The sequence below is a fragment of the Neopsephotus bourkii genome, unplaced genomic scaffold (assembly GCF_033783945.1).
Source record: "Neopsephotus bourkii isolate Nb327-2 ecotype Australia unplaced genomic scaffold, CSIRO-AGI_Nbou_v1 NB_951, whole genome shotgun sequence".
Taxonomy (NCBI): Eukaryota; Metazoa; Chordata; class Aves; order Psittaciformes; family Psittacidae; genus Neopsephotus; species Neopsephotus bourkii.
Genome location: NW_026901445.1, coordinates 1 through 229380, shown reverse-complemented (window position 1 = coordinate 229380; position 229380 = coordinate 1). Strand labels below are relative to the sequence as shown.

At 51.0% G+C, this 229380-nt stretch overlaps 9 protein-coding genes across 23 annotated transcripts; 4 read left to right on the top strand and 5 right to left on the bottom strand.

Moving 5' to 3' along the window:
* Nucleotides 1–1356: 1356 nt before the first annotated feature.
* LOC133215025 (unconventional myosin-X-like) lies at nt 1357–96202 on the bottom strand. 2 transcript variants are annotated; one of them, XM_061358642.1, is made up of 41 exons: nt 96071–96202; nt 82065–82163; nt 76368–76526; nt 71399–71586; nt 71016–71150; nt 66214–66338; nt 64876–64889; nt 64173–64257; nt 62447–62550; nt 61014–61143; nt 60043–60161; nt 56225–56371; nt 55404–55504; nt 53138–53204; nt 52586–52678; nt 48940–49008; nt 47968–48050; nt 46338–46446; nt 45560–45640; nt 44456–44580; nt 43568–43682; nt 37595–37701; nt 33054–33359; nt 29887–29926; nt 27613–28401; nt 25580–25703; nt 24853–25096; nt 22374–22469; nt 20632–20725; nt 19929–19984; nt 18358–18500; nt 16478–16672; nt 13995–14152; nt 12655–12778; nt 10460–10757; nt 9060–9267; nt 8137–8273; nt 7161–7284; nt 5166–5615; nt 4220–4411; nt 1357–3654 (listed from the first exon to the last, which is right to left on the bottom strand). In XM_061358642.1, exons 1-41 carry the CDS (start codon nt 96089–96091, stop codon nt 3541–3543), a joined length of 6168 nt encoding a protein of 2055 aa, XP_061214626.1. In that variant the 5' UTR covers nt 96092–96202; the 3' UTR covers nt 1357–3540. The 2 variants fall into 2 exon arrangements, with proteins under 2 accessions (XP_061214626.1, XP_061214625.1); XM_061358641.1 differs by lacking the exons at nt 60043–60161; nt 61014–61143; nt 62447–62550; ... (6 more) ...; nt 82065–82163; nt 96071–96202 and adding an exon at nt 59019–59694.
* A 9936-nt stretch (nt 96203–106138) lies between these two features.
* SLC4A3 (solute carrier family 4 member 3) lies at nt 106139–139832 on the bottom strand. Of its 4 annotated transcripts, XM_061358637.1 has the most exons (24): nt 139813–139829; nt 136076–136173; nt 135336–135476; nt 133957–134113; nt 130116–130450; nt 129519–129661; nt 128736–128947; nt 122745–122896; nt 121939–122119; nt 121271–121406; nt 121014–121185; nt 120523–120619; nt 118578–118762; nt 116283–116496; nt 115746–115967; nt 115267–115415; nt 113731–113925; nt 113077–113283; nt 112386–112475; nt 110902–111068; nt 109770–110023; nt 109278–109447; nt 108651–108824; nt 106139–107912 (listed from the first exon to the last, which is right to left on the bottom strand). In XM_061358637.1, exons 3-24 carry the CDS (start codon nt 135387–135389, stop codon nt 107835–107837), a joined length of 3744 nt encoding a protein of 1247 aa, XP_061214621.1. In that variant the 5' UTR covers nt 135390–135476; nt 136076–136173; nt 139813–139829; the 3' UTR covers nt 106139–107834. The 4 variants fall into 4 exon arrangements, with proteins under 4 accessions (XP_061214621.1, XP_061214622.1, XP_061214624.1 ...); XM_061358638.1 differs by lacking the exon at nt 136076–136173 and having other exon boundaries at nt 139813–139832; XM_061358640.1 differs by lacking the exons at nt 128736–128947; nt 129519–129661; nt 130116–130450; ... (2 more) ...; nt 136076–136173; nt 139813–139829 and adding an exon at nt 127590–128718.
* Nucleotides 139833–140130: 298 nt separating this feature from the next.
* STK11IP (serine/threonine kinase 11 interacting protein) lies at nt 140131–159763 on the top strand. Of its 3 annotated transcripts, none has more exons than XM_061358633.1 (24): nt 140131–140379; nt 140556–140702; nt 142714–142788; nt 143077–143172; nt 144123–144230; nt 144437–144508; nt 145467–145596; nt 145781–145884; nt 146500–146589; nt 147690–147731; nt 148183–148350; nt 148635–148716; nt 148821–149183; nt 149351–149541; nt 150451–150561; nt 151354–151549; nt 153094–153588; nt 155050–155165; nt 155357–155454; nt 155642–155820; nt 156076–156160; nt 156620–156702; nt 158238–158464; nt 158778–159763. In XM_061358633.1, exons 1-24 carry the CDS (start codon nt 140134–140136, stop codon nt 158916–158918), a joined length of 3645 nt encoding a protein of 1214 aa, XP_061214617.1. In that variant the 5' UTR covers nt 140131–140133; the 3' UTR covers nt 158919–159763. The 3 variants fall into 3 exon arrangements, with proteins under 3 accessions (XP_061214617.1, XP_061214618.1, XP_061214619.1); XM_061358635.1 differs by having other exon boundaries at nt 140197–140379; nt 140500–140702; XM_061358634.1 differs by lacking the exon at nt 144437–144508.
* A 6107-nt stretch (nt 159764–165870) lies between these two features.
* Nucleotides 165871–170200, top strand: LOC133215021 (gap junction gamma-1 protein-like). Its single transcript, XM_061358631.1, has 3 exons — nt 165871–165994; nt 167914–169109; nt 169237–170200. The coding sequence occupies exons 2-3, from the start codon at nt 167939–167941 to the stop codon at nt 169242–169244; spliced, it is 1179 nt and encodes a 392-aa protein (XP_061214615.1). The 5' UTR covers nt 165871–165994; nt 167914–167938; the 3' UTR covers nt 169245–170200.
* A 392-nt stretch (nt 170201–170592) lies between these two features.
* Nucleotides 170593–173071, bottom strand: INHA (inhibin subunit alpha). The gene is made up of 2 exons (XM_061358632.1): nt 172625–173071; nt 170593–171949 (listed from the first exon to the last, which is right to left on the bottom strand). Exons 1-2 carry the CDS (start codon nt 172989–172991, stop codon nt 171216–171218), a joined length of 1101 nt encoding a protein of 366 aa, XP_061214616.1. The 5' UTR covers nt 172992–173071; the 3' UTR covers nt 170593–171215.
* Nucleotides 173072–173840: 769 nt separating this feature from the next.
* On the top strand, nt 173841–190523 carry OBSL1 (obscurin like cytoskeletal adaptor 1). 8 transcript variants are annotated; one of them, XM_061358622.1, is made up of 27 exons: nt 173841–174377; nt 175389–176486; nt 177238–177507; nt 177728–177988; nt 178333–178638; nt 178751–179032; nt 179138–179413; nt 179546–179818; nt 182288–182560; nt 182940–183215; nt 183297–183569; nt 183888–184163; nt 184387–184662; nt 184752–185027; nt 185280–185561; nt 186265–186540; nt 186677–186952; nt 187037–187303; nt 187459–187728; nt 187811–188077; nt 188371–188637; nt 188972–189084; nt 189234–189387; nt 189488–189649; nt 189782–189886; nt 190014–190280; nt 190463–190523. In XM_061358622.1, exons 2-27 carry the CDS (start codon nt 175448–175450, stop codon nt 190468–190470), a joined length of 7071 nt encoding a protein of 2356 aa, XP_061214606.1. In that variant the 5' UTR covers nt 173841–174377; nt 175389–175447; the 3' UTR covers nt 190471–190523. The 8 variants fall into 8 exon arrangements, with proteins under 8 accessions (XP_061214606.1, XP_061214604.1, XP_061214605.1 ...); XM_061358620.1 differs by having other exon boundaries at nt 183294–183569; XM_061358621.1 differs by having other exon boundaries at nt 173841–174381; nt 175419–176486; nt 183294–183569.
* A 206-nt stretch (nt 190524–190729) lies between these two features.
* Nucleotides 190730–196176, bottom strand: TMEM198 (transmembrane protein 198). Of its 2 annotated transcripts, none has more exons than XM_061358629.1 (5): nt 196044–196176; nt 193685–193935; nt 193007–193582; nt 192601–192791; nt 190730–192133 (listed from the first exon to the last, which is right to left on the bottom strand). In XM_061358629.1, the coding sequence occupies exons 2-5, from the start codon at nt 193872–193874 to the stop codon at nt 191987–191989; spliced, it is 1104 nt and encodes a 367-aa protein (XP_061214613.1). In that variant the 5' UTR covers nt 193875–193935; nt 196044–196176; the 3' UTR covers nt 190730–191986. The 2 variants fall into 2 exon arrangements, with proteins under 2 accessions (XP_061214613.1, XP_061214614.1); XM_061358630.1 differs by lacking the exon at nt 196044–196176 and adding an exon at nt 195586–195605.
* A 2082-nt stretch (nt 196177–198258) lies between these two features.
* On the top strand, nt 198259–203383 carry CHPF (chondroitin polymerizing factor). The gene is made up of 4 exons (XM_061358619.1): nt 198259–198651; nt 199705–200269; nt 200436–200618; nt 201118–203383. The coding sequence occupies exons 1-4, from the start codon at nt 198341–198343 to the stop codon at nt 202378–202380; spliced, it is 2322 nt and encodes a 773-aa protein (XP_061214603.1). The 5' UTR covers nt 198259–198340; the 3' UTR covers nt 202381–203383.
* A 4485-nt stretch (nt 203384–207868) lies between these two features.
* LOC133215015 (acid-sensing ion channel 4-like) lies at nt 207869–213448 on the bottom strand. Its single transcript, XM_061358618.1, has 10 exons — nt 212716–213448; nt 212334–212478; nt 212065–212192; nt 211817–211976; nt 211421–211477; nt 211170–211323; nt 210704–210795; nt 210322–210401; nt 209876–209980; nt 207869–209588 (listed from the first exon to the last, which is right to left on the bottom strand). The coding sequence occupies exons 1-10, from the start codon at nt 213310–213312 to the stop codon at nt 209469–209471; spliced, it is 1638 nt and encodes a 545-aa protein (XP_061214602.1). The 5' UTR covers nt 213313–213448; the 3' UTR covers nt 207869–209468.
* Nucleotides 213449–229380: the final 15932 nt, after the last annotated feature.

The window sequence follows — 229380 nt, the reverse complement described above, 5'->3', positions numbered from 1 at the left end:
CAGGGACTGCATCACACTGGCAGGGTGATAGAGCAGAAGTAACAAGGAAATGAGAGAACGCTGTGAGTCAGCCATTGACTTGGGCAGTTATTAACTGCAACCAGTTGTAAATGAATTCATGCATGTTATCATGGTCATGCTGGGCCTGCAGCAGTGCATGTTTGTTGTCATGATAGTGATGCATTAGATGAAGCAAGTGGAGTTTGAAATTCAACAGCTGCAAAGAAGGGTGCCCAGCTGGCTACCACCTGCTTTAACCCATGGTGACAGGGGTTGGCCGCACTGTTCAGCACCCAGGAAACATTGAGCTGCAGGTTGTCAGGGCCCAGCAGCAGTGTGCAGGGCAGATGCGGGTATGTGGACTCTGGTGGGATGCATCGGTGCTTCACTGCACAAGGGCTGTGCAGGACAGTAGGTTGGCCAAGCAGCCTATGTTTGGGTTTGAGACCCTCCTCCACCCAAACAAGCAGTAGCTGCCTGTTGTGTCTTAAGGCTTCCTAAGCAGAAATGAGGCAGAGCTGATGTGTCTCTGAAAGTACACAAAGTAGTGTAGCAGCTGACGGAAGAAAAGCAATTGCTGAAGGAAGCAGAGGCAGTTCCAGCCTCAAAGAAAGACCTGGCATGTCTATGCGAAGTGGTAAGGACAGAGAAACTAAAAATCTGTGAACAGATGGAAATGAACTTGCATAGCACTAATTCCAAGGCCCCAAATATCTTGGACTATATGATCAAGGCATGACAGTGTATTAATGGGGATTATGCATCACTGCTTGCTTTCCATACCTGTGCATGGATTGAGGGAACTTTCATCTGCTAGTGGAGAGCCTGTCTGCCTTGCTGAGAGCTGAGCTGCCCCAACCCAGATTTACCACTTCAGTGACACATGTTCTCAAGTAAACACCATGGCTGGGTCATGCTATTGTGTGAGAAGTGCAGCTGGCGGCTTGTTTGAGCTAGGGAGATTGTTTGTTACTAGTGACTTTGGATGTGTGGAAGAGAGGCATGAAGCAGATCTGCTCTAAGCTGATGGAGATGATTTGCAGCCCAGGCCTTTGGAGCTGATTCATTCCTTGCTCTGCTTTCACCACAGTAACTGTTTCAGAACCAGTCCCTTGAGCTCATATGGGACATACACAAAGGTGCAACTGAGCCTCAGCGTGAGCAACTGAAGCTGGAACCAAGGCCTCCCCTTTGTAGTGGCAAGCTTCTATAAGCTTCATCACAAAGGCAAAATTGGCTTCTGAGGAAGGGCCGTTGTCTCCTCATGCCACTGATACCCACTTACAAGTTTTGAGTGTTAGATCTGACTAAGCATCTTAACATGAGCACACAATGTTTGTGATTGAATACAGCCTGTGCAATCCAATAATTTATTAAACTTTCATCTTGTAAAGCCAGTTACAAATTAAAAAAGACAGCAGAAGGAATTCTGTAATAGAAATAAGCAAAATTACAACAAATAGTAATGGGAGTTACATTTCCAGGTGGGTTCAAGCTGCCTGCAGCAACCCAAGAGCCAGAACACAGAGCTAGTGCAGAATTAGGACAGGGATAACCAAGGCTATTCTGATACATAGTCAGTGTACAGACAGATATAAAGTGTTGCTTATCAGGTTGCCTCTGCATTCCTGTTCTCTCTCACTCATGACCTGGTTAACTTTTCATTCTTTGTGACAAGCAGGGGATGTCCGTAGGATCCTTCGGTAAAGCTAGTTAAGGCAAAACTCCAGTTGAAGTCACAATGTACAGCACTGGGTGTCCTCTTAGACTGCTTGCGTGGCCAGTGGCCAGTGTCTGCACATGCTGCAGTGCAGTGGAAATGAGAGCACAGCATGAGTTATGTACAGGAGGGTTTCTTGTAGTCAAGCTCAGAACTACAGTGTTCTGTGTCACAGTATTAGTGACATGGCACAATTTGATGATGAATTCAAACAGAAGCTGTTGCATACTGACTCCTAGGGTTTTTTCTATGAATTTTCTATCTCCTAGCTAACAGGCCTTATCTGCCACTTCTACAGAACTGGACAAGTCTGATTTCAAACATGGAACAAGGCCCACATCACATACAGCTCTTCAGTTTCATTAAGACACTGAACGGGCCTTTTCATTCTGGGATCCCAAGACTACACAAGGGTCATAGTAAATGGCTAGCCACCAAGTTTCTTGATCACTGATGCAACCGATTCATGATGTGACTGATACTGAATACTGTTTTAAAGGATGAAATCAAGTTTCTGAACTCAAGAGACTGAAGATGACTCTCATCTTTCACTGACAAAAAAAAATCTTCAAATGGCAAGTAGCTGTAAAACCCTCCAAGAAGCAGCTGTTTAGGCAAAACACCATTGTTTTCAAGTTTTGCTGATGACGAGGGACTTAGAGGAGATTGGAAGTGGATTTGGGAATTCACTGATGGGAGCAGTTCCAATTAGAACTGGGAGGAGGATGAAAGGTTTGGCATCTGCTTAGAGTAGCATAGGGGAAATGAGAATCTTGCCTGTAACAATTTATCTAGGCACCTATTTGCTCAGTAGGAAACAGTTAACTTAAAACTGAAGTTAAGGAATCCCAGGCATCCTAAAATCCCATACAGAGAAAGAAGGAACTTAACACAGGCAGGCTGCTCACTATAAAAACCCCTGACCTCCATCCAAAACCTGGTGTTTGTGAAGAGCAGCTCTTTTGGAGGTGCAGCTAAATCAATCTCACCTCCTCAGCCCTATGGGGGAAAGGCAGTCATTCATTTTTAGGCATTAGGTGCTGCTTGGAATGTTCTCAGAATGGTACCCACTGACCTGTTTCAGTGGTGTTAGTCCCAAAGGTTTTCTCCTATGTTGGACGACTTAAAATTTTAACTTAAAGTGCCACTTTTTACAGTTGTGGACCTGTGAACTTATATTGCAAGGGAAGGAATCACACTGGGTGGTTTTATGTTTGTTTAATGCTTAATGCTTTCTCAAGTAGGGTTTTACCAATTGGCCCAGTTGGCTTCAATTTTTCAAAGGCATTTTCTTTTAAGACCAGGTAAGATCACTGGTACATCCTGAAGAAAAAGCCCACAGTGACTTCTGTTTTGGAGTTGGTTGCAAAATAAATAAAAACCCATATTCTGTTAGCAGATCATGCTGAGATCCCATGATCACAGATTTTTGCCTGTTGGAAATTCATAAGGAAGCTCAAGTCTGTCTCCTGTAGTGCAGAAAAGATTCTTGTGGATTTTTCTGCCAGTATGACCGGTGAAAGCAGCAAAGAGACACAGAGGAAGAGGAGGATGCTTCTGACTTCTTTAAGGTACATTGTTCATCAGACAAGCAAAGGGAAAACAAGTTTTGGGTCATTAATATTTAACAGCAGTTGTTACTCTTTACTGTCTTTGGGCAGAGGTGCAAATCCTGTGGTTCTGTAGATGTCACTTCAGTTGTGAAATACAGTAGTCAGGCAAGTGGAGTTCTTAAAAAACATCTTTGCTACACTTGTGCTGGCAAGTTGCAAACATTAACCATCAAACAACTGCCTCTCGTGTGTGGCAGTTCATTTGTATCACCTAGTCCAGATGCTGGCATGACTGTCCACACTGGTGGCTGATTTGACGCTGCAGCGTTTCTTCACAATCATGTTGATGTATGCTTTCATGATCTTTATTATCTCGCCCACCTAGAGAGGGTATATAATAACAGAGGATAAGCACATTAAAAACCAAATACCACTGATTCCATTCCAAAATATTCCCCTTGTCTAAAGTCATGGCACTACAAACTTTGCATGTAGTACTAAATGTGAACAGGACAGAAAGGAAACAAATGCTTGGCAAGTTTATGCTCTGTTGTGGCAACACTTCAAAGGATTGTAGCTCAAACAAAAATTACTTTAATGCTACTAAGCTTTTCTGGTGTTTTTGAACTCCCCATTCATATACTGGGGAGGGAATCAAAAAAACAAGCACACTCATATGCACCCAAAACTGGAAATTCCCTGTGCTTTGGAAAACCATTCAACATCATTCACTTTCTAACCAGCATCTTTTTTTTCCTGTTAATCCCAGTATTCCAGAAGAGGTACCATGACACTTCAGGCTTAACCTCCCCTCATCTTTTTCCTTGGCTGTCCAATCCATTTAGAAGGAGTTGTTGCATATAAACTTGCCTAGTCCTGTGAAACAATAGCTTTGCTGAAGTGCCAGTAAAACTTCACATGCAACAAGTCTTGTGCTTTCATATACCTGGGATGTTTCAAAGAACATTTCTCTCTCGTCCACTGTAATTTTGAAGGTGTTAGGCTGTGGTGCTCCGAAGAAAACAATGTGCTCATACTGAAAAGTTTCTAGCGGTTTAGGATCCCCTCGTTTGTAGACAGACACGTTTTCAGTGCTTACTCCAAGCCAGAGATCATTTGGGAATCCACCCTCCTTGCACTGCAGAAAGAAAAACAAGAAATTTTGCACAAATTCAGTGACACAGTCTTTGAATCATTTCTGGCTCCTATAGGACACTGCAAGTCTTCACCCTAATAGAAAAAATCAGGATGTCTGCAGAAGGAATCTTGTAGGCACTCCTGCTGCAAAGATTTAGAAGTGATGGCTGTGAGTCAAATAGTAGTTGAGCAATAAATAAGGTAATAGCTAACAGCTCTCATCAGATTTGTGAAGTTATTTAGGAAGTCAAGATTCCTCTTAGTATTTTATAGATAATATACTGAGTGCAAGCAACTTCCTATGGTAATCGACCTAGGCAGCAACAAAACTGATAAAACTGGAACTGTGCCTTCCTGCGCTAGAAGTGGTCTCACTGACACTGTCTGAGCTGTTTCTGTTGTAGTGTTCTGCTGAACAGGCAGTAGGGACAGCAGAGCTCTTTTACTTTTGCTTTCACTAACCACCATCTTCTTAAGGTCCCCACCCCAAGTTCCCAAATTTTACCGCTCTTCTAACGAAGTAGGAATCCACTGTCTCCCTCCATTTACCAGGATGCACCAGCTTGTTTATCCTGTGATGTGTCTCACCTCTTTGGTTATGTGGCATTGTAGGTTCACGCTAAGCTTGCTACGGCAAAATGCAGCCAGTTCCCCAAATTCCCTGTGGCTGCTGAGCAATGTAGTCCACACAGCTGCATCCATTCTCCAGACTGATGCGTCTTGGTAGCAGAAACATGAGTTTATACATCACTTACCTCAACATCAAAGAGAGTTGACCCATAACCTGGCCACTCCTTTACAATGGACATGTATTTCACCATGGCTTGATGCTGAGAGAGTCCCTGCAGCTTGGTCCATTTCTGCGCTATGCTTGCCCGAGCAGCTGAAAGCTCTTCCTTTACCCACATCTCCATCATCTGCTCCTCTTCTACCTTCTGCTTCTTTACAGAGCCTGTCTTGAAGCTACGTTTCAATGTCCCCTCAAGGAAGCTGGTTCGTCTCCTCTCCAGAGCATGACTGGTAGTGCCACTGCTCTTTGTTGACTGCAGTATTTTGGATTTTAACCTGTTAACTGGGTAGATTCCATCAAGGGTCCAACTTATTTTAGAATAATCTCCATGAAGATACTGCAACCGTAGAGCTGCTAGGCGCTGCAGAGTGTCCTCTGGTGCAGGAAAATGACCATCTATGAGGCTTTCATGAGCCTACAAAGAAACAGAAAGTCCCCCAAACTCATTAGAAAGCAGAAGCACACTTTATTCACAGCTGGATCCATGTACAGATTCCTCTGGCATCTGTCCCTCCTAGCAGGAAAGACAACTCTGGAGGTTAGAGCAGAAGTTGTAATAAAGAAGTCAGTCTACAACTAGTCGATGTGTGGAGAACACCTAGCTCTGTAAGCCTGGACAGGACAGAGATCTCTGAGGGGCTCCTATCTTGTACTGAAAGTCTTACAATGAGGACTCGTAATGTCTGGAACAGATGGGAGAGACCAGAATTGAGGCAATTTGTTTCGTGCTGTACCAGCTATAGCTCCTATGTGGAGATTATATTCAACACCAGAAAGATATAATAAACTCAAGGCTCTTAACCTCAGTCTCATTGCACATCAGCACCTTTCACCTCCTCCTCTTTCACCTGATGTCTCCCCCAGTTTCTTGCTTCCTTTTGCCTGTTTTTCTGTTAAATATATTTACACGCTTTTTTTGTTACATCCATCTAATGTCTGGATAACATCTACTCTTACTGTTACATCTCTTCCACTCCTCTTTGCTATTAAAAGCTACATAGACTGAAAGCCTTGTCAACAGGGAGTTTGGTGCAACTGAGTTTCTACAGAGTACCATGATGTCTTGTTCCTGACTGTTTCCTACACATTCTGTAGCTAACAATATTTAATCTTCATTTCAAGAAAGCCTTCTCAGGGAACCACTGCTGTGTGACGTACATGCCAACCATCTGACTATCAGAGAGTTTCATTCTTAAAGACACTGACCCCTTTAACACATATTAATTAATTAATTTTCAACAGCTATCATTTTTTAAGGCAAGATCAGTGTTCATTATAAGTAATAAAGATGGGACAAATCACACAGCTGAGTACTCCAGTCAGTTTAGTTTTGCATCTCTAATTGCAAGGTTATTTCACGTAAGTGTGACCTCCTGCCTAACCAGCATCCTTGTGCTATGAAGCATAGGGATTTAAAACAATTACTCATCAGATCAATATTGTCAACTACATTCTCTTTTCCTTTTTCTGTACCACTTTTCTAGTGCCTGTTCGTTAATCAAAAGAAATTGCCCAAAAGCCAGATTATTTTTTTTACTCAACTCCTGCAGCACCCCAAGGATGTGCTGGTTTTGTAAGCTGATATGCAAACAGATAACCGGATTTTCCAGTTTTCTTTACACCTATGGTCTTGCAAGCAGCTAGTTTTAATGATTCTTCTTGAATCTTTATCCAAATTTATGTATCTTTCAAAATTAAATTTTAAAAGCATTTTATTATCATTGGTGTTCAAGGTTTTTTAAGCCCTTGTTCATTTTTCTTGCTTTTGCTAATACTCCTGTTCCCTAGAGAACTTCACCGTCTATCTGCTTGGTAGATTCCAGGCAAAAATTCAGCCCATTACATTCTGCTGCTCTAACAAGCATCCCCACTTCTAATGCAAAGGTAAGCCAGTTTTCTGTATCCTCTTGCGTGCTTCTGCTACCCTGGAAATTAAATCATTCTTCCAGAGTAAGCTTACCTGCTCAAACATGAAGGCAAACTCGACCCCATCTTTGGGAACATTCTCAATATCTAAGAAGCAATAAAGCTTAAAATACAGCTGCCACTGTCCTTCCTCCTCTTCTTCTTCAGACCCAGCAAGTCTGTAATATTGAAAAGAGAGTGAGAGGAGAGCAAATCAGTAACCATGAGCACCACAGTACTGGGATGTTAACAGTGCAACTCACAGTATGAAGATCCACCTGGATTTCTGAAACAGAGAGGATACAAAACTACCTAATTGAGCAGGACAATCTCAGTGCAGCAGACTTTGCTGGTAACTTCCATTTTTTCCTCCAAGTCACATGAAAGTTTGATTCAGAAGGACCCAAAGTTCTTATCAAAATATATTTGATCAAAAAATTGGATAATAAATGCAAGAGTTGGGGCAGGACACAAAGAAGTCCCCATTTTCAAGCTACTGTTTCCATCAGATCCTGTAATCTTGTGACTGTGAAAAACATCAACCTTGCCACTATTTGGAACAATTTTATTTTTATCTTTAGAACCACTGTAAAATAGACACTGGCACTGACAGTTTCTTGCACTATTTATTGGGTTTTTTTGTATCCCTATACACAAAATCACAGCCCACAGTAAGAAATCAAAGCTGCATTTCTATGCTCAAGTCTTTGCTCTCTCTTCTGATATAGCTTTTATGATGTAATTTGGCAAGCTTATTGTCAGCCTGAGCTCTGCTTGCAAACCATTATTCTTTGATAAAGGTACTACTGATTTTTCCCTAGTAAAGAAAGCATCTTCACCAAAACAGATGTGACCATGGTTTTCCTCACAGTGAGAAACAGTGCTTGAACCTTACCAGGGAAGCTCAAATCAGAGTGAATGGCTGAATCACTGCAGCTGCTTTGCATAAAACTACCAGACTGCACTACCACTTAACCACTTAAGTGTAACATTCAACTAGGAGTTAAAGGTTTTATGAAGCATTATTTTACCTCTCAAACTTGGCCAAGATATCAGCCACAATCACCCGACTCTCAACAGCACGGTCCACCTGCTGATTATGTTCAAATAGTGCAAACATGTTACGGCTGTCCTCCATTGCTAAACCTCGGATCAGCTTTTCAACCACCTGCAAAATTGGAGAGAGATCACAGAGCAGGTATTACACACACTTTCACAAGGAAGAATCAGTACCTCTTCACCCAAAATTTCATAGACCTCTACCACATGTCTCCCTTAGTTACCTCATTTTCAGATTAAAGCATTCTGATCCTAAAAGATCAAGGAAGTCATTACTTGCATATGATCATCCTTGCTGTTCTTCTCTGAACTTTTTCTATCTCCTTTACCCTTATGAAGATGGGGGAGTTAAAACTCTGTACAAGGTGCAGACTCATAAGAGATTTAGATGTCATTATGACATTCTTGGTTCCTCTAATAACAGTTCCACTCTTTACTACTGTTTTTACATCTGTTTAGCACTAATGTTTTCAGACATATCTACTACGATCTGAAATCTTGCTTCTGACCTGCCAATGATTAAGTTACAGTATCACTTCCAGAATGATGACACTATGAACCGGAATTTCAACTTGTCCAGAAAACTGTGTTTTAGGAAGTCTTCAGAATTATTTACTTTCCAATGGGCAGAACAACAAAAGTGTTTAGATTTCGCAACACAATTGTTAAGTGATATTCTACAACATGGGCGTAGGCCTTGCCTAATTCTGAACCTGCAGAGTAAGCTGAGCTTTCCCTACAGACTTTGCAGACACAGAAAAAAAAAATACCTAAAAAAGTAACAAGAAATTGGAGTTGAATGGGAAAAGGGAGTCCCTTCCACAAAGCCAATACCCAGACAGAGAGATGTGCTTACATCTAGTTAGAGCTAGATGTAACATTACTAATGCGTTACCTCCCCAGCACTTGTGTGGGAATTGATGGTTATTTTACAGGAGCCACCTCCATGGCAGTACACTGTTGTGGTCATTTCTTCACGGGTGAGAAGTGCCTGTATTTCCTCCTGGGAGGGCACAAACTCCCTCGTCTTTGTTCTCTTCAGGGAATCACTTATGAACTGCGCGTACCTGTCTATTTCTGAGCCTGGAAAAAGGTCTTTTACCCTAATTGTAAAGAGAAGCAGAAGAACCCATTACACAGTGAAGCAGAATTACCATGTAACATATTACCATATAATTGGGACTACTGTATGTAAAGCGTTCAGTGGAGATACTGATGTCAAGTGCAACCACAGGAAAAATGAACTCTCTTATTTCCTAAACCATACAACCTGATCTTACTAGTCATTCCAAGGTCACTTCAGTGGCATTTCTCAGCAACACATGAAATAAGCAGTTCAAACTTTCCGGAGTTTAGTACCAGCTGAAGATAACAGGATTGACCATCTCAATTTACAAAATTGAGATTAAAAACTATAAAATTGAGTGTAAATTTTTTTTCATTTACTCATGTTTTTTAATTTGCTGGCTGTGCTTGAGCCACCTCTACAGTATTTTTCTGAATCAAGAAGATAGAAAGTAGATGCTTGTACACAGCTCTCTTCCCTCTAAAGCCAGCAGTTCTAAGTATAACATTATCTGCAACTCTAGTGATAAACCCATGAAATGCTGACATGGAATATTCCTCAGCATCTCTTAGAACCAGCCCCTGGTGTAGCTATTTGGTGTATTAGCACAAATTTCATCACGTTCCTTCCTGACTTGGAAGGAATTAAATAGATTATCTTTCTTGTCATTAATGAATGGAGTGAGACTACGTAGCTGCAGCTCAGCCTCGGTGCAGACTGCTTGGAAAGCTGCATTAGATGCTGAAGAGGAATTAGAAAGAAATGTAAATTATTTAGTTCATGAAAATTGGAAGTTAAAGCGGGTTAGAAATACAAATTGTAGCACTATGTGCTTAGTTAAGCACATACATACTGAAGAATTACAAATTGTGGAAAGGACCTTAAGATCATCCAGTTCCAACCCCCCTGCCATGGGCAGGGACACCTCGCTCTAAACCATGTCACCCAAGGCTCTGTCCAACCTGGCCTTGACCACAGCCAGGGATGGAGCATTCACATCTTCCTTGGGCAACACATTCCAGTGCCTCACCACCCTCACAGTAAAGAACTTCCTCCTTATGCCTAACCTAACAGAACAACTGGTAGCAAAAATTGTGAACAAAGGTAGGAGGCTGTAACACCACAGGAAGATGTTTGCACAGGAGGAGGATGAGACAGAGAACTACAACAGCCAGTTGGAAGACTGACAGACAGAATGGTAACAGGCTGCAAATAAAAAGGATGTTTACCTTCTAAGGTGGAACTTCAGGTAGCGCAGGATCCCTCTACTAGGCAGAAATGTGCAGCTCATACATGACATCAGCTGCCAGTGATGCAGGTTCCCAGTACTGTTGGGATGTGGCATGTGGTTGGTTTGTTTGATAAGCTGACAGTACACTTCATCACGAAGGGGCTTTAAATCATGGCAGGTCTGCAGAATGCCTTGGATAATAGGTATGGGGTCAGACACTGTCTCAATTTCCTGAAGGGAGTTAAAGATCTTCACTGCTTCATCCTGTAAGCTGCTGTAACCCTTCTCTTGTTGCACTGGGGAACAATCACAAAGGTGACAAGAAGTGAGCATTACATTCTACTGGCCCAGCAACACTACAAGCAACTGTACTAGTTGGTCACAAAAGAAAAGTGACCTGAGCATTAGCTCATCTCCTGGACTTAAATTTATACTTAAAATTGACTAATGCTTCCCCTTTACTGCACAAATGCAGATTTAATTAGCATTAGCCAACACCTAACTTGCTACCTCTACAAATCCATTTTTTTATACACTGTGCAGAAAAGCAAATGTAATGTTTTTAAGGAAAACTAGCATTGAAATCTAGTTGAGGCTTCAGTGTCTGCAGATGAGGTGCCAAGAGACAGCTTTTGCCATTTCATCTGCAGACAAGGGTGAAGGGGTGGCAGAAAGCCAACTCTGTGTAGACTGTCTCCTCACTTGAGAGCAGCTGTAGAGTGAAGAGTCACTAATGCAGTTACGGCTTTAGGTGCCTGACTGCAGACACCAAAGCCTGGCTTGTGTACTTCCAATATTCTATGTTTTGCCCCTGAGCCAACACAGAATTTTGGCAAATTGCTCTACCACTGATGCAGCTTTTACCTATTGTTTAGAATTAAAATGCCTACTCCAAATCTGCTTAAGTTTCTTAAGCACCTGAATGTCTGCTTTGAATTGCTCAGAAGTGTGTGATACTACCATACTGCTGCAGGATTGCATCCTCTGACCCATCTCTGGGGCTGTAGGTCCTTCTGAATCTCCTATACAGACATTGCTTCCCCAATGGCCATGCATTAATTGTACAGTACCAATACACAGCCCTGTAGCAAGTTCCACAGTGGTTTTGCTCTGTAATTTTTCTGTATTCCAGAATTTGTTTTTTCTTTGCTTTTAATCTGCCATTTCATTTGATCATTGTATCACGAGCAAACAGTTACTCCCCTTTCACTTTCTCCATGACAGTACGCTAGTCCTAAAAGCTTCATTTTGAGGCTGAAGAGTTCTGCTCTATCTACTCTCTTAATTGTAGGCAAGTCTTTCTTTGCCTTTAATCTTTGGGTAGGTTTTTACTTCTCCTGTATCTTTATTAACATGTGAAAGGCCAAACTGAATCCTGTATTCAAGATGCGGGTGCATGATACATCAGTAAAGACGCAGAGACTTTCATTTTCTAAGCTTTCAAAACCTTGCATTAGCTCTTGTGTTTCTGTGCTCAGCACAGGACTTGACATTTTCATAAAGCTATGTAAATTTCTGTTCACTTTCCTAAGCAGAACTAGATCGCTACCCATGCAACACTGTTTTTCCCATGCGCATTGCTTTGCATATCCAGATTGAAATTAATTTCTGAAAAGATTCTGTGGCCCAGTCATTCTGTGTTAGAGATTCTTCTATAGGGCTTCAGCAACAGCCTAACAGCTTTCAGTTTTAGTATTGCCAAACAGTCTGGAATCATCAGCTGATTACCTCAGTTTGCTGGTGGCCTACCAAACAGTCTAGCTCTTTCATGTTCCTGAAGCTTTTGAAGAAACGATTCATTTCATCTGGTTTTACAGCAGCTTCTGTATGTGGGAATAATATCCCACTGCCAGTTGCATAATGTAATCCTGTTGTAGGATTTCTGCTGGAGCTATTCACAATTGCAGCTAAAGGATGACAGGCTGCACATCCTCCAGATAGATGATAAACTACCTGCCCCCATTTACTTTAAGACTCAGTGTTCATTAAGATCCAGGGCAGTGGACACAGAATACATTCTGGGTTGTGAAAGGATCTGCTCCCCCTCTGAACCCTGTGGGCTTCCCAAATGAATGTAAACCCAAATGAACTTCACCTGCATAGAGAGCGCTTACAGACCACTTTTGTGGTGTTCAGGCTCCATGCTGATCCTCAAAATGTGAGCAGATTCTGTCACATGTGTAAAATACTTACAGTTGACACTAACATCTCCATATGGTAGTGGGAGCAATGGCGAATGCAACGGGTGCTGAGTGTATCGCAAGATTGGGTTCCTCCTATATGTCTGCTCCACAACTTCAAAGTTTGTGCTGTTTTCCTGGGGGAGGGGGAAATAAGAAATAAAAGAGGATTATAATGATCCTTAAATGGGGACAGACCTTCACAGGATGTCCTTACACATTTGTCCAAGCTCAACCACCTTTATCTAACTTTCTGGAGGTCCATAGAGGGACTAGCGGACAAAGGCATAATTCACATATAAGAATTATTCTGTAATTATTGCTGAAAATTAAACACAAGAATAGCCACACTGGGTCATACCAAGCACAGGATCCTCACTTCAGATGTGGCTTGTGGCTGACACCTAATGCAGGCATGTAACAGACATGTATGACATGATTCCTCCCTGCTATATCCTTCAAGCTTTCAACAGTAAATGGTTAACAGACTTTCTGATCACAGATCTGCCATGTTTAATATGTAATAATGAGACTGGCCTCCCTGCATTTGCCTGGTTGTACTCCATGTGTTTACAGAAGAGACAACCAAAGTGCACATGGAGTTAAAAATCTGGGCCTGTCACTATCGTATATATTGGCATCATCTTCCACATTTCATCCTATATTCCTTCCCTAATACTTAACATTCCATTTGTCCTTGAACTCCGAGCTGAAATTTTCCAAGGTTCTCCACGATCACTCCCAGCTCTTTCTTCCCAAATAGTTACTATATAATTGAATCTAGTTTAGAGCTCACCACAGCGCATATGTTTGCATTACATTTCTTCTGAGATATGCTTTGGGTGTGTCTTCTAATATGATTCTACATTTAATTTGCCACAGTGTCTGGAAAGAAGCCTTCTCAATAACTACTCCTGTTACAGTGGCACAATTTCTGCTATTTTGAAGGACATTTTCCTTCTACCCTTCTACTCTGCTATTACCCACTCAAGCTAAGGTACACGGAGGACTTCAGGGTACAGCAAAGTCACATGGCTGGTAGGAATGGAAATTTTTATATTTGTGTCCAGAGGATGTTTAGGAAAGGATGAAACAGGGATCTGCAATTTGTAGTTACACACAGTTGTAGCCTAGACTTACATAGATCAGATAACATGCTAATTCAAAGTAAAATTAACATAAGATTTGACTGTTTAGTTTCACAGTCATATAGGCTTCTTCACTCCCTGCCCCCCGCCCCCTCCCCCAATACAGCAACCTTGTTTCTTGCCACATTCTCAGCAATGACTGGGTAAGGCCAGTGGTGACCTGGCTGCTCCCAACTCACTCGGGAACTATCATAATGCCACCTACCCTGATGTCACGAATGAGCTGCTGTGTAGGTGTTTCGATGGGAACTTTACTGTCAATGACACCTTGAATGGCAGAAGCCCAACGCATAGCTTCATTCAACAGCTTCGTGTATAGTCTGTAAGAGTGCTTTCGCCCATGGACAATGATGTTCCAATAGCCTGTGGAGAAATAAAGAAGCTGGAAGGTAAAACTTGCTTCCATGTTATGTAGTTGACTGGAGGTCAGCACATGTGACACCCATCTACAAGAAGGAGGACCCAGGGAACTACAGGCTTGTCAGTCTGCCCTTGGTGCCCGGGAAGGTTATGGAGCAGATCATCTTGAGTGCCATCACATGGCATCTACAGGTCATGAGTGGAGTTAAAACCAGTTGGTGGCCAGTCACAAGTGCTGTTCCCCAGGGCTCAGTACTGAGGCCAGTTATGTTTAATATATTTATCAACGATCTGGACAAGGTATTGAGGGCACTCTCAGTAAATCTGTTGGGTACAGACAACACCAAGTTCAGGAGGAGTGTTGATCTGCTGGAGGGCAGGAAGACTCTACAGAGACGTCTGGACAGGCTGGACCAATGGGCCAACTGTATGAGGTTTGACAAGGCAAAGTTCTGGGTCCTACACTTGGGTCACAACAACCCCATGCAACGCTATAGGCTTGGGGAAGAGCGGCTGAAAAGTTGCCCCACAGAAAAGGACCTCAAGGTGGCGTTCAACTGCCGGGTGAACATAAGCCAGCAGTGTGCCCAGGTGGCCAAGAAGACAAACAGCATCCTGGCTTGTATCAGAACAGTGTGGCCAGCAGGACTAGGGAAAGCGATTGTCCCCTTGTACTTGGCACTGGTGAGGCGACACCTCACAACACTGTGTTCAGGTTTGGGCCCCTCACTATAAGAAAGCCGCTGAGGTGCTGGAGTGTGTCCAAAGAACAGCAATGAAGCTGGTGAAGGGTCCAGAAAAGAAAGTCTTATGAGGAGTGGGTGAAGAAATTGGGGATGTTTAGCCTGGAGAAAAAGAGGCTCAGGGTAGACCTTCTGAAAGGAGGTTGTAGTGAGGTGGGGGTCAGTTTCTTATCCCAAGTAACAAGCAATAGGACTTGAGGAAATGGCCTCAAGTTGCACCACGGGAGGATTAGTTTGGATACTGGGAAAAAAATTCTTCACCAAAAGGGTTGTGAAGCATTAGAACAGGCTGCCCAGGGAAGTGGTGGAGTCACCATCCCTGGAGGTATTTAAAAGACACGTAGATGGTGCTTAGGGACATAGTTTAGTGATGGACTTGGCAGTGCTAGGTTAGTAGTTGGACTCGATGATCTTAAAGGTTTTTTCAAACCTAAATAATTCTGTGATTCTCTTCCTGTTTGTAGCACATGTCAGAGAAAACCCTTGCTGCTTTGATAGCAACATATGGTGTGTCTAGTTAAAATTGACTAGATAGACATAAATGTCCCTATTCCCAAAACATATTTATCAGCAGGAAGGTCCTAATCCAAATTTTGGTACAAAGAGAGCTTTCCAAGATAGATTTTGCAGTGTAACATGAATACTTCCCTGCCAGTCCAGCAAGCCACTTTCACAGACAGCATCTGGGCTACACTGTGCTATTCGTCACTCAGAAAATGACCACTCTACACACAGCACCCGATCAAATTGCCAAATGAATTCTCATAGCTTTTAAAAATACTGTATTTGACATAAACTGAGAGATGACAAATTTGCCTTGCTAAAAGCAGCCCTAGATATTTGTTGAGATCAAAAACATGGACTACTTGGTGTAAGCGGAAGAAATTTTCTCTCACCTCACTTTACCAAATGCTTCCAGCTTCCAGCCCTTTTTAGAAATACCCCAAGTAATTCCACTACTCAAATGTCCAGTATTTCAAGTCTTGTTCTAAGGCTCATTTTCTCTGTCAGAAGGATTTCACCCATTTTCCCTCCTGAACTTGTAAGGCAAGCCAGGGAGGATCGTGCCAGATCCTGCCTTCCCAGAACTGTGTGACACTGCACAGAAAGCAAACAAAGGCCCTTGTAAACTTTTGTTTCTAACGAGTTAAGTGATGCTACAGAAAAGAGTCTATGCCACTGCTGTTAAGACAATAACATTGTCCCCAAAGACAAATGTAGGTCATACTACAAAATGACAGTTATTTATAGAGATGTTCTGATAATTACAGTGTCAACTACAAGAATTCATGCCCCTTTGCCGATATGGGAAACATGTAAATGTGTGTGACACCACTCAGTGAAAAAACATCAGCACTGTGTAACTCCATCAGGTATGAGGGACTTACTGTCACTTGCACGCTACTCTTGCCATTTGCAAGTCTCTTACAGTTTCTGTGAGAAAAGATGTTTGAAGCCAGACACAAAGCCTCAGATAACATCAAGACCATGTTCTCAACATGACACCACTACATTCCTGCATTATCCCTTCTTCAGGCAACTTCACGCATGGAAGGTTTGCTCATTACCGCTTTCTTCCTCTTACCTGTGTCCTTGAAGACCCTCTCATCAGGCTGTACTACGGAGCAGAGGCTATTGAGCACAAGTGTGCCAAGTTTGGCAGCTGTGCGCTCAGATGACTTGTAGTAGTCAAGGGCAGTATTTGTCAGAACAAACCAGCGTTTCTTCATCTTCAGAGAGGACATCTTGTTGTTGCTCTGAACCTCTTTATGAAGCCAGCCTAGCACAAGAATACAGGCATGTCAATGGTTTTGCCACCACAGCAATCTTGTCTCTTGTCTGGTGGCTCTCTAACTCTGGGACAAGAATTCCACCCCTCTGCAAAAGCCTCATGCTGTGACCTACCAGCTCTGCTTTACTGGCTGCGGCAGTATTCTGTACAGTCTCTGTAAGAAAATAGCCCAAAATTTTCCACTGAGCTGTTCCATCCTTCAACTCTATGCATTTTTTTTTAATAATCTGTGATTTAGTTTGCCATCACCATGAGGGCATCCTCCATTAAGAATGCTTCTTTCACAAGTCACAATCATGTGAATAAATACTTTACAATTCATTTCTCCAAAGAGATGCCAAATGCTTATCCAAACCTCAATGAAAAAGGTTTGGTGATACATGCATCTCTTTCTCCCATGGTCAGGAAAAATATATCTTCTCTCATTTTACATTCAATACTATAAAAGAAAACATAACAGTCTGAGTTGTGAAAGCTGTCACAAAGGCAATTTTCTATTCAGAGGTGTAAAAGGTAATGTCCACCCACAAGGCAAAAAGTTCAAAGGCTGTGGGACTGAGCCCAGAGGTTCCATATAAAGAAAAGATAAAGAAACAGACCTTCCTGAACATACGCCTTCATGGCTACACCACTGTCACACAAACATCTTACTATGAAGTGCAGAGCATACACTGACTTTGCAAAGTAGCATTCCCTTTTATCTTAAACTAATGAATAATATAAGATGAAAGGAACTGCTGCCTTGCAATTAAGTGTTTAAAATTTAAGGTACTCACACTATTTGATACGCTGCTTTATATCCTTTAATTTCCTTGAAATATTTAAGACTAGGATGGAAAGCTTATGCCACTTTTGGTAACCCTCTTCTTCCTGTCCTCCTGCCTTGCCATGAGCACTCCTGGACCTTTATTCAAGACAGATACTTTCTGGAAGGTGTAAGGCAATTTGCTCATGCTCCTGCTTTCCACAGATGGGATCAGGAGTGTCTTCATACCTTTAAGACCATGTAATGGGCTGAAAGTACTAAGGAAATGTAAAAATATTTGAGGCAAATGGGGTAATATTTGTAATATGTGTGATCAGAACTCATGCATCAGGTCCTCCATCACCATCTAAGCTCTAAACAGAGACATAATTTAAATTTTTTGCTCAGCCTCAGAAAATCCTTTTCATCTCACTATGTCGACCCTGATCAGGTTAGTTTGTTCAGCTGAGGACAGCAGCAATCCCACAAAGATCTCTCTCCCTCCCTCTCTACATGACAGGTGTCAGAAGGAACAGAGCTTTCTGAAAACAAAAGCTGCAGTGTCATGTCATAGTCAGTCTAAGCCAGCTGCTCCTAAACAGCAGCCATGCTCCCTTCCTGTTCCCTGACAGCATTTGCTTGACATGTTGAAATAAGCTACAGAACGAACATCCAAAACCTAAACGTATAAAGAAGTACTTGTTTTTTTCCAGCTTTAGCTTTTTGAAACCACCTGACAGGGAATCATATATGAGTCAGTGCCAGCGTAACACAGGACATGACAAGCAGCAGGTAGGAAGGTGAAGAGGGGCAAAGAATGATTGGTTCTGGGGAGCAGTTAGATGGGATTATCTGCAATCACACCTCCCTACAGATCATAAATGAAAGACGAGTTTCACGTATCATAATCATGTGCATTTCCTTTTACCTCTCACAAGGAATTCTTGGCCATCAACCTTAGATTCGCCTTTTGGTTTCTGCAGCAGGGAGATCCAGTGATGCATCTCCTCAGGAGTGTCGCTGTTGCAGTGAATCACTCGATTTGCTGTGATGATCACAAAAGAATTTGGTCTGCCAGAAAATAAAAGCATTGAAATTGGTTGTAACTATACAAATATCTCAACTCACAGCACAACTCTACCTTTCCATATACAATGCAGAAAGAGTCTCTGAATACAAACTACAGAGGAGTGTAGAAAAACTTAAGAACATCTCCTATGCAGCTGATCTGAAAACTGATGAATGCAGGAACCAGATAAATGGAATTAAACATCTTTCAAAAGCTATTTCTGAAGACTAGAAAACATTTATCAGTTAATGACCAGCTGTAAAATGTCCTGGGTTCATAGGCACAGGACTTTGTTCTATCCTCCTATCGCACAGAGCTAGTGTTAGTACCACCAGACTGAGCTAATACAGCCATTATCCTCATAGTCATTAACATCAGGCATGCAGCAGGAAACATAGGTCCCAGCAGAGTCCTAAGTTAAAATGGGTTTGAGATTGGTTTTTGAGAGTATGAGGAAATCCTGACAAAACAGAGGAAAAATCATTATGTTACTCCTAGATGATTCTGTTCTTCTCTTGCAACAGACAAATGTGTCCTCCCAAAAGAACATCCACAGTTCTGCACAGAACTGATGCTCTACAGGAAAGTGGAAAAATAAAAATATGACCAGTTCCAAGAGGACAGACTCAAAGCTTTGGAAGCAAACACAAATTTCTGTTGAGCTTACTATGTGTGCCTATGTTTTTTTACTGGTACACAGATTGACTATGAGGAAGCCATGCTGAGAACTGGCTAAAACATTCTGATCAATGAAATCTTAGTCTGCTAACAAGATACGCATTTCCTAAACTAGTAACCCCAAAGTCTTGGCAACGGGTGTGAGAAAAAAAGAAAAACACACCACAGAGGTAAATAATAGCTAACATTTTACTCCAGCACTGTAGTAAGAATCTTTGCCCTGGCTGAACCTGTTAACACTGTGGGAAATAATTAAATGTTAATGTAAGCGATACGAAATGTCTCTTCTCTGAAACAAACCGATCTGTGAACTAAAGGTCTATGCTCTGTTGCACTGCAAAGCTTTCAAGAACAACAGAGATTTCTCAATTTACCCATTGTTTTCCACATTGGTGTTTCTTTCTGCTAAATCTGTAACAAAATTACTCTGTTAAAAAACTGGAAGTGCTGCTTTTGCTGGACATTTTCATTCAGTGTTAGTAATAGGTAAGCCTATAACTTCTTGAAATTGAGATTATGCTGTTTCCACTTTTAAGAGGAAAAGAAGACCATTTTCACTCAAAGCAAATATATGTGGTGTGAAATTCACGCCTGTGAAATGACAGCTTGAAACAAGCTACACTTCAGTTATGTTTATGTGGAAAAGAATTCTCATGAATTTAAACAAATGCAAACCCCAAATAAAATCTGGATCTACCCACAAAAAATGTTAGAGAGTTTCTGATCTAAGATGGTCAGGTTGTTGTACCTACCGATCAGGATTGTCTGAGGCACAGACTGAGTCAATAAGCCCAACATCCAGGGTTCCCTGTACAGTGAGAAAGACACAGAGAACAGGAATTGCTTGCATCTTAAATTACAGACAATTCTTCTTCATGAATGGGATTGAACTGAAAATATTATTCTGAATTCCAATAGCTTGAGTAGAAATTAGCATGTGAGAAACGCATGAGTGAGTCATCTTTGCTCCCTGAACAGCACGAGAAGTTGTGCAAGAACTCCATGGGACTGGAGGAAAAAGAGCTACAAATTTCCAAAGAGCATTATGAGGGTCTGAAATAACCTTCACTGGTATCTCGGTACTGGCAAAATACATAAATACATTGTTCTTCCCAACTGTGTATCTTCTGTCTGGAGTAACTGTGACCCAGACAGAAGTCCCAGACTAGTCCCATAATTCCATCAAAAGGCATTTTATCTGCATAAGGCAGCCCCAATCTTTCCCTCAAACCAAAGACAGCCATTAGCGATGAAGCTGAGCCACCCACCACAACCACCATGTTTCCCACTGCTTACCCTTTGTTCTATCATCTTTGTTGTTTCTTTATAATAATTGTGCAACTTTCTTATGCAGCTGATGAACTACATCACTGCAAGTGCTGGAAAAACATGCACAAAAGAGTTAAACACAGAGGGCTCTAAGCATGCCCACAGACTGGTTGCACAGTAACTCACCACAGCATTTTTTGGATTGGCCTGTTCATCTTGCATTTCCCTCAGCTGCTGCGCTGTAGCGCTGTGTACTCGGCTCAGGACGTTAAACCAACCACTGGCAATTGAAACAGACTCACAGTTAAGATTTGGGTAGTGAAACTAGCTGTAGAATATGATCAAGGAACCTGGAGAGCTGCCAGAGGGAAAATTTCTTCATTCACAATTTCCTGAGGACTATAGTACAAAATATCTCTTGGGCTGATCATTCCAGATTCTAATGTCATCCTTCCTCCCTCCCTATTTATCCATGAAAATTCTGTGCACGTTCTCCAACCCACTGACAGCTGCTCCCACAAAATCCAGTTTTCTACTTGCTATTCAAGGAACTGGAAGCAGGCAGTAGCTTTACATAAGCACATGTCGGCAGACTGAGAAGAGCATACAGTAGTTGTAAAGCAGTCAGGATCAGTTGGGAATCTTCCTGGACTAGAGTCCTAGAGACAGCTGAAAGCCTTTCTAACTAGTGTCTCTCTGATCTGCTCATAAACTCAAAAGTCATATGGCTGCCAACCATGTGGGGTTTATAAGTTAATTTGGAGTTAAATTATTTGGCTGTGAAAGAGCTTCTCATTACAGATGTATCTCGAGGCTAATCTCTGTTACAGAGCATGCAGATTCTTATCTGCAGCTTCCAATGATATCGACAAACATTTAGACTCCATGAAGGATTCTCAAACTGGATACTCTATCAGATCTGCTAATCTTGCTACTGCAAATGCTGGTGCTTTCTTGTCCCTCAGAACAGAGACTGATATGGCATTGACAGAGGCCACATTTGTTTTATACTTCTCCTAGCAATTCTGCAATGTTATCTTAGGGCAGGCCCACTCCTTTTCCTTCCAGCTGTGGAAGTTCTGGGTTCAGAAGTTACTGTTTCTTCAGCTACTGCCCCTTGAATTTGCCTGTTTCTTGTTCATGTGGCTGTTCTTCAGACTATTTCTGTTAGTGCCTAACACCTTCCCCCATACTCTTCCTACATCCAAATGAAATAATAAACAACCCTAAACTTCACAGAATCAGATTAAAGTAGATCAGAGAAGCAGTTACACTGGCTGAGCTGAGAGAGCAGAATCCTTGGTAGCAGTGGGAAAAGTGGGAAGACATGAGCAGCTATGGACAGTAACCTCTTAACTTGGCTTTGCATAGGCAGAATAGGTGGTCCAACCTGCCCTTAAATGACTGATCCCCACTGTCTGGCCAGGACACCAAGAAGGAAGAACATGAGTCATTTGTTTGCTTTGCACTGAGAAGATTTTATCAGATGACACTACAGACTCTGATAAGATGCAGCCTCGTCTCTGTCTCCTGGGTAAAACGCAGCTGCTCTCGCAATCATTTACAGACAACATGAATAGACTTTTTGTTTGATTCAAGATTCCATTTAATAAATAAATCAGCTATTAGATGTTCCAGTTTATATTAAGGTTTTGTGTGTCTCCTGAAGTAACCCTTGAATTCAGCATGCTCACAGTCACATAAGACGGTGGCAGTCCTCTAACTGAGGCTGAGCCATCCCAGAAGCTGCAACTGGGAGTCCCCAGAGTAGGTGAGGTACCTCCCAGTAAGCACAAAATGAGAGTCAGGAATGAATCCTCTGTTTTCTCTAGCAAAAGGGAATTGATTATATTTCCCAGGCTGTCCCATGAGCAAGTTGGGTCACACTTACACTGAATGAACAAACCTAACAAAACTCCCTCTAGTACCTGGCATCTTCTGGTGACTCTGCGACAATGTGATAAACTCTGTCTTCTGTCACAATGTCCAAGGCATTCTCCTTTTCATGAATGTCCACAATCTCTCTGGAACACAGCAAATCACAAGAGTCAAACCTTTCACAGGCATGAATTCCATCTGGCTAACTTTTTTTTCTACATTGTACCATTCAACATAGAGAAGGGAAAGCACTGATTCAGATGGTTTATAACTCCAACAGAAACACATTATTCCAATATACATATAGGATTTTAGGATCTCCTTAAAAAGGTTTCTGCTGCTAATCTACTACAAAAGCAAAACTTAAGGTGTTAAATGGCTTTTCAAGACACCAGCAGACTACAGGATTACATGGAAGAAGAGATAACAGGGAGGTTGATACAGAGGGCTGTTTACAAGTGGGATGTGCACAAGTCCATGGGTCCTGATGAAATCCATCCGCGGGTCCTGAAGGAGCTGGTGAATGAAGTTGCTAAGCCACTCGCCATCATATTTGAAAAATCATGGCGGTCACGTGAAGTTCCTGATGACTGGAAAAAGGGAAATATAACCCCCATTTTCAAGAAGGGGAAAATGGATGACCCGGGGAATTACAGACCAGTCAGTCTCACCTCTGTGCCTGGCAAGATCTTGGAGCAGATTCTCCTGGAAGGCATGCTAAGGCACATGAAAAACAACAAGGTGCTTGGTGACACCCAGCATGGCTTCACCAAGGGGAAATCCTGCCTGACCAATTTGGTGGCCTTCTATGATGGGGCTACAGAACTCATGGACAGGGGTAGAGCAGTTGATGTCATCTACCTGGACTTGTGTAAAGCGTTCGACACTGTCCTACACGACATCCTTGTCTCTAAATTGGAGAGACATCAATTTGATGAATGGACCACTCGGTGGGTAAAGAACTGGCTGGATGGCCGCGCACAAAGACTTGTGGTCAATGGCTCAATGTCCAGCTGGAGACCAGTAACGAGTGGTGTCCCTCAGGGATCAGTGTTGGGACTGGTCTTGTTTAACATCTTCGTCGCTGACATGGACAGTGGGATTGAGTGCGCCCTCAGCAAGTTTGGCGATGACACCAAGCTGTGTGGTTTGGTTGATATGCTGGAGGGAAGGAATGCCATCCAGAGGGACCTTGACATGCTTGTGAGGTGGGCTGATGCCAAACTCATGAAGTTCAACCATGCCAAGTGCAAGGTCCTACACCTGGGTCAGAGCAATCCCAGGCACAGCTACAGGTTGGGCAGAGAAGAGATTCAGAGCAGCCCTGCGGAGAAGGACTTGGGGGTGCTGGTCGATGAGAAAATGAACATGAGCCAGCAGTGTGCGCTTGCAGCCCAGAAAGCCAATTGTATCCTGGGCTGCATCAAAAGAAGTGTGACCAGCAGGTCGAAGGAGGTGATCCTGCCCCTTTATTCTGCTCTCGTGAGACCTCACCTGGAGTATTGTGTGCAGTTCTGGTGTCCTCAACATAAAAAGGACATAGAACTGTTGGAACAAGTCCAGAGGAGGGCCACGAGGATGATCAGGGGACTGGAGCACCTCCCGTATGAAGATCAGCTGAGAAAGTTGGGGCTGTTCAGCCTGGAGAAGAGAAGGCTGCGTGGAGACCTCATAGCAGCCTTCCAGTATCTGAAGGGGGCTTATAGGGATGCTGGGGATGGACTCTTCATTATGGACTGGAGTGATAGGACAAGGGGTCATGGCTTAAAACTTAAACAGGGGAAGTTTAGATTGGATATAAGGAGGAAATTCTTTCCTGTTAGGGTGGTGAGGCACTGGAATAGGTTGCCCAGGGAGGTTGTGAATGCTCCATCCCTGGCAGTGTTCAAGGCCAGGTTGGACGAGGCTTTGGGTAATATGGTTTAGAGCAAGTTGTCCCTGCCCATGGCAGGGGGGTTGGAACTGGTTGATCTTAAGGTCCTTTCCAACCCTAACTATTCTATGATTCTATGTGCCACAGTTTTCGGCACTTTACAGGACCACATAATGCTAACAGATGACTAGTCTCTCCTTTCCTACAGCAGGAGCTGAGGAATTGGCTAAAGCAGTAAAAAGAGCATCCGGGACTCAGGAAAAAGGATAGTACATGTTGCCAAATTCAGATCCCACTGTGAGCTTCATACCACCTCTGTGAATGCCTGGAGACGCCAGGAAACAGATGGAGTCAGGGTAGGGGAGAATGCATGGGGTATGTACTTAATTCGCCCCTCCTGTTCTGGCTCCTTCCATGGCTTGGAAAGAGCTTCTGCGGAATTATGAAATGCAAGACTGGAAAAAGAACTATCAAGTAATTCCAGACTCCGTCTAGAATAAAACTACAAGTTCTAATTGTCTTTTTCTTTCCTTATGTTTCTGATTCTCCTAGCCCTATGGGAAATACATAGGCTGATGAACTGGCAGCACTAAACACTTCATTATTAATTTACAGCGTGAATACTGGGGATCACAAGGATTTATTTCTTCACTCACTTTGCCCTTCTGATATCAATTGTCCCCTTCAGCTTTTCTTCACTATCATTCTCAAAGTACATCAGCTTGGATTCTCGAAGCACAAACCAACGACGTTTCCAGTTGCGACGTGAAAGTGTTGACATTCCTCCACCTTTTTTATAGAGCCAGCCTGACTTCAGTGCCTCTTGCTTGGTGCGAAACCACATGAAGGCCTCATTCTTCAGAACACACCAGCGCCGCCTCCATGGGTTCATGAGACCTCCTGAAAAGCAAGGAAGCAAGATTTCATCAGACATGAAACAAGGGCCATGCTTCCATTCTGACCCTCCTTTGGCACTCAGTAGGAACTTCAGTTCCTGGATGAAAGAAAGGAGCTGAAGGAGGGAAATAAGGTTATGCTTAAGTTTGGACAGAGAAAAACCACAACAAACTAGTGAAACAAACACAAAATATAGAAATACATGCATTACTATATTTTTATACTATCTTCAGTTTTATAGCTCAGAATGAGTCATTTAAGCCATTAAGTGGGCACAATTAAGTCCCAGTGGCAAAGAAAACCAGTCCAATTCCCTGACACCCACCTCCTAGTTGTTTGATTTGCTTGCATTAAATAAAAGAAGGGGAAAAAAAAGAGACTAAGCAGAGAACTAAGAGAAGACAAAGATGATGGTTCTGGAGAAACAGAAGAGGGAAGTGGGCTTTGTGGATTCCATCCTTCCAAAGTGTTGGCTAAAGTACTTACCTTTCATGTAGAGATAGCTGTGAAAGTAAGGTGGTCCTGTGCCATTGAAGAGAGTGACTCGTCCATTACAAAATTCTTCATCTGTATCAATGTAAACATCCACTTCTTCCTCACTCTCCAGGAACTACAAAGAAAATAAGAAATACAGGCTACTTGGGCTCTCCTGATTGCAGGGCTGGAGCAAATTAACAAGGTTAGAGAAGTCACATGATCAGAAGGTGCAAAATTACACATACTCCCTGTACAGAAAAAGCAATACAGTAAAACTAGAGGCTTGACCGCTTACCCATTAATGCCTAAAGCAAGAGTCTCCAGAGCATGGAATTTCCATATGAGAAAGGAAAGTGACATTAAGCAATGGACATAGCTAGAAAACTCCAGCTACCTGCGGTAACAAACTTTCCTGTTTCAAGGCAGAGCCCTCAGTCCAAAGATCTAAACTACTGAAATAATACCACAGTATTTACTCATCCCTGTTCTACAACTAGGTAACAACCCTCAACCATAAGAAAGTACTTTACACACAAAATCCAGTATTACCCTATTACCCTTTACTTTAAATACAACTTCATTTGATTTGCTTTATTAATTTAATACTAATAAAGGCAGCTCCTCAGACTTTTTCTTTCCCCAAATGCATGTTGCTTTTTCTCATGTTTCCCTTCTGTCCTCTGTGACCCTGCAAAGTGCTACTCTTTTGTCTCATTCCTGTTCCACTCAGTCATGCTCCCTCTCTTGCCACTGAGTTTCAAAAACCAAGTACTCTTGCACCAGCAGCTACTGATGGGATCTTGACCCCGCTACAGTTATCTCTCGTACGCCTCTTGCCATGATATTGTATCAGCTGGATTTGTCATGGGTCTTATTCACTGTGCAGCTCAATAAAACCCTTCATTTCTTATTTACATTTTATGAAGAATGGTGGAAACTGGTCTAGACTGTGACAGAATGATTCATGACTTGAAGATTACCTGACAGTGATCCGAGTACCTGCCCACAGAGCAGGTACCTTTACTCAAGCAGATCAGATCATAAATATTCGGATGGCTGGCAGCTGACATTAGGGAAATGCAAACAGGAAAAATCAAGCAACTTTTTTAGAGAAGTCACAGTCTGCCATTGGAAAAGAACAGCAAAGGAAGTAAACTGAATTCCTTAAAAATCAATCAATCAATCAATCCTTTTCTAAAGATATTTTGTAGCTCAAAGCTATATTCTCAGAGACAAATTATCTGAAGTATTTTTAGGTCTATTTTTGGCTTCACACCTGAACTCCTCACAATCTTATGTGGGCTTACCTGACATCCGGTTCCGTAAAGGGATTTATCATTGCATTATTAAGCAACTAGCCTCAGGGCACTCAGGAAGTTCAGAGCCTAGTATGGGATCTAAACTGAGATGTACCAAGTGTAAAGCTAATAGTCCATCTTTACTACCATGTCACTGTCCCTGTGGTAGGAATGAAAAGGTTCAGTCTCGGTTATGTGCACTGGGACCTAGCCTGGATAAGCACAGCAATTTCTTGTAGCCTTAGAACAGCTTATCTATTACACAGTAGCTGAAAATAAACCCTTGACGCTGAACGGTAACAGGACTAGAACAAGAGAAGCTTTAGTGATGGAAACAAATCAAACCCCAGCCCTTCCCATTTCCTCTTGTGACTGTCCACTGAAAGCTCAGGCTACTTCTGTGAAATCTCTCTAAGGCAGAACGCATACCTACAGTATACTAGTTGCCTGCTTTCAGTCTTCCTAAAGGGTATTAGGTTAATATAAGGTGATGGAAAATCCTTAAAATAGTCTAGAGACATGTGCTAGCTTCTGTACCAGTAGACACTGGACAATCACAAGCCCTCTGGCCTTCAGCCTACCTATGACTCTTCCCTTTTTTCCAAGCTGATTATTGATGTAACAGGGAGTTATATGTTAGTAATAATACTCAGAGTAAGCAGACACAGAGTAAGAAGACAAGGATATTAAAAATACGAACAAAGCTACACTAGTGTCTGGAAAAGTGAAGGGAGAGCATCTTACCGAATCCAGGCTGCCACGGTTGGAGTCCAGGCTGGTACCATGGGAGTGTCTCAGACCTTCCTCACCATTCAGAGGCTCAGCTGAGGTGCTACCTGCATCTCCACAGCCATCAAATTCCTCATGGTCATAGTCAGACTCCACATCTGGAGGGGGAGTGTAAATTGGATCTCCCACCTCTCTACTGTTACTCTGTGTATCTGAGACAGTGCTGTAAATGGTCTCTGCTGGGTCAGATAGAGCCCTCTGCTCCTTGGGGCTAGTGGTTCTATCCACAGGTTGCTCTGGAGCAGGAACAACCTCTCTAACTTCCCTATGGAGAAGTGAAAGGCTTGTCTCTGTGACTTTCTCTGAGTAGTTATTGCTGTTTCTTGTGCCATGCTGATTCGAGACCACCAAACTGGAAGCTGGTCGTCCTTCGTCATCAGCGTGAAAACCCTCATCCACTTCTTCTTCAGCCAGTGGTGCCACCAGGCTGCAGTCAATGTTTAGTGTCCCCTCACTAGAAAGTGAGCGCTCCAAGTTCTGCACGCTTTCATCCAGATTGCCAAAATCCAGCAGCTCCAAGAACTCCTGGGCCACCCTAGATGCCTCCTTTTCCAGCCTCTGGATCTCTTCTTCTCGCTGCCGATTGATTTCATTCCTGGTATTTTCACAGATTATAGACATGTGATCCTCTTTCTGTTGCTGCAACTTCTCAATCTCCTTCTCCAGTCTTAAGATCTCCTCCATCTGACGTCTCTCCTCTTCTTGCAGGGGAATATCAACCTCCTCAGTCTTTACTGCTTCCACCTTAAAGAATTTATATAACAGTGTTAAAGCAATTTCTTCAACTTATATGTGTTCCTTGCCCGGATTCTTCATTCCTCATATCTTGTTTGCCTTGTATTTCCCATTTGCAAAAAGATGACTTTAAGCATCCTGCAATCATCCATGATATAAAGGCTAAAAGTAGAACTAATGGATTTTCATGTACCTCCTTTTTTCCAGCAGCCTACCTCCTTTCTGAATCTTACAAATAAGCTCACTGGAATCAGTGAAATTTTAGAAGATCCCCTCTGTCTGCTGCTCATATTACAGCCCTTTGTACACTGTAATTTGGGTAAAAGCATTCTGAAAGCCCATCGCCTCTATTTGAACTATCTCACACACATAAAGGAGCAATATGAATACATATATGCACTGCCTGCTTAAGAGCTGAAGATTTCCTGGAAATTCATTGGAAGATTTGGGGATTTCATTGCTTCCTGAGCTGGGGGTCTGACCATCAGAATCTAGGTCTGGAAGGGGTACTTGCAGTGAAGTAAGGACTGCATCCCTTCCAATCTCACTCCACCAAAACTCCACCCAGAGTTTCTTGGCATTCTTTAGCATCACTGAATGGATGATGACTGGCTGCTGAAGACTCAGCCTTCCTGTTCTCCATAACTGAAGTAACAGGAAATTTCTAGAAAGTACACAATAATTAGAAGACAGAAGATATTGGTAACTTTCACTGACATTTAGCTGTAAGATGAAGCCACCCTCCCCTCCACGGAGGATGCTGAAAACACACAAGAAAAAACAAAAATAAATTCCAAAAGGATTTCATGTACTTCCTGACTGGAGTATGACAATGCAGCCAATGAAATGGCCCATTCAAGGTACAATCCTTGCTTTCTTTAGTTATCCTGTTGATTGCTCTCTACTTGACTCTTACTTGTGGACAAATGCATTTCTGTACTCTTAACTTGTCATCTCTCCAGAACAGAGCTGGCCTAAAACTGGGGAACAAGTGGTTTGAGACAAGAAGTAAGAAAATACACAGCTGTTTTCACACACCTCAGGGTAGGTGGTGTGCTTTTCTATATATCAAGTACCAACAACTAGATCAGTTACAAGGGCTTTATTTTAGCCATGGCAGCAGCTGGCTGCACTCTTATTTTGGCTGTTACAGGCAACAACCCAGCAAAACAGACTGTGTCACAGTTCAGCACATCACAAGGTCATATAATAAGCTCAAGCAGTAGAGAGAAGAAAGGATGCTCAGTGTTCAATAAGAAATTTTCAAATAGGAGCTATGCAGGCTGGTACATGAGCCTTGAAAAAAACACCACCTTGTTCACTCTATGCTTCTCTGCCAAAGCCAAGCATCTGCAGGTTTTGAATGAACAAAGGCAATTACTTACATAGTGTTGCCACAATAAAAATACTAGCTCCGGTCAAAATGTAGGCAATGAGGGACCCTTCACAGATACTCAATAGAAAACATATGTAAAGAATAACTCTTAAACTTACCTGAGCCACCTGGAGTAGCAGATTCAGTTGGTCCTTTTCTCTATAAAGAAAAAAGATACAATAGTCAAGAGATAGTCCCAGTCTTCCTATATGAGGCTTTCAGAATTACATGGGCACATCATCCCTCCACGGTTAAGGTTAAAGTAAGGTACCCGTGGTAAGACTGGTTTAAAAGCTTTTGTAATATAGTAAAAATCCAATTCTCTGTGGTTGGCATGACCTTTGTGGACACAACATATTTCCTTCACACACTTAGCTTTCAGATCAATCAGGAAACTGGACTAGCTAGAACACATCAGGAAGGACACTGGAAACACTGTCAGACAGACTGATCAGGTAGACTCATGATAAATGTAAACAGAATCTTCTGAAGTACTGTACATCCATGGATATTAAATGAGACTGTACCTGCATGACTGACAGATACCAGAAAACTGTGTGTGTTTGGTTTTTTTTTTTAAAAAGAATTATTGTAATACCAGAATGGAATTTGTGCTTTCTTTGGCTCTTACTTTCTATTCTGGAGACCTGTGTGCTCCAGCTTGCGTAACTTCTCAATGGCATGCAAAACCTAGTTTACTAGTAATGGCTGTAAGAGTCACTTTGTTACTAAACATGAGTACATGAATAATCTATCCCACGGTGCTGCATTTCCACTCAGATCAAAAAGGTTGTACTTCAAGAGAAAGCTGTCACTATTATGGCCAGTTTCTCCATAGTAAGCATGCTACAAGCAACTGAACTAGCAGAAAATGCCAGGGTCACGCACAGGGAGCAGGGATAGTATGTGGCTGGATGGTAGAGTCTGCTTCTAGTAACCACTATGCAGCTGAATTCAGATTGGCAGTGGGAATTTTCAGATCTATAATCTGACCCCAAGCAGAACAGGAGGGCAACAATATTTATTTCCCAGGGCCTTCAGCTTTCCCAGCCAAACTCTAAATTGCAGCTGCAAGTCACAAAGTCCTCACTCTTGTGCTCTCCCTCTCAAAAAAAAAAAACCAACAAAATCCAGGAAATGTTTATAAATGAAAGCTGACATAAGTGAGATCCAGATGGATCCAACTCTACTGAAAGATCTCTAAGAGCCATGGGTTAAACAATTGCCTTAAATGATAAAGCAGAGTAGTAGAGCCATTTTAAAACAAATCAAGAATACCACTTACAATCTACACACTAATTCCTGCAACTGTTCCTTGCATTTTTTAGACCTCTGATATTTCTTGCTGCTTTCCATTCATCTCCAACTGATCCACACTCTTCCTGAAATGTGATACCCAAAACTAAGGACAGTACTCCAACTGAAGCCTTACAAGTGCCAAGCGGAACAGAAGAATCACCCCCACATCTCACAGAAAGGATCCTGTTTATAGGCAGCATTTGCTTTCTCCTCTCACACAGCATGACACTGAAACATGCTCAACTTAGCCTCCAAATCTTCTTCTGCAGTTGAAGCAGGCATTCGTTTTTCTGTCTCTGTGCATTTGATTATTCCTAATTGTAGATCTACATATGTTTGTATTGGAAGTTGCCCCATGTTTTCCAGACCCTTTCTTCAATTTGCCAGAATTGTTCAAATTATAATCCTGTCTAGTTTTATACTTACAGCCCCCCAACAGATGGTTTTATCTGCAGATTTAATAAGGGTATTCATATTCCCTCATCCAACTGATTATGAAAACGTTGCACTAGTACCATACCCAGCACAAACCATGGAAGAATCCCACTCAAGCGTTCTTTCCTATTTAATGAAAGCCTACTATTGCTTACTAATTAAAATGCAATGGGATGGAACTAGATGATCTTAAGGTCCTTTCCAACCCTAAATGTTCTATGATTCTATGAATACAATGCATTAGAAACACAAATCCTAATCTTGCTTCATGTATTTGTTTTTCCAAAGCAGGTTCATTATAGTGTCTTACAGGATTGTCATAACACGCCAAAGTCCCTACCTATCAAGTTATCCACCCTGTATGGCTTTTCCCTATCCAGAGGGCATGTCATAAGCTATCACAGGAGGAAAAAAGTAACTAAATGCTGTTTGTTCTTCAGAAATCCATGTTAGCTCTTAACTCCTTTATCAAGCATTTTCCACTGTTTGTTTCAGTGTCTTCTTGAAACTGAGGTTAGGCTTGACTGGTCCACAATTCCCTCATTCTTCCTCTTCCAATTTTAAATGGGGGTTTGGAATTTTCCCATTTTATGGAAATTCCACTCATACCCACAAAGGAGGAGAAAGAATAAAACAGAACTGCTTCAGCTGGTTCCTAAAGTACCCAAACATTGATTTCACTAAGTCTGAATGACTTCGTAATCTGATTTATCCAAGCATTCTCTAATCTTTTATTTTCTTACTAGGTTCTCAATTCACATCTGTGCTGTTTTATTCCTTCTGGGGAAGACAAAAAAAATAGTATAAAATACTTCAGCTTTCTCAACATTGTAATTTTTTCTTCGTGTATGCACAATAACTGCATGCCAACTTTTAGTTGGTTACAGTTCATGTTGCATCACACAGTTTTGCTAGAATGTAGGTAACCATGGAGTAAACAGTAAATGATGAGGCGCAGGATTCTCAATAGGTGTACTGTCACTGCTCACAGATTGCCTCTTTTTGTCACATTAGCTTTTCCTTTCTCCTCCTGATCTCTTGACACATCCATATCCCTAATGAGAGATACACAGCAGCAGGAACACATGTATATTCTCATGAATGTAAGAACAACAGTGGCAGCAGAAGTACACTGCCCATCTTGCTCTCTGATGCATCTCACTGGACATACCAAGACCCATGATACTGGTATCTTCTCATACTGCTAATCCTTCCAGAGTTTGGAAGACTCCATAAATTTTCCTCTACACTACAAAAGCAATGAGAAAAATATGCATCTCTGCCCAATCAGTGAAGCTTTCATGTACTTCCCAAAGCAGAATACCATGTAGATTCCAAAGGGAAAAATGCACTGCAATTTGAGTTCCTAAAGGAAGCAGGATACTCCTTTTCTATGCTGCTTTTCTATTCTAAGCTGCCCACAAGCGCACCCCAACTCTGTCCCCTGGCATTGGGCCACTTTCTCATGCAACTGCTGTTCCAGTGTCACCAGACCTGCTTGTACACCTCCCTTCGTGCTAGGGAACTGTAAGTGCAAGATACCATCTTGTACCTTTCCTTCACCTCTTCCTCTTCCTGTTTCCTCCTACGCTCCTCCTCTTCTTGCCATTGTCTTTCCTCTTCCTTTCTTCTGATCTGTTCTTCCTCTTCTTGCCTCCTTCTCTCCTCCGCTTCCTGCTTCCGCCGGAGTTCCTGCTGCAGCAGGTGCTGGTAGAGGCTGCGAGCCAGGCGGCCACGCCAGTGCTTCTGCAGGGTGACTGCAGAGGCCTTCAGTCGCAGCAGGCTCTTCTTCCAGAAGTATGCTCGGTAGTTCTTTTGGATTATAACAACACTGGCTAGCACCTTCTGATACTTCTTCCTAAAAACAGAACCAGATATTTAATGCGCCATGAAGTAATACAGGTTTTGCATTTTTCATGCCCTGGTATATCTATCAATCTTACCATGTCCACAGAAAAATTAATTTGGAAAAGCAGTCCTCAGAAATGGCACAATTTCTGTTCCTTTCCTGCCATTACCCATAAATCATATCCTCCTCCCTGTTCTCACTCCTCTACCTACCACTGGCTTGTTTCCATGGGCACCTAGGTTTATGAAGACTCTCAGAGGATGAATGACAGGTATTTAGGACATGGAAAGAGATGGCCCACTAGTTCAAAGTCTCCTTGCCTTGCACATACACACATTCACTGTGCAATTAGTATAATCACTCAGTGTGGGCTTACTCTATGAGAACCAAGTCCCAAACTGACCTGTCTTTTCAGTGGCCAAAAGTGAATTACTCTAGGAAAAGCAAAAATGGGGCAAAAAAGAATCTGGTCACATTAATCTTGCATTGTTTGGGGGACAACACAGTGATACAACATTATTGATTGCTGAATGTAGCATTGTAACAGGTGATACCCCATTGACTCCAGGCTCCCACAAACACATATTGCACAATATTTTGCTTAAACAATAATGATATTATAATCAACTTTGCAGCACTTTAAAACAAAGAAACATAGTAGGGCCTTAAAAAAAAGAATCACCATTCAGTATTTCTACAGTCTGGTGAAGTTCCAGAAAAGTCAGCTCTTGCCTCTGCATTACAGACTATTTTTACCAAGAACCTGAAAAAAAAGTCACTGGTAGAAGTTTGTACATGATACGCAAACTAGGTAAAACTCAAAGAGTTACTATTACACAGTAATCTGTAAGCTATTCGTAACGCTAAATTTGTAAGCTAGATTCAAGAAAACATTAAACAATCCAAAAGAGCCAAACATAAGGTCTTGTATTGAAGAATCAAAGGCCAAAGACACCTGATGTGGGGCTATGTTAGAAAGCAGCAAGTCAAAAAAAGATTTTGGGGCCGCAGATGATCAGATCCCATCAAAATGCTATAAAAAAAATAATCACTGGGATTCTTACACTTGCAAGCATAAATACTGCGTAGAAGGGGATTGCACTGCTCCTTTTATCCTGTGTTCAGTGTTAGCACGTCCATTTCAAGAACAATGTTAGACCCTGAAGTCATTTCTGAGGAAGCAGGACTGGAAGCAGAAATTGTGGCTTACAGAAAGAGAGCACTTGTTTCATGACCTTAAGAAAGAGAAGGCTATGGAAATGCTTGATCCCTGTCAAAGTACTGTCATCTTTGGGTGCCATTTCCATTTATCCAAAAGGAGACATAAGATTTAATTGACCTGAAAATCAATCAGCCTGAAAATAAGTGGATATTTTTTAGAAGCAATTGAATATATCTTAGACACCTTAAGATCTTGCTGTAGGAAAAAGATCATAGATACTATTAAAATCAAAACCTTCTTTACTCCAAACCAGAATTTGCAGAGGGAAATGCTATGGGGTTGTTATGCAGGACCTTAGGCAAGCAGGCTACAGTAATCCTGTGAGATCTTGCAGTCCTAGAAAGCACACTGCTCTCACATATCCTTCCCACAGACCTTCTGCAACCCCCTGAGGAAAAGGCACACCTCAAAATCCCTTTCCTGGCAATCAAACCCTTTTCAAATGGCAACAGGGACCCATGCTGACAGTTTGCCACCAACCTGCACATCAGATATGTCAGCCTAGTCAAGAAAGCCAGGAGAGGGATGCTAATAGCAGTAGTGTGCAGAGGTCATGCTCTTTTCCGTAAGTATTAAGTCAAAGGGAGGAAACACAAAGAAAAGAAAAGGAAAAGGAAGAGGTGATAAGTGGGAGGTTTTAGATCGATTGCTCTTGAGCTGCAGTCCCCTCACTGCTGGTCCCTCTGTTCTCCCTGTGCCCTGCACATGGGGTGTGAACAGCTGCAGACACACCCTCTGCCAAGGCAGATATAAGCGCATCAAAAGGGTACTCTGACTTTTACAAAATGCATCTGCCAGGAACTCTCTCAAGTGCAACATGTGCCAAGCCCTGCCCAGATACAGGCCAGCTCTGCCTGCTAATCTGCCAGGCTGAAGTGCCCCCTCATTCCTCATGACCGCAGCCAAGCTTGCGGACACCCATCGGCTGGAACTGCTGCATACAGGCTGTGAATTTCATTCCCCTTGTTCAGCTTTCCACTCACCCTCCTGCACTGGCCTAGGAAGTAAAACTTGCAATCCATGCTGAGGAGTTGGGAGACATCCTGACCATGCATCACAAGAGAAAGCAGGGTGGCTGCAAGGCTCTTATGCTGCATGTTGGAATTTAGTTAATTACTCTGTTGATGAGCTGTACTTAGCAGTTATGCCTCCAAGGACTAGCGAACACAGGGCTATGGAGCAATGTTTTACTGTCTTCTTCCCCTGAGCAATAAAGTCCTGCAGAATCCAGGGACACAGCCAAATTTGACCATGGATCCTGAAGCTTAGAGTTCCACAGATTAGCTATAAAAAAATGGGATCACTTGAATGGGCTTGATTTTGTCGTCTCACATTTTTGTGATTAGTTAGAGATACTAGGCTGTAGGGAATGCGACAAAGAACACATTCTCATCCTTAGGACTGGTTTACCAGGCTCACAGAACAAGTTCACAAAGGGGAAGAAACCAGTAAAATCTCCTGTGGCACATGTACCCTTCTTTACCAACCTACTTTGCATGAGACTGAATGGATTTAAATACACTTATCCTTGCAAAACTAACAGAAATGGTGTCAAGCTCTAGGCAGCACACCCTGGTACTCCTGACCTCTGCCCAGCTCTGCACAGATCATTCAGCACTCACTCAGATGAACTCCCTCTTGCTGGACCTTCTCCAATACAGGTGCAGTGCAACTGGAAACTCTTCACAGAAAAGTTTTCCTGTGTCCCTCCCTAGCTCTTTCCTCACTCCCTGCTCTCCTCCCCTGCAAAGTCCAGTTACCTCCAACTGGTTGTAAGGATTCCCACTCTGGCTGCAGAAGTACAGCTTGCTCTTGAAGATGGGACTCAGAAAAACAACATGTGGGATGTGCAGACTGGATGACCTCAAGATTCCTAGCCAAAAGGACCACTGCTGCAACACTGTCTCCATCACAGCCCTGCAAGGCAGCAGCTACCTTCCGAGGAACTCAGAAAAGCAGTAATTCAGTTTGCCTGCAGTGATGTTTCCCAGAAAAATCAATTTTCCTGTGCTAATCCCTACCCCTCTCTCCAAATGCTAGACACAAAGTAAAATAGAGCAGAGGCCCTGACAAAGAACTTGCAAGCTCATGTACAAACAATGGAGCTAGCTCATTTGTCTTCCTAGAGGAAATAAACCAATGAATAAAAGCCCCCGAGACCGAATGTGTATTTTGCTGATATTCCACGTTAGCAAGGCAGGGTACAACCTTGCACCCATTTCACAAAGCAAAATGAGCTACCTAGTGTAACTGGAGCTGTAAGAAGAGTGCCTGCTGCAAGAGTTCTGCTGGCCAGGGCTTTCACCTCCTCACATCCCTGACTGACAGGTGTCTGGAGCGGAGACCAGCCAGGAAAGAGCATCTTACTGGGATTAAGTGTGCATGCCACAGTCATTAAGGAGTCAGCTGTTACACTGACTGCAAGGGGCAGACGAGGGGCAGTTTGTCTGCAGTTGGTTCTCCCAACCCTCCTCCAGTCAGGTGCAAAAGGGAGCGGCAAGAGGAGATTACTGGTGCAAAGCTGGCCAAAAACCAATTCTTCTGAAGAGTTAATTAAAAGGCGAGGGAGATCACGAGGCAAACAGGCAGGGTGAGGGAAGAGGGTGAGCAAAGGCAGAGCTGTGAGTTGAGGAAGAAGCGATTTGCAGGGGGAGCAGAAACCAAGAGTTGACAGGCATAAGGAGGGGACCCAAAGTATAGGTGGGGCTCAGCCAGGAGAGCCCTGAAGGCAAGGAAAAGGTGTCATCGGAGGCAAGCGGTAGGTGCAGAGGTCCCTGCAGAAGCCTGCTGAGCACTGCTGAGGGAGGGTGCAAGCGTGCACAGAATTGAAGAAGAGGTGTCAGAAGGTGCATAAAGGTTTCAGCAGAACTGATGCTGGCAGGGAGGGCAGATACTGCAACTCTCCCTTGGAATACTGGAGGGGGAGAAGGGAGGGATGCGAAGGGACTAGAGAGCAAAGCAGGGGGTCGGGGCAACCCAGGCACGCAAGCACAGGGATGGTGGGGCAGCCCCCAGCACTGACCTTGCCATGTAGCCCAAGACGTGGGCCCGGATGACTATAGCTGCTTTCCTCAACTCCTCTTCCCGATCCTTCTCCAGCTTCTGCTCAAGAGCTTCCTTCAGGAAAACCTGACGCCACGGGGAGGAGTTTCAGTAAACACAAAGAGAGGAAAGAAGTCAGTCCCCGGGAGAGCCGGGAGATTTCATCCCCGGGTGGCCGGCGCTGAGCGCGCCCCGTGTCCCGGCGGCCGCCGCCGCTGCTCCAGCGCCCGCCTCGGCGCCTCGCCCGGGCAGCCCGTACGCGGGGCACCGGGAAAAGTTCTGCAACGACACGAACCAGACTCCGTGCCCAACCCCCGCCGCCCTCACGCTGTGGTCAAGACTTAAAAGAGAGAGGGAGGGAGCGGAGGAAGGAGGGAAAGAGGAGGGAGGAGGAGAGCCTGTGCTTGCGCCTGGGATTAACTCTTTCCCAGCTGAGAGCTTTCCCTGCACAGTCCAGTGCCTTCCTGCAGCTGGCACTGAGACCTACTTGGGTGATTAAATATTTTGCAAAGAGACTCCTCCGCATTTCAAGGAAAGGGAGGAAAATTCAGATTTCTAGACTCCACGAAGAAAACAGAAATCCTGATAATGGAAGACAGATGGAAAGCTAAAAGCCCCATCGAGGTGCAAAGCTGAGTGCACCCTCAGTCCTCTGGAGCTCAAATCCTTCCCCAGACTCCAGAAACTCAGAGGTGGAGATGCTTCTCTGTTGAAGAGGCTCAGCAGTGGAACATGCATTAGGGGAAACTGAAATATTACTAGTTGCACTTCAGTGTCCAGTATTTTAATTCTCAGCGATCTTTCATCACCAGTATTTCAATCCTCTGCTCAGTGCTGAACACTTATTTGAGGGACGAGGGTGCAATCTTAGAGACAAAAAGACTGAGATACAAGCAAGATAAGGGCATGTTTACAGGAATTGTGCTGACATATCTGAGCTACTTTAAATTAGCTGGCTTGCATTATGGTAGCACAGGTTTCAGCACAAATTGCTCAAATAAATGTTTTGCTTTTTGCAATGGACTGCAGCATGCATGGAGCTCCATGGCACTGTGGGTACACTGCTAGCAGTACCCAGCCTACAATAAGTTGGCTAAGAGTTAGCTGTGTCTATACAAGCTGTAGTCAGAGCAGCAAATGCCATATGGCCACGCTTGTGTGACCTGCTGCCTGACATTGGCTAAATCACTGCCAGCACCAGCAGCAGAACGGACTGCTATTAGGAAAGTGCCCTACTTGTTAAAGCACTGCCGTGAACATGGGCTATGAGATGACACTCATCAACCTGCAGAACTACATTAATCAGTAAAAATGCCTTACAAATTTATTAGACCCATGTGGCTATGCTGAGAGGCCAGAGGGATGTCCAGAGATTTGAACAGTTTAGTCCAGTGCTCTACACAAACTCTCCCTCTCCCCTTACCTCCCCTTATGTCTCTGCATGCCTTCCCTTCCATCACTGCTTTAGGCCTCATTGCTTATTTAGGCTCTTTTCTGCCTCTGCAATGATCACCATGTACTGAAGCCTCTCCTTGAGTTATTAACCATAGCCAGCGACTTCCCTGGACTTGAATTTTTCCTGAGAAGCCGTTTCCATTAAGATGGCCTTAAGAAATGAGCTGTTTTGTAATGACTAAGTAACCATGGGTAGCCTTAAAAGAAGGTTCATTATCAAGGTACTGCCAACCATGAAGCTGGCATCCTTCCCTGCAAGTTGTACATCCACTCCCTCTGTCAACTCAACAATCTTTTAAAGACTTCTTTGAGGCAGAGATTGCTCTTTCCATTACATTCCAGAACCAAGCAGCAGTCACCCATTTCAAGAATGCAGCCAGCAAAACACTGTCTCAGTCCATTATCTTCATCAAATTGCAAAAATACTCAGTCCATCAGTATTTCCCTAGCAAGCACAGAATTTGCTGTGCCAGTAAGGAGGGGGAAAAATAACCCTAACTTCACGGCATATGAAGTTCAGCAAGACCCAACCTTAACCCTATAGGCTTTTCTATGCTTGAGAGTGAGGGGTTAATCTCAAATAATAAAATAATACCTAGTTATAAGCAACTGGAATTTTGAGGATTTTTTTTTCAGACTCCCATAGGTGACAAGGAAGAGTAAAATGTATTCAAATCCAGAAATATTTTTGATGCCCTGTAGAAATAACTTGTAAGGTGGCCGTTTCTTTGTCATAAATCATACTCACTTTCTGAAAACATGAAATCACTTTCATCTGAGGAAGGAATGACTGAACAAAACAAACAAGGTTACTTCTATCGTATCTGCTTATATTAGACACTGGCCGAGTTGTAACCCAGAGTGCAGCACTGGTGTTCCTCACAACCTCAATGCCTGCAAGCACTATCAGTGCAACAGTGAACATGTTAAGGTTACGTGTAGATACGTGCAGGCACAAATGGAACTGCGTGTGCACCCATGTGTTTATAAGTGGGCTCATGTGATTCTTGGGGACAACACTGGGAAAAGCAGGAAGTGGGTCGCTGTGACCTGGATGCCAAATAGTCTACAGAAATCTCCTCCTTCAAAAAGGCCCTGCAAAGCAGCAGTTTGAACTGTGGAAATTAAAGCTTTCAAACAGCAAGGATTACTGTGTTAAACAGCCATAGGAAACCTCTGTTGTGGGTATGGCAAGTATGGCAAGAGGTCCAGGTGCCCCAAGGAAAGGGGCACAGAAGCTGCTGCTCCATCCCCACTGAAGACAAGGGCACCTTAGCACAAGCTCTTCCATCATCACACTGTTTGTTTGCATCCAAGCCTTCATGTCTGTCATGCCACAGGATAAAACCTGCCTTATATACATTAATATATCTTATAAACATTAATGTGACAATTGCCAATGCAACAGCTGCTCTATTCTTAAAGAAAAACACAAAAGATCATCTTGCCCTTCCTTCTCCATTTCCTTTCCCAAGATTCACAATCCCTTGCACTAATTCACGGAGTCTTTTCCTTCCTCCTCCAAACAATTGCTAAGGATATAATTATCCATCCATTCATTTTGCAGGAAGTATTCCCCCTTCTATAAGCCTTGCTTTTCACCCACCCCTTATACTTCTTCCTAGGCTACATCCCCATTGGCCTACCACATCTTTTTCTGTAGCTACTTATGACTCCGTAAGTCAAGGTTAGCTCTGAGAACTGCTATCTGGGTACCCAGAGCTGCACCTGTAGCAGCAAGTGACAGCAAGGACACACAGGGGACTTTTTTTCCAGGACAGTGACCTACACTCTGTGCCCCTTAGCTGGTAACTTCACCCTTACCTGGGATCCTCTGGAAAAGTTAGAGAAAGTTAGGGCTCTTATCAAGTTAAGTATTCCAGGCCTGTGTTACGTAACACCCATTAAACCATGAATGCAGACAAGGCACTCTGTAAACCAAACCCAAGATACAACAGCTGGATGCAGGCAGCAGGGAACGGACTACCAGGAAGCACCACTATTCTGCATGGCCTCACGCTGGCATCTGCTTTCCTAGGGTCAAGCTTTCTGGAGGCATTGGCACAAAGCAGAGTTGCTTGAGGGGTCTCCAAGGGAGCAATGAAATGGCTTTGCCACCATCTGAGCATGAGAAAGAACGTCAGGCAACTCCTCTGAAGAATGAAATGTCAGGGCAATGGTGACAGCACCCTAGGGCAGCCAGGGGCTGGTCAGCCATTCAGTATGGCAGCAGGGCTGGAACAGGCCAGGAAAGCCTTGGAGTGATACATTTTTTCAATAAATGGAAATGCTCTCCTCTACTAAGATATACATCTCTAATGCAAATTGTGCTGAATACAAAGTAACCTCTATAACCAAAGAAGATGGCTCAACTGCTTCCCAACTCCTTTCAGTTTTCTTTCTCAGTCATAAAGAAATAGAGATACAAAGACTGTCAACTCTTAATAATTTTTTTCTTTCCACAACATTCTCACTTGCAGCAACCAGAGCCCTAGCAGAGAGGCTGCTGTTTACCAACCTGCTGCATACAGCTGCTCAGCCAAGTTTTAGTTTATAGGACACAATTGTTCCAAAAAAATTAGAGTACATCAGGTGTTTTGGCAAAATATAAACACCTTTTGTTTGCCACAATTTACCATCTACATTGTTTTTCCAAAAGAACTTGTTTGTGCAGTGAAAACAGATGGACTCAGTCCTTCAGGATGCACAACAGGGATAGAAGAGAAAAAGGATCCTATTGCTGCCAGGGGCTCAAAGCAGCCTGCATTTCCTGCTTGTCATCAGTCTGTTGTAGTCCATGAACTCCAGTTACATATAAACTTTTATACTTTAAGAGGTGAATATGTGCACATGAATTTGGTCCTCACATGTATTTCCCTGCTGCCCTTGCTGTAGGCTAGCAATCTTCCATCTCTCTCTTGTCATTCTGGGAAGAAAGTTCAAATTCCATGTTTAGTGGCTCTAACCACCACTTTCTAAAGCTTCCCCAGCACAAGCAGATCTGCAATGCACACACACTCCACACAGTCCTTAATACTAAAATGCTCTGAGACTGGCAGCCACCCAAGCAGTTTGGGGTATCTAGGGACAAGAATGACTGGAATGGTTCCTGGTTTGCAGGGACCAATGAGGAGACACCAGATTCTCAAATCAAAGATGAGGAACACTTTAATCATGGAGTGGAAATACAGCTAGGTGATAAAACCTTCATTCTTGAATGTAAGTAGAGGAATGTGGAGGAAGGCCATAGAAACTTCAGGCTAATACATCTCCTTCTCATAGCAAAGGCCAGTGGTTTCCTTGGTTGTCACACAGAGTTCACAGCCCAGACTACCAACTGGCTACCACCACTCCTCTAAGAAGGGGAGAGAAAGCGCTCGCTTTGTAAGAAACATTGTAGTATACCCACTCATTAAGAAATGATTGCTCAAAGTAAGAAATACTGTTACCTGATCTCCTGGCAAATTAAATGTGACTATTCACTCGAATCATTCCAGTTCCATTGTGACCCTGGAAATACTTTTTTGAAGGCTTAAGGGCAAAAAATGCAAGAAAATTTGCTTTCATGGACCACCATATGCTCTGGATATGGACTGTATACCTTCTACTTAGGAATGCTGTCTGTAACTGGACACCATCCATCTTGGCATATTCTTTGACAAATTTACTGGAGTATGTGGAAAGTTGTGATAGAGAGTTTCCCTCTCCCAGTTTTCTGTAGCAATATACTGCACAACGCATACATCTATTGCTATGTGAAGATGCCTCAAAGCTTGAAAAAGTTCAGCATGAAACACCCAGCTCCCTCTCTATGATATGAGATAGTGCACATGTCCAGCTGGACATCTGGAGAAAAAAAACCACAAAACAAAACCAAATACTCTAAGCAAAGAAACCCACCCCACACCCCAAATCCAGACTGTACCAGGCAAGAGAGAATTGTTAAACATTCACCAGAACAGAAATAAAATCTGAATTCTGCAACTGGTGTGAAGCCTTTGGATACCTTTTCCTAGAAAAGGTGCGCTAGCATCTGGGCCAACTGCACAAACCATCAGCTGAGCTTCCACAGCAGAAAGCTGCCACATATCTGGTGATCTAGCTACCTATTCACAGTTTAATATATACCAAGCAGTGCCTCACTGCCTCCTGCAAGAATTTGGGTTAGCCAAGCAAAGCAAAATATCTGGCACACGAGGCAACTGTATAAAATGAAACCCATGCTTGTCCTCTTTGGATCCTGAAATTGGGTCAGACACAACAAAGTCAATCTGATTTGGTCAATGAGAAGAAGTTTAGACAAAATTAAAAAGCTTTTTACATCTCTAGGTACATAATCTGAGAAATAGTTGAGGTCTGACAGGTTAGTTGCATAGTTCAGTAGATTTAAAGGGTCATCACTGCTTTGCCCTTTCTACTGGCTTGAATCTCACCAGATGCAATTGCATACCCTTGCCCCTGGAACAAAGCCATACCCCACACCACACTGATGAAGTACCTTGGTTTTACCCAACTGCCATTCTTTCTTGCTGCTGTCATAGATCTGAAGAAAGCTTCCACATACAGCTCTGCTGTTGTCTGAAAGACTTGGGCCCTTCACAAGCATCTTGTACCTTAGAACCAAACAAAATCTCATGAGATTATGTATGACAGTAACGATTCCCCCCCTCCCTCCCTAATCTTTTAACTTTTATTAGCCCCCTCCCATTAGTCCTTCTTCCTCTGGGACCTCTCTTCTTCATGTTTGCCTTCCAATTTGGAAATTTCCATCCACCAGCCTTTATCTGTTCCTTCCACACTGGCAATTATTGTTGCAATCCCAGTAATAAAGTACAAACCAAACTGCATTTTTTAGTAAATAACAACTGTCTTTCTGAAACATGTGCTTTCATCAGACACAAATTATTCTGTTCAGTATAGGGGTGGCATTTAATGCTGCAAGAGACAAAGGAAGCAATGTTCAGTGGTCTCTTCTAGCCTTAAACTTGAAGAAATCCTTTTGATGCAGCCAATTAAAAGAAATAATCATTTTTTCCAATTTTAATCATCAGCTATACTGTCCATTAGAATTTGCTTCAGCCTATTTTCTTTTTATATATTATGACCAGCTGGGTTTCACAGCACCACACAAGCAAATCTGTGGCAAAGCTACAAAAAATAAATTAAAAAAATAGAACGCCTGGCTGATTTTCCATTCTGATTCTTACCCTAAAGGCAAGTTGCTGAAATGGCTTCCAAATCAGTCCACGATATGGGCAATAAGGCCATGGTTAGAAAAACATCCCACAAATTACTCATACCAGTAGTAGCAGTTATAGAGGGAATAAACATACAGAATCGTATACAGTGGGGCTGTTACAGCATGTGGTACAATGATAGCAATTACCTGCTGAGAAAATCCTGGAAAAGGCGCCGTATTGGGAAACCTGCTCTTCGAACTTTCACTGTCTCCAGCATGCCCGAGTACCGGAGCTGATTTAGCACCACATCTGGACTGAAGAGGTTCGGTGCCTACGTAATGATCCAAATTAAAAAACAAGCAAGAAGGGAGACAGAAAGTGTTGATCTTGGTGTTATTTCTTTGCTGACTTGAACATTAACTGTTCCTCTGAACACAGATAGTCACAGGCTGTATATCCATTTTACTATAGAAAGCCAGCCCTGCATATTTGGGCATGCCAGATGCAAAGGAGGAAGTCTAGGTCAAGGGGAAAGGAACCTCACAACTCTGCATGGTGGAGTAAAAGGGACAAAAGGGAGCTGGGCAGATCCTGGAAAAAACCCAGTGTGCAGCCTGTTGTCATATTTGGATCATGGCAGTAAAGCAATGATACAATGCATTAACACATACAAAATGTAGAGCTCTGACTCAGTTCTATTTACACTCTCTCTCCAGCCAAACTAGAGACAAACTGGAGAATTCTTTTCTGGCATAAACCCTCCAGCAAGCCTTCTTCTGCCATATCTCACACAGTTTCAAAGCGCACAAAGAAAAATCACCGGTTCAGAGCTCCCCACCCAATCCAGTTAGCAGCATATCCTCCCCTCACAGTCCACAATACAAGCCAGAGCTAGTCTCTATGCACTGTAAGTTGCTCATGAAGTGTCCACCTCCACTGCCTCAGAGCCAGGGATCTGCAGAAGATGCTTCCTCCTGCACAAGTCCTGCATTCCAGAACAAATTGTCCACAGGCACCACAAACAGGAGCAACTGCTGCTTCTACCACAGCTATGGACTCTGCACAAGCACAGAAAAAGGTAGGAATGGCTGTAGCGTACCATACGCAGCATCGTCTTTTAATCTTATTACCAGAAGGAGGGTGTATTTTTCCTCAACTATAAAACAACCAGAACAAAAAAAGGAAGCTGAGGGGGAACAGCCCCTATCCTCAGAGTAGACCCTGACAGAGGCACCTGTCAGCCATTTGTGCAAGTGAGTGCTCATGAAGGTCTGTGTGCATGCATATGTTTTGCTGGAAGACAGACTTGCCTTTTCTGTATTTGGTTTGATGCAGCGGATGAAGAATGGGTTGGAAGTACTTAGTGTGGCCATCAGGGAATGGAGAGAATCCTAAAAAGCAGAAAGACAAAACCCAAAGGATCTGTCACAATAGGAGGGAAAGGTGCTACATTTGATGCGATAGGATCTTCATGCATCCCTCCCATTCCTAATGTTCTTTTCCTAACAAAACATCAGTAATGCAGGAGATCGCTTCCTGTCCAAACCACACCCACAGAGTTAGTTTACTCTAATGCTGTTCTAACATGGACATCATTGTTCTTAGAGCTGTATAGCTGATGAGAGTTATTTTTACAAGTCTCTCAAACTTTAAATATAGGAAACTAAAACTGTGAAACTAACAGAAGGTTTGCAGACAATCTAGGGGCTGAGATTCATACCTGCAAGGTCCCCCCCCTAAGGTTTTATTGGAATTGCCACTATGTCAGTAAAAGATGTGGCCTAAAAGGGCTAAAATACTTAGCTAAAACACCAAACCAACACACAAGATCAAAGAACCTCAAGAACTTCATATACTCAGGAAACTATTATTTTCCTCTTCCACCCTGGTCAGTCTTGGCATCTCACATTTCACATCACAGAGAAATCCTTGGGGCAGTGGCACTGTTGTTTTTTAGAACTACAACATTCCTTTACATTTCCAGTGCTGGACACAAAACAAGGATGAATGACTCCTCTTGGCTGCAGGCATTGCTTTACCCATCTGTTCCTCCCCAGAAGCCTGCTGCTCTCTTGGAAAACATCCTACCCTGAACTGGGAACTGACAGTCGGTCTGCGCCTCTGGGTGCCCATCTTCAGTGTCTCTTCACTGCACCGGCTGCAGACTCTTTCGAAAAGGTCATAGATGAAGTCCAGCCTAAGGGAGAAGAAAAGAATTAAAGGAGATGCAAGACACCCACTGCCTGTGAGAAGATGGCTTTCACTCTCAGCTACTGCCATGTCCCAGTGTGAACCACCTCATTTTTATTCTTGTTGTGACACAGAGTGGCTGCAGGATGCAGTTCAGCTGTGCACTTCAGTAAGAAATTAATACTTTCCATGTGGCTGCCCAGATCCTGCAGGCTGCCCTGTATGCCACACTCAGCTGCAAAACCAGAAACTCCATCTCATGCTGTCAAGTAGGATATTACACAAAGGAAGACCTCCCTTCTGCACTGAGGAGGACATCTCCCTTGAGCTATATGCCCCCAGGTGAAACTACCTTGAAGATACTCCAGCTAGACTGTGCTGTCACACCCCTCCTGACCTAGCTTTCATGGCTAGCACACATGACATGTTCATACAACTGTAATCACAGCCCTTCTGTGGCTAGAGGACTTCTAGAGCTACCCTCAGTGCAGGTCAGCTCTGGTGAATCTTGCACCATTTTGCCACTCCTTAGACAGTGGTGCTGGTTGTTATGAAGCTGCACAAAATTCTCCAGCACTGATTGTGCTTGTTTATTGTTATGACTGTTTCTAGCAGAATTTCCCTTTCTGGCTTGTTGAAAAATCTTGAGTCCTTCTATTATGCTGGGCAATGACAACCACAATTTTGGTTTCAAGCCCTATGTAAAATGTTCTCCAGATGCCACTGTCCAAGTAAGGCAGCTATGAGCAGCTGATACTCTCAGCTCCCTCAGGTTGTTTCAAGAATGCTCACAGCACAAAATCTGCAGCAGGCTTCAGAGAAGATGCAGTTTTGAAACAGTCTCATCAGGGTGGAGCTCAGAGGCAATACACTGACTGAGGTAAGAGGCACGTGGTAGAGTTGCTACTCAAAAACTTCTAGGGTCCCCCAAGTTACTAAATGCTTCTCTCCTTCAACTAGGCACCACCTCTGTCTTCCAGACTTGCTGAAGGTCAAAGTCAGCTCATTTCTTTAGGGTCATGTTGCAGCAGTGGCATATAATAGTAAGGGCCATGCCTGGTCCCACAGCAAAGGCTGAGTCTGGCTCAGGATAAGAGCAGAAGCTCTCCGCTAACAAGCAGGCTGGAAAAGAAGCAGCCTCTGTACAGCGGCTGGCATTTGACAACATGGCAGTCTTGACTCATTCAGGGGCAAATTTGCCATTGTTGGGACAGGGAGATAAGAAGAAGAGGAAAGGGAGAAGAGGGAGAAAACCAACACTGCCTGGAGGGGTTTCCAACATGCTTCTATAGCTCTTTTCAAAACTGGGACAAGAGTACTGATTAAATCTGTGCCTCATCTAACTTCTCCAGCTTTCCTTTCTTTTGCCAGGACACTGAAGCACAAATTTAAGAATGATGCCTGATGCTCAGACAAAAAGCAACTGCTTTCCTTGGGCTAGTTATTACATGAATATGGCTTAGTCCAGCCCAAATAAGGACCAAATGAGGCCAGATGTGGCCTTCTCACAAGCATAACAAGGACATACCTGCTGTCTTTCAGCATGTTTAAAATGTCATCTCGAAAGGTGTCTCTATTCTTCTCCAGAAAGCCTCTCACATCGTATAGCACCTGCAATGCAGACAGAGCCACTAGAACACTCCATACAAATCACTAAGCACTTCTACATTAACAATTCAATGTACAAGACCTCCAGCAGAGCTACAAAGAAATGCTGCAGGCATATGCCAAGATCCAAATTTTTGGGGTCAAAGAGCTCCGGAGTTCCTCACTTACTGGCAAGAAAGTGGCTTTTAGCCATCAATTATTAAAAAAAAATATAAATCAAAACACAAAAAAAAACCCAAAACCAAACCCAAACCTCAAACCTCAAAACCAGAAGCCAAGTGAAACAGCTGCAGAGATTTGCCTTTGGTGCGTGAGTGGGGAAATCCTCAGCAAGGTGTGAGGAACTCCATTCATTTCAGGAAATACTATGCCCTCCAGTCCGCTGACCTCCCAACTACTAGTGCTCAGCAGATACGATTCTAGGAGGTTAGCCCTTCATTAGTGTGCAGGTGCCCCCCCTTGACACACCTCTGTCTGCTCCATCTCTCCACAACAAAGAGCAACATTAACCTTGAAGGCTTGGAGACCTCTTCCTTTTTGCAATAGATATTTAGCCTTTTCTCCTCCTCCCCAAAAGTCAAATTATCCTTGTGACTTTTACTTTGGGCTTTATTTGTGAATGTGTAAGAAAAGACAACATAAGTAACAGAAGTAAGGAGGATTTTATCTTCCAAATCAAAAATTAGCTGAGAAACTCAAACAAATGTCCAAGCTAGAGAATATAAGTACTGGAGAATGCCATGGTAATTTAAGCCCATCATACTCCCTGTGACCTGGTACGGGGTACCAATTGTGCAGAAACAGCCCTGGGAGATATTCCTGATTTATGGAATTTAAACTGCAGAACCACACACCCAGTATACACCAAACATCTCACACCATGAACACCTACCTCACCAGCATAGTGTCTTATTCCAAACTGATGGTCTGTTACCCGAGGCTTTACATAGTAGTGGTTGCTCTGAAATGAAAGAAAAAGAAGCCTCCTTACAATGCAAGTGTAAGAATAAATAGGCTCAGTCAGGAATTCTGCCATGACTATGACAACGCTGGGATGGGGAAGGACCTTAGCTCTTGCAGAGCCCGACCACATCTGCTGCTGCTATCTGCAGCTACATTACAAATACAGTATTCCAATAAGATGGAAAAATCCAGCCCTTCAAGGCATTCCTCATGTGAGCAAGGGCTTGCAGAATCAAGGTTGGGCAGGCATGCCATGGATGAAATGTTAATTCTTGCATGTCTGAAACCTGAGGAGACTGGGCTCCACACAAACCATGTGGTGCAGGACACAGGATCAGGGTGCAGGGAAGATGGCAGCTTTGCAAAACTCCTACACATCTCTACTTTGTCAAGGAAAATATAATACCAATCTCCTGTCTTCCTACATATTTCATCTGGTTTTGCACTTCCCCTTTTTTCAATATTCATTTTTCTTCTCTCTTACTAGCTGTTATACTCTCCCATCTCCCCCCTCCTTTCTTTGTTCTATGAAAAACATTAGCTATGTAAGAACCGGCATGCTGCTTGAGACCAGTGGTCCATCCAGCAGAGGATTCTGCCTCCAGCAGTGGTTATGTAGAGCAGAGTAATAAGAAGGCAAATAAATGATGCTTTCAGCCTCATACTCTCTCAAACTCCAATTATATTCATGGAGTCTCCCTAGCTAGAAACTCCAAGTAGATTTTTCTTTGAAGTATTTGCCCATTCCATGCAGACTTCTTGCATCCAGAGTGTCCTTTTGGAGGAAACTCTCAACCAACCACACAGGGAAATACAGCCTGGTTCCAATTTAGTGCCACTTGTCTTCCATGGGCCATGTGTGACTTTTAAACCCATCATATCCTCCCTAAGACATTTTTCTCCACACTGCAGGGATCCTTCAACATAGTTTTTTTGTAACATAGCTATTTTGTAACACTGAAGCAACAGACCTGTTGCTGACCAGATCTGATATAGCCCCTTCTTGAGCGGAGGAGCCCAGTGGTATACACTGTTCAAAGCAGAAATGATCCATCAATTATACAGAGCTATAACAGTGTTTTCTGCTTCTGATCTGTTTCTTTCCTAGGAATTTCTAATACTTGATCTGGGCTTTTTATTACTACATCAGCACCATGCTGATGTTTCCATGGAACTATCCATTCACAGCCTTTGTCTGGGAGATTGCTGCTCCTGAACAGCACCAACCAGCTCAGGCCCATCATTTCAAAAGTGAAACTGGGACTATTTTCCTTCAGGCACACAATTTTACATTAACTGTACTGCTTTTCATCATCATTTTACAACCCAATCAGTTTCATAAGGCAACTTTCAGTTCAGCAGCCTTCCCTTGTAAATCATGGGAAAACTTCCACTTCAGTGCTCATATGAGATGGAGTCTTATAGGCATCGCTCCATTGAGATAACTGTCCATTTACATTCTGTGAATTTACTGACTAGGGAAATATGGATTACAAGCCTATAATTTCCTAGAATACTTTCTAAAAGTTGAAATAATTTCCCACCTTCTCAGGTACAAGTACTAAAAAAATCTAAGTATGACGTTACGTAACACTGTTAGTAATTCAGCTCTCGTCTTGAAGTTCTTTTAGCAATATCAGATGGATGGCTTCTGACCCTGGTAATTTGTTATTGCTACTGAAAACCTTTTAATTGCCTTTTTCCTTTTCATGTTAACCTAATTTCATTTTTCTTCTCTTCCCCCATCCAGTCATCTTTTTCCACTCCAAACATGACTGTTACTCTCTCATGTTGATGGGCACTCTCCTTTTGCTCTTTACCAAACCTTTTTATTTCATCCATGCCTACAACACTTCTGGTTCCTTCTCCCATCTCTGCTATTGCTCCTCTCCCCAACTGTGTCAGAGGTCATATTCTCTGAAATCCCAGCTATATGCTCTTCCTCCTTAAGCCTACTGGAATCCACAGAAAACACAAAGAGGACTTGTTTTCGTATAGTGTCCTTCAGGCTTTCCAGCAACATTGGCTGGATGCCTTCCAGTGCTCTTCTAGCTAGCCCTAGAGACTTTTAGCAGGTACAAAAGACACTGTCACCTTAAAAAAATGCAAACCCTACAGCATTCCACCTTGCACTTCAACTCCTCAGCCTCTTCCATCTCTCATAGGGTTCCATGTTAACTGCTATCCCCTCAAAGCAGACAGAAGTGACACTATGAACAGCTTAATGAAAAGGCTACTTGATGCATAGAAATCACCAAAAATAGCAACCAAAATGTTGTGGGGCATAAAGGAATGCAAAATAATACTGATAGTCTCATGCTGCTGTACAATAAACCATAGGTACCTTCTTACCAAGGGAACTGTATTCTGGTCTGCTAATTTATCTCAGGAAAGAATAGAGAAAAGATGCAGACAAATTCAGAGACAAACAGCAGAAAAAAAGAGGAGCTTTGAAATTTCTCCATTTGGAGACAAACTGAGGAGGCTGGGAAAGTTCAGAAATAAAATTCAAAAGAAGTGATATAATAAAAATATTAATAAGTACTGGATTAAAAGTTAACAAAATACCAGCAATGATAAAAAATAAGAAGGTAAATCAGGCACTCTCATATACCTACATAATACAAGGGAAAGTTGCAGCGAACTAAACTGAAGGCATTGATTTAAGCCTAAAGAAAGGAAATACTTCCATTAAACTATGCATAAGCAGCCAACCAGAAATTATTGCAATTGTATGCAATTTGTAGTCATGAGTATTACTAGCAGAGTTAGATACAAATACGAAAGATAAGAATATCTGCATCCATACAAATTACAAACAAAAAAAAAAAAAGTTCAGATAAAGGATACAAACTTGCTATTTTCAGGCTTGAATGAAGCCTGAATTAAAGGATTAGGAAACATTAGCTGACAATGTTCTTACTACAGTAGTAAATTATTTCATATGTCTCTGCTACAGGGTTTAATTTCCTTTGTTTTCAGTCTATTTTCTATTAAGAAGATCTGTGTTGGCTGTACCAGAGACAGGGTAAGAGATTGCTGCAGTGATCTTGCTGTGGTTTCTGTGTCCCCAGGATAACTTTCTGACCTGCGTGAAAAAGCCCTTCTACTCCTGTGTCCAAAATTCAAGAAAAAGGAGGAAAGAATTTAATTAATTAGGAACAATAAAAGAGCTTTCATTAAAAGTCATGAGGCAAAAGCTGTCCCCAGCCCCAGGAGACAAAGATCTGACGTGCTCTGGAGCAGACTCCTGTGAGTCAGCTGGCAGGAGAAATGCATGCACACTGTGCAGCAGCATCCTGTGCCTGGGGTGCTGCCTCATGGCCCATTGCAGACCAGCAGAATCTGACCTCCATCCCATGCTACAGATTCAAATCTCTACCTGCAGCCTGTGGAACGTACAATCCCTCCCTCTATATGTACAAGCAACCATTTTCAGGTTTCAGGCCTAAGGCGTTTTAAATTTCTTGCACAAAGCACATATTTTATATCAACAAAACGTTCACTTTTGATTTTGAAATGCTGATGGGGCTAACATACCGATCATTTGCCTGCCAGGTTATTTTCTTACTTACCATATGCTGGCTGTGAAGTTTTTCCAGAAGGGTGTTGTCTGTGCCTTTGGGGAATCGACTCTCTTCATTCACCAAAGCCAGTAGACCCAGTTTCTACAGCCAAACAAGAGAGGGGCTTTTACAGTCATCAGAAGGTCTAACAACACAACACCAAGCCAAGAACTGGAGATCTGAACAGCACATTGAGAAATAACCCCTGAGTTATATCCAGCAAAGCTTGGATTGAAAGCAAAATTCTGGCCAGTCAATGCATTCATCACACAGAAGATAAGTGGAGATTATTTATTAAAAATTCACATTAAGGTTTTACTTAAACTCTGCTCCCTGTCTAAAACTATGACATCCTCCCTAAGCTGACTCTCAACAATGAGCAGAGATCTCTTTTCTTGAGCCGGGACTATGGCTAGAATAGCTTATACTCTTGCCAGGTCACGATGGGAAGAGGGTCTAAGTAACTACCTGTTTTTAAAAGTAGGAAACCCTAGGGAAAGTTTTGAGAAAATCAGCAGTCCCCACTGTGATCCCTGGAAACTGTCACAGGTAACCGCTCACCTTCTCAATAAGGTCCAGGCACTCTGCATTATCCATCCAGTCAATGGCTTCCCAGTTTATCCCTTCCCTGACAGTCAAGAACAAAGAGAACAAAGATGTGAAATGCAAGATGCAATGTGCTGAGGTGCAGAGAACAGAAGCAGCTGAGCAAGGCAGCTCTCCTAGGACTCAAGACAATTTGCAGGAATTAGGCTTTGCCATGTATGAAGAAAAACAATAGCACACACAAAATACACTGGCTGCCACAAAGAGATGGAAGTAGGAGACAGCCTTTCTTATCCATCCCAGCATTTTAGACTGATGCTTGTCTTGTAGTCATTCAGCAAATTCCATACCAAGCAGTAAGAAACTGTAGTTGCTCTAAGTTGTTTATTCAGGAGTGATAAGCATCAGACTAAGTGGTTGTGATGATGGACTATTTCTTACACAGCTTCAAGAGTCAACTGCTTAACCACCAATCTGGAAAGCAGGCCTGAAGCACATCCACCAGAAGACTCAATATTCATGAGTCCAAGCAGAAGAAGAGACAGAAGCAACTTTTCAGGGAGAGTTTTGAAGAGGATGAGACATATAAGCTTTGGCCTAACATGCAGGGAACCTGCAGGGTGACTCTGCATCTTTCAGAATGAGAGATCTTGTAGGCAAGCAATGCAATAAGCATATTTTGAAAACTATGCATGTAATTCTGTAAATCTGTGCTGAATGTGTATTCCCCTCTCTTACCACCTTCTTACACTCCCATAATACAGACCATTTCTGGTGTCAGAATTCAGAGAAGCCTGGGAATAACTCTTGCTCAGGAATCCAAGGAAGACTGCAGGCTATGTGTGAAGCTACCTACTGATATTCTGATACAGACACCTTTCAGGTGAAGGCTAACATTTTGAAGATAGCAAAGCTGTTTGTCTACAAACCTTTCAGCATCAGCTTTGTACTTTCAGGTTCAAAGCATTCAGAACCCTGTGGGCAACAGCTGGAAGGAACAAACTGGAATAATTTCTAGAGAATGGAAAGGACTGTCTATCTCTCACAAGGAACAAAATATTTTAACCACCTAATGACAAAAAAAATCAGTTCACAGTGTTTCAGATTTTTGCAACAATGGGTGTCAGAGGAGCCGTACTTCTTTACAAAAAGACCTCTTGGATTCCTCCTAAGAGCAAGACAACCTTCCAGAATTGAAGGGAGCAGAGTTTTCTGAAGCAAATCAAAATCACAAATGAATTCAGATGTCTCTACTGCCACAGACCCCTTGTCTAATCAAATGGTGAAATTCATGGAACTGTTTACTAAACCTGAGGAAGCAGAGCTGATACTCTTAAAGATGGTCTTTAAACACCTCATCCTAGAACAACTTGATGAATAGTCAATAATAAAATTCTCTTGTTCTTTCCAAAGTTCAGCCACAGAAGTTACACTCCTATGTAATCATCGGGAAAATTTCTTTTGTCACTATGATACCATTCTTAACATAAGCTTCCTGCAGTGGTGGAATTGGCCTGAGAAGTGAGTGCATAAATAGCCTTGCAGTTTTGTAATCTTTAGAATTGCATGAATTGCCTATTCAACTGTCTCCTTTTACAAGGCTGCTCTCATTTGCTCTCACTGACCCTATTCAGTTGCTTCATTCACAAACATAAAGGCTACTGTTTCAGAGCAAGAACAGAAGTATTTGTCTAGCAGCCTTCTCTAGAAGCAGAAATAATCTAGAACATCCCAGGTACTTCACAAAACACAATCCAATATGGAGCCCACAGAAGTGAAACAGCTGTGCAGAAGGCCCCATGCTCTTTAAGCTCAGGAAACAGCCTGAATTAAATATCCTTGCTGAGGAAAAGAACCCTTTTCACACCGTAGGAATCTCTAGGACAGAAAGACTTGTCAGACGTCTAACCATCTATCTTTAGGGGCTTTACTTTTTGCACACCAAGACTGCAGCTGTATAACAACAGCACTACCTTAGGTAAATCATTACTGACATCAGAAACAAGGCTAGTGACCATGTGTTCTAATGGGTTAAAGCTCACGATGTTCCCATTCGGCTGAAAGATAGAAGGGAATCTAGACTTTCTAAATTCTACAAGAGAGAAAGCTTTTATTTGGAGACAAGTGACCACTTATGCTGGAAAAGCAGAGAGATACATCCACAGTCAGGGTTGTACTAGGCTCAGCTGCCTTTCCTGCCTTAGTGGCACAAAGGAGGAATGATGTCCTCCATTCAACCATCCATTAAAGAAATAGAGCCCCCACTCCCTCTGTTTGTCACCTGTTGTACTCCAGCTGCTCCAAGGAGAAGATGTGTTTGTTGAAATATTCCTGGAGTTTCTCATTTGCATAGTTAATGTTAAACTGCTCAAAACGATTCACCTGTAAGAAGGAACAAAGATAATAAAGCTTCATTTAAGCTGGCCTCTAAAAGAATCCACAACAGCAATGGGGAAGATGCCAGGTGTGGCTAGAATAAAGCCAGAAAGCATAGAGGCAAAGGGTGTGCGATGGACCTGAGGAGGACAAGTATGGGGAGGCACCCTAAGAAAACAGCTTTTGTAGCTCATGCAAGGTTCATTCAGTAGGCCTAACTGGTAGTAAAGGATGCTAAAGACAATCACATTTCTCTTCTTCTTAGGAAGAAAGAAATATAATACCATTAGTGTTAGGTCACTAGGCTTGCTCTTCTGTGAAATATCAGAGCAGTCACTATACAGCTGTTCAACATGCATCCCTCATCGGCTGCACTCAGAAGCATTACACAAAGATTCTCAACACAAAACGAAACAGATGTAAACAAACAATGTGCATGTAGAAGTTGGACATTTAATTTGTACACAAGTCAAAAATTCAGTATTATCTATCACAGTACATCTTTGGGCCTGTGTCACAAATCAGACCTTGAACATCAGTCTGCATAAATACAGGTGGCAGATATGCGCAGCTAAATATATCTTTCTGCTTCTAGGAGTAAGTGGCAATGGAGACATCCTATAATGCTCTATCCTAACCTAAACAGGATACAAACCAACCAAAATTCCTTCCTGTATGGGTTGACATGTCCCAGACCGACCCACCCTGCAAAGACAAAATCCTGACCTGAAAGTTCTCGAAGCCGAAAATATCCAGGATGCCCACAGACTTAAAGTTTTCTTTGCCTTTGATCTTCGTATTAATCTTGCTAATGAGCCATGAAAAACACTGGGAATAGAGTGCCATAGAAAGGGAGTCCCTGGAGTCAGCTGCCTGTAAATAGAAAAAGTGAGTCACAGGGAGAAGTGAAGGCATAAGGGGCACCATGAATCTCTATGGGACTTCAGGTTCCTCCTCTCCTCTTCAGATATGTGTGTGGTGCAGTGTTTATATGTACAGTCAACAGTCTGCAAATAGCCCAGCCACACATAGATGTACCACGTGACTTCAGACCTTTGGGTAACTGAACTTGAGAGGCTGAAGGAAGAAGCAAATTCCCTGACATTTTTTGGAAGAAGTGCTTGAGCAGGGAAGGTGGCAAAATACCTCATGACTAAGCCTGTAGCAGTCAATTGCATCACCTGAGCAAACACAGTGACAGCAAGGTATCTCAGTTCAGTACTCCCATTAGAGCTGTCAAATGGGTGTCAGCTCAGTTTTAAGAAAACTGGTAGGGCAGGATTTAATAGAGTATTCTGGCACCAAGCTATCCTCAAAAATCCCCTCTCCAAAACTTTCCTGCAAACAGCATTATCTTACTGCAAACCAAGTAGACTGGCAAACAGCCAGGACACGTGCCCCAGAAGAGCATGGGCTGAGAGACCTTTCTGGAGCTGACTCAACATCTCATGCAGTGATCATAACCAAGTGCCACAGGTGGAAAAAACCCTTGAATTGTGATAGCTACCAGGCAGTAAATAGTTGGGTGTATGAAAATGTGGGGATCAATGTCTGAAACAGAACTACTGAAATATCAAGCAAAAGCCTGCTACTTTATAGCTGTAACAGGAACGGGCTGGTTCTAAATTTTGGTGACAGTTGGACTAAACAAAAGGGACACACCCAAATTCCCCAATTAATACAGAGACATGAGACAGAACCACAAATTAAGAGCTGACCGCATGTTTTCCTTCTGCACATACACTGTTTAGAGTGGGAAACCAGGGTTTAGGGTACTGGAAAGAAGGGGGAGCCAAGAATAAGGGTTCCCAAATGTAAGATACGATCCCAGAGAGTAGAAAAGGGGGCAAGGAAAGCAGACAGCAAAGACCTTGACTAGAAGAAAGACGCTGGAAGTGGAGAAGGATCCTGGAGGTCAGAGACATGGAGACAAATGTCAGGGTGTGCCCAAGGACCCTGGCTGGTAGCTCCTGAGGCTGGTAACTGCAAGGAGCTACACAACATGAACCAACCCAACTTTCTGCCCAGCCCTCCTGGAGAAGCAGCAATCTCCCAGCTGGGAAAAGAAGTTGACGTCTAATAAATGTAATGCTGAGGGGTAAGTGTGCAAGTATGTGAAATAATCAAGTAGTGTAAAAGCCGTAATCTGGTCGTTTCAGAAATAAACTGCAGTATCTAGGTTATTCAGTCTGTCTCACCCGTGACACCAACTTAATTCCTTCAGTAGGCCTCACCAGCAATGACAGACCTTCTAAATTGCACCCTCATCCTCTTCACTTTTGCAAGCCTGAGTAATGGGACCTCTTCCCTTCTGCTTTGTTAATGGCACAGGCCAACTGCCTCTGAATCCTCCTAGCCCCTCTCAGCAAGCTCCTGAGGCACAGCCTGCAAGATCCTCCTTTTCACCCAGTCTCACCTATTTTCTGCTCCTTTCTATTCCTGGGTTGTACCTTCCCTCCAGCAGACCAAGGCTGAGAACACACAGCAACCTCTCTTCTCCCCAGAAGAGAACATTTTAAAACATTGGGCACACATGCCTTTTCTGGGTATTTCTTCTCTATACCAGATGGTCTGTCTTATTAGTTGGGACTGGATACCCTCAAGGCCATGCCTCTCTACTGCTTCTGGCTACACAGCAAGTTGGACTGATTTTGCAGGAACAGGAGCTCCCCAACCATCTGTAAGCAAAACCGCTTTCCCCACAACATAGCTCAAATGGGATTCTCAAAGGCTCCTTTCATCCTCCCAACTTTGCCCGCTTTCAGACCATTCATTCAGCCCACTGAAATGTCAAAGCTCAGATGGGTAACAAACCCATTACATAATGAGAAATCCCTGGCAGCTTTATCAATGCATTCCAACAGGAAGTGGGAATAGGTGGGCACTATACACAAGGGCTTATGCAGGAACAGTCTGTACAGGCCCAGTGTTCAGTGCAACAGGCTCACCCACTGAAGACAGGTAAGTACCAGCATTCACTTGCATTATGATTTTCTTGCAGTCTTAGTACTGCACTGGGCTGCAAAGCAGTAAGTGTAGAGTCCAACATGCACAGATGTCAGGAACAGCTGTAGTTTAAGGGAAAGCTCTATTCTGGGAGAGTTTTGTAAATCCTGCAACTACGCACTGTTGCGGTGGACTGCATAAGGTGCCTCTGAGATAGAATGTTGTAGCTTATTTAGGACAGATAGCTGAGAAGAGAAACTGGTACTGGATACTGAGGGTATCTACCACAGACAGTATACTGAAAAATATTTCCACACAATTACATTGCAAAGAAAGGTGACAGACTACAGAAAAGAGATACAGTTTCTTAAAGGCAAAGCTTAGTTTGTGATATATTCACAGGTGTGTTCACAGCAAGAAAAGAACCCTAACTATTTTATGATTCTATGACTACTCTGCTGTAATGAGCACTGCTGAGACTTCAGCTTGAACACTCTGTCCAGTTAGGGTCACTCCACTTCTTGAAAGATGTGGGAAAACAGGTAGAGAAGAAGAGACTTAGAAAATTACTTACAAGGAAACATCGAAGGAACTGGATTATTTAGCTTAGAAAAGAGAACATCACATGAAAAACTTCACAGAAGCAGAAGCTTATAAGGTGGACAGCTGGGATGTCAAAGGTAATTTAAATATAAGGAAAATCTTTTCCGCTCCAGACTCCACTGCAGCTACAGCAGGATACTTAAAGAGGCTGTGAAATTCCTTCCATGGGAAATCTGAAGGGAAGTTACACAGATATCCATGAGAGAGAGCCTAGTAACTCTGGTTTCTCTGCCAGTGTAAGGGTTGGACTGATAACCCTCTGCAGTCCATGCCAGCACAAGATTTCCATTACAGATGTTCATTTTGCTATAACATGATGCTTCTTCCATCCTAGTAATATTGTTCCTTGTTGCCCAGTGTCTTGCATTAATCTATTAATGACAGATTTTCAACAGTTATCTGTGCATGGACCTAAAACACCAAGAGTGCCCTCAAGTGATCAGCAACACCACAAGTTAAAATTAGTCAGCACAACACGGTAATGAACCACAGAGAAACATAATAGAGAAACAGGACTGGCTCCAGCACACAGTACAGGTTCAGAAGATGAGAACTACGTATCAGTTTATCTGGTCCCCTTTTGCAGCTGTATGGATACACAAAGAAGCTACTGAGGGGTAACAACCTACCATCTGCCTGATGTTTCATGGTAACTGTGTGCAAGTTTTTTCTTCCAATAAATGGCATGTGCAATCACTATAAAACGCCTGATCTACCTGCTGCATGACAGAAGTGTGACTCATTTTGGGTGAGTGAAGGTGACTTAAAACCAGTATTGTGCATTGTGATTTGCAAGTGAACTCCCCTGTAAAGCCTAAAAAGCAGAGTCAACATTGGGACCTGAACTACTAGTAAGGGCAAAATCCTTGAGGACACAGCTGAGCACCTAGGGGGTGTAAGAGGAAACCCTAAAATTCAGTGGATGATACAGGAGGGAGAGGGAGGGTCTGGAAATGCAGAAGTGACAGAAGAAATAGCATACACTGAGCACTTACCTGCTCCACAGTGAGAGGGGAGCTGATCTCTTCCCCACGCAGAATCATGGACCTCTGTGTCAGTACTTCAGAAAGCTGAAAGGCGTCTAAGCCCAGGAGGTCACTGGCAATGTTCAGCACTAATAACAAAGGAGGGGACACTTTTTTCTTCTGCATGGATCCCCACCGTTCATGGGGGATCCATATTCTGCAGCTCAGCAAGGAAATCCCAGGACTTCTATAAGGCAAGTGACTAAACCCCAGCACAAAACACACTCCCCTTTACTTAATTCTCTTTGGGATAGCCAAAGCTCTAAGCTCCAGTACAAGGTAGGGTCAGCATCAGTTACTGGCCACAGTCAGACGCTTGTGTAGGTCAGCCTTTCTGCTGACAACCAGAAGAGCAAAGCACTGTGTAAAGATCAGCACCAGGAAAATATTTATCGAATGAGAAGACATGTTTTCCTAAGGGCACAGTAGTGCAGCTTGAGCGTGGGATTACTAAGCGTGGATGTCAAGAAGACAGGCAATTAACTTAAGACTTCAAGCATTTGTAATATATATTTATTGCTTCTGTCTGTTCAGGGATTCACTTTACTAGACCAGCTCAGATTGCATAATTGTAACACAGTGCACACTAGCAGATACCCAAAGGAAGATGCAGGAAAGTCTCTTAACAGACTACTTTTATTTCAGACTCCTTTCTCTTATTTCTGTCAGCTCTTTCAATGCAAAAAAGAAATCATGAGACTGAAGTCAGCCTGAGAGTACCCAGGACAACAAACAAATTACATGGCCACAGTCCAACTAAATCATATCAGTACTTTATAGCCATGCATCTGCAATGCTTTTGCAGAGTTAAACTGCAGAGAACTTGCTGGCAAAGGCACTGCAGACCAGCACAGCAGAGGGAGAAAGGTCAATGGAATGAGCTTTACTGGGGGCCTTAAGGGGCTTTGCATGGTCTACATAGTTGCTAGGGTCCCACTCACCTGCTTTAGTTGTGACCTGGGCCCCACCAGCTGTCATGAATTCGACATTTCCCAAATGAAGTGTCCCAGAAAGAAGTTTGAAGATGTCTCTGATTTCTTCAGTGCTGAAGTCCACCACCTTCATGGCAGTCTAAGCAAAACCATACTGCTAATGTTGGCTGTACATATAGCCAGAGTACAACTCAACCACCACACCAATACCCAACCGTGTAAGATGTAAAACTCAGAATTATATTAATCATGAATAAAAGTGAAACGTGATGGCACAGACCCTCTCTCAGCTGCACATCTATCAATGATCTTCACTGTCTCCTATTCTCTCCATCATTTACTATATCCACATCTAAAGCAGTCGGGTATTTGCCCTATATTCAAGCTGGACTTTGCTGCTGCTGTTGCCTGTCACAGGAAGAATGTGTTCTCTTCCTGAACACTGGCAGTACAGGTTATAGATGTCACTGGACTGCTTGTACATTCTGCTTTATTGTCTTCCCTGAAGGACAGATCCATACAATATACCTAATTCGATCCAGGTAACGCTCATAATTTCCTCTAGTTTAGAATAATAGATTTATGCATCAAGATTTAAAACCAGGCTTTCAGCATTGACTGCTAGATGGTTAAAAACAGATAATAAGCAAGCATGGCACATTCTGTCTTAGTCCATGCACGTGAGCTTCGGTTCTTGGGGCATAAATTGACTTTGAGAGGTAGGACCTAGTTTTCATGCATTCACCCTGTCAGCGGGGCACTTCAGGATTCTAGTTCCCTTCTTTCCACCAGTTGTCTCCTCAGCTGAAGTATAAATCCCATATTGCTATTGAAACTTCTGCTGCACAGGAGACATCTCTTTCCCTTAACTCATACTTATGTAGGAACTATTGAAATCCTAAGCTGACTCCTCTCATCTTGCCTATCTGGTTTCAGCTACATTACTAAAGCCCTTGGGCCAATAACCATTTATCAAACAAAACATGAATTGCATACTCGTCCTGCTAAACCCATAGCCGCTGGTAAAGTTACAGATGTCTACTGAAATCTGTGTGATATTACAACTTTACCAGAACATTTCAGGAGAACACTACCTTTGACCAAACTGTTCCCCTTCTAATGGTCAATGTGAGATTTCCTGCATCAGGCCATCTAGAGGGCTCCCAGGAACCATCACGGGGTGGAGCTTTTGGTCTCCAAAGTCTCCATCATTCTAAATTATTATTCATCCTTGACTGCTTCCCAAATACCCCATTTCTGTACAGAAAAAAAATAACGTTTTGGAGCCTTGTTTTTACCATAAAAAGCTGAGTTTCAGACCGGTTGAACACCATATTTTGTCTTAGGACAACTAAATTCTGCCTGGGGGATCTATACGCTGCAGCACGTTTAGCCCATGAGACTGTGCTCAGAAGTTCAGGAAGAGATAGGACAGGACTCACCATGACCTTACTGAACATCTCTACGTCATTCAGGTTCTCATCAGTCACACAACCAGACTGGTTCAAGTAGTGGTAAGTCTCTGGCTCAGAGAGAAAGAGGCTCTCTGCAACAGAGGAAAGAGAGGCAGGGAAGAGAAAGACAACCATTTATTTAGCAATCAGCCTTTTCATTCTATGATCTCTGACCCCCAAAACAGTGCATATGTTTACCACAGGGAGAATTCACCTGAACAGAATCCATATCCCTCAAAATCTACACCTAAACAATGAATTTGCTGGGGAAGGAAAAGAGGAGGGTATGTGGTAACAAAGCTGGAAGATGGTATGTAAAATGATTTTGAACAGTCAAATCCCAAGCTGCAGGCTTGCAGAATAATGCCTTAATACTGAATTGACTTAGAAAAATAACAAGATTAAATTCAATCTCATGTAGTGTACAGAAAAATAGTCTTAACCATACACATACAGTAAAGACCTCTAAATTAGGTTTTACCACTTGAGGCAGAGTTCCAAGAGTCACAGTAAGATTTCTAAAGATACCATGTCATTGCTGAGCAACAGTCAAAAACTGAATACACTTCAGTTCCTTCAGTTTTAGAAGGAACACAGAACTAAACATAAAACCAGAATTAGGTCTCTGTACATATCTATACCACAACCTCATCTTAAATGATATCTGTATGTTTGATCCCCATTTTGAAAAAGGTAGAGGAGAACTGAAAGATATATGAAAAAAAGGAGACAAGGATGATCAAGAACTAGAAACACATTACAGACAGGGGAAGTGGAGCATCCTGGGACACCAGCTTGGAAAGAGATGGGAGAGAATAGCAAAGATCTGCTGAAGAAAATAATCTAGTTTGTATGCTTTCTCTAGGCACTCACTGATAACCATGGTCTCCACTTTCCTTTTGTTGTAGACAGATCTCTGAATAGACCTGTGTAGCCATTCCTGCATGAACTCTTTAGAACTGAAGCCCTACTCCCACTGTGTCAGGCCCAATTTTATCTGATTATCCTAACATACACAGAATAAAAGCATAAGGAAGCTCCCCAATCCCTCAAAACCAGACTGTAACTGTAACATGTTCCTGTCCATCCATGTGACCTCTTCAGCAAGACCACCAGTGCTCAGCAGTGCCAAGGCAGCTACACACAAATGTCATTAAGGGGGTGCTGTACTACCAAGAGGATTCTTCCACTGCTTGCAGCTACTGCTTTCTCTGCATGCCCTCTTCCAGACGCACCTCTCCCTTCCCTATGTACAGAGCCATAAATCTTTTATTCAGATACTAAACATGTTTTGACTCTAATCCTGCATCATTGCTGATCTTTCTAATTCTTCTCACTCCTCTTACCTATACTGAAGGCTTGTTGCATGTCTGTCTCTCCAACATTTGAACTCCCTGAACAGCTCCCATCAGCATCTGAATCAAGAGACTTCACTCTTCCTTTGCCTCTAGCTAATTGCATTACCTCATCACAGTTGCACAGACTTTTCCCTCCACCTCAGAATGCCTGAATTGTCTTTTCTCATACAACATTTCTGTCATCCTCAGCCTATTTCTCCCAAATCTCCTTTCTGTTTCCTATTAAATCACCATATGGCCTTCAAGAAGAAGTTATATATCAAGTATCTGAAATACCCATGCTCTGAGTGACTTACATCTGCTTCCCATGCTGGAGTGGAAAAAGGACAGAAACATATTCCAGAGAATGAAATTACCTTTCTGCTCCTTGCTCACACCAGCTAGAAGAGCATAAAAGATGTGGTAATTCCTCTCTCCAGGGTTCTGGTGTACCACTCTGTTCTGAAACAAAGAATACAGGAGTAGCCAGTAGAAAGAGATAGCGCTTGCAGTTGCAAAGGCAAAGAGAGGCCCATGATACAGGTAAGTCTCCAGGGCCGATACACAAGAGGGGCTTCTTCCAGTTCAGTGATGGTGTTGCCTAAATAAGGTCTGCATCAAGATCTTGTCATGTGTGCAACCAAGCATGTAGACTTCTCTGAACTCAGAGTGTACACGCATGGACAAACAGAACTTTCAGTTCTGGCCCCACTCCTCTGTGAGCTCTGGTGTTCAAAGTAACCTACATCAGAGCAGATATGTCTGCATTTCAGAGTTGTAACCCCAAATTCCTCTATGGAACTGAGTTCCCAGGTACTTGTTCTCTCCTTTTACCCTTCGTAAACAGCTTTTTCTTGAAGTTTCTCTGTAATGCACAGAGTTTACAAAGAGAGAACAGGCTCAGATAGATAAAGAACAAACATAGACATTAGCTTTTTAGGTGATACCACTGCAACTGTCTCAACTGAGGAAGAGGATAGTGAAGGAACTATGTGCTGTGACAGAGGCGACATCATCCTGGAGGAGATCTGTCACTGTGAGGACAGTGCTCGCACAGCAGTCAGTAAAGATGATACCTACCTTTTCCAGTAAATCTGAACAGCATGTTAAGGAAAAAACCATTCAAATAACATATTCACAGATCTGCTGATGACTGGCAAAGAATCTTCAAGACACATTAGAATGAACAGTATAACGAGCAACAAATCATTAACTGACACTTTGGAAAGTGGAACAAAGGGTGGTCCCAAACATCATCTCAGATCCTCTTTACTCTTTGTCCAAGGGAGTATCATGTGCCAAAGATCCATTTAAAAGGGCAGGGTCAGATAGAGCTTAGGACCTGCACAATGGTGAGGCAATCTTACAAAGGATGAGCCACATTAGGGACACCTAAAAAGACAGACGCCACTCTAATCTGGAAATCTCTATTGCACACAGTTGTCATTGCTTCTACAAGAGACCACTATCTTTAATCTACTGAGTACAAAAACTAGAGACTACACAATCCAAGCCTGTTATTTACAACAGTTGCAAATTCATCTGGTTGCTACTCCAGTGGAAATTGGTGTGATTTGCGGTCAGCAGCAGCTTTGAATATCAGCATCAAGAAATGCAGCCAGGACAGCTTTAGCTGCCTTGTGCAGACAAAAGATAGGTCAAAGTCTTTGTGAGAAGGGTACATGGGGATACAGGGAAGACAGTGGTCATAGCACAACATAATTTGACTATATCCAGTCTTCCCTGTCCTTGTCATTGGAACAGGCTCCTCAGGGAAGTGGTCATGGCACCAAGCCTGTCCAGAGTTCCAGGAGCACCTGGATGATGCTCTTAGTCATGTGATTTTGTTTTAGGTAATCCTGCAAGGAGCAGAGTGTTAGAGTCAATGATCCTTACAGGTCCCTTCCAACTCAAGATATTCTATGATTCTATGATTAGCATTCCAAGATCCACTGGAGATGGGCAGACCAAAACAGGGAGTCATCATTGGCCCTCTAAATTCGTGTTCCCTGCATCCAAATATTGTGCAGAATATACCAATTCTTAGTTTGGTCTCACTTTTCTAAATTGTGAATTCACCGGCAGACCTAACATAAGGGAACAATCTTCTGTGAACAACAGGATGCAATCAATATGAGGTATTTCCTTAGGCAGCAAATTCTAGGGATTTAAGTATCAAGTGCTGTGACTGACAAGTGAAAAGTCAGACTATGTGTCCCTACCTAATGTAACACCTAGACAAAAGGTTTTCAGAGTTACATGATGCAGAGCCACAAAAAACATTTCCCTCTTCAAGCTGCATATTTTTCTCAGTTACAAACTGGCTTTGAGAAATTGTGCTGAGGGATTTCCTGACCCACTCTGAGCTCCTCACCTTCACTCACTCCACCCTTTCTGGTTCACTGAAGAAAAGGATACAATCAGTTACTCGGCCTCCCTGGATGTGTCCATGTTGAGAGAAGTGTAGCTGGATGAACTTGCCAAAGCGGCTGGAGTTGTTGTTATAAATGGTCTTGGCATTTCCAAAGGCCTCCAGAATGGGGCTGCAGAAACAAGGCAATGAAGATATGATTGGTGATGAGATACCATTAAAGCAAAGCATGTGCCTGGCTCTTTGCCATTTGCACAGTGTGCACTGCCATGTGAGATTAATGTGTTACAGCATCAGACTGGACAAGCAGGAAGAGCTCAAGGGCAAGGAAGGATGGCAAGAGCAATTTAACACGCTGCTAGATCAAATTTTGAACCTTTGGGATCAGAGTTAATTAAATCAGTCCCCAGTGACTATGGGCTGCTGGCTGGTGTTCATGCTGTCAAGGGCATTCCTCACCAATGTGGCTTCAGGAAATGAAAGAAGGCAAGACCCAGCCAGGTATGTGCTTAACACAGCAGTATCCCATGATACGGGCCTGTGGTTGTGGTTTTTTTCAGGATTTTCAGAAGCATCAAACATATAGGGCAAAGACTCCATGGGTGTAAATCACATACTGCTTTGTTTCTGCTTCTGCTTTGAGAGAAAGGACAGTATAAACCATCTCTAAAAATTACAAGTGAACATTTTCGAACTATCATCAAACAAACATAGTACCGAACTGATTTGTTTGGTACTGGAACACACAAGCCCTTACTACTTAGATCTTACTTAGACTGGCACAAGCCACATGGTTTCCAAGTAAAGGGACTATACACACACAGTATAGACTTGAAAACTTTATTCTAAGAGAGCCACATAACCCACTTCAGGAAAAAAAATGTTGAGAAATAATCTACCGCTAAATTTCAGACAGGTGATGAATTGAAGAATTGTGTTTCCTGGTCCCCTTCCTGTCTTCAAGGAGGTTCATACAATACGGAAATTGGTGAGTTAAAATGCAGCTCAGCCCTTGCTCCACGGAACAGTACAAGGGAAAGCTCAAAGCATTCAAACTGACATGCTGAATTCAGGATTAAAATATTCATTTTTGCAATTTAGCCAATTCTAAAATAATCTGAAGGCCTGACAAGCAAGGAGCCATGGAGACGCTACAAGAACAAGCCTGTATGTGGGTCATAGTTATTTTTAAAACATGTAGTTTTTAACAAAAACGTTTGCTATTATCACCCGGAGAAATACTGGCTTTTTAAACATCTCTATCAATCCACTGCATGGTTCCACTGAAGACAGGGGCAGATACAGGATTATTCACAAGTTAGTAATTATTAACATGACAAATAATCACAACTACAGATACCGCTGGAGACTGTTGAAAGCTTCAGGCCTTGCAAGTGGTATCTGAGTGAGAGCTGTGGTTAGGAAAGGCCCAACAACCTTCAGGAAACTTCAGGCAGTATTGCCCTAATTTATTTCTTGGAAACATCACTTTAAAGAAACACAAGCATACAAAATAGATTGCTCCATTATAACAGGTTACAACTATAGAAATCGCAGTCATAGGAATCTGTGTGCACAGATCAGGAGGTTAAGTTCCTTGCCCTGGAGGATGTGAACCCCAAGACCCATGACTCTGAAAGAAGTATGTAAATAAGGACATTGCACGGGAATATTCCAGTGAGCACACCAACACTATGAATCAACAATAATTAATGGGAACAACCTGAAAAAGGGAGGACAGGGTTACATTATATATATGACCACCACAGTTGCAGTGAGAGTGCAGCGACCAGCCAGACAATCTTTGTGGTTCTAAAGCATGTTAAATTAGGTAAGCAAAGCACAAGGAAGTATCTTTATAATTTAGTTTGGCAATGGGCTCATGCATGTGAATGCAGAATTGTGTCAGGGATGGGGGAGGAAACAGGCACATGGGTGTCTGAGGCTGGCAGCAGCTGCGAGGCGGAGGGATGGGTGAGCTGGTGCAGCCAGGAATGAGGCAGACCAGCAGGCACATGGCAACGTGGAGTTTGATGCCACATCGAACTGCGTGAGGTGGAGCAGTGCATCAGAAAGGTGATGCTGGCTACTCAGCTGGATATGGGCAGGGTGTGTTGCAGGACTCAAAAAGATGGGAAACAGTCTCAGGAGGGCAGCAGAAAGTGAAGCATGGATTCTAGAAACACTACAACATATGAAGCTCCAGGATTCAGATGTATAGCTGAAGACAAAAAAAGAAGATTCAAAAATTAGAGAAATAAATAACAGGAAAGGTGGTTATGCTGTCAGCAGTGGCACCCAATGCAGAGAAGTGAAAGAAACAAGAAAAGAAAGCTCAGAGGAAAGTTAGCAGAATTTTTAATGGAATGCTGGATATTTTCAAGAAGGAAAACAGACCAAATAAACAGTGCCAAAGGAGTTTTAAGAGCCTGATTTCTGAGAAATATGCCAAGTATTTGTGTTACAACACAAACAAATGATAGAAAGCTGACGTAAGGCTTTGTTTATAATGCTGTCTGAAATTGAGAAAGAATCCAGCATTGCTCCTGGGTATGTGCTGGGGTGCAAGGATGAAAAGCTGCCATTAGCTAACCCAAGGAGGGCCATTGGCAGAGCAAGTAAGGATGAACCGCAAACACATGAGGTAGACTCATTGGCAGCGGCAGCCGCTTCTGGCTCAGGACCAGGTCTTCAGCTTCTCTTCTTAGGGAAAAGGTGACAATTCACATTGCCTGGCACTCACATTGCAATAGCTCACTTAACACTAAAGATATACACAAAACAGGTGACGAGCTGTTACTTCACTAAACCTCATAGCTGTGGGACCCTGCAGACTCCGGAATCACTTACCTTACCATTATAAGCTTTCTGGACCACAGTCAAGTTACCACTTAACCGCTAAGTGGGCTTGAGCCTTCTAAGCCGCTTGCCTTAAAACAGATTCTGCAGATCTTGAGTCATGACTGTACTGCACTTAAGAGCTTTTACCAATTTGCCAATGTCCCTGGTGAAATCTGCACCCTGCAAAGCATAAATCATCCAACAATGGTCTCTTCAATTACCAGGTCCAAAGGCAGCAACCTTTCTACTTGATGCTGCTCTGCTTACAAGGAACCTAAAAGCTGCAGTGCTCTTGCAGCTGCTATCTTAGACACTCTATGTCTGCTTAGGCTATTCCCCCCACAGTTACTAGTAACTTTTTGTGTCAACATCTTCCAGAAACATTCCTTCTCTCTGGGCCCTGAAATATGCCACTTGCATGACAGTCACTTTTGCACTGACGTTTCAAAGGATTTCAGCTATTACACATCTAGATTCTGTTGCAGATATCTGATTTATATCTCTGGAGGTTACTGCAACTATCAGAGTCTCAAACTGGGACCAACCTGCAGCCTCGCCCTTGACAGTACTGGACTGCAAGACCCCCAGCGAGGTTCTCCAGTCACAGGCAAGATGGTCTTGTGTTGGGAAATTTTCATTTAATTTACTAAATAGAACTCAGGTGTTAAGAGAAAAGAGGACACAAACAATAAAACAGACACTTAAGTAAATGTCCTTTTTCCCTTCTCCCAAGGCTTACCTGAAAGTTGACATCTATTGTCCATCTTTTCTTAGCCTCAGCTCCCATTTTACCACCAGTCCCTCACAACCCCACCCTCAAGGAAGCTGGCAGCACAGAGGCTGGGGTCACACACACATAACTCTTTCTTTCTTTCTCTCTTTGTTTCCTTATTATTTTTCCCCAATTGCACTTCGCTTATTCACGTTTTCCTGATGCTTTTTTCCTTGGTGTCCCTGTTCCAGCATGGTTCACCCACAGGCCACAGTCCCCCAGAGGTATCCCTGCCCTGGCATGGGTCACCACAGTCAGTTGGGGGTTTCAGGACCTCCTTTGGCATGAGCGATTCCCCACAGAGTTTGTCTCCATCCCCTTATAACTGCCAGTTTCTTTTCCAAACATGTTTTATCCATGCCAGGCTGTATGGGAATTTGATCAACCTGGTCTAGTGGAGGGTGTCCCTGCCCATGGCAGGGCGGTTGGAACTAGATGATCTTTAAGGTCCTTTCCAACCCAAACCACTCTATGATTCTGATTCCCTGCCTACCTGATGCCTTGGCAAGGTTTTGGTGGGTGGTGGTTATTCCCCAGCTCCAGTCCAGGGCTTCCTCCCACATAACCCTGCTGCAGCCCCAGCAACCTCCTCACTTGTGCCCTTTACAGCTCACATGGCCAGTTCTCCATGAAATTACCTGCCTGGACAGCAAGAGAGCTGCAAGGCAGTGCACAGGACACAAGGCAAGACATACAGGGGGTCTGAAACAAACAGTCCAGGGGGAGAGTGAGGCTAAAGGAGGAAACCAGAGTGTGATGGAGACTCACTGTGAGCACAGACACAACTGAGAACTGTAGGAGACAGGAATGACCTGAGACAACCAGGGAGGGATGTTACCCATGTCCCCTCCAGATACTGACACAACAGATGTAGAGCTGGAAAGAGGGATAGTGATGTGTGGGTGAGCTCTAGGGTGCAGCCATGTGTACTGATGAAAGAAATCCCAGCCTTGGCTAGAGGGATTCTGGCTGCCACAGGCACCCCACACTGCTGTTGGAAAGAAGCCTAATTGATCCACGGGCAGCTGGAAGAAATCAGTGTGAAGCATCCTGGTAAGACCATAACTGCTGCATTTCCCTGATATTACACCATTCAGCTGCATGATCCTCACCTTCCAGGTTTGCCTCCATCCACGGCACAACTATCTAGAAGGCAGAGCCCTACCAAAGACAGGCTGCCCCAGCATGACAGCATACACAAAGATGGGCCCCACGCGTCAATGAGAGTGACTGTACCTGCTTTCCAGGATGGCTTCTTCCACATGAGTGCTCTTCTCAGATGCAGGGGCCCCGAGGGAGGTCTGGCTCATAGATGATAGAAATTTCAGCAGCAACTTGGTGCTCTCAGTCTTTCCAGCTCCACTTTCTCCACTGTTAAGAAAAAACCACACATTTCATTCACAAATCCAGGACAGACAGACAGAGCTAATGACCATCCCACCCGTGGCAGAAAAGTGATCTCCAGGAGTAAACACGTGGCGTCGCCACTGTGGCAAGTAGGGATCAGGCAAAGGGTAGGCAAGATGGTATGGATATTCAGGCAGATGTCGTTGCAAATGGAGCAGCAGGAGCAAGGCATGTAATGCAGTCTGGGAGTGTCAAGTTGTCCCATTTCTAACCTTATCAGGACACACTGGCTGTCATGACGCTTCCACAAGCAGCAGTAGCACTCGTTAGCAGTGGCGAAGATATGGGGAGGCAGCTCACCCAGGCGGTGCTGTCTGTACAAGTCTATGGCATCCACACTGTACAGACCAGGGATAGGTTTGTAGGGATTTACTGAAGCCAAAATGGAACCAATGTTTGTCTAGGGGGAGAAAACAAAACATAGCAAGGAAATAAAGCTCCTGGAAAAAGAAAAAAACAAAAACCCCAAAAAATCATGACAAACCCAGACCTTGAAATAATTCACGATGAAGGAAGAAAGCCTAAATAAGGAACTTAGGCTTAAGCAGAGAACTCAAACAATGGCAAAGAATATCAAATCCCAGGGTAGGGGCTGCATAACTGGGTCTGGATGGGGCAGTTTGAATTCTGCTGCTCTGCAATAAAATGTTCTTAGTCTACAAGTTCTTAGGGCCACGAGGATGATCAGGGAACTGAAGCACCTCCCGTATGAAGACAGGCTGAGAAAGTTGGGGCTGTTCAGCCTGGAGAAGAGAAGGCTGCGCGGAGACCTCATAGCAGCCTTCCAGTATCTGAAGGGGGCCTATAAGGATGCTGGAGAGTGACAGTTCATTAGGGACTGTAGTGATAGGACAAGGGGTAATGGGTTAAAACTTAAACAGGGGAAGTTTAGATTGGATATAAGGAAGAAGTTCTTTACTGTAAGGGTGGTGAGGCACTGGAATGGGCTGCCCAGGGAAGCTGTTAATGTTCCATCCCTGGCAGCGCTCAAGGCCAGGTTGGACAGAGCCTTGGGTGACATGGTTAAGTGTGAGGTGTCCCTGCCCATGGCAGGGGTGTTGGAACTAGACAGTCTTAAGGTCCTTTCCAACCCTAACTATTCTATGATTCTATCGTCTTTGCTGAATTAAGCTTACAGAATTAAAAAACATGAAGTTGTCTTCATGCCCAGCTACCTTGAACTGTGCTTGAATCTGAAAAGCAGAACCAGGACTGAAGGAGTGTCAGGAGATACCTTCAATGCCACTATCTGCAGTCTTAAGTAAAGGGGGCTTGGCAATGTTCAAGTAACTTCTGAACAAAGAGGTGGGACACAGAAATACATACTCATGCACACATGTGTGCAAAGAGCCACTAAAGCATATTGCTTTAATTCTGCTGAAAAATGCTGTTTGGAGCAGCTTAAATCATTCGGTAAGCCAAATCAACATTGAGAGCTGAAGATAAAACTCAGGATTTCAAGTCAAAAATTTCTACATTTTCTAAGCATTTTATTTTGAAAATACTTATTTTGAAATTCTCATAGTTCGAGAAAAGAGATAGTAATGTTTAAAATTAAACATAGAAAGCCTAATACTGAATTTCTAATGTATTCTTCTAGGAAGTCAGAAGCAAATTAATTTCGGGGTTTGGCCATGACCTTTTCACTTCAGCCAACCAGCTCAAATCCAGTTATTCTCAGAGCTGCACTTCAGAGCAATGGTGACTCAACTTCCCTAACAATGACTTTGTAATAAGGTCAACATCCAGCTTAAATCCTGCTGCTTCTGTGGTGGCCTCCTTCACAGGGACAATGTGGACTGCTCTACTCCAGGAATACCCATTCTCAGCAGGGGTGACAGAGGAAACACTTAGATAGCTGCAGCAGGTGCCAAGCTTTGTGGCCAGGGATACCATCTAGTATTATTTCCAAACCATGAACTACGAGTCACCACATATATATACAAGGATTTGTGCACATCCATTGGAGAAGCTGTAAATAAAACACTTGGTGACAAGAAAGACACATGCTTTCTCCCTGCCAAATGGAATCTGAGGCCATTACCACAATGCCAAGCTCTGAAGCCAGACTAAGAAATTCTGTAGTCACCAAAATATTTAGGACTCGTTTATGAAAGCAGCAGTCAGAGGTCATCAGAGGGAAAAAATCCACACAGCCTTAATTGCATTATCAGTATGAACAGGCTAGCATGCAACAAGTTCTGAGGACTCTCTGACATGGAGTTCTGTGGGAAGAAATATAATTCATTTGTGATGAAAGCAATAAGCAAGCAAATGATCTTTGGCAAGACAGGTGTGAGAAAATAGGGAAGGACTGATAGGGAAAACACAGATCAGGAAAAAGCACTGTACAAGCAGCTGAGCAACAGACATTGTTCAGAGACTACAAGACAGAGATTTCCATCCTAACACTTCTCTCAGATCATCACTGCATTTTTTTCCTCTCAGAGGTTTCATTTTCAGTTTCCCACTCTAGTTCCAGCTCTCTCAACAAACAGAGCTCTCCCACCTCCATCCCTCTCAGTTCTTCCACTACAGCCATCTCTTTCCAAGGTGTTTCTAGGAAACTTTCCCATCTCCCAGTTGCAGTCTTTTCATCACCTGCAGTCCCAGACAATTTCTATCCACAAATTTTAACAGTGGTAGCATTTGTGAATCAACGATGTACATACCAGCCACTCCATTAGCAAGGAGTGATCATCCCCAGAGAACAATTTAGAGCAGGACAAGCCATGCGTGGCATGTCTACTTCTCAACACAATCAAGACAATAGATCCTACTTGGGTGGTTCAGCCTGGCAATGCTAGGGACAGCACAAAATGTGGCAGTACAGCCCCTGGCTCATTTATACATCACTCACATTATGTTGGGTCTACTTTTATTAACGGATACAGGAATTGCAGTAATTAAGAGAGAAGGGAAGATGCACTCCTAAAAGCTGCAAGCTGTTCCTGTTCTCACATAATTTGCTTAAAGAGTTTGATAGAGATTGAGTAGGATTTCTTTGGAAAACAAAAGGTACTGCTGAGATTATCAGTATTCCTGTAGCAAATTAATTATAGGTACCACACCGGTCTAGATATACTGCTACCTACACTCCCTAACCAAATAGGACCCCTTTAGGAGGTTATGGTGGGATGCCTCCAGGCATCAGAACAGCTCAGAACTGCACTGCCCTTTTTCACAGCAGCTGTCCACTTCACATTTTCAGCTTTCCATTCTGAATAATTTTTATGATTTTATTAGTATTTTTAATACTAATTATCAGTATTTCATGTTACCCAGTCCTTGAATGTGTTTTCCAGAAAAATAATTGTACTTCTCACCTGATTCTGGTCTCTCTGATTGCCTTCCAAATATTTTTGGCCCTGACTGAAAAGCATAACTTCTCTCAGTACAGCTTCACCTGCAACCTTAGTCTATGCTCTATCTGTAGAGACTGTTGAGGATGATATTAAATGAACACAAGCTCTGTAACATCCATGGTGTTAACAGATCACTGCAAGTCATTAGGTGACAGCTGACATTCTCAATTTCTGCTTAACTGAAAACTATATGCAGCTGGCCTATGGCAAAAGCTAATTGTTTGTGATAAGGTAACTGCAACTCCACTGCAGAAATGCAAAACAGCACTTGTACAGTTTGGTGTTCTGCAGGTCAGAGACTGCACACATATACCCAGATACTGTCCCACTCACAGAGGGGCTTACAGTCCTTCACTGAGGGGCTCTTCCCAGCTCTGAGCACATTACAGAAGCCAGGCTCCTTCATAAATCTCAAAAAAAAACCAGATCTGAGGTGCACAGCTGGCATTCGTGCACTATGCACAGGCCAAAAATTACATCACACAGATGGAGAAGGCACAGAACTAATACTGAATAGAAGAATGAATGAGGATCTAGTTGAAGATGTCCCTGCTCATTGCAGGGGACTTGGACTAGATGACTTACGAAGGTCCATTCAAACCCAAACTGTTCTATGATTCTATCAGGTAGAGGAAAGGCTTAAGCTGCTGTGACAGTTACAGTGCTGGCAGTCTAGCATCTCTGGTGCAAGGCACAGACTGAAAAGGGAGAGAGCCCTGCCTCACATTTCAAAGTGTGAGGAAGAGGAAGTGGGAGGAATATACCCACATGGGCAAAGAGCTGCACAAACACATAGTGAATGTCAAACACAGGTCAGGAAGAGCAGCAAGGACAAGTGCCATCAAAAGAGTGTGTGCACATGAGTACTGCCACAGGGTCACAAGGCTGTGTTGATAGACAACAGGCAAGGAGGATCTACAGCAACAAAAGAGAGAATTTGCAATCTCCTCCGCATCCCTGTGCAGGAGATGGTTCAGAAATGGGGTCACTTTATTGATCATTTCCTGGAGTACAGGTGCATATGGTTTGGTTGCCTTGGTAACAGTTGCTATGCAACACAGAGATTCACATTTTTCCCGTCAAAATCTGAAAAATTCTGGGTGCATATAGAATGGACAAGCAAGGTGAGAGCAAAGCAAAGTAAGGCAGTCTTTGCAATATATCCTCCTGTCCTCTCCATGTCTCAGCAGAGCACGCTGCCACCCCAGCACTCCAGCAGTGCCTTGTTCCAGGTGCGGTTTCCTGATGCTTGCCTCCTTCCTGAGGGCCTGAGGGAAATCAGGAGGTGCTCTGAGGCCTCGCCTGTGCAAGGACAGCAGGGCAACTCAAAAAAGGCACAACTGCACATAAAAGCAGAAGAATTAGGCAACAAGCTTGCTTTCCTAGTTTTGGAAAGAGGCAATAGCTTCATCTGCCCAGATCAGAAGGGATGCTCAGCAACAACCTGTGTACACTGCACTTTCCAGCCTACTTGGACATATAAAACTCTGAACAACAATAATGGGGAATCTGAGGAACATGAATGCCAGCTTGTAATACATGGATGTTCGTGGAGCTGCACAACTATGACAAAGCCTAGAGGTGAACGTTCATGTTTTACAAGTTCTATAGATACAAAGATACCCTACTGGTAGAGGAAGGATCTCACAGGCCTGATGGAGCTGGCAAGGGAGGGAAAACAAAATATCTCATTTTCTATTCACATGAAACAATGCTCAGGAAACAACACTAAAATCAGTATCTCACATGCTAAGTGGCATCAGAATGAAACAAAAATCATTAGCCAGAAGGGATGTGGCCCAGCTTGAGCACTTACATAGATGTTACCCTGTTGATAGCGCTTGTGCAAGTTAAGCAGGATGGCAGCTTCATGCAGATCTCCCAGCATGGACATATCTTCTACCCCATCAACACTGGTCTGGTGCATTGGCAAGACCTTTTCTCTGGTAAGGGAGGCCTTGGGATACTGGAATACCTGGAAGAATGTGGGAAAGGACAAATAAGCTCATTACATGTGGGCACATGGTCTTACTCCCTACCAGAAACATGCCCCTTTTCACAGCTTTATACTTCAGCACTGGAAAAGGAAATGAATAATGCACAAATCTGCTCCCTATTTTTATAGTCATTCTTCCGTTCCTGTTCCTACCAATTTGAGCTTTCTGGCCAGAAACCATACAGAACACTCTCTTCTTTTGCTAGAGTCAATCTCTCACCTTCGTTACTGACAGGGACAGATCAGTGCAAGGTTACTTGTTATTTAATAAAATCCCCTTAGCAGGAGCAGGGCACCAGCTTCCAGCTGCTCTGGGCTGCACAGGTATTATACACTACACTTGTAACTGTGAATAATGATGGCAGCTGCTCCCAAGAGACCAGGAACAATCCTGAACAAAAACACAGGTGGTATCATGTCTCTGTGGGAGATTGAGGCAAAGCTTATTCACCTTCCAGGTTTGGCCCTGCACTCTCCATAGAAGCAGCCAGAGAGTGTCTGGGAGACATTGTCATGTCAAGACTAGAGGAAAACAAAGCACTTGATAAGCCAAGTAAAGGAGTGACATCCTATGTGCACACTGGCATGTATGCATGTGATACAACTTCTTAAATGTTTGTGCAGTGACAGCTATTAACTTCCATCACTGCTCTGGGAAGAGCTTCTCCCTCTATGAGGCTGCACTCTTCTTACTTCAGTTACTGCATCCTTCTTCCTGCTAGAGCTTCCTCCTCCTCCTCAATAACCCACTATTCCGCTATCAGGTCATCTTCCTCACCCCCTTTCAACACAGCTGAGATTATATGACTGTTCCCCTCCACCATAACCAGATCCCCGCCCTCCTTTCCTCCTCCTCAAGCACGATGCTGGCATTTCACAAGTTATTTCAGTTGCTTCCCACTCTTGGATTCAACCATGTGCCATCTCCCACCCAGCATCCCAAGCTGCACTAGATGGTAAGACCCAATATAAACAGATGGGAGACTTCATACAGGAAGCCTGGAGAAGCAAACCGGCCTGCAGTAACCCTTCCAAAGAAACTTGGGCTTTTCCTTCCCTTCCGGGGCTCTGGTCTCTACATCATTTCCATCTCTGTCAGTCCTCCTAGGTGCCAGCAAGCAACTGACAGACTCCACAGAGAATGAACCATGATCTAACTCGTTTCTCCAGTCTGCTCTCTTGGAGTCCTTGGGCTGCTGTAACAGCCAGGGAGAGGCCATCCACCAGCTGCAGGCTGAGGACAGAATGAGGTCACCCTGCCCCCTTCAACCTTGCCAGTCCCTTGCAGGGTGCTCACTGCTGCAGTGCATTGCAGGTGCCCAGCAAGTGCCCCTTCTCAGCTCTGAGCCTGCACCCTTGCCAGTGTGAGGAAGGAATGACCTAGTGCAGAATCCCTGTACAAGAACCCTGTGCTACCTGTGAAGCCTGAACAGTTACAACAGCAGCTCTGCTCCTGGAGGGAGCTGGGAAGCAGAAGCAGGCGCATCTCCCTGGATGTGTTTGCCCCAGGTCTGCCCAGTCACACCTAATGTGACAAGGACTTGGTCTCTTCCTCTCGGAAACCACCCACAGTCCAATTCTTTTGCCAGGCAGGAGGTTTTAAAAAATACATAGTTCATGTTCATGAACATCACAGGACAAAGCCCACTCCAGCACACAGGCTTTCCCCAGGCATCTCTAGGCTTCTCCGCACCACTTTTGTGCCTGCGTATCAGAGAGGTACGACTGCCAGCAGCAGGAGCCCTGCTCTGCAAGCATGGCCCAGGAGAAACACAGCAATTTTTATTTCTATTTCTTCTTCGGAGTAGAGGCCTCTGTCACAAGAGAACTGATGGAGCAGGAAGGGAGAATGGGACAACTAAATTCAGTGAAGAGTACAAGCTGCAGACGCACAACGTGAACTGGACTCTGTCAGGAGCAGAACCACTACAGCACTTTCAAACCATGAGGCAGCAAACCACCCTGGCTCTCTCTTCTCTGCTGACCTGGACAAAATTTGGAAGCGGACAAGTCTAGAGCAGTATGATGTGATCTCTGCTTACATCTGCCTGGCGCTTACACATTCACCCCTGCATCATCAGCATTTGTGGCCATTTGGACCAGAAGAGAAATACTAAGAGAACATCCAGAGAAAAAGCTGAGTGGACAAGCGGCCCAACAGATACCAGGCAGTCGGCAGCACCTGTGCCAAGAGGCTGCTAAGAATAAAAAATAACTGTGTGATGGGCCAGAGCTTGTCTACTTGCTCTTGACGATGATACTGGAGAAACCGGGACCCTAAACAACACCACAGGCCCTAAATACACAAGTAAATGATTAAAAATTAGATCATCACCTGCTAAACCTGCCTTGAGCTGCCTCTGGCTGGGATTATTCAGCCATTCCTCCCCCTAAAAACATCTGGTACAAGATCCTCAAAGAATTAAGCAGGTGCTCTGGGAGGACTGCAGCAGAGATGGATTAGACGCATTGGCTCGCTATCCTCTGGACAGAAACATTGCATAAGTGAAACACTTCCTGGAGGAGCAGTCTGATGCCCTCCAGGCATCACACTGACACCCTGGCTGAGGCCACCATGTCACCTGTGTGTCCCTGAGACTGGGGAAGTTCACCTGATACCCTTGTGCATCACTGAACCTGTAGAGTTAACCTAGAGCCTCCAGCCCTGCTGAGATTTGGGAGATGAGGTCTCTGTACCTCTGAAAGGCACCTGGCATGCAGGAGAAATTTCAGGCCTTCACTGGTGCTGGGTGAGAGTTGATTTTTAATCTGTGCTGTGTCTTCCAGGGTAGAGACAAGTTTCCAGTCTCTATCACCAACAGACTGCAGTGATTATCCAAGATCCTGCAGACAGACGTGGTAGTTTTTTGCTCCCAAGATTGTGTCAAAGGGGTTTCTCCAGAGGAACTCTGAGGTTTGAGAGACAAACATGACCCAGACATGACGACGCTGTGCCCTTAGAGCTTGAGAGGTGCTGCACTGATCCACCTCCAGTCATCCCAGTAAAGAAGAGGCTCCTTTTACTCCACTGCTCACTTTTGGTTCCCTCCAGCAATCTGCCAGGAGATCAGTTTGGAGGAACATCCTCCCCATCATCCTGTTTTACCTAACATGGAAGCATGACTGGTAAGCCAGGCTGAGTTCAGCAGCTTACACTGCTGAGCTGAATATGATGGCTGATTTTGCCTGAAGCAAGGGAGAACACAAACTGTTCTCTCAGCAAAGCTGCCTCTGGAATATCCCTTTTCCAAACAGTTAACATTTAAACAGAAAGTTATAAGTGTTAATAAGCAGATCTTTCAGCTTTCACTCTAACTACAAATAAGCCATCAAATACCACACAGGCACTTCACAACACAGGCAAAGATTTCTACTTTCTCCCCAGTGATAAACTAATTTTGTCTCAGATTTAGCCCACAGGCAACAAAATGACCAGGACTTTCTCTGAGACCATGCAATCGTCAGGAATAAAGCAAAACCTGGCCAGAAGGCAAGCCAAGAGGAGAACTGCCAACCCTGCTCACCAGGCTGAGAAAGGGAGAAACGATTCCTTCTCAATCTCAAATCCACCCTTTAGTGCAACCTGGGCACTTGAGCAAAGCACCTACCTGGCATCTAAATTATGTTTATCCATACACAAAGTATTCGCCTGGTCTATCTGGACCGTGGTTTCCAATCGTGGTTTCCTAAAGGCTGGCTCCTCCTTTCCTCCCAGGAAGTGACATTTCTGATAGATTTGTTGCTTGAGGTGTTTTTAAGGAAGTGAAAACAAATAACAAAAGCTCTGAAGCATGACTGAATTTCTTACCTCAGAGCTGCAAGAGCTGCAGGAATGCTGGCCACAGCAAACATGAGAACACTACATTTAGGGATCCTAAAATCACAGGGATCAACTAGCCCAAAGTACATCCAACCCAAACTAAAGTGAAGATGTTTTCATCTGAGTTTTCACCTGGGGTAGGACAGCCAGTCCCTCCTGCGTTTATGAAGCAATGAAGGTGGCAGGTGAGGGAAATGCATAAGGAAAAATGCATTGACAAAAACAAAGAAAACAACAAAAAAAAAACCACCATTAAAACCAAATCCACGTTTTGTGGGTTTTTTTTTAGACCTGTGACTCCAGCCAGCATTATCCTGTGCACACTTTCTAGCATGGACACAGGCTGGTGGTGGGTGCACCCACTCAGCTGGCTCTATGGGTTGGATTTCTGGTGTCCTTTCAGAGGTGCCAGGTGGGTTTGGAGGATTTTCCAAGGCCACAGCAGCATATCAGAAGAGACAGGATCAAGTCTAGGAGAGCTACAGAAGTACTCACCATTTGCTGAGCCTCCACAGGCTGCTGTGTTACTTGTGTTGAACACCCCTGTGGTCTCTTACAATGAGTTAGTGACTCCCAAAACAAGGCAACTCCTTGAGAAAGGATTTGAGACTAGAGTAACTAAATGGAAAACCTATGTGTCTACTAGATGAGTTTCTGAGAAACAAAACAGACTCTTTAAAAAGGAATGACAATTTGAGATCTAGTCCTTTCAAAGCAAGGCTGAAAAATAGAAGTTTTACCACTGACTCTCCACAAACTGAAGTCCTGAATCCTTTTTCCCCTCTGCCCTCATTTGTTTGCAGGTAAGAGGCTGAAAAAAACCTGTCCAATTTTCTGTAACAAAGCAGCTGCCTGCAGAGCACCATTCACCAACACAGCTGAGCAGATCTAATTGCTCACTGCTGGAGGGCACAGTCCTGCGGATTTCCCAATCCTCCCTGCCCATGCACCAGTTTGACTCACTAAGAACCTCAGTGAAGGCAGTGAATAGTGTTCCCAGGATTAGTGAGCCGAGCTGACTCACTGAGGACATGGATGATTACCAGAGGTCCCTTCCTACCAACATTACTCCACAAGCACTGCAGAAAGCATGCCAGGGAACCACAAGGCACACAGGGCTGGAAATCAGGCAGGAAAGAAGCTTGTTCCTCTCTCTGAGAGAAAGCTCTGCTCTCAGAGGAGCTTAGCTGCCTGGTTGAACTGTGCTGTGCATAGCTGCTGCACTTACACTGCTGACTGCCACAGGGAGCTCACTTCCATGTGCCCATGACCCAAAGGGCTGATGGCAAAAGCTGCTGAAGCAGATGGTGGCAAGCACAACAGTCCTTACAGCAGCATGACTTGCAAGAAGCACATCCCAGCAGAAGGGGCTGCTTATCTGTTGGAGCTGCCTCCTTCCTAGGAGCATTTTGTCAATGTAATGGTTTTGTTAGGCTGCTAATGCAACTCCTTCAGAGATGGCACAATAAAAATCAAGCAGAGAGAGGCAAGTAGACAAATGAACAGAAGAAAGAGAACAGTCTTCTCTTTTTAACCTTTGTTAGGCCTTTGGCATGGTTTGTAACAGAACTGGGTCACTTTTCAGACAGAATTGCAGTATTTCAATTGATATATTTCATTTTAACATGAAGGTCATGCAAGAACAAGAACATTTTGAAACCTCACGTAGGCTACAGACTCATGCAACCTTCACTTACCGTGCCATAATCTGAGGTGAAGAGCACATTTCCATCGACGCATAAGCCAACAGTGCATGGCTGCAGCTGGTCCTGCTCCCGCAGCCATACCCTGGCACCCTGCAAAAACCAGAAGACCTCCCATTAGAAAGAACTGAAGCCTGCAAGATCGGCACAGGGGATGCAAACACCCAAGGAAAGCTGAGGGAAGCTGTGGTATTCAGAGATTACTTCAAAGCTACAGCTGCTTCAAATTTTTAAGCAAGTCCTACTTACATTTTCATAGAAATTGGGTTTGATTTTTTTTAACATAACACAAGAGAAAGACAAAGCAGTTTTAATCAGCTTCATGTGGAAATCAGCATAAGGAAACATCAATTTTATGGAAAGAGCCACGGAAAGATACAAGCACACAGAATAGTGGGTTCGACTGTCTAAATATTTTCAAGCTTAGGATAGCCAGTCATTAAAAGCCATTCTATAATAATAATAGGAAATGTAAATAAAGCATGTTTACAATTTTATACACCCACACATCATTGTAAGTCAAGATGCTTCCAGAAAGCATCAGCAACAACTAACTAGAGTTCACAGACCTCTGTTTGCCTCTCTTGCAAGAATTTCCTTTGGTAAACGACATGACTTGACAGTTTCTCTCGTATATATATATATATATATATACTCACTGATGTATATATGATGGTCTTGATGTATATATGCATAGTTTCACTCACGTTAAAACATCTTAAATTGCTCAGTGCCTTTCAAGACAACCCTGAGCACAAAGGCAGATTTCTGGCAAAACACATGCAGGGATCTGCAGGGTAAGCAGATCTGATCTGACAGTCTGCCTACCAAAAAAGTGCAGGGGAAATCAGTTTGCTGGGTTAGCCTCTTCTGCTCTGCCTGATGGTGGGACCTGGTACGATGGAAAGAGCAGATGAACAAAGGCAAATCAGGGAAAGCGTGACCTAAAGTTACACAGAATTAGCATAACGTGACACTGCATTTCAGTTATTGAAGACTAATCTGTTCCATGTCTTCCCACAGAAATCCCATAAACTCTACTTGGATAAATATTGAGAAAAAGCTGAAGTGCTGAACTGTTGAGTAATGTTAAGGCCATCCTGCTTTTCATCAATACATAGACCTACTTTATTCCTAATTTGTTTTCTACCCCTAAGTTATTGATTATAAAAGCCCTTCCTATCCTTTTTAACCTGTCAGCACCATTAGCTCTTTGCTTATAGGGTTATTATGTTTGAAGAGATGCCACGGTATTTCTGTATTATATTATACAACATGTGGAACACTAATTCTATTTTTAATGATTTATTTTATATTAGTTTAAGCTTTTTAAACTACTTTAGTCACTTTAAGCACTTTAGTACCCTGGGTTTTCCCTATTGTACAAGATGTGTATTGGCCAACCTCCAATCCTCCTAGTAAAGGAATTGGTTTTAATGACACTAAAAAAGGCCTACATAATTCCAGCTTTGCTACTGTGTTCTGTTCTAGAGTTTCCACAGCAGGCAGATTAACTTCACCTCACCAAGTGAATGAAAAACAGTAGTGCATCTGATCACTAAACCCAAGACAGTGTGCAAAGAGCACCCTCATGGCCAGTGAGCAATAGTTTTTCTGATGTTACAGATTCAAGATCCCAGAGAGCTGGTAAACAATGCACTGAATACAGATTTTGAGGAACTTCATGGTTCTTCAGATTCATGAAGAGGTCTTCATGACACCCTCTTACATTTTCTGAAACTCTTGATGCTTGAGACAAAGTGTCCTGAAGCATCTGGATAAGACATTGCTGTTGAAAAATCATCCATTTCTTAAATCACATTCTGACTATCCTGCCTAAACACATGGACAGCAACTTGCATTAGTAGATGATCTTTATGCTATTTTCACCAAAGGCTCCTACTACCATCACAGTATAGAGCAAAATGTCAAATAGCAAAGTTGTGTCTAGAGTTCCAAAAAGTGGGATGAAAGAAAACCTTTTCTAATACCCTCATTCCTATCAGTGCATCTCAATGCCTTCACATACCAGTAATGTAGGAGCACAGAGATGACAGCCTGCCATCAAGTGCAGTTTAATCAGGAGCCAGGCATGCACCCTCTTAGACACACTTCACCCCAATGCCATGGCAGACACACAAGCATTAGGAGTGTGCCATGCTCACAGAACCCTGCATCGTCTGTCCCTGCAGACCAGGGAGGTCTGGGTTACGGACACTTTCCACACTCTGAACTTGGAAATAAGTTTGGAGATAGAGGCAGCTGATAATCTTACACACAAGAGACACTCCACAGGCATGAATATTGTTACTTGTTAGGTACCATTTAGAGAGGAAAAGAGGGGAGATGGACAATGATTATCTCTCTGGTATCTTCAACACCTAGAAATTATCAGAAAGTCCAGAGTCACCCAGATCCCTTTGCCAGAAGAAGTCCATGTGCAAAAGTAGTAGTAGTCTCAAAAGGAGTTCTTTTGTACCATATTACACCATTTCCGACAGATTTATGGCAGATCCTTCTGTGTGATGCTAAGGAGTAGAAGACAACACGATGAAACTCCCAGGCTCTGTGGCATTTCAGCTGCCCAGAACTACTTACTTCAGTTTACTTTGATGTTGTAATTGTTTTTACAACAGCAATTGCCTCTACCCAGTAGAATAACTGCACCCATTTATGTTGTTTCCAAAAGGAACATCATGCTGAGACAGCCAGAATAGGAACCACAGAGCAAATAATTATTGTAACTTCTGCCCAGCATAGCCCCCATTTCCTGAAAGGCTGAGTTTGTTTTAGTGCATCTCCTTCCATCAGCCCCTTTTTCTAAACATGAAATTCCCCAAGGAGCCTTGGCTAAATACAGAAACAGATGGTGACACCAAAGAGACTGCCCCCACATCACTCCCCTCTCCCCCAGTACAACACATTTCATTGATCAGCTGAAAGGATTAAATTGAGCAGAAAGCTTCTTGAGGACTGCCAGGCAGCAAGGCAGAACTTCTATGGGAGAAGCAAGGGCAGCAAAGCAGAGATCCGCTGGCTTTGGGGGGGGCCGTACCAGCTGCCACAGGCACCGCAAATGACAAAATAACCCCTGCTCTCCTAGCACAAGAGTAAAAATCCTTCAGTTTTCAAACTGGGATATAGAGGGTCTCACCCAGATCCAGAGACAAAACAGTTTAACACAGTGAAGCAACAAGCAATCACTGATTTGGAGAGAACACCTTAAAAGACAGCTAAGGAACAGCAGTGATGATTTTGTGTAACAACTTTCCATCAAATAGAGCTGGCTGAATACTGATGATATAGCTAACTGGAGCCCCCTTATATAACAGGAATAGCCCATCCCCTCCCAATTCTTCTTTTAACTAGAAGTTTATTAGTAGGGTTGTTTTGCTTTTAAGGGGGTGCAACAACAGCAGATACTGAAAGAAAGAATCAAGCAGTCATGTACTGAAGTTCCTCTATCAAGGGTAGGCCACTCAGATGTTACATGAACTCTCTGAGATCAGCATCCTCATTCCTATGGCCTCAGTAACAATCTGTTCATGAACTGGCTTTGCCACAAAGTGCATAGCAAAGCACAATCTTGAAAACTGATCCCCTAGCATGGGGTTATAATTCAGAAAATAAAGTTGCTTCATGTCGAGAGCAGTGTTTCATCAGAACTGGCTCACTCTCACACCATGATGTCTTCCACTGCGGACAGTAAATGCTAAAATGCATTTTCATTTGTTCACATAAGACCTGGCACTTTGGGATCCTAGACTTCAAAATAAGTAACATTCCCTGGTATCCATGACATCAAGAAATCAATTGAAGCCACAGATTCCTTTGGCCTTCTGTGCCTTTTTTTTAGCAGGACTGATACCAGAAGTTATCTCTTGCATTCACATTCCTGCATCTGCATCTCAGCAGATGCATTATACGCTGTGTCAGCTGGGAAAGGATAAGAGAGATCGTGTGCACTGTGCCCCAGGGAAGGGGCATAGATGCAGACAAGCAGAGTGTGTATCCACCAGTGGGTGCACCCTCATCAGCTATCCAGCTGCTGAAGGTAAAGTAAGCTCCAGAGGACGAGACACAGAACCTGTGGGTGCCTTTGCCTCTCCAGAGCCTCCCAGCCCAGCAGGAGATACATTCAGAGACTGACACGAGCAAGCCACTGCTCTGCAACTACCACCCTTTAGAAACAAGTCTTCAAATCTTGTTCTCCTCTTATTTGTGCAGCCTGGACTACCCTTGAATTTTCATGCTCCCCCAGGATGTCTCTCTCTCCTGGAAACTCCTTCTTCCCAGGCACAAGCAAGGATGAGCTGCCCCAGCTGTACAGCATTGGAGGAGATTTAGCGGCGCTGCCTCTCTCTAACAGCACTCACACACCCCATTCCTCCTTGTGCATAAACCTGCATAACTCCCACAAGTAACATGCTCAGCAGGGGCTACAACTGGGATGGGTGTATCAATTTTTCAGGAGTTATTCAGAGAGCAAACACACTTTTTGTTGGAAGACACCTTCCAGGGTACAAAACATGTACACAGTTGTCCGCTATTTCCATTACAGGATGTTTTTGTAGGGTTTTCTTTGTGAATGAACATGGCTTTCAGCCTCCAGATCTACTTGCAAACACAACACTATGAGAAGCTCTTGCAGTGCCTAGTTTGGTTTGATCCCTGATCACTGCTGCAGACATTCTGCAAGAGGCAGGGATGCCTCAAAAATGTACACGTGCCCTGTAAGTCCAAACCAAAAATATCTGTGGGTACTTCAAGTTTTTCAGCTAGGCATCCAAGCCTTGTGTTTTTCCTGGTAATGGATCCATACGGCCCTAGGCTTGGAAGCAGCATTGTGCTCTCTTCCCAGCCTCAATGGGCTTTGTGGTTGTAACCACAAAGCAGAGATTGGGCTAGAAAGGTCCTTGTAATCGAGACAAAGCCAGGATCAGGTTTCAATAAATGCACTTTTCAACAGATTGATCTAGATGATCATGAATAAGTGATGGCAGAGACAGAAAGAGACGTGGCTAATGGATACAAGACTGGGGAGGGGGAAAGTCCCTGACACCCTAGACCGATATGGGAAGGAATGCAACCTTGATGTTTTTCTGATGTCAGGCTGCAGTGAAGTCATACAGCGAGTCCCTGGGTTGTATCTGATGAGTAAACCCTGCTGGAAAGGAGAGGCAGTCATGGAGGCCACAGGTAAGAGAGAGACAGAAGCAACAACAGCTGAGCTGGCAGCAGCCAACACAGAGAAGCTGGGAAGAGGTACACCACCTGCAAGAGCAGGAGCGGGGATAACAGGAACAAAAGCAGAGTTCTCGTGAGACATAAGGATGACACACCGCAGAGCAAAAAGGGTCTGGGCTGCACCTGGGAAGATCCTATGGTTCCCACACAGTAGCCCACGGAGTCTAGGCAGCCCCTGCAAGCCAGTGCAGCTCAGAGAGCTGAGCACAGAGCTGCAGCCATGGGTTTTGCAGCTCCAGAGCAGCAACCCAGGCTGAGCCCATGACTCAGACTAGTTCTGCCAATTAGCAGCCCCATTCCTTACTAATTAAGGAGCAATACCCTCAGTCTGCTAGCAGTTCTGCAGAATAGCAGTATCAGGAAAAGGTTTGTGCATTTTAAATCATTGAAGAGCAGTTCGTTACTTCTGGTCACTGATATATATGCACTGCTTCCCATCCCTCTTTTACCTCCCCCTCCCATCTGTTCTGTTCCTCTCTCCTCCCCCAGTTTGGCTGCTGCACAGTTTCTCTTCTCCCCACTCTTCCTGCATATGTCCCAACTTCAGATATCCTCCAGGAAATGCCTGGTCGTTGAAGGTAGTTCTTGATCTTCTCTAAGGAAGAACTACCAGCAACCACATCAGCTCCTTGCCCTGAGAGTGATGGGAGTGAACTCCCAACTGCTTCTACATGCTTCAAGGCTGTCCTTTGCCATGAGCACAAGGTGCACAGAGTGGAGGCAGGCGTGCATCCTTCCAGACTTTACTGCAAGATCCCTCCAGGCTCAGTTTAAGATGAGCTGCCCCCTGTAATTCTGCCCTGGGCAGTAGAGTCACTGCTCTCCTCAGGTGAAGCAACAATCCTACAGAGTTTGCAACCACCTGGGAACTTCTCACTAGCCTTAAAAATGCATACTAAATTTAGTTCAGTTCCTAAAAGCTAGCACCAACTCCATGCCTTCCCTACAAGCCCCTCCCCACCTAAAACTTGAATTAAAATTAGTTATTGCCCAGGGCACATTACTCATATGGGTACCTACAGATGTGCATTCCCTGTTTCTGAACATCTCTGACACATCACAGCAGCACTGGATTTCCCACATCCTCTCCACAGCCCTGAAAGGAAGGAGGCAACATGGCATGTGCAAAATCCCAGCCTGACCCTAGCAGAACTTTCACTGACAAGTTAGCAGCTCCAAACTGAACAAGAGAAGAGTTATCCCTGCCCTGTCCTCAACTTGGACACTGCTTTGGGTCAACTCTCTCTCTTGCCACCAAATACAGTGAGACAGCTTCCTTGCAGCTACCTCCTCTCTCAAATTTGGCCAATGGCTTCATGCTGAAGCTGGGCTGGTGGACAGCTGAGTGGCATTCGTGCTCCACACAGAAGAGCTCAGGGCCTCAGGAAGCCATGAGGATACAGCTATCTGTGACAGAGATGCCAGCTCCAGCACCATGCCTTCAAGCAGCCATAGTGCAATTCATTCTGTAAAAATCTCAGATGAGAGCCCCGAAGCAGTATTTCTTCTGCAGTGTTTATTATGCATGATTTGGGATTATATCCAATACCTTTCTGTATCTTTAACTTCAGTAATTCCCTGCCATGTGGACTTCCACCATCTACTCACACATTATATGGGAACACTTTTTAATCAGTCTCAACACTGTGAAGCAGAAAACCCCTTTGTCTTGCAGTCAGAGGTGGAAGAACAGAGGAATTCAATCCACCTTCTCTGTCTCATCCATTATTTTCTGCTCTTTTGCCGCGTCCCCCCCATTGGTCATTTCACTAATAAAGATTTTCAAACTCTTCTCATGAGACATCTGAGTGTTCTCAGTGTCCTTCCCTCAGACACCACACAGAAAGCAAGTGGAGTGCCTCTGAGCTGCAATGCACTGCCAGCCAACCCAAAATAAGAGTGAAAATGTGGAAAACTGGGGGAAACAGCTCATGTAAGAAAAGACAGCAAAGACAGAACCATATATGTTTCACTGTTTTCTCTTCTAAAATCACTGGGGACAAAGACCCGTGTTAGTAGCAACATCCAGCTACTAGATGGGGGCGGCAGCATTGTGAGTAACAATGGAGATATGTGTAAGTTTTTAATAAACATCCCTGGAAAGTACCCCTCTTGCATCACACTGAGATGCTGAAAGTGCTTTCCCATATATTACTAGATGGAAAAGATGTAAAATGTTTTAAAAATCAACAGTTCCAAGAGTTCCCAGAGATCTGTCCAGTAAAGTTTCCCACCAGCCTGGTAACACTGAGGAAATTCCAAGAGATTGGAAGGGTCAGAGCCTAAATGGGGGTGATAGCAGGATCATCCCAGTAACCACGGGTTGTTTATTCTGAGAACCCCAGGGAAAATACATAAGTTTTACCCTCAGTTTTTTCAGCTTAAGGATACTCTACATGTAATTGTTGTCCAGTGCCAGTCAGCACGTAAGAAGTCAAAAAGACTTCCTCCTTCTTTACATCCAAGCATGGGAGACAAATAGACTCTTGTGGCACTGCTCATGTAGAACACAGTATTCTGATAAAAGTCAGCCCATGAGGAGCAAATAGTAGCAAAGGGATCTCAAAACAATTCTTATGAATGGGAAAAATCATGACTAATTGAGCAATTTTCTAACAAAATTCTGCAGAGACAGGATTTTGTATTCTCATCAAGGACCTAAAATCAAAATCAGTACTAGCAGATGCCAACATCTGGGAATCAGTAAGTACCCACAAAGATGAGACCATTAGAGCACTATGGATTCCACAGCCTGCTTGTTTAAACTAAACAGGATTAAAATACAGCCAAACTGAAAGGTCAGCTTCAGGAGAGAAGGAATGCAAGGAGCACTTCAAACAGAGGAATGTCTTCTGGAAACTCACAGACCCAAAGAGGATTGTGCATTGTTGCACAGAAACTCTCAGGACATTTGGCTGCAACAAGAGCTGATGCATGTCTGGGACGTATAAACAGGAGTAAGGAAGTTGACTGTTTACTTACACTTTGAGGTGTGAGAAAAGAAGCCTTCCAGAGAACATCTAAAAGAGTCGGACATTTTTGCTATTCAGAAAGAACCCCTGTAATGCAAGAGTACTTGTGAAAATGTTAATGTCATTATGTAGATTTGCCAGAGCTAGGGCTGCCCTATCTAGCAGAGACACTGATAGCAGGGGGAGCACAACAGCATGCGGCCCAAGCATGGGCTGCAAACCTCACCTTGATCCCTGCATACTGAACTACACCTTGGTAAAAGCACATGAATGCCAGCAGTACTGAGGCTGCTGCTTTGCTATCTGCTGTCTCACCTTTGCCAGCAGCAAAGAGGCAAACTGGTGCTGGAGAATAATTTCTTGCGGATAGAGAAGTTATTTAGGACGAAACAACTCTCATGAAGCAGTGGAAAAGTAGGATCCAAAAATGGATGGAGCTGCCAGACATTTTAGAACTGAAGCAGGATTTATTTTAAAACAAGGTTGTGTAACCACTTGAAGAAACTGCAAAAAGCGGGGGATCCTCCAGAAATAAGAAGCCTTTCCATAAGGTATGATTCAGCCAAATCTTAATCATTGGCTCAAGACACAGGTAGCAGGAGTCAGCACTAATACACAGCCTTGGTCCTAACCCTAATTTCCACCTTCTTATCAACATATGCTGGTCACTGTATATATAAGAGGCTCTGCCACCGGTTCAGTTGCTATGATAATTATTGCATTTATAAGAGTCCCCCAGATGCTGTGCCAAGCAGTACATGGCAGACAGGCCCTCCGGAGGTGTTTTTACTGGGACTCAGCTCCACAGCACTGCTGAGCTGTGTGCAACCTCAGACAGAAATGAGGAGACAGAACAGTAGAGCTTAGGGTAACTGGAGGATAACCAGGAAACAGACTCACAGAAGTTTCAGTCTTAATGATCACATTTAAACAGCTTGTACCTTCTCCTTGAAGCAAAATGGGAAATAAGAAATTGTGAAACATTTCTGATTATTATGTAAAAAAATGAAAAAAAAAAAAAAAGTGAGGCAAGAAGTGAAACCAGAGCTGTACGAGGGTGGTTTTGGAGGCAGTGATGGGGCAGCTAGACTGGCCCATGGAGACCTGGCTGCTCTTCAAGTGGGGGCTCCCATCCAGTGCCTGAGCCAGCTCACCCTCACACCTCTGATAGTACCTGACAAGGTCACAGCTCATGCAGTCTGGCTCCAGATGAATGCCCTAAGGAGAGAGCTAGCAGGACTCCCTCCCTTCCGCCAGACACTTCATGTCACCTTTGGCACAAGAGCTTTCTTCCCCACAGCTGTGGCTCTGGAACAGGCAGCCAGGCCCTTTTGCCCCACCTCTGCCTTTCCATCGCTTAAACAGTTTTGGGGGGATGTGGCTGGGATGGAAGATTCTGCATGTAAGAACATCCATGCTACACTAGCCCCATGGATATCTTCAAAGACAGTGGTACTTCTCTTCAGCTGAACTACACAGACTAATTAAATACAGAGGGGTTGCTCTGTTTGGTATTGACTCAGAGAGCACCACATACGCAGCATGGATGTAATAGTTCACATTTCTCTGTCTCTTCCCAGTCCCTCCGGATACTCTTTTCTGAGAGCTCACAATATTCTCTGTAAACTCTAAGAGGAGGTCATCGGGGAAAGTCAGCAAAGCACATGCTCCTCAGAGGAGGAGAGAGGGTTGGTGGGAATACTTCATGGAGCAGCCTCATTTCTGAAAAAGATGATGCTCTACCTACTATTTCCTTCCTAAGACAACAGTAACAGTTGTTAACACATAGGCACTCAGCTCACTGTTATCTGGAAAGACAGCACATCACTCATGGTCAGCATCAACTCACTCAGCTGAACCATTTCCCTTATCTCAGACGAGAATCTCTGGAAGAATCTTCCAGCATGCTCCTCTCTCACAGGAGCTCCACCTTCTCCCATGTGCAAGGAGCATGGGGAGGCCAAACCAAGCTGTTGAGAAACCCAATCTAGCATGCCACGTACAAGCCCTCCCCAACAGTACAAGCTGGGCTCCCTGGGGACACTGATCTCTGAAAGATGCATCCAGGCAGCTTCAACAGCTTAAAGCTGGTGAGAATCTCATGTACAACCAAAAATCAGAGCAGTCCTATACCTGCTGCACCCATGAATAAGGCAGGCTCTATACTGCAAGGATGCACGCACAGACAAGTCACTTCAGTTCTTCTCCTTACCCATGCACTCTGTCTGCAAATGTTTACACACCGGAGTTTACTCCAGGACTGAGGAACCATCAGACGCTTGGAGGACAGCATGTACAGTTGAGTGGCCAGCAAACAGCTCTGCTGACCAGCTGATGGTTTTGTGGAGTAGTCAGACAACTTCCCACTTGCATCCAGTAGTCAGCGCATGCGCACAGCAGCCAAGGCAAAGCTGCCGGAGCACAAGAGACCTGCGAGAGCTGCTTGCTCCCAACCTCAGTTTGGGACCAAGAAAGCAACTCAGATGCACACATGGTGGCAACTCAGGAAGCCCTCTTCCTCCTCCATGGACTTGACTTTGAGGCTCCACCCTGGTCTGCACGTGTCCCTGGGGAAGACAGCTCCTTTCCTCACCTCCTCTGCAGATGTCCCAGGCAACAATGACAAGAAGGGCTGTAGCCAGGGTATGATGTGGGACAGTAAGTGAAGACCATGTCAGTTGTAGAGAAGACAGCTCAGACCACCACAGCAACGCAGGATATGAGCACAAGATCCCCCCAGCCTTTTTCTTACCATGTCAGAAAGCTTAGGAACTTAAGAGGATTTATTTTACAACACAGATGAAAAGCCCTGCAATTCACCAAAAGAGTAATGAAGAAAATTGTTTAATGTTTATAATACCAGCACTTCATGCCAGCGGCACAGAACAGAAGGAGCACCTTTGACTCCACTGGATGCTTCTGCTCAGTGCAGGCTGACCATAAGGCCGTACTGACTGGTCACTGCAACTGGAGAGCAGAGAGGGATGGGATGGGAGAAGTGTCTCCTTTAACCCTGGCCACAACATTCCTGCTCCTTGGGGAAAATTGGAGAGCGAGTCACATCCTCTGTGTCACCCTACATCCTGCCCGCACTCCAGACACACAGGGAAACCATCATCCGTCACCATGCCACAGCCCTGGTCTCCAGGGCCCCTCCTCCCTGTCTGGGCACAGGACCCCCTGCAGCAGCCAAGAAAGGAGATGAGGAAGCACACATCATCTCAGCTCCTCTGCTCACACTCAGCTGGATCAAAGGTGTCATCCATCACACCTCTGATCCATGCTGCACACCAGACCTCGGATGGCAGAGGCACACCCCTTTGTGCTGGACAACTTGCTCAGAATGAAAGCTTTCTCCCCCTTGGGACACCACAGGGGAAGAGTGATGGCAGCATGCACCCAAACAACTCTGTCCCCGGGGTCAGCAGTCAGAGGAGGGCATGCCGCATGTGAAGCCCTCCAGCAGCACCAGTCTGGCACAACTGGCCAAAACTATTCCCCCCTTGGAAGAGCCAGGACAATAAGTAGGTTTGAACCTATCACTAAGCCACTTACCATAGATAAACTTCAAAGAATAGAAACTCCTTTGGTTCACAGCATGCTGAGGGCAGAACAAGGGAAACTGGGAAGACTCATGGCATCCCCAACTAACTCCAGACAGTGACCACATTGCTGAGCATGGTATCTAAATGCTGCAAGCACAGCATGGGAGCCTGCAAATGCAAGACCAACAACATGCTGGGGTTTAAGCTATCCATTGTCAGAGATGACATATATCCCCTGGGACAAGCTTGGCTTCTGCTGCAGCAGAGAGGTGGAGCAACTCCCTTCTGCACAGGCGTTGCCCTCCCACCAAGAACCCCCCACAGAGAAGGAGGAAGAGCGGCTGGGGTGCAGCAAATGCCAAGCATTCCCACTCCAGGGAAGCCACGTTCCCTCTCTCCCACCCCCACTGCCTTTCCTGCAAAGGAAAGCTTGATGCTTTCCCACACGTGCTCGCCCTGACTCTCCAGGCTTGGCCACCTTGCTTCACCAGGGTTTAAGCCTGTGATTTATGAGAGATGTAAGACTCCTAGAGAGTCTCTGGCTTCAGGACTGCCCCTCAGCCTTTCCTTGGAAATCCATGGTAGAAACATGCCTGAACAACTGGAACTGGACAAAGCCGGCAGTTCTCTGCTGGGTGCTACTTGCTGAGACATGCACCTCTGGGCATCCCCTCTCCAGCCTCTCATTACCATCAGGCACTTCAGGCTCCTTGGTGGCTGCTCCTGTTGCAAGGGGCCTGGAGGTTCCTCGTGACAGAGGGGTGGGCATAAAGGCTCTGGTGAAATGGCCCTTTGGGAAACCGTGGCCTCCATCTGATTAGATACAAGCAGCCCGGGCTTCCAGGAGCAGCAAGTTAATCAGTTAATGGCTGAAAGGATCCTGGGTGATGCACTGCACATGCCATGGGGCAGCCCCAGCAGCACAGCCCCCAGGGCAGCCACTCCTTTCTCTCTGGGGCCAGATCTCGGAGAACATCTGTTCTGATAAAGAAAGTACTTCACCAAGGAGGAAGCAGGCCTGGGCATCCATCAGCTGCTCCAGCACCCTAACCAGGGGCTGCTCCTGGGAGGGCTGCCAGTTCCCCAACCGCACCCAGGACACAGCAAGGGCCAGACACTGGATTTAATGGTGTGGAAACCAACCAGGGTTTGGAGGGGGTGGATGTCTGATGCCCCTGGCCCCAAACAGGAGGCTTTCAGAGCTCAGCTGCAGACCTCAGGATGGCCCCATTACCCCACAGTGCCTGCCATGCCCACTGCCAGTGCCATGGGCACCCACTGTCACCCGTGGGGCCAGCAAGGGCTGCCCCAGCCTTGCACCCCCTGCCCCTCACAACCAAAGGCAGCATCAGGCTAGCCTAGAAACCTGCATATGCTCAGGCAAAGAGAAAGGCAGAAATAATTTCGGGGTGTCTGGGTTGTGCACAGCACCAGCACATGCATTATGGCTGGGTATCGCTTCCCCACGCCCTCCCCCGGGCAGCACTGTGCCCCACACGGCGGCTGTACACACCCAAGGCCAGAGCAGTGGGGCAGGCACAGGATCAGAGCCCACGCCGAACAGGTAGGAGCCTGGCTCCGGAGCCGGTCCTGCCCGCCAGCGTGAAGGTGACTGGGCAGAGGTACCGAGGAGGCAGAGGACCAAGGCGGATGCTCCCGTTGCACGCTTCCCCGCTCCGCACCGGCTCGGCTGTGGCCCGGTGCCACAAGCGGCGAGCCGAGCCGTGACATGCACACACAGGCAGGAGCAGGCTCCGGACTCTTCAGTCGCTCCGGGGGATTTAAGCAGCATGCGAGCAGTCTCTGGGCAGCCATGACTATCATGCGACAAATCCCCCCAGCTCGCAAGCAGCCCTCAGCCTGGATTGCTGGAGCCGCACATCACCAGGGCTCTGGCTCCCCTAACCCGGTCTGCTCCCCACAGGGGCTGCCCCGTGCCGCGCTGGCCCCGACGGGCGCTCGGCGACAAACCCCCCCTCACCTCAGCGCTCAAGGAAAAGTGCGACCGGGACCGCCCGGGCGAGGGGCAGCGGCGGCCCTCGGCTCCGGGGACAGCCAGCCCGGGGCAGCGCCTCGCAGCCCCGACCCTGGGCACGGCGTCCCGGTGCTCGTCCCACCCGGGATGTGACCCTGCGGCCGGCCTCGGCCAGGCTCCCGCGCCTGCCGCAGCCCCTGAGCAGGGGCGAGCAGGCGGAAAGGCAGTCCCGTACCGCCGCCGGTCCCCGCCGCTGCCCACCTGGCGAAGAGCGGCGTCCATCGGCGGTCTCGCCCTGCACAGCGCTGCCCGCCGGCTCTCAGCTCCGCATCGTCGCGGCCGGGCGGGCACGACTCTCCGGCCCCGCGCCGCGCTGGCTCCGCCTCGCCGGCAACGGGGAGCGGCCGCGCCGTCCCGCTCCGCTCCGCCCCGGGGCGCGGGGAGCGCGGCCGCTGCGGCGGTGGCGGCGGGGGGGAGGGTGGGGGGTGAGCCTTGGCGTGTGCTGAGCATGTGGGAGCAGGGGGGCTGGTCACACTGCGGGGGGCAGCTCCGGGTACAGGGCGTGGTGATGCTGAGAAAGGTTTGGGGTTCTGGAGGCGCCGGCGAAGCCAGTGCTGCCAGCGGATCCACGGCAGGGAAGAGGGACCACCTCTGGACATAGCCACAGCGGCCAAGTGCCGGTCTCCGAAGAGCAACTGATGTCAGATAGAATAGCTAGCCTTTGGGATTTGGGATCCCTTCAGCCGTTGTCATAGCAGGATATAGTGAGAGAGACCATTAACAACCATTCTGCCAGAGCTCCAAAATCATGTCTCTGAGATCTGGAAGAGCTGGCATAGAGCAAGAGGCTGGGTGAAGTTTGTCAAAAAAGTGCGTCCATATATTTCACTAGAGCCTACACCGTGAGGGTGTTTCTTGCAGGAAGAAATTATTTCTTTATTCTGAAAGGAAGGAGATCTAACAGCAAGAGGGGGGACAACACAAATTTGAGGTTGTTGTTTGGGGTTTTTTGTTATTTTTGTCAATAATGTGCTTTTTAACTACTTAAAAACACAGAGAGGGTTCCAAGGGAAATCGCAGTATCTTGTCCAATCTCTGCCACAAGACAAAGTCACACCTAGGCCACTGTCTAACCCATGATGACCACCCCACCAGCCTCTTCCACTTTCACTATCTGAACCTTTTGATAAGGATTTCTAATGTATGAGTCACTGTCACTGTGTCCTTCCATTTTGATACCACACCACTGAGAGCTACCCTGGGCATGACTACCCAGCCTCTTTTGTACTTGTGTTGGTTTAGCTTAATCTACACCACTTTTCCTGTTTTATGAAAACATCACGCAAGACGGTGCCAGAAGTCTGACTACAGCCCTTAACTCACATCTAATACTTCTGTCTGCATGGCCAATTACCTTGTGAGTCTAGGCGATTAGATCAACTCAACAGCAATGTATCCTTGACAGTCCTCTCTGCAGCCACACATTTGTCATCAGGCTGTTTCTGCCACCACCAGCCTTCTTCCCACAGAAGGGCAGTTCCTCCTCTGCTACTGCTGCTTCTGCAGACCATTTTGGCTGTTCATCTACTGGATGGTCACCGCAGGGGGCTGTCTAGCTTCTCACAGCCATGGGGAAGTTGAGGAGCACAACTCTTCTTTACTTCTGCCTGCCTGCCAAGGGTCTCCACCAGCACACATCTCCAGATAACCCTTCCCAGATCTCTTCAATGGAGAAACTTTGGTGGTGTTTCTTGACTTCTAAAGCTATCCATCAATGGATGACCCTCACAGCTGTATGTCCAGGGAGACCTGACAATGAAATTACAAGCTAACAGCAAACCTATTCCCAGCAAACTCGCCAAGCAGTCTAAATGGACTCATCATAAAGTTGGGGCCCTACTCTTCTTTCTTTGGACAGGGTCCTTGTGATCTCCTTTTCCCTTTCCTGTTCATCACCTTCCATAGGGTGCTGCAAGGCTGAGTTCCTACGCACACCATGGAAAAATACTCTAAGCCCATCACTGCTGTAGTTCCCACATGACAGACCTTTCTGCAGCTCTGAGGCAGGGGGCTAACACCTTGGAAAGCCCAGGGCAGGGTAAGGAACCAGACTTTCAAAAGACCAAGTTTCTAGTTGAGTGACACCTTCTAAGAGAGAAGAAGAAGGTGGCTTGACAGAGTCCTCAGAACAAAGCAGCTTTCCAAACAATCGAGGCAATAAAAGTCACATTCCTCAAATGCAGCGGCAGTGGCTGATGCTGTAAGCCTTGTGTTCTATCAGCCTAGTAGAAAAAGTAGCAAGAATCTCCATAAGAAGTTTATGCCTGATATTTGCTCCTTTCTGTTACCAGATTAAATCACTAGTCCTACATTCACACAGCCCAGCTGGAAACAGCAATGCCTGAACTGTCTCCTAACTCTCAGTGCTGCTCACCAGGAAAAGCTACATCCATCTGCTTCTTCACAGGTCTTTGACAAGCAGGTGAGCTCTTATCTGCCATCGCTGCCACCCAGACGCTGCTATCGCCATGTGCCTGGAATCTTACCCCTGCCACCCCAGCAGCTCCAGGGGTGGCTGCCACATCAGCGACATAGTGAACATGAAGCAGTCAACAAGGGCTGGCATGGCACCCCCATGCAGGACAAGCCCAGGACCCCTCTCCAGCCCATCAGCTCCTCTCCCTGCCTCTTACCCTGAGCCTGGTGAAGTGGCGCTGCTTGCACGTGCAACAAGTAACGCCAGCAACCTGCTGAGCTTCCAACTCTCCTGTCAGCCCAGCTGCTGATGGCTCCGGATCTGGGGTGCCATGGCTGTTCTCTGCTTGTCGGCACAGCGACAGGCTGTAGCAGAGGAGAGCTGGAATGGGCAGGTGCCGGGGGTCTGGGCAATGAGGTATTGCTGCATCTGCGAAAGGAGCAGCCCTCTGGTGCTGCAGGCAGCAGGGCCCCTCACTCAGCCGTGGCAGCAGCAGACAGTGAGTCAGCTTCCTGCTGGGCTTTCCATGCCGAGGGCAGGTCGGTGGAGGACTGGCAGGAACAAGCCAAGGCAGGAATTCCTCCTGGACACCAGACAATATCCTAATTTCCTCCTCTGCCACGGGTCTGGCGCATGGCTGGGAGGCGGGCAGGCCAGCATGCCCCTGCTACAGGCGATGAGCATCGACCAGGCTTGTTCTACCATTGCTTGCGAGGTAATGAACTGTGACACCTTGTCCACAGTGCCACCTCCCCAGTGGCACATCAGAGGAGTGTTTATAGGGTGGGGGACTGATCTCTTCTGACATCATCCCTGAGATAATCTCACTCAGGAGAGCCAGCAGCAGAGGCAGGATACCTTGGACCCAGCTGAAGGCATGGGGAAGAATGGATGCAGGAGGAGGGCATCCATGCTCTGCCATGCATTGCCACCATGGCAGTCCCCTCCACGAGGCCCTGCTCCTTTGCCAGGGCCACCAAAATCCTCCTTGTGCAGAGCAGCCAGGAGATGGTTCTCCAAAGGGGGAGAACTACTGAGAAGCAGCAGCCAAAATTCGTGTGTCCCCTTGCAAGAGTGGCCTGACCCTGCAGAGCACCAGACATTGAGTCACTCTCCTGCTGTAGTCTGCACTGACGGAGGAGATTGGGATCCACATCAGGGCACACACTGACCCTGCAGCTCTAGCCCCCCCCCACTCCAGTTTCACAATTGCTTGAAATCAGCTTACAAATCAACTCTTGAAAAGGGCAGTTCCTCCCGTCTCCCATTCCCAGCCTGCAGGGAGCCCCGTCACAGCTCAGCCTCGGACTGCTCAAACTCAGCATGGAGCTCTGGACCTCTCCTCCTGCCCCGCTGCTCACAAGCTACCTTACCAAGGTGAGGATGGTAGTGACCAAATCTGTGCTGAAGCTCTCCCTGCTCAGGGCTTCTCTGGGGCTGTGAAGCAGGAATTAACCCAGGCTCCTTGGAGACAGGATCATGTTTGTGCCAGATGTGTCCCTGCTCCAGAGGAATGTGATTAAGACTGCCTGGAGAGGCTCTCACAGGCTCACATCAAGCGCTGCGCCACCTGCTCCCCCAGAGAGCAGGAGGGTGAAGGGGACCTCTCCTTCCAAGGGGGGCAATGTGGGATGGGGTTGTTTATCTGTGTTGGGCACCCCACTGGCTCCCGTCTCACTTCAGCTGCCATCAGCAGTGAGCCCAGCTCACTGCAAGACAGTGCTGCCTTTTCACACTACAGAGCCCAGGCCAAGGGCAGCTGAACCCCTGGTTAATCTAACAGCAGTGGAAAAAGCTTTTTATATCATCCAAGAGCAGGAATGACCTCCAGGTCTGCCCTTCTCTATAGGTCAGGAAAACAGGATGTCTTCTTCATTTTCAGCCTGAGCACAAGAGCAGAGAGCTGGAGCAGATGGGCCTGGAGGGTGTATGCTCCCAGCATCCACGCCACTGTCACTGCATGACACCCTTTGGCCTCTGAAGCATCCTCCAAGCTGGGCCACTGGGGCCAGCACTAACTGTAACACTGTGACTTTCTGCCAACCCATCTGCACTTGGCTGTGCTGGATGGACCAAACCCATAATGAGGTGCCTCCAGCTTTCTCTTGCAGATAGGGATCCCCGTCTTGTTCCCCGAGCCCAACCCTTCCTCCCTTTCTCTGCCACGTCCCAGGCCACACACCCCCCCTCCAGGCAGCAACAAGCTGAGGTTCCCTGCCATGGCTCTCCTTGTGTTGCTACTGGTTTGCTTGGGGCCAAAACATAGCTACATGCGGCTTTTACACCTCGGTCATGAGAAATGCACTCCTGGCGGCGAGACTGCTGAATAAGAGAGCTGAGCTGCACAAGGCTATAATTACAGTCGGAACATGTGGGGATGAGGCCAGCCAAGCGCATCCACCTAATTTCCTCTCCTATTAAGCCTGCCCTGCTTTTGTTTGACCCAGACCAAGCCTTGATACTAATGGCGTGATGCTGTGGAGGTCACAGATGGCTCTGTTGCAAACAGCCTTGTGGATTCTGCTTAGCTAGATGTGTAAGCAGGGCTTTGCTCACAGATACCATTGCTGCAGGATTCGTGCTCTAGAAAGTGTGTCACCCAGCTGCGGTGCAGGCTTTTCCCAGACTGGGCTGTTCTACTAGACACAGTTAGCTCTCTGTCTCTGGCTGCTTAATAAACCCAGGCAAGTGAGTGAGGAGGTTAAATGGTGTCATATCACTACCCCTGGCCATGGCCAAGATCTGCTGGCGGATGCTGGTAGCCAGGGTTCAGTACATTTCCTCTTCCTGATCAGTGCAGCTTCAGCCTGCAAATGATTTCTGTGCTAAAGGAGCGAGCTGTTCTCAACTGTGCACCTGCAGCCAAAATGATGCCAATCCATGCCCTGTTTTGGTATATGCATCCCTTATAAATCTCCAGGAGGCAACCTGCAACACTGGGCTACTGGGTTAGCAAACCCAAGGAGCAGGCAGGGCTGTCTGTTAGCACTAACACCTCCTGTCTGCCAGAGCACCCCGTTTCGAGGTTCTTTTACGGATGGAAAAATGACTGCAGGCCCAGTACAGAGCACTAGGAACTAGCCCCAGCATTTGGCCATCTGTCCCTCCTGAGGATGACAGCCTGTCACAGCAGGGGCCAGGCACTCCCCAGCGTCTCCCACCCTTGGTGATGCTGCAGTACCCTGTGTGCTGGAAGGGAGGGCATCCTCCAGGGACGCTGGGCTGAGAGATGAAGGCAGTCATCCAGCTGGGCTCCTGCAGCAGAAGTCACAAGACGAGGATTACCTTTCTGTCCTGCTCAGCAGCAAAGTCACATCTGGCAGCTCGTGGCCCAGGAGATCACAGAGCAATCTGGCAGGAGCAATGGGGGATGCTGTGCAGCACTGGTGCTCAGCACTTCTTGCTCTGGCTCATGTGTGGCCCCCTCTGAGTGAGGCAAGACATGCATGGGTGCCAGCTCACCTCCCTGCTGCTCCTTGCAGGGAAGAAGCTTTGGCAGCTGCATTTGAGACCTCAGGCTGAGTTTTCCCTGTTCTGACCTTACAGCTGCATTGCCCCTCTCCACAGGGGAGCTCATGTGAGGCACCTCTGCACAGCAAGACACACAGGCTTGTGGGAAGTCCACCTCAGCCAAAAGCATGCACCCGGACAGGGAAACCTCGAACAGGCACATAAGTGTGCCAGCACTATCCTCATTGAATCACTCCCAGGGGCCCCTGTCTCCCTCCCCATGGGGTCCTGGACTGGAGGGCTGGGCACAGCCCTGGCCAGCTCTGTGACCATGGGCAAGGCTCCTGCTCCCATGGGCAGCCACGTAGAGGAAGCAGAATGGGGGCAGACCTCAGTGCCTGTCAAGATTGTGTCTAACATAGGATTTGCTCCCATTTCCTTCTCACTCCCTTGAGAGACCAGCATGCTCCTTAGAGTCCCACTGCAGAGCACTCCCAGCACAGGCACCTCAGCCAGCTGGAGGGCTGAGGAGCCCTGCAGAGATGATGTACTGAGAGGGACAGAGCAGGGACACAAGGCAGGCAGTGGACTGCCCAAGGCTAAGGAGATTCTCTCTTGCCAAGGCCAGACAAGCCTTTGGGACAAATTCAGGGCTGTGCACAGGAGCACTCACTTGTATCACAGAAATGCACTGTCCAAGCCTGTGCCAAGGATTCAGGCATCCCTGCAAGAGAAAAGTCCTTTGCAAAGACCTGTGCAAGAGGGAGGGGCTGGAGAGAGCTGCATCTCTGCCCTGTAGCTTCAAGGCAATGCCCGTGGGGTTGGCAACTGGATCTGGGAAAGGCTGGCTCCAGCATGAGGGACATGTCCAAACCTGCCGTTGCCATGGGGAGGATGCTTGTGTCGGTGCCCAAGGAGGGCAGATCCCTCCCCTGGCAGGCAGCAGGGCCCAGCTCAGCCCTTTCTCCTCTCCCCAGTGCCTCACCTGGGGCTGGTAAGTCCCTTCTTTTGAGTGACACAGAGGGGAGGTGGATGGAGGGCACGAGGGGGCAGAGAGCGTGGGGCTGGGGCCACAGCAGGGATGTTCAGGTCACCAGTGATGGGCGGTACTTACTGGCGGTCTTCAGCCCTCAGCACCTGCAGCAGTGAGCCGGACCCTGACACCCGTGGACTGGGGTGCTGTTTAGCTGGTCTCTGGGGTTTCATATGCAGCATCAGCTCTGCTCTCCTCAAACTGGTGCAACTCATTTAAACTCACTTGCAGGCACTTGTTGGGGAAGGTGAATGCAACCAAAGCTGTTCTGGCAGCCTGCATTGCACGCTGTGCTGACATCTTCTGCCATTTTACCTAACACCCCCCTGCCTGGGACAGGGTTCACAAACCCTTCCTCATGGGGAAAAGGAAAGAGGATTTTTACATTTATCTTAATGCATTTTGAGTGCTTGAAAAGCAGACACCAAAGCCCAGGCAAGGACTTAACTGATATACAAGGGAGAGGGGAAACTTTGCCACTGGCATTGGTTCCCAGTTTTGTCATGGAGATGGTCTTAGCCAGCAATTCCCTTAACTTCCCAGCCACACAGCTGTGTGAAGGGGTGCCAGTGGCATCTTACAACAGAGATGTGCCAGCCCCTCCTGGCTGTGGAAAACAAAAATAACTGGAGCAGATAGCTTGAGTGTACTTGAACCTGAGTGGCAGAAACAGAAACCCATGTAGTTTGCCTAAACACTCAACGGTTTAAAATGATGGAGTTCACAGTTTTGGGAACAGACCTATTTTTAGTTCTCCAGGCAGGCGAGGGTGTCTGCTTACTTTTGTAATGATAAACTTATTCTCAAACAACGTAGAGGTGGGAGAAACTGCCGGTCAGCACGCAGCCCTGGTCTGGCACAACTAGTCCCCTTCCAGGAAGTAGGAGGACATATATTGCATCCCAGAACACCCTCAGGGTAGCTGGGGGCTGTGGGCATCTAGAGTGTTCTCCCCACTCCCACAGCAGCATCCCCTGGGGCTACAGGCAGACTCTCTGCTGCTCTCCAAACACTGCACCAGCATTTTGTGGCCCAGTGTGCCCCTGTTGTGGCAGCACCCAGCAGCGACTCCCTCCTCATCTGGTGCCACAAAAGTGGGTGTACCCCACGGAGCTCACCCCGTGCAGCTCCCTCACTCTTTCTGCCCCAGCCTGTCCCTGTTGCCCTCCTCCCCACCCACCCACTGTCTCCTTCCTCTTCAGCAGAGCAACAGGGACCAACTCATCTGAGCTGGCCAGGTGTGCCATCCTTTGAAGCACCATGCCAGCCTTTGGTTGCACTGGCTGCTGACTGAGCCCATGCTGTGACCCAGATGAAAGCCTCTGCAGCGATCCTGCCTACTCCAGCCCATGCATTGCATACTGGTGCGGCGTGTTTTCCAGTCCATCAGGGCCTAGGACTGTGTGGATGAGCTATGATCCTGGCTGCCTCTTCTCCAGGGCCCATGGAAGCCCTCTACTCTGCCCTTGAAGAAGAGATCAGCGCCTTCATGAGGCATGTACAGCAGTGTCAGCAGGGCTTCGACCTGCGCAGCCTGTACCACGTGCTGCTGGTGGTGCTGCAGCGGAGCCCATCAGGGCAGGTGGAGAGCTGGCACCACCTGCAGAAGCTTGCCCAGGGCCAGCCTGGCACAGCCAGCTCAGACGTGGCCAACTACGTGAGCTGGCTGGCCTCCTACCTGCACCACCTGAGCATGCTGAAGCAGAGGTTTGATGCCAGAGTGGTGGTCCCACTCTGTGAGAACTTGTACATGCATGAGGAGCCAGCTGCCTGGCCTGTATCCATCCCGTGCCTGGCCACACTGCTCTTCACCCACCGGCGTAACTGGGGGTTGCTGCTACAGGGTGGGCCCCTCACTGAGCAGGTCTTCAGCCCCCACAGCCTGCGTGACCTGCGTGGCTTTGATGGTGTGGGGCCCTTTGTGAAAGTCCTGCGGCTGGTCCCCGATGTCTTTCACCAGAGCTTGGCCACAGCGGAACTTGCCCAGCAGTGGGTCCATCTCCACCGCAGCAGGTACAGCCTCTCCCTGCCACCATCCCCATCACTATCACCGCCACAGCAGCCACCAGTGCCAGGCAGAGGAGGGCTGGCTCCCAGCAGCATGCAGCCCCCACTGCGCAGCAGGGTTCCCCACCACTTGGGGGGCTTGCCCAACCTCTTGGTCCCAGGGGTTGTGGGGGGGGCAGGCAACAGCACCGGGGTGCTGCAAGCCCGGCTGCGGGAGAGCCAGGAGGAGCTGCTGGCCCTGCTGCACTGCAGGGGCCGGGCACCTGCCCTGCGTGCCCAGGTCCGCCATGTCACCCAGCGCATGGGTGTCCTGCGCCTGCAGCAGCAGCGGGGCAAGGCGAGAGGGCGGTCCCGGCCCCAGCAGAGCCAGCATACGAGAGGTCACAAGGCTGCCGTGGCTGAGGAGCTGCAGAAGAACCTGGAGCTGGAGGAGTACCACCACAGCATCCTGGAGGCTGACTGGCTTCTGGAGCTGGAGGTCAGGCCCATTCTCATCCGGAGGATTAATGAGGTAAGGAGTTCACAATGGATCTGCTTGTGCTTCCTGCCCTGCATCCCCGGATGAGTTGGGGGCACTGCCATGGGCAGGAGAGCTACATGGAAAAGGCTGGACAGCACTGCCTCCTCTCCCACAGGTTCAGCAGCACTGCCAGGATCTGGAGAGGATGCTGCGAGGCCAGGTACTACCCAACCCCCGGCGGGCCCAGCTCAGAAATGAGATGGCCACCACCCTTGTGTCCAGGCGGGCTCAGCCTTCTGACAAGAGCCCCATGGCAGTGGCCAGCCCCAGGAGCAGACAGTGACTGTGATCACAGGAGGTGGTACCACCTCCTACTCCCAGCAGCAGCACTCAGAAGAGCTCAACTGAGGGGCACCCAACCCATTACCACATGGGCTGCAGGTAGCCAGCAGCTCATGAGAACCTGGCTTGGCTCCTGCCTGGGAAGAAAATGGAGGGAATGGGTGTTTAAATGAGATGTTTCCTCCATGCTCAGCCCATAGCCCTGCTGTTTGGTGCGTAGCTACAGGCTAGATAAGGAGATGGGCACCAAATGCTGCTCAGCACACAGGCACACACATGCATATGTGAATGGATGCAAGCAGGCATGTTACACGTTTCTGGTTAAATACAGGGCTCAGCCTCCCGCTTCCACCATCCAGCATGGGGCCTCCAGCTGAGCCCACATCACTAGCCTGGTTGATGATGGTGGCGGAGAGCCTACCTCTGTGCTGGTAGTGGGTGGCAAGGGACAGTCCCCTCTCCAGCTGGGCCTTGTTGGTGTGGGCAAGACTGCTCTTTTGTGTCATGAAGTTTCAATCAATTTAATATATTGTAAATGAACAAACAGAAGCGGAGCCAGGCACGATTCCTGTGAAGAGTTTATTGGTGTAGCTGTTTCCACTACAGTCAGAGGAGTCACAATGCACAGCGACAACAGGCCTCCTACACTACACAGTGAGGACAGGACACACATGGCCACAGACACATGGAGACACTTGCCTCTCCACCCCAGACCCTGTGAAGGGGCCAGGTTGTGGGGCAGGAACCTGCTGCAGGGGGAGGTTTCTCTCTCCGGTGGGATATTTCTGGAGCCTCCTGGAAAGGCATTGAACCCTCCCAGTGCTGAAGCATCCACCACCTCTGGAAGAAGCCAGGCTGATAAATAGGAACTGGAGCAGCAGCTTGTCCCAGATGCAATAGTAAAGTGAGCATCCCAGCCTCTTCCAGAAGGCCACTCTGGCTCCAACCATCAGGGAGAGGCTGAGAGGGCCTTCTCCTCTGGCACTACCCTCAGAGCCAATGGGGCCAGCGACCATCATCAGTTCTTGGGGCAGCTCTGAGTTAGGGGAGACCCCAGGGGACAGCTCTGCCAGGTGGAAAGGTGTTTGGAACTGCCCAGAAGTGAATGGGGCTGAGTGCTGGGCATGCTGAATGCTGCTCCTTCCTACCTGGAAGGCACCCCTGGGCACTAAAGGTCACACAGGACGCTGGTATGGCAGCAGAATGTGAGCTGGAGGTTTCAGTGACTTCCTCATAGGACTGCAGAGAGCCAGACCCAGTGGATCACTGCACAGGGAAAGGGAGGACACCCAAAGGACTGTTTTGCACTCCAGCACGATATCTCTTGTACAGCTTCTTAAATATGGTTTGCTCTCAGGGGCAAGAACGTGGGAATCAGGAACTGGGATGCAGCCCAGTGATTAATTTTTACCCCTGCAACCTGTATGGAGGTGCAGAACGGCACAGGACTCCTCTTAACCCCTGCAAGAGGACAGGCACTCGAGGCTTCAGGATACCTGCTTGTTACCAGCCTCCCCTTCCTCTGCAGTTTTCTTGTGGAAAGGGTTGGGAAAATCAGGAGGAATCAAACAGCCTCCCCCCTGCCAAGCAAGAGCTGAAAACAGTCCTCTGGGATCATGACTGGACGGATGCTGGTCTGGAGGACAGGACCAGGGTACTGGTCCCTTCCTGCCCATCTGCCAGGCTGCAGAAGCCTCATGGGCCAGGGTCTGTGGCACAGGCTCAGCATGAGCTCTCCTGGAAGGAGGAAAGGGAGCAGGAGCAAGGCATCTGCCAGTTGAGCAAGGAGGCTGCTGGCCTAGGAGAAGCCCATTGGCCGTCTGCAGGTAGCATCCAGCCCATCTCTGTGACTGCTCAGTGGCACAAGGTGCTGAGACACCCAAGCTTCATGGTAGTGGAGAGGGACACAGTGGCACAGCTGGCATGGCTCCCCTTCACCACCAGGAGATCAGGCACAGGCTGCCTCCAGCGAGGAGGGGGCAGAGCCATGACCCATGGGCACTCAGGACCCACACAGTTCTGTGATGTGAGAGGCATCTCTCAGCCCACCAGGTCCAAGAGGAGAGAGACTCACAGCCTCTGCTGAGTAAGCGATGGGGCAGCAGGAGTCAGGGCTGCCTCCTGTGGGGCTATAGGACAGCCATTTGTTGGTTCAGGCAAGAGATCGCATGACTCACAGCAAGTCTCCAGTTAGTCCTTGAGAGGGATGAGCAGGCGTGAGCAGCCTGTCTCATGAGTGGAGAGGGCAGCTCTCAGCTCACACAGGCATGTGCAGCTCGTTGTACTCATCCCGGCCGTCCTCGTCAAAGTTTGGCTCTGCATCTTCTGAGTCCAGCTGGGGAGAGGAAGAGACTGGGTTCTGAAGCTGCCCCTAGTGCAGGATCAAGCCTGGCATCGAGGGACCAGCAAGCCAGGCAGCTGGGCTGTGCTGGGAAGAGCAAAGCTCTTACTCCTTCCCCTCCCAGCAGTCTCCTTTTTGTGCCCATCCATGTGTCCCCAACCTGATGTCCCTTCCCGGAGTGTTTGTTTGACAGTGCCCTGTCACTGGGGCTTTGGTCCAGACCAGCAGCTCCTCCCCTGCTGGCAGCACCCACTTCTAGGTGCTGCTCCAGGCTGCTTTCCAACAGGAGCTCAGGATACTGGCAGCACTCAAAGAGCTGCCAGCAGCCTGGCTTTGTGGTTACATGCTCCTGCACCAAGCAGCCACAGGCTCTGGTGTGCTGCTGGGCTGTCCTTGCTGCTGTCTCAGTGGGGAAATAGGTTGTCTCTTGATGAATAAGCCACAAATGGGGAGGAGGATGGAAGGGGAAACCCTTATTCCAGGCCTTTGTGTGGTAGGATCCTCTGTCTCATTGCTCTAGGTTGCTCATCCATCCCACACTGCACTCTCTAGTGCTCTCTCAAGCTCTAAGGAAGCCATCCACCCACCTACTGCTATTGAACAAAGACCCCCAGACAAGAGCAGGAAAAGCCAAGGCTTTGCTGGCCCAGGATCTCCAAGCCTTTCAGTCTGCCAAATCTCAACCTCACTCCAGTCTTGCAAGCAATACTGTTAAGACAGTTATCTGCTTACCGCTTTGAGCTCCCTGTCGTGGAAGAAGTGGGGCAGCACAAAGCGTCGCAATGGCACTGTCATGATCAGGACAAAGGGGAAGGCCAGGGATGCCACTGTAGATTTCACCACCCAGAGCAGCACAATGCAGGCCAGTTGAATGCAGGTGAAGAGATTCATTCTCCAGGTCTTCACCTAGGGAGGTAAATCCAGACTAAGAACACATTATCCTTCCACACAGATTAATGAAGAACCAACCAGCAAGACATAACCCTGCTGCATAGCATAGTACAGTAATGTAACACTGCTGCACATTACCTGCCTGTACTCTGCAACAAGACAGAACACATCAGCCTCTGTGCAGCCTAGCAGTGCAGTGTCCCTACATTCACTCAAGCAATACATCACTCCCATAGACAGTCCACCTTACAGTATCCTGGCAAGACACTCCTGTGCAGCCTATTAGCACACTATCCTAGAGATGTACCACCTCTACGCATGGCTTGGACTTACTTCTCGGCACAAGCTTGCAGCCAAGGCGGGGTCACCAAGCCAAGCATCAATCTAGCAAAGCACCATTCTCCCCTCACCTGCCTCTTCTTCCTCTGCTCCTTGTTACCTGGTTCCCCACAACCTGCTTTTGCTCACCTTGACAACATAGATGTGGTCAGGGTGGTGCTTGGATGGCATGAAGATCAGGAGCAGCCGCTCATAGAGCTGGATGCCAGTGAGCGATGTAACCCCCATGTACAGGAAGATGCCGAAGAGCACGGCCAGTGGGATCTGCCGCAGCATGTTCCCCATCACAATGGACAGACCTGCACAGACAGAGATCAGGACATGGTGTGTCCCATGCCAGCCCCTCTGCAAGGCACCTCAGGTTCCGTCCCTCTCCCACCTCATCTGTGTCCTAGGGTGCAAGGGAAAGGAAGTTCAAGAGGGGTCTAGATGGAAGGGTTGAAGGGTTGCAGAAGGGTCCTGACCATGGCAGGGGACCGAAGGCTACCAGAGGAGAGCTCCGTGAAGGTAGGGGCTGTCCTACAGCAAGCAGGCAGAACGCAGACCGGCCTATGGGGCAGGGATACTGCCAGGAGTGGTCACCCCTGACCTCCCCCCTCCTTCACCCGAGCAGAGGCTCACCGACAAGAGCAGCAATAAGCACTCCAGTCACACGCTGCTCCTTCACCTCCTCAATCTTGGGCTTCTCTCCTGGTGCAATGGCCTTGCTCATGACCGTCAGGGCATTGACGTGGGTGACAGAGCGCACTGTCGCCGCAGTCAGCCAAGGCAGCCCAAAGAGCGCGCAAAGTCCCCCCATAGTGCCAATAAGCAGCAGGTCTAGGTGGAAGCCAGAGCCTTTCAGCAGCTTCCTCTCCTTCTTGCTAACAATCAGCCTGGAAGGAAGAAGAGCTCAGGTCAGTGCCAGGCTCAGCCCAGTGCTCAGGAACAGCACATTCACTCCCTGGAGAGAGCACACAACATGGGGACAAGAAGTAGATGGCTGAGGAGAGAGATGGTGGCTGTCAACCTCAGGTTAGAGGTTTCCTCCTGCACTTGGCTAAGGTGCATCCCCACCACACTACGACAGGAGGGGAGCCAGGACATGTTGGCAGAACCCAAGAAGGTACAGCTCTGGTGTCCTCAATATAAGGACAGACCTGTTGGAACAAGTCCAGAGGAGGCTACAAGGATGATCAGGGGACTGGAGCACCTCCCGTATGAAGACAGGCTGAGAAAGTTGGGGCTGTTCAGCCTGGAGAAGAGAAGGCTGCGTGGAGACCTCATAGCAGCCTTCCAGTATCTGAAGGAGGGCTGTAAGGATGTTGGGGAGGGACTATTCATCAAGGACTGTAAAGACAGGACAAGGGATAATGGGTTTAAATTTAAACAGGGGAAGTTCAGGTAAAATACAAAGAAGCAGCTCTTTACTGAGGGTGGTGAGGCACTGGAACAGGTTGCCCAAAAAAGTGGTAAATGCTCCATCCCTGGCAGTGTTCAAGGCCAGGCTGGACAGAGCCTTTGGGCAACATGGTCTAGTGTGAGGTGTCCCTGACCACATCAGGGGAGTTGGAGCTAGATGATCTTATCCAACCCTAACCAGATGATCCTTTTCAACCATAACCAGTCTATGATTCTATGAAATGGCCAGAATCCTGCCCATGTTGTCCCACTGGAATGACAGGCACATCACCACATGAACCACACCAGCACTCATCCCAGCCTAACCTACCCTTGGGTTAGTGATGATAGGCACTGGTGGGGAGGTACTCACGTAGTGATCTGTGTCTCCATGAAGATAAGAATGAAGACCAGGAGGGCCGGGATGGCAGAGGCAAACATCATCCACACTGGAAAGGTCCCGCTGCTGCCCATGGGGTGAATGAACCAGCCACGCTTGTGAGGAGATGTGACTGACAGGCCAGAGGGGACATTCAACTTCTGGAGGTGTAGCCACAAAACCCAGCAGTTAGTCATCAATAGACACATGCCCACAGCTTCACACAGGATAGCCTTGATCCTCCTGGTCTTCCTGGTCTGAATGCCTCAGATGACAGGACAAACACCCTGACCCGAGCAAGACTTTCTCATGGATAATCCCCTTCAGTGAAAAAATTCCATGTGCCCTAACATAGGCCTGTCTCATTTCCTTTCCGCTATTGGAATTCCCTTCAGTTTTGTCCAAGAGGCCAAGGAAGTATCTTCCCTCAGGAATAGCACTCCCATGTCAGTGGTTGCAGAACAGAGTAAAACACTCCTTGACCTCTGCTTGCACAAATCAAGTGTCCTGAACTTGCCTGCCCTTCTCTGAGGTGCCTTTTCAGACTTTCCAAGCTTTTTCCGAGACATTTTTCAGTATAGTTTTTGCAACGCGAGCCCCAGGAGTGGCCACATTCTCTGGAAATGACCCTACTCTGATCACATTCAGAGGGACTAACATGCCTGTGCTCCTACCAGAGACCACGCAGCTCCCTAGCTGTATATCACCCCGACCCTGCGCTCACCAGCATTTGAACTTTCAGCTCTGCAATGCTCTATGGCAGTTCTTGCTATCTGCCTGTATGAGCACTCCAGGGAGAGTTTATGATTTGCATTTATGTTAATCAGCATAAGTATGAATAATATTTCTGGAATGCTTGTACTTGAGCTAAGCTGTGTAACTAAGTGCCATTTTCTCAGAAAGCTTTGTACATATGCTGAGTTAACACTGAACTGATAATGCTTTTGATATTAACTGTAGAAGTCTAGAAGAAGGGTATGAAAAGAATGTAACAAAGTGCATGATTTTACTAACATCTGATAAAGCCAGATTTTTCATTGAAATTTAAATGAATAGAAATGCATTTGGATTCAGTTAAGCCTTGGGCTGTCTGGAAAAAAAGCTTGCATGCTGAATAGAAACTACCTTTCACCCTCTGCCCAATGTCAGCTGAAAAAAATAACAAACCAAAAATACATGATTACACATCTACTAAAAAAGGGGGGAGAAAGAAAACCTGTAATGTGGGTCTGTCTGATAACATTTCAGTTTGTGCATAAACTGGGAAAAAAGATCATTGTATTTGAGGCAAAGTGATCAAAATATTTAGCAGCCTATAGTCAAGAAGAGCATAAATATGCTAGAACATGTTATGAACAAAGAGGCAGGAAATACGAAGCTCCTGTTGCACAAGAGCAGGCCATAGTGTCTCAGGGATCACTGCTGGGATGCAGGAGGGGTTCTAAGGGTGGTGCTGGTGCCTCCTGCATGTACCATACCTGCGTGTATGTGTCAGTGATGGTGTAATCCACCAGCACCATGACCAGTATGGAGATGGGGATCCCGAAGTCTCCGATGATTCGCCGAGCCTGCAGAACAAACACCCTCGTTGGCAAAGGGAACGGGCCAGCTATGTCCATCCACCCTGCTACACGAAGCGTGCAGGAAAGCAAAGCCCCAGATGGGGCGAAGCACCACTGCAAACCTGAGCACTGCTGCTGACCAGGGTAAGTGACCTCAGCCTTGACCCATACGGCTGCACATCCCAATGCTCACATAACACAGTCCTCCAGCCACTCATAAATGACTAATTGCTCCTATGAGCCTATTTGGATGGTGCTCCAGGTGTTACACAAGCCTTGTATATCCCAAATGAACAAGCTGTAAGCTCTTCCTCCTATATTCTAGTTTAACAGACTTGTATCCAGCTAAAGCTTTCCCAAGGTCCAGAGGACTTTGCAGCAAACGTCACTCGGCAAATCTCACTGGAGCAGAACAATGCAGATACCATCACCAAGTGCCAGCTCTGGTCTGGAGCCTATGGCAGGCTTCTGCAGGGTATTTAAGGGATTGCTAGTGTTTATTTAGGGGATGGTCCAAATGCTCTGAGGAACAAAGGTCTGTAGCAAGAAACATTATTTGTTGGGCACATCCCTTGTCCTTAACATCTGGGTCCCACACCCTTCTCACCTTTCCTCCTAAGAAACGGCTGTTCTTGAACTTGCGCATAAAGAAGGCAATGAAGAAGGTGCCTAGCATGAGGATGAGGGAGAGGAGAGCAGTGTTGGGCTGCATCCTGATTCCCAGTGACATCGCATCCGCAGAGAGCATGCTGGCATTCAGGCCACTCTGCACATTCGGTGGGTAGAATTTCAGCAGAGGATGTTCTGCAAACACCTGGGCAGGTGAGAGAAGCAGCAGGTGCTGTCACCACAAGGAGGGGCAGGTGGCATTGTCACTACTGGGGGCAAGGGGAAGCAGAGATGTCCTGCTCTGTGGAGAGGTGAGAGCAATAGATGGTGGGTGCAAACAATCCCAACATCTGTCACCTTGCCTCGCAACCTACCCAGCTGGAGAGGGCTGGGGAGAGAAAAGTGGCCCCTCTTTAATGCCTCCTGCAGGAAAAGAAGGGGAGACAGACATTAGGGCTCATCCTGCCAGTCTCTGTGGTGACACAGGGGCCAGCTGGGCTGGGGCATGAGAGGACAAAAACGATCTGCTCTGCAGAATGTCTAGGAAAGCTGTGGCAGAGCTGGCCCTTTCCCCCTACTTCCTATACACTAAAGCAGCAGGTTCCTGGGGAATGGAGAGACGCAGCAGCTCATCTCTCTGGGGAAGGTTCACCTTGTACAGTTTGTAGAAGGTCTCGTAGATAAAGATGAGGGAGATGAGGAAAGCAAAGATCTCCTGGGTGAAGGGCGAGATGTAGCGCACCAAGAAGCTTCCCTCAGCTGCCACAATAATGAAGATGAAGACGATGAGCCACAAACCAATCCACACTCTGCCTGTCAGATACTCAATGCCTTGTGTCTGGCAGAACTGAAATGGAAAGGGGAAGGAGTTACTCATGGCTCCTTAGGCTGCCTCCTACATCTGCTCCCCATTAAGTTCAAAGATTCTCCTGATAAAAACATCTACATCTGCTTGGACACCCAGCACAGAGACAGTGAACTCAGGGCTGGAGTCACACATAAAGTTGCAGACTTTGCATTAACACCGGCCAGATCACACCAAGCAGGGCTTTACTGCTCCAGTCTTTGTAACAGTACCTCCTTCACTCTCTGCTGAAGCCATCCCATGCATGATGCTCCCCATGTCACCCATATGGAGATGCCATTACTCAAACACAGTTCTCCACTGCTCTATGCACTCAAAAGCAAAAGACTGTTCCCCACAAAGGAGAGCCTGAGCAGCCTGCTGGTCCCACTGCGTAAAGGCCATGTTAGCTGGTGCATGATCCCAGATGGTGCCCTTTTTACACATACAGGAGAAAAGCCCCCAAGCTGTCACCACAGAACAGAACATCTCCACTGCCTCTGCTCATCCACCCATAGCAACACCAACTACTTCCACTACTTCCAGCACAAATCACATCCCTTCCTTTGCAGCCCTCCTAGTACCACTACAGACAGTGCCCTCCCACAGGGCAGAGGTACACCATTGTACACAATGGCTGGGCAAAGCAAAAGCAGTCAGTGAGAAGTGCAGTCACAGGAGAGCAGAAAAATTCCCACTGCAATGGCATCACCAGCTCCAAACTCTTGACACATCTAGGTGAAAATATAGCTGTAGGAAAAAAAACACGTTAAAAGCCCAAGCATGCCCTAGCATGCTTGGGTATCAAGCATCACCATCAGAAAAAAAGGAGAAGGATTAGACCCACTGCTTGTTAGTATGGTGACACAGACATCCTTTTAACTGTGAAGAGGTTATGCTACTTGAAAAAGAAACATGTCCATCCTGGCTGGCTAGGTTATCTCTGTACATGGGTAGAGGTTGTGAAACGATCATCAATAAAGGAAGCACCAACAATACTACCGTATTATAGACCAGTATTTTAGGATGCAGCATTGTGCCAGGATAGACTGCAGCACAGGGCAGGGTGACTGATGCTCCCTTCACAGCAGTAGAGGAGTGTTGTTACCACTGTTACACCTCAAGAGGGTCAGAGCACAGAATACAGCAACAAGCCCCTGTGGTGTGACATGCAAAGGGTTAGCAGAGCCAGAACCAGCCCTGACTGAGGTGAGGGCATCCTGAAAGGACCCAAGGAGTCCACACCACCAAAGACCCTTTAAAGAGCTGAGAAATGCCTGCTGCTCTCTCCAACACAAGGGCAGAGCAAGCAAGTGCCAAGCAGAGACACTGCCTCACATGTACCTTGTAAAAAGCTTCTTCAAACACCAGCAGAGGCCCTGAGAAGCCAATGACCAGGAGCGGTTGAGCTCCAAGCAGGGAGAAGAGTATCCCTAAAACCGAGGTGGAGATTATCAGCTCAGAAACCCCCATGAGACCTTCAGTTTTCTCCCCTGGGAAAGAAAAAAACATGTGAGTGTTAAAGCCTGGACAAAACCACTGTCACCACAGGCAGGCAGGCTGCAGACACAGCTCCAGAGAGAGGAGGCAGGCCTCCGTCCCATCAGTCAGAGGTCCCCTGCATTGGGCAGGGAGCACAGAGGGAGCCTGGGGAGCCGAGGCTGGAGAGGCCAAGTGGCAGTGAGGGGGCAAGGCAGCAGCTGAGGCACAGCACTGCTGCTCTCCCAGAGCAAGCAGCACTGAAGCCCACCCCAGCACAGCATCACACAGACACAGCCAGTGTCCCAGCGTGCAAAGAGCAGACCAGAAAGCAGGCCCATTACCTAGGAGTCCCCCGAAGGTGATGGCAGGAGAGAGAGCAGCAAAGTAGATGAAGAGAACGGCTGCGAGACACTGGCTGTGCAAGGCGTCTCTGATGTCACTGAGGTATTTGGGGTACCTGCGCTTTATGTCCCGAACCAGACCTCCAAAAAATATTCCAGTCCGCTTCAAAGGGTCGTCCTCAGCTTCCTCCTCTTCTTCCTCAGCTTTCACTTCACACAGCTCTGGAGATACATGGAGGGTAGGGCTTGAGGAGGAGAATGCAGCTCTGTGCTTCGGCTGTCCCTCTGCCCCATGCCCCGTGGAGACCTTCCTCCCGCAGTGCTGACCCCCTGCAGCTGCACATCCCAGCCTCCAGATGCCTCCAACTGCCAGAGCTGCCCACAGCCACTGTTCTACATCCCTTTGCCCCCCTCCCCCCTGCCCACTGCAGGAGCCAGACCCGCTCACCCCTCTGCCAGGCTCTGTGAGGGGAGGGCCCACTGGGGCACGCAGGGCACTAGGCACAAACTCTTTTGCCCAAATGTGAGTGGAGAGACCTTTGGCTTCCTGGACAGCCCCCTCCTTCATGGACTTCTGCTCCCTCTCCTTCCTCTTCATCAGCAGCAACTTCTGGAAGGTGGCAATTGATTTGAGCAAGTCTTTCCCCTCCACCTCGGATGGGGGGATGACAATGCTGCAGTCCAAAAACTCATTGATTGCATTGAGGAGGTCTTGACGGTCATCTGCCATGTATGCAGCCTCGTGGAAGTGCTGGGAGAAGTAGGGAAAAAGAGAGAGGGAGAAGGCTCAGACCAAGACTGCACCCATCTACCTGCAGCCTGGGAATGCTTGCTGAGATCATACAGTAACATCCTGCTCCCTCAACCAAACACTTTACTCACTACTGCCACTCTGTGACCCACATTCCTGAATCCCTCCTCCACATCTTTCTATCCAATGCCCCTCACGGAATCCCATGTCTTTCCTCCCTTCCCTATCCATCTTTTCCAGAGAAACTCCTTGCTTCTGCTTTTCTCCCCAGTGCTCCACTGCTCTTGAATGCTTCTGCAGCATCTCTGCCAGCTGCACGCTCTGCCAGACCACAGGGCGTCTCTCATTGGACCTCTCCATCAATCAAAATCAGATCTGTGCTTCCCAGGTATAGCCTCGTGCCACTTATTCCCTAGGCCAGAAACCACAGCTGGCCAGCCCGTGCCTCTGTTCACAACAAATTACTGTGGCTGCATCAGGCCAAGATCTTTACAAGTTCTGCATGCCATTGCTCAGTCCTGCAGGGCTCTCATTCGGAGCCCAACTCAGACATGTACCAGAAGCCAGGCGCAACAGAAATGAAAGTCGTTTCCTGCCCCTGCAGGTCAAAATTAGAACTTTGCAATAGAATGACATCCTCCCAGTCTGGTGTTGGGTTTGTTTTGAGGGAGAAGCTGGTGGAGTCCTAAAGCACCACAAAATAAAGCACAAGAACCAGGAGCTGAGCAGGGAGAATAAGAGACTCTTGGGAGTCTCCACATGGGAGAGGGAGGGAAAATAGAAGCCTACAGCATGAGGGAAGCCATGCAAGGGAAACCCAGCATAAAAGGGGAGATAGCCTAACAGCAAGGCCAAGATGACAACAAAGTACTCCAAGGAGACCATGAGGAGACAGCAGATTGGAAGGGAGGTGCTGGCAAATGGGCAGAAGTGCTGCATTGCCTCCAGAACGTGCCTGCAGAGAAGGGGCTGGAGGAAGATGAACAAGTGAACAGCCTGTAAAGCAGGTAGGGGACAGCTAAGGTCCCTGCAGCACAGACTCCCTGGAGCCACAGCTTCAAATTGTAAATGATATCATACTCTCTTCATGGCGCCAGCCACTGCGTAACCTTGCTACGGCCAGCCCTGGCTGCGGCAGCTGGCTCTCCTCTTCCAGCAACAGAGGAGCAGAGGCTCAAATGAGTGAGATCAGCCCTCAAACGCAGCGCTGAAGCTGAAATATGGCAACTCATGTCTTCTGGCTACAACCATAGTCTGAGCTAAGCCCTGTGTAACTCCTGGGAAAGGATCTTTCAGCCAAGAGCCCTGTTGCCTGCAGTCCACCTGCTCTGATTGGACTTTTTTGTCCTCACTTCAGGAAGAGCTGGGCACTGGTGAGAGAACAGGCAGGCATTTTACTTGGTTATAGTTACGTGGCACTAAGCAAGGAGAACCCTGTGAACCTCTGATTTTCCTGTCCTGGATGAATACAGCAGATGCTGATTGTCTTTTCTTTGCCTTTAATTCCTTACCAGGATAATTAATTTCACTTTCCTGCCATCTAGCTAGATGGGGGACTTCTAGCAGTCCACACACTTCACAGAAAAGCCTTCCTGCGTTCTCATCTCTCCTCCTGCATGAATGTGCTCCTCTGCATGGATGCCCTAGCTACAGGACAGCTAGAAACCTTCATGCAAACACCAGACAACAATCCCCAGGCATTGCTGGGTCTTTTTGCCAGAGTGGCCTGGGCCAGGCATCATGGTCACACCCTCCTCTCCTAAGTTTGTGAAACGTCAATTGAACACAACTCCTCTAACCTTGGGCAGTCCTTTACTCTTGGTTTTACATACAGCCCTTTCTTCACCCAGCCTAACACTCTCTGTCCCAGCCAAGTGTCTGTCCTCCTCTTCCCTTCATACTGCAGCATCCTACCTTGGTCAAGGTCAGCTGCTGTTAAAAATCCCAGGTGCTCACTTCTGCCTGCGCAACCTGGGCCTTTGCATAGCATCTCTCAGAGCTCTCATCCCAGGACTGACTTCGGAGGAGCTATCGAAGCTCCTTCACCTATGCGCCAGCATCACTATCCATCAGCACCTCACCTTGTCGGACATAAGAGTGGAGATTGAGCGGCCAATTTCATGGTAGTCCATGTTGGCCTGGCTTGGTCCCAGCAGCACAAAGATGAATCTGACAGGAATCGGGACCTCCAGGACAGATTCCAGGAAGACGGCCTCATTTAGTCGGACAAAGGCCATAGTTGGCTGCTCCAGGAACTGCACGCAACCTACCAGGAGGCAATGTTTTGAGCAGAGTCAATAACTGGGGTGAGCTGTAGTGGGCTGCAGGGGTTTTGGGGGTTCCCGCAAGCCCTGCAGTCCTGTTTTCTCCAGACCACTGACACAGCAGTTTTCCCCATGACCACATTCCAAGGACTGCTCCAAGTCCCCTATTAATTGATCATTCCCAAGCAGTGCTATCTTCTTTAGCTTCCCAGTTATCCCATTCTTAATCTCTTACAAATAGGTTCTACTTATACTATAAGGGTCTAATTTTAAATCAGAAGGCCACTGCCTCATAGAAGGAAGTCTCTTAGACGTTACTTTCATCAAACAAACTTCTAATCTCATCAAATAATGAAATCAGGTTTCCTTGACATGACCTATTTCCCATAAACCTCACTGCTTGGTAATAATTACATTCTTATTCTTTAGCTCTTTATTAATTGAATCCCATATTAGCTCTGCCATTGTATTGCCTGGGAAGGACGTCGGGTTAAACAACCTACAGGCACTGGATCGCGGTCCTTCCTTTCTTGAGCACTGATGCTATAAGCTTATTGCTGTTTTTCCTGTATGTTCCCTGTATTCCTAGATTATTTTTTTTTCCTTAGATGGAAATGAGCCAGTTCTCTAGACTCATAGGTGCAAACTGCAGTTTGTTTTACAATGTCCACATTTCATCAATGTTTGGCAGTCTCCTCAGTTCCTAACAGATTGGGAAGTACTCTCGCATCCTCTGGCACACCAGCCGCTTCCTTCCCATGCCGAACACAAATGTTTTTTGAATACTTGTATTTCTCTGACATTATTACTGATCTTTCTGCCATCTGCATCCAGCAAAGAGCCATGTTCTGTGTCAGACTGGCAAATCTGGGCCATCCTAGTGGCCAAGCAAATCCCAAGACACAGCCTTACCTCAGAAATGGCCAGTGTTTACTTATCTAAGTGCATTTATGAAGCTGATTTGGCCTCGTTGTGGTTAAGCATCAGCTTGATTGAGCTGCCAAGCCTCTTTGCCTGAGCTTTTAATCTACTGTATAGGCGATGGCATTTACTTTGCTTGTAGTGCATCTGCATTTGCTGAGAAGTTAATGCCAGAGAAGGGCTGAGAAGGACTACTCTTGTGGTCCAAGGCACCAAGCCCACTGATGCTTGAGCCTGCCCACTCACAGCCCTTTTGTACAGAGAAATATCCCCTGGCATCACTATGTCTGATACCTGAGACCTTGCCACCAGCCAGGCCCTGCTCCCAGAAACTCAAAGCTCCCTGGCACACACAGCCAGCAACCAACACTGCCCCTGGCAGGGCAGGGCCCTGCTGCTGGTGAGGTGTGAAAAGGCCAGACGGAGGGCAGTGAAGGCCAGAGAACAGTAGCAGGGCTGACAGCAGTCACTGCCTGGCCAATAGTCCCTCAGGCATCACTTAGACACTTCTAAGCTGCAAAATAGGATCTTATGGTGAGCTTTGTAAGACTTTCTCCTCTAAGTTGCGCCCCAGCTCCCAGCAGCAGTGTCTATCAACCTCTTAATTTAGGAAAAGAACTACCCAGGCACCCCATGCATTTACCACAGAGAAACAAAATGTGCACCATCAGCAAAGCAGAGAGCATAAAAGGCTCTCTTCCCAGCTGAACTTTGAGAACATGTACAACAAGATGACCAAATACCCCTCAGGAAGAAGGGCACAGACAGCTAGGGCCAGACCATGATCTGCCCTAGCGGTGCACTCTTTTGGTGCTGGGAGACTCTACATGTCACCTCTTACCCACGAGGACCACTGTGGCCTCTGCATCTTCAGGGATCTTTTCCATCAACTTCAGGTATTTACGGTGGCCCTCAGAGTTATGGAGATGTGGGGTTTTCTGCCAGGGAAGAATACAGACAAGTAAGGATGACATCCCATGCCATGGTCTCCCCTACACAGTCCCACTGGTGTATCTGCAGCTGGGCTTGCCTTGGCTGCACGCCCAACACCCTGCTTCACAGGCAAGGCACCCTCACAGCAAAGGCCACTCTCCAAGCACCAGGGCTGTTGCTGCCATTGCATTTGCATACAGTGGGAGGCTAAAATTAGGCCCCGAAATCATCGTGCAACGACCTGACTTCCAGCGCTCCAGTGATCCAGAGGAGCACAGCCCTTGCAAGTACAAGACCCACCATAAGGGGGCTCAGATACGGGCACAAAGGGCTGCCACCAGCCAACAGTTGTTCCCAGGGTGTGGAAAAAGAAGCACTAACCCCTGACGTCACCCTCACCTCCTTGCACTCTGTCTCACTGGCCTTGGGATCAGCCATCTCAATGCGCTCTTCCCCCATGAGGGGCACACAAGTGTCGGTGTGGTTGTGGTGGTGGTTCCCCACGATGGAGTTCATGCTGGAGCTGGAGTGGTTCCTCGGGAAGAATCCCTCTTTCTCATCATTGGGGTGGCTGAGAGGGAGAGTGGTGGCCATGAGGGGACCCGCCGCCCTTGCCACCTGGAGCTTGCAGGTAGTCCCCAAGCCCTGGCACCCACCTGTGCTTCAGCAGCAGGGCACGCAGCACATTGGCTCTGTCTTCTGCTCTGATCTGGTCAGAGATGATCATGGTCTCCACCATGAGGTGGGCAATGCCAGGCAGAGTGGTCTGCTCCAGGTCAAGGAGGACAGCACCTGCCAGCAGGAGGGGAAGAGCCCTGCTCATAGCATGCAATGCTCCCCTACACATGCACACTGTGGGACACAGCTGTCCCCCCAGAAGCCACACTTCGGTTGGGGTACAGATTCTCTCAGCTGAGAAACGCCCCAAGTCCAGGTGTCCCATGCCCTCTGTGTAAACTCTTGTTCCAAGAGAACTCAAAAGCTCCAAGATGCACTGATAGCTCTGGTATGCCCCTCTCATTTTGGTCTCCCACTGACCAAACTTGCCTTTTCATACCAACAATAGGTAAAAGATATGCTGGCCCAGGAACAGCTGGGTGTTAGAGCTGCCATGTGCCTGAGAGCAGCAAAGCAGAGCAAGGACACAGCACCCTTGGGCTAATGTAAACCGTGGCAACAAGGGTGCGGGATGGTCTGTCTTTACAGACTCTACATGGAGCCTGGACGCAGACACCATTGGCATGTCTCCAGTTAGTGACAGAAGCTGTCCAGCAAAACCTGTCCAGAGCAAGAGACAAACTCTAGCCTGCCATTCCTGACTCACCATGGGCAATTGTCTTCCTGAGCTCCAACAGGCTGCGGAAGGACAGTGAAGCCACGTGGGGCTTCCCCCATCTTGCTGTGTCCTCCTCTACATCCTCCTCAAACTTGATCCAACGGGCTGTCTCCCTCCAGTGCATCTCCTGGTTCTTATCCACCACCAGCTCATTCAGCTCCACAAACACCTGTATGAATTACAGTGAGGACATGAGACTTCATGATGCAGGCAGCTCTATGAGCGATAGGGGAGCTTCAGGTTTGTTCTCAAGTACCACTTAGTCTAAAGTGCTGCCTGAGCAAGCCTGCCTTACTTAACCAGAGGCTTAGCGAACAGAAGCAGGCAGGACAAATATTCTTGGCAGTGTAGCAGGAGCTCTCATTAGCACATGGAACACCAGAAAGCTCCTAAGTCAGATGCATTGGGCAGAGGAAAAAGAATGATGCCATGCCGCATCCCCTTCTACCAAACTGTGACCGTTTTGTCCTCTGCCTGTTTGTTGGTTTCCCCCAAAATTCCCAACACTTACCAGAGATGGCGACATTACTGTGCTGCCAACTTTTACAGTAGCACTACCATTTCTGTGACTTTTTAATATCTTTCCTAAGATCAAAGCTTTGTGATTTCAGAGAAGTCTCTGCTTTTATTGAAAACAGTGTATTTTCGTGATAATGGATAAGAGCTTGAAATGTCACCCCCAAGGTAATGTAAATAATTATACTGAAACAACATTTATCATATCTTAAAATGCCCTGATTTATGGCTTAAGGCCATAAATCCCAGGCAATTGTGGAAGGACAGCACATGGATACCTCGTGGGGCTTTCTATCCAACTTTTTCTTCTTCTTCTTCTTTTTGACAGAAGGAGTTGATGCTAATTTTTTGCTTGTCCTGGTGATCTGACTCCGAGATGGTTTTTTCATCAGATGCCTTCTCACACCAGGGTTATCTTCAAAACGGTGGCCTGAAGACACAGGGAAGGGAAAAAGACCACCAGTTTGTCTAGTGGAAAGACACTGCCTGGCAGGGAAATACATCGAAACCCACCCTTCTCTTATTAGCTTATGCTAGCAAAGCCCTGACAGTTGGAGCACTCACCGTCATCCTCCAGACCTTTGAAGATCCTTCCTGCCTTGTGTCTACTTTCAGCTCTTCCAGACGTCTGTGAGCTAATTCCTTCGAGAATAAGGCTTCCTCCCACGCTGTGCATACACTGGAGCATCATTGCAAAAGCATTCATGATACCCAAGTAAGATCTGCATGAACCCACCTCATGCTCCACCAGTGCAGAACAACCTGAAGCTTTGTCTGCATAGCTCTGCATTCAGAACAGGCAGGCACCCGGCTGGGGCTCATTTCTCCCACTGGAGGAAGGTCCGGTGCTCAGCAAGCATAAAGGGCAGTGAAGGGGAAGGATATTTAGCTGCTGGTCTGGGAGACACATAGAAATATCAATGACTGTTTTATTTAATTGTGCAATGAGACTGTAGAATCACAGTGCAGACCAGGGCTGCATGGAGGCTGAGCTCCAGCTATAGCTGTTTCTAGATGATCCTCAGTGCCTGCCACTGTAATCCCCTCTGAAAGGTCTATGTTACAGAGTTCAAATGGCAGAATCAAAGCCTCCTGAAGCCTCCAAGAGTGGCTGTTGGGGCTGCATTATAGCCCCCCACCAAGATACCGCTGCTGTTGCCTAGCTAGCGCCCGCAAAAACCTGGCCACAACCATGCCAGACTTTTGCAATGCCAGAGAAACAGCACTTTGGCAACAACCTGCCATGGAGAGTAGTTTCCCTGGACTATCCAGTGTATCTTCCTCAGCACAGACAGACCATGAGGATGAGGAAAGCCTTGGAGTCTGGCTCCAGGATGGACAGGCTCGCCAAGGGAGGTCATGGAGTCAGGGGTTTTGCTCAGCTTCAGTCCATTGAGGCTTGCTGACCATGCTTGTAAGGCAAAGACAAGGTCTTCTCCCTGGGGGACCAAGGGCAGCTCTCCATTGGCTGAGATGAATGTTAAGTCTCCATGTACTTTTCTGCACTTAGCTTCAAGACTGGAAGCTCTCAGGTCACAAGAGGTAGCAAAAAGCGCTGGGTTTGAAGGCCACGTGGTCTCATTTTTATGCATCTCTGGTGTGGAAAGATGCACCCATCATCAGGCCAGGCATACCATGGCCATGCTCCTTGGAAATCTGTGTTGCCAAACTAAGCATAAAATGAATCAATACTGAGCTTCAAGGCATTTTCCCCCATTGGCTGCCCTGCTGATGCATGTCCTGCTGACAGCTGGACTCCTCCCTGCTCCACTTACTGCATTGCAATGTCAATAGGAGCCAATAACTGCCTATCACTATGAATACTTCTGGGAGCTGGGCACATGTGGGGCTTCCTTGGACTTTTGCACGGATTTCTCAGTTCCTGTGCACATGGCAGACACTTCATCACACTCAGTGCAGGCTCATGCATAAAACAAAGTTCACCAGGCAGATGATCTTGATATCTGGCACCTTTGCTCCAATCCGTGCAGCTTCTGATTCTCCCATGCAACCTAAGACTCATTCTTACCATGTCCCTGGAAGACTAGGGCCAGAGGACGCTCTGCCCAGCAAGAGAGAGCACTCACCCAAAGCACAGTAAGCCTCCCCCATGGTGATGACAACCTGCCACACAGTACTCAGCAATAGCCCTGGAATGCACACACAGGCGTTCAGTCTCAGCCGCCAAATGGTTGGAGGACAGATAAAATAAGAGGAGCCAAGTTTCCTGCCAGCATCTCCAGTGACTCCCACACTCTGACAAGGACAGCAGCCAGAATGTTGCAGGCTCAGAACAAATTGGTGAAGGCACACCTTCAGAGCTCTACGTAAGACTAAGGAGCGATGCACTTGTGGCTACTGAGATGACAGCTGGGGGGAAACAACTCATAGAAGCAGGGTGGACACATGGGCTTAATTTACGAAGAGGCTCCTGGCTTTGGAAGTCCCAAAAGGCTGCTCCAGGCAGAGCAATCTTTCTGTGTCACATCAGATTGGTGCTTCCCCCAAATTAAAGTCCAGCTTCACTAAGTCTTGGGTCCTTACTCAGGACAGGATCTTGGACTGACACAAAAGGGTGATGTGCCCAGGGCATAGGAGCTCTGCCCTCCTTGCTTGGAGCCAAACTCCCCAGGATGAGTTGAAGGAGCCAAGGACAGCTCTTCCTTCATGTCTTCTCCAGTGCTCCCCAGGAGCAGAGAATGAGACAGTGACAATATCTGAGGACACAGAATGAGTCCTATGGTAACTACAATGAACTGGTATGCCACCCTCCCACACAGCATCTCCTACAGTCTCCTCCAGATCTTCTTGCTACCTTGGCTTCCAGTCAGATTTCTTGGGATGACCAAGCTCCTCTTCCATCAACTTACATCTGAAGATGACAAATACAACTTTGCACTTGTTAAAGTCTCTCGCAGAGTGGCTGTGAGTCAGTCCAACTTGGCAGGCAATTTCTTTCCATTTGTGTGTAAGCTCAGGCTTCCCTCTTTTCATTACCTTCTATTCAGAAGCAGGAAGTCCAGAAAGAGGAATCAGAGTATTTGTATCAGTACTAGCGAGCTACTTGCTATCCCCGCATCACAAAAATGGTGCACACTTCCCATGTACCCCAATGCTTAAGTTATACCAAGAAAACAAAAAAAGATTGAAACTCAATTTCTTTGAATATTTAAAATTAGACTAAACAAAAGGCTAATCAACATACAGTAAATCACAACACTGTGCTGGCTTCTGGAAGAAGCCCTGCCCTGCACAAAGCCTAAGTCTCTCCTGGCTGATGCTAAGTTCAATGTGATAGGGACAGCTGGAACCCAGCTCATCCCTTCTGCCATGCAGGTCTCCTTGCCCAGCTCTCCCCATGCTCTGAGCACTAAAAGGAGTGCAAGGAGAGCAGCTCAGGTCCAACAAGGACTCACTCTGCTCAAAAGCTATTAAATTCCTCCTGGATCTGAGTTGGTCCTGGAAGAGGTACTGCTATGCAGTAAGTAGGTGGGCAAACAGCACTGGCTGGACATAGGTTCCTCACAGAACTGACTCTGGTGTCTCTGCCACCTCTGTCTCCACTATATCTCTCTGCAGGATTCACCCACAGTGTGTATTCATTTTGCAGAAATAATTAAAGAGTTGACTGTACAACACATCCTTTTTCAAGCACCTGCAGTATTAGCTGTAGCAATGAATGAATGTGTTAACTGCTAGCAAGGCAAATTTCCCCTCTTTATAAGGGACGCACACCACACCCTTGCAGAAGCTATCTGCCCTTCTACCTTCCCAAGAATAGCTATCCTTTCCCGTGTGAGACTGGGGCAATTTCTCACACTTCTAATGTACAGTTTGCTCAGCTCAGGACAGCTGATGGAGCCAATTTGCTTCACGTTTCTATTTTGAACTTTGCTGCTACTACAATGTCTATCAATTCACCGTAACAAATAGCAGACCCAGCCAGAAGCAAATCCCCACTTGCTGCTCCCTGCAGAAGCACATAGGCAGACATTTCTTCCCCAAAGGGCTGTAAAGATGGGCTAGCTGAGAAACAGAGCACTACGCTGGGACTGGGAGGCAGGGGAAGTTACATGTTTTGCCTGACATCACACAGAGAGACTGTGGCAGAGCCAGAATCTCAACCAAGGCATCTTGATTCCCTGTTGCAAGCACTGTGCCTCCCCACTCCTGTGTGCAAAGCCAGTAAGAGGACTAGTTCTGGGACTGCATCACCCTCTCATGTGTGCTCCTAAAATCCCTTGAAAAATTAACACATGACCCAGGCCATGAAAAGGACATTTGGGCAACCACCACAAAGCTATGGCTATGAACCATGTCACTTCCAAGGTGACAGACGAAGCCACCTTCAAACCGTGAGCTACCACCATCTGCCCAGGAAGGACCGCCTGCATGAGGTGGGAGCAAGGCTCTGGATTTTGCACAGTCCCCGCAACAGCTGAGATGCAGCTCTCCACAAGGGATGCGCAGGTCTGAAACAGATGCGGAGAAGTTCTTTGTCCTTGGGATTCCTATTCTCTCTTTCCCTGCTTTTCCCACTCTTGCTTCCTTCCTCTTTTCCTGCTTCCAGGCACCCCAGCCAGCCTGCCTTTAGCTAGTTTCACAGCCAAGCTTAAGCCTCCAGACACAGGGTTTAAATTATTTTTTCCTCGAGGCATTAGGCTAAGGTGCAGAGGTGAGAATCTGATACCCAACTCTGCTGTTGGATCCACAGCTCAGCTCAAATTCCAGCAAACAGAGCACTGTCACCTTGTGCCACAGATAGAAGGGGAAACGCCTCTGTCCTTATACACAGCTCAGAGCAGCTGCTTTTTCTCTAGCCACAGAACAGGCCACATCCTGATAAGCACAAACAGCAAGATGCAGCTATCTCTGAAGCTGCTTGAGTGAAACACAGAGAAGAAACTCAGCACTCTGACACAGATCTGTACAAAGACCTCAGACAGCCACACAGACCCCAGGCAGACCCGCTGGTGCCCCAGTCACACAGTGGGGCAAACCATACCTCCTCTAAACCAGGAGACCAACCTGACATAGGGAGGGTACATACAGCAAAACAGGGTGGGGGATATACACTTTAGCTGGGGGCTCTGATCTACAGCTGCAACTGCTCCGGTACTTACAGGTGGGCTCCCCGCCTGGGTAGCCCAGATGATTTCTGATGGCCTCCCATAAATCATAGTCTTCAAAATTGAAGGCAAATTCACCCAAGTCTTCATAGCCAAGCGAGTTCCGAATATGGGTGCTTCCTGCTACCTCCGGGCTGCTGCCCCCTTCCGATTCCTTCGCTGCCTCCTCTCTCTCTCGAAGGGTTGTCATTTTGTCCTTGTGAAGGTCAGGGGTCAGGTGCCATGAGCCACTTGCCTTCAGAGGAGGGGCTGGGGTAGCCAGGCTGATGCGCCGAAAGCAAAAACTGCCCCCAGAGAGACTTCACCGCAGCCCTGGGGCCAGCCCCAGTGCCTTGCTTCCTTCCTCACAGGGCATGAAGGTACCGGCTGCAGCAGCCCCTGGGGACTGAGGAGGTCCCAGGAAAGCTGGCTCCACCCAGGCGTGCCTCTGTGGGGTCTGCCCCACCAGTTCCTCAGGAGCAGGGTCCTCGCTGTGCCGCAGGGTCTCTTGCCAGATGCCCAGGGACGCTGCCCCTGTGGTCCAGGGACAGCCAGGCTGCGCGTGCAGCACCGCTTCTCTCCCTCGCTCCCCTCTGGTGTCTCCCTCCCTCTCCAGCCTGCAGAGCAACCTATTGAATTCTCCATGTCCTGGGGCCCAGAGCGTGCATTTCCATGACGTCTCTCCTGTCTGCCCTCACGCCGTGCACAGGGGCAGTCCCCCTCCGAGGCGTTCCAGTGGGGGCAGCTGCCTCTCCTCCAGGAGAGCAGAGCAGAGGGGGAGCTCCTCACCTCAGGTTTTCTGCGATGCCAGAGCTAGCGTGTCACACAGAGGGCTGATAGCAGGGAAAGTGTGTCAGGACAGGAGAGAGCTGGGTCCTGGAGAAATGCAGGGAGCCCTGAACCAGAGAGGGCAGTGGGGTGGGTGGAGGAACAAGCATTTCTGGGATGGGTGTGAGCAGAGGTGCGTGGGGCACTGTGGCTGTTACAAAGCTGACAGACAGGAGCCAGGGCTGCAGAAACAGAGGCTGGGAGACAGGGAATTGAGGAACAGCTCCTACAGCAAGTTGAAGACCATGCCTGGAGCTACTAGGGAAGAGGGCAAAGTAGGGAGAAACAAAGGGCACATGCACTTTTAACGTAAGTAGCGCTGCAAATCCTCACTTTTCATGCCATCCAAGTCAGCAGATGCCAGCATCTGGGCCTCAGCCTCATCCGTGGGGACGCGCTGGTATGCGGCGCTCTCCAGCGTGGTCATGCTGCCAATGCACATCCTCTCCTTCAAGTCATAGGTAACCCGTTGTCCACTTGCCACCTGGCCCCAGGGCTTGCGCTTCTCCCACCCGCGAGACAAGCGTTCCCGAGGCCCTGGAAGGCTGTAGGAACCAAAGAGACTGATGGTAGCAAACAGGGTGAATGAGGATGGGCAATAGCCCCTCAGGTGCTAAGGTCTCTGCTCAGCTCTGACTAGCAAGTCACTGAGAAGGAGCCAGAAGTCACCTATCCCAAAACCTAAAGGTTGCCCCTTCTGCTCCTCCTCTCCTCCCTCACGGAGTGGGATCAGCTTGTGGTCAGTAATGGGGACCCATCTCTGAGCCAATGCCTAACGGTTTCCCAACCTGGCCAAGCCCTGAGGCTTCCCAGCCTGCAGTCAGCACAATATCTCAAGTTAGCTGAAAGGAAGAGTACTGTGGGTGTGCAGCCCAGTGCCTCCAAATCCACACCATGAGAATCCCACAGACCCAAGGAGGTAGGAGGAGCAACAGGGAGTGACTGACCACTGAAGAGCAACCACGTTGTTCACAGCTGCTCTCCCTCAGGGCCCAATGTCCCCTCTGGCTCTGCAGGCAACTTCAGGCTGGGCACAGCCACTACCCTCAGGGACAGGGTCTGTGGAGTGACCCTGACCCAAGGAGAGTGGTAGGGGGCTCAGCACCGCTCACCTACCTGTGGAGGGAGGCAGGGCCTTTGTCCTGCAGCAGGTCAGTGAAGCACGGCACAGGGGACAGGATGCCACACTCCTCCTCTACATGGAACTGCGCGGGGGACACAGCGCTGACAGACTCCTCCTCATCACTGCCAATGGTGAACTGCAGAGACAACGTCCTGACAGCAAGAGCCTGGGCAGGCAGCCTTCACCCCAGTCCCCGGCACACAGATCCTCCCCATGTCCCCACCTTCCAGAATGGGCCACACTGACTTCTCCCACTTGCCCCATACCATGGGACTGGCCATGTTGAGCCCTCCCATATCCTATACACCCTCAGAACAGACACACTGACCTTTTCCCATCTATCTTACACCCCCAAAATGGTGATGCACAACCTCCCCAGCATCCATCCCAAGCAATGGCTCTTCTGCCACTGTCCTCATCTCTGCTAGGCAGGGACAAAACCACTCTTCTCACAATATTGCGCAGCTACAGCCTCTTCCCCCTGAGCAGCACACTCTCTGACCATGTGCCCTGGCACTCTCAAGACATCAGCCCTCTCTCCACCTCCCCCACCTCTGAGCCCCATCCAGATAGGGATGCCCTAGCCTTGCCTTTGGTTTGCTTGAGGGCTCCAGCTTAGGGGATGTGTCCTTCCCACGAGCTTCACCCTCAGACTCTGCAGAGATCTCTTTCTCCTGGGCCTCTTCTGCCTCAGATTCTCCTTCTTCCTCTTCTTCTTCTTCCTCTTCTTCCTCCTCTTCTCCCCCCTCCTCGTCCTCTTCCTGGATGGTGGGGGTGACTTCTGAGGGGGGTACTGAGGTTTTCTTTTTTTTTCTCCTCCTTTTTTTCCTCCTGCTGGTGTGGGGGGGCCTCTTTTGGAACTTGAGGGCAGAAGGGAGGTGAGTGGAAAGGGGATGATGGATGTGGTGCGAGGTTTGGCGGTGGACTGAGAGAGAAAAAGAGAGTCAGGGGCAGGAAGAGGCTGGGAGGAACCTGCCAGGCGCCCCTCCAGGAAACAGCATGGTCTGGAGATCAAGGGCCAGGAAGGGCAAGGAGAGCCACCAGCCCGCAGGGACAGCAAAGCTCTTCCAGTGATGCAGCAGGCTATGACCAGCCTGGGGTGCCTGGGGAGGCAGCTCTTGTGCAGTGCCAAAACACCCCAGCACAGCTCTACTGCCCTGGGGAAAGCAGGACCCCTCTCCCAGTGTTGCCAAAAGCCATTTGCATGGCTATGCAGAGCTATGGTGACCTGCCACAGGCACCATGCCCTTCCCAAACATGTTTCTTACATTCGCAAACAAGCATGATTTAGACCCTTTACATACATTCTAGAGACATGGCTTAGAGTTGGTCTTAGTGTTAGATTTATGGTTGGACTCAATGATCTTAAACATCTTTTCCAACCTAAATGATTCTATAATTTCTTTCCTGCATAGTGTTTTTTGAGTTAAATCGATGCACTTCATTTATCCCTCAGATTTTGACAGCATGTCCCTCCTGCATACCCACAGGAACCACAGACCAAACCTTTTAGTGCAGACGCAACCTAAGTCCACTCTCAGGTACCATGTGGGCTTCTGTCTACCAGGCTCTGAAATGCAGGTTCAATTAAGAGGCTGTCTTTTAAGAACCAGGGTAAAAAACAGGGCAGGAAGATTTTTCTTTAAACGAATCTACAAAGAGAAATTCATCCAGATTTGACCTGAGTGTCGTGGGAATTACAGAGTGAGAAGAAATTAATGGCATCTCTGAGCCTGTGCTCAAAACCAATGATAAGGCACCAGGCAGAGAACAGCGTAAGCTCAGTATCTCCCTGTGAGAGAGAGAGATGGAGAGAGAGAGGGAGAGAGAGGAAAGCCATTTCTGCCAGGTCTACCTGCAGGCACAAAGTCCCGCTCTGCAGGATGCAGATACTGGGCCTGAACCCAGAGCAGCTGAAAACACGGGGGGCATCAGCTACTTGGCAAAGGGGTGTTGCTCAGCAGCTCTTCCTGAGGAATTGTTTCCAGTCTGTTTTGACTTGGTTCCTTCCCCGCTTTCCTGTGACATGGCAGCAGAATCTGTTTATAGTGAAAACTACCTTCAAAGGGCATTTTCAATGGAAGCTGTAACCTTCTCCCTGGGAGAGCCAGGCAGGTTCATTGTTCTGCTGTCATATTTCCTTTCCTTTGGTTTCTCAAATTTTTTCTCCCTTGCTTCCCCCCTTGGGAACAACAGGGATATTTCACACACATCCCTGGTTCAGCAGGAGAGGCTTATGGTGAGATTAAAGGATATTGGGAATGGTTAAACATCTGCAAATTGGAAAGAGGTTGGGCTCTTTATAAACACTTTTTCTTCCAAAGTGTTCTTTACTTTGACTTAACTAGATGCACCCTATTCGTTTTCAAGTTTTGGCAGAAGGACCTTTGTGTCCCACTGCCGCACTCGGGTAGCACTGCTTTTCATGCCACAGATAGGTCAGGCATGAATTTCTAATGTAAGAAGCAGCAAGGAAGGCCCCAGCTGTACTTGCATTGCTCCTTCTACAGCACAAAGCTGCTGGTGAGGACAGCCCATCTTTCTTTTCTGGCTTGTTCACATCAGCCTGAGACAGAAACATTTAATTATGGGATCAGAAGGAAACCAAAGCATTGGGCTGCAGGGAAAGGCAATGATGGCAAGTGTCTGATCTGGCACAGAAGAGGGGAACACTGGTCTTCACCCCTGCACTCAGGCTTCCTCGTGTCAACTGATCACATCTCCACAGAGTTGACCTCAAGGTGGGAAAAATATATCCCTCCCAAACACAAAAGGCTTCATGCCTTCCTCTTCTTCCTCCCTGTCCTCCTGCAACTCCTGTGTGTCCAGCCCCTGCCCTCCTTCCCTGCATTGCCTGCCTGTAAGGAAAGTTATGGCCAAATCAGCGTTCCAGATGTCTGACTACACTTCTCAGTGAATTTGATACAAGAGGTATGAAAAAGTAATTTGGATAGTGAGCTCAGAAGAAAGATCCTGTATATTAGGAATTCCTGGCTTTGAATAGGGCAGGAAGTATTTCTAAACCCAGAGAGCATTCACCTCCATGGGGTTGTATGTTATCTTTCAAATTCCAATAACCCAACCAGATCTTCCAGCTTTATGAATAAGAACTACACAAAACTTCTGATAACCAGATTGACATAATAACATAACAGGGGTACATCAAGAGCTCAGAGGAAAACAAGCTTGGCTCTGACAAAAGAAGAAGGACTCTTCCATTTAGAAGAAAAAAATCCCAAACAGTACAAACCTCTAGTCAAATTTTCAAACAAGCTTCTGCCATGCACGCTCAAGCCAACCCACACACCTGTGCATACAGGCAGAGCTGACGAGCAGGTACATCCTACAGGCACAGGACAGGTATTCATTCCACAGCAAAGCTATTAGCACCTTGCAGCCATGTGCATGAGTGACTGTGTGCTCAGGTGGAAAGCGTTATTTGAATGGACCCTCTATAGAGAAATGACACAAGCAGGAAGTAGCAGCTGGGGTGCACTACAGTAACTTTTACCAGCAAACTTTTACAACAGCCATTGAGAATGAGGAGCCAAGCAGAATATAGCCTGGTGATGTGTTTGGAACATAATGTTCCTGATGCTGTACCCCATCAAAGATAAGCTGGAAAATAAGCAGTATAACTCTGTGGAGAGCAAGAGTGGGAAACTCTCCCAACCAGCACTACTTGTCTGCAACACAAGCAGGCTGCTGCACTGGGGCCTCCTCTTCCTGCCCTTCGCTGCTGTTACTACAAACTAATGTGACCCACCTACATCAGGCAATAGCTTATAGCCACTCTTGTGGGTACACTCTCATTTTATAGCCAAAATGAGTTTGGGCAGACTGGTTGCCTTCATCATGGAAGGGAAGTTAGAGGAATAAACATGTTGAACAGAGGAGTTCAGGTAAGGTAGCTACAGCATTTCAAATTCACACCCCATTTTTATTTTGCAGTCCTTTGAGCAGATAAACCTGATGGTTTCATGGTTGCTATTTAGAAATACACAGGCATCTCTGACTGGAGCCATCTGCTTTCAGAATGGGGAGGACAGCCTGGCTTCTGGCCATATTTGGATGTTTCTTTGAAGCCATATGGAAGAAAAATAGTTTCAAACTGTAAATTTCAACGTGGGGGAAGTGGCTGCAAAGATCCCCAATGCCAGGTCAGTGAATACCACGGGCTAAGCTATGCTGCTGTATGGCCTGCGCAGTAGCTACACCTGTAAGGAGAGGTGAACAGGGAACAGACTGGGAAATGCCCACAGACACAGGTGCTAAACTAGGTGTACATAGCACTTTGGGAACACTCTGAAGGGAGGAAATGAATAGCAGGCTAACAGGATCTGCAGGATGCCAGCATGAGGCTGCAGAGCACGTGGGGCTGAGCAAGGGTTGGTGGCGAGGGTGGAAGCACAATGGTTCAAACCTACATACATTCAAAATCTTTCTCACTGTAGCTGCGTCTCTGCTTCTCCAGATTGCTTGATGCTGACTTGCTTATCAGGTCCCCAAATCTCTCGATTGACAAAGTCTTATCCAAGTCCTCATCGTCCTCGGCACCAGGAAAGGCCTTCTCTGCGCGATCTCTGCCCTGCACAGAAATCGCCAGACAAGAATCAAACACTTGAGACCCCTACAGCCCTCTGGATCCTCCTGCCCTGCAAACGGTGCTGGGCTTGCTGAGGAGCAATAGGCTCCATACAACAGGGCTGAGACAAAGTTTATCCCTTAGAGGCACAGCTCTGCTTAAAACCAAGAGCCAGAACAGATCAGCAACGCTCCAAGCCGCACTCTGCAGAGATACCTTACTGGTTCTCCACACCTCCCCTGAGTGGCAGGTACCAAAGGACAATGTCAGTGCCTGTCTTTCCTACTGAAGGAGATGCATAGCTTTTGTTTAGCTGGGGTTTCTCTTTCCTCAGCTTTTGTTTAGCTGGGGTTTCTCTTTCCTCACATCTGACTACTGCCTTCTGGCCTTCCCTTTGCCCAGTCTGCCATCCCTCCCTGTATTAGACCTCTTCCATATTCCTCCCTGGAAAACAGCATCCCTGCTCTGGTGAGCTGCCCTTGGGTCAGTAACCACCATGTGCCTTCCCACCATTTCTCTACATTCCTAGGACCTCCCCTGTTCTCCTTGGTGTGCTCTCTTCAGGCCTTCCTGCCTGTTTTCCTCTTGTTTCAGGCTACGGGCACTTCTCTGCCTTTTGCTGGTGGAGATGCTCCAAGGAGAATATCGCCAAATGACCCCTGTCTTTTAAATCTCACGAGCAACTGCAGCTGGTAAAATTTTCCATCAATATAGCTGAAATGCCAGTGTGGAGCAGTTGTGGACTCCCGTGTTTCCATGGAAACAGGACGAAGCCCAACTGTGACAAATCTGTGCTGGGTGGAAAGAGGGAGCAAGGTGGCTTTAGCCAAGTTGTGACTCCTTGCATACCCCAGCTGTGCCCCGCAAGTGGCTTTGTATCTGCAGCTGAGACTTCTTCTCCTCTCACCTTAGCATGGGAAGAGTCTAATTGCAAGCTGTCCAGCTCCTCCTGCTGCTTGCCTACCCCACCCAATGGCGTGTGCAGGCACAGGGACCCCACAGAGCAACCTCTGGCCCTTTCTGGACCACAGCTTGCTGTCTGCATGCAAAGTGGATGTAGGCTTATGGGCAGCCTTGGCGTACCTTTGTGCGGACCTGAACTCTGTGCACAGAAGCTGTGTCTCCTACTGCAGAAGGCCACCGGGACATGGGTCCCGCACTCAGCCTGGCAGGAGCATGGCCCCAGGGAAGAGATGGCCACTCTGCTGCTTGATTCCCACCTCACCTGCTGCAGGTCGATGAAGACATCTCCTACGGGAGGGGACTCTCCAGCTGCCATTTTGGTTCAGGACCTAAAAGCCTGGGCAAAATATCAACCCTTCTCTTTCACCGGCAGGCACCCAGCAAACCTGGAGAGTGGCATAACCTGTGGAGAGAGGGCAGGACAAGGGAATGTCGTGGGAGACAGCTGGCCACTGCCCTCAACCCCCCTGGCTCCTAACCCAGAGAGGTCACCTCACCAGCCCTTGGGGAACCTCTCCAGCATCACTAGGACAGGTCTGTCCCATGGTACATTGCAGTGAGGGAGCAAGAATGGCCCAGCCCACGCTGTTTTGTGCAGCAGCTCTAACAGTTCAAGGGCAGGCAGAACTATGTCCTGCCCTGAGTGACCTGCTGCATGGATGGTGCAGGCCCAACTGAGACGGGGGCTACACAGAGCTCCTGCATGGCTGAGCAAGAGGAAAGGCTTCCTGCTCAGCCATCTCTCCACCAGCACATCTGTGCAAAGCCAGGGTTTGACTGGCCATCAGGGAAGGATAAAGTTGGCAAGATCAGGTGCTGGGAGAGCATGCTGGGAGCAGGCAGCAGAGTGGTCCTGTGCCACCTAGTTTTAATTGGGCAGATCCCAAAACGCCAGAAGGAATCTCAGATTGATCCGTGAGGGCAGAGAGATTGCACAAGGACAAACAGCTCATCATTCAAACACCAAACACAAAACAATACATTACAGGGAAAGAGGCCAACCTTCAGACTGCAGATCTGTGCCCTGTCTGCACCAGCTTGGCTGAGGGACGCAGAAGACCCCACGGGGAGCCCAAGGGAACACTCTGCTCAATATGAAACTCCAAGTGAAGAACACAGTGAGGTGCCACAGTTGACAAGGAGTGGGATGGAGACTAATACAGAAACATTTGTAGTCGTATCACCTACAGCAACGATACAGGCTGAGCTCAACATGGGCTGCACCCCAGGAAGAATTGGAGACAGCACAGAGACTGGCACTGGGAAGAAACAGACCTCCAAAAACTCATCTAAACTCAGATAGTTGCACAATGTTGTGGACATAGGTATAAGCAGTCATCTCACAGCACAAGAAAAGGGACATTTGTTAAAAATACAAGGGTAGAATATAAATGAACTCAAAACTGGCAAGAGAACATTTTTTCAATGATGTCACCGAGGAGGAAAAACTGCAGTCAGAGAACAGCTTGGCCATCTCTCTGGGTAACAAGCTGTCATATCTATGACAAAGAAAATTAGGAGAAGTTAAACCCATCCTTCAGAACAAGCCATTCTCCAGCTATGAAAGCTTTGGAGAAGAATTACAGGTTATATCCCAGTAACCTGCTGAGGAGTTTCTTACTGTCTCATCTGAAGTACCTAGTGTGGGCCACTGCTCAAGACAGGCCACCGAAACACTAAAATAGATGCAGGGACAAGGCATCACGACTGGTAAAGAGAGGATCGGCTATTTGTAAGGAACTTAGCATCCACAGCTACAGACTTCCCGCAAAAACATGTTGCAAGCACTACTACTTCAGGGAACAAAATGACAATAGGGCTTTGGACAGCAGCTCCTGTAGTGGCAGAATCACTAAAAACTAGCAAAACGGTAAAGCTCATTTAACAAAAAAAGTGCTAACGCTCAGCTCCACCTCTGTGCCCCTAATGTGCCTTGTGGGGCCTCCAAAGGAAACTGAAAACTATCAGCAAACTTGTGAAACAATGTGCTTTGTTTCAGGTCAAGCTCAGGTTTGTCTCGAGCTAGGCAGAAGTTCACAGAGGCATTCATGCTCCAGGCAGGAGGAAACCCAGGACTGGAAGATCTGCTGGAAGCAATGAACTCTGCTGATTCCAGCTTTTCAAGATGTTACACTGAGTTTAAAACTACACCTGGACTGCTTAAACAAAGTTAAAAGGAAGGGAAAATCCAGCACTTACTCTTTCTTTACCCACCTAAACTACGTATTCTGAATTATGCTGACGATACGGCACTAATGACACTGCTGAACAGCTAAAAGCAAGACAGTTGTACTAGCAGTAAAGTAAGAGAGCTCTTGGGACTTGCTTTGAAATTTCATAGGGAATGTGACACGCCCATAGGGTTTCCATCAATCCCCTGCTCATCACCATGTGAAAGCAGGACACCAAGCATGGGCACCCCAAGCCGGCAGGGCTTGGGGCAGAGCTGCTGAAGGGGGCTGTGCTTTGGGCTGAGAGAGGGGCAAGGGTGGGAGTCACATTCTCTGATGCTAACCCTATCGCCCTGCTGCCTTCTCGAGAAGGGCGAGCCAGTGGCCTGGGAGCACTGATGCTCCCTTTCGGTGCGTTAGTCGACGGCTGGCCACTAGAGGCCACTTGCCCCTTACTCCGTGCAACCTCTGGGAGAAAGGCTGAATGGGTCCGTAATCGCATTTGGCCTGGCTTTTCTAATACTTTCAACAGACGGAGTTTGGAGAAAAACAACAAAAAATTGCCAGTAGGCCAGAGGGATTGATTTATAAGGAAAGGTTAGGAGCTAAATTTGTCTAGCGCAATATGGGATGACTAAGATGGGGAGGGGACAAGCCAGCAGTCTGGAAAGATCTCAAGGGTGTTAAATGCAGCTAAAGATTTTTTTATTATTTTTTTTATTTCAGGCAGCCCTGCACAATAACACTTAGAAACAGGATAAAATTTAAGAGAAACTTAAAATGAGGACCAGGGAGAATTCTATTACGGAGCATCATGCTGGAGCGCCCAGTCTGCTGGCAGCACTGCCTGGGCTGCCATGAGAAGCACACAAGACAAAAGCGAAAAGAAGAAAAAAAAACAGTAAAGAAAACTGAATGAATTATATCTTCATCGCACTGTATCTCCTGGTTATTGGGAGTACATGATTCAGCATTCCCGCTAGAAGTAATTTTCAGTAATAGAAGCATCATGCCAGCAGGCCAGATTCAGACGGAGGCCAGAAAAATCCACAGCCTGCCAACCTGTGAGCACTCACACCTCCCCACTCTCTCTGCAAGCATATCAGTAAACACAACTGGTTCACCTAAATCACCATACCTCATAGGCCATCTGGACACTGGAAGAAAGCGAGCAGGCATGCCCCTGCCACACTGGCAGCTATGGCGTCTCCCACATGTTGCTTCCCCCAACCCCCGAAGGCTGCTTCACAGTGCTAGTGCAGAGGCTTTCCTGCTTTGCTGAAAAAAACTCATCTGGTGTGTCTTTGAGGGGCAGAGGTGAGCAGTTCATGCTGCCCCTTTGCTGTAAGAATGAGCCGGGAGGGCTACAACAGGCTGCCCCAGCTCAGGGGCAAGGGGCTGCATGGGGACATCATCAGGCCCCCATACTCATCTCCTCAGCTCTTCCCTAATCCCCTGGCCATTAGGCTGAGAATAATTTAACTGTGGAGCGTCTAGACAAGGAGTGGATGTTAAGAAAAAGCCATAGGGGCAAAGCTGGCCTGGGGATAGAGGAGCAGAAGAGACTCTGGTTGACAGACACAGATGAGAAGAGCTCAAAAAAGAGAAGGATTAGAGGCCCAGGAAGACATACTGATGAGCCTGTCCACGGAGGAGAGGAGCGGGAGGGGTGCTGCTGCGTACAACGAAGCATTTGGATGCTGCTGTGACAGTCACAGCCTCAAAAGCTGACTAACAGGAGCGAGCTGCACAGCCTCTACTTCTCCCCTGCCACAGCAGGAAGGGGGGGACTCTCACAGGATGAAAAGATGACATACAAGACAGTAAACATATTAAGTTTTCAGGCATGAAGGATTTAACCTGTGGATCTCTGCCACAATCCTATGCTGAAACTGATAATACATAAATATTTTATAAAGCTTAAATATTTCAGTGAATCCTATACCCTGTTGAACTACCCTGGGTAATCCACCACAGCCATCCACTGTTAAAGCACCTGCTCTGTTCCCTGACTTCAGAGGCCCTTCACAGAGGTACCAGATGGGACAAGCTCGCACAGCCACACAAACACATGAGAGCAAAACCCACTCCAAAACGGAGCACCAGCACCAGACAGTGACAAAGAGACACCCCTCCACTGGATGTATGGACAGCTCTAACAGACAAGACACACGTACAGCTGGGGAGCACAGGGATGTAGGCAGGCATTGGGGATGCACTGCACCGTGTACGGTGCCGTGCCAAGCCGTGTCATGCAACCCGTACGGTGTGGTGTACAGGATCACAGCACACCAGGCACCATGCTGTGCACCATCCAACACTGGACACCGCGCCGTGCCCGGGACTGTGCTGCATGTCATGCCATGCACCATGCACCATGCCACAGACCACGCTGCACCATGCCATGCACCACGCAGCGCCCGAGCGTCCTGCGCCCACCGCACCCGCGGGCTGCCCGGGCTCAGCGGGGCAGCGGCGCTCCCCACGCGTGTCCTCGGGGCCCGTGGGCTGCTGCAGCCGGGGGGGCGGCGAGGCAAGCGCCCGCGCTAGCCCCCTCCCGGCCCGTACCTCGCACCGCCAGAGAAGAAGAGCCGCCCGCCGCCGCGCCGCGCCTCGGCTCCGCCACCGCGCTCCACCCGACACGTGCCGTTCCGTGCCGGCGGCGGGCGGCGCTGCGGCCCCGGCCTCCCGCCGGCCTTGCGCTGGGCGCGGCGTGAGTCCGCGGCTCCGCTTCGTGCCGCCCGTCCCAGGCCGCCCCCGCTTACCGGAGCGGTGGCGGGGCGGCGGGGCGGGGCGCTTCCCCGGCAGCGCGGGGCTGCTGCGGCGGCGGGGCGGGGGCCGAAGGACGCGGGCCCCGCCGGGCGGGAGGGGGACGCTGGGGCGGGCTCCATGGCAACCGGATGTAAGTGGCGGCGCTCTAGCTGCGGAGGCCACCTCGCTAGTGCGGCGGAAGAGCGCGTCTCGGTGGTAACGCGGAAGTGCGAGAGGCCGGCGGCGGTGCGGGTCGGGTTGGTCCGGTCCGGGTTGTGCCGGTCCGAGGTCACCTCGGCTCCGCCGCCTCGGCCTCTCCCCCGCTGCAGATGGCGGAGACGGAGACGCTGGTGTGCGGCCTGGCCCGACTGCTGCAGGAAACGGGTGAGTGGTGGCAGCCGCGGGTCGGGCCGGGCCGGTGTGAAGGCCCCGATGCCGGGGCAGCAGCACTCACGGCCTGGCCCGGCCCGGCCCGGCCCGTCCTGTCCTTCCCTTTCCCTGCAGGGGACCTCGTCCTGGATGGCTCCAGCACGCTGACGCTCCTGACCCCCACTCTGCAGCACCTCACGCAGGTCTTCGAGCAGCACCTGGGCTCCCGCAACCAGAACCGGGGCTTCGTGGCCCTGCCCTCGCACCCGGCCGAGACCACCGCCATCCTCCAGGCCCAGTTCCTCTTTGACGTCCTGCAGAAGACTCACTCCCTGAAGGTCTGTACCTATCGTGGCCGGGGACGTGAGGGGCTGGGGCATTGCAGGGCCTAGCAGCAGAGGTGGCTGGCACAACTTGTCTGCTTCAGAGTGGCCTCCTTTGGTTCCCGTTGACCCCAGCTTCCGTGGGTCGGGTGGCTCTCACAGGGCTATTGCATGGAGTTGTAGTTCAGTGTGTAACTGCTTCACCTAGGATTAGCCATGCAACTCAACTGAAAGCTTTTCAGAGTTGAAAACAGGGGCAGCAGGAGTTAATTATGTTCTGACCTTGGTAATGTGTTGACATTGTTGGGAAAATGATTGTTTCCTGAAATGCTTGAGCAATTCAGGCAGTATCTGGCAGCTGAGTGCTCCCTGAGTGATGATTGATCTGCAGGAAGCAGCAGAGCCAGGTTATTCTAGCAGGGCAGTTGTGTGTTGTATACACCCATAACTTCTGCCGTTTATTTCTGAGTTTTACATGCTCCTGCCTGGGCAGTAGTTCTGGTTGATCTGTTTCGCGGCATGGGACATTGCTAGTAACATGTCCTTGTTAATTTTAAGAAGTCTGTAATAAAGATAAAGGTACAGTGCTAGGGATTCTTCAGAGGGCGTTTTGAAAAGTGGTGTGTGTTATGAGGCTGTACTTGGCACTAGGAGGGTAGCAGAGGTGAAATGGGCCTAAAAAGGGAAGGGGAATTAGCAGCTGTTCTTAGGTTCCACAGCAGTGCTCAGGAGATGTTGTGTCTGAGTGCTACATCATGTGATGCCTTTAAAGGTGCTTTCCTTATGACAGATTGGAAAGATTACCTGAATGTTGCTGGGAACGTTTTGTAGCGGTGTGGTGGGGGTAGAGATTGGAGGGGCCCCCAGAGCCTGTGGAGAAACATGGGTCTCCTGGCAGGAGGAGGTGAGAAGGCTGGTGCAGGCAGGAAGATGTTGTGGTGAGTGCTGGTGTTGACAAAAAATAGGCTCTTTCTGTAACAGACTTGTAAAGAAGGGGAAGTTGCCCATTGTGGTGTGGTAACTGATTTGCTTGGGGAAGGTGGTAATTATATCAGCCTGATCCGATTCTTATGACAATGGAGTGACAAATGGCCGAGACAGGATATAGAGCAAGGATGGCATCTGAAAGAAATTTCACTAAACTGATCATTAGAGCTTCCCAGTGGGAGCTTCCCCTACAAATGGTCCTGTTCAACATGTTGCATTAGGGCTGGCAGGCAGTGGGCAGTGATTCATTGCCACCAGAGCTATAACTGTGGAAGTGGCTGCAGTGATGAGGCCTTGGGATGTCTGTTCTGCATCTGATGAGTCACTTTTATGTGAATGTGGATGTAGCTGGCAGAGATGGTCTCTCCATTTGTACTCTGCTGTCTGTAGTGGAAGTGTTAACTGCTCCATAACTCGCTTTGTCTTAAATACTGTTTATGCACTCTCTATAGAAAGCATAAGAAGCTGAATTTAATAAGATGCTTTGAACATAAACACAGCTTAACTACTCTGTGGTGCAATTCTCCACTACATTATGCAAAGAGGAGGTTTGCAGGTACCTCAGTCTAATGCTAACAGTGTCTTGGAGACAAGCTCTGTTTTCCAGTGTATCTGCTTGTGATTTGCCTTATTTGGCCTGTTTCAGTGAAATGCACGTGCACACCTCCCACCAGTGTTCTAGTTTAGCTCAGTTGCTCGATAAACATAGCTCCAGCAGTTAGAGTTGTCTTTACTTATTAGATTTATTAGCAGTGGCTGGTGAGGAATCCCTTTGGTTCTGAAAGTGGTGCAGCCACATGGGAGAAGAAAAGGAGTTCTATGGTGGTCTTGTGCTACCTAACGTGCTTTTCTCATTGAGCTCTTTTGCACTATGGGGCCACGAGACGGTCCTGATAGCAGCACCGGGAGTGAGCTTGGTAGTGAACACCTGAGCTGGACGGGGATGCACCTGTTTAAGGTGCTGCAGTCAGTGCATCATGAGAGGGGTATTGCAGCACAAATTGAACTTGAAGTGAGACTTATTTTCTGATTTCTCTAGCTTGTTCATGTTCCGAACTGTATTTTGCAGTCTGCTGTGAAGATCTTCCCTTTTAAGTCCCTCCGGCATCTGGAAGTAAGTACTGAAGGTAGAACTGGCTTTGAGTCTTACCGACTTAGTTTTGTGGTTGCAGAATGTCTCTACTCCTATAAACTGGGTTGGCTTTTCTGGCCTCCCTAGAAGGCTAAGTCTAAACTTGGCAACACTTGCTCAGGGTGAAGCTTGAGTATGAGCAAAAGCTGAAGTGCTAGGGAGGGGGGGGCTCCAGGAGGGAAATGGGAGCTCCCTTGCAGAGGTGGACTGCTGCTCTTACACTGTAGTATTTTGATGTATGTTGTCCTTACTTTCTCATGACTGTTGCAGTTGAGGTCTGTCCCTCCGCACTGTCTCCAAGGACTGCGATTTGTCTATTCTCAGCTGGAATCTCTAACCTGTTGCAAATGTATCAGTACACTGGAGGTGAGTGTATCTACACAAATTGTGAGGAAAATTGCAGCAGAAAGGCTGTCTTGATCCTACAGCCCTTCCCACAGGGGAGATGCAAGAGACAGCGTTAACTATCTTACCAGTCCATGTTGTACATGGCTTTTTCTCTCTTCCCTGTTGTGGGGTTCTACTCCAGACTCAAACAATGTTGAAATATTTCCTGACTGGATACATGTGTGCACTGTAGTCTCCTTTTTATGTGCTTAAGAATTCCTATCTCTGGCCAATATTTTATCAGCTAGGCCTGACCATTCTGTGTGTCTGGCTGTTTCCACGTTCAGAGGCCAGCAGCTGATCAAGGTTTGTTTCATTGTACCAAAGCAGCATAAAATTGGAGCTGATTGTCAGAGAGAATGCTGTGCCCCCGTGTCTTGTATGCACTGATGCCCAGCAGGTTTCTGAGACATGGAGGCAAGCTCCAGGCATGGAGAACTGTGTAGCGTGGGCTGTGCTAGCTGTGAAACTTGGGCTTCTGTTTGTGGCACAGAAGCAGCTGCCTGCTGGGAAACAGGAGCTGCTGGTAGGGAGTGCTTTGAGAGCTTTTGTCTGCCAGAGCACAAGTTACTTGGTCAGGGTTTGTGTATCTTCTGCTTTTATGCAAGTCTGGAAAAGGTTTTGCTGGCATGAATTTTTGTGCGTAAGTGTTCAGAGCCTATGAATTGTAATGTGTTAGGTTAACTGTTGCCACTTGAATGTAGGAAGCAAAAGCATCTCCCCTTCTTTCTAAATATCTAGCTGTGGAATTTCCACCACCTCCAAATACTTGAACTAGTGACATTAAAGTAATTGACACTCTAGGCAAGGCAGGGTCTGTAAAGCACAATTATGTCAGCCTTGTTCCAGACAAGCTGTTTTCCTGTGTTCATCTGCTGTTACTGTAACAGCTAGTACTCATCAAGGAATGGCTCTTCCTTTCTTCCTAGGAAATCATTTCAGCATGTGGTGGTGATCTGAGCTGTGCTCTCCCATGGTTGGAATTGCAGACTGTGAACTTCAGCTATAACTCTATCACTGCCCTGGATGACTCGCTGGTGAGTGGGGCATTCTTCCTGTGTGGCTGAGGGGAAGAGAGGAGATAATCACAGCCAAGAACTGGGCACTCCTTTACTGATACTGCTAGGTCTGGGTGGGAGGGAGTGGGAAGTGTTAATTTTGCTTACCACTCCCATCAGGACAGGGTTTCCATGCTTCAGTGGAGACATCCTAGGATCTGATCTAGTATCTTTTCACCCTTCAGCAATTGCTGAATGCTCTGAGAGTTTTGGATTTGAGTCACAACAAGATCCAGGATTGTGAGCACTACTTAACGGTGAGTATCTTGGGCTGAGCACCAGAGTTTGTTTGAATGGAGAGGACACTACTAAAGCGCTGTACTCATTGACCGTGTTTCTGCTAGGTGAAGTGTAACAAAAGAAATTAAAGATGTGGACCAGCAGGCATGTGATTGAGAGCTAGTGCTTGCAGCCTTGAAACTGTGGTCCTGTGTGTTCAGCCTCTGAGCTATTGAGGCAGAGAAGGCAGTGTTTCTCACCTGTTGTAAGACAGAAGACTTAGTTGTATGTATCACTTGGCACTCTAGCATGCCCAAGTGATAAATACAATACATACAGCATACACTGTACATACAGTCACCCATGCAGTGTGCACTCCGCTGTGGCCAAGACTTCACTGTAATCTGTGTGGCAGGTGGGAATCATGTAGCTGGCATGGGGCTGTAGAGACTGTTTGTTCAGACTGCCAGTAGCATTTCCTTCTTGCTCTCAGAAATCCCCTGTCAGTTATTTTAAAAGGGTGGTAGTCCATCATGGTAGCATCTGTGTCTCTGGGGAATGGCAGAGAAATCTCTGCTCTTCTGGGCTAGATCTGCTTCTTTTAAGGGAAGCTGTGAAACAGCTTTTCATGGAGTTGGAGGGGCTCACAATGTATCATTCAGCAGCATCCTTGCAAAGGTAAGAAAGGGCTTCTTTTGGTAGTTTAGTTCTTTTGGTGAGGCATGGGGTTCAGTCTCTTCCTGTACTCCATTGAAGGTGATGAGGAGGGAGAAAGCTGCTCCTAGCAAATTTTGTAAAGCAGCTGGAACCTGATGAGCACACCTAGACAAACCATTCCAAATGTGAATATCAGAATCTTGCTGCAGAAATAGTCACTTGTTGGGTGACTTTGGTGGGATGTAAAAAATGGTAGGGGTTAGTGCCCTGTCTTGAGTTCAGTGTCAAGCTTTGAACCAAGGTCCCAATTGATCCAGTGCTGCTCTTCTCTCTGAACAGACCCTTTCAGAACTAGAGTACCTCAATATGGCTTATAACTTCCTGTCCAAGGTGCCAAACCTTGGCATCTTCAGCAGATCCAAGCTGGTGACTCTGATCCTGCGCAACAATGAGCTTGACAGCATTAATGGTGAGCCCACAAAGGAGGAGCATTTCTGAATTTGAGACTTTTCTCTCTTCCTTCAGGAGGAACCAAACTTGAAAACTTGGGCACAGCTATTTTTACTAGAGTTCAATTTTGGGGAAAAGGGGTAGGTGGGATGTTCTTAAGTTATATCTTCTAGCATGCTGATGGCTTCCTGCTTTGTTTGCAGGGGTTGAACAGCTGGTGAATCTGCAGCACCTGGATGTGGCCTATAACCTGCTGCTGGAACATGCCCAGCTGGCACCATTGTCCACCCTGCACTATGTAAAAAAAGTAAGCAGAAAGCCTGATGGGTTGGTAGGTTATGGTTAGGGGGTGCAAGGTGGAGACTGTGTGGTAAGAAGAGAGTTTTGAAAGATCAATTCAACTCTTGAGCATTTAATTCAATGTGGGAAGCTTATGGGGGAGCCTTGAGAGACCCATTTCAGTCTTCATTTTGGGTGACCCCTGCTCAAGCTAAACTTTTTCCATATATTGATCCCTACCTTCTTGCTCCCCCTTTACAGTTTTACACTGTCGAGTAAAGATCCTCCTCTAATCCTTTGTGGAGTTTTGTGTTCAGAGAAGTCTGAAGGAGGGTAACTGCTGTCAGTATAGTGCTTGTGAGGAAAGACAGCCTGCAGAGGACTGTTCTCTCAACACTTCTCAGTCAGTACTGAAAAAGCTAATGATTTAGGGGCATGAGTAGGAAGTACTTTAATTTCCGTCTGTGTTTGTTAAACAAATTTCAGGAAGCATTGTAAAAGCTTAGTCCTCCCCTGGCTTGATCACTGTTCCGCTGCAAGAATATTTCCTGAGGCAAAGAGAAAGCCTGGAGCCTGCAGGCAGATTAGGTTGGGGTATAGAATATTGCTTCTCATGTCAATTTCTCTTTTTTCCTCTATCTAGCTACATTTAGAAGGAAACCCATTATGGTTCCATCAGAACCACCGATCTGCAACCCTTGTATATCTGTCCCCCCGGGCAGCCTCCTCCAATGTGAGTATTAGCCACGTGCCTTCTGTCCCTGCTGTTGAACGTATAGGGTGTTCTGACACTTGAGGGAAGATGAAGGGAAAGAATTTCATAAACATGAAAATTTATTCCAGTGGTGTAACAGTGGTGATTGTTCTGGGTTGTTTGTTTTTTTGGTTTTTTTTTTGTTTGGAATGGGATTGTTTTGGTTTTGGTGGGTTTTTTTTCAGGTAGTTTATCCTAGAATTTTTATGTGGTATGCTGGCCAGTGCAGACAAAGTTGAACACTGATCTCAGGTTTGCAAGACCTCAGATCTTAATACATCTTTTTGCTTCATCAGTTTTGCTTGCTGATGGTGCCAGAACTGTTCTCTGTTCCTGTCAGATAGTGACTATATAGCTGGACTTTGCAAAGAAGGGGACTCACTGTCCTGGACCACTTTACCTAATTACATACTCCTTTGGCAGCTGTGGCCGTCTCTTTCTTTCTCCCCATTACTCTGCTCTCAGCTAGGTGTCAACACTGTTTACCTTGCACTCTGGTGCTTAGGTCAGTTCTTCGTAATCTTATTTTAAGTAAAGAAGCCAGCAAAGACAGTGTTCTGGCAATTCAACAAAGTAAACTTGCTTGCTAAAGGTCAGAGGTGTTCCAGAGCTGATCTCCCTTCATATTAGTGTCAAATGGCTGGACTCATTGTCTTCAGTCTGCATCTTGGAACAAGATTTCACAAGCCTTTAAGTCACTTGGAAGCTAGGTAGACTCAGGCTAGAAGGAGGGAAGAAGCTTTGAGATGAAAGTGAGTACCACTCAAAACGATTTGTGAGTTGTTGTACAAAAATACATTGTATTGCTTCTGCAAACTTGAATATGTTTCTGTGAGTCGTAAAGTCTGTAAACATGAAACACAGTGATCCCTTCTGACCTCATATGCTATTAGATCAAGTAGCTACAACTAAAGAAGTGATTGATAGGAGGGAACAGGATTGTTTCTGGTAGCCTTTGCAGTTTTGTGCCAGGGATCTCAATCCTAGGGTTGCCTGAAGGGGAATATGAGTCAGCAGATGTTGTCCTGAGTATGTGCCAGCCAAAAGGAATCTGACTGCAAGTGCATCTCTAATTACAGTTCCTCTTGGATGGGGAGCCACTCTCTTCCTCGGACCTAATGGTAAGTACAATTGCTGTAAACTGATCTTACTGGCTTTGGGAGTGGGAACTCTAACAGGTTTTTGCACTGTTGTGTGTCCCATTAAATCTGTATGGGCTGCCTTGACTCTTTGACATAGTCCATTTTGGCTCCGTCCATGCTGATTGCTTGTAATTGAGACTGGCCATGGTAAGTTATTTTTCCTATGTAGCCTTGCAGAACTTGGAGCCTTGCCTGTTTCCTCTTTAGGTACTATCCGGTACTTGACACTTGAATTACATGTCAGCAAAGCAAACAGTTATTAGTTTTCCATCTGCCGTTTTTAAGAAATGCTGAGATTGAGTTAAATTAGAATCCAGTCAATGGGGAAAGTTTGAGGTGAGGGGCAGGAATGCTGTTAGCCTGAGTTGTGGTTTGGTTATCGTGTCTTCCCTTGCACTCAGCAGGCAGCATTCTCTTCTTTTGGCTTTAGCACCTTCCAAGACTTGTGCTAAGTGTGTCACAGTCCATCCACACTTCTACCTCAGAGAAGACCACGCTGGACCGCAGTGCTCTGGACAGTTCCTGTGCTGCAGACTTCAGTGACAGTCAGTCCCCAGCAGAGAATGTGGCTGTGAGGCTCCCTCGGAAGAAAAGCAAGGTCTGGGACTGAGACAGTTTCTTAATGATGCAGTTGGCGTGTTGGGTGAAGGGGCTGCCTTGATGTGGAAGCCCAGTGCACTGAGCTGTGGTCTTGTTCTGACTCTGTGGTAGTGCTGTGTGTTAGGAAGGGGCTGGGCTTAATGTCAGTCTTGTTATACTGTGATAAATGTTTCATGGTGTACTTCTGCACTGTAACAGCTATGAACCCTTGGCAGAGCCCTTCATCAGATGACATTTTGGTTGTTCTGGAGCCTCCAACTATTCTTATCCCATTTTTTCCAGGGAAAAGTCAAAGTGCGCAGAGCAAGCATTTCGGAACCCAGTGACACAGAACATGAGCCCCAGGCTTTATCTCTCTCTGCTGGTGAGGCTTGGCTTCTTCCTCGGTAACATAGCAATTGAGCTGCCCATAGAGGAGTGCTCTGGCATGGTGGCTGTTTTCATAATTCCCAGTTTTTTTCTCTGCAGGCCTGGTTCTACAGCATCAGAAGGAGATGAAGCGTTTGGACAGCTTCAGAGATCGCTTTGGTGTTGACTGGCTGCAGTACAAGAGACACCTGGAGGAGCATGACCAAGTACCTGTCATCTGCCGTAGTCGTTCTGCAGATGAGATCACAGGCAGACCTCCTGCAATGGACTTGCAGAATGAGAGCTCTGACCCAGAGCAAGTAAAATCCCAAGTAACCCAGAAAGAACCTTCTCTCCCTTTGGGTGGTACTGAGAAGGAGGAAGAGCATGAAGAACAGCTAGTTGAGCCTGTGGAAGAAGAACAGAGAGAAGAGGAGGCAGATGAGCTAATGCTTAGGGAGGAAGAAGAGGATAAGCCAGAAGGTAAACAGGTCCTTTCACTGCTATGTTTGGGTGATGACAGAATAGATGGATCAAATGTGACATCCCTGAAGCTTTATTATGATGTACAGTGGGAACTCTAATCACTTGGACTAAGCAGTCCTGAAGCCTGCTGTGTGTGCTAACCTGTACTGTGTCTTATTTGACAGTGGACCTTTGCCAGCCAGTGCTGGTGAGCCAGATAGAAGGTGAAGGGGACCCAGAGCCAGAGTGGATCTTCCTGCGAGTCACAGCTAAGCATGTGATTGAGGTGGAACTGAAGGCTGCCAGAGTCCTCCACAAGCTGGAGCTGAAATGCCTGCAGAAGGTGGAGACCTCTGAGATAAGCTGGAAGAGGATGGTGAGTTCTGTCTCTGTGTAAGCCTTTTGGCATTTTACTCCCTATATGAGCCAGCATTATGGATTTGGGCTTCTGTCAGAGTACCCTGCAAGTCTTTTCCTGGCTTGTGCAAAGCCTGATTATCTCTTCTACCCAATGCATCTATATTGCTTAAAGTACCTGTGATAATGCAGCATAAGCCAGCATCAATTCTGTCCCAAAGGTGGACTAAAAAAGACAATGTCCAGACTTGTTCCAGTGTGCAGGATTGAGAGACTTATCAAGAGGAGTCTAAATGAAATGTAGACCTCTTTCCAATTTATTCGTCACTGGGATATCACCATAGTCTTGGAGGACTGTGGATTGCACTTTTTCTTAGACAGTACAGCACTAAGCCTAGTGTGATGTTTAGAAAGCTACTGGACAGTTTTCCATTTGCTCTAGGTGCATTTTTTAACATCTGTTTAGCTTTTGTGGTTCCTATGAAAAGAGAAATCTCTTCTTCCTTGTGGTAGGATTGTAACATTCAATGTGCGCATGGACATGTTCACGTGCCTCTTTAATACTGTTTTACTCAAAAGTTTCCAGTTCATTTTTTTCCTTCCTGCCCTTGTATGTCTTATAGAATCATAGAATCATAGACTTGAATGTTTGTGGCTTGATGATCTTCTGAAATACCTCTGCAAAAGGGGGCTTTGTTTGAAATGCTTTATTCTCAGCACTAGTAAACTTTATTGTTTGTTTGTTTATTTATTTATTGGTTTGTCTGTGCCCATTTTACTGAGCTCCCAGATGCTATAAGCTATGGTGGGCTACTCAGGGCTTACTAAATTAAATGCATGTATGGTTATGTTTCAGCCAGTTTAAACAGATGTCTGTATACTGGAACTACAACCTCTTTCTAGAGCTGGTGTTTGCTGTCTCCTGCAGGACCTGGAGCGAGTTTTCCCTATCCTCACATTGCATTTCAGCTACATTCGCAAGGACCGGCAGAAGCGCAAGTATGTGGTGCTTGAGGACTGCCCAGAGCAATGCCTGCAGGTAGGGAAGGTAGAGGGGGAAGCCTGGGGAGGGCAGCAGTGTTACTAGAGGACACTGAATTCCTCCAGCCAGTGCGGGGCCCCTGTTCTGAGAATATGTGTGCATCCACTGCCCTGTGGCAGCTCATGTCTGGCTTGTTAGCTCAGGATTTCTTCTGCCACGTGTATGACCTGCAGAAGGCCCTGTGAGTATGGCCATTAGCTGTGGAGCTCCTGGAGCATAAATGATGCTCTTGGGGTGGGGGGAAATTAGTAGTCAAGTTAGTGATCATTGCTTGTTGTGCATGTGATGTTTCCCGAGTGCTGAGTGATACCTTAGCCTGTACTCGTCCCTCTGGACAGTGAGAGTTATGGCAGCTGTTATGGCAGAGAGTTATGGCAGAGTTATGGCAGGTCTGCACAGCTGCTTTAGGGACTCTGGTCTCAAACCCAACTACTTTTGTCAAGGTACTGTTGTTTAAGTACATTTAAACAAGTTGTTAGAGAGAAAGCACAAATAGATGGGACCTTTGAGACCAGAGTTCCAGGGAGAGCCCATCACTATGTAGCTACAAGGCATAGATCTGCAAAAACAGTTTTATCTTGGTCTTCTGCAGTGAAGCTCTGTACCCTTGGCAAGTCTTGCGCAGACTGGCTGTTGTACTCTGTTAGCTGGGAAATTGCTCTGTGCCCTTTGCACTCTAGAATGCTGTAAGGAGGCATGTGAGGAGGCTTGCTGATGTCAAAGGCTTGCTTTTATTAGGGTGGTTATAGCTGCCTACTAGCACTCTTTTCTCTGTGCATTTACTTTTAGTGTGTCCTTGAAGTGTTGTCCCCAGCTGTTGAGGAGAACCAGCGAAATCAGGACCAAGAGAAGGGCTCCATGAAGCTCCAGTGCCTAAAATGCAAGCAGGAGTTTTTGCAGTCCCTGGTTTCCTGGCATCAAGGTTCCTATCCTTCAGATGTTGAAGATGCTAAAATCCTGGAGACCCTAGTTGCCTCACATCAAGGTAGGATGTAGTGCCCAGAAAAATAATGCTTGCTGATGTCCAGGCAGACTGTGAGGATGGCCCCTGAGGTGTAGAGCACAGAGTGTATAGGACAGGGTGATAACTTGGCTGTACTGAAATTAAAACCTGTTATAGATGTACTTTCACTTGGCCCACTTGAACAGGGGAGAGCCTCCCTTGTTCACTTGCAGGAATAAGCCACTGTTTTAAGGTTAAGCAAACAGTGCATCTGTTGTGGGTGTCCTGCGGTCTGGGAGAACATAGGGGTACTGGAAAGTGCAAGGTGGTCCACAGAAACCTGAAGGCTGGGAGAAGCTTTAAACATCATGTTGTTTCTTGTCCTGTTGAAACTGTGGCCAATTCTGCCAAAAAGACTAACTTGTTCTGAAGGGCTTTTGCTAACAGAGCCTTCTAGGGAAGTCAGCTCCAGTATTTCAAGTAAAACTTTAGCTGTTGGACATCAGAAAACCACCTGGAACCCTAATCTATGTCTCCCTGGCTGTAATCTTAAGCCCACTCTTGCTTTCTTTATAGGGAATGATTTACTCCTCTTTTTTCTTTTTTCTTTTTTTTTTGGTGGTGGGTTTTGTTGGTTGTTTTTTTTTTTTGTACTTGGGGTCCATTGTTCTCCCCCCATGGCTAGTCCTGTCTTCTGTCCTCCAGACTAAATAAATTCACCTGCTTAGATTATGCGCTTGTCAGTCAATATCTCATACAATCCAGTTTTTATTGCTGGTCTCCTTTGTACTCTTTCCCATTTTTCTCTGGGTGTCTGAAACTAAATGTGGTTATTTTAGCTGAGGCATGGTTAGTGCTGAATAGACATCACCTGATTGCTGAATTTTTCAAAGTTCAGTTTATATTTGGAGTGGAGAGTGCCCAGTCTTAGCTCAGAAAATGCTGCTTGTTTGACAAAGTATCCTTGGATTAAAGGACTGCAGTTAGAGCAGAAGTGTTGTCCTTGCTGCAGCACTTTCCTCCACCCTGGAACACTTTCTCTTCCTGCACCAGGGTAATGGGAGTCCCAAAATCCAGCTGGGAGTCTGCTGTGATGTAGTTAAAGGGAGCATCAGGAATTGGGGTCAGGAAAATGAGAACATCTGGAGAAGGAACATGACAAGCCTGTGGTTTGGCTGGCTGAAGGATAAACTAAGCTGGTGTAAGGTGGCTGAGGAAGGCTGGTCATGAGCTCGGGCTTCAAGGGCTATGTGAGCACTTGTGCACATGAAGTGGAGGAAAGTCATGAGCCAAAGCCCTGATGTAGTTTTGACTGCAAGTACAGCACACACTGTAGCTGTGCTAACCAAAGCTGTTTCAGGTGGATGTTGGTACTGAGCCAGAATTTCTCATTGATTTGTGAGGGAATGTGTGTAGGATATGATTCTGAACAGAGTTGCTCAACCAGCTGCTCAAGCTGGTCTGTAACTATTGTCTGCTTTGAAAGGGATGGTTTCTGGTTGACAGATTAAATATATATATTAAAGAGTAAAATCTTATTAGGAGAGTTGTTCTGGTTTTAGTTTGTCCCTGACAACCTCCCACAGATGCTGCAGCAGCTGGTGCGTCCATAGTCTGTCCCAGTTGTTCCAGTGACCACGTGGTCATCCTGCCTTCAGAGGTATGCTCCAGCACACCTTTGCCACCTGGTCCCAATAGCATGAGTGAGGACCTGTCAGACTCTGTCCTGGAGGGAAGCAGCCAGCAGGATGGCCCAGAGGAAGCACCTGACCTGGCCAGTGAGAGTGGGAAGTTCTACATCAGCAGGGAGGACAGCTCGGAGACTGACACCAACAACAGCACCAGGACCCCAGAGCTGAGCAGCGAGCACGACGGCACTGTCCATTCCAGCTCCCGCAATTCAGATGGTGGCTACGGGAAGAAGGAGCTGGGTATGAAGAGCCAGGACTTGTCCTTCAGCCACACAGACGCCAATGCGGGCAGCTTGATGGGGAGCTACCGTTACAGTGTTTCTCGTGGGCCTACTCCTTCCCAGCTCTCTTTGAACTCTGAGTCTGAGGAAACATGGAATCTCAGTCCCTGTGAGTATGTAACTGTGCCGGGTTTAGGGGCGTGCACAGTCTGGTGCCAGTTTATCACTGGTGCTTGCAGGGTGCACTGCTGCCAGTTTAAGGGGTGGGGGGGTCATCAAGCATGAGCAGCACTGACCATGGGTCTTGTGAGCAGAGTTTTTTATTCCCAATTCTGTTCCTTCTTCATGCCTGAAGGTAGAGAAAAACTGAGTCAGCTCCACATCCCTAGTATTGCTCACTCTGAGTAATAGGGTCTTGTTCCAGGAGCTGCACTGCTCACTTACAAATACACTGGCTTCCTGTGGCACCAGTGAGCTGCCAACTGGAGCATTACCTTTGGAGAATAATATGCAGAATTCCTCTGCATTTATTCTCTGGCCTAAGTACTTTGTGAGGCTGGTGTTTTTATAGGAGGAGGTGGTTAGTGGATCTGTGGTTACTTGTGCTTTCCTCAGTGGTCTTTGTGAGCTTTGGATGGTAAAGCCTTTCCAAAGCAAAGATTGTGTGCTGGCTGTGTGAGGACTGTTGTGCAAGACAGCAGTTAGTAGGAGGTTTGCAAATGCATTATGGGAAGGACCTTGGATTTCTGGTGTATCAGACTGCCTTTGCTTGGGCATCAACTTCTGCTTTACAGAATAACTGAAATTGGGAAGGAGCTACAGAGGTTATCTGGTCCAGCTCACCAAGTGACTATACTGCAACTGCAGTCTAGTCCTGATTTGCAAAACCAATCAGCTTCTTGATCAGCCTTTCAAGACTGCTGTGCCTCTGAAGAGGAGTTGGTATAGGATCAGTATTTAGGTCTGCCATGTTCAGTCTCATACACTTGAAACGTGAGAAAAAAAGCAGTCTCTTGTTTCAGGACAAATCACAAGATTCCAATTAAAAACTGAGCCCGTGTAAAGGTTCCTGGTGAGGAGAAGTTGAGGAGTGTAGTTGGTGGGGAGCAGGCTCTGCTGGGAAGTACGTGCTCTCAGGCAGGATTGTGGCTACTGTATAAATTATTTTATCATACAATTGCATGACAAACCTAATTGTGTTCTTAATCAGTTTTATTGCTCTCTTCCTTAGTCTCCTTCATCTTTACCCCAGTCAAAGTCAGAGTTTAAAAAGCTGACCCGAGTTGACACCAGCTGAACTTAAAAATGTTTTTTTGGCTTTGTGATTAAGAATTGTCTGCCTGCCAAATCTGACAGCAGAGCAATGTCCTCCTGCAACTGAACAGTTGAGCAGAGGTTGAACAGGGCTTAGAACAAAGCTTTGCATAGCTGTAAAAGCAGGTTTTGGAGTAACAGGGTCCTCTCATGTCCCCACACTTAGATCTGGTGCCTGGAAATCCCTGGCTTTGGGCCTTTTTATAGAGACTTAATGGAAAGGGGGGGTGACACTGCTGCCCTGGTGTCAGTCTGCATGCTGGGGCAGCACCTGGTCAGTGGGTGGAGTGTCAGTCCTTCCCTTTGCCCTCCTCAGCTGTAAATGGCATCCTGAACATGAGGGACTTCCGTTCAGTGGATCATCGCCTGAAACTGTACTTGGACATGGAAGTTTTTGAGGAGAACTCCGAAGAGTTCCAGTGCTTCCTTAAGGTGAGCTCCCGGAGCACCACTCTTACAGCTCCTTGGCTGTCCTTTGTGCCACCCTGCAAGTTCTGCACTGGGGTGGCATCCCAGAGACTGTGGGGTGTGAAGGGAGATGAAGTGTGTTTGAGTCAGTCCTTTCCAAGGGTGGGCTGGCAAGGGGCAGGCCAGTGCTGTGACCCACCCCCTCTGTACTCTAGGTGGTCATGGTGAAGTTTGGCCGACAAGAAGAGTTCCTCTCAATCCTGGTTGCCTCTGATATCAAGATTTATGTGCTGGAAGTCACTGGGGCTATCAGGTGAGGCAAATGGTGGCAAGTGAGACCCTGCAGTAAGGCTGTGAGTGTTGGGTAGTGCCAGCCTGTGCTAGCCTTACCCTGGAGGTGTGGGGACATGCAAAGGCTCTTCTGGCAAACCTGCTGCAATCTGATGTGGGAGAGGAGATAGGATAGCCTGCTGCAGCTGAGGACTGTGCTCTGTGATTAGGGGACAACCTGCAGACTGGCTGAAGAAGAATGATTCTCACTACCTGTCTGATATTTCCCATCTGGAAGTGGGACTCTGCCACCAGAGCTTGCGAATGGAGTTTGAGAACCCCAAAGCCTCCTACAATCTGCTGATACGGAGCCAAAGCTGCTGTGACCAGTTCCTGCAGACCCTGACATGTAAGAGCAAAGCTATAGCGGGGGCACAGAGTGGGAAGAGGATTTGGAAGATCTGCTCATGGGAGAGCTGCCAGGAGAGCTGTAGTTTTTTGGGGTTGGAAATTTACTTCTTGCCATCTCAGAAAAATGTTTGGGGAGAGCCCTACTGGCGTCATAACTTCCAGTGCCTCTCTGTAAACTAGAGAACCATCCTGAGCTATTATGTACTGCCCTTGGGCTTGCAATAAAAGATGTCTACCTTCTCCCCCTCTTTAGATCTCCTGCAAGAGATGCCTGCTAAACGCAGGAGTAAGGTGAAGGAAATCCCCACTGTGGAAATGAATCCACATCATTGGCTATGGTAAGAAGAGTCTTTGAGAGGTTGTGGTTTTGGACGGAAGAGAATGTCTGCTTGTCCAGCAGTGCCTGGGAAGCTTCAAAACAGGGCAGCACAGGAGGAGGCACCAAGCCTACAGTACATTTTTAAGGCAGCTGGCTCAGGTGCCTGCTGCTCAGGGGGTGAGCAAGCAAAAGGGTGTCATGGACTGAGCCAAGCAAGGCAACTTCAGCTCTCCTGGAGGAGCCTGAGCATAATATGGAGAGAGGGAAAGGGGGAAGCTTTTCTTTCTTGACTTGCAAGAAGCATTTGGTTCCTGTCTGTCAAGGTGGTAGGAAGAGTGTAGGAGAAAGGAGTTGTACAACATCTGGAAGACAGGTCCCTCTCTTCCCCAATGGGACAAGGAACAGTAGCTAGCTCACAGCAAGCCTAGACTGGAAACAGAGTGCTCCCTTGATTGGCCCACTGTTGTATTTCCTCCAGGCCTCTGCTGGACTCCAAGACCACAAATTCTGCAGCTGCAAATGATACTTGTTTCTTCTACCTGCTGGCCTACCTGATCCAAGGTACAGGAGATCTCAGTGTTCAGGTGTCCCACACCTTGTGCTGTTTGCTTACATGCTTGCTTTTTTAGTGTACAGTCTGTTGGAAAAGAGCTGGGACATTGGTCCAGCAGCGAGATAGGGCAGGGGCATGGGTGAGGGCTCTTTTTAGTGTTGTGATGTCTTAGGGGAGTAGCATGTTTCTTCCTGCATGTCTGGTGAGTCTCCCAGCCCTTTTCTACATGGAAGTCCTGGCTCTAGGGAGCAGCTGGTCTTGCACACCAGGTTTGGTGACAACTCAGAACAGCTTCTGAGAAGCTTGAGATTATCTAAAGGCTGGATCATTGCCCTCAGCTGAGGGCAAGCTTGAAGAGTCATACACACAGCTGGCTTGTGTGGGGAGCTGAAAGGCTTCTCTGTTTGGAAAAACAGAAGCAGGTGTCCAGAACCCAAGGAAGTAGGACAGCAGCAGCCTGCTGGAGCCCATCAGGTTCTGTTCCAGGGCTTGCTGAGGGCCAGATGTGTTAAACCTGGGATCTGAGTATTCAGTGAACAATTCCAGTGTTCTCTTAGCCTGGGAGACTGAAAAAAAATCAATCTAGCTGTTAACCCCATTCTGACCAGTTTGTTACTGCTCTTGCACCCTTGTTTGCCATTGGTTATTGGGGAGGTACCAGAGAATGAGAACCAGAAGGAATCTGTGGGAAGTAGGCTTATTTCTCTCCTGAAGCTGAGCAAAGAGCCTTTGGAAGAGCTTAGTGTGTTTTTCTTCCTCTACAGTTTTCTTCTTGAGTATGGTGCCCAAAAACCGCATACAGTTCCAGCTGATGCCTCATTGCCAAATAGACAGAACTAGTTAAACATCCCATTTCTGATACTCCTACTAATTCCCAAGAGTGAGATGTAATGAGAAAAGCAACATGTTGCTATAGCAGATTGTGATCCCCTGTGACCTCAGACAGTTCTGCTAGTGGCTCCCTGTTTGTGTGCATCTGACTTATTCCCCAGTTCTAGTGCCTTCATTTGCGTCCACTGAAATCAACTGGATATTTATACTCCCGACAAAACTTCATTGCTTCCTGTCATGCTTATGACACATCCCAACTTGGTATTAAGCTTTGTGTGTGCTCTCTGTTCTAGCCATCACGTATCTGCAGCCAGACAAATTCAGAACAAAAAAAGGCAGCCTTTTAGCTGCCTAGAACTGCTGACTTTTAAGGAGTAATAAAGTATCATTTAAGAGGTCAAAAGACTCAAGTGTCTTTTCCTGCCTTACATGAGAACACAGGCTGAACAAGGCTTGCTGGGTGATGGTCTTTCACATGCATGCTCCTGCAATGAGCTTGGATAAGCCCAAGCAGCTCCTTGGATAAGCTGGTCAAACCCAGCCACGTTTAGCTACCTTTCTCCACCTCTTCAGTCAGGAAGTTGGATAAGGCTGTTCACCCAGTTACTGTTGCTGAAAAGGATTTCCCTAGGGGAGGAATGGAAAGCAAAGCTGGTTTTGTGGTGACTCAGGCTCTCAGCAAAGTATCTCCTATTCCCTCATAACCTTTTAGGGGCATCTGCTTTCCCTGTGACTCTGCTGAGCACCCGAAGCATGCTGTTTCTGCTGGAGGAGAATCACCAGTGGCAGGTGCAGCCCTGCTTGGATGAAGACCACAGGGCAGAAACGTCTCCTAGGAGCAACATTCAGTTGAAGGAGAAGCAGCCTATCAGCAGTATTAGCAATGTCATAACCTATCGTCTCTGTCCTTGTGACATCAAGCTGATGCTTTACGATGAGGTAACTGGGAGGGGATCATGGGGCACACAAGATGCTGGGGGCTGGATTGCGCTCCAGTCCTGTTCCTGCCAAAAGTAACTTGGGGCTGTTATCTTCCATCCTAACCTAGGGCCTTGCACCACAGAGGCAGGGGAGCACAGCGAACTCCTGTGTACAAAAGTCACACAGGGACATTTCCATGGCTGGTGGGAGAGATGGAGAATGTCACTTTGGAAGGAGCTGGCAGCTGCACTGGGGAATAGCAGCTCAGGGCTGATGATCGCCTTTCAGGCTAGGCCTTGCTCATTCTCCTCCTCTCTTTTATCTCTCCCAGGTGCTGAAGGTGGAGAGCACTTGGCACATCCGCACAGAGTGCCCTGAGCTGCTGGCAGACCTGGTGGAGTGGATCCGCAGGCCCTGGGAGGACATGTTCTCAATTGAGCTGCGGAAGGCTGTGTATGAGGGACTGGAGTGAGCTTGCTTGCTGTAGGCAGGCAAGACTTGGGAGTCCAGAGTGCTGCTGTGCTGGCAATGGTGCACAAGTGTCTCCCATCTGACTTTGCTGTCCTGTGGCCTCTGCTTTTTACTTTACTCTTGCCCCTGGGCCTTTCTGGTGAGGAGAAGGGGAGCACATGATGGTCCAGACTGCACAGTCACTCATTCGCACTGGGCTGGCCATGGAAGGAAGAGGTGGAGGGTGTTCCCTATAATACTGCATAAGCTACACAGAGTTTTAACTTGGCAGTGTCTGCTAGTCTCCTTCAGGGTCATATGGTGTGTCACTGAAGGAAGAGGGGAGCAAGACCAGAGCATCTTCAGTGGACATGCAGTGGTATTTGGCGAAGAGTAGGCCAGAGGCAGTTGGGGCCTGTGGCCTTTTTAGCAGGTTTATTTGCTGCCTTCCTAGCTGTCTTGGAACAGCTGCCATTATCTGTTGCTGGTATTCTTTTTCCTCCTGCCCACCCTCACCCCCCTTGTCCACTGCTTCCCTAAAACTGCTGGCTTCAAACAGGATCCTTGATTGCACAAGGGCATGAGCCATGTTGTCCTAATAACCCCACAGAGAGTCCTTACCTGCCTGCCTGCCTGCCAGGGCACAGCTCCATCTGCTACTGTAGTTTCTCACTGTCACTGGGGAGGAGGGAGCTATGAGGCTGTTAGCACAGAAATGTGTTGCTCATTGCTTAGGGGTCAGGACCCTGGGTGGGCACTGGCAGGTAAAAGTGAGGCTTAGGCTTTTCTGAGCAGTCCAAAAGCAGGAGTCTATTTTAACATGAATTTTACTATTTTCTATCTTAATAAAAGCTTATATTTATTGAATTGTCACAGTTTCCTTCTTTCATCCTCTTGCACTGCTGTAATGTCTTTGTAAGGTCTTGCTGCTTTGCAGCAGCCTCAAGGGTTCCCCAGCATCTTGCACAGTTCAAGCTGGCCTATCCCTCCTGTTCCAGGTGAGTGCTGATGGGCTGCTAGACTAATCTCTTCTACCTGCCTGGTTCCAAACAAGCAGCAAAGCAAGGAACAAAGCCCAAACAGAATTAGGCTGACAGCAGGCGCTGGTTGTGCTCTCCTGTGACAGCTGGCCTCAGGTAAGCATCTGGTGGGCTTCCAGCTGCAGCAAGTTGCTTGTTGGCCCTCAGAGGCATGCCTCTCACAGGAGCTGTTGTGGCTGTGGAAGTGAGAGTACCTGCCCCGTGGTTCTTCCCTGTACCAGGCTTTGCCTTGTCTCAATCTCTCCTGCAGAGAGTTAAGTGCAGCTCAGAAAATGCTGCCTTGCCTGGGCTTGCTGTGTTACAGGCTCTTCTGCACCCTCTGCAGTGAGAAATACTGGAGATACTATCTGGGGGGTTTTGATACAGCTGACTGGGGGGGTGAACGTGCATTAAGGTGCTGCCAGGTGGGGTATGATACACCAAGCAGGGACCTTTCCTTTTGGTGACTTCTGTGTTGTTGAGAATGTTCAATCCACAGTTTCAGGGCAAGTTTTCTGACCACTGAATTCTTAGTGACAAAACCTCTATTTTATGCTGAAGTGAACTTGATTTCTTTAAAGACATATTCATCATCAGTGACCTCATGCCTGTTTTCTTTGGATGCTGCAGCTATTTGCAGCAGTCTCTACAATATCCAGACTTTCTACCTACCCAAAGCTACCTTGTGGCTTCAGTTTCTGTCATCTAGAAAACAGCAGCGACTGGTTCCTGCAGCATCCTGCTGCTCCAGTCTCTGCTGGACAGATGAGATAAAGTTTCCCTCCCTGCTCAAACCCAGCTATGCCATCCAACCAGCTTTAGAAGAGTGAAAAGTTCGGTTTCCGTAGTTTGCAATGGTCTGAAGTATACACTGTTGGGTGCTTTCTTGGAATTGCTGTACTATTAGACTTTTCTCTTGCCATTTCCAGAAGTGGTTGAGTTGCTGAAGGCCTGCACTAGCTGGTATTTTTATCTAGCCTTCTATAGACTTGATTGACACAAACTGTACTGTCTCGAGGCAGATGTCATAACGCATTCCGCTTTCTCCCCTCTTCCTAAATGGGCATATGGCTGCTGCTCTCCATTCCTTTGGAGCGATCTCAGATCACAAGTGGGAGTGAGCTCAGTGGATGCATGGCCGGCACCTAGCATTCTGGCCAGGGAAAGGAGCTTGAGAGAGCTGAGCCTGTAAAGACCAGTAAGGTTTTTTGTCTTCATCTTGCCATTTAAGGAGCTTGTGTAAGTTCTGTCTTCAGCTGTAGCTGCATTTTTCACAAAGGCAAGAGTCAAAATTGGAGTTACTGGACCAGCTTGTTGACACCTCTTCTGAGAAAGCCCATCCTTGGACCTTACTTTTCCCATCTTAGCAGAGCTGCACTTTTGTTCTGCCACACCAGTGCCTGGCTGTGTGTTCAGGAGCCTAACAAAGTGCGGACTGCCAGAACCAAAGCTTTAAGCTGTGTGCCTGTCCATAGCTCTTCACTGGTTTTACTGCAGAAGGGATTACTCATTTGCTTCTGCTCCTTGCCGTGTCTCTGCAGGTCTTTGCTCTCAGCTCAGTGCTAGTCTCTTTGTCCCGTTAACAGCTCCCTGCTTTTCTGCATTCCTCTAGCTACTTCCCTGACAAGAAAGCTCGCACAGTACTGCCACAAACCCTCTCCTGCCTCTTCATGAAACACTTGCTTTGTTTTTCCTTAGGGTTTTTTTTTCCTGGTTACTAGTTTAACCCCTTTGTGGTTGCTCTGATCATGGACACTGCTGTGGGGCTCCTTGTAATAGATGACCTCATATCTGGCTTCATTGCATCAGCTGGGTGTGTTCAAGGGCTTCTCGAACAGACTCCAGGCAGCCCCAACCCATGGCTGTGCAAGAACAGGGGCTGTGTAGGAGAGCTGGGGTTTGCAGAAAGCTGTGACATCTGTTGAACCAGCTGCAAACGTCTTTTGCTTGTCACAGTTTATGTATGCAGTACTCCAGCTCTGCTCTTAAGACACTCTGGATTTTCCTCCTCTCTTCTCATTTTCTGGCTGCACTTGGCTCCAAAGCTTTACTGCTGTTTCACCGCAAGGCTGGTCTGAATGTCAATGTTTCCCTGCCTACGTCTGCCTGGAGCAGGCTCCTGTTGAAGTGTGTGGAGCTGGAGGGATGCCCAGGCCTGGGGTGATCATAGGGCTATGGAGACAGGCCACAGGCTTAAGCCCAGCCATGGAAGTTACCACCACTTTTTGACAGGTATATTCTAGCCTTGCCTTACTTTGCTGAACTCATCAATGAAAGTGATGCCTCAAGTCATGGGTTTGGCTATTTCAGTGCTTCCTACTCTCTTCCCCCGACCTCTAAAGCAGTACTGCCTTGAGCATACACAGCTTGTGGGTTAGCTGTCTGCCCCCTTGCACTATATCTAACAAAGCCTTGTTTCTAATCAAACTGTATGACTGAAGGGACTGGTCATTTACTGTAGCAGAATATCCCTGCTGGCCTCATTTCCAGGGGACTCAAGAAATAACAGCAAAGGGCACATGTTTCCTGCAGCTCATGGACCTGCCAGGCCAGCTTCCTCCCTCCTGCTGGTGCCAATGCTTCTTACCCAGCTTACAGAGCAATGGCCCAGGGCTGTGCAAGCCCATTCCCTGGGGGCTGCCCTCCAGCTTGGCTGGCAGGGGGAGAACAGCCAGTGCAGACTGGGCTCAAGTGCCTCATTAGGTACTAGGGTGCTGGCAGGTCAGCACCCAAGCACTGGGAAGGAGACCCACCTGAGCAGGAGGATGCCAGGTACCCCTCACTGTGCTGCATAACCAAGGAGGGGGGAAGAGGGGAGTAATGAAAGGGACTTTTTTTTGGAAGCCATCTCAGCCTGTGGTATAGGGGATGGTCACTGCCCTTTGTGCTCCTAGCATGGAACATGTGTCTGCCTGCTGTCGGGAGGTTATTAAGCTAGTTATGGAGCTTTGTATCAGGACAAACAGTCCCTAATAGAGCTGTCTGCTCCCTGTCCCAGTACCAGATGAGTTGTTTAATCTAGAAAGACTATGTGTGCTGCTGAGAAAGTGTGCTGCTCACAGCGCTGTCCGCCTGTGGCCCTGCTTGGGGAGGGTGGAGATGGCTTTCTCGCCCCTTTTCCATGCCCCCTCACAGCAAACATGCTTGGGGTGCCTGGCTCTGCCATCTGCCACTGTCCCTGGAAACAGAGGTAGTCATAACCAGGCCCAGCCCATCCTGCCCAATTAATCAGAGCAGGAACTGAGGCTGCTATCAACAGCCAGGCTGGGCCAAGCGCCCTCCCTGTCACGCTGTGTCTGGCAGACGAGGCAGGGTCCGGTGCTGGAGTCTCAAAGGGTGTCTCCATCACAGCGCTGTGGCTGAGCAATGAGGAAAGACTGCTTGCGGGAGCTCCTGCAGTGTCAAGCCTGAGCTGTAGCACTTGCCCCAGAAGTGGATGTTCTCTTTATCCCTGCACTTACACTCCCCCCCAGCCCCTGTCTCCTTGTTTCCTGGCTCCCCTCACTCTTGCCAGGCTGTGCAGCCACCCTGTCATTCTCCACACACTTGCTTCACCCTGGGCTTCAGACTTTGTGGCTTGCGGCTGATCCCAGTTTTTGTGGTTGGTGATGATCCTATTTCCTCTGCAGTGCTGGTCTCTGAGCTGGACCCCACAAGGCTGCTGGTCTTGCACACCTTCCTGCCAGGATGGGCCCAGACTCTTGTCAGTGACAGCTGATGTGGGAAGGGTTGAGGGTAGGCAACACCTTTCACCCACCGCCTTCTTTTCCTGGATGCTGTGGGTTTGCCTTCTGCCACTGGCTGGAAGATTAATGCCTCTGCAGGTTCTTGGGTGCTCCAAGCTCAAGATGAGGATGGAGCTCAGGAACACACAGGGCACCACTGCAGGGGAAATGGGAGGACTCTGATGTGAATGGCTGGATGCTGGCAAGGACAGTAATGCCTGTCCAAAGGGTTTCCAACACCAGTCTCTGGGCATGGCCTCCCCAGCCACGCTCTGTCCTGCAGCACAGGCATAAAACTGCTGCCACTGCAGCAGTGGTACTTGGCCCCAGCCCAAGAAGCAGCTTTGTTCTGGGTGCAACAGCCTCTGTTTGCAGTGCCTCAGCGGGTCACACTCCACAGTTTAACGTGAGGCCAGTGCTACAGGGGCTTGTTCTTCACATGCTGAGCACCAGAGTCAGAGCTTCACGTAGGTCCCTAACCCCTAGCAAGCTGCTCAGCCAGGCTGGAGGCAAGACCTGGGATTCCTTAAAAACTAATGGTGACTGTGGGGAAAGAAAACCCGAAGCTGCTTTAATGCCAGGCAAGACCAGGAGATTCAGCACAGGCTCTGTGTGGCCTGCCTGCTCCAGCCCACCGGGACTTAGCCCTTGTGCTGGCAGCTCCCTGCTCTGCTCCCTGCTCTCCATGCCACACTATGGGTGCCGCCTGGCTGCGGCCCCAGGTTCCCTCCTGAACACTTCCCAGGTTCCCTCCCTGTACACTTCACTGCATCCTTCCAAAAGCTTGAGTTTCTGTGCTCAGCTTGCTGTCTCCCTGCATCCACCTCCGCCTGTTGCTCCCGACCTGAGATGGAGACTGTGCTCAAGGGTGCACTGTGCCGTACTGTGTGTGAGCACCGAGCCTGTGCCCTAGCTGTGTGGGCATTACAGCAGCACCATGGTGGCTCTTGCTGACCTGGGGAAGCAGCAGGGCTGCTGATGCTCAATAGGCCCAGAATAACCAAACCCCATAGTGGATGTGGCAGCTGCACTTCCCACCCCTCTCCTTGCCTCAGCCACCCTGCCTCATCCCTCCTGAAGCCAGCCCCCAGTGCTAGGGTGGAGGTGCTGCACCCATCAGTGCCTGCTGGTGGAAACCCCTCTGCAGGAGGGAGCCCGTGTCTGTGGGGAGAAGCAGCATTTCTCGAGCTTATGCAGAAACCAGCTTCCCCCTGACTATAAGGGTTGCACAAGGCAGCCCAGTGTCCCTCCCCTGTCCCCACACCATGGTACAAGGACAGGGTGTTCTGCCCAGCAGGTCATGGCTGTGGTTGGCACTAGGGAAGCAGCCCTGACAAAACACCCCAGAGCCAATTTTAGCAGTGCAGAAAGTGGGTGGCCGGGCTGCCTGGCAGAGGGAGGGCCAGCCCACGGCTTCAGGGTGGTGACTCAAAGCCACCACGGGGAGAGCGGTGCTATTGCACAGGATGAGCAGTGGGAACTAAGGGCACATCTGGAGGTGCCGGGTGCTCAGCCTGCTCCCGCTGCAGGGCCTTGGCCAGGGGACACGAGGTGCACCACAGCCTTTGACAGATTTGAAGCACATTGCACCACACAGGCACATTGTGTTCCATGTTCGTATTCTCTCTGGGGCCACAACTCCCCAGCTCCTTGGTGTCACCGGGTCTCCCCTCCTCTACCGTCTCTCTTCACTGGGAGAGGAACAATTTGGTGTTACGAGAACCGGGGGGTTAGTGGGCAGGAGCGCAGGGTCTCTGCGTTCCCCCGCGGCCAGGCTCACCGCTGCTCCGTCGGAAGGTGCTGCTCATGCCTGAACACCCCGCGGGCTGGGCCAGGGCCCCGACCCTCCGTCCGCACTAACGGTTTAGAGCGTTCCGCTCCAGCGAGCTAGAAACCTCAGCTCTGCACTCGGTGGCACCGGGATCCCGGAAGCCAGCGAGCTCCCCGGGAGTGAAAGGTGGCGGGGGAACGCCGGCCCGCCGGGCACGGACCGGACCGCCGGGGCTCGGAGCCCGGCTCCTCGGGCGCCTCGGCATTTCGGGGGCTGCCTGGAGAGCGCGGATGGTTGCTGTTGATGTCGCCGACAGACGCGGTGCGAGTTTCGGCCGGGGTCGCCTCCTCCGCGGCCCGAGCCACGGGCGGGGACCACACTGGGGGCGGCAACGTCCTGCCCGGCGGCTATGTCACCCGCGGGGCCGGGGCCGGGGGCGGTCGGTGCTGGGCGGTCGGTGTGCACCGGCGGGCGGGCGCGGGGCGGGGCGGCGCCGGGCCCCTTTGTTCGGCGGGAGGCGGTGGCGCGCCGCCTCTCCGCTTTGTCCGCCGCTGCCGGCGGGAGCCGCTTGCCCCGGCGCGCTGTGAGTGGGGCCAGGGAGCGGGGGGCTGCGGGAGAGCGCGGGTCGGTGGGGCAGGGGCAGGCAGGTGGGCGGCGGTGCCCCAGGATGGGGAGCGGGAGCCCCGGGCATGGGCTGCGGCCGGCGGGGCTGGGGCCGCAAGCGGGGTGGGTCGGGAGGGCTGGGATCCCGGGCAGGCTGGGGTCAGCCAGCAGGGCAGGAGGCCCTCGGTGGGCTGGGCTCAGGGGGCTGCGGTCAGCGGGCCCCAGCGCGGGCTGGCCGCGGTCAGTGGGACGGAGGTCCCTGGGCTCGCAGTGCCCACGTGTGTGCTTTCACTTCCCCTGGGCTTAAGCTCCAGGAGTTGCCCTCCTGCCTGATCCGCTTGCCTTGTCCCCTGTCCCAGCCCATCACCCTGGGGCCAGGGCGGTGTGGTGCTGCCAGGCAAGAGCTAAAGGCAGACACAAAGCATCCACCATTCAGCAGGGTGGTGGGGGAGAGGGCCTCGCACCGGGGAGACCTTGCATTGTGCTTGACCACACGAGGATGGTGGCCCTGGTGGGCTGGGTTTGGGTCCGTGGTGCCAGCCCATGCCACCTCCTGCAGCTCAGCAGGTTCTGAGTGCCAGGCTATCAGCGAGAGCGTGTCACTTGCATGGGTGCTTTTGCTGGAAAGGCTTTTCCATTTGTGCAAGGTTGCTTGGGAGGGAGCTGACCTAAGCCAAAAAGATCTTGTTCTGGACAATAGTGGCGTGAGTGCAGCAGGAACCATCGTCCGCAGGGGTGTGCCCTGGTCAGAGGCAATGGGTCAGGGCAGGCAAGGCATGGGGGAGCTGGTGGCTCTGTGGGGACATGTCCCCTCTGCTCGCCCTGGGCAGCCCTGCCACCTGCTGCCCTTGCACTAGCTTGTGTGCAGGCTGCTTAAACCTGGCGTGACAGTGGGGTGTCTCCTCTTGCGTCTTCTTTCTATGGGAACTGTGATGTGGAACTTGTAATTTCCTCTCCAGCCTCTGGTGTCAGCTCCTTTGCTGGGACTTCGTGCAATTCCTTGGTTGCCCCACACTGCCCTTGCCATTTGCTCTCCTGTCTGCTGCTCTGCACAACCAGCCCTTGCCATCAGGCTGCAGGGTGCTACAGCACGGGCTTTGGGGGCTTGTAAGGATTTGGGCTGGGGGTCTGGCATGAGGGAGGGCACAGTACGGAGGTTTGGTGGGGCAGAGTGATGCCAGTCCTTGAGGGAGAGCTCTGCAGGTTGAAGACCTGCCATGTGGTAGGGGATGCTGCTCAGAGGGGCTGCCACTTGCTGCTTTCCTCCGGGGACCAGGAGGACCCCCAAGGGAGCATGTGGGTGCTGGCACAGTGTGCGGTACTGGCTGGGGACCTGCCCAGGACCAGGTGGCAAAAGGGTGCTGCAGACCAGGGGTGGAGGAGGTGGTTCCGGTTCCATCCCCTGCCTGTCCCCTCGCAGTGCCCAGCTGGCGCTGCCCCATGCTGCGTGTTTACCCTGGCTGTGGCTGTGCTGACTCTTCCCGCAGGTGTGCCCTGCAGGGACAGATGGTGTCCCAGCCTTGCCTCTGCTCCCTAGATCTTCACCCACCCAGCTGGTGAGAGGGCAGGAGCAGGATGTAGATGGGAGCACAGGGAGGCAATGCTGAGCAGGGGATATGATTCTGGGGTGATAGAGCCTTGGGTGACATAGTATAGGGTGAGGTGTCCCTGCCCATATCAGGGGGGTTGGGACTAGATGATCTTAAAGTCCCTTCCAGCCAAAACCATTCTGTGATTCTATGGCTGCTTTTGCAAGGCTGTGTTTGTGGATGTGTGGGTGAGGGAAGGGACACCAGTGGTAGGAGAGGGACAGAGCTGGGGTGGTGGCTGGTGTTTTGGGGGAACCTGGTGCAATGGACACGTATTTGCTCAATGCCTGTTTGCCTGCCTTACCCACAGGGTTTGAGACAACTGCCTGGCCAGGATGAGCTGGAGTTTCCTGACGCGGCTCTTGGAGGAGATCAACAACCACTCGACCTTTGTGGGCAAGATCTGGCTGACCGTCCTCATCGTCTTCCGCATTGTGCTGACGGCTGTGGGGGGCGAGTCCATCTACTATGATGAGCAGAGCAAGTTCGTCTGTAACACGCAGCAGCCGGGCTGCGAGAACGTCTGCTACGATGCCTTCGCCCCGCTCTCCCACGTCCGCTTCTGGATCTTCCAGATCATCATGGTGGCCACGCCATCAGTGCTCTACCTGGGCTTCGCTATGCACCGCATTGCCCGCATGCCTGAGTCCTCACGGCGCCGGGCACCGGCAGCCCAGCGGGCACGCATGCCGGTGGTGCGCCGGGGAGCCGGGCGGGACTACGAGGAGGCAGAGGATGATAACGAAGAAGACCCCATGATCTTTGAGGAGATTGAGGTGGAGAAGGAGAAGAGCCCAGAAGGTGGAGAGAAGCATGACGGCCGGCGCCGCATCAAGCAGGACGGGCTGATGCGTGCTTATGTCCTGCACTTGCTGTGCCGCTCGCTGCTGGAGATGGCTTTCCTCTTTGGCCAGTATCTGCTGTACCGCTTCGAGGTGATCCCCTCCTACATCTGCAACCGCAGCCCCTGCCCGCACACCGTTGACTGCTTTGTCTCCCGCCCCACAGAGAAGACCATCTTCCTCCTCATCATGTACGCCGTCAGCGGGCTCTGCCTCTTCCTCAACCTCTGTGAGCTCGTGCACCTGGGCGTGGGGCGCATCCGTGATGCCCTGAGCCAGCCTAATGCCCCCCCGCTCCCAGCTGGCGACAGCCCCGCTCCACAGTACCCCAGGAAAGCCCCTGGCGCACCCCCCACCTATCACTCACTGAAGAAGGAGCCGCCACGAGCACCGCTGCCCGATGCCAAGCTGGACTACCGGGAGGGCCTGGGGGCCGGGCGGTTCGCCCTGGCCAGGGCTCCCCCGGCGCACGAGCTGGACCGGCTGCGCGAGCACCTGCGCCTGGCACAGGAGCATTTAGAGGTCGCCTTCCACCTCCAGCCGCCACCGCGGCCCCCCAGCCCTGCCCGCAGCAGCAGCCCTGAGGCCAACGGCATCGCCGCCGAGCAGAACCGCCTCAACCTCGCCCATGAGAAGGGGACTGGCGCCTGCGACAGGACCACAGGTGAGCCAGGGACAGGGACCCATGCGGCCAGCTGGGGTGAGGGCCATAGGGGCTGCCCCCAGGGTCCCTGGGGAGGGGATGCCATTTCCCCCAGGGCGGCTGCTAACTTGCCTCTTGCTCCCCGCAGGGCTGTGAGTGCCACCAGGGATGGCCGCGGTATCTGCTGGAGTGGCTGCTGCTGCCAGCACAGGACAGACAGCCTGCCAGGAGCGCGGGGTGGAGGATGCTGTGTGCCTGCCCGGAGGGGCTGGCCGGGCAGCCCTGTACCGGTGGGCAGTGGAAGGGATGGGAGCCTTCGGGGACATTCCTACTCAACTTTCAAAAAGGGAATATCTTATTTTTGTACATTTCTATAAGCTTGTCAGCGTGTGTGCCCTGGCGTTTTTATACTCTGCCCATGATCTCTCTCTGGGCCTGTGCTCCCCTCCCTGTCTCCTGTTTCACCCCCTTTTCCTCCTCCTACCCACATTTCCTGCAGCATGTTCCCCTCACACCCTGTGCCCTCCCTTGCCTGCTGCTGGCCAGGGCTGTGCCTGTCAGGCCATGCTGGCAGCGTGGGGGCTTAGGGAAGCGAGCCTGTGCGTCTAGCTGGCTGTGCCAAGATGGGACAGGACACTGGGCTGGCATTCTGCTTGAAGCATAGGAGACAGAAGGGTCCTGGTGGCACCGCTGCTAGAAAGTGCTGGTGCATCCAGGGGGGCCGTGCTGCACAGCATCCTGCACAGGGCTGAGAGCTGCAGGGCTGGCCAGCTCAGAAATGTGTGTGCAGAGGGCAGGGGCTGTCCTCCCTGCTGCCTCCGCCTCTCTCCCCACTCAGCCAGCTGCTCTTGGACCAAAGCCCATGCCCTCCTGCTCTGGCCGTTGGGCCAGGACTCCCTGTGTGGGGCCAGACCCTGGTCCCATCGTGGGTAGATGCCATGTCCGGAGCCGGGCTCAGCTGGGAGCCAGTGGGGCATTTCTCATCATCTCAGCCTGGGTCACATGAGGATTTTTGTAGCGTTGTTTTTTACTAAGCAATGATTGCCACTCTGTTTTTTCTCCTTTTCTTTTTATATCTATATTAGTAAAGGCTGGAGATGTTTTGTACTGAACTGCTGCATCCGGTCCTTCGGGAGGAAGGGGTGGGAAGGGAATCCTGCACAGCTGGGCTGGGACCTCCCCGCTCACCCGGAGTGACTCAGTCGTTCCTGCCGTGTGTACAGAGGCAGTCACAGCTGGGGTAGCCTCCATCGGCCGGGTTCCTGCGTCATCCTGTCCCCAGCAAGAGGCCTGGTGATGGAATTCCCCATTCCTTCCCATCCTGCTGCAGCCCGGAGCAGAAGGGATGTTGCCCTGCCCGGGGGCTAGATCAAACCCAGCCATGCTATCCCACGCCAGTTGTGGCCAGCACATCCCAGTTCCCTCTTGGGGCCTCCTGGAAGGAGCTGGACACCTCTTGAAGCACTTGCCCATCCTCTCCCTCCTCCAGCCAAAAGCCCTCGGGGAGCTCACATCCCACTGTACATGCATTGCCCCTGTGTTTGCGTGTGATGGAAGCTGGCATTTCCAGGCTGTTTTGATGAAGGGAACAGGTTTATTTAATTCATTCTGTTAAGCTTTCCAACAGGCGCTGCTGCCAGGAAGAGGGCTTGCTTGCAGTGCTGCATGTGCCACCAGCCCTGCTGCGGGTTCAAGGCTGTGGCATGGGCTCACCCAGACACATCCCAGACTGTGCTGCAGCAGCCTGGCCCTGCCTGGGAGCATGGGGAGGCACTCTGCACGAGGAGTGGGACCACAGCCTGGGAAGGGGGAGGCAGTTGGTTGAGGAGAAAAGGTGGGGAGAAATAGTTTGAACTGGCTGCAGACAGCGTGGTGGCTTCTGACAGAGGCTGTGCCTGACCCTGCCCCACCATGCCCTAGCTTGCCCCAGGTCGGGACCAGCCCTGGGGCAGGTCTGGCAGCCCGACCATACCCAGGGCAGCCCAAAACTGCTGTGGCTTATGCAGGGGAGGGTGGCACAGCCCAAGCCCCACTGTCCCTCTGGTCCCCGTGGCATGAGGCAGGGCTCCCCTGAGCACTTGACTACCCCAGGCAGTATCTCAGTCCAGGGCTGGGCTGCGGGATGCCCTAGACGCAGGTGCAGTCCTGGGCCAGGATGTTGGGCACTGTCTCGTACTTGAAGGAGTACCCGCCGTCGGAGGTGGTGCGGACACGCAGGGAGCGCATGGTGCCAGGCAGGGCGGCGCAGCAGAGCTGCACACCCAGGCGGTGGCTCAGCCCGTGGCCTGCAGCGCAGCTCCCATGGCAGTAGTGGAAGACAAAGCTGCTGGGGTGCACGATCCAATTGTCCCAGCCCAGCTCCTCGAAGGAGATGTTGAGGGAAGCCCGGCGGCAGTTGGTATGGGCGGCCAGGTCCTCGGATGGACGCTGCAGAAGGCTCAGAGCAGCTGGGGACCAGGGCACGGCAGAGCGACGAGCTCTCTCACTGCCCTTGGCACGGGTGGTGGCCACCAAGAAGGGCATCTTGTCCTCCTCGGCCAGGCAGGGGCAGCCGGGGCAGCGCACCAGGAGCACAAAGAGCGGCTGCGAGAGCTGGGACAGCAGTGCTGGGGCAAAGTGGAACACGGTCCAGTGCTCGGGCGTCTGCTCCACCATGGCCGCCAGTGGCACACGGCCGTGCGGTGACAGGGTCAGCACATCGGGGGCTGAGTGGTTGGGAGCCGCCGAGGGGCCAGTGTAAAACCAGAGCTGGGCAGAGGTCATTGCACGGCTCAGAGTGTGTGCTGAGGGCTGGAAGAGGTAGGTGAAAATGCCTTCTTCCTCCAGCAGCTTGTCCGGCTGTGAGGGCTCGCAGGGCACATCTAGGTGGGGGGAAAAGGGAGAGGGAGAGAAGAAAGATGCTCAGGGTGTGCACCCAAACCTGGGGAGGGTCCCTGATGTTGGGTGGGAGGCAGGATATTGCAGAGGGTTGCTGGGGTGCTGGCAAGGCTTCCAGCTGCTGGCAAGGGCTGTTGCAGGGTGCAGGGGAGCTGATGACTAGGGCTATGCAGCAGCCACTGCACTGCACCCTGCAGCTGAGCCCTGCTGTGACTTAGGCTGGTCTATTGCTGCTGCCCCCATCCCCCAGCATCCTGCCCTGTCCCACAGCATTCTGCCCTGTCCCTTAGTATTCAATCCCATTTCCCTGCATCCTGACCCATTTCCTAGCATCCCACCCTGCCTACTCCTCACCCCTCCCCGTATCTCCGCATGCTGCCTGGACCAGCCATCCCCCAGCTTTTCAGCACCCTCTCGTGCCACCTGCCCCTTTCCCTGCCAGTGTCCTGGGCTGCTCTGCCTGTCCCACCTCCCATACCATGCCACCTTCTGGCTCTTTACCAAACCTCACCCATGCCCGTGCCCCAGCCTGCCATGCCCTCTTTCTCTTCTCCCACAGACCACCACAGCACGCCTTCTGTCCTCCTGCATCTGTGTTGCTCCAAGCCGCCACCCTGCTTCACCCCTCTGCCCTCTCCATCCCACCCAGATGTTCTCACCTGTGGAAGGGAAAAGGATAACCTGGGAGGTGTCCTCCAGCTCCTCCAGCTCAACTTCGGTGTTTTCAAGGACATCTCTTCGGTGCACTCTCCTTGCTTCCTTCTGGGGCTCCTCCTGGAGAACTGGGGGGCTCAGATGCTCCAGCACCTGAGCCCGCACCTTGGCCAGGATGAGCTGCCGGTCGGCACCAGCCCCAGTGCAGCTGGCCAGGGCAGCAGTGGGCAGCATGGCAGGCAGCAGGTGCAGGAGGAGCAGCATGACCGTGGGGTGCACGGCAGGCCGGTGGCTCGGGGGGCTCTGCCGCGGGCTCCTGCCTGCCTGCCCAGCCCGTCTGCCTGCTGTGCTCCCCCCGGGGCAGGGTGGCATTGAGACCTATCTGACACTGACGCAAACGTCTGCTCGCAGTATTATCTCTGGGCAGCGAAAGTGCTGAGACGTCTGGAATGCGAGGACTGCAAGGACAGTGTGGTCTGGGGGAGGACGGCGCCTGGGATGGGGGTGGATGCTGCTGGGGGGTGGTGGGTGTGTGGGGTGGGGGAGTCCAGGTTGTGGGCTGAGTGCTGCAGGGAAGGCTTTCCTGCACTGGTATGGGTGGAGGGGGCACCCTGGCAAGCATTGCTGGTGCTGGGTGCTGCCCATGGTGGAGGAGCTGCAGATTTGGAGCTTCTTAGGGAAGAGTGGGAGGTAACAGCGGTTGTACCCAGCAAGGACATCTGGGCAAGGGCTTGGTGGGGTACAGAGCCCTGCGAGGCCCTGGCCAGGGACAGCATGTGAGGGGTGGCAGGCTGGGCAAACCCTGCCAGGGATGGCTGGGACACCCCAGGCTCACCGGGCAGTGGGGTTCTGAGGATAGGGTCCTAATGACAGTGTGGGGAAGGGGCTGTGGCATCTACAGGGCAGCCTGAAGGCAGGCAAGTTCCTGAGGACATGAAGCAGGAGGGATGGCAAGAGGTCCCCACACTGCCCAGGGGAAGGATGCAACAGCTTCATGGGGAGGAGGAGGAGATGAGGCAGAGCCAGGCCTGCTGGAGACCCCACAGCAGTGCCAAGAGAAGGACCCTGGAGTGCTGTTTGGGCTGGCCAGCCATGGGCTGGCTCCTGGGGTGGGAGCTGCAGGAGGGGCACAGGCTGTAAGAGGACACAGCAAGTCCTGCCCTTCCTCCTGCTGCTGCCTGTGGTGCATCCCACATCCAGCATCCCTTCCTGCCCTGTGAGGTGGTGGGCATCCTCTGTACCCCCTCCACTCCTCCTGCAGCCCCGCATCCCGCATAGCACGGCTTGTAAGGCACATTCCTCTCCTGCAGCCTGGCATCTCATGCAGCATCCAGTGTGATACACCCCATCCCCCCCACTCAGCATATCCTGCATGGCAGCTTCCATCCCACTGCTGCCTGCTGTCCCATGCCATGCACCCCACACCACGCCACGCACCTGCACAGCACATTGCTTCCTGCCTCAGACTGACCCAGCACCGCGGCACTGCTGTGTTTATGGCACCCCTGATCTCTGGAGGCCGGGAGCTCCTGCTGGGCTGCTATACATAGGTAGGCCAGCCCTGCCCCAGCAAGGCTCTGAATGGAGCAGGCTCAGTCTTATCAACCCAGCATGTCATCAGAGAGTATTTTTGGGGACAGCAGCTGCAGGCATTTGTAACGTTTGGTCCCTGTGTGCTGACACCCGGGAGCAGAGCTGGGGAAGCAGCAGGAGCTCGGTGCTGGCACTGGGAGACGCTGGGAGAGGCAGCAAAGCGAGGTGTGTGTTTGGGGCAGGGAACTGGGCTGTGGGGCTGTGTGGGGCAGGGTGATCAGGGAAGGGACCAAGTGGGGTGGCCAAGCCATCAGGGCTGTGAGCTGCCATGAGGTCAGGGACCGTGTGCCAGGGGATGGCCCTGGTCCTTGCCACTCCTTGGGAATCAGCCCTGTGCCACCGTCCCCTCTGGCTCGTTCAGGGATCATTTCAGTTTCTCTTCCCCCTGCCTGAGGGAGGCAGAGACGCCCCTGCCGCAGCCCGGGCCGTGCTGTGGGCAGAGGTCGGGGTGCACTCGCCCAAGGGAGGCACGGAACAACCCTGCCTGCCCCTGCCTGTGACGCTGAGCAGTTACCCGCAGTGCTGGGGTGGTGCTCCCCAGCCTTCCCTCTCTCCCTGGGGCTGATGATCTCCAGCCGTGCCTTTCCATACCAAGGGCAGGATCCTGCAGGATCCTACAGGATCTGGAGGGGGATCTGCTCCAGGAGGAGCTTCACTTTGCCCCCCCCGCCAGGGCCCTGCGGGGTGACCCCTCCGAGCCCAGGCCCGGCCGGTGCCGCCCGCCCACCCGCGGCAGCCCCGTATCAGCACCTGGCTGCAGAGCCAGCCCAGATGCTGCAGGAATGCGGCTCTGCCACCACCCGATACTGCAGGAATGCCCCGCGGGTGGGGAAGGGGCGGGCGGGAGCCGTCCTGCCTCCGCCGTTCCCCCTCCCCAGCACCCGCAAGCAGCTGCTTGTGTCCGGACCTGGGGTCCCTTCTGCCACCCTGGGGCAGGCTGTGGGTGCCCTGGCCCCTCAGGGTGCTAAGATCTGCCTTTTGCCACCTCTTCCATTGGACTGGGATGGAGGATGAGCGACTTGGGCTGAGACAGGAGGATATCCAGTGGGGCTGGGGTGCTCAGAGACAGCGCCATGCTCATGTGACCAGGCACAGCTCCTTCTTGATGGTGCTCTACAGTGCTCCGATACTGAAGCTCGAACCCCTCACCATGGTCGGTCTGTGCATCCCCCCCAGGCTAATGATCCACGCTGCTGCTCCGGCCAGCTGCCTGCAGTGACACTGAGGAGGTGGTGATGGAGGGGTTCGAGGGAGCCCCCAGGTTCCTGGCCTACCCACGTGCCTTCATGGTGCAAAGTGGCACCGATGCAGTACTGAGCTGCCAGATCACGGGCGACCCCCGCCCGAGCATCCTCTGGGAGAAGGACAAGATCCCAATTGAGCCCTCAGGCCGCTTTCATGTGGAGGCAAAGGGGGACCTGTACAGTCTGCTGGTGTCCCGTGCCACCCCCCAGGACAGTGGGCTTTATGTGTGCAAGGCCAAGAACAGCGTTGGCGAGACCTATGCTGCTGCCACACTCAAGGTGGAGGTGGGAGAGCCCCGAGAGGAGGAGGGATGCTTGGATGGTGAAGCACCTGCCTTCCTCGTTGCCCCCTCGTCCATACGTGCGTGCCGGGGAGAGGACGTGATGTTCACCTGCAGGGTGTCTGGGCAGCTGTGCCCAGTGGTGCAGTGGGAGAAGGACGGTCACAAGCTGTCTGACCTCTTTGAGAGCAGCCACTTCGCCGTGGGGCAGGAGCCTGAGGACTGGCACTTCCTGAAGCTGTTTGGCGTGCGGCCCCCTGATGGGGGGGTGTATGTGTGCCGGGCACGCAGCGGCTCCCGGGAGGCCCTGGCAGCTGCTGTGCTCCTGGTGGAAGCCCAGGCACTGCCAGACAGGCTCCCCAGTGGCTCTCCTGATGATGGCCCTGAGATGCTAGGAGAGCGGCAGCAGCGGCGGCGGCATGCAGCAGGACAGTGCATGAGACCAGAGACATGGGTGCCCAATGGCACAGTCCCAGCCAGGGTGCCAGGGGCTAAGGCATTCACTGTGAGCGCAGGAAAGCACGCCAAGTTTCGCTGCTACGTTACTGGCAAGCCCAAGCCAGAGATCATCTGGCAGAAGGACGGTGAGCCCCTCACCCCTGGCCGAAGGCACCTCATCTATGAGGACCGGGAGGGCTACTTCATCCTCAAGGTGCTGTACTGCAAACCCCAGGACCAGGGGCTGTATGTTTGCACTGCATCCAACACTGCCGGCCAGACCCTCAGCGCAGTGCAGCTCCAGGTGAAAGGTAGGAGATCATCCAAGAGTTGCTGGGTGCTGGGGTGGTCCAGGGCTTTTCACCTGGCAGGGCTGCACCTGAGTGTGAACCCAGCAACCCTGGGCTCCCTCCTGCCCCATGCACCTGGGGTCACCCCAGGCTCCTCCTGAGGGAGCTGCAGGCTGGAAGCCGTGGATGCTGGGCTCCCATGGGGTGTGTTCCCCTTGTGCCTCTCTCCTTGCAAACAGAGAGGTGGCATCTCTGGAGGGCTGCGGCTGTCCAGCCACAAGCGGGGTGGTGGGGATAGTGCCTTGGTGACAAATTCCCTTGGAAGTGCTGAGTGGTTTTGGCAGCCGGCCCTGCAGGGCACAGCTCCAAGTGTCTGAGCTGGCAGCAGCCCCAGCCCCTGGAGCTGCCCTAGCAGCTGGGGACAGCCCACAACTGGGGTGACCCAGCTCCTGGTACATCCCCTGCCATCCCCACTGCTGCCCTCCACTGAGATGCCTGCCACAGTATGCTGGCATACATGCTCCTGTGTCCCTAAAAAGTCCCTGCTGAGATGCTGGTGGCACCACTGAGTCTCCCAGCCCATTCCCTCATTCCCCTCTCTCTGAGGGGTATGCTTCTTGGTGCAGTGTCTATCCCATACAGGCCAAAGAGGAGGAGAGCAGAGAAGGGCCAAGGGCTTGGTGCTCTGTGTGAGCTGGAAAATACTGAGCACAGGGCTGCTGGTGGGTGCTGTACCCTGTGCACCCTCAGCACCCGTCTCTCCTGGCAGCAGAGCACCGGCTGCAGTTCCAGGTGCAGCTGGCAGATGTGGAGGTGGTGGAGAGGGAGGATGCTGTGCTGGAGTGCCAGGTGCCACTGGAGACCATCCCCACCGCCTGGTACCTGGAGGACAGGGAGCTGCAGCCCAGCCACAAGTATGTGATGGAGGAGCAAGGCGTAGTGCGGCGTCTGACCATCCGTGATGCCCGCACTGATGACGATGGCATCTACCTCTGCCAGATGAAGGACAAGGGGCGCAGCATTGCTGAGGTCTCTGTCCGAGGTGGGCATCAGCTTGCCTTGTGGTATGGCTTTGTTGTCCTGTCTCTCTCCTTGCCAGGGTCCCCACTGCCCCCCACGTCTGCCTTCCCTCCATTTGACCATGGTGCCTGCTGCTGCTGCTGCTCCTCAGCCTCCTTCTCTCTCCCACCCTGGGGAGCCCTTCCTCCCAAGGGATGATCCACAGCATCCCTCCCCAAGCCCTTATGCATCTCTCCCCATAGGGGTAATTGTGAAGCGGCTGCCACGGAAGCTGGACGTGATGGAGGGGGAGAATGCAGTTTTCTGTGTGGAGACACGGGAGGCAGTGGAGGGTACCTGCTGGCGCCGGGATGGGCTGCAGCTGCGGGAGTCCCCCTGCACCGTGCTGAAGAGCTTTGGCAGGACGCACCTCCTGGTCCTGGTGCATGTCACCCGCCAGGACGCGGGCATCATCTCCTTCTCTGTTGGAGAGTCACAGACATCCTCCCAGCTCCGGGTCAAGTGTAAGCCCCAGACTCGGAGGGTTCCTACATCCACCATTCTGCCCATTCATGGAAAGGGTTGATGTGGAGGAGAGGCGGGTATGGGCACCCAGTATGGTGGGGACATGACACTGTGATGGCTTTTTGGGGAAATGGTATTTTAGCAGGGGTCCAAGGCCCTAACCCTCCAGGGCACTTACAAACCCATGTAACCAACACTATGCTACACGGGAGCAACACTATCCTCTCCATCAGAGGGAGGATCCCCAGAGAAACATGCTGTATACCCCCCTTAAGCCTTTCTGACACCCCTCCCGGAGCCTTACTGCTGTCCCCAAGCAGGCAACGGGGGCTGTGCCTTGCAGGTGTGAAGCGTGACCCCCCGAGCGCACCGGTGGCAGCTGAGATGAGCGTGGTGGAGAGCAACACAGCCCTGCTGACTTGGTGTCCTGCACCCGATGCCCACCTCCGTGCCCCCAGCCGCTACCTGCTGGAGCGTCGGGAGGCGCTGGGAGGCGAGTGGGTGCAGTGCCTTGCCACCGACCTGCCCAGCCATGTGCGGGTGCTGGGGGACAGCGTACCCCGCGAGGCCGACTACTGCTTCCGCATCTGTGCTGCCAATAAGCACGGCAGGAGCAGCCCTGTGGAGTTTCCTGGCTCCGTGCATCTCGGTGAGGATGCCAAGCCAAAGACTCCCACCTGGGAGCTAGCTTTCCCCAGGGGCCAGCCAGGATGTTGTGCCATGGCATGCTGCTGGCCAGTCCTGAGTCTGGCTGTGCTCAGCCCCTGCAGCTCGCCTGGAGAGGGGTCTGCAGGATGCGTGGGTGAGGGACGGCGAGGATGCGTGGTTCTCCCTGGAGCTGTCAGCTGCAGTGCATGGCACCTGGTTCCTCAACGGTGCCAGGCTGTGCGAGGAGAAGGAGGAGGCAGGCGGCCGGTGCAGTGTGCGGTGCCACGGGATGGAGCACTCGCTGCTGATCCGGGGAGTGCAGCAGGCTGATAGCGGGGCTCAGGTCACCTTTGTGTCCGGCAGTGTGCGGGACTCGGCCACATTGCATGTGCACGGTGAGAAGGGTGCTCACCCTGGGGGTCCTGCTGGGAGAAGAGCACCAGCAGCTCTCATGCTGGAGGATATGAGGATGCTTCTTATCCCTTTGTCTTGTCTCTCAGCCCCACAGGTCCGCATCGCACCAGTGCCCGAGGCTGAGCGGCTCCGGGAGGTGCTGACGGGGCTGCCAGTGCTTCTGGAGTGCCAGGTGTCCCCCCCTGATGCTCCCGTTGCCTGGCTGAAGGATGGTGAAGCCGTGCCCCTGGATGACGTTATTGCAGTACAGGCAGAGGGCTGTGTGCGGAGGCTGCTGCTCCGCTCGGCGGGTCCCTCGGACGCTGGCGTGTACACCTGTGATGCTGGGGATGATGCCATGAGCTTTGTGGTGACCGTGACCGGTGAGCTGGGGGCTGCGTGCAGGAGCCTGGACTCCACCTCCTGACAGTGCTCCTGCCCCTCATCTTGCCCCCATGATGGAGCTGAAAGCTGCTGTCAGGTGCCTATGCTGAGCCCTGCGTTATCCCTGGCAGCAGCACCAGTGAAAATTGTCAGCTCCAACGAGGACGCTCCCCATGCCTACACGATCGGGCAGCGTGTGGAGCTGTGGTGCCAGCTCTCCCGCCCGGCGGCCCCGGTGCACTGGTACAAGGATGGGGAGGAGGTAGAGGCAGGCGAGAACCTGGTGCTGGAACAGGAGGGGCCGCTGTGCCGGCTTGTGCTGCCCAGTGCCCAGCCACAGGACACGGGGGAGTTCGTCTGCGATGCCGGCGGGGACTCTGTCTTCTACACCATCACCGTGGCAGGTGGGTGTGATGCAGGAGGGCTGGCAGGGTCACATCTTGGGGTGCTTTCTTTGGCGTTGCAGGGTGCCACAGCACGTGTTCCTCTCAGTGTTCCTGTCATTTGCTGCTCTGGGGAGTCTCATCAGAGATGCTTTGCCACGTTCTCAGCTCCAGGTCAGTCAGGGTCTTTGCAGCAGCTGTGATGCACAAAGCCACACAGACTGACTGTCAAAGGGGACAGCTCACTCTGACAGTCAGAAGTTCTCAAGCACCCAAGGGCACCGGCACCTCCATGCCAGTGTGTTTGCTGGACTTCTGCCACAGCCAGTAACCAAGTCCTCCTTTGAGGTCCTAAATATCATGGGATTGGCACTTGGCGTGGGGTGACTTGCGGTCTGACATCTCTCTGATGGACAGCGTTAATTGCTGACCTGAAAATCAGTGGTTGCCTGGATGCTGAACATTGGGTGGTGGTTACTGGGTGCGAGCAGGGGGTGGCTCCCACAGTGGCTGCCCCAGCCACAGAACAGGGAGGCAGAGGATAATGAAAGCTGAAAGTGAGTGAAAGACTTCTTGTCGCTGGCCCCAAAACGCACAGTCCCACAACCACAGGAAGGCAACCAGGGCAGACTTAAAGCCCAGTTAAAAGCTTCTGTGACCATGGTGGTAAAGCCTGTCCACGGTGCTAACATGTGACAAAGGGCCAAAGCTGATATCAGAGGATGGCATGAAGATAGGATGACCAATAAGAGATTCTGGAAGAGCCAGTGAAGTGGTGACTGGTGGAAGGGTGAAGAAAGGACGTTATTTACTGTGATAAAGGCAAAACCACCACTGCCAGACAGGCAGTGTGGGCTTTGGGTAGAGGCAGGAGGCATCGTCTGCCCTGTGATGGTGCGTGTCATGGAGAGCTTGGCTTCCCTCAGCTGGGAGAGGGGAGCACCATCTGCTGAACCTCAGCAGCTTTGTGTTACTTGGGCAGGAGGGTCCTAGAGAGGCTGGCTTGGTTCAATCAGGATTTGGCCATCAGTCTCACTGGCAGGGCTGGGGGTGGGTGCCAGGAGGCTCAGGCTGGTAACTCTCTGGCACGTGCGCTGGGCTGGCTGCTGCAGTCAGCGCTGCTGTGGCACGCTTGGATTTCCCCAAGGCATCCCAGCTATCCCCTGCCGGCTGCTGCCTCCAGCCTGGCTACCCCTGTGTGCCTCTGGGTCTTCCAGCAGCTGCCAAAGCACTAGGGCTGCCTCAGAGCTGGCGGTGGGACTGGAGCAGCACTGCCCACTGAGGGCTGGCACACTGCCCCTGCCTTGTTTTGGTGCCGTCCAACATCTCCAGCAGGACTTCAGTGATGTGATTGCTTTTAGCAGGCCCAGGGGGACAAGAAACTGCCGAGTGTTTGATCAGGGAGGCAGGCGGATGCAGGCTCAGTGTGGTGCAGGTTGAACGCTGCACACTGGTGCTGTGCCAGTTGTGTGCTGCAGGGCTGCAGTGCTCTGCTGAGCCTGGGTATTGTGGCTGGAAACTGGCTGGGAAGTTTGAAGCCAGGACACCCAGCCCGAGGGGCAGCTGTGGGCCGTGGGAAGGGCAAATTGGTGCTCAACCGGTTTGTGGTGCTCCATCAATTGGTGCTCAACCAATTTGTCTGCTGTGTGCCAAGTGTGCCCTGTGCCAACCCAGGGTCACAGGCTGGCTGAGCACCACAGTAGAGTCCAGGACAGCTACAGCCTGCTACAACACATGTGGCCGTGTAGTGTTGGCTGCTGCAGGCAGAGGCCACATCCTGGCCACCTCCCAGGAGAGAGGAGGACTGGTCACCTAGAACTTGTGCTGGGAACCCCTCTGCCTTTAGAGATCCAGCTCAAGTCTGCTTGGAGATGTGACACACATTTTGTGCGCAACCCAATAATGGTGGCATTTAGTGAGCACCGTGGTCTGGCATGGGGTCCTCTGTCCCAGTGAGGTGGAAGGATGGGGCTGCTGAATGCAAGCAAGCCACATGTCAGTGCCACAGTGTCAGCAAATGCCAAGGCTGAGCTGAGACAGAAGCTGGAACCTGTTAGCCTCCAAAACAGGGAAACAGGCAGAAGGGTGGGCCCCCCCGGTACGGCACCACAGGGGCTGGTGCTAGCACCACAGATGGCAAGTAGCAGTGTTGGGGCTTGCTAACAAGGTGTTCGCCTACCTGCATACTCTCTTTACATCCCTCAGCTCTGTCCCAGGGCAGAGCAGTTCAGGTACCATGACAGCGAGGGCATAGCAAAGATTTACAGTCACCTGAAAGCTCTGTGCTCCTCCTGGCCGTGATGGGTGAAGAGGGAGCCCCAGTCAGGGCAGCCCAGCTGCTTGTGCTATGTGGGACATAAATGAGGTGGTGCCTTCTGGCTTTAAAGGCAATGAGCTGATAAAGGCATCACACCACACAGGGCTGGGACTGGAAGCACCACTGGCTCTGGCCTTTATATCCTGGCTGAGCCCCACGTCTCTCCCTGGCAGCAGCACCAGTGAAGATCATCAGCTCCAACGAGGACAACCCCCATGCCTACGTGGCCGGGCAGCGTGTGGAGCTGTGGTGCCGGCTGTCCCGTCCAGCAGCCCTGGTGCACTGGTACAAGGATGGGGAGGAGGTGGAGGCGGGTGAGAACCTGGTGCTGGAGCAGGAGGGGCCGCTGTGCCGGCTTGTGCTGCCCAGTGCCCAGCCACAGGACACAGGGGAGTTTGTCTGCGATGCCGGCGGGGACTCTGTCTTCTACACCATCACTGTGGCAGGTGGGTGTGATGCACAGCTATGGCCCTTTCCACCTTCTCCTTCTGCCCCAGCCCCCTCTGCTCACAGTACTGTCCCTCCAGTGGCTGTAGCATCTTATCTGTCCCTCACCTCCTTGTGAGCAGCTCTTTACTGGTGCCCTTGGGCTGGAGGTGGATATGGTCAAGGGGCTGGTCAGCTGCTCTGTCTCCTGGAACCCTGCCTATCCCCACGCCAGGGCACAGCCACACTGCCCTTCCATGGGTTATGCCACTTCACGTCCCAGCCCTGGTGCTCCCTCACCTTTCAGCTACCAGTGCTGCAGGGCTGGGATCACACTGGCCACTGGCCCTGGGGCAGGTAGGATGGAGGTCATGTGGCACAGGGTCTTGGTTCTCTTAGCCCCACAGGTTTGCATTGCCCCAGTGCCCGAGGCACAGCAGCTGCAGGAGGTGCTGGCAGGGCTGCCTGTGCTGCTGGAATGCCAGGTGTCCCCCACAGATGCCCCTGTCCACTGGCTGAAGGACGGCAAGGCTGTGCTCCCAACTGGTGTCCTGGCCATCCACTCAGAGGGATGCTCGCGGAGGCTGCACATCTCCACAGCCATGCCATCCGACTCAGGGATGTACACCTGCAATGCTGGGGATGATGCTGCCAGCTTCAGGGTGACTGTGAGAGGTGAGCTGCCTGGGGAGTGCGTGTTCTCATGTGGGGCTCACCCAGCACTGTGGCTGAGCCCCTCCATGTGTCTCCCAGCAGAAGCACTGGTGAGGATCATCAGCTCCAACAAGGACGCTCCCCATGCCTACATGGCAGGGCAGCGTGTGGAACTCTGGTGCAGGCTGTCCCACCCGGCGGCCCTGGTGCACTGGTACAAGGATGGGGAGGAGGTGGAGGCAGGCGAGAACCTGGTGCTGGAGCAGGAGGGGCCGCTGTGCCGGCTTGTGCTGCCCAGTGCCCGGCCACAGGACACGGGGAACTTCATCTGTGATGCTGGGGATGCGTCTGTTTCCTACCACGTCTCAGTGGCAGGTTGGTGGCACAGCAGAGATGTCCTGGTGAGGGAAACACTGCCCTGGCTCTGTGCTGTGGGGTCGCAGCCCTGATCCCTGCCCTCAGCATCGCAGAGGATGGGGTGTGGCTGCCTTACCCAGGGACTGGTGGGTGCCCCCCTTCTGCTGTGATGGGTTCACACTGTGGGCCCACTGTGTCTTCAGACAGCTCCTGCCCCTTTGCACCGGGGTGGGAGGCTGTAGCATCCCCTCAGCCCTACAAAGACACAAATGACGGTAAGTAGGGACAACAGAACCAGTGAGCAGGTCTCACACCCTTCCTCCACATCCCCGGCAGAGCCACCAGTGAGGATCCTGCACCCCCTGCAGCGCTCACTGGAGCTGCTGGTGCAGCCACGGGAGCGTGTGGAGCTGCGGTGTGAGCTTTCTGTGCCAGATGCTCCTGTGCGATGGTTCAAGGACGGGCTGGAGGTGGACGAGACTGAAAACCTGCTGCTGGTGGTGGAGGGGGCCTGGCGCTGCCTCTTCATCCCCAGGAGCAGCGTGGAGGACACGGGCGAGTACATCTGTGAGAGCAAGGATGAGGCCATCTCCTTTGATGTCAAAGTGACAGGTCAGTGGGGACCTGGGAGCAGGGAGGCACTGATAGGACTCTGGCCACAGGATCTTTCCCAGCATGGAGGAGGGAGACTGGCTCCTCTATGGTGATGAAGCTGGTGGGTGCCCACCCCCTAGGCCACCCAGCATGAATGCTTGCCTGGGGGTGGCAGCAGAAGTGTCCCTAGGGCCACGTTGTCCCCAGACTGCTTTGCATCACAGCCACACCATCTTTGCAGAGCCACCAGTGAGAATCCTGCAGCCCCTCAGACCCATCCCTGTCGTGACGGTGTCCCAGGGAGAGACAGTGACACTGGGCTGTGAGCTATCCCGTGCGGATGCACATGTGCACTGGGCCAAGGAGGGCGTCAGGCTGGAGGCTGGAGGCAGCCTGGTCCTGGAGGAGGAGGGTGCCCATCGCCGCCTGCTCATCCCCGCGGCTCAGGCTGAGCACTCTGGAAAATACATCTGCGATGCCACTGATGACACAGTGACCTTCACTGTCCAAGTGTTAGGTGAGCAAGAGGCTGGGGGAGAGTCTGGTGAAGGGTGCTGGGTGCACAGACTCTGGAGCCCTCTGTTCTGCTGATGTTGGGCACTGCAGACACACGGGTCAGGATCCTGGAGAGGGATTCGCTGCCAACCCAATGGCATTGCCGGGCCATGGAGGACCTGGTGCTGGAGGTGCACCTCTCACATGCCCATGGGGAGGTGAAGTGGTACAAGGATGGGGAGAAGCTGCAGGACACGGGACGTGTGCGGCTGGAGGAGGATGGGGCACAACGCTCGCTCATTATCCTGGGCGCCACAGGCAGGGATGCAGGGGAGTATCTCTGCGACACCGGCGACGACAGCATCATCTTCTTTGTCACTGTGGAAGGTGAGGAGGAGGTCCCATAGGGGTGGCCAGTGTGGCAGGGACCCAAGGTGAGTGCTTGGCTGCTACCAGGCTGGTGTGGGGCTGGGCTGGGTGGCAGTGAGCACAGGGAGGCTGGTGGGGGGAACACAGGGAGCAGGGGCTCTAGAAACCTTTGTGCTGCCCAGCTGCAGCCAGAGGACATCCGGACAGGATCCAAAGATAGCAACACCCAGCACAGGCTGTTGCTCCTGTGGTGACAGCCTGTCTTTCCAGTCCCAGAGCCACCGGTGACCATTGTGGGCAGCACAGGTGCTGTGGAGCATCACTGCCTGGTGGCCGGGGAGGACCTGGTGCTGGCTTGTAAGCTCTCCCAGCCTGATGCCACTGTGCGCTGGCTCCGGGATGGCCAGGAGGTGCAGACGGGTGAGCGGGTGCAGGTCAAGGCCCGTGGGGTGCTGCGGCAGCTCACCATCTGTGGAGCACAGCCTAGTGACTCGGGGTGCTACATCTGCGACGCTGCCAGCGACTGCATGGTGATGAACGTGGAGGTGTCAGGTGAGCCACTGGAAGCTCAGTGCCTTGGGCACACCGAGCGTGGTGGGATTGTGCCGCAGCAAGGGAAGAGACACCTCTGTGACCACACTGGTGGCAGATGCCAGGGTGGCAGCGTGGCAGGGGAGGGTGGGAGCCCTGTCCACAGCCCCGCAGGAGCCACTGGTCAGGAAGGGACACGTCAGGGTCATGGAGAGACACATCTCTCCCTCCTCCCCCAGCCAGGGACTGGTTAAATTTAACCTTGGCCAGCTCCCAGGCGCCGCTTCTCCTGCTTTGACTGCCAATAGCTGAGCTCAGCCCGGACTCCTATCAGCTGGAGATGGAGGGCTGGGAGAGTGGGAGGGAGCCTGGCACAGGCGGGTGTCCCAGCTCCCCAGCAAGGCGCTCAGGATGGGGAACACACCAAAAGTAATGAATCCAGCTTGGCAGCTGAGCTGCCTCTGCAGGGAGGGATGTAGGAGTGATGGGCTCTGTGACATCCCTGCCTGGAGCCCCTGAATTGACAGCCCCCAACAGCCTGCACACCTGCCCCACCAGGACCCCCAGCTGGTGCCACCATGACCCCCATCAGCCCCACAGCCCTCCTGCCCCATAATGACTCACTGTGGTCATTGCCACCTCTCCGCTTGCAGCAGTCCCATCCCTGTGCTGCCCTGCACCACAGGGACACCCCTGAGCCCTGCCTTGCCCCTGTGCTCCCCAGCCCGGCCCGTGCGTATTGTCAACAAGGAGGAGGCGCAGAGCCCACTGGAGGTGCTGGAGGGGGACAGTGTGACACTGGTGGCCCGGCTGTCCCCGGAGACGGCAGCAGTGCGGTGGCAGAAGGATGGACAGACACTGCTCTCAGGCGGGCGGCTGCTGGTGTGCAGTGAGGGCCCTGCACGCAGCCTCACCATCAAGCAAGCAGAACTGGGTGACGGTGGCATCTTCCTCTGTGATGCTGGTGACGACGAGGTGCATTTCATGCTGCACGTGAAAGGTTAGACTGGAAGTGTTCCTCACCCATGCTGGGGGGCAGGAACAGTCCCTACCCCACACCAGGATGCTTTGTGCAACCATCCTACACCGGTGCTGCCAGCGGGGTTACAGCTGAGCCTGTTGCTTCCCTGGCACAGAGGCACCCGTGCTATTTGTGAACAAGCGGGAGGAGCGGGAGAAGCTCCTGGTGCTGGAGGGTGGCAGCGCCGTGCTCTCGGCTGTCACCTCCATGGAGCGAGCTGATGTCACCTGGCTGGGCCCGCAACAGGCAGCAGTGCCCAGTGAGCGCTGTGAGCTGCGGCGGGACGGCCGAGTGCACAGCCTCATCCTCCACAACATGGCCAAGGAGGATGCTGGCATCTACACCTGCCTCTCCTCCCATGACCAGATGCAGTTTGACGTGAGCGTCCGAGGTAAGCGGTGACAGGGCAGTGGGGATACCCGGGGACACCCCTCTGGTGACAGCGGGAGCTGACGCGGGGTGTTTGGCTGTGCAGAGCTGCTGGTGAAGTTCCTGCGCGGGCTGTCAGACGTGCGGGTGCGGCAGGGCGAGCGCGCTGTGCTGTGGTGTGAGCTCTGCAAGGCGCGGGGAGATGTGGTGTGGAGGAAGGACGGGCAGGTGCTGGCACCCAGCCCCCGCCGGCAGGTAATGGCAGAGGGACGAGAGCGCTCACTGGTGCTGAGCCACGTGGAGCCTGAGGATGCTGGCGAGTACTGCTGCGAGTCCAACGATGACCAGACCCTAGCGACACTGACGGTGCAGGGTGAGCTGTGCATGAGGCTTGGCCACCACCCTGGGGACCCCTGTGCTATGGGGGTGATGAGGGAGCGCAGTGATGGCAAGGGAGGGTGTGGGGATGCTCAGCAGTTCTGCAGGATGAAGGGTCCCCATTGCTGTGCCGCAATGCCCTGGCTGTAGTCCCCAGGGTGGTGGAGATAATCACAGAGCTGCAGAGCCTGACGGTGCTGGAAGGGGAGGATGCCACCTTCAAGTGCCTGGTGTCCCCCGAGGATGTGGCTGTGGCCTGGCAGCTGAATGGCCAGCCTGTGGTCCCTGGTGAGCGGCTGCTGGTGACAAGGAGTGGGCTGTGCCACAGCCTCCACCTCCGGCAGTGCCAGCTGGGTGACGCAGGCACCGTGACTGCCAACGCCGAGGGGCTGGTGAGCACAGCCCGGCTGAGCGTGCAAGGTGAGGGGGAAGGAGCCAGCTGCAGCACAGCCCAGGGCACAGCCCCGGGGCTTGCTGCTGATCTGGTGCATGGACCACGCAGAGGCGCAGGTGCTGTTTGTGCGGAAGCTGCAGGACGTGGTGGCAGAGGAGCAGGGGGATGTGTGCCTGGAGGTGGAAGTGAGCCATGAGGCTGCCGAAGTGCAGTGGCTGAAGCACGGTGTCCTCCTCCAGCCGAGCAGCAAGTACCAGCTGCAGGAGGTGGGGTGTCGGCGCACCCTCACCATCCGCTGCCTTGGCCTTGCTGACCGTGGCACCTACCGCTGCGAGACCCTGCATGACCGCACACAGGCCAAGCTCTGCGTGGAGCGTGAGTACCATGCTGGGGATGGTACTCGATGGGGATGGGGATAAGGATGGTAATGGGGAGGGCACCCACCCACTGCGACTTCACTGCAGGCTGGAGGGGCAGATTGGGTACTTGTCTGGAAGCAAGTATGAGAGTGTTTTGGTTGAACAGGTTGGGCATTAGGGATGGGCAAGTGTGGGAACTTGGTAGAAAGGGCTGGATTTAGAGGATTACTACAGCAAGCACAGACCGGGGAGCTGGGGTCTCTGAGGGGGAGCTTACACCCCCGGCTCGCAGACATGGGTCCCTTGCAGCCTGGAAGGTGTCGATCCAGACACCGCTGGCAGATGTGGAGACCTTTGAGAAGGAGGCAGCCACCTTCCACCTGGAGCTGTCCCACCCCGGCGTGCCTGGGGTCTGGACGCGGGATGGCATCCGAGTGAAGCCCAGCAGCACATGCCATATCAGCACCACAGGCTGTGGGCACAGCCTGACGTTGGAGAGGCTGTCGCTGGAGGACTCGGGGACCATCACCTTCACTGCTGATACCCTGCGCTGCAGCGCTCGCCTGCTTGTGCGGGGTATGGCACCTCGGCAGGCTTGGGGGTGTGTGTGTGTGTGTGGCACCAACACTGCCTGTCCTGCAGCCATTCTGTCGTGGGAGAGATGTCAGGGCTGAGCTGGGCACTTCAGGCACACCCTGGCAGGTGTCCCCCTGTCCCCAGGGAGGAGATGTGACCTGAGCAGGGTCTGGGTCCAGAGCCAGCTGGGACACCAGTGAAGAGCGCTTGCTCATGGTGGTGCCACAGGAAGTGCCACCTTTCTCCTATGCTGGGATGCCCCAGGCACAGCTCCCCATCCCTGCCCATGTTTTTGCCTTACCAAACCTTTCTGTCCTGTGTTTTCCCCTCTCAGAGCCTCCAGTCACTATGGTGAGGGTCCCGCGGGACCTGGGAGTCCTGGAGACAGGGGTTGCCAGCTTTGAGTGTGAGCTATCTCGCCCCAGCGCGGAGGTGAAGTGGCTCAAGGTGAGGGTTCACCCATATCATCTCCAGCAGTGCCTGGCTGTGCTCTCCCTGCTTCACCCCACTCCCTGCAGGGCTGTGGGCAGGGGAGGAGGGGGCAAAGCAGCAGGATGCTGCCTGCCTGCGATCCTGAATGTGCTGTCCCTGAGCAGGATGGGCAGGAGCTGCGGCCAGGGCCCAACTGCCGCATCTACTCCGTGGGTCGGCGCCGCATCCTGCAGCTGAGCCGCTGCGAGCTGCCCGATGCCGGCACCTACACCTGTGATGCTGGTGACTGCTGTGCCTCCGCCACACTGCACGTCCAGGGTACAGCCACCCAGCTCCCAGGGGCATGCGCACCCCCAGACCTGCACCACCCGCTCCCCCTTGCCCTTGGCTGCCCTGGCACCCTGCTCTTTGCCTGCAGAGCGCCAGGTCCACATCGTGCAGGACCTGCAGGACACCCACGTGCAGGAGGGTGACAATGCTGTCTTCAACTGTGAGGCATCGCATGGGGACGTGAAGGGCGAGTGTTTCCGGGACGGGGAGAAAATCAAGGTCTCCAGCACGGTGAAGATACGGCAAGAAGGTGGGGGTGCAGGTGGCACCACACCTGGTTTGAGGCTCAAGCAAGGAGAGTTTGGATGGAGAGGGGTTTTCTGCCCCCTGCCTGTCATGGGCACCCATCTTCATCACCTTGAGCCTGCTTCTCCCTCCCCAGGGACCCGTCATTTCCTGCTGTTCTGCAACGTACGCCCTGAGGACAAGGGACTCATCCGCTTCGTGGCTGGGACAGCCGTCTCGGAGGCCAACCTGGAGGTGGAAGGTACTGGTGTGCAGTGCAAGGCCTTGCTGGGCTCCACCATCAAGGCTTGGGTGCACAAGGGTCAGCTCATGGGGTTCCCACAGGAGCCTACCTACCTAAATGCCAATGGCTTCCCCCCACCTGCCAGCACTGCCCATCCGTATTGTGAAGCCGCTGCGGGACAAGACGGTGCTGGCGCACCACAAGGCAACGCTGGAGTGCACCGTGTCCCACGCCCGGGGCCGAGTGCGCTGGCTCCGCGGGGACACCGAGATCTTTGCCGGTGACAAGTATGAGATCTGCAACCTGGACTGCTACCGCACGCTGATTATCCACCACGTGGGCCCTGAGGACGAGGACTCCTACACCTGCGATGCCTTTGATGACCGCTCCACCGCCCGGCTCCTTGTGGAGGGTGAGGGGGCACCAGGGGCCATGTCCCCACAGCCCGCTGCTTGCAAGGGTCTGAGCACTGGGGTGGAGGGAGCAAGCTGGATATGGGACTGGGAGTCTGTGCTCCCCTTGTGTGAGACACCCCTTTTAGGTACCCTACCAGCTCCAGGCATGCTGCAGCTCTGACTCCCACTGTCCCAACAGGGAGCTAGGAGCCAGGATGCTGCACACAGACAGACAGATGCCACTGCTGGGAGATGGGATCTACAGACAAATGGGCACCCTCCCCAGCCCACTCTGGCCTCAGGGCTCTTCATTAAACAGCATTTTTTTTTCTGACATGGCTTCTTCCACCCCATGAAGCTTGGGTTCTGTTAGGATAAGGGGTGATGGCACTGCATCCCACCCAAAATCCCTGGGTAGCCCGGCCTTGGGGTCCCCTTGCCCCTCCCCCAGCCCAGCACACCAGGCTCTGAAAGGCTCTTTACTGTGCGGCCATGGCCTCAGCAGCGTTTGGCACATTTACAAAAGAGACTGAAAAGGGGGACGGCAGCACAGTGCTGCAGGGACAGGGGTGCCTGGCAGAAACATGCAGTTCCCGGGGCAGTGGGGCTGGCTGGGCTGGGCTGCGGGGGCTCCCAAGGCAGAGGGGCACCCCAGTCCAGTCTCACCCCATCCTGCCTGCCTGGCCATGGGGAAGTCCTGGCTCACTCCATAATAAATTAATACAAATCACAGCAAGAGAAATATATACAAGGCGGGAGCCTCTGCCCACAGCGGTGCTCTGGGCATGGGCTCCTACCCTGCCCTGCCCCGGCCTGAGGCTTGGCCCAACCCCAGGGCCCCCCGACCACTATAAAATCCAGTCGCCAGCAAAACAGCGACGGCCTCTGATGCTGCAGGGGTCCCCACATCCCTGAGGCAGCCCAGCCTCTGCCCAAAGGCTGGATCCAGTGTCTTGTCCTCCCATCAAAGTATTTCCAGGGAGGGATGCACGCGGTGCACCCCGCCAGCACAGCTCCTGTTGAACAGGCCTCACTTGCCAGCATCACCCTGGGATGCAGGCTCTGCCCAGGACCACCCCAGTCCAGATTGGGAAAAGTGGGGTAGGCAAGCTGCTCTGGTGGGCAGGGAGCATGGTTAGGGCAGGGGGACTTTCTGAGGAGGCAGGTTTTAGGAAGCACTGCCTGGGAGCTGCTCTCAGGGACAGGGTGGGACAGGCGCACATGCTCAGGGGAGTCTCTGCGGGAAAGGGCTGAGGGACCTGCTCTTTGAAGAAGGGACATGGGGCACAGGCACTTGGGGAGTTGCTGGGGGGTGCGAGGGGGTAGGGGCAGGCATGGGGAGCTGCTCTAGGAGAAGGGGGGCTCAAATATGGGGAGGGCAACATTGGGATGGAGGATGACTGGGCCCAGGCCGTGAGGAAACACACAGCAGTGGGGGCTCAAGGCTCCCTGCCCCTGTAGAGCCACTCACACCGCTCATCCATAGATGCTCGTGTCCCCAGTCCTTAGGCTGAGCTCCTGCCAGTGGGCTCCCCCAGCACCTCCAGACCCTGCAGGCAGCCAGGGTTTGCCGAGCCAAGTCCCACATGTCCCCAGGAAGGGTCTCCATCTGCAGCCCCAAGCTGCATGTGGCCGCCTGGGGCCGAGGGCACAGCCCCACCTGTCCCAGGGGTCTGTCGGAGCAGGCTGGGGTGCTGGTGTCACTCGAGGTCACTGGGTTGGCTTATACCCTCACAGCTGGGCCAGAGCCCGTGGTGAGGGGCACGGTGGAACTGCAGTCATAGTCCAGGTCCACCACGGCGTGGGAGCTGGTGATGAGGCTGTTCAGGGATGGCCCCGTCTGCCGCTCTCGGAAACTCTGGATGTAGCTCTGCTTGAGAAGGGAGACAGATAGTGAAGGGGGCTCCGCTCCTGGCCCACCTCCATCCACCCCACCCTAAGTTCTGCAGCAGCACCCTCCCGAACCAGCCCTGTGTGATCTCAACCAGCACTAAGGCCCTCCAGGGACTGGCCACAGCAGGGAACACAGACCCATCCCTTCCCTGGGTGCGCACTTTGCACCTCACCCACTGCCTGTTTCTACTGTGCTGCAGGGCTTTTGGCTACCAGTTTACATTTGCTTGCAAAGGGTGAAGTGCTCTGTGGCAGGCACGTCACAGCTCAGGCCCACCAGAGCTGCCCAGTCCCTGGGACACTCCAGGGATGGTCTTGTCTCTCAAGCGCAGATGCCAGCTGATGCCAGGACACCTCTCCCCTCTCCATGCCCCGGCCCACCCACAGGGAGAAGGAAGGGCCGCAGAGGCTGGGGGAGATCTCTACCCTGGATGCGGGACTCACGGGGGAGAGCACGTCCCCATCGAAGCGGCGCACAGGGTTGGGCTTGCGGCGGTAGGCAGGCTCAGGCGGGTGGGCTTTGTGCTGGTGCGGCGGTGGGTGGTGAGGTCTCCGCTTCTTCTTCTTTTCCTTTCGGTCCTCTCTTTGCTTGATGCGCATCAGCTGCACGCGGCGCTGCTGCCGGCTGATGATCACTGCAGGGCACAGGGGCCTATAAGCAGTGGGGAGTGCACCCTAACCAGCCCCACACCCACACTTTTCAATCCCATTGAGTGCTAGGCTCCTGTAGAGTCCCAAACCCCTTATCTGTGCATGCAAACCAGGTACTGGGAACCTCCACCTTGGTCCCCAGGCCCCCAGCTCCTGCACCCTCCCCGTGCCACATCCATCTCCCCCAGCCCCCACAAACCTTCTGTGTGGGAATAGCCCTCAGCTGTGACCTTCCACTGGACCAGGACGCCCAGCGTGGTGAGGAGTGGCCAGATGCCCAGGATGACCCAGCTGTACCAGCACACAGGGCGAGCAGGAGCCACCTTGATGCGTTCGTAGATGTATTGCACCAGGAGGAAGAGCTCGATGAAGTAGTCAACAGTGACAGTCATGATGGCACTGCCAAAGACGGCGGTGGAGAGGGTGGTGAAGAAGCGTTGCCACTGCAGAGTGAGGACGGCAAAGAGCATCCCCACACCCAGGAGCAGTGCGATGGGGATCCACACTGTTGGTGGGTGGTAGAACTGCTCCATTACCACCAGTGTGGCCACTGCCAGCAGCAGCCCCAGGAGCAGCCCCACCATGAAGAGGCCAACACTGCGCACCAGCATGGTGACCAGCCCGCACAGCACCCCAATGCCCAGCCCGACGCCCACTGAGGCCTCCACACTCAGTTGTGTGTCCAGCACCCGCTCCTTGTAGCACAGCATGAAGATGATGATGGAGCCAAACATCAGCCCTGTCAGGAACATGACAGCCTTGAAGCAGCGGTAGCCTGTGGAGAGACCATCATAGTCAGGGGGTGGACGTCCAGCACCCGCCCCCCAACTCCCTCCTGCCCTTCTCCCCGTTTGCCCCACAGGCTAGCCCAGCTCACCAAAGAAGCAGTAGATGATGCCGAAGAGGCAGCACATGGCACACACCACGGAGGGCACCACCTGGTAGCGACGCTCGATTTCCTGCTGGCAGCTGTGCCCCCACTCCTGGCCCGGCTCATGCGGCAGCAGCTTGAACCGCAGCGTCTGCACAGTTGCAGTCATGGCTCTGGGGACTCCCGGAAGAGGCATCAAAATCTCCACTCCTGCCCCATGGCTCGCCAGCAAAACTGCGTGACAGTACCTGCCCCAGCTGGTGAGAGAGAGAGAGGGAGAAGGGACTTAGAGGCACTGCTGGCAAGTGCACAACAATGATACCCACCATTCAGCACCCTGCTCCGGCCCCTTGCTACCAGTCTGGCAAGGAAGGTAATGGGGGCACCTAATCTGTATGGGCTGTGGTGATACAGATGTCACCCAATGGCTGGCTGCAGGGATGAACTGTCCCCAGGGAGCCCACACCCTCAGGGAGCTTCGCTGCCAGGATACAGCACTTTATAATTTGTCTGCAGCTTCAATTTCCTGCCCCTGGCTCCCCAGTGCCTTTCCCTGCTCGATTAAAGGGAGACTTACACTACCTAGTATTTTCTGCCTGCGAAGTAATTATGCTTGGTAATTAAGTCACCCCTCAGTCTTCTATTTTTATAGGCTAAACAGATTGAGCTCTTAAAGCTTGTACTCCAAGGCATTTTCTCCAATCCTCTAATCATATTTCTGGCTATTTTTCATCCCCACTCCAGCCTCCTAGTGTCCTTGTAAAAACAAAGAAGGCCCCCAAACTGGATCCAGCCCTGCCATGCCAACCCACAGGGAAAGGGGGGGGTACCAGTCCTGGCTGTTGCTGCCCCTAACCCACAGGCTCACCCATACCACCCTTGCTGTACCAGGACACTGAGCAGGCAGTCACCGTGCCCCCCGCAGTGCCTATGCAGACGGAGGGGTCATAATCCCCTGCAAAGACTGATCCAGCTCCAGTTTAAACCTAATTACGGTGGCTGTCTGCCTGCTCCCACCTGGAGCCAGTTCCGGCATCTCTTTGCTCCCCTGGTCCCTTTCCAGGTCCAGCTGATTTAGGATGGATTTATTGTCACTGGTTGTCTCGGAGCTAGCGGCAGTCCTTGCCAGTGCCACATTAAAACAGCTGGCTCAGGACGACTCACAGAATCAGGGAAGAGGGCTGAGGCATCAGTCATGACTCCCTATTGCCCAGCACCTCAATGCCACGCAGGCCAGGCTCCACCACCACTTCTATTCCCACCACCAGCCTCCTCCCTTCCTCTGGCTGGGAAGGACACACCAGCCAGGGCAAATCCCCCTGAAGAGCAGTGCCTAATCCCAGGGAAGCAGACAGGCAGGGAGCGGGTAGCTGAGCTCTGGGCCCCTGCCTGAGCCCCCAGAGGGACGCTAAGCAGGATTGGACTTTAAACACAAATCCCAAGAGAGACACACCAGCCCCAGCTGCCCTGCAGACGGGTGATGCGGTGAGGTGAAAGCGGGGTTCTGCTGGCCAGCCGTTCCCAGCAGGTCAGGACAGGGCATCATACAGCTGGTTGGCCAGTGTGGGCACGGCGCAGCATGGAACGGCACAGCTCGGCACACCAGCAGAGCAGCAAGAGGGCAGCGAGTGCTGGTCCCTGCCCCACAACCCACGCCAGGCCGGGGCCAGGGCAGCAGGGAAGGGTCGCCTGGGAAAACCCGTCTCCGGCAGGGCTGCAGGCAGCGTTGAAGGCAGCGTTGCAGGCAGCTCCCGGCGCCCATTGGCGCGGGCACTGTTGCTAGGGGAGCCCAGCGCCTGCTCATTGGCGCCGGGACTTGCCCACCTGCTGCCGCTCTCCCCGCAGCCCCGGGCTCCCGCCGCGGCTCGCCCCGGGCCCCCCGCCCTTTCCTTTTTTCCCCTCCGTACTCCGAAGGGCCCAGCGTGGCGGGGACCCGGAAGCTGCGCCCGGGGCACGGCACCGCAGCGATACTTCCCTCCCTTCCCCTCCCCTCCTTTCCACTCTTCTCCCCTCCCCGGCGCCACCGCCCCCCGGCCAGCCCCGCTGTTCCCCGCCGGGATGCCGGGTCCCGGGCCGGCGGGGCGGGCACGACGTTGCTAAGCGACGGCCGCAAGGGCCGCCGGGGCGCGGGGCTGCTCCGCCCCTCTCTTTGTTCGGGGCGGGGGTCCCGGGGGCGCTCCGTCGGGCCCCGCACGCCCATCTCGGGCCCCGCGTCCCCTCCCCAAGCCGCGGGGCTGGGGGGAAGCCGAGAGCGCGGTGCTCGAGCCTCTCCCCAGAGGGGGCCCGGCGCGCCCCCCGCGCCCCCCGCCTGCCGCACCCCCCCGTGCTGCCCCACTGTCTGCGGCCCCGCCCCGCCCGCTCCCACCTGCACTCCCGGCCCCGCAGCGGCTGCGGCGGCACCGCGGCACCCGGCGCTCCCGGCCCCGGTCCCGGTCCCGGTCACCGCGCATGCTGGCGGCACGGCCCGCCGCGCGGTGCTGAGCGGACAGCTCCGTCTGACGTCACCGCGTAGCGTCAGCACGAAGGCCCGGGGGGCGGGACTTTGCCGGGGGCGGGGCGTGCGGCGGGGAGTGCACCGCACGTGTGGTCCGGTGCGTAGGACCCGGTGGCGGTCTCCGGACGCAGGGGCCGTGCAGTGTGAGAGGGGCACATAAAGGGGCTGCCCCCTCCTCTGCGAGAGGCCTGGGGATGCAGGCACGGCGGGAAGGTGTGGAGGTGTGGGGCTCTTCCTCTGCAGGGCTCCTGAGAGCTGGCACTTCCAGGACTCCCCGGAAATCCTGGCAGGAAGAAGTCTCTTGGCAGCAGCGACCGTTCCCCTGGCAGCCCCTTCCCAGCCCCACGCCAATGCTGCCGGGGAGACAAAGGCAGGAGCTGCAGCTGGTGGGGGACTGAGAAGGGGCTGCCGGACGAACGGCACTGCTGCTTCCCCACGGGATCTCCTGAGGACGCCAGGGGGGCCCTGGGGGAGGTGTTGGCTTTGCATTCAGCTCCATCTCCATGCAGTTCCCTTGAGCGCAGAGGCTTATTTCTGAAAACTCAAGTACTTTCTTTGACCTGCACCTCTACCTAAATACAAGCTCAGATCAAGAGAGTCGTTTCAGAATGAAACCTCTCTTATTACTAGTGTAAAGTCACGTGGGTTTGTATAATATATATAATAATATATATATATTCAGTGTTCCAACCCATAAAAGAAAAATAAGTATTTCTAACACGTTTGCACACAGAAAACGGGCAACTTTGGTTGTTTGTGATTGTGCCTGCTTTTGTCCACGGAAAATTTCTGCTCATTTATTTCTTCTGCATCCTTTCCCTTCTGGCATCAACTCATCCCACTGTGTTCCCTCTGTTTCTAGTTTTTATATGTCCTTCATTAAGCTGCCATCCACGTGACTGCCTTTGCCTATTGCTTGTCTTGGTCTATTCAGGAGAAAAAGGCCTATGAAAATGAGCTGAGCTTGGATGAGGGTCCTGTATCTCTGGGGGGTGGGATGCTGCCAACCGCTTCCTGATGAAAACAGGCTGTGTTGTTCCAGAAAATGAAAGAGACCCTGGAGCCAAGCTGGCTTCCGCCTGCCCTCGGTGCCCTGCCGTGCTCTGTGGCCACTGCTCCCAGGGAAGGCAGGCTGTGTTTCATGGAGAGGGTGGGATGGGCTCCCCAGCAGCCAGAGAATATCCAGAGCACTTCAGAGCCCCCAACGGCTGCGAGGCTGCTAGAAAAGGAGCCATGAGCTGGGAATGGGCAGAAAGGCCGGGTCCTCTTCCTTGTCCTTATTCAGTAATGCCTGGCGCCGAGCACCCATGTAAGGCTGCTGGCCTTGCAGCTTCTGGACTGGATCATTCCAGTGCTCTTTGCGTGTGGAAAACTCCATTTGGAGCCGGTTCCTACAGGTCTGTCCGCCTGGGGCTCTTAGGGGAACAGTGACCCGGCCTCATCTGTCTGAGCCCACCTCATTAGCCCTGTTCTGGGTTACAGGTTAAGGGTCCCGGCCGCTGGGATCTCGGGCTGCTCTGCCACCCTCCTTCTGCCTGGCACAGTGCACCGCTCTGCGCCCAGAGGTCTCCCAGCGCACCCCTCGCTCTCCTGGGGACACCCAGGTCCCGTCTGTGCTTTTTGGAAGACCCCCGGGGCAGCCATTTGAGAAGGGGAACGGGGCGCTTCAAGACCACCACGAATGATTCTGCCCGACGGCACCTGCCCGCGTTAATCCGCCTTTAAGCCGGCTCAGGCGCCATGTCCCGGCCGGCGGACGTGCCTTGTGCCTCCTGAGCCGGAGGCCGCTCTCTGAGCGGGCCGCCAAGCCGGTGCCGGGCACCGAGCAGCCCCGTGGCGAAGCCTCCTGGGCCTTGGAGAGGAGCCCCTGCCCGAGAGCCCCGCATCCCCGCCCGGTCCCATAGGGGAGGGCGGCGAATGGGTGCCGGGTGAGGGGGGAGATAGGAGGGCAGTCCCCGCGGTCTCCTAGCAACCCTCACACCGCCCCCCGCTCCCCGTCGCTTCTCCCCCTCACCGCCCCGTGACGCGGCGGTGAGAGCGCGGGCCATTGGTCGGGGCTGGGCCGCCAGCGGTGACGCGGGGTGGGGTGGGGCCAGGGGGTGACACGTCGGACGGCGGCCCCGCCAGCGGGAGCGGCAGCCGGAGCCGCCCCCGGTCCCGTCCCAGCCATGCGGCTGTCGCTGGTGCTGTCGGTGCTGCGGCCCGCCGGGCCCGTGGCCATCGGCGTCTCGCTGGGCTTCACTCTCAGCCTGCTCAGCGTCACCTGGGTGGAGGAGCCCTGCGGGCCGCCGCCGCGCACCGCCGACTATCCGCGCCCCGACGGTGGCCCCGCGCCGCCCCCCGGCCCCGGCCACACCAACGGCAACGCGGCGCGCAGGCCCAACGCCGTGCCCGCCGGGCTGAGCGCCGACAGCTGGGAGCCCCGCGTCGTGCCCTACCGCCCGCCCAGCCCCGGCAGGGCCGCCAAGAAGGCCGTCAGGTGCGGGGAGCCGGGCCGGGCTGGGGGAGCTGGGCAGCCGGCGCCGGTCGGGTTTAGGTGGGGGTAGCTGCGGCCGAGCCCGGGGTGCCCAGGTGCGGGCGTGTGCTGGCCAGGCCGGTGCTGGGGGGCCTGTCTGCCTGCCTGCTGGGGAGCTTTGAATGTGACCCGGGGATGTGCTTTCCCATAGCCTGCAGCCACCCAGGGCTGTGGCTTGATTTTCCCCCCTGCAAACCCTTTTCCCTGCTGCTTCCCTTCCTCCCCTCTGCTTCCCCCTTCTCCTTATCCCTTCCATCCCTGTCTGGAAGAGCTTCGTGCCCCCGCTGCTGTCTGTTGTGCAGAGGTTGCCTCTGCTATGCAGAGGGCGTGCCCCAACCATGCCCGGCCCTAGCAGGGTCCCCTCCCGCGGTGGCATATCCCCACGCAGCACTGCGAGCTCCAGCGTGCTCTGGGGCCGGCTGCAGCCTATCCTGGCACCCCCGGATGACAGGGAGCAGGCAGTGAAAGGGCCTCCTTGTCCCGGCGAGGCGGTGGGTGGACGGATGCAGGGGGCTGAATGGGGCCAGTGTGTGCCAGGCGGAGGCTGGGGGCCGGGATGGGGGGGGTCGCTTCCTGCCTCTGCGCCGGGCTGGGAGAATTAAACCTGAAAGTCATTGTGAGTGGGGCAGCTGGGGGCCGTGGTGGGGAGGGGCACAGCTGGCCCCATGCAGACATCAGCACTATCCCTGTTAGAGCTGGGGTGTGCAGCCCTGTTTCCCTCTTTAGCTGTGCTCAGCCTTTTGCAAGCCTCTGCTTTGAGCTGGGCTGGCCGGCTCGCAGGAAAGGAGGGCCCCCCATGGTCTCAGGTTGGGGGGAGCCTCAGCAGAGCGCTTTGCTGTGCCCCTAGACCAGGCATAGTTGCGGCCGGCACTGTTGAGGTGGTGTCTTGTGTGTGTGGTTGAAGCCTGGGAGGGTTTCTGCAGGGTAGGCAAGGTCAGTACTGTTGGGGAGGATGGGGAGGTGCAGGCTGAGGTGGGGTGCAGTACTCTGGGGCCAGATATTCTCTCCCTCCTGCAGGACCAGGTATATCAGCACAGAGCTGGGGATGCGGCAGCGGCTCTTCGTGGGTGTGCTGACCTCCAAGAGCACGCTGAACACGCTCGGGGTGGCTGTCAACCGCACACTGGCCCACCGCCTGGAGCGCCTGGTGTACTTTACTGGCACACGAGGCCGCAAGGTGCCCCATGGCATGACAGTGGTGACACATAGTGACGAGCGGCCCATCTGGAACATGTACCAGACCATCAGGTACCTTCTGGACCACTACGTAAATGACTTCGACTGGTTCTTCCTGGTGCAGGATGACACCTACACGGAGGCACATCGCATCAGCCACTTGGTCGCCCACCTCAGCATCGACACCCACCTCTACCTGGGCCGCCCCGAGGAGTTCATTGGTGGGGACACTGAGGGACGCTACTGCTATGGGGGCTTCGGCTACCTGCTGTCCCGCAGCCTCCTCCTGCTCTTGCAACAGCATCTGGAGAGCTGCCGCAATGACATCCTAAGCGCTAGGCCAGATGAGTGGCTTGGCCGTTGCATCATTGACTACACAGCCATCAACTGTGCCGAGGAGCACGAGGTAGGTCCTGCAGTGGAGATGGCCTTTGAGAGCCTTGTTCTGCCCCAGTGTGTTTACCTACCTCTCTGTGGGCTCCTAAGTTCTGGGGGTACCAGCCCTTGCATCCTTTTGTCCTTTGAGCTTGCTGTACTGGCAGCTGGCCATGACCCATCTCTCCTGTCTGCAGGGCCTGCGTTACCACTATTTTGAGCTGGGGAAGAATGCAGACCCTGAGCGGGAGACCGACCTCCATTTCCAGAGCGCCTTCACTGTCCACCCTGTGCTGGATCCCCTCCAGATGTACCGGCTGCACAAATATTTTGCTCAGGTGGAGCTTGAGAGGACATACCAGGAGATCCAGCAGCTCCAGGTGAGACCTGGCTTGGCTGGGAGGGTCTGGGCATTTCTGGTCATCCCTGTGGGCTTTATGGTTGCTCTGTGTCACCTCTCTCCTCTGAGGTTTTCTCACCTGGACCTGCTGTACGGTGGGATCAGCTGAGCCTGTGTGGTTGCAGGGGCAGCGGTGCTGACTGGAGGGAACCTTTGGACCTGGATGGGTCCTGGAGCTACGGTGGTGGTTCAGGGTGAATGGAGCCAGCAGGGTGCTGAGGTCTGCTAGCAAAAGCCAGGCAGGGTGGGAGAGGGCACAAATCCTACCAGTGGAAGTGGTGTGCCATATTTAGGGTGCTGTTCAGAGCAAACCTGAGGTGCTGGACAGGAGTCCGGCTGAAGGCAGAGTAGTTCTGGCACTACTTTTTGGGCCAGGCATGGCTGATCTCTGAGTATCAGAAGTCACCTTGCCTGCAGCCAGAGCTGGAAGACTACCTGCACCCACCTTGGCTCTCACTTCTCCTTCTCTCCTCTTGCAGCTGGAGATCCAGAATGCCAGCAGCCTGTCTGCTGATGGGGACCACATCGCCACGTGGCCTGTTGGCATCCCACCCCCTTTCCAGCCCAAAACCCGCTTTGAGGTGCTGCGCTGGGACTACTTCACAGAGGAGCAGGTGTTTGCCTGTGTGGACGGCTCCCCCAAGTGCGAGCTGCACGGCGTAGATCTGGCAGACGTGGCCGATGTGGTGGCCACGGCCATGGATGAGCTGAACCGCAAGTACCAGCCGGTGCTCCATGTCCGCAAGCAGCAGCTGGTGAATGGGTACCGGCGCTTTGACCCCACGCGCGGCATGGAGTACACGCTGGACCTCCAGGTGGAGGTCGTCACTCAGAAGGGGCACAGCCGCTCTGTCACCAAGCGTGTACACCTGGTGCGGCCCCTAAGCGAAGTGGAGATCATCCCCATGCCCTATGTGACGGAGGCCAGCCGCATCAATGTCATCCTGCCGCTGACAGCCCAGGACCGGGACTATGCTGCCCGCTTTCTGGAGACGTACGCAGCGGCCGCCTTTGAGAGCAGTGAGAATGCAGTGCTCACCTTCCTCTTTATCTATGACCCCTTCGAGGCCCAGCGAGTCACTGAGAATGACATCTTTGCCCCTGTGAAGGCACAGATCACAGAGTATGAGCGCAAGTATGCAGAGGTGAAGATCCCATGGATCAGTGTTAAGACAGATGCACCCTCCCAAATCAAGGTCATGGATATCATCTCCAAGAAGCATCCTGTGGACACGCTTTTCTTTGTGGCTGGTGTGGGGACAGAGGTCACTGTTGACTTCCTGAACCGCTGCCGGATGAACACCATCAACAACTGGCAGGTCTTCTTCCCTATCCACTTCCAGGGCTACAACCCTGCCATCGCTTACCACAACCAGGTACCGCCCACCACGCTGGACCTGCAGCGGGAGACAGGGCGCTTTGACCGTGATGTCTTCCATGAAGCCTGCTTCTACAACGCTGACTACATGGCAGCACGCACCCGCATGGCTGGTGATGTGCAGGAGAACGAGGACATCCTGGAGACCCTGGACATTTATGACATGTTCATCAAGTACTCCAACCTCCACGTCTTCCGGGCTGTGGAGCCTGCCCTGCTGCAGCACTACCGGCACCAGGCCTGCAACCCCCGGCTCAGCGAGGAGATCTACCACCGCTGTGTGCAGAGCAGCTTGGAGGGCATAGGTTCTCGATCCCAGCTGGCAATGGTGCTCTTCGAGCAGGAGCAGGGGAACAGCACCTGAGCCCCATGGTGCAGAGGAACTGGCCCTGTCCTGCCATGCCCACCAACCTCTTCTGCTGCTCAGATCTGTCTTCCTCTTCCCAGTGGCTGCAGGGATTGTTGGTGCCCAAGCTCATGACTAGCCCCTCTGGGGCTGCCCAGGCCGGGGTCTGCCAGTCTGGGGTCCTTCTGGAGTGGCCATGGCTGTGCAGACCCCGGGGTGAGGTGGGGTCAGCATTGCTGAGCTGTGAGTTGTCATGCCTGGCTTCTCACCCCAGAGCTGCTGTCCACCAGCCCCATCCCTCTGTCCTGCCCCGGCTGCTCAGTGGGGTGGCGATGGGCTGCCCTGTCCCTTGCTGTCCCCTGTCAACAGAGTCACACAGAGCCTAAGGCCCCCCTGCTGCAGGACCATGACTGCTGTGGGGATGGGGTGATCCCTCACGGTTTCCCCAGTGTCCTCGGACAGGGCTGTGCCCTTTGCTTCCTAAGAGCATCAGCCTCGTAGTGCAGGGAGGGACATGTCTCTGCACCTGCCACAGGCTTGGACAGTGGGATGGGGCACATCCCACCCCAAAAGAGCAATAAGGAGATTGGTCTTAGGGTTTTGCCACTTGGCAACAAGCCAGAGCACTCCCAGCTGGTCAGGGTGGGGAGTACTTGGCACCCAGGGCCAGTGGGTGCAGGGGATGCCAGAGGGGATCCTGCTGTATTCACGTACTGTGAGCTGCTCCCCATGGGAACCATGACCCAGGCCGTTTCGGCCTTCGCAATATCAATAGGACGTCGGAGGTCGCAGCCCTCGGACAAGAGCTTCCCGACAGAGGTGGGAGCCCTCCCCACCATGGGTCTGCCCTTTGGGTCGGGGAACTCAGTGCTCGGCGCTGGTGGGCACAGCAGAGCGTTTGGCTGCGCATCTCCTAAGGAGAAAGCGACTGAGGAGCCACTGTCTCCTCCTGGTTTGTATTTAATAGTGGGGAGAGGAGGGGGGAGGGATGCATTTACACTAATAAAACAGAGAGATCAACGATTTGGTCCAGCTGATTCTTCCCTGCAGCTCTTCTGGGTGTCCTGCTGGTGTGGTGTTTGGTGCTGGACTGCTTGTACAAAATGAGGCTGCAGCTGGCCAGACCACTTTCATGCAGGGATGCTGCTTTCCACAAGCCACCTGCAGCATTCTCTGCCTGAGATGGGACTTAGCTGCCTTTCCTTAGTGAGGTCAGGGGAAGCCCTTCTGCTTATGTACAGGCTGGCAGGCACTAGGTCAAGCAGGCAGCTTGAACCCCTGGGAGCTCGCACCAGGAATCCTGCGCCTCCTCTGATGCCCGAAGTCTCTGAGGTTGTCATTACCTGCTACCAGTCACTGCAGCAGGATGCTGAGCCCTTTGCCATGGGAAGCCCCAGTGCCCATGTGCTGAGCTCTTGGCAATGCTGTGTCTTTCTGGTACCATGAAGTCAGTGGGACACTGACCAGGTTTCCAGCCCTTCTCAGCCCTAAGGCAGCTGTGTGTCCTCCCACATGGGCTGCCACCATAACAGCCTTTGTGGGTTGCATATGAGTAATGGGGGATGCCTGGCCTGTGTCAGAGCAGGCATCCTCCATTGGGGTTGGCTGCCCAAGTAGAGTGAGCTCTGCCCTCCAGCATTTGAGTTCAGCTATGAAGGAAACTCTTGGACGAGAAACCACATCTGAGCACTATGTTGAATTGTTAGGGTTGAACCTGACCTTTGTGCATTGGCTTCACCATCTGTGGATCTCAGGGCTTCTCAGCATCTTGTGGTTTCCAGTTCTGGGTCAGGCAGAGCACCATGGTCCTGCCCTGCACTGTTTCACCACCTACCACTACTATTTGCATTACAAGGATGGGGAGTATGTCACTGCCCGTGCTGCCTGCTCCAGGCATGATTTTCATGGCTCTGCATGCTCGTCCTTACAAGCCCTTTGGTTGTCACATTTTACTTGTTTGAGAAACACCCGTATCAAAGAGACGTCCCCAGGAAGATTAACTGAACCTCCTTGCTGTTAGTTATCAAGGCTGTTAGTGCTCCGTGAAAGTCATGGAAAGCCCCTGGGCTGCGGGGCATACCTTCCCTGAAGACACCTCATTCATAGATTCCTGCTCCAGTCTTCGTATCCACTGAGCAGGAGCGTGGATGTTTAAATATAATTTTATTATATTTCAGGCGATAACCGTTAGCTTGCTCCAAGTATTTCTATTTTTGATCTCCCCCAGATGCATCCTTAATTCCCTTTAAATGCGAATCTGGGACAGAGGGAGTGAGGCGGATGCAGGTGGATTGCAGATGCATTTCTCCTCTGAAAAGCAGGCCTAGGAGTTGGATGTGATTAGGCGTTAGAAGAGCAACCAAATGACAATAAAACAAACCAGCTTCAAATCAAGTTGGCTGCAAAAAGAAACCCAGAATTGTATTTAGTTGCTGCAAGATGGTCTAGATGGAGTTGCTTTTGCCTCCTCATTGCTATTTGCCCCCCCCGCCCCGTACACAGGAGGAAATGACAGTGCTTGTGGCACTTGCAGCACCGTTATTGCTGCCTTTCAAAAGGAGTTAGCAGGGTTTGAACCCACTTTGCCAGGTTATCTGCAATGCCAAAACTCAGGGGAAGGATGTGAAAACCTTTGGGAAGAGGTTTGGTGATAGGAGCAGGCTGACCTGCTTGGCTATGGCTCAGAACAACCTTCCTGTGCCTGGGTGAAGTATAGGGGCTCGCTGGGCAATGTCAGAGACGTGTGATGATGGGGACATGGGCACAATCATGCTGTGCCCTCCTGCTTGCACAGGGGTGGCAGGCACAGGCAGGGCACTGGGCCAGGACAGTGTTGAAAGAGATAGGGTACTAATGTGAGTGGCTGAGCAGACAGGGATGTTCTGCACTCCTTGGTCAGGTCTGACCAGTACTGCTGTACAACGTGTGGGTTTTTTGGAAGAGGGTGTGAAGGTCCAGCTCAGAGCAAGCACCCTGAAGTACGAGGGGCAGGCTGGGTGTGCTGGAGCTCAGCGGGTGCCTGCTCCCCTCTCCTTCCTGCACCATGTCAAGCAAAAAGACTTAAACTGGGGAAAACCCAAGCTGCTGCTGTGCTGTTCTGCCCCACCTCTCAAGTTGTTCCTCTGTGCAGTCATGTGGGTGCCCCTCTGCAAATGCAGCAGTGCGAGTGAAGAAGGCAAAACCTGCTTCTCTAGCCCTGCTTGGGTCAGTTCTGGCAGCACTAAACCCCGCGGCAGTTACTTGAGCCCTGGCAATGTTAATCATCTCCGTGCTGACCTTTGGGAGGATGAAGGAAGCACGGCCGTGCCAGGAGAGGGCCGCAGAGCCGGGGGAAGCGCAGTGCCCTTTCGACACCGGGCTTTCGTTGGGCAGGGGCCAGCGGTGCCTCGCTGCCTGTCCCGCAGGAACAGCTCTGCCAGCCGCAGAGCAGGACAACTCCAGCTGCAAGCTAGGGCAAGAGAATCTGCTCTGCTTAAGGAGGAACGGGCAGGGAGATGGGGGGCTTTGCCTGCACTCAGTGCCTCGGGTGACAGCCTAAGACAGTGCCGAGCCCCTCCAGAGGGTGTGAGCATCTTTGGCTTTTCTAGCCAGGTTCAGGGAAATGAGAGCTTTTTGATAAAGAGGGAAAGAGCCGGTAGTTGTAAGTGCAGGCAAGGTTGCTGCCAGCGTGTGCTTTCCCACGGGGCTTTCCCTGCATGGGGATGTGAGCACACCCAGCTATGCCTGTGGACATCTCTTCTGGGATTGCAGAGCCCCAGCACGGGCAGACTGGAGGAGCACAAAGCCCTGGGGCTGGGGGGAGAAGCAGGCAGCTCGGTTGGGTTTTGGTTTTAATTGCCTCTTTGTTTTTTCCAGCCTGCTTGCCCGCTGTCAGGAGCTGAGAGCTGGAAAATGAGGGCTGTGTGTCCCCTGCCTGGCCTCACTGACGGGCACCAGTCCATTTTCCCAGCAAGGCGGCTGTGGAAATGGCCAGGAGCAAAGCAGTGAGCTTGGCACCTTCAGGTCATCAGGAGATGCTGAGGGTCACTCCTTTGTGTGTCACTCCAGGTGTTGCTGCCTGTCACCACTAGCATCTGTGTGCAGGAGGCACCTGGGGAGGAGGTGACAGCAGTAAGGCATTATGTCCTGTTGTACTCCAGAGCTCACTTCCAGCCCCTCCACTCCAAAGCTGGATGGTTTGTTTTCTTTGAAACACAGCTTTTCCCTGGGAACAGCTGTAATTGTGGTGTGTAGCAGTGGAGGCACAGTGGGAAGTCCCCAAGGAGATGTCCGTCCTGTGGGCAGATGGGATCCTTGCTGGCTGCTCCATCCTGGTTCCCCCTCCCTGGCGCTGGCACAGCATCTCACAGGAACTAAGTCTGCCGGGGTTGTCACCTCCACAGCGGCAGGAGCTGTCGCCAGCACAGCCGGTCCTGCTGTGGTCAGGTGCCTGGCAACTCTCCAGAGGGCTGCACTTGTTAAAATTAAGGGCCTGTTTCACTACAGTGGATCCCCTTCTAATTATCTCCAGACTACTTCATGTGGCTCATTACAGGTGATTCAAGCATTGCTGGGCTGGGCTGGGCTGTGCTGGATAGGCACAGTGTGGGAAGGGGCACTCAGGGGACACAGTGCTGGGGTTTGGGGCTGGCCCTGGGGTGCTAAGTCTGGGTCATGCCGCTGGTCCTCCTCAGCTGAGCACCTTCAGAACCGGGACATCAGGCAGAGCACAGGCAGGGGGAGATGCTGGTGTCACTTCAGCTGCCCATCCTGTTTGGAGGTGATGGGAGACCCTATAGGAGGTGTCATCCCTAGGTGCCACCAGGAAGTTGCTGAATGAAAGAGCAGAGGTGCTGAGAGAAACATCAAAATAACTTCACATCAGGTCACCACTGCAGGGCTCCCAGGACCTGTCCTGAAACAGCTTTTCCGACAGCCTCAGCTGGCAGTGTCAATGCTTTCTGCAGGCAGAGATGTTCACCTTTGGGTGACTGGGTACGCCGGCTCTCACCATGCCCAGCACACGAGTGCAGAGCTGCAAAGTGCTCTGTGGGTCCCACCACCACCTTCTCCTGAGGTGGGACCAGCTGCCCCATCTCTCTGCCCCCACAGCCCTCACAGGCAGCTCCAGATCTACTTGTGCCTCTTTATTAGGGAGCATTTGTACATGTATAAAACAGTGGTGCACATCTCTCACATTCACCAGCACGAGGACATTCGCGCCGGCCCTCCTGCTGTGGTGCCCGTGCCCGTGCTCCCCGCTCAGGGCTTACTGCTCCCGCTGACAGGAAGGCAGCCACATCCTGCATCCCTCTGCCCACTGCAAGACACCTTGGTGTAGGGTTGCCTGGCACGGTCGTGGCACATCCCTGGGTTAATGTGTGGTACCCCTCTGGGGACACTCCTGTGTGCAGATGTGGGGGCACCATGTGGGGAGCTGGCACAGGGTGCTCTGGAGAGGGTTTCCAGAGAGCACCACTGCCTGCCCTGTCAGAGGGCTTGCTGTCTTTCTCCCCATGCCTGCAGGGAGACATGGGACACAGCACAACCAGATGTTTGCACTGATGGGGAACATATTTCCACATGGATTCATATTGGGGGGGAATGTTGGGCTGCGCGTACCCAGAGCCAGGGCTGCTGGGAACATCACTAGGTCCTTGTCCTGCATCTTCCACATGTGGGGTCTTAGAGGCTGCAAGGACAACAGCTTCTTCTGCGTGTATGGCTTTGGCCATGGCATGGCACGGCCGTGTTGCATCTGCGGGCACGGCGGATGGCTACCAAACTGGCAGGACCAGGGGAAGCCTGGCTCAAACCCAGCTTCCCCCAGAGGTCCCAAATTCCTGCCCTGGGGTCCCCCTCTATGCTGTGTATGTGTATTGAGGGGGGCTTTGCCAGCCTGCCCCCCCTCCTGAGATATTTTGGGGCAGTTTGTCCTGCGCTGGTGTCTGCTACAGTGGAGGAGGAAGAGGCAATGTCCAATAGGACAGAGGGAGCGTTGTGGGTCCTGCCATGGGTCCTGCCATCTCTGGGCAGGCAGGAGCTGCCGGTGCTGGTCCTGGCCGAGGCCCCGGCCAGTGGGTTGGGCTGTGGCTGTCTGGGCAGTGCTGGGCATGGGGCACCCTCCTAACCGTGTACAGTCTTGGGGAGGCACAGTGGGTGCTCAGCACCTGGGGGGTGGGAAGGTGGCAGGGGGTACGTGCACAGTGCAAGAGAGGGGGGACAGGCAGGGGAGCAAGGGCAGGACCCCCCCGCATTATCTGGGTGGGCCTGGTGGCTGCACCAAGGGATGAGCCGCTTTGGCCAATACCTGGGTGAGGAGAGGACAGGTGGGCTGGGGGTACGGTGGGCTGGGGCAGGAGAGGGGTGGGCAGTGGGTCTGCAGTGCTGCAATGACTGGGGGTTACTGGGGGCCAACACTGGGGGGGCAGTCACAGTGCAGGGGTCTGGATGGGAACGGCAGCAGGGGGCTGCAGCTGTGGCAGGCTGCAGGCAGTTGGGGAGGGCGGGCAGATGTTTGAGGGTGTCACAGTGGTGGTGCCATGCAGGTGTGGCTGCAGGGGGGGTGTCCCTGGGCTGGCCAGGGAGACTGTGCTGCTCAGAGACATGCCCTGCAATGCCGCTCTGCCCTGCTGCAGGAAGAGAGGGGGGGATTGTGTGGTCCCTGGGCAGGGGGAAAGCTGCTCCAGGTACGTCTCTCTCCTGGGGGTGACCATGCAGGGCAGAGGCTCCCACCCTGGATAGGCCAGATGGGAAGGGCTTGGAGGGTCCTGCAGGAACCATAGCTTACCTCCAGAATGCTCTGCACTGCCTCTGCCCTGCACCCCACTGCTCCCCCAGTCTGTCCCAGTGTGCCCATTCCCCTCCATGCCATGTGCTTGAGACGGGGCTGGGCCCGTGTGCTGGGGGCAAGTGGAGGGGACAGGCAAAAGGGCTGGGGGGGTCACTCCAGTGCCAGTGCCTCGGCAGCTCTGGCAGCACCGCCGGGGGCAAACAGCACGGGCCAGCCCTGGCAGTGGGGTGGGGGAGGCAGGGGCCTGCGCTCGCTGCACCCGCTGCCGCAGTCCCTCTCCATGCAGGCAGTGGGGAGGAGGGTCCGGGGGTCTGCCCCCCGGTTCCGAGCTGGCCTAGCAGGCGAAGTCCTCGAAGACGCCCTGGTGAGGGTAGTGGTGGCGGTGGTGGTGGTTGGGCAGGATGCCCGTGTTGTAGGCACCCTCCACGTGTCGGCCCAGCGTCTCACAGGGGCTCTGCAGGGATGGCAGTCAGTGGGGTGTGCAAAGATCCCATGCACCCTGCTCCCCCAGACACCCACACCCAGCAAAGCCTGTCCCCAGGAGACTCCCAAAAGACCCTGGGGGGCACCCAGCTCCCTGGCACTCAGGGGCTGCCCTGGCTCTGCAGCCTGAGGACACCAAACATGAAGCAGTACTGGCCCTTGCTCCTGGGACAACATCCCTTCCACCTAGGCTGAGGACAGACACTGCCCAGGCCCCGTTCTTGCAGCACCCAGGGCAGCCCAGCCCCATGGGGATACCTGGTCCTTGAGCTCCTCCAGTCCCAGTGTGGCAATGCTGCCTGAGGGCTTCTTCAGGGGTGGCTTGGAGCGTCGCAGGACCCGGCTCACCCTGTCCCGGATCACCTGGATGCAGACAAAGGGTCAGCCCTGGACCCACACACAGGTAGCACCCCACGTGTGGGCACCCCAGCCTGCACTGGCTGTCACACGCTCCCCTCCTTGTGTGAGGGACTTGAGGCTGACAGTGGGGACAGCACCTCTGCCCTCTGCTCTCCCCGTCCTCAGGTCACAGTGGGGTACTGGAGGATTTCCCAGTCCCTCCTGTTGGACATTCCCCGATTTGCAGGCTGCCGTAGCCGCCTGGGGTGCGCCATACACTGCACTCCCTCCACAGGGAGCCCAGCAGCTGTGCTGTACCTCACCCACTCGCACTGCTGAGACACAGCCCAGAAGGTTTGGCACACCTCATAGACATAGTCCAGGATCTCCAGGATAGTGAGGATGCTGGCACCGATGAACAGGCCCATCTGTCCCCCAATGTCCCCTGGGGAGGAGAAGGAGATGGTCACCAAGACACACTGGGAGCCTGGGGTGGGCCAGTGGGGCTGTGGGCAGTGCCAGGACTGCCAGAAGGAGAGGAACAGTGTGATCAGAGGGGCAGGGATGGCAGAACAGAGGGAGCAAGATACATGCAGGACAGGGGACAGCCAGCAGCATGTCATCCTTCAGGCAGTCTGCGGCCAGCTCCTGCCCTCTGTGGTCCCTCCCTGACTAGCCCCACGTCCTCTGGGGTTGGGACCCAGAGCTCCCCACCCCAGGGTCCCGTGAGTAGATTGGGGGAGTCACCGAGAAGCCCAGCAAGGTCGTAGGCTTTCTTCTGCTCAATGGCCTCATAGTTGAGTGCCTCAAAGAAGATGTCCAGCACCAGAAAGTTCTCCCTGTGGGGACAACATAATGGTCAGCAAGGAGGGCTGGTCGCTCTCCCACCACACCTGCCTCCCAACCTCCCCTGTCCCCCAGTCCTCCAGCTTTTAAGTGCTTCCAGTTATTCAGGATGGTGTGGTGAGGACATAGAAGGGGTATGTCCCAGGCCAGGAGGAACCATGGGGTGGGGAGGTGCTATCAGGAGGGCTGGGAGGTTAGGGACGTGTCAGGGAGATACTCTAGTGGCAGCCATCCCTGGGCAGAGGATGCTGCAAGAACCATGTGTGGCAGGACTCACTCCATGCATGCTGGCAGGAGTGGGGTGGGGGTTCCCCAGGTCCCCAGCTCCCTGCCCACCCCACAGCACATCCCAGCACCAGCAACTCACCGGATGTAGGTCTCATTCTTGTTGTACTTGCGGGCGAGGTAGCGTGCTGAGCCCTTGTTGGGGATGCGCACCATGGAGATCTCCTTGCCATAGCGGGTCAGGTTGCATGGTGTGGGGCAGCTGCAGCGCTCCTGGCTGTCCTCCACCGCCGCGTCTGGGGGCATGCACCCATTGGCATGGTCGCATCCCCCCAGCCACCTCTATGGGGGCCCCCAGCTGGCCCCCAGCTGCCCACTTGCCGCCTCACCTACCCAGCGTGTGGTCAGCACACTCGATGTACACGTTGGGGGAGCAGATGGACTCATTGCCTGCAGAGAAGCGGCTGGTTAGGGGGGTGGCAGTCTGACACACTTCTGCCCCCCACCCTTGATGCACTCCCCTGAAGGCGTGGGGAAAAGGTGGCCCTTGAATGCAGAGGGGATGGGATGGGATGGGTGGCCCATGGGTGCAGATTGGCTGGGGCAGGAGTGGCCCCTGGGTACAAAGGCAGACAGGAAAGAGGCTAACCTGGGGTGTAAGGAGGGTAGGACAGGGGCTGACCCAGCATGTGGAGAGAGGGATGGGGCAGCGGTGATCATTCGGTGTAGGCTGTAGCGGGCCAGCGAGCCCCGGGCAGATGTCCCCATGCCCTCATGCACACCCCTCACCTGGCATGTGGACCATGCGGCAGTGGCAGCTCCGCACCACGGCCTCCTTCTCACACTGCAGGCGGCAGGCAGCAATGCTGTATGTGTCGTAGCCAGGCAGCGTCTGCTCCCCCTGCACGCTGGCCCGGCAGTTCCCCCATGGCTGCGGCAGGTAGGTGAGCTGCCAGGGTTAGAGGGGCATCGCTGCAGGGCTGCACTGGGCTGGGTGCCCGCAGACACCTCCCCGGGCTGTGGGTATCCTTCCTTACCCGCTGCTCCTGGCAGGACACGAAGGTCTGGAAGCCAGGCGAGACACCAAAGCCCAGTTGATGGATGTAGGGTGGCTCATCCTGGCTGTGAATCTGGACCCGGATGCCAGCTTCAAATGACGTCTCGTCTGCAGGAGGACAGAGGGGCTGCATGCATGCACCCACCCAGCACAGCTCTGGTGCCTGCTTGTCTCATTACCCCCACCAGCATGCCCTGCTTGCCCAGCAGCCCTCCCTCCCAGCCCTGCCTATGCTGCTGCCCCACTCACTTGTCTCTCTCCAGATGGGCAGGTACTCTTCCTGCTGGATGTCCAGCATGATCTCCAGCCCGTTGCCCATGCCACCTTGGCGGGTCACCCGTGGGTTCCTCCGGTCCCCGTTGAACGTGTAGCACTTACCATACCGTGTGTAGACCTGGGGATGGAGAAAGGGGGATGGTGAGGAAGCAGGCAGGGTGTTCTGCAAGCAGAATGAGGTCCAGGAACCCCTTTGCAATCCTTTGGCAGTGCTAGAAAGGAAGTTTGGAAAGGCTCATCTAAGCCTCCCCCTCCCATGCTGCCACCCCTTTGCCTTTGCTGGGGGATGTGACGTGTCTCTCCCAGCGCCCATGGGGCAGCCTGGCTGTCCTGCCCCTGCCAGGTGGGAACTCACAGGGGCAAAGTGCTGGGGGCCGCAGTGCTCTCCCTGAAAGCGGCAGTCTACCAGCATGTCCTCGATCTGGTGGCCCAGGCGGTGGAAGAAGCTCTGCATGGTGTGCTCGGAGCGGCGGGGTGGCAAGAAGCGCGAGTAGTTGGCAAGACGGGTCAGCCACGTGCGCCGGTCCTCCCCCAGCACGGCCAGCATCTCGGGCACCAGCGAGTGGTTCTCCCAGGCCAGCCCCAGCCACTGCCCCACCGAGTAGAGATCGGGCTTGGTGAGGTGCAGGAAGCGAGCCCGGTTGGGGTTGCAGAGGGTGACAGCCGGGAAGCGGAGCTGGGGGGCTCGGGTGAGGCGTGCCCGGGTGTGCACGGGGTGCGACAGGAGGTGGTGCAGGCAGTCGGTGGCGCCGGTGGCCAGCAGCCCGGCGGAGGCCAGGAAGGCCAGGCTCCAGAGCAGGCGGCGCAGGCGGGACTGTGGCCGGGTGCACATGTAGTGCAGTCCGGGGATCCTGGTGGCTCGCAGGATGCCGACGGTGAACTGGGCGACGCCTCCATCCCGAGCCGCTGTCAGGGCTTCCCCATCCTGGCAACAGGCAAGGGGCAGTGGCATGGCTGCAGGCAGGGTAGCTCCTCTCGGAAGTGGGGTGCAGGCTGCTCCCGAGGCTGCCCAGGGCGCCCCCAGGGAGCTCTCCCTCCAGGGAGGCTTTTGCTCTGCACCTACCTAGAGACAAACGTGGCAGGCGCCTTCCGGAGCTGCTCCAGTGACGGGCGATGGGGGGGAGAGGAGGGGGCTGCTACAAACACGCCTTCACCCAACCTCCATTCGGGAATGGAAAATTCCTCTCTGAGCTGGGCTGGGACAGGAAAGGGGGCTGGGGGGTGCTGTGTTACCCTGGGCAGAGGGAACTGGCAGCCTGCCGTGCCCCAGCATGGGGGGCACTTGTGTCTGGGTGGTGATTCCCTGTTCCAGTGACACTATGTGAGACCTGTGCCTAGAAATGATGCACTGCAGCTCATCTCCACTGTCCTGTGCCCTGGCCCTGCTCCCCCCCAGGATCCCCAGCCTTGCCTTCTCTGGGGCGGGGAGCCCTGCCCCACAGGGGCAGGACAGTGCCAGGCCTGAGGGGCTACGGACTCCTGCCAGCAGTGCTCGGGACCACATGTGTACCTTGGTCCCAAGTGCTGTGCACTGGTACCCCCTGCCCTGGAGCTGAGGACCCCAGTGGATCTGGGTCCTGTGGGTCAGGAGGCACGGAGCCATGAGGCAGGAGCTGCGTGTGAGCCCATCTGAGCCCGGCGGGCGCTTTGAAGTGACGGTGATGCTGTGATCAGAGAGCGGCGGGGGTGGGGGGGGGGTGTCTCTGCACTGTGCTGTCAGCACGGCTGGCAGGGCCCCGGCAGCCTGTCAGGGTGCCTGTAAAGCTCAGCACCACGCTCCCGGCAGCTTCTCATCCCCCACTGCTGCTGCTCCTCTGGCACCAGCCCTGCCAAGGCACGGGGTGGCCCCCGGGGGGTCCCCAGACGCTGCAACCCCAGGATGAGCCAGGGCTATTGTGCCCCCTGCGAAGGGCAGCATCCCTGCTGGTTCACGGCAGCTGGGCAGGACGAGGACAGCAGCAAAAGTGAGGACAGGCAAGAGGGGAACTCCAACTCGCCTCAGCAGTAACTCCAGCACCATCCACGCTGCTGGCCTTGCTGCAGGATCCAAGCTGGCATGGAATCATAGAATCACAGAATGGTTTGGGCTGGAAGAGACCTTAAAGCTCATCTGATTCCACAGCCCTGCCATGGGCAAGGCCACCTTCCACTAGAGCAGGTCGCTTCCCCGAGGGGCCGGTCTCCGGCAGGGGGCAGCAGGGCACCGCGGGTTTGTGCCGCCGGGCACCGCTTCCAGAGCCCGCCCAGTAGCGGGGCAGCCCCTGGGCCGGGCCGGGCCGGGCCGGCAGCGCTGTGCCTCGGGTCCTGCGCAGGGCGGGTGAGGGCAGCATCGGAGCGGGGAACAGGAGGCACCAGGGGAAGAACAGTCCCCATCCCACCTGCCACGGGATGCCAGCGCTGCCGCTTGCTCTGCTGGAAGCGCAAATGTTCTTGCGAGGCCGCAGTGCTTCCCTGGAGCAGAGCGGGGATCCCCGGGAACACCTTCATGGCTCCACACCCCAGGGCTGGCACTGGTCCTGGCACTGTCCCGCCGGTGCCGGTGTGAGCAGGAGAGTGGCAGCAAACTCCCTGCGCTCTGCGCCCCAGCCCACACTGAGCTGCCCCTTTCAGCCCGTGCGTCCCTCACCATCCCCGGGACACGGCTCAGCCCCCCCCCCCCCGCCCCGCACTGTGCTAGCATGTCTGCATAGGGCTGCTGGAGCTGGCTTGGCTTCTTGCTGAGATTTATTGTGGCTCTGAGAGCCGGAGGCTGCTAGTCTGATACCATCAGCACCTTGCACACCAGGGCAGCTTTTATATTAGTTTTCTTTTAAACAGAGGATGAGCTCCCAGGCTGGAGGAAATGTCATTTCTCTGAACGCTTCCATCTCATGTCGGTTCAGGCATCTCTGGGCAGCATCATAATCACCCTGGAGTCAGGCAAGCGATGGGGACATGGTACAGAGGCTGGGGTATGTGGGGACAAACATTGGGAACAGGGACCAGTGATGGGTAGGGCTGGGGAAGAAGGAGCAGCGGTGTCAGTGGCCTTGTCCACTGTAGCCCCAGGCAGGTGGGCATGTGGGGAGGGCAGGGCCCCAGCTGAGTTACTCACTTGTCGGCTGCCAGGGTGCCAAGGCCAGCTGTGAAACTGTGCTGGAGAGAGCACAGCGCAGTCCTGCAGGGCTTTGCCTTTCCAGCATGACAAACTCAATTAGGTAAGAGGGAGTACGTGAGGTGGAGGAGGAAGGGCAGAGGAGAGCCTGCCTGCACTGGGAACATGATTTCCTCCCTGCAGCTGACCCAGAAAAGTGCCCTGTAGGGCTGGAGTACATATGTCCATCTGAGAACAGCACTTGGGGCACAGGCCCCAGGGCACTCTGCTCCACTTGCCAGGCACCCATGGGTGCTACAGCTTCCCAGCTGGGATGGCAGGCTTCCCATAGCATGTGTGGGTCTCCCTGCTCAGACACTGCTCGCTGGCATCCCTGTGCCATGCTCATGTGCAGCGGAGGCCCTATTAGGGAGGGAATTTCTTAATACAATTCCTCCTTTCCCTGCTCTCTGCTGTGGAGACACGCTGACCTTGAGAGGAATAGCTGCTTGTACCTCAGCAGGCAGATCCCAGCCAGAGATCACTGGGGGGTCTTGTATCCTCCTCCCCTCCCCACAGCTTGCCCCCCCCTAGTCCTCTCCACTCCTCTGGGGCTCACTGTCCTGCCCCCATGCTTTCAGGAACCCAAGGGGAGCAAGGATGCTGGCCCCCAGCACCCTCACCCTGGCTCATGACAGCCCACCTTGTGAGCACAAGCACCAGCCCCATGCGCTCCCAGTCCCACATCCCCATCACTGCCAGCCCATTGTGCCAGCCTCCAGCTGATCCCAGCTCACGCAGGTATTTCCATGGCTTACACGGCTCCCCATGGTATTTAGCCTCTGGAAGACGATGTTAAACATTGCAAGCAGCGACAAATCCTGATTGCTCCGAGGAGACAAGAGGCCGTGCTAAGCTTCCAGCCAAACGTTTTCATGCAAGAGAAATGAGCTGCGGCATGTGCAGCGCCAGCGGGTCCTGCTCCTGCATGCCCAGGGCACCAGCCCTGCTCCCACATCCCCACTGGGACACCCAGCTCTGCTCCCACATCCCCTCTGCATCAGGCAGCTGGCGGGCAGGCCCTGGATATGGGCACACCACACAGGAGTGAGCACTCCAGCACAGAGGCCCTCCTGAGAACAGTCATCACTGGGATATGATGGGTATGAGGACAGGGAAGACACTGGAGTGTTCCCACCCTGGGCTTGGCAGGGATGCTAGTCTGTGTGTAACCTTAAGAGTGATCTCCAGCTACCCCAGCCCGGAGACCAAATTAACATGGGCAAGACTATGGTATAAAGGAAAGCAGCCTCCAAAATGAGAAATGCTGCTTCAGAGCGAGCCCGGGCAGCTGGAGGCACAGGGATGCTCTTGGACAGAAGATACAGCACAGGAGCTGGGGACAAACCGGAGTGACACTGGTAGAGCTGGGGCAATGGCACACCCACCATGCTGCCCCTGCTCTGCTCCTGCCCCTACTGCAGCCGTTTCTGCCCCAGAGCACAGCTCTGCTGAAGCCCCTTATTGTGCCCACAGTCTCTCTTGGCAGCCCCCCACCACATCCCCAGCAGCCTGCTCCCCGCACACAGCACATCAAGGCCCTGCCTGGGTGCCCCAGGAGGGAAGCTGGAGCGCTGACGCCAGCATTGCAATTGCCCAGGATATGAGATCCGCTTGGATTCAGCAATTTCAACTCATTTCAAGCCCGGTTCTGCAGCAATTTTCTAAGCCAGTGGGATGTTTTTGCCGCTGCAAACGTCCCCTCTCATGCATGGTCGCACCATTTCCCTTCCCCGCTCCCAGGAGGGCTTGGGGAATGGCGCCAGGTTGGCTCAAATCCAGCTCCGGTGGCTGTATGACCATCCTCCACACCAGCAGCACCTCAGTGCAGCCCTCTGCCCAGTACTGTGGGATGCAGCCCTGCTTGTGGGGCCAAGGCTCCCACCTCCATGGGGCACTGGGCTCTGCACCCTCAGTCCAAGCAGAGCTGGGTATCTTCAGCCCCAAGCAGGGCACACCAGCTGTGGGCAGGGCTCCTTGTTTCTATCATCCTGTGAAATGCCAAGCTCTGGAGCATACTCTGCAGTGCCCAACCCACTTCCCCAGGAGGAGGGAGAGCAGTGGAGTGGCAGGGGCCTGGGGGATGCTGTGGGCACATCCCAGAGGGGCCGGGACCCCTCCTGACACTGCAGATATGTCTCTCTGTGCCACAGGACAGCCTGTGCCAGCTGAGCCCCATGGCCAGGCCCGAGCCAGCAGCAGAGACATGGGTGCATGGTGCTGGCAGAGCCCCTCTCGTGCCAAGTAGGTTTGCTGTTGGAATACCAAGTATTCAGCTGTGCTGCGGGCTGCAGCACCAGCCAGGCAGAGCCGCAAGAGGCACCCAGGCTCCAGCGCTGAGCAGGGCCAGCAGGTCACTGCCAGGCTGCAGCATCTGGGCCAGCATGCAGCCCAGTGCCCCCAGGAAGAGGCAGGATCTGGAGCAGGGCTAGAGCATGGGGATGCGATGCATGGCAGAGGGATGCGCTGTGCATGCACCTTTCCCAGTGCATCTGCCCCAGTGCTGCCAGTGACATCTGCAAAGGGGGGGGACACTTGGCACCATACTGCTTTCAGAAGCAGTATCTGTGACAGCACACCCAAACCCATGTGCCAGGAAAAGAGCCCCAGGAGTCCTGCACCAGCCGAGGCAGGAGCTGTATGGGGACATACTGCTGGCAACACACAGAGCCTGGATGGCTCTGACACTGAGGCAAGGGGCTGGGGACCCCAGGTCTTCACCTCTCAGCCCCACAGAGCAGCCATGGCAGCACACAACTGCCTCTGGTAGCAGAGCAAGTGTCATAACAAAGTTGTGCTTTCCCCTGCTGCTGCTCCTTGGGGAAATTCATCCGAGAATCTCACTCATCTCCTCATTTCCAAACTAAATTTATTCATGGCCAGTTTGTACCATTTGTTCTCATGCCAGCATTGTCCCTCGGTTTTAATAGCTCTCTTCCCTCCCTTGTGTTTACTCTCTTGATGTATTTATAAACAGCAATCCCATCCCCTCACAGCCTCCAGCCTGCCAGCCTGCACATGCCAATTGCTCCTGGTTTCCTCTCCGGATTCAGGCACTGCTTGCCTGTGTAGCTGGGCTGCCCGACACAGCATCTGCTCCCGCTCACCAGCAGCCTCCTCAGCCCCGGCTGCTCACGGCTCCCACACTGTGCCGGTGAGGTCTCTGGCCAACACAGACACATGGCTCCTGTCCTCTCCATCCCACCGCAGCCACGGGGCAGCATCCCACCCAGGTCAGGACCACCCCACCTGAGGCTAACCTGCTACCTCCAGGTCTCCCAGCACCTTGTGCTTTCATATGTTTTGGGGGGTTTTTTTGCACCAAACACTTTAAAGCATCAACCAAAATGGTCATTCGGGCAAGTGAAGGAGCCAGCACCAAAGGAACTGCAAAAGATGAAGTGCCGGGGCTGCTGACAGAGGTGGGAGGTGTGCTGTGGTTCAGAGCAGGGGGGCAGGAGCTGGGGAAGCCCACTTCAGCCTTTTGGCAGCCAGAAAATCTCTCTTGAGATGTTGAATGTGCTGCCTCCCTACCCTAGTCTCTCCCTAAGCATATGGGTTGGGTGCCGGGGATGTAGGAGGTTTCTGCCCCATGTTTCTGCCTCCTGCTTCCTCTGGGAGAAACATAGGGAAAGCTGGGGGGCAGAGCCAGGAGGTGCTCGGTGTCACTGGAAAGATGCACCAAAGCTGTGCTACCAAACTTGCTAACATGGTTAGCTGGCTTGGTTTTGGACTGTACTGAGCAGCAATCCTGCTACCAATCTGTGCACCCTCTGGCTCTCCAGCCGCTTCCCATCCTCAGATACCCCTGTGCCTGGCACACTGCCCCTGGACACACAGCACAGCCCGCTACAGATAAGCGCTGGGATGGGCTGCAGCTCAGCCTCCCTGCCACAAACCCAACAAAACACACACATACAGAGAGCGATAATTATGGCTTTGGGTAGTGGGCTCCTCTTGGCAGGCAGAAGAGACTCAGCACCATGTGTAGTGCTGTGCAGACACAGCTGGTCCATTCTGCTTGGCTTCAGGACCAGAAAAGGATGCCCAGCTTGTGATTTCAGGTGGAGATGTGGAAATGTGTGATTTCAGGTGCAGAATGGCATCCGTTCTGCAAGCTGGAGGAAGCAGGGAGCATAAAGGATACCCAAAAGTGGGGTACACAGTGTCGCTGGGGCTCTTTTGTGGAGCTCAGGCAGTCTCTGCCTGCTTTTGCCCTGCAAAGACCCCGGAGCTGCAGAATGTCCCCTGGCCTGCATGTACATCAGTGCCTGATGCTGGTGGCTTTTGGCTGAGAGGTATGAGAGGATCCTGGATGCCAGGGGCCTTGCCTTGCTACCCTCCGCATGCCGGGCACTGCGGGGAGGCAGGCAGAGGGTATGCAGTGCCTGCGGCGATCCTGCCCAGCACAGGCAGGGCTCTCCCGGCCCCCGGGGAATGCTTATCTTCGAAAGCAACCGCGCAGGGAGCGCTGTGCCTCCCGTCCCCAAAGGGTTAACAAGCAATTTCCTTTGCTGACAGCTCGGAGACCGTTCACTATCGACTGCGGGAGAATAAGAGGAGAGAAGCAACGAGATAAAAAGGCAGCAGAGCTGGCACCGCCTGCTTAATCCCAGCGTTTAATCTGCTGGGGCAGCGCAGGCAGCCTTATCTCGCCGTCCTTCTGCTGCTCCATCTCATTACTGCTCCCACGGCTGCGAAGGCCGCGACGCCTGGAGATGCGGGAGCTGAGCCGGGGAGCGCTGGCCTGAGGCAGCGGCTACTGCCAGCCCGCCTCGCTCCGCTGCCTCAGCCCCAGCTTCCTCCGGGCCCGCTGCGCTGGGGAGCACACGCCAACACCCCACGGCCGGCACACGCCTCCCCTGCTTCCCAGCTGGAGCGGGGCGGCTGCACGGGGACACACACACGGAGATGCGCACACAGACTGCACCCACAGAGCGTACTGTCTCACACATGGTGCTGCTCACGCCTGGCACTGTCACAGCCCTGGGGCGCACTGCCATGTCACACATGCACTCACACATTTCCTGGTCTTTGCCCCCACTCATGTGGGGTGGTCCAGCCTGCACGATGCTCATGCGCTCATAGGTAGATGGAGGAGGCAGAGCTCTGTGGGACAGTGCAAGTAGGACATAGCAGGGTCAGCATAGCAGGCAGGACAATGCGATCTCATCCTACATGTCCCACTCCCTTCACCCTCACCCATCCAGGTGCTCCCCTATGGGTGCCAGACCAGCTCCACTCTCTCTGCTCACCCCATCAGGGACACCATGGCTCACGTTACTGAGTCACCCCCCAGCCTGGCCCTGCAGCCACAGGACAGGGGTGGGCAGAGTGGGGGGGACACATCCTGGGAGCAGGCAGGTGCCGGCACAGACGTGGTCTCTCCAGCCATGGCATTTGTCTGTAAATCCGCAGCATTGACACAGCACAGATGAAGCCTGCACACTAGCTGGGTTGTCACGGAGGTTATCCTGCTGCCTACGGATGGATTTACACTGATAAGATTTATTGTCACCCTGGCTGAGGCGCTGCCAGTGCCTCACTCTCCTCCTCTTGCAAGACTGCGCTGCCTGCTTGTGGATGCTATAAGAGCCATGAGCAGCATCTTGCCAAGCAGCCACTGGCAGAGTGGGTCCCCAGACCAGAAGAGAGGTGGACATGACCCTCTGCTCCCCACTGCCAGGGCCGATGGATCCTCTGCCTGCCTGTCACAGGGTGCCTCACTCACCTTCTCACCATTGCAGCAGGATGCGGGGAGATGCTGGTCCCCAAGCTGGATCAGGCTGAGCAGAACACACATCTGTGCTTCCAGAGATTTGCTGATGGTGCTGGCAGCACCAGTCACAGCTCAGTGGCCTTGCAGCAATCCTGTGTGGTGTGGGGCTGCTGGGACTCGTGGGGCTGCTGGGGTGGCTGTGCATGGAGACACCGTAGGCAGGATGGCCTAGGCAGGGAGATGGGGGAGGCCTCCCAACCTGCAGCCTGACCCCAGCACTGCACGGAAGCACACAGGGTGGCTATGGGAGTCCAGATGCTGTGCACCCTCTACCCCAGGGTGACACGGGATGGGCAGGAATAGCCCCAAAAGTGGAATTTCAAGGCTCCGTGTTCTGCCCTGGTTCCTCACACAAACCCTGCTGCCTGCCCCCCTGCCATGCTCCCCAGCACTGATTTCCCTGGGGCCAGCAGGGATTGCCCTGAGCCACCTGGTGCAGCCAGGCAGGAGCTGAACCAGGCTAAATCCCCAGCAGCATGAGGGGCAGCCACCTGCCAGCATCCCCTCTGTCCCCAAAGTCATCAGATAAGCCCCACGCAGCTCCCCCGCCACCCTGCTCCATCCCAGCTCCCACCTCTTCCCCTTCTCCTTCCCTCCAGCAACCGAACCACCTCAGATGATGCTGGGAGCTCCAGTCTCTCCGCCAACATAGATTTGACCCCAGCATGTCATAACCGAAGGAAACAACACACAAACAAACAGCCCGAGCTTCGCTGCACCCTCCTCTCTCAGGGGGCAGCCTGGGTGATGGTGCAACCCGCCGGCACATCGAGAGCCAGAGTGAAGTGGGGTGATCACAGCCCAGCGGGAAAGGGCTCGTTAATAGCTGAGCCCTTTTAGTAGAGATTAGGGAGCTGCGCGGCTTTGATCTTTGATTGCCAATTTGCATCTTGAAGGCGCTGGGACCTCATCCAGCCTCAGCGCAACCCTTTGTGGTTATCTCATGGCTAATGGATTTGTTCTTAATGCTGGAGCGTGCAGGCTAAAGGCTGATTAAACCCTCTCCGCGGCGCTAAATCAATGGAACAAACATGATAGGGGTTGGCTTTCCCCAGCCTGCACGCTCCCGGCGGAGGGACTGATCGACAGAGCCCCCACGCCCCGGCACTGGCAGGGACTCCCTCCATGGGGCTGCCCGGCAGGCGAGGAGGCACAGGCACCAGTGGGCAGGGGAAACCCCTCAGCCTGTATCCCTGTTTGCCCATCCTCTGCTCACCATGCAGGCTGTGATGGGCAGGGGCGTCTCAGGGCTCCCAAGATGTCTGCTTCTTCTGGGTGCTTGAGCCACACTGTCATTGTGCTGCTCCTTGGTGCCTTCAGGAACTCCCCAGTGCCCCCCCCCCCGGCTCGTGCTGGCTCCTAGGGCTTGCTACGGGAGCAGGGATGTGTCCTGGTAGGGTCAGGATGGGACAACCTGCCCCAGCAGCTGGGGGACTCCATCCCCTTTCTCATGCCCCCTTTGCCTCTCATACACTGGGGAGCAGCACTGGCAGCTCTCATCTCTGTCCTTCAGACCACCTCTCCTTTCCCCTGCTCAGAGCCAGCGCCATGTTCCCAGGACCGTGTGCTGCATGCAGCAGCCCATACATCACGTGCTGTGAGCAGGACTATCTGTACACACTTTCCATAATGACTGTGGTCTCCACTGCATGCCCAGCTTCTGGAAAACACAGCTCCCACTGTGTCTGCAGGCAGCACTAGCAGAGGCGACAAACTGCACCCTGCCCATGGGTGCCACAGGAACAAGTGGTCACATATTTTACCTGCTGTCTGGCCTGGGAGACTAAGGATGGGAGATGAGCAGCTGGGATGGGCAGGACCAAGATTTTGGAGACTATGAGCTGTTGGGAGGAGGGTTGTGTGGCTGCAAGCACGGAGAAGACCACCTGAGAACATTTTGCACCCTCTGCTTTTTGCAGGGCTTATGGCATCACTCCAGATGCTGCTAAGGAAGAGCTGCATCCAGGTCTGGTGGCAGTTGAGTGACAGGACTCCCAAGCAGGGACTGAGCTGGGCTCAGTGTGAGCTCAGGACTCCAGGGCCTGTGTTAGAGGATGAGACATGTGCTGCAACACAGTGAAGCTCAGACCAGTGCCTCGCTGGGAGCCAGTCTGTGGGGAGACAGTGCTGGGAGCAGCCCCACTGGTCCTGGGCTCTGCCCATGCCAGGCTTGGCCCTGGTGAGCAGCGGTTCCTGCAGAGAGAGGCAGGCTGCCTCACGGCACAGAGCCGATGGGATCACACGCTGTGATTCCCATCTACAAACCTCACTATTAAATCATCTCCCCTCTGCCAATATTTGCCGAGTGCGGGAGATAAAGTGGCTACAAAAGTCATCAGTGCCAGCATTTCAATCAGCGCGGCTGGCAGCAGAGGGGCAGCTGGGCAGGCCAGCAGTTACCTGGGGTGATAGTCCCTAACAGCTCAGCCCCCAAGCCCCCAACCTGGGCTACTGGCTGAGCAGCCCCATTGCCCTACCTGCAGCAGTGCAAGGGGAGCCAAGACCCCTCCACGCTGCTGCACAGCACCTCTGCCTGCCTGGGATAGATGCTGATGCCAGTGGCACCACTGCCTGTGCCAGCCTGCCCCACACATCAGCACAGCCTCCCACCCCTCACCCCCGCCTCCGTACCAGGACAGCCATCTCCACCCTGTCAGCATCTTCCCTGCAGCATCTTCTCAATGCTGCACCAACTCACCCCCTCCAGTACTGCCCCATCCAATCCATGTCATCCCAGTGTCCCCAGCTACCACTGCCCTGCCCTATGCATCCCCTTCTCCCTTGCGCCAGGCTGCCTGCACAGCCTCTGTGGTGGTCTCCGAGTGGGTGAGGCAGGACATGATGCTGAGATACAGCTCCTGGAGGAGAAGCCCAGAGCTTTATCAGCCCAGGGAGTTAATTAAGGTCATGTCAGACGATAAGGAAACAGGATGTCAGAGCAGCGGCAGCAGCGCAGGGGATCAGAGCCTGAAAAACTGTCTATGAAAAGCAGCTCCGCCAAGATGTGATCAGCCAGGCACTGGGGGACAGAGCGGCTGTCATAGCTACGTGCACGGGTGCTCCAAGCACAGCACCACTCTCACTGGACCCATGTCCAGTATGGGGTGGAATAGGTTGGGATGGGGATGCAATGAGAATGTGATACCCTGTGCCTGGGCAGGGAGAGCTGGCTGAGGGGCCCTGGTTATCTGCTTCTGCCCTCAGGCAGGAGCAGCTCATCCTGGTGCAACCAGCACCATGCTGTCAGGGCAGGAATCACTGTGAGCCTCTGCCCATACTAAGTCCATGTGATTGCAGACACTCTCCAATCAGTAGGACCACGGAGCTGGGCGCACCAGGCTGCTTGACAGCACTTGCACTGCTCCTGCCTCAGACTGGTCACCTCCCTCCTCAGTGATGGCTTTGCCTCCTGGACCAGAGAGTGCCATGGGTCTAGAAGAGCAGAGCTGGCCCAGCACAGCACAGCTCACGGCAGGACAGTGGGAGCAGGCTGGGTTGGGAGGGACAGGCACTGGGGACACACTGTGAGCGCAAACCCATCTTTCCTGGCTGGGTGGGAGTGAGCTACTGGGGCATAATTAATACTCGCATCAATCTCAGCTGGATTTGCATCATGCCCTGGGTCCGATGCTGCCTTGGGAAGGTGGGCTGCTCTGTGCCTTCTCCATTGGGGTCATAGGTGCAGCACGGTCTCCAGCTTGCCCCTAACATGCATCCCATCTCTCCTCGTCCCATTGCCCCCCACAGCAGGGCACCCACAGGCCCCTGCCTTGTCTCACTCCAGCCACTGGGGTGTTGAAGGCAGATGGAGATGCTTCCCTCTGCCACACAGTCCCTCCTTCCCTCCTTGGGCTGTGAGAAAATTTCAGGGAAGGCAGCTTGTGAGTGAAGGGCACAGCAGGGTTTGGAGGGCAAAGGGGGGTGGTCGAGCTGCAAACACCCACTGCCCACCTCTACATGCCTAGGATGGGGTACAAGGCCCATGGGCAACATCCATGGCTGGTGTCTGCTCTCCTGGGGCACTCACCTCCTTCCTGCTTCTGCCCTTCTCCCCTGGCCCAGCTGAGCACCCCGGATGGGTCTCCAGCCTGAGCTCCTGTCTGGGAGGAAAAAGACCTGGGTGAGGAAAGAGGCTGTGGCAGTGTCAGGGGCACCATGGTGCACACAGGGACACGTGTGCTACCCGCAGCTCTTGCTTTGCCGCCCTGTGGGTGCAGGTGGCAGAGGGACAGGACAGCAGGGGGATGTGTGGGGTGCCACTGCTCTCCCTCGGCACGGCAGGCCGGTGAGATATCCCTGTGCAGCTGAGTGCAACACCTCTGCTGACAGCTGCTGCCTGCCCTGTGACACCGCGGGGACTGCGATGCTCCGGGCACAGCCAGGGTACAGGCAGCTACAGGAGGTGACATGAGCATGCCTCCTGCCCCCGGGGCTGCCCACTGCAGCCACTGCCACTGCAGTGACAGTGACCTGTGCCTGACCGCAGCACCCACAGCATCTGCAGCACCCTCTGCACAGCCCACCACCGAGCACCAGGAATTAAAGTGCTAATGAGCTGGAGTTAGCGGCAGTTAGCGATTAATCAGGGGCTCTGCTCTGATGGGGCATGTGCCTCCTCTTCCCTCTCACCCTGCCCATCCCACGGGCTGGTGGCTGGCAGCAGGCCAGTGGATGCCCCCAGCCCCTGCTCTCTATCTCACAGCCACCATGGGCAGGGGCCAGCCTGGCTCTCCAGCCCAGCTGAGCTCCCCGACACAGATAGGGGACCCCAATCCTCCTTCCGCTGGGACACAGCACCCACAGGTCCTCCCAGGCTCTGTGTTTCTTGCTGTGCTCACCTTCCCGGAGGCAATCGTCAGAGAACCTTTTGCTCTGCTGGAGCAAAACCTGTTGAGTCCAGCAGAGCTTAGGCAGGTTTAACAGCAAAGTGCGCTCTGGTCCATGTCTGTGCCTGGAGAGGGGCATGGTGAGCTGGGGGTGCCTCTGCTGATGCCCCCCCCCCCACCTGCATGAGGTTGGCTGGGGAGGTCCAACCACTTGGGAAGCGATGGTTCCCAGGGACAGGGCAGGCACATGTGGGAGCCCTGAGCCCCAGCAGGTCAGGGGGTGGTTGCAGCCCCCCAAGACTGGCAGCATGGCTCAGCGGCAGGGGCATCCTCACCTCCGGCTCGGTGATACAGCTGCAGTGGATGGGGCCGGCAGCATCCTGCCCGTAACCGCTGCTGGCGCAGCACACTAGGGCACGGCTCAGAGCACGGAGGGAAGGTTTTGCAGCGTATGCAGGGAACAGCCACCCACAAAACCCTGTGGGGAGCTGCTGGGAAGCTGCTCAAGCACGAGCCTGACTGCTCCCCGCTGTGAAGCCCTGGCTGGCTTTCCTCCCCTTGCAGCGTTAGGATGTGGCAGAGATCTGGCACCCTCCTGCCCTCACACCCTCGCCATGCAGCCCAAGCAGGGAGCGTACCCTGGGGATGAGCTTCCACCCTGCCTGCAGGTTGGGGCAGCACCTGGAAGAAAAGGCCAGCGACCAGCAAGGAGCAGGTTAGAGAGATGCATGTTCTCCCCTACTGCACAATTAATCATGAGAAGTTTTTCCTCCTTTCGTGCATGAAACAAAATTTGGCAGGGCGTTCTGACCACAGGGACTTGCTGCTTGCTCTCCAGTAAAAACCCAGCCACATCTGGCAAAGAAATAACCTTAGAGCATCCCTGTGTGCACAGGCAGGGAGAGGAAATGTTGGACCAGGCAGGAATACTCAGCGGGGTTTGGTCCACAGCCCCTCATGCAGTGAGCACCTTCAGCTCCTGTGTTTGGTCCCATTCCACAGCCCCCAGCACACACATGGCTGTGCTGCTCTGCTGGCCTCATTGTCCCTGCTCACAGGGGCTGTTATTCTGGTCCTGGATATATAAATGCCCAGGCGGGGTCTCCCCAGCACTGCCAGCCTGCTGGGTGCTGGCAGCAGCCCCTCCAGCCCCTGCCTGGGCTCCCCTCCCACCCCTGGCTTCCTCCCCCTGCCCGCTCCATCACCCAGCCCGGCTGGAGCCTCAGCCCATCCTTTCTGCAGCAAGCCCAAGCCTCCCCAGCAGTGTTCCAACTATTTGTTATTGGGAAAAGGGGGAAATACGGTTTTCAACAATTATTGTTTTTTCCACCTGACTGGCTGCAAACTTGTTAATTTTTTTCCTTAATGTGTGAACAGTGTCGACGACAGCTGCATGTGAAATGACTCGACGCCCTATCTGTGGGTCCCTGGCTGGCTTTCAGCGCTCGCACCGCAAACATTGCCTTCTATAAATAAAGGCCTATATCTCATCAATGGCAGAACAGCAGAGCTTTATATAGTCGTCTTACATAAAACCGTCTCTCTTTATGGGCTTCAAACCATTTGCGTCACTTAGTGCAGCTCTGTAAACCTCCTGCTCCAGCCGCTCCCCCGTGGAGGGAGACCCGGCATGGCTGCCCCCTGCCCCATGCTGCCGGCTGGGAGCCGGGGGTCTCGCCACCCCCCCACAGAGCCAGGCAGCAGCTGTGTCCTTGTCCCCCCACCCTGCCACCTTGGCACATGCTTCCCTCCAGCCCTCCTGGCCTTGGCAGCGAGCACGGCACCCGGCACTGCCAGGCACCCCTGCGCCTGGGGACTACCAGCCACAGGCCAGCACTATGTACCCTCCCCTCGCCACCCTCCCTGTCCCTGCCATAGGTCCTGGAGCAGAGCAGGCAGGGATGCTGAGAAGTGCCGCGCTATCCTCCATCACTTGGGAATCAGGGATGTTAGGGTGCAGGGTGACCACGGACGTGTCATCAGGCTGTGGGCACTGGATGGATCCCTTCATCTCCAACTCTGACATACAGGGGAAACAGGTCCAACCAGTGGCTTCCCACCCTGCTGCCCAGCGAGCACCTGGTATGGCGCATGCCAGGGTCTGCCCCCATGGCCACAGAGCACAGGGCCCACCTCCAGCCTGCCATGGTCCCTGGGGGCCCTGGCTCCATATGGCAGAGCCTGTCCCTCTGGCTCGCTCCAGGCACCTGCCTGCACGCACCAATGGGTCGGGGCGGGGGGGGGGGGGGGGCAGGGCCTCCTGCTGGGGCTGCAGCAATGCCTGCCTGCAGGGAAACATCCGGCACCCCGGCTGGCAGTGCAGGAGCCAGGGGGACTGAGCTGCAGAGACTATGGTGAGAAACCTTTGTTTACCCCCATGCTACTCCAGTCACTACCCTGGGTGAGAAGGTGGCCAGAGCTGGAGGAACACAGGGATCCAACAGCATCATGGCACTGGGACCCATGGTGTACTCTGACGTATGGCTGCTCCCAAGCACCACCTGGCCCTGGGACCCCTGCCATGGGTGACACTGGCCCCATGGATGGGGTCAATGCAATGCCTTGCCAGCCATGGTGCCATGTGGCATCCAACCACACCACCAGTACAGGGCACCTGCACCCCAGCCTGCTCTGCCTCAGGCCCAGAGCCACCAGGCCCAGCCAGCCACCTTACACCTCATGCAAACCCCCTTATCCCCTAGCCAGTCATCCTGCATCCTGTCAGCCCCACAGCCCTGTGTCCCCAGGCACCAGCAAGCACCCACTCCTGGGGCTAACCCCTTGGGTGCCCCAACCCCATCCCTCCCTCAGCCACCCGCAGTGCCCACCCCACTCTGCAGCCAGCAGCACTGGGGTGGCACTGTCCCCAGACACCCCACAGGTGCCCCAGCCTGGGGGAACAGCAGTGCCCCTGATCTGCCCAGCCTGGCACGTGGTACCAGCCTCGTGGCACGTCCCACATCCCTGGGGAGCCACATCAGGCACAGGCGTCCTGGCCGCTGGCTCCCCCCCCATATCAGAGACAGGCTTATTAAGTGTGTGATATTAAATTACCCAGATAAGAGCATAAGAGCTTTTAAAGTCAATTCATTAAATATAATTATGAAGAGAGCTTTTTTATGCTCACAGTGATCCAATCTCAATCAGGGAGACGGTGGGAAAGCCGCCGGCTCCTCCAGCATCTCCGCTCCCCCGCTGCGTCGCCTCCGCGCCCCCTGGCTCCCCCGCTTTGGCCCCCTCTTGTGGGGAGGAGGCACCCACGGCCCCTGCTGCCTGCCAGGA

What these genes read in the sequence shown, in the direction of transcription:
- LOC133215025 (XM_061358642.1), bottom strand. Translation starts at nt 96,091, where the DNA reads ATGGACGCCGCTCTTCGCCAG. An exon ending in GAGGGTCTTCAAGGACACAG is followed by an intron (nt 14,153 to 16,477) that starts GTAAGAGGAAGA and finishes ATTTCTCCACAG; the next exon opens with GCTATTGGAACATCATTGTC. An exon ending in CTGAAGTTCCACCTTAGAAG is followed by an intron (nt 9,268 to 10,459) that starts GTAAACATCCTT and finishes CTTTACAATTAG; the next exon opens with GGTAAAAGACCTTTTTCCAG.
- SLC4A3 (XM_061358638.1), bottom strand. Translation starts at nt 135,389, where the DNA reads ATGGCAGCTGGAGAGTCCCCTCCCGTAGGAGATGTCTTCATCGACCTG. An exon ending in TGACTTGGATGGCATGAAAA is followed by an intron (nt 122,897 to 128,735) that starts GTGAGGATTTGC and finishes CTGTGTCTTCAG; the next exon opens with GCCACCGTTTTGAAGATAAC. An exon ending in GGCCACAGTGGTCCTCGTGG is followed by an intron (nt 118,763 to 120,522) that starts GTAAGAGGTGAC and finishes GCCTCCTGGTAG; the next exon opens with GTTGCGTGCAGTTCCTGGAG.
- STK11IP (XM_061358633.1), top strand. Translation starts at nt 140,134, where the DNA reads ATGGCAACCGGATGTAAGTGGCGGCGCTCTAGCTGCGGAGGCCACCTC. An exon ending in TGAGCTTGACAGCATTAATG is followed by an intron (nt 145,597 to 145,780) that starts GTGAGCCCACAA and finishes CTTTGTTTGCAG; the next exon opens with GGGTTGAACAGCTGGTGAAT. An exon ending in TCCCTCGGAAGAAAAGCAAG is followed by an intron (nt 148,351 to 148,634) that starts GTCTGGGACTGA and finishes CATTTTTTCCAG; the next exon opens with GGAAAAGTCAAAGTGCGCAG.
- LOC133215021 (XM_061358631.1), top strand. Translation starts at nt 167,939, where the DNA reads ATGAGCTGGAGTTTCCTGACGCGGCTCTTGGAGGAGATCAACAACCAC.
- INHA (XM_061358632.1), bottom strand. Translation starts at nt 172,991, where the DNA reads ATGCCACCCTGCCCCGGGGGGAGCACAGCAGGCAGACGGGCTGGGCAG. An exon ending in TATCCTTTTCCCTTCCACAG is followed by an intron (nt 171,950 to 172,624) that starts GTGAGAACATCT and finishes CCCCCCACCTAG; the next exon opens with ATGTGCCCTGCGAGCCCTCA.
- OBSL1 (XM_061358620.1), top strand. Translation starts at nt 175,448, where the DNA reads ATGGAGGGGTTCGAGGGAGCCCCCAGGTTCCTGGCCTACCCACGTGCC. An exon ending in CTCCCAGCTCCGGGTCAAGT is followed by an intron (nt 177,989 to 178,332) that starts GTAAGCCCCAGA and finishes TGTGCCTTGCAG; the next exon opens with GTGTGAAGCGTGACCCCCCG. An exon ending in GGCCAACCTGGAGGTGGAAG is followed by an intron (nt 189,887 to 190,013) that starts GTACTGGTGTGC and finishes CCCACCTGCCAG; the next exon opens with CACTGCCCATCCGTATTGTG.
- TMEM198 (XM_061358629.1), bottom strand. Translation starts at nt 193,874, where the DNA reads ATGCCTCTTCCGGGAGTCCCCAGAGCCATGACTGCAACTGTGCAGACG. An exon ending in CATCATCTACTGCTTCTTTG is followed by an intron (nt 193,583 to 193,684) that starts GTGAGCTGGGCT and finishes GTCTCTCCACAG; the next exon opens with GCTACCGCTGCTTCAAGGCT. An exon ending in ATGGGGACGTGCTCTCCCCC is followed by an intron (nt 192,134 to 192,600) that starts GTGAGTCCCGCA and finishes CTTCTCAAGCAG; the next exon opens with AGCTACATCCAGAGTTTCCG.
- CHPF (XM_061358619.1), top strand. Translation starts at nt 198,341, where the DNA reads ATGCGGCTGTCGCTGGTGCTGTCGGTGCTGCGGCCCGCCGGGCCCGTG. An exon ending in GCCGCCAAGAAGGCCGTCAG is followed by an intron (nt 198,652 to 199,704) that starts GTGCGGGGAGCC and finishes TCCCTCCTGCAG; the next exon opens with GACCAGGTATATCAGCACAG. An exon ending in AGGAGATCCAGCAGCTCCAG is followed by an intron (nt 200,619 to 201,117) that starts GTGAGACCTGGC and finishes CTCCTCTTGCAG; the next exon opens with CTGGAGATCCAGAATGCCAG.
- LOC133215015 (XM_061358618.1), bottom strand. Translation starts at nt 213,312, where the DNA reads ATGCCACTGCCCCTTGCCTGTTGCCAGGATGGGGAAGCCCTGACAGCG. An exon ending in GCCCCCAGCACTTTGCCCCT is followed by an intron (nt 212,479 to 212,715) that starts GTGAGTTCCCAC and finishes CTCCATCCCCAG; the next exon opens with GTCTACACACGGTATGGTAA. An exon ending in GTGTGCTGACCACACGCTGG is followed by an intron (nt 211,324 to 211,420) that starts GTAGGTGAGGCG and finishes GCATGCCCCCAG; the next exon opens with ACGCGGCGGTGGAGGACAGC.